The sequence below is a fragment of the Pithys albifrons genome, chromosome 14, assembly GCF_047495875.1.
Source record: "Pithys albifrons albifrons isolate INPA30051 chromosome 14, PitAlb_v1, whole genome shotgun sequence".
NCBI classification, from domain to species: domain Eukaryota; kingdom Metazoa; phylum Chordata; class Aves; order Passeriformes; family Thamnophilidae; genus Pithys; species Pithys albifrons.
The window spans coordinates 7,811,775-8,051,650 of record NC_092471.1 but is presented as its reverse complement, the minus strand read 5'-3'; the positions used below and the strand labels follow the sequence as shown (position 1 = coordinate 8,051,650).

Below are 239,876 nucleotides of genomic sequence, written 5' to 3'. Positions count from 1 at the left end.
CATTTCATTCCCCACATTGTGTCCCTGCTGTCCCCAAAGTCACTGTCACATACCCCCACTATGTTCCCTCTATCCCCAAAGCCACCATCACACCTTCCCATTCTGTCCTCTCTGTCCCCAAAGCCACCATCACATCCCCCTGCTGAATGGTTGCACCCCTACTGTCCTCAAATCACTGTCACACATCCCTGTTGTGTCCCCTCTGTCCCCAAAGTCACCATCACACCTTCTTGCTGTGTCCCCACTGTCCTCAAAAACTCCACCATGTCCACCTGCTGCAGGGCTGCATTCCCACTGTCCCCAAAGCCATCACATACCCTTACTATGACCTCTCTATCCCCAAAACCACCATCATACTTTCTTGTTGTGTCCCCACTGTTCCCAAGGGCACCATCTCATTCCCCCATTGCATTCCTGCTGACCTCAAAGTCACGGTCACATACCCCCACTATGTCCCCTCTATTCCCACACCTTTCCTCTCTGTCCCTGCTGTCCCCAAAGCCACCATCACATGCCATCAGTGTGTCCCCACTGTACACAAAGCCACCATCACACCTTCCCACTCTATTCCCTCTCTTCCTAAAGCCACTATCACACGCTCCTTTGCATCTCCTCACTGAGGGGTTGTGTCCCCTCTGTCCCCCAAGCAATCATCACATCCCCCCAGACACATGGCATTCATCCTCAAAGTCACCACCACATCCTCCCGCTGGGTCCCTTCCATCCCCAAAGCTACTGTCACTCCCCCCCAGCAGAGGGGCCGTGTCCCTGGCAGGCTTGGCCACCCTTACCTGGGTAGTGGCACAGCTCTTCCACGCTGCAGTGCTCATTTTCACTCCTGTTTTGCAATAGAAGATTGTGTACGCCAGGACAGTCGCGAGGGAGAGTAGGCGCAATGTGAAGCAGATGAGCGAGTAAATCATGAAGCCGCCGTACATGTTCTGCATACTGCAAACGAGGAGCTAATTTCCTGGCAGCCGCTTCAGGATGCTTCAAGTCAGTCTCTGCCGATGCGGCCCTTAAAAACCACTCAGGCTGTGGCTGCAAATAACCCTGCTCCTTTCTGACTTTAGCATCTAACTCCCACAAATACAGATAACTGAATTATTCACTTTGTCAGGGTGAGAGGAAAACAACCAGCAACCACCGAATCACTGAAGAAAACAAACTCAATCACTTTTATTTTATTCTTTTCTTTTTTTAAATTCAGCATTTTATGGGGTTTGGTGACATTTTGTCAAGCATGAGCTCAACGAGAAGCAGACAGAAGCAGCTGAGGGTTGTTTATTGCACACAGAGTGGCCGTCCCTGACAGCAGCACTAATGGAAATGACACTAATAAAACTGTTGTGTTCATGGTCTGAGCAGCAAAGTGTGAGCCCTGATTTCTGTGCATGTTCTGACTACCACTTCCCCAGTGACCACCAGCAGATCACTTCACCTCCCTTCCTAGTTACCACCACTGATTCATAGTTGAGATCAATTAGTTAATGTTTGCAAAGTCAGTTGAAGATGACAAAGCATTACTTACTGCTAATAAAACCATAATGATCCCACTGTTAAACATTAAACACACAATGAGGTGTAAAAAAAATACCACATTTATGGAAAATTCCTCCTGCTGCAAGGACAAAGGATGAGCTCCTAAAAAAAGAAGGACAAGCTCAGATTTGCACCACAGGATTGTGTCTCAGGGGTTTGGCTTCTGTTAGGTCTTTGCTACCTATTATTTGTGTAGCCGTGGGCACATCATTTGGGCCAGCAGTTGCTGACCCACCTGAACATGGGCAATTTCATTCAGAGCTAGCCAAAAATCATGAGAAGCTTTTGAAAAGTGCTGGTCTTTTTCATTTTGTGCCTCCACTTCTCAGTCTGCTAAATAGGATGAGAATTGCAGCTGTGTAGCCTGATTTTTGCAGGCAAGATAATACAGCAGTGAACAAACCCTGGCAACATGGTCATTAGAAGCTTGGAGAGCTGTGCTGCTCGTGAGACACGTCACAGCACAGTGCAAGGAATAAAAGTGGGTGTGTGGGACTTTCTAGGAGATTTTTCTTGGCAATGAGTCTTGCTTTAGATGTAAAACTGGTAGCTGTGCCACTGGTAGGGCTCCGGGTCGCCGTATGTAGAGCAGTGCATGTCTGATGCTCTGACCTACAGGCAAGAAGAAAGGAACCAGGAAAACCACGTTTGTCTGTAGCTTTGGGACTGCACAGGGCCACATTCATGGTGATGAGGCACTGGTGTTTCTGGCAGGGCAGAAGCCCTGGGTGGAGATTTGCACAACAGGAGCTCCAGGCAGTTTAGGATCTGGCACAGCAATCTTAGAGAGGAGAACTCCCCAAAAAGAGCAGCCCTTTGACAAGGTATCCCTCATTTCCTCAGCCAAACTGCCCTTTGCAAGGAGCATGCCTGAGCTGCAACAGCCTATTGCATCTTCCTCCTGAAATCTGATGCTGCCCTGCTTTGATGGTGATCAGTTGATGTCTGCAGAAAAGCTGAATCATGAAACAGAGGTTATAAACAAGGTTATTTTTAACGAAGGAAACGAATCCCACATCATGCAGAAGTAGGAGCAAGGGACTGTCAGCAAGGGCTCGCAAGTCTTACTTCTGCCCTGATGTTCTTTATGTCCTGGAGCAAATTAAAATCTCTCTAAGCTTTAATTTACCTCCTTGTGACATGGACAAAGCAGCAGACTCCAGTTGTGCTTTCTTTGTACAGCAAAGCTCCTGGTGTGACAGTGGAGCGGTGCTGGGAGCCGTGCGATGCCAAGGGCTGGCTTGCGCTGCCGCCCGGCACCTTGCAGAGCTATTTTCAGCCATGCAAAATGATCACATGCAGTATTTCAACAATGTTCATAGACGTTTCGAATGCAGAGAGAGACTACCCAGTCTGATTCCCCGCTCCCATATTTCACAGTCTTACATTTCAATTCCCACATGCAGCCCAGTAACTTCTGCTTCATTTTGCTCACTGCAAACTCAAAATAGTCAAGTTTTGTATCCCAGAGACTCACGCTGTGTCCTTCAGCCACTGGAGTGCTGCAGGGGGTGTGCGCTGTAGATACCCAGCCCAGGGGAAGGGAAGATCTCTCTCCTACACCTGCAGTTAACTGGGAAATTTCCTGATTATGCCACTTCTCTTTCTCACACTTAAATTCTTCCAAGAAAAGACTATTTCATTTTCCCTAGGAAAGATGCCTCAACTCAAGGAAGCAGGGGATTGAGGCTGGGACTGGCCAGGCTTCCACGCACTTCCCAAAAATATATGAACTCCTTGCAAGCCTGTCTTCTCTGCTCCCTGCCCAAGTTAACAAGTGCTTTGGGTGCGTCTTCCCAACATTACAGAGATAACAACCAAGGTTAAAGAACTTGAGATATTTTGAAAATGTTTTATAAATATATATATATAAACACACATATATTTATGAAAACTTTAGGAGATTGTAAACTTTCTTGCCATACTTATTTACAATACTGTTAGAGACTTTTGCTGCTGGAGGAGCTTACCTTCTTCACTCAAGTTTTTTGTGAGCTAAATAATAATTTCCACACAGAAAATACCAAACAGAACCCAAAGCAGCAGTGGGTTGGAGCCAGAGTGTGTGCTGCTCCCTCTGGCTCATCTTAACCTGCCTGCTCCAGAAGCAGACACCAAACCTGCACTGGCTTGGGACACACACCAGCACCTTGGCACAGGTGCCCAGAACCCGTGAGAAGTGGAACAGGACCAGCCTTGCAAGCCAGTTCCCTCTTGTAGGTGCCTGCAAGGACACGTGGCTGTGTGCCAGCAGAAGGAATAACCATCACCCCGCACTAGTTATGGGGCAGGGATGCTGCAAGGCTGCACTAATTAGTGCTTGAGACGCCTCTGTGATCTGTAGATGAAAGGTGATTTACAGCTGCAAATTATTGCTCTCCTTCATGTGAAGTCTATTATTTTCTGGTGTCCCTCATTTTGACTCACGCCACGTCCCATATTTGGCGTGGGGCAGGTTCCTCTCTGCGGGCGGCCGTAAAGGTGCTTTACATCTCCAGCTGGCTGCACACTGTAGAAGCCCATGATCTGCTTGCAGCATCCGTTCAAGGCAGTCTGGCCATGCCCATGCTTGGGAAACTTGGACCAGAATTTGCACAAAACTCTGACACTTGAACAGATGACTTAGCTGGTGGGTTCAGAGTGGTTGTATTTGAGGCTTTGTACTCAGCTTGGGTTGTGCAATCAACTCTGTGAACAGTCAGAGGACCAGCACAGTGAACTAGAGAGGAGAAACTGCAATATCCCAAGCCTCTCTGCTTGGGGCTGCCCCAGGGAAGGGGAAGAAGGCAGAGAGGACCAGACTGAGGCCTGTCAGCCTATAGCTTCTCATCTGTGTTCCAAACCTCCTGGGCAGGAATTATAATGCATGAAAGGTTTGTGTTTTGGCAGGTGTCTGGAGGGAAGGGATATTAGGATGGTTTTGTGAACAGCTCATGGATGGCAGAAGGAGCAGGTATATTCAGTGTCCTTCCCACATTATGCCCCATGGCACATACACCCTATCAGGCTGCAAAAAGCAAGTGACCTTTTGCTTTATATTGTTAAATAAAACTGCAGAAAGCAGCACATGGTGAAAGTAGTTGCAACAACAGAGGAAGATTCCTTCCCCCCACTGAGCATGCAGGTCTCCATCTGGGAGGTAAATAACCACTCACACAAGCTGGCACAAGGTAGTCAGGGATTTTTAAAATTGGAAGAGATGTCCTACCTCCTGCCTAGCCCACGGCAGTTTCCACCTTCTCCCCAAGGTCCACGAGATTTTAAACCTTCAAGTGATGGAGACTCCCAGGTAGCCTCATGTACCAGTGAACAAGGAGGACTGGATGGGGTCTTCAGTCCCATTGCAGCCCTCTCTCCATCACCCTGTTCCCACCAAACCTTTCTGGCAGCTGTTTGCCTGCACAGCAAATTGGTCCGGGTCTACTGTTACTCCCTGCATGGACACAAAAAGAGTCACACTCTAATTCCAGCTTTGGCTTGCTCTCAACAAACCCATTTGGGTCCCATTTTCATGAGTGGCGGCTGCAGAACAGGAAGTCACTTGCTGCATTGCCTACAATGGCAACTGGGCTGCTGCACTCCCCAAAATGCAGGCTGCTGCAGACTCTTGCCTGTCCTTGCCACCTCTTTGGGGGCCAGCAATGGCAATGGCCCTGCTTGTCCTCTGCAAAAGCCCTGCTAATAGTGTACACACAGGCTGCCTGTGGGTGGGTAGCCGAAGTTGCAGAGCTGCACCCTGGTGGCAGTGTATACACAGAGAAAAAGAGACTATTTCAGAAGTGTTTGGGCCAACAGGTTTGATGAAGGCCAGGTGGTTTTCTGGGCCAGTGTGACCTTCTCGCACAGATCCCTTTGTGGATGGTCATGAGACCCATGGTCCCTGCATCCCATGCTGGAGGGACCTAGTGCTTCAGGCTGATGTTGTGACCCCTTCCCCTGCTTCACATTCTGCAGTTCTGTGAATCCTCTGAGGTACTAAGAAAGCCACAAGCTAATTCCTTTTCTTTCTACTAAAGGCAGCAAGATGATCAAAAGAGTGAGCCAAACACTGCTATGGGGAGCACTCATTAGAGTTCCCACCTGTGCTGCAACAAGCACCTAGGAAAACACATGAAGAAAGAAAGATCCCCACCATAAAGTCCTGCCCTAGTCTCTTAACCTGATGTTCTGTTACATTTTCTTGCTGCAAAGTTTTCTTCAAGTTTTGCCCTGAATTCCTCAATGTTTTAGGGATGAGGATCTTTGGGTCCAAAGTCACTTTTGCACATCACTCACTCCCATGGCAGAAAAACCCCGTGTTTGCTGAGACAGGATCCTGCACTGTGTTCCTGCACTTCTCTATGGATTGTACTAACTATGGGAAATTATGCACATAAGTCTTCAAAACCTAACTCCACTCAAGCAAAAGCTGATTTTAGTGGCCACTGCTGAGTATTAACCCTACACATGTTACCAAGAAGTGAACAGAGACACAGGCCATGAGCACTGCTTAGAAAACAATATTATACATAAAAGGTCAACAAAGCCAGGATCATTTTGACACCTACAATAAGATAAATCATGGTAGAGTGTCAGAAAATTTTTTAGCAGCTGAAGATTTGTAAATAACAGTTCTTAATAACCACAAATGACAACATCAAACTGCCACACCCCAAACTGAAATCATCCCTCAGTTCTTCTGGCAGGTGGGGAAAGATTTCTCAGCTTTCCTCCTCCTTTTAAACAACCACTGCAGCAAAGAAACACTGAAAGGTGGAAAAAACACACAATCTTGCGTGGTGGTGACATTGACAGATGTGATGGTGCAGGCTGCACATGACGTTGTGATTTCTTATTAATAACTCTGCACTGCAGAGCTCAGTTAGGAAAAGAAGGAGTGCCTGAGTGCGTGGGGAGGACAGCTTTGTTCTTTGGACTTGCAAGAGAAGGTATGTAACGTCAAAGGTAGAAACACTGAAGGAGAACAAGACTCACAAAGGAGGCAATGGGCTGTGGGTGGTTGTGAGCATCAGGTACATGCAGCCATCAGGTATCCAGGCCTTTAAATCAACTTGGTCAGCAACAAGAGGGCAGGAAAAGGTGCTCTAAATCTGTGGGAGCAGATAAGGGAGGTCAGGTTGTTCTAAACAAATGGGTTTTCTTTGCTGACTAATATGGTGAGATACCCACACAACAATGCTTGGTCCCTTCCTCTGGCAGAAGAGTGTCCTTGTCCCCCCTAGCCCACACAAGTCACGCATGAAGAAGTGTGCAGAGCCAGGCAAGATGGGGAAGGAGGGCCTCCTAGCAGCCACAGAGGAGCTGCTCTACAGGGAGGACACGGGCAGCTGTAGGAGCAGTCGGGCTCGCCCCGCAGAGAGCCAGAGTGCCAGCATGTGATGAACACACTGTCCCCAGTCACGTCGCTGCACCGCCGAGGGGAAGGAAACCAAGCTTCAAAGGGAGGGAGGCAGGAGGGGCCCGAGTTTCCGGGGGCGGCTGCTCCCCAGTGTTTGTCATCATCCAAAAGAAGAGTGAAAGTTTTTGCTCATGGGATAATTATTAAAGACATTTGGGTCTTGCTTTCACATGCCCTCTTCTTTTTTGTTTTTCTAATTAACTGTAAACCCCATCCTGGTTGCTAAATAGGGATCTGCAGAACTGAAGCTTGTATAAATGTAGTGATTTATGTTCCTTTGGAAGTGAACTGGCATTTCTGAGGAACCCCACCCAAGCCTAGCAAATACCAAGTGAGCACACTGACTCACTGGCTGCTGGCCTTCACTCCTCTCCCTCGATGGCTGGAGCCTGCAGCCAATTTGGGCACATGTGAGACAGTTCTGGTAAGCGAACCCCAGTCCCCAGTGACACTGCCTTACACTGGAGAAGTGCCTGCCAAAACCTCTGGCTCCCAGGAGAGGCTCAGAAGGGAAGAGCAGCAGCACTGCAAGGCTGAGTCAAGCTGTAATCACCAGAGCGATGCACTGAAGGAACCAGAATGTTGGCACAGCCTCTCCCTCCAGCAAGGGCTAAGAACCTGCTGCCAATTCACAAGCATTGAAGTCACCCAAAGGCAGAGGAGAGCCCTGCGGACTGGCCTGCCTGGCAAGCCTTGGCAGAAGCCCCTTTGCTTTGCTAGACTGTGAGAGAAGCCGGGAGGATAGATGAGCTTGAGAAAGCCCTCAAAAAATCCAGTGCTGACTGCAGAAGGATCAGCTAAGGCACCAATACCCCCTAAGCACATATACCCCTAAGCACAGAGGAGCCCAACTTACAAAAATTGGTTCAGCCATTTTCAGATATGATCTTGGTTAAGAAAAAGTTCCCACATTGTTAAAATGCCCCCTCCCTACTCAGGACTCTCTTCCCTTACACTAATGCAGTCGTATTCGATGACTTGAGGGAAAAAGGTCCCTTTAGACTGCAGCACTCCTGCCAGGATGCAGAGCCACCCTCACAGGCTGGTTCTTGCCTGACTCATGGGGCATCTCTCACACTCACACACATCCCATATACATGAGGCTCCCCTGGGACTGCCAGCTCACTACTCCATCTGCCCCAGAAAGGCCCATTTCCCACACACCCACAGATAGCAGCACTGACTGCTGGGGCACCTGGGTGGTATTTGCCTGGAAGAACATTTACTGAGCTTCTACAATTCCCATATGCCATAAAGTGAACCAGCTGGGCTGGTCTTTCCTTGTTTTTTATTTTTTTTTCACTAGCTACCCATCCAATATCTGCTGTAATAAAAAAGGCAAATCAGAAAACAATGTGGTCTGTTTGTGTGTTGTAAACTGGGAGAACAGCTGCTACTCCTGGGCTAAATGGGAAGCCTTTCCATGAGAGCCATAAAAAGCAGAGTTTCTCCTTTCAGTTGCTGCATCACATCACAAAGAGTGGTTTCTACCAGCCTTGAAGCTTTTTTTCCTAACTAAACTAGGTAAAGCTCTGGGGAGTAACACACAGGACACAACTCTGTCCCTCAGCACCCCACTGTGCCTTTAGAGAGCCTGAGATGCATCTGAGAAGGAGAACGTCTGTTTCCCAACAGTGCCCAGCATGCATAGGAACCCTAACACACCCTGGGGCATCCCTCTGAATTGCGGCATCAGGTCCAAACACAACCAGCACCATCCCCTCTGAAGACCTTTCCTTGCAGATCACAGCACTGACAGACACTATGTCTGTTGTCTCCATCTCTGATTTAAAGAAGCCTCCCTGGGTCATTTGTGGACTCAGGGTGTGATGATACTGAGGAGGTATCTCCCTTTCCCTAATAGGTTCCCATTTCTTCCACCAGTGTCACCACTGCAAGAAGAAGTGTGTGCCAGGCACCATCAGAAGCTGAAAGCTGCTTTAAATATGCTCTGGGGCCAGGTTTGGCAGCCCTGTCTGCACACTCCCCACAGTCCCAAAACACAAAGAGGCTTTGTTTAAGCATTACTCAGCTAATATTTCTTTTTTGATGACTTACAAAAGATGCACTAATCACTGTGGGAGAGCAGGAGAGGACGGGAAGGATTGCCACACCACCACAGCTCCAACCCATGATCCTCAAATGCGACAGTGTGTGTATCCCACCCACTGAGTGTCGCATCCGCCACTGTGCCATGGTTCGGCTGAAATCCTGGAAAGTCTTCCTGACTACTTATCTGGTGTCTGTTACTCTCTCCCAGCCTGTTGCTGGATTTATTTATCCCCAGTGACAGGTCTTGGGGACTTGCAGTGTCAGATCCAGGGACCCTTTGAAACTTTACACAGCTGGGGGCACAAAAAGAGCACAGGACCAAGAGGAAATAAATAAATTGGAGATCTCTACTCTCAGCTGAGAATAACCTTGTTTGATGGAAGAAAACTTTTGTCCTATTTTCTGTTTTATCAGTGAAACAGTACTTGACAAGACCACTGCTCAGCTTTCTTTTGTTGTCGTTCAGAGGGAAATATTTCTGCCTTAACAGAGATGAAGTTTCCTTGTAGACAGAACAGCAGCCCATACCCGAGCTGCGGCAGAGACAGCTCATCAAAGCCCCAACAAAGCTGCTGTTGTGCTGTAACACAGCAAAGCAAACAGCCTGCTCCTGTTATCATTTGGGCCTCACATGTGCAGCACAGTAGCCACCATTAACAGCATCATGGGCTAAATTTTCACACCCCTGCTCTGATCCCAGCCTTGTTCCAGTAACAGCCCCTCTCTTTTCCATAAAGCCACTGATGCAAATAGTCACTGTGAAAATACAGCCCTTGGAGTGGCTGTGTGGCATGTCCCGGTCTTGCCATGCATTATCATCCTAAAAGATCCATCAGTACACAGGGATTGTATCATCAGTTCACAATATTAACTCCCAGAGGAGGCAAAAATGATTACCTGTCATCCTAAATCATCCTTTATAAACAAGCATAATTTATCTGAGGAACATGGGGGCTCAGGAGAAGATCAGAATCTGGAACTTTGCTGATAATCTGGAAACTCCCATTCCCCGTTTCCCAATGCAAGGAGGGATCAGGCAGAAGTAGAGGAGCTTTGTCTCCCTTAGACCCAAGGACTCCCCTCTAGGGGAAGTAGATACTGGGAGCACAGGGGACTTTAAGAAGAGATTAGGTGAATTTGTGGGTGATGGGCAGGCAAAGACCGTGGAAACTGTAATTTCAGATGAAGCAGAGTTCCAAAAATAATTTCCAGTCACCTGAAACATTTTAATTGGGTCTTGGATACCCTTAACAGTGGTTGTCCCCCGAGAGTGGGATACTGTGTAAGAGCATCCTGGCTGTATACACAATGCTTCAGCATGGAGGAGGAATACAGGGCAACATCCAAAGAGAACATCATCTCCTAAGCAGGGACATTCTCAAAAGGCAACATTTTGATGTGGTTGAAATAAACTCCTTTTTTCCATCTAAAACTTTGACAACTAGCAGTATATTCAAGCAATACACTTTACTTTCAAGAAAACTGCTCTTCCACAATTCCCAAACTGTTATTTTCAGGATTTGCTCCTCAAAGACACCAATTTTCCCGTGGAGAGGGCAGGAGCAGGCAGGGCCCAGGGCCTTGGGGAGAAGGGTAGGAGCCTGGCAGCAGGCTGGGGATTGGTTTTTCCATGGCTCCCTCTAGTGTGTACAGTTCAAAATGGGATTGACACATTGAATTTTATGCACTCGATGTAACCTAAAATAGATTTAATACAACAGGCACTTAAAATGTATTTCCAGAGAAATGCTTGCTCTAGTAGAAATTTTGTCATTTTGCACAGAAAAACAGCTACTGAGGCTGCATCTTGCTGCTCACAGAGTCTGATTTCCTGTGTTTCTGAACCGAAAATTAAAAGGTCAGAAAGACTCTTCTGTAATAGCAGCTCTGGCCTATTTTTCACCTATTGCTTTTTCATTTATTCATATCTTCCTCAGGGATTGATCTACCTATTAGAATAATAAGGTTATTTTCTGAGTCTAATCTAGAGAAAATAAATTAAAAAGTCTAAACCTTTCATTAGATCTCAGAGAGACAGAATTTCTCGGTCAAGGAGAGCTGAGACACTCAGGAATAAATGTCCAGCAAATAACATTTATTAATTATGCATATTCATACCCACAGCCATGGACAGGCAGCCTCCACCAGCAGGCTCACAGAATGCTGCCTGCAAACTAATGTGGTAAGTAAATATCTCTTTTATTCATCTAAGTAGTCACGTAGTAAAGGAGCTCACATTTCCAAGCAGCCATGGAGCAAAATAATAGAAAAGCTGTTAAAATCCAGAGAAAGATAGATTGTATTATATTGCCTAAATTAACCCTCAAATTGGTATGGATGTAAACATTAAGGTTCTTACTTTCTTCCCCTTCTGAATACCAAGCGGCACCTGGCCAATACATAGAAATCCTTTCAATAAATGACTCTTTCTGCCCTGGAGGTCACATGGGGTCAAGGAGGGGGAACTTTGCCCTGAGGGCAGAAGTGCTGACACTGGATGTGGGGAGAGATCAGGCTGGGATGTGATGGGATGTCCAGGCATCTCTGCTGCTTGGCAGGTGAAGGGAGCATTGAATCTTCAGACCCATGATCAGCAGCAAAGTCTTCCTCACACCAGAGCCTATGGCAAGGGGCATCCTCAGTTTTGGAGGCCTGAGAAATGAGCTCTTGTTTAAGGTTTCACAAGCAAGTCACCCTTGAGATGTGCTACGTATGTTCCCTCTCATCCCAAATGCATCTTCTTTGCTCCCCTGGGTGCTGAGCCTTCCCTTGAGGAGCCAGGCTGACCATCAGTCAAACGAAACCAAACAAGTCATACCCCAACCCTCTGGTCGAGGAAATCCAAGGTGCATCCTGCTTAATTACTAGCAGTCATGACAATTATCAAAGCCATTTCCTAGAATCAGAGCTATGGAGCCGCACACAAGTGCAGGGGATGCATCCAAACCCCTACACAAGGTCTGTGGGGAAGATGAGCACTGCCAGGGTCAGATGAGGACCAATGTCCTCTGTTGTGACCTGCTGCACACAAGCAATATATAAAATTATCAACAGGTTGCAGAGCAGAAGAGCTCTTTTTTGCAGTGGTTTTGCCACACTGTCACTCTCAGAGCAGCCTCCCTCCCACCCTGGGGCCTTTGAGGACTTCCAAGGCAAAGTGCTGCACCTCTTCATGGCTGTTTGCCCTCCAGGGAAGGCTGTGTGGCTGCACAGAATGGCCCTGCTCAGCACCCTGCTGAGCACTGCAGGGGATGGAGACAGGCAGCATATTGCAGCATCCCTGGAGGCACAGGAGGCAGCATCACTGCCCCAGTGGCTGGTGCCAGCTGAGATATTTCTTTAAAGGGTCAGAATGAACTGACCCATGAATATTCAGAACCTGCATAGCAGCAAGACCTTTTCTAAGAGCATGTCACAACTGTTAAGGGTGGCTGAGATGATTAGATTGTCTCCACTTGCCCCCTACACTTGGTGGGTTCACTCCACAATTCAGCTAGCCACACTTGTAATGAGTACAACTTTGTGTGGGAAAAGCATCCCTCACAGAACAGCAGCCAGCCTTCACCTGTAGACAGCAGGAACCAGAAGATCCCCTGCTCCCCTCAGTGGCTTGTTCCAGCAGTTAATCACCCCTGCTCAGAAACTTGTGCATGAACGGGTAACGTAAAATTAATTATTTCTTTCATCTCCTGTCTTGGCAGTCTGCTTGAGCTGCTTGTTCCACTGACAGCAATGATTCAGTAATCTGAAAAACATTGTACTTCATTTACAATATTAACAGCTGAGTGTACAGATACAGAGATTGTATTTATCCTCATGGAAAGGTTGTTCTGCAGCCTGCAGAAGGTGACAGAATGACTCACCTTTACATCTTAATTTCTTGTATTGCCTCTGCAGCCTTTGATTTGGCTTTCACTTTTGTACAGAAGTGACAGAAAGCAGCCAGGTCAAATGGGCTTGTCAGGGGTGAGGATTTAAGGTATGGGCAGCCAGATTCAGCAAAGAACTATCAGGCAGGAGCATGCAGGCCCTGATCCCACTTGATCACAACTCATGGTCTGCACCTTACAAACCTCCAACCCAAGCAGTGACGTCTCATCCACCACCCAGATGTCTTGGGAGAAAACCACTGCTGACAGTGTGTTCTTTGAGTCCCATCCTGCTCAAGAGCTGATCACCGCTGGGGGAAAACAGACAGTCATTCAGGTTCTGATCTCCTTCTCCCCATTCAAAATCTGACCTGCTACTCACAGAAAATCAATGCAGCCAAACCAGATAATGCCGCCCCTCTGCCCTGCCATGGGAAAGTGAGAGATCAGGTATGACAAATGCAGAGGGCCACAAAAAGTGCACTGACTTAAGGAGCCATCAGAGTAATTTTAAAATCAATGTGATGTTTGACAAAGAGCCAGCACGACTCCTTCCAGACTGGCAGCGACATCCTGAAAGGCCCTGGGAGCAAGTTAGAATTCTGCAGGCAGCACTTTGCACACACTGACACCGATGCAGCATTTTCTCAGCAAGGCCATAAAAGGGGAATACCAAAAAAAAAAATAAATTAAAAGCAGCATTGCAACGGTGTGACTGGGTGAGAAGGGGAAGCTGCACCATGTGTGAGTCAGCAGCACCACGGTGTCCCTGCAGAGTCAGCCCACACACCATCCATATGGATGGCCAGGCAGCCGTGGCATGGAATGTGCTCTGAAGGGCACTGGAGGAAGGCAGGACAGCATTTATTGTAATTTGTGTTATCTCCACAATGAAGCTTGAGGACATGGTGGAAGGGATTGCTTAAGAAAGCTGCTGTTGCCAACTCTGCCCCTTCTGCCTGTTGTGGTGCTGGCACTGCCTCCCCAGCATATCGAATCAGCCCCAGCAGCCAGCGTTACTTCGGCAGAGCCTGGTGCATGTGGGCTCCTTGGGCAGGATCCAGCATGGTGCTGGGCTGAGCCATGGAGGGATCTATGATCAGTCCCAGTATGGATGCAGATGAAACACAGCGGTGCTGCCCAAAGCATGGCAGTGGGGCAGAGGGCTGTGACAAGGTCTCACCATGGCCACTGAACTTCTTTGTGCCCCCAGTCACCCTTCCTGAGCAGTCCTGGTTCCACTGCTCTGGACTAGCAGACAGAGGGGTCCCTGCTCCCAGATGTGACTCTCTGAGGAGGGAACTAGCCCACTCATGACTCACCAATCATTAGTGACTTCAAGAGCTACGGTCACATTCCAGGCTCCTTGGCTAGGGGGAAGAGCTCTCCACCATTCATCTTGACAATAGTTGCCCATGTGATCCCTTTTGGCTTAGACACTTGCCAACAGTGGAGCAGCACCACACAGGCCATAGGCACATCTGATGGTACCTGGCACCACCTGAGCCACCTCCCAGTGTGAGTCCTCCACTTTCAAACTCAGGCACTGAAGTACAGGACCCAAGGGAATCAGTTCTGCAGTTCCCTCCCCATTATTTCCACACATTTGTACTGTAAGAATACATTTTTCTATTTTTCATACAATTCAGCATATTGCTGCTGTTTATTCACAATTCATTAATCCCAGGAAGGACCTGTAGCTTTTACATATATAAATAAACAATGCACCTCATAAACTTTGCATAGCATCAGATTCAAGTTTATGTTCTTTAATGAGGGGTGAAATTCCAGGTTGTGCAGCTTCTCTGCTCCCCCACCTCCACCTCATGCTTCCTGAAGAGGGTAGGTAGCTTTTCACCCCAGCTCCAGACCCTTTCCACTCCCATCCCCTCTGTTAGCCCACTCCTCACTCCCTGGATCACTCCACTTTTTGGCTTCCCAAGTCAAATGAGACCAGCTGGTGATGAGACCAGGCCCCCAGCGGCAAAAGTCAGCCCTGAACTTGGCAGAGGTGGGATGGACATGACATGGGGGCACAGCTCCAACTGCAGCTCCCAAAATCATAGCAACAAATACAATGGCTTTTTAAATACCCCAAGTTGCACTGGCCCCAGCACCTCAGAGCTGTTTATTGGCAAAAGTGCAAGTGCTCCTTCACTGCCAGGATGTTAGTGTCTATTGCAGGGAGAAGAGGGCTGCTTGTGAATCCTTGACTGGATATAAAACACCCTTTTCCAACACCTACCACCAGTCTCTCCAGGGAAACGAGCTGCTGGTAAAGAGAGATCAAAGTAATTTGTTTGCCAGTTATCTCTCTTTTATCAGTATTCAGAAACCAAAGGAGGTGCCATTTGAAAAAGATGATGATGAGTTAGCCAAAGCAGGACAGGAACCTCAGAGCCACCCTCCAGCCACAAGGACCTGCTCACAGCAGCCATCTGTTCACCCCAGCAATTAGCTCCTCTGATCTGGGGGCTGACAGTGTATTTTTCTACTGAATCAGCATAAACACATGCCACTAAAAATGTCTAAGGACTACAAGTGGGGCAATGGCAGCAGCAAACAACTCCCAGCAGCAGCAGAGGTTATCCCACACCATCACTATTCTTCCAGCACTGGGAACAGAGGAAATAGGAGTTTCAAACACTGCAAGAATTATTCCAGGTGTGGCAATTCCCCTGAGAACACAAAAATCCCAGTAACGACTATAATTCCATGGCTGTTCTCTGCAAGCAGCTCTGTGGAGAACAACTGAGGGGCTCCAGATAGCGGCACCCAGGGACAATTCGTACGTTGTGGCTTCTATCCACTGGCACCGTGGGCATCCTTAGCCTGACACCCATCCAGCGTGTCCCAGCTGGGCCGGTGGGTTCCCAGGATCACTGGGTCTCAGCTGGGATGTGCATCGCAGCACCTTCCCTGTGGGGTGGATTTTGGCTCTTTTGTATATTTACAGCCTTGTAAAACCGTGAGGCTGCTCTCGGGGACAGCGCTGCCTGATTGGCCCAAGCCGAGGGTCCTGGGCAACCAGCAGCCACAGCCAGCCCGGGGGTTTGCCCAGCTGCTGTTTGGGATGAGTTCCTGGTGTGGGTGGTGCCCGGCTGCGTGGCACAGCCATCACAAGGGCCAGAGCTGCCTGACAGAGCAGGGAAAAGGCAGCAAATCTCCCTGCTGCCGTAGCAAGCATTGGCACAATGCCACAACACCAAAAGCCACCCTGTTTGTGCAGCACTCAGTGAAGTAGATCACTATTTAGGATGTAGGGGCTCCACAGGGCTCCAGACTCTTCCCAATGTTGCTGGTTTATTTTTGAAAGGAATCAAAAGGTGACATATGAAAGGCAGGTCTGCCTTTGTGGCTGCTTAATGTTCGGGGTCAGATTATCTTCCCAGTGGGCACCTTTTCACACGGGTCCTGCTGCTCAGAGGCACTAATGGCCCCTGCCCAGCTGAGATTTCTCAGCCACCCAGGTAACCACTTTCTGCACGCCCTTACCCCAAAATTCCAGCCGCGGGGCCGACTTGGAGCCAGCTCCCAGCGACACAGGGAGAGAGAGCGCGGTGCACAATCGTGGATGCTCCGGGAGGGCTGGGCTGGTCCCAGAGCCCCACACCCGCAGCAGCATCTCCCCGGAGGGATGTCGCGACCGGGTGGGCTCTCGCCGACCTCCAGACAATCGCAGCCTGCGGGGATGGGCCCCTGCCCTGTCGCCCATTAACAGGGGATTGACTTCAAAGTGCTAGAGCAGCTGATGTTGCTGGGGGTGCTGCAGCCATTCAGACGGCTTTATTCATTAGTAATTAGGCAGGCGTTGTCTGGCATCTAGATTAATCCCACTTTTAATTATTTTGAAACTGTGTGAGATTTCCCAGGCATTAAAGATTATGTACGCGCTTGCTGATTCCACAGCAATTATTCTAATGTAATGATGTCTATTAATACGCTTCCCAGCTTGCCATGCCCAGAGGGGAAATTCCCAGTTTCCCCCTGTGGAGCACACATCTCCCACGCGGCAAAACCCCCCTATCCACCTGCTTATGTGGCACAAAATAATACTTTCCATGTGCTTCACCTAATATTAATAACATTACAGAGCTGTTTCTGTACTGAACACCAGGTGCTGATCACACAGGGGCTACAGACCCTCGAGGCTCTGCTCCCCTTGCAGCCATAGAGCAGTGGCTCCTGTTGAAGGGATGGGAGTGGAGACCCCACTAGAAAAGCTGGAGCATCCTTCCTTCCCCGGGAAACTGCTCCAGTTCTCACACCCAGCGCCAGCCCACACAAAATAAGTAGCCTGTATTTGTCGGGCTTTTTGAAAGGAAAGGGTCAAAACATTTCCATCTTGAGCCAGGCTAAAGGATTTAACCTGAAATCAAAGGTTTAATTCAGCTCATGGACCATTTGAGCCCGTTACAGATTAGCTTTACAATTTAAAGACAGCTTTTAGAATGCAATTTCAAGGAGAAACATTAAAGTACAAGTTGAGAGCCTAAAAACACAGAGCCGTTCCAAAATTTCCTTTGGCCTAAATAATAGCCTTTTCCACTATAGCTCTCATCATCCCCAAACTTGATTTATCCAAAAGTTTACTATTGACTGCCAAAACAAGTGCTGTGCCACTGGCCACCAGCTGATGCTGTGGAGCTGAGACCTCATTAGGAGAATGAGGGCCTGAGTGGATGTTGAGCCGGGAGTCATTTGCAGTCCTCTGTCCATGCATGGCCATCAGAAAAGACATATATTTCAACATTAATCTCTATAGTTTATGTAGAGGTTCATGTCAACAACTGCTCGTGAAAATCCTTCCAAGTGAAAGCCTTATTTGCAGTCATACAAGGGAATATATAAATTAAAATAGTTGAGGATACCAAAAAGCAGCGGCTGCATTGTCCTGAAAATGAACACTCAGCCCTCACTGTAACTATTTTGATTGCTTTGCATATAGATTGTTTCAGCATTTCATTGCTCCCAAAACAAAAACCAATATAACCCCTCCTGCCTGGCCTAATGCATCCTCACAGAGCTAAACTGCATGACAGAGCTTCTGGGTAGAGACCACGGGTAATTTGACTGATAGATCCTCTGGAAGCTCAGAGCCAAATTCGATTTCAGGTCTAAACTCGTCACTCTGTCTCTAGAGATGGCAGAGCAGTGATATTAGCATGATGGCAATGCCGTTGACTCTGAACTCAAGAAATGGATTAAATGAAATTACACTCTTCCCTGATGAGGCTGCTGGAACAGGGAGATTGCTTTAGAATTGAATTTCAGAGGTAAGAGTTCAGATGTTACGCTATTTGCCCAGGAAGGTTTGTGTAGGCTGTTCCTCCATGCTACACAAAGCCATGGCTGCCAGTGGGGCCAGAAGGACAGACTGCCAGCTGCCTCCAGAGCCCAGACCCCACCCTTGTTTGGATCACAGCTTGGTTTGGCATTGCTTCATCCACCTGGGAGGCAGGAGATCCCAGGTCCCCATCCCAGCATCCACATTCCCACATGCAGTGAGGACCCACTGCTTTTCTCCTCCCACACACTGCCACCTCAGCAGAGGCCAGCAACAGCCAAACCATCCACTGCTCCTCCCAAATACTTTGGAGACAGGGATATTTTTAGTAAAGCAAAGGTTTTAAATTTATCACCTACTGGGAAACTATTTCTCCTGCAGAAGACATCTTCGTAAGGATGACCTCTCCACCCAGAGCTGCTCTCTGTGCCTTCCTGGGAGCACTGGGCCAGCCCAGCAGTCTGGCTCTGCAGCTGAGGGTTTGCATCAATTTGACAGGTTCCCTCAATTATCTGGTATTTCTGGCTCAAATTTAAGGGAGGAGATGTATCAAGTTTCCTTCTCCTTTCCTCACTGATTTAATGAATTGAAACAGCTGAAATGGCAATTGCATTGGTATCTGTCAGGTGTTATTCTTGGCTCTGGTAGGTTTGGATAACATATAAATTTAAAAAATCATATACAAAAGTCCATTAGTTCATTTTACTCAAAAATTACATAATTGGAAGCAAACATATTACAGCACATTAAAATATATCATGTTATATAAAGAGGCTGCAAAATTAATTGACAAAAATCAGTCGCACAGTTCACTTCCAGCAACTTTTACATACCAGGTACCCTCTTGGAAAACTTCAATCCCAAACTATTAGCCCCAAATACAAGCCTTTGCAAGGCCACACAGGTCTCACAAATACCAACTTTCCAATTTAACAGCCCTTTCCATCCCCAGAAACTTAAGAGGCATCTCAGTGTTCAGGAGAGTTCTCTTAATGCGTCTCCAGGCTTTTCAAAACTTGCCAGAAAGTTTGAAAGTTACTTTACTCACTGCTGTAGCTTCTCAGCTTCTGAAGTTTGTCTGTCCAAACACATTCCTCCTTCCTCCATCCTTCCTCTCCTGCAGTAATAGTTTTCTCAGCTGTCAAAGTACTCTGTTCAAAAGGCAACCTCAATTAGTTTTATGCCAGACTTCACTGCTGAGTGGTTTTTAGCTGCAGGGAGGCATCTTGCATGACCTCTATCCCATTAGCAACTCCAACAGCAGCTCTCTCAGTGCAGTCACAGACCTGTCTATAAGGCAGGTCTTCTGGCAGACCCCTCCGTTCCCTACTCCCCATGACTCAAAAAGCCTCACAGAGGTAAGATGCCCCTGCAGGTATTTGTATGAGGGAGGGCAGCTTTGTCCTCACAGGGGAATCCAGCAAGGTCAAGGAAAGGTCTCCTGCAGACACCTTCATGTCAACTGTACTGCCCCAAGTCTGGCAAACCTGTGGATCTTTTATAGCCACCAACAAAAAAAATGCCTCCATCCAAATTCTAAACCAGTATCTTTGTGGCATCTCTGGCCAAGAACATGCTCAGAGGGCTGCAGAACAGCTGAGAAAGGCTGAGAGAGTTGGGGTTGTTCAGCCTGGACAGACAATGCTCTGGGGAGAACTTAGAGCCCCTTCCAGTACCTGAAGGGGCTCCAAGAGAACTGGAGAATGAGTTCTGACACGGGCATGGAGCGATAGGACAAGGGTTAATGGCTTCAAACTGAAAGAGGGCAGATATACACTAGATACTAGGAAGAAATTCTTTTCTTGAGAGTGGTGAGGCACTGGCACAGGTTGCCCTGAGAAACCATGGTGTTCAAGGCCAAGCTGGATGGGGCTTGGAGCAACCTGGGCTAGTGGAAGGTGTCACTATCAAGTCAGGGGGGTTGGAACTAAATGAGCTTTAAGGTCCCTTCCAACCCAAATAATTTTACGGTTCTGTGATTCTATGATGTGATTTTTTTCTATTTGATCTGGGGCATTATGGCTTAATTCATTTTCACCTGCTTTTGCATCTATTTTGTGTGTGTGTGTGTTTTAAAATGTCCCCAGGGGAGGCATACAGAAGGATGCACTGGAAGTCAGTGGCTGGGCAAAAACAGAGGGTTATCACATAAAGGAGAAAAAAAAATCATGTGCATACACACACATATATGTACACACAGAGAAAATTCCTCGATGCTGCAGACCATTGACAGTCATACTTAAAATCATGAGAAACTACAGTTGTTTTTTCTGAAGACTGCTCAGAAAAGCAGTCATAACCTCCACAGGAACTCCTGAACCAGAGAAAGTCCAAAGTGGCTTTGCCCTTGAAAGCTGTAGTTTAAATACACTTCAGAAAAACAATGACTTCCAACTCATATACTTGCTGTCAACTGCTGTTTCATTCATGTTGGAATTACCATTCATTCTGAACTTTGCAGCTCCCAACACATAGTGAGAAAAAGAAATAATCACATGAAAAGCAGAAGTCTGTAGTTAAATTTTATTTATCAGTTCTATTGTTAAATTACACAATCAAAGTCAGTGGATTGGCCTGTAAATCTACACAGTAGGACAGCGTCTACAGTGGAAATCAGTAGAATTTGATATGGTTATGACAAAATGGTATCCTTATATTCGTACATCCCCTATATACAATAAACAGTATACACAAAGAAAATGCAACTAGTCTCTGTAAACCATGCACACCACAGCATAAAAACAAAATGCACCTCCTGCAACAGGCCTCCAGCTCGCCCACAGTTAAGTCCTGTTTACAGCAGTGCCTTTCAGTTTTATTTTTCCCCCGTAAAAACCAAGATACAACCGAGACATCATATTGACAACTGCAGTTCTCATTTAAAAAAAGAAAAAATTGCTGTACATGAAGCTATTCTCTTCTCGAAGCTGCTAACGCAGGGTATTGGTTTGCTGCTGCTTTGCTCTCTGCTTGCCCCTGGCAGGATTGCTGCCCCCAGGCTGCCACACATCAGATGGAAAATAACTTCCAGGTATCTTAGGTGTGGAGCCTTAAGATGGTTTTAATGCCTTGTGCCTCATTTTCTGCCCCCCCTGCATGGTGTGTAGAGTATTACGGTGAAAGGCAATAGTGCAAGTGAGCCTTGTAAGCATCGTGTCCATAGGGACACAGAGGGCCCTTTTCGGGTACCCCCATCCACACACCCACTCTGGGATCTCCATTCAGTGCCAAGCTGGGGAGCGCTGCAGGCTGCATACAGATTTTCTGAACTTGCTGAATGTCTAGCCCAAGCCTTGTAGAGGTTTTTTACATTTTTTTGCATAGAGATTTATAGGAGCCCCTCGCACCACCTGCCCCATCTGCTCTCCCTGTCTGGGTGAGGCCGGAGGGCTGCGGGTGAGCCCAGTTCGGCTCCAGCTCCGCACCCTGTGCCCCAGCAAAGCCTGCTCTGGAGCAAGCTGCTGCACCCTGTGCACCAGGACACCTTCTCATCCCATGTACTATGGCTATGGTAAAACTGGCTTACATCATTTTCAGTCCTCACTCATCTCTTATCACTAGGAAGGGCTCAAGAGCATAGGAAAAAAAAAAAGCCCTGTTCTTATCTGGTGTAGCAAAGATTTACTGGAAGTAAATCCTAATTCAAGTGTAAATCTACTTCCATTGAGCAATTCTCTTCATAGTATTGCTGGGATTAGAGAGTTTAATGACTTTTTAAAGACACTACACAAATATCTGCAACATAATTTCATCTAGTTTATACCACCAATTATTAAGGAATGACAAATTCAGCATTATGTATTCTAATGGGTAAGAAAGACTTAAAATGAGACACTGTCACAGGATTAGAATTTGGAAAAGGCTTTATGAAACAAACATGAGAATGTGCTGTAAGTTTTCCAGAATGGTTAAAATTATACTGCCCTGAAAAAATCTGAAAACAGTGTCTATAGCATTGGCATTGAGTTCAGAAAAGTATGTATGCCTTTTTTTTTCTTTTTTTTTAATATGAGATAGACCAAGCTTAAAACTCTAAACAGCAGTAGGTAGAAAAAGTTTAAAATTTTAAATATTTATATAACTAGAGAAATTACTTCTATTCCTTTTAAAAGCCAATATTATACATAAAACTAGTCGATAATTTTTCTAGACCTTTATTGTTCCCTTCATTGTCCATTCATTAACTTGGTAAATATCATAAGCAGTCGGTGCCCTTGAAAACACATTGTTAAAATAAGATGAAATCAAAGGGAAAAGGTTTTGCTCATATACTGTATTGTGAGAGTATGCTAAATGCTCGTTATTAGGAAATGAGTTTGCTTCTCAGATAGATTTCAGCCGAGCATCATAAACATTTTCCAGCATCCCATTTTGTACTCATAACTAATTTAAGGATTTTTTTAAATTTTCTTTCCTTTTAAATAAATGTCCAAGCAAACACTTCCGATGAGCCTACTTGGCCCCAGTATTTCATAAATAATCCAACAAACCTAAAAAGGACAATTTAATTACACGCTAAGATTAAGTGTTCCACGTACAGTACAACATTTACTGCAAAGGCAACTGCAAAGGCAACATTTTAACCTCTTTTTGCTTCGGACCCTCAAGAAGCATCGTTTGTTGTCTCCGATTTGCAGGGTGGGGTGGGCTCCGCTTCATTTCGGTGCCTGGCACATGCCCCCCACTACCGCCGCCACCGCTCCACGTTCCCAATGTAGTCAGTGCTGGAGCTGTTCTCTCCCTGCTCCCTCAGGTGCACCTGCTTCGCCCGCAGGATCTTCCGCTGCTCCTGGCGTTTCCGCCGCGCCTCCTGGTGCTCCTTCTGCCGCATGTACTGGTACCGCTGCAAAAACAGGTCTTTTGCATAATCGTACAATTCCATGTCTAAAAAATTGAGGGCCTCGATGCGCTGCTGAGTCTGCTTGTCTATCTCCACGCTGGAGGCCCTTGTGCTATTGTACTGCGTGAACGGAGAGATGAAGTTCATGTTGAAAGTCTTCTCAAAGAGATACTGAGTCTTGCGCTGGAACTCGGTCAGGCCGAAGAAGGCCATGCGCTTCAGGTTCTCCTTGGCACTGTCTAGCAGAACCTTATTCCTCTGCTCCTCAGGCATGACCGACAGGTTGTAGCATCCCACCAGGCTGAGGTCAGACAGCATGCGGACCTGGCGGTTGTTGGCCAGGTTGTAGGGGCAGTCCATGAACTCCTGCAGGGAACAGCCTGACCAGTCGTCCCCTGTGTAGCAGCTGGGCAGCTCCTCAGTGGTTGGGGACCGGCCATCGCAGACATGCAGGGACGCCTTCCACGTTGCTCCTCGCTGGACGTGGCGCCATTCGCTCAGGTATCGGGAGACTGGGTCACGCAGGATGGTGATATAGTAAAAATTCCTGCCAAGGGGAGAGGAAGACAGAGTGTTTAGTCCCATGTGTCTCCTGCACACAGCGCATTAATGTTCAAAATCAATAGAAACTGGGAGATGCACTTAAGAGGCTTTCAGGAGCCCTGCTGCAGCGCGCTCCTCTGTGTGCTCACCTCCACAGGGTGAAGGACGGCTGAACAAATTCCTGAGGGGAGTGCTAAGGTTGTCATCTACCTGCACACACACAGCTGACTCTGTTTAACAGGTGTTCTACAAAGGTGAAAGGAACACAAGACCTCTCTCTGTGCTGGGCTGCCAGTGTGGCAACATGCTCCTGCTGGTGCCCAAACTGATTCTCTCCCCAGAGCTTGGGAGAGCAATCAAAGTGTCTCCCAGGATGCAAGCCCAAACCCAAGCAGGACACAGGTAGCTCTGGCTCTTTTAATTTCCTTTTACTACAGAGCTGCACTGATAGGTTTCTGCAGTCTACAAAGAGCTGCTCATGCTACACTCCCTGACGAGCAGCCGTGGGTCTCAGCTGCACGAGCCCCAGAGCAGCATAACACACATATGAGGAAGGCATTTCCTGCAGGACATTTCCTTTCACAGGCCAAGTAAACGGGATATGCCCCAAACCCCCAAACCACTTCCACCCCAACGAGGATTTTGGAAAAGCTCATGCAAACCCTGTTTTATGCTTCTGCCTTCACCTGATACAGGACTGCAACAATGAGAGAGAAGAGCTAAGTGACTAAGAGGAAATTGAGGGATGCATTACAGCATTTTGTAAGAGAAAATGTCCACCGTCAAATAGAGCATTGTCCACTGTCACAGCCTGAAGTCATGCACAGGATATGCTCTTTGTACCTCCACTAACCCATGGCTTCATGCTGCAGGAACACTGTCAGGATACCAGACATCTGCTTAAGTAAATGGAATTGAAGTAGCTCAATAAGCAAGATGTCCTGCCAGGGAAGGCCATTTCTTCAGGACAAGGACACAGGAGTGTGTGCCCAGGAGCCCTGAGCCTCTGGGGTGTGATCACCACGTCCTTGGTGCTGTGTAAGGAGGAGATGGACATTCATTTGCTTTCCCAAGTGGCATCATGACTGGCCACCCTGCAGTCAAACTTTTGTTCCCTATCGTTTCCTTCAGCAGAAAAGCCACTAGATGTCAATGTTTTACAGAAAATTGTCTCTGGGTGGACTGAAAAATGAATCACAAGCACTGAAAGGATCCAACAGCACAGGGGAAAGGAAACCTGGAGAGTCACCATTCCTCTTCCTACTTAGAGTATTCACTCTCATAAATAATTAAGTAAGCAGAAAGTACAATAAATGTGCAAAACCAAATAAAGCCAAGGAGCCCAGTTCAGCATCAGTGGCTGGAAACAACAGCACCTCATACTCAGCCTGGACACCACAATTGGCACCAACACCACCTCTACGCTCACCTGAGTGCTGCTTCTGCCCCTCCTGTCTCTGAGGGATTTGGGCAAAGATTCACAGAGGCAAAGGGAGCAAAAGCCCCATCACGACCACAAGGAAGGCCATTTTCCCCAAAAATGCCATTCAATTATCTCACTGAGAGTTGGAAGTAAGCAGGAGCTAGAACAAATCTCACTTTAGGAGTGACTGGCAGCTGCCAACCTCACACTGTCCCTTGCAAAGGTGGGAAGAGTTTTGCTCTGCCTTAGCAGGTCTACAGTACCATTGGAGAACCCTATGTGAAGGAAAAGGGCTTTCCATGAGCATCATTACCTCAATCAGTCACTCCAACGAGAAAGAACCACCCCGGTCACGCTTGTGCTGCAGGCTCCTTTGGTGCAGCAGCAACACAGCCTTGTCAGGGTCCCCAACACAGGAAATGGGGCATCTCTCGGGCAAACCCAAGCCTCTTCTTTAAATTCTGTCAGGACTCCTCACCCTTGAATCTAGTTTACTGGTATTCTGTACTAAAATAATGACCCAACCATACAGCACTAACCTCTACACTAACTACAGCACTCATATACAGCAACAAACCTCTGGGAAGAGGCAAAAGCAAAGCCCTGCTTACCCCAGAGCTGCTGCTCCATCAGCAGTTCAGCGAGGCTGGGAGGGGAGGGGGGGTGCAGGCACAGGGGTGCTGCCAGCTGAGGGAGAAGGCCAACCAAACCATATGCTTTAAGGTCATCACAGAAATCAATGGGGAGTTAATGCAAGAAGGGAAACAAATCCTGAGCCAAGATCGATCCAGTGAGCGTTTTATTATAGTTCAAACTCTTCAGCCACTCTCCCTTTGTGCCCTTTGGTCACAGGCAGTGACAAAGCATCTCCCTTGGCTGCTGTTGTAAAAATAAAAGAATGAATAAAAACTTGTATGTTGGTAGAAGAGGCTGCGTCGTAAGGAAGCACCATCAGCCAGGGTGGATATCTCCATCAGCACCTGTCAGGGAGAAATGCCACAGTGCAGGGAGACCAGGGAGAGGAGGCTGACTAAAGATGCTCACTGGACTCTGCAGTGAGCATGAGAGTGTCTGGTCTTCCCCCAATACCCTGTGCAGGGCTACTTATGGGATGCCCCAGATGGAGCCCATATCCTATGTGGCCTGAGCATGGCTCCCTGCAAACACACTCATGGCTGTTATTTATTTCATGTTGTTACTTCCTAGATGAATCCTGCTTTCAAGAAATGACTTAGAGAGAGATGCTTTGTCAGCTGCTGGGCCAGTCTCAGTTACTTAGCGCATTTTAACCCTTCTTAAATCTGCCTATTAAAATTCTACTGGAAAAGGACAAGACCCTTTTGGGAACACCAGCTTTTGGGCTTGCCCCAAGCCACTCTCCTCCAAGTTAGGAATCATGGCAGCCCCAGGAAAGCAGTCACACTGCTCTGAGTTCATCTGAACTGAGCTTCAAAAATTCACCAAAGCTTTAATGCATTGTCAAGTCAGAGCTGTGTCAGAGATGGATTTGACCATCAGCACTTTGAGCAACATTCTGCTGCAACCAGGAGGAAGACTCAAAGCTTCACAATTATTTTTAGCTCCGTACGTAACAACTTGTTCTTTCTGCTGTCTTAACAAGGGGGTGTTGAGCTCCTGCCCATTCCTTGAAGCTTGTGCTTCAGAGCCTGAGACAACATGTTTGCAGGTAGAGCTCAAACTACTGTGAATCATCCCTCCAACTGTGAGCTGCACTCACCAGAAACATGGCTTTTCTGTCAAAGTTGAGCTGGACGTCCATGAAGCAGAAAACAAAAGGAGCTTGAGGACAACTCCCAAAGTAGGTTGACCTTGGAGGCATCAGAAATGTGAGATGGTGTGAGTCACTTGCTTTTGGTATCTCCCTGAGTACTGCTGTTCCTTGAGGAATGTGGGGACCAAACTGTCTCATTAGGTTGAGTTTGCTCCCCATGCTGCATCACCCACTCTGCTTATCCCACCACTTCAAGGCTGAAGTCAGAGGGGTTTTGGGAGCCATGATTTATTTGTGCACAATCCACTACTGCAGAGGAGCTCAGGAAAGATCAGAGCTCCCCTCAGATAAATGCCTAGCTAAGGCTTACACTGTCTGCTGGGATGTGTGTCTGCTGGGCTTTCTGGGTGCTTTGATTCTTCAACACATGGGTGGGACAAGGGAAATGGGAAAATGGCCAAGACAGGCAGGGTGATGTGCAGGAAGCCAGGATGGAGAGAGGGGAGACATGTTCAGTTTCCCCACAGCTGCAGCGATGCCAGCTCTCATGCTGCATCCTCCTGGCATGCCAGCTGGCACACCATCCTGGCATCACTGCCATGCCAAGAAAGCCACTTTTCACCCATGGGCCAGAACTGCAGCTCCCTCTGACTGATCCAGCACATGTACCACTGCTGGGGTGGTGCTGCTGCCACCCAAATGGCCTCTGGCTGGTCCTGGGGAACTTTAATGACCTGGATGGTCACAAGTACACTTTATCCTCTCACTCTTAGTATAAGTGCTGCTATCCCACGTCATCATCCTAGAGATCCCTCATGGCAGCAGGGCAAGCTGGGCTGTGGGGAGAGTGCAAACTCCTGCTTGTCATTTTTGCTTTGAGATTACTTTTGCTAAGATAAGATGTTTCTCATTGAAAGGGACCAACAAATGTGTGTTGTCAGGGGATGGACCTGCTTTCAGCTGTCCTGTTCCTCAGCCCTGAGCAGCCCCCTCTCTCCTAACTCCACAGTCCCTGGTGAAAACACAAAGTAAACTGCAACCTCAAAGACCTCCATGAATTTTCCTGAGAGGTTTATTGAGACTGAGCCATCTGCTTGCTTTGAAGGATAATTCTGTTGTCACATAGTCCATCTGTAGCAGCCCTTTCCCCACCTCTGCCAAACGCAGGGGAAGAATGAGAATTCCTTTCTCCAAGCTAGTGTTTTTTTAAAGCATTGTTGTATCAACCTTCTAAATGCAACATTAAAGGAAAAAAAAATTGAAGTCCAAGTGAGGAGGTGTGAAACCCCAGGGGATGACAGCACTGAGTAAAGCCAGAGATTTCAGAGACCAGGGAAGGGATACACAGGTACCCACACCACAGTGCTCAAGGGGCTCTTTGCATGCAGAGCTCCTCTACCAAAAAGAGAGAAGGAGGGGGTGACTGCTTAAGCATGAAATGGGTCAGAATCTCCTGAAGTCAGAGTACATCTCATCCCAATCCCACTGCCCTGGCTGCTTAACTGCTTGCTGAGGTTGAGGGAGACTGGACGTCAGAGGCTGGCAGCTGCCACGCCTTCAGCCTGGAAACCCAAGCCTGGCTTGATGGAGCTGAGGTAAGGATCTGGAGAGGGGAGCTGAAAGCTGAACATCCACACACCATTACATCCATTAGCATATGGATCAGTAGGTGAGGGACTGACTGACCTTTTCCCATTTCTGCTGAGAAACGAGGCTATACCAAGGGCTTTGTAAGCTACAGAGGGTGAGAAACCTACAGCCTTTGCACAGGGAGCACCAGAGCCCCAGGAACATCCCAATCTCCCAGGCTGTGCCTGGGCAGGGGGCAAACCAACCCAGGAAAACACAGCTTTGGCAAAGGGCTGAGGAAGGTGAGCTATGATTTCCAGGGAACATACTGGGGCAATCCCATTCACCACACAAAAGTAAGGATATACTTTAAGCTGACTCAAGCCCACCAGTCTGTATCTGGGTCAAGCTCATGCAGATGGTAAGCCTGGCTACGATGTTTGGAGTTGCAGACAGGCCTTATGCAGTCAATAGGAGGCAATTTTATACAAGTGTCTCCATCCCTTTGGGTGGAGATGGAGGCAAGGAAATTTGGGAATGTTTCCTATTCTGTGAGGTGTCCCCCCCACCCCGCCCCCCAATCCATGGACTTCAAGGTACATTAATAACGCAATATGAAACCAAGTTCTGCTCCAGGTGAAGACGGGTATTTTTACAGTTATCTCTGAAGGGGCAGGGGCAAAGGGACAGACCAGATTTGTACCACATGCAGCAGAAATGCAAATAAACCAAACTAAAACCCTGCAGCAGAGATTCTGCATATCATGCAAAGGATTAAGGACTGAGCCACCAAAAAAAAAAAAGAAATAATCGTAGGGTTGGTGCTTCAGCACCAGAAACAACACAATCACCAGAGCTGGCGAGCAGCACAAGGACATTGGTGTCCTTCCCCTGCTCCCCACGAACTGCTCATGCTGCTGAATAAAAATCCACAGAGCTCATTTATGAAAGTGTATTCACATACTCATTCTTTTAAAAGCTGAGCAATTCGAGGGTTTTTTGAGAAAGCAACTTGTCTCGCTCAGCTCATTCAGCCACGCGCACAGATCTGAGACCGAGATCCCACCTCCTTCTCCTCCGCTGCTCCCAACAGTGAACTGAAACTGTGCTGCAGGCAGGCTCTTGCACTCCTCCCTCGCCCCACACCACTCAGAAACTGTCCTTGCTTGGGATTATTTGACAGCAAAGTCACAGATGATGATGCAAGGTCAGGAACAAGAGCGGTGCAAGTCTTACATTCCTTGTTCTGCTCTCAGAAACCCTCCCCACGTGGCTCTGAAGCTGCTGATGGATTTTAATCTTTGGCAGAGGGTCTCCCCACCAATCAATCATGCCCACCACATCGCTCTGAGAAGTCAAACTCAATTACACCACACCAGGTGCTGAGTGCTTCACTCACAGAATGTGAGGTTAATTCCCATCAGGAGTGGCCCACTGAGAATTTGATTTGCTAACACTGCAAATTGTTCCTCCAACAGAAATACCTCCACTGCCTAATCTGTTGGAGGCAGGTGTCGGTTTGGAGATCACTCAGAGAGAGGCAGAGCATTCATTTAATACTGTGACTCATCCTGATTCTTAAGAAACTTTGTCACCCAGAGACACAGTTAAAAGGATAGAGGTGAGTATCCTGGTGAGTCTCTCCTGCCTCAACCATTCACGCTTGGAACCTCCCTCCAAAATGGGAATACTTCTTCCCTGCCAAGAGCTGTTCCCACAGCACAACTCACAGAGATGAGGCCAAAATATTTGGCAAGTTCACTGAGGCAGCACTGGGAATCAAATGTTTGCATCCACTCCAGATTGATCCCAGATGCTTCGCAGCAGTGATGTGGATGGCAATGGCAGCAGTCGGGAAGCATCACCTGTGGGCTTCCTGTAGTGCTTCTCTCTGCTCCCAGTGCTCCAGGCCCCACAGACAAGGGCAACAGCCCCACCTCAGAGAGGGTGATGAGCAAAGGGGGGCTGTCATGCCCTCTTGGAGCTTCAGGGAGAAGATCTGATGCCCAGTGTCCCACGGCTGTTTCCATGCCCTGGATCCACAGTCTGACTGCCCACGCCAGATGCTCCCCTGCCACCTTCATGCTGCTTGCAAGGAGGTGAGCAGAGTGGGGTTACGTGAGCAGGTCTGCTCCCCAGCTCCTCTCCTCTCTTCTCCTCTCCCTGAGGAGCTCAGTGCAGCTCTTGCTGAGCAAACAGATTCAGGGCTGGCTCTTACTTGTTCCTGCGAGACCTCTCTTCATTCAGTCATTCCAATTAAACTAAACTTCCACCTCCACCTCATCCAAAACTCAAAGTACAGTAAAATCTAGATGAACAAATCAATTAAAGAAGTGAAGGATAAAGATTATAGGGAGGGAGAGAAGGAGGAGGAGGAGGAACAAACACTCCTTTTCTCTGCAGCAGCCTGTAAAACTACACCGACTATAATATTCTTTTACTCCAAGTCTCAGGGTGGCAGAGGCAAATCATGCATTAGCTCTGAACAAGGACCTCAGAGGAGAGAAGTATTTCAGAACTGTGAATTAAAGCCGTTACCAAATGTGAATTTACATTTTCTCTAAGTAATCATTATGTTTTCACTTCTATCAGCACCCAATGAATCACAGAGATGTTTTGTCTAGAAACACTAATGGTGGGGGTAGGAAGCCAACAGCCTACCCACAACAACGGTAGCAGGAGAAAAGTGCCAGAGGAACCCATAAAAAGGAGCTGGATTTTTCAAGAACAGCAATTACAGCAGCCCATCATTGCCTGTGAAATTACCAAATAGGAAAGATCTGCAGAAAAGAAGCATTTGAGGCACGGAGGAAGGCAGCAATTTTGCAGCTCAAGGTACACGTTCATTTATGTTCAGGCATGGCATATGCACACAAAGATAATGAAAATAAGGCTTTAAACAAGTAAAAAATATGCAGTCTCACACACACACACGCTCCCAGCCACCCTCACGCACAAACTAATTGTCCACAGCATTGCCTGCAGAGGGAAGAGCTGCCCTGCAGATCTGCCAGAGTGGTATTAATTTCATAATTGCCTGTATTATTAAAATCTCTGCAGGATACCCCTGCTCAAAACCAATTCAGCAAGAATAGTGGCCTTTTTACTTATTATTTTTTAGTGGTGCATTAAAAGAGAAGCAAGTTTCTGTTTTTAGACTCAGCAAACAGAAGAGTGAGTCAGCCATTGGCACCAGTTCCCAATCCTCTGTCTCCACTCCGGAGTCTGGCAAAGGAAAGGGTGGCAACACTGGGCAAAGGGGCCCAGACCAATCACACCCACCTGACCTGCTGGCAAAAGGACTGAACTACCTTTGGAAACACCCATCTTTCATCACAAGCAGCAAAGCTTCCCACTCTTGAGCTAAATTATAAGACAGAGGCATCTGGTTGGAGGGCAGCAGCAGTGCCAAGACCCAGGGCTGCACATGGGAGGCAAAACCTGAGGAAAGGAGAGAGAATGTGACAGAGGAGCATCAGCATGAGAGTGTGCCATGCTTCCTTCTTGCTGGATGAGGAGCTGCAGTCTGGGTGACGCTGGATTTGTGACACTGGCCTTGGCTTTGGAAAGTGCCTTCCTTGCATAGGGTGATTATTCCTTAAAAACACTGGAGGCAGAGCTGAATTTTGCCCTTAATACACACAAGGAAAAGCCAAAGTATGAGTGCTGTCTTTTGAAACATCGAGCTCCGAAGCCCACAGAGTACCAGGAGCATCTTCCTACTCTCAGTGTGAGGAACTGTCCCTGTCCCCTGGAGCTTATGTCCCAGAGCTGCATCACACAGCATCTTCCAGGTGTGGCACAGCAACTGCCTGATCACAGAGCTCACACATTCATTAAAAAGCACGGCAGATAACCCAAAGCCAAAAGGAGCCCATTGCCACAGAGCTGGTGAATAACCACAGGATGCTGCTATAAATCAGATCTTTACAACAGTATTTACCCCATCTAAATGCTGCTGCAGGAATTGGTTTCAATGTGTCACTGATATTTTTGCAGTGGCAAGGATCGAGGTTTGCAGAGCCTACACTCCGTAAGTAGCGGTTTACAGAGAGGGAATAGTGGCAGTTTTTCATTTTCCAGAGTCCACTCACCCTTCCAAGAATCTTAATGCCTCATTGATTCATAATACAGTACATAAAGATTTCATTTTTTCTTGCACACAGTGATATATTATGGAGGCAATCTATTTTGCCACTGAAAAGTTTGCTTAGTAGAGAAATTTGGAGTTTTGACATTCAGGAAATTACAGTCATCTGTAAAGTGCGATTGATATGCCAAGGCTAACATTTTCATTGCACTCATGGAGCCAGAATAACTATGCTAAAATATTTATTATATTCCAAAAAAAAAAATTCCATCTTGTTGTTTATAAAAAGCATATATTTAGTATTAAAGAAAAAAGCTTTATCCTTATATCCATATATATCTCAGCTATGTCTTAAATGCGCAAAGCCACATACTCTCTGACCAGATGAAAATACTTTTAATAATTGAGTAAACCCAGTACTTCAGAAAGGCTCTGCTGTGTCCTGCGAGTGTAAGCAGAGGGCACGAGCTGCATGGAGCAGCACGGAGGCAGAGCAATGAGACAGGGGCTGGCATGTCAAACCTACACTATGTCCCCTGGGACTGTGAACACCTGCCCTGCCACCCACCAGCCACCCACAGGGGATATGTGAAGCAGATCACTGAACCCTGTGTGCTTCCCTTGTCAGTTTTGTGGCTAATACGACCTGGAAGGAAGCGGGTGCAGAGGGCTCAGCTTGACAGACACACTTCTCATTTTTATAAAAGCATGAATGTTTGTTTAGAAGTTGTGATTTATTCTAGTTCCTGAGCACTCGTTGCAATTTCCTAATCGCTGTTTGAACTGTAGTAACACCCCTCCCAATTCCTTTGTATGTTAAAGTACCTACTATTGAACATCCCCGCCTCAACGCTGGAGAAACATTGGAGATCTCAAGAAAAAGATCATATGATCAGCCCCAAGAGCGCTGCATATCCCACAATGGGAAATTAACTCCAGAGGGGTATTTATAAAATCATTCGTTACTATATCAGAGCTCAATCAATTCTCTTCAATAATACATAAAAGGAGGAGGTTTGGCTCACATGAAAGAACATGAGGCTGATGGTAATTCCTCCACAAGCCATTTGCAGACAATCTTCCCTACGCTGGTTAATACATCCCACGATAGGTTACACAGAAGTGCTTTTAAAAACTAAACTGAGGATATATGGCATATAAAAAAGGCACATTAATGCAACTTTTTTTGCTTATCATAATTACTGGGCATACAAAAATTCAAGGAAAACCCTTCCCTGTCTTTCTAAAATTTTATCAAAGGCAAGCATCTATTGAAAATATCTTTGCAATGTAATTAATGAACTGATACTAATATATTCTCAGTCTGATGCTAAAAGAGGGATCGAGGAATGGACAGTGTATTTACAGCTGAAACTTGCTACAGTTTTAATTTCAGCTCTCATTGATTCCACTGAGCACCATGAGACTGTATAATGAAGAAATCTGTATCAATTGGAAATACCAAGTGTGCTCCTGCCCCACAAGGGCACTCCAGTAATATCATGTAATGGAAGGGGATTCTCATTTAATTGAATTGGAAATGAAACACATATTAGCTAAGAAAACTTAATCAGTGCAATAATATTAAAATGGGCCACTCAGACAAACTATACTGATTAAGTCACTTGCAAACATTTCCGTAATCATCACTGAGACTTGTGGCGTTAATGATTTAAACTCACTTTTCTACTCCAGGGAACAAAACTGTAATTTCATAGCAGACAATTAGAATATTTTGAACTCTCTCTCACACATTACAATACAGTCAGAAGCACAGGACCAGGTCCTGCAAGGATAGGTCCTGAGCTCTGACGTACAAGAAGGTCTGCATGGATGCTCAGATGTCATCAGAATGTTTGATTTAAGATGGGAGACAGCCCTGAAAGCACCTCACTGTCTGGCAAGTGTTTCTGAGGTGCTTGCTGCGGTTCCTCCACAGACTTCATCTTTAATCTTGACTGTTACTGATGGCACACACCGATACACCGCAACACTGAGCTCCAAATGGCTCCCAGCAGACCAGGATTTAAAAAATCATATTCACACGCATTTGACATAACTGGATTTTAAATTTTCATGGAATAGAATTTCTAATAGCAATGGACTACTTTCTACTTCTACTGCTTTCTAACTAGCATGGAGTGCATTTCAAATAAAACTCTGTGGATGCATTTGTTGCGTCAAAGCTCAGTTGGGAGGGGTTTTGTATCAGCTAAGCAAGCAACACTAAGCAAACATTACAGGATGTGCAGAACATCTTGTTTCCTGTGTCTGTGAGTTCCACCCCAAACATTTAGCAAAAGCATATTTTACTTAGTCTGAATTAATTAGAACGATGCCTTTAAAAAGCCACGTTAATGGAAAATGCCCCTTTAGCCTCTTACACAACCCTGAACCAATGCAGGGATGTGTCCATCACACTGTGCTCAGAGGAGGACCATGCACACAGTCCAAGCGTGTGATGTGCCTGGAAACTGGTGACTGAGTTGGAAAAACCTAATCAGATGCTTTCCTGGGGGTCAGCAACAGCACATTCATCACAGGAATCAGCTTGGACATATGGCATGGTTTTGTATTTCAGAAGTCTCTTATATTGTTAATTAATCTGTAGCATTAAGACAGTCATAAGCAAATTCAATTTTTGGATCTTTTCAGTGCTATGAAGCAAACTCCACCCAAAGTGGCAGCTGGACTGTGGCCACCAGAAAGAGGAGAGGCAGCAACCTGGCTGGGCAGGGAGAGGAGCCCAGCTCCCCTCTGCACCAGCTGAAGAACTGGCACCACTATGCAAAAAGCACCTGATTCCACTGCCCATAAACAATATTGCTTGCTATGCCTTCTGCTCTGGCTCTCTCACTGTGAGGGTATCACAAGGTTGGGTCAAGATCTGGCCTTTCTGAGTGGCTTCTCATTGTGGTCCTTGAGCACTGAGCTCCCAGCCCTGACCATCCACAGCCAACCAAGCAGGCAATGCTTTAAACCCACACCTGGAGAAAAGTCTTGCTTAGGTTAGCTGAGAAACCCTTAAAACCAAGCTGATTTCAGCTGAAGCCAAAGCTAACCTAACCCTGCTGTAAGAAAACCAGGAGAGGCATCACCAGCCCAGCCCCAGCATGATAAACCTAATCAAAGTAAACCACATGACATCCAGGGTTATTCACTAAGGTTCACAGCTCCTTCCAAAGGAAGGCTCCCAACTCCTCTAGCTTCCTCCTCAAAATATTACAAAAAAAAAAAAAAGAAAAAGAAGAAAAAAATGGCAAAAAGCAAACCTCATCTCAGTAGCAAAAGATGGTTCAAAATACTATTATTCCTATCTGTGAGTATCTCTTGAATGATTTTCAGAAGACACAGTTCTACTCTTCCATGGATTATTCTGGCTAAAATGTGTGTGACATTTTAATTATCAAGTACAAATGTTACTGCAAGCGAGCAATGGAACAGATGGTGTCCTGAATTTTACAGTACAGCCACATTTTCCAGCTCAAATTTACAGTTCACCAATCAGCAGCTCCAAGTTGTCTCTACTGCATCTCCCTTACCCATCTGAACCACCACAACCTTCCAATGCCGGGAGGGCGGCTTTGGGAGTGGAAATTTGAACCGAGTTGTCCTCCCACAAGCAAATGCACAGAGTGTTTCCATTGAGGAAACGAAGTGGAGTGCAACTCTACACACAACAGAAGCATATCAGGTATGAAGCAGGAGAGCACTTCCCTTGGAAAAGTATGAGGAAATGCCCTACTCAAGGGAGGAAAGAGATGACCTCCCTATCTCCATCTCAGTGAAGAACATAATTTGTTTATTTCATCATATTCCTCATCAAACTCCACTCATATCAGTTGTAACTCCCAAGATCTCCTCCTCTTCCCATCTCCCATACTCAGCAGTCCTCCCAGAGGGTGTCCTCAAAGGAAAGGGACAGGATGGAATGAGTGTCCCTTCAGGACCCATCAATGCAAGTACTACATCACTAGGGAATAACTGAGCAGCAAAGCCAGAAGCTTTTCCATTCATACCTGTCAGCCTACTATCCTGCCAAAAATCCCCAGTACTTAAGATCAGAGCTGCACTTTCACATGGTTATTTCCCCCCCTCTTATAAAACATAATTCAACAAACAGGAGCCACAGAGGGGAACATGTCACACAATGTAGAGGGGCATAAGAAGGACCTGGGACTACCTTCAGCTGATCACAACTCTACAAATGGACTTTCGGACGTGTCTGAGCATTATCCAGTAGTGGATGTAGCCACAATCCACAGGAGTCCCTGCTCAGGCTGGGTCCACTCTGTGACTTGCACGTTTCTTCTGTGAATCCCACACTGAACACAATGTGAACACTCATTTTCTGGATTTACAGCACTGTGGCAAATGCGGTTCTTATTTTGAGGAGCTTATAACCCAGTTCAGACAATGCACTAGGAGACGGTGTGGGTCCAGTGACTCCTGGGGGACAGATGGAGCAGCATGCCCAAAGTTCAAGCAGGAAACATGGTGAGCTTTCACTCCCAGCTGTGTGTGGCCAGGCTGTGCCCTTGCCAGGCTGAGGGGCACACGATGCCCTTATTGAACAGGCTCTTGATTTAACAGGCTATAGCCAAACTGAATCCTAGAGAGCTTTCCTGATACTCCACTCCATTCATCTCCACTAAAGGGGAGCTGCTGCCGGGGCTTATGGCATCAGTGCTGTAATTACTGCAAGGAAACGTTTTCTGGGAAGGTGTCCCAGAAAGTAATACACTGAACGTTTCCTCTCACCACTTGCAGTACTGAGCAATAACTCCTTCTCTCACTGTCAGCACCATGCTGGCTTCCAGCCAGGTCTCCAAGGACAGGCATCCTTCCTGTTGTGCCCCACTGCTGGGACAGCATTGGGAATGGAGCTCTGCTTTCACTGCTTACCCTTGTGAAGACACCCCTGGGATATGGAAGTACTCCTGCAAAAGGCCAGGCAGAGGGAGATGCTGCATGGGCCAAGACACAGCCACTTTGGACCCCAGGCTTTTCCTGCTTTGTTTTGAAGTGTGTCCAGGAGCGCAGCTTTGGAGGTAGAGCGGCCAGTGCCAGCTTTGCAGACAGGCAGGGACATTCAGCTCACCCTGCCAGGCACAAAAGCATTTGCCATGTGGGCTGTCTCTTGCAAGCAGCTTTCCTCACTGTCACTTAATCCTGCAACACACTGGCATTCAGGAGTGAAGATGGTGAGATGTGTGGTAGTTCCCTGATCCCACCTGGGGAACCTCTTCCTAAAGGGAAGCAAACAGGGCACTTGGAAGCTGAAGGGATCCAAGGACTGAGCTTGACTTGGAGCACAGGTGCCTTCACAAACACTTTCCAACACCAAGGAAAACCTGCCTGGGTATTTGATTCCCAGGGAGAGAAGCCAAAGCACTGTCTGGCATCCCTGATGCCAGGGTACATGGCCTGGTTTGCAGCAGATCGATGCTTTCACATTTGAACTCAGCAAACAGGTGCTCCAGAGCATGATGAAGTGCATCACAGCGGCACAGGCTCTGCTCTCAGTCACACTGGCAGCTGGATTGCTGCAATAAATAAACCTGAAAATCAACTGCCTGAGCAGCAACAGCCTCTTCCTAGGTCTCCATCCCTGGAGGGGTTAATCTAAAATAATCTAATTTATTCCCAAATTGCGGGCAGCAGTGTCTTTTCCAATTTAGCAGATTAAGAAACTGTGCTCTACCAAATTTATCTGAACAATTCATTCCCATGGAATTACACTGGGTTTTGAACTGAGGTTGATATACTCCATTATATCTGCAGGCTAAGCAATCTACTGAGGGGCCAGATTAATGCACAGCCAAATAGCACCTGAGTGGGGTTTTCTGGCAAAGCATCTGTGCAGGAACATGGACAAGAGCAGCGAGTGTGAAAGGGCTCACAACAGCAGCAATCTGGGCCGGCCAGGGCTCAGGTGCAACAGCAGCATCTTTAGCTGCATCTCTGCCATCCTGTCATTAAAACAGCAGCACCCCCATAGCTCATTTCAACATACTGAGACTGGTCTTCACATTATTTTAAACAAAATGACACTTCCTCTAGACACTTAAATGCATCCTGGTCTCATCACATCAATGAAAGAAGCATATTTTTTCTGTTTATGTGAAAGGTGATACTGGATGCATCATACATTGAAATCGTTTGCTGGCTCCCTCTCTCAACATAAATAAGGGGAAAGAAAGTCAGAGAAGAGAGATTTTAAAGATGTATACATATGCATGACCATTTTCTAACCCAGAACGTTATTAAATTCTTTCATATATTCATGTGAGAACTGTGAAAGATTATGAAAGTAGAGATGCTATCACTCATACTTTCCCAGAGCAAGGATTACAGAGCTTTTCTTCTTAATAAAAGCTATATATTTAAATACTATCTGTTTGGCCAAGCCCTAGTTAGTACTGGCCAATGGAGATGGAGTGCACAGTTCACATCCCAACCTCACAGAATGGATCTGCCTATAGGTCCAACCCAAACACAGGGCAAGACTGAGCAAGAGATATCTCACAGTTGTCAGAGCTTTGACCTTTTTATGGCTATTAAATGCATTTAAATTGCTGCAGTTTCCACAGGTCTGAGCATCCTCTACCAAAAATACATCCCACTCACCCCATACCACCCCTTCCCAGTCCTCAGAAAGCTGAGCCCAATCAAACACTGCCTGAGCCATGTTACCCAAAGGCGTTAAGGAAATCTTCTGACTTGCAAGTGATGCTAAATTCATCTAAACAGCTTTATTTATGAGTAGTGTTACATCCCACTTCTTGAGGAGACAGATCTGCCACTAGAATTGCCTTTTCCTGCCTGCAGAAACTGTAACTCTGCATCAACATTACACAATTACTCTAAAAACACTATTTAGATAGTTCTATGGTTAGGAGTATGTACACCAACACCAGTTCCACAGAATTTGCATAGCAGAATTTTTTATCATGTTTCTTAAAGATTAATAATTTAAAGCAAGTTGTAACTGTGCTAAGATTTAGTCTTATGTTTTCATCACTGCTTTATATTCTCATAAATATCCAACACTCCCAAGTATATAGGAATCTGAGATGGTATTCAAGAGGAAAAACTGCAACCAATATATCTTCAATTTATGGAATTGAATATAAGATCATATTCAAAGTGCTGCATTTACTGACTGATTTTGAATGCATAAAATATATAGCCATTGCAAATTCACCTTTCATTGTAAAGCTTTGTTCTTGTAGTGACATAACTTATTGCCAGATTAGAGCCTCAAGTACATCTGGGCCGTTTTTCATGTTCTCCATTCCCACAAACACGACTGGGAGAGACAGGTCATGCTCTCTATCAGAGTTGTGCTTAGCACACAGCAATATTGCAACACGTCCCATTAGAGTTATGTCTGCTGAGACTGTGAGCACAGACTTGGCTGCAGGCACCTCCTAATGGAATTACATAATTGGAGGCATGTCATCTAAATCTGAACAAATTGGATTCCCTTGTCATGCACTATTGAATCAGAACGGAAAGAACACTCCATGCTGTTATCTATGGTAAACCAACGGCGGCAAATCCGGCGTCACTAATATTTTGATAATATGATGTTTATTAAAAATGGGGGATAAAAAAAAAGATAAAAGTTTCATGTAAGGCATGCCAAAATCATGTTGCATGCAAAAATGAGCTCATCCAAGCTTGGTTTCAGCCTGAGAATTATGTTAATGGTTTATGATGGTTAGGGTGTTAAGATGTAGCAGCAGAACCATGTGAAGCTGGTTGCCTGTAGCAGCCAGGGAAGTGCAGACAAGGACTTGAGACAGGCCCTGCCACCAGCTCTGCATCTGGCAGGAATGAAAGCCACCAAGGTGTTTGCTCTGTTCCAGTCCCTCCCTGCTCAGTCCGTGGCTGATCAGTGGCATTAACATTCACATCTTGCAAATGAATTCTCCAGCCCTTGCAATTCATAAGCATGCCCTGCTTTTCGTTTACAAGTATATCAACTCTAATTTGGAATTACTGGAGGAATCATAATGAGGGAGCAATAACTTTGAGCACACTGAACTGCGCATTCAGGGCAAATTTTCACTGAGCGCTCAGCTCGACCTCCAGCTCTGCACATATGAAAGAACAGAGGCATTAATTACATTACCAGAATCACTAATCAGCCCATTGCATCTTTACATTTCATCAGCTAAATGCTGGTGCAAAATGAGAGGCCTTTTTTCCCTGTAATTCAGCTCTTCAAGTCTCACCAGGATATTTCCATGAGCACAGGGAATTAATTTATTAACAAAAACAGCAAGAAAAAAACCCAACTAAGAAATAAATTAATTCTGATGCCTTCCAGAATTCATGTTTCTCCTGTTTAATTAACTGTGGGCCAATATGGGCTCCCCTGTCCACATCAGGTCATCAGACCACCTCGTGAATGGAGTTGGGGCCCTTGAGGCAGCAGACTGATGAGTTGGGGAGCAGAGCACCCATCCACCGTCCAGCCCAGGGCATGAGGTGTTTGTGTGAAAGGCTGGGGGTCTGTGACAGCAAGAGGGGTTGCCTGCATACAACTCTACTGGGCAGAAATTCAGGTTGCAGTATGCCCCCAGCATGCTGCACACCAACACCAGCAGCTCTGCTGCCTCTGCCCCAGCTCCAGCAGCGCTGCAGTCCTGCAGGACTGTGCCAAATGCCTATTTATACTCCGTGTGAGGGAAAAATGCTGTCAAATCACCAAATCACCTCAAGCTGTAACAGCAGGCAGCAGGAGGAAAAGTGTTACCTACTGAGTCTCTGCCTGTAGATCAACACTGAGAGGAGCCAGCTAAATATTTACTGTGACCTTTGGGGTCTGAGAATCCCCTCAGTCACAGCACAGGATCACACCACAGGCAGCCCAGCATCCACACAGCTCCACAAATGCCTCAGCAGCCCCTTCCAGACGAGACCCCCCAAAAACTGCACTCCTAAAATCTATCTATACCCCTGTGCAATTGCCTGGTCTAAAGGGCCATTAATCCACAGGGAGAAAAGAACTGTTTGAAGAGTTACTGCTCCTTAAGGCTGTCCAGCACTGTGTTTTGAGCCAAGTGGGTTTTTCCTGCCCGTGGGTAGGAGCAATGCCATTCACTGCCAACTCAGCCCCTGAGCTCCCATGGGCAATTGTGCCAGAGAAAGCAATAAACATGGTGATGGTGGGAATGAGGCAGCGCTCCATGGTAGGGAAAGAAGCAACGCCAAGAGAGCCCATGTTCCAAGTGGAAGTGTCCCACCACTTCTTCAATGCCACCATGGGGTCCTGCTTTGATGGCTCATTCAGACCAAAATATTGCAATATTTAGTGACATTTCTAGACATACAGTGAAGGAGAGGGAAAAGAAAAATGACAAACCAGCTCAGTATTTTGCAAGAGTTGGCAATACCTGGTACATCTTAAAACTAAAGATTACTGAATTACGCTGACACTACTTGATACCTAAGTGCCCTTGGGATTAAACCTGAGCCACTTTCATATCTCTGATGGGACACTAGCTGTGTGGATTGCTCACCCTGGCACTGCCCTGCAGGAGCACAGTGGGGACCTGCACACAAACTCCCTGCTTCCACAGCTCTCCACTCTGCTCATATCTTGGCAGCTGTGCTAAAGGAATTGCAAAGGATGTTTACGTGCTCCTATCACGGCTGGAGTATCACAGGGGAGTCAACTGACCACAGTGCAAACAAAACTGAACAGGATTACTGATTGCAGTACCCCCATTTCTCTTATCCAACCACCTTTTGTTAATCTGAAGCTTCAGTCTTTTCTGCCACCAAGTTGTGACCTTCTTCCCCACATGCCCATCCCACAGAGCTCTCCACCTTGATGGCAGTGCCTTGCTCTCTTTGAGCTAAAAGATGACTTAAGTGATTATGAGGTATGCAAAAGATCTGAAGGAAAGCCTAAATTACGTGATGCACCCTTAGATTTTCACACCAAGTGCCAGCCTGTCTTTAAAGCCTCAGCACATCTTGTTGCACAAATGACCTCAACCAGGTTGCTAAGGCTGAGTCTTTGCAGGGCTCGATGACGCTGTGCCAGTATCCTCAAGTGACAACACTGATGCCACCAGACCACATGGATTCAATGCAGTCCTGTTGCAGAGAGTCTGCTGTTTTGGCAACAAACATGGAACTGAACCGGGGACCTTCAGGATGGGCAACATCTTGAAGATTTGCTCTTGGCATTAGAGTAGGGAACTGAGGCTGATGCAGACTTTTAATGATACGGCTTAGAAGGAGACATTGCAAACATCCCCTGGGGCAGTGACTTGGAGTCAGGGAGATTCACCACCTTCTGCAACAGCAGTTGCAGAGCTGAGCCTGCAGAGCCCTCAACCCACTAGGACTCGCTGCAGCATGTTCTGCTTTGCACCAACATGGACAAACCCCCAGAGCATCTCAGCCAGGGACAGGAGGTGGAAAGGGTACACCAGGATACTGAGCAACAGGACTGTCCTCAACACTCTGGAAAGAATGATATTCAATGAGCTGGGAGACACCAGCACACCAGCCATGATCCTGTACACCCACATAACATCATTAAAATTGGTATTCTAACTCCTGAATTGGAGGATGCTCCTGCTAGCAGTAATAAACATAGCCACATTCGTTACCTGGCAGGCATTACCACCATCCTCTAGGGCAGCTCCAAAATTCAGAAACCTTTACTCATCCATAGAGGGATTCTGAACCACATACTTGACTTCAGCCTCCTTCACGTTAGAAGTATCAGCTTGCAATTAATACAACTAATTAATATCATTAATTAATGAATTGAAGCAAGGGTAGGGAGCTAGGAGAACATTGGTTTTGATAGCTATGAAATGCAGTTACAAGAGCCAGCTGGAAAATGAGTCTTCAAGAGTGTTTACTAGTTTGATTTTCTATCAAAAAAGCTTTTTTTAAAAGAAAAAAATATAAGAATAGAGTGAGAAAGTTGCTGTCCAGGGCTCTCAGTGTCACTCATCCTTCCCCCAAAGACAGGCTGTCAGGTTGTACTGGACATGAGGGAGTCCAGGTGTGAGAGGGATAGCATGTGCTTCAATTAGCACTCAGCTCTTTAAAATCAACTCACCATGAGACGTAAAACCTTTGAGAAGGTCCTGTCGGTGCTCATGGGGATGGTTTGTCTGGAAAAGGCCATGCTGGAGTGGGGGGCCATGCATGGTCATGATGCTGATCTGAGGAAGGAAATCCTGGGAAACATCCCCCGAAGTGTCCATAGGATCAGGAGGGACCTTTTCCCCCTTCATGGCCAGGGCAGCCTTGGTGCCTCTCTCAGGTCGTAATTTAGGGGTGCTGCTCATCCAGTCAACAGTGATGCAATGGCTGAAAGCACACCCAGAATCCAGACCTGAGACAGACTGGGGCTGGGGGTGTCTGTGTTGGGGGGTGGGTTACACAGCAATAACAGCTGGTTGGAATAATAAATTAGCACCTAATTAATAGGCGTGTTGGCTGCAAAACACTGACTTAATGGAATAGAAAAAAAGAAGGCAAAGAGCGGCTGTTGTGAAATAGGGAGATTGCTTTAAAAGCTGCTGTGTCAAGGACATGTCTTCAAAGTGGAGGGTTTAAAAGCTGAAGGAACAAAAGTGCTTTTGTGGGGTAAAACTTGCTCAGTCCTTACCCAAGGTCAGGATTTGTTTCCCGAGCAGGCATTAGCCCCACAGCACTGGTGGGTGATTAAGCCCAGACTCTCCCTGTCAGGTAGAAAGAGGGGCTATAGGGCCTAGAGGACAAGGTAAGCATTTGGGATGCAGATAATACAGTCAGGACAAATATTTATTGGGTCAGTAGTCACTGGTGAGAAAGAGAAGCTATAAAGTGGAGATAACAAGGAATAATGCCGCCACAATGGGAAACTGCACTAATGACTTAACAGCTCTTTGCACCTCTCCATAAAAACCTCCTAAGGGAAAACTCCTATTCAGTGCCAAGGAAACAGTGGTGTAAATCTGCTCTCTGCTACATCTGACCCCCTTGCACTTGCAGCAGCTGTCAGACCAGCTCCCTCCTTAGCTCACTGTGCTTCTACTCTATTTTCCGTTCCCTTCTCCACACAAACCAACATAAATACTCTCCTCAGCTTCATTTGGGTCAGAGCAGCCCCATCAGGGCAAGGCAGGAGGAGAGGCCCCATCACCACGCTCCTGTGAGCTCAGGGTCAGTGCCAGCAGGGACATCAGGGCTGGCACAGGCAGGCAGTGCGACCTGCACCCTCCCACACCAGCAGAACTCCCTAAGCCCCATCCAGCACTTGCACAGGACTGTGCACACAAGGCAAACGCACAATGAGCATCTCCACTAGGCAGGAGACACTAAGGACACAGCGGAAAAACTCGCCGTTTAACTGCCTTTAATTAATATTCCAAACTACAAGTAAGCCTTTAACACACAGCAGGATCACAGTGAAAGATTTATGAGATTGGTTCACCTTTCCGAAGAGCTGCCTTGGGTCATCAGCACAAACTTATCATCAGCCCATACACCAGTGGAGAGCTGGAGCGAGAGGGGAAGGGGAACATCTGCACGAGTATGATGTGACCTACTTTTACAGTAATTTGAATGCATATCTGGGAAAAAAAACCACCCTCTAAAATTTTAAGGGAGAATTATAAATCAAGGCGTGACAGTAAACAAGTCATCTGTGAAGTCGTACTGTCTACTCAGTACAAACAAGAGATTCATCAAATAATAAAATACTACTTTAGAAGAAAACAAGCACAATTATTTTATAATTATGGCTGCTCTAGTCTTCTGAGGGCAGGAAACCTTCCTACCTCCATAGAATCATAATCAAGACTCATCAAAGTCCTGTAAAAGCAAATCAATATCTGCTCTTGGCAGGACGAGTTAATTAATACCAGAGTGCTCTTCTGCATGCTGCCTGGCTGTCAGGCTGATGGCACTAAGTGCAGCTCTGCTGAAATGCTCTGTGAGAAAGCATCTACCACCACTGTGGCTACGGGTGACAAAGGATGCCACATCCCCGGGGGTCTGGATGTACAGGCACTGTGGGCTGTGCTCTGCTTTGCAAAGGACACAGACATCCAGGTGGTTCAGATCTGTAAAACGCAATCGACTCTGTGCATCTCCGGATCCTTATCTCCATCAAACAGGAGACTCAAGGAGCACTATGAGGGCAATTTTATAAAGGGAAATCAAAGCCATGTCCTTTTTACAACTACTGCACTCACAGAGTTGGTGCCTGGTTACATGTCCTTTAAGGTGCTGTGGCACCCCCACATCAGACATGGTGAGGGAGAGCTGGTTGTTATCAGAGAACTGGCTCATACCACCAGCAGTAACACTCTGCCAGAGAATTTGGAGGTGCCACTTCAAATATTGGCAGTCAGAGTGCAAGCTTTCATCTTTCCGTGGCAGATTCACTGGATCTCTGTGCCATTTACTGCATGACTCTTCCCTCTCTTTTTCACTTATTATGAGACCTTTAAAATGGAGGTCTTGTCTGCCCTCTGTGATTAGCAAAGATCTCACAGCCTTCCTAAAAGTGCAGGGAAAATTACAGCCAAGAACATGACAGCAGTTAGACGCCCAAAGCAGAAAGGAGTGAGACACACTCAGCAGACTGCTTTGAAGCAAAGCTAAGTAAAACATTATTAAATTTATTTTTAGCCTCATTTTCTAAAGAAATCAGCCTCTCATGAACACACTGTCCACCTCCCTCCTCTTGCCACACTCCTCATAATTTTTTAATTGGTTCCCTTATCTGGAGACTCTGCTGTCAAATTTGTGTGGAAGATAAATAAGCACTGAGAAGGGATGTAGGGGAAAACACACAGCTGGAGATGGAGAGCAGGCATTGCTGGGAGCCATGGAGGCCCGATGGCACAAGTGCCTCCTGTCATCTGTGCTTGAGACGAGGCAGAAATGCACAGCGATTTTTAGCATGGAAAACTGGCAGATACAGCAGGGGCAGAACGCAGAGGTACCGCTCAATGGTTTGCTGAACAGCAGCATTCACCATGTCCCAAGAGTGCCAGTGACGTTTTACAGACCTCCTGCCAAGAGCAGCTGATATGCCATCTCGAATCAGGCATAAAAAGGGGACAAAGATGCAAAATGCCAGAAGAGTAGGAAAAGCCAGTTCTGCCGAGTGCCATTGCTGATGTACTTTTATTGTTGTTTAATGGTTTTCTTGGATCAAACAAGGGAGAAGATCCAAGTGCACAGAGAGAACTGGCTGTTCCCTGTCAGCAGGAAAAGGCATCAAATACAGAGAAGGGCTCAGCAACAAAAATACATTGGGCCAGAAGAGTAGACACACAGTAGAAATGGGTGAGGAAACAGGCTGCAGGGTAACAGGAGTGCAGGCACACAGCTGCCTGTCAGCAGAGTGTCTGCTGGAGCCAGGACCAGACCATAGATGCCAGCATTTGGCTGGGAGAAGCAGTTTTTCTTCGCCTAGTTAGCACAGACTTCACCTGTGTCAGTGTTTTACTAAGAGGATGAGGAGAGATTGCAGGCTATTAAGTTTCCACAGGGCTAAGTGGTATTAAAATCCATTGCTGGAGCTCAGGTAAGTGGCTGGGTAAATACACTCCCCAGCCCGACGCCGCTCGGTCCATTAGCTGGTGCTACCACCGTCGGAAAGGAGAGGGAAGAGTGATCCATATGGATGGTGTTGTTTATAACCCAGCTCTCATTTCAGTGTGGTTTCTGAGCAGACTGCCCAGCCATGGTGCCAGAAAGTGGATGGTCAGGGAAAGACTCCACCATCTAAACCCCACCACCCCTTTTCTTCCATGTGCCAGTTGCTTTAGGGACCAGACAAGGACAGGCACACTGCATACTCAGACTGGTTTCAGCTCATTTTATCCCCTTCCCTGCCATTCCTTGGGTTTTCTTCTGTTCTGGGATTTAAGTAAAAAATAAATACAACCTCCCCAAACCTTTCTGGACCAGTGAGGGCAGCCAGTCCCCACAAACACCCAGCGCACACACACACACACACACACACACACACACACACACACACACACGCGCGCGCGCGCACGCACACACACACACACATCCACAGCCCTTCTGTTCTTCAGAGCAGGCTCACAGCACAGCCAGCTGTGCTCCCCGCTGCCTTTGGCTGAGGAATGCAGTGGACATCACTGCACCATTCAACATCTGTTATGGACTTTGCTTCAAACATTTCTTTGGCAGATGTGGCCAAGAGGCTCACCTTATCCATGAGAGAGAAGCCAAAGGAGTGTGGCAAAGAGCTTGGGAGCAGTTTGGCTGCAAACAGCTAAGCACCCCGATGCAGAGCTGGCTGACCCAAGACAGTTTGCTACTGCGTGCTGTTCTCTGTGCAAAAAAAAACCTCTCTGTGCACTCCTCCTCCCAGCCAGGGAGCCTGGAAACACCCTCAACCCACCCTGAGTTGAGCAAAGTGGGTCTTTCCACAGGTACCCACACCAGGCAGTTCCTGAGGGGGTAAACGATTCTGTAGGCTCAGGATTTATTTTGGAAGATGCTATGTGCATCTGTGGCTCTGCAGGGCCCCAGGAGCCAAAAGGCAGAAGCAAAACTGCCCCTGCACAGCTCCAGACTGGTAAACAGAAACCTCCAGCCTCTTCCAGGTCAGCGCATACAGAGATGTCCGTTTGTTTTGAAAACCAAGTTCTGCATTAGTTTACAGAGCAAAGGCAGCAATTTTGCTTTCTGGGCATCTTCCTTGTCCTTGCTTTAGAGAGACAACTACTAGAGCAAGTCGAAGAAAGGGAAAAGCACAGGGCAAACACTTCCAATGAAGTACCCAGAGTAGTGGGGTTGGGTCCTGGGCAGCCCCAGGGTGGGATGAGCCCTGAGGAGAAGGGGAAGGACCACTGCTCCCCTTGGTGTCAGTGCAGGCTCCTTGCCAGTCAATCAGACTTCCAACCAGATGGTCACATCTCAGACACAGGCTTGGTGGCCCATGCCAAGACCCTGCAACAGACCAGTGCCCCACAAAATCATGCTCACACTAGAGGAAATTATCTGTTTTCTTTAAGATGAAAGTTCTTGGACTTGGCATGCTGCACTGCCTTGGTGTACACAAAGACCAGACTTCGTATTCTCTCTACTTCAGGCAAAAATACTTCTCTGCTCAACAGTCTAAACATTTCTCCAAGCATGTTACTTTCCCCTGCATCCTTCATTCCTATCACTCTGCAGAAGGAAACTCTGAGAATGGGAAATGCCACAGACACTCCTTTTCTGCAAGCCTGATTTTTTCTGTGGATTTGGCAATTACTGCAAACAACACAGGATGAGTTCAATAGTAGGTGAGTGAAAAATTGGATCTGACAGCCCTAATTGAGCCTGAAGTCCCATTTACTGAAAATGATCTGGCATAATTAAAAATTCACAACTGGAGACCAGTTGTGAACACTATACATTATGGGTTCTTTGAATTACTCTGGGAAACATACGCTCTCCAGGCTTTGGTCCTGCAGCCAAAACAGCTCGAGCCACATTGATGGAGTCATTTGAGAAGAGCAACTCTGGATTTCAAGGAGGGACCAAGCTTGTGTTCAGCAGTCACCACCCATTACGGCAAGAGGGTGGCTGTGCAGAACTCGCACCAAGCACAGGTTTCCAAATATCCCCTCTGCTTCTAAGATTTCTTGTGATGCAGTATGTTGCCATCCCTACACCATGGGGATATGCTCTTCACTACCACATTAAGGCAGTAACAGGACAGCTGCTGCTTTTCTATTCTATTTCAAGTTTCTTGTCTCATCTCAGTAGAAAGCAAAGGGACAAACTTTCCTGCAAGCACTAACAGGAGCAGCTCTGCCAAGCTCAAGGGCTCTCAAGACCTCAGCCCTGTGCCTGCTGCTAAACATGCAATATCCATGATGCCCCAGCACAGACCCACGTGCAACTTTGCAATTGCTTTCTCCTTATTAACGTAATTGGGATTTAATTCCAGCACATCATTTGCAAGCCTCACTTAGCCTGAGACAACTTAGGGGAATGTGATTGGAAACATCTTAATTTCTGCTTTTAACAAACCACCAAGCTATGGCCAGTAAACAGAATATTTGAACACACACAGGCCAGTCTTCACCAAGACAGGGCATGGGGCCTGGAACATTAATTCAGTTGCAGTGTGTTCTTAGGGAAATAAAAACCTCAATAAACAAAGCACGTTCTGTTCTGCACACAAACATACCAATCACAGCTAAATAACAGGCCTTGGATCATTTATAGCAAGACATAACTTTCTATTTATAAGTGTTTTTAAGGAACAACCCTCAACCAGGAGATTTAACTGAGCTGAGCACTGAAGGTACTAATCAAATGCTCTAGTGCTGGATCTCACTTGATATGCAGGATATCCGTGCAAGAAAAAGAATGGTTACCTAACATTATCATTTTTGAAAGCCAACATATCCACAGTTGTAACCTCATTATATTTTTATCTAGACTAGTATAATGATTGTCCCATCCTGTACCGAAGGCTGCAATGGATGTAACATGCCATTCAGTTCTCTCTCCTAGCAGCGTTTTGTTGTGGGGTGTTTTCTTTTTTGTTCCTTCTCCCTGTCAGCTGCTGAGAACCGGTACGACAACTCAAACTTCCCAATAAATCACAGAGGCAGCCACTCATTTAAACCCTTCACTTCAGAGGAACAGCAAGGTGTCATCTTCCCAGCAGCACCACAGCAATCGTTAGCAATGCAACGCCGCTTTTCCCAGGCACGTCACCTGTGCTGCAATCCAAAAATAGGCCACCCCAAAATAGGCTGTCAAGCCAGGAGAGGGATCCGAGTGGCACACACAGGCTTCTCCAGTGGGTAATGCAAAACCTACTGCATGCCCAGGCTAAAGAAAAAAACCCCAAACAGGTCTGTCCCATGGTTGATTCTGCACGGCACCTGGACCTCCTCGAGCCCTGCTGTGAGGCTAATTTGAGATCTAGGTGTGAGATGAGCATTTATGCACCAACATGCCCATATGCTGCCAGAGAAGAGCCCACGGCAGTCACACCTTGCCACCTTCCCACGCTGCAGCAGGATGATGTCTGGAGCTGGGCATCTCTCCATGTGCTGCTGCAGCAGGCATGGGGCCACTGTGGTGGGGGACAGCAGAGCATCCCCGGGGTCCAACACTCACCCTGGGGCTTGGCTGGCTGTGAAACACCAGAACTCAGCTTTATCCCTCATTTAACCAGGGACAATTGCAAGTGGGTTCAGCTTCCCTGGCAGCACTGTGGGATCAAACATGTTTTAGTGAGGCAACCTCAAACTCCCCAACCTCCTGTTTCCCTGTGCAACAGATCACAAAAGGAGAAAGCAGGTGTGAACCCTCCTGCCAAACTAATTCCCTTTTGTATTTTGTGGCTTTTTGACATCACCATCTAAGGGTTCCCCAAGACAGAGGCAAGTTGAAAATAAGGAAGCAGGGTTCACATCCTCAGCTTGTGAAAGGATTTAGGAAGAGGCAGCAATCTGAACACTGAATTTTTAAGAATTTCACCCATTTCCTGGGCTCTCTGTGGGCTCTACAATGGCAGATGGACCAGAAGCACCTCTGCCTGTCAAGTTTGCAAAAGCCTGACTTAGCCCATCCTCAAACTGCGTATGTCCACCAAAGTATAATAAAGTCCAGAAGACACAAAAAATAGTAATCTGGAGGGAAAAAATGACACCCAGCACAAACTACTCTCCCTCTGCTGCTTCCAACTACAGAATTTCATTACTTTTGCTGCTGTCTTGCTGATTTTCTGGCACAATATTCGGGACACTGGAACAGACTATTTTGCACAGCATCTGTCATCATCAAGGGACTCTGCAGTCTGCAAACCTGCAGGCAGTTTATTGCTCATATTCTTCCCTTGGACAGCCCCTCCCTAAGCTTTACACAGAAAGCACTTGCAGCAAGCCTGCTTTGATGTTGTCTCTACAAACTGTGAGTACACAATGATCTCTAACCCCTGTCCTCAAACAGTGACACTTTGGATGCTTTTATTTTTGTACTAATTTTATTAAAAACGAGGTGCTCCAAAGTTGCAAAACAAACAAAAAAAATCTCCCCCTGCCCTAAGTTACTGGTGCCCTTCACCAAGCTTTCCTGTCCTTTAAGGTGTCAGCAGATGTTGATGACAAAATATTCTCCTGGAATCACACACAGCCTGTCCTCATAAATCGCTGGCAAGGATGCTTCTAAGTTTGCCTGAGAAGCATCTTGCTTCAAACAAATCCATATTTATAGGCTCCAGATATATTTTTCAGCTTGGGTTTATTTATTACAACCAAGGCCAATAAAACAAGAAAATTTAGTTCTATGTGCGTGCTGGATTCAATGAAGAGAGCAAAATTTGCATAACTTTGAAGCATAATCTTCCAAAGCAACAACTAATCTGCTAGTGATTATCTTTCTATTTGCTTATCACTGTCTGTATTGATGGGGAGATGAAATAGGACAGCACCACGTCAAGGAGGGGCAGCCACGCCGGAGTCCAAATCATATGAAGCTCAGGCAGGTATCCATATGTTTGTTTTCAGTTAGGATAAAAGTTATTCTATCTCATAAATACCTGGCCTTTCCCAAGCTGTTGGATCCCAGAGTATTTTACAGCCTCCGAAGAGTCTCCAGGGTGTGGGTTCAGCTGCCAAGTGATCAACTTTCTATCTACTAAACATCTGAAACGAGCTCAAATCTGGCGAGCCGCCACTTCACAAGCCCACAGAATAACAAGCTCATTGTAAGTCCTTTTAGCATGGATTAATTGGTGCACAGAGCCGGCAGTGTGAAGAGGGCAAAAAAACAACCGCCCAGCTCCCCCTTGGAAAAGGCAGAAGGCTCATCAAATTTCATTTGCTTCGGATACTGGATGAGTAAAGACTTCCGTGCTACACGAGCAGCCACAAGCTGTCACTAAGCCTGGCTTCAGCTGTACAGCACCCCGGTTCTCTGCTGCTATTTTAACGTTTCCTGCCATTCCAGTGGTTGTTTGAGAGAGGAAACAAATTAAAAAAAGCATCTGGAAACACTGCAGCTATCATCACAGTAATTAAATGAAAGGAAAACAGCCCAAAGTGCATCTGTGAAGAAGGGAAACCAGAAACCCAAAGTTCAGCTAAGTTCTGGTTGAGCCCTGTGGCTCTGTGTTCTTCATCTCCCTCACACATTAAAAAAGAGCATTAGTAGTGTCTTAACAAACTGCAGGGACATGGGAAAGAGGTTTATTTACATAATGTTAGGATGCTGTCACTAAGAGTTTTTATAAATATTTGCATGGGGCTCTGGCTGTCCTTAATCTGTTAAGAATATCCCTGGTGCCAAGTCAAATGCAGGAATTCTGCAAATCACCAAATCCACCTCCTTTCCCTCACATCCTCCAAGACACACTTGCTGTCTTTCAGCCTGGATTTTGGCCATGTGAGTACCTCAGCTCAGGAAACTGCATCAGTTCTGCCAGGCAGATCAGCACTGCACAGCCATGGGCAGGGGGTTGGGTCTTACTTTGAGGGGGCACAAAACCCTCCCGTGTGTTAATACAAGAAGCGTACAAATGTGCATGATCCCAAGAGCACCACAGAGGAGAAGGAACTGTGATGAGAAACAGGAGGAGCATTTTGACATCCTGAGATGCAATTTTCCTGACAGTTCACTGGGCAAAGGACAGTCAAAGGATTGTGTTGTCTAATGAATCAATACTTTTTGGAGAGAATTTCATTAGCTGTGACACCTCTTCCAGATACGGGGGTAACTGGAAGTCATTCAAGTCATCGGACCCCGTGATAGTATCTGCATACTGATGGAGTGCTAATTGTATTTGGGACATCAAAAGGTCATAAATCAAACTGGCATCGCCCTGGGAATACAATATCTCGATTCATACACGAAGGATTTTAAAATTTAAACTCATGATCAAATGGGGAACTACACTTATTAACATTTCTTCCGCTGTGTTTCAGCCCCTCAGTCAAGTGGCTGAATTGTCCAAATGGGCTTAAAACTACAGTTAATCAATATTGAATGTGTTATTAAGCAGCCAGAAAACTGCCTGCTGGTTTGTGTCAGCCCATTCTTCTTCCAAAGACCAAATGATAGGAACAGTCCTTTTATTCCCACTAGATGCCCGCAAAAACTCAGCACCAAACCTCTGCCTGCCTTAACCTTTCTCTTTTGGTAGCAATTCAAAACCTGGCTACACACCATGCAGGACCAAAAGAGTTTGTGGTGCTGGCAGGAGGGAGATGCTGGTGGTCCCCTTCCAGAAGGCATCACAGGTACCATAAGGCATTGCTCCAGACCCAGTGCACCAGCAATTATTAAGACAATACAAAATTTACTTTTAATTTGTCCAGATGACAATTAAAAATAGTAAATGCAAAGAAAGTAAAGGGGAAACACTCCAATGCTAAACAGATCACAGCATGCAGTGCAAAATCCTGGGACAAATGAACAAGATCATCAAAGGATTGGCCAAGCTAATGTAAAAGAACATGACTTCGACAGTAATATATATTCATAGTGGAGCCAACCTTGGTTCTAAGTGCAAAAACCACATTGCCACTTCCAAGGGCTCCAGTGAGCAGGGGGAGGAAAATCCTGCATCCTTACCATTTTGCAGTCAGACCACGACTTAGTGCTCTGCTCACTGACCAGGGCCACTGACAGAAGCGAGCTTAAAGCAAAGCCAGTCCCTCACAGCAAGCTGCCAGGATACCCAGGGGAGGAGCAGCACCTCTCCATGCAGGGTGCCCCTGTCTTTGCTCGCAGGGCATCAATGATGCCCGTGGGCAGGGCACTGATGGCATGCTCAGGAAGGAAGAGGAAATTTCACCCTGTGAAGTTTTTAAGACATCTCTTAACACATTGAAGATGGCAAAGGGACAGGGGAAAGAGGAGGAGACCAGAGGAAACTAGGATCTCCAGTAAGGCAGACGCAGTTTTAAAATAAAGCAAAACCTGGGCATAAGGCCACTTTTTGAGATTGCAAATATCCTTGCTCACGTGCTTTGGAAAGTCCCTCCTGCTGAAAAACACATCCTGATAATTGGCTTTCGCACAGCACCAGCTCCGCAGTTGCCTCCCTCTCTCCCCATGGGGTGTTTGCACCGTCAGCAAGCAGCTCTCGCCCAGGAATATTCCTAACAGCGATCGGAGCAGGATGTACAGACCCACAGCGCTCTCTGCATGCTCGGCTGCCCGATTCGGGCTGAATCAGCTGTCACACACTGTCTGGATCACAGATGAGTGCCTTCCCTTCTCTTTTACAGCAATCTCCTTTTCACTATGCTGAGCAGCAAATATGGCCCTAAATACAGCCCCATAAAGGTCCGCAGATCCTTGTTTTGGCTCACAAATCCAAAGGAAAATTCCCACACTCTAATGACAGCTTGTGCAATTCACCCTCCCACAGGTAGGTAAGGGGGAGTGAATTAACTCTCCTCGGCTCACACAGAACAGGGCTTTGCAAGCACAGCATGTCACTGTCAGCCCAACTAAGAGCAGAGCATCAGAGCAGCCCTGCAGACCATTGGGCAGAGCAGGAGCTTCCAGGAGCTTCTACCCTGGACCAGATGCCAGGATACTTTCTTTCTCCCCTAACACATCCCTGGTCAGCAGGACAGTCTTCCAGGCTTATTATTGGAAGACGGGGGTAAGGAGAACAGAATTAGCGTTTAGACAACCACATTTCCCCCCTCTTTTCTATGAGGGAAGTTTCACTCATGCAGACTTTGAATTCCAAGTAATTTTCAAACATCTGAAAGATGGAGGAGGTGAACCTCCTCCTACTGACCCGAGACTGACTCAGAAGCAATCATGTTTAACAGAAGCACTGCAGTAGTGAACTTGCAGGCAGAGACTGTGACATCTGCAAGATGAGCAAGCACGAGAGGGACAGTGTCTGCATTTTGTCAGCCCAGCCTCGTTTTGCAAACCCAGGGAGGACACAGAGCAACATGGAGCTGGTAAGAGGAGCTGTGTCAGAAAGGTGAATGACCAGAGCTGCTGACCTTAGTGCGACCCTGAGCCTTTGGAAGCTCTTTATTTGCACGCTCAGGGCATGGTGCAGCCATGACACAAGCAATGGAATGCATGGAAAGCCAATGCTCCTGCTCTGTCCAGAAAGGGACCCAGATGTCCATTAGGGACCTCAGCCCACCGTGCCCATGGCAGTGCACATGGGGACATGCCACTGGATATGTCACAGCCAACAAGGTGTTTGCATTTCCCCAAGACACATATTCACACCTAAAGATAGATAGATTTTGATCTATACATCCTGTATAGATTATTTTAAAAGCTCTGATAAACATTTTCTCTTACCTGCTTTATTCCAAAATTCATACGATTTTTCTTCCCCCTTTGTAGTTTTAATTAAACCAAACTCACACAATCTAAATGACAACATAACTTCTTGATGTCAAACTATACAACAACAAACCCACTCATGAGAATATTGTTTGGGTATTCCTAGGTTATCCTTCCATTTTTGCAACAGCCAGGGTAGTCAGTGGAGCATGAAATTATTATATTAATGGGTTCTAAATGTGCAGGTGTTAATTTAAAAACTATGATCAGAGAGAGGGTGGAGAAACTGCAGATGCATTTATTTAAATGGCTCATTTCCAACTTCTCCCTCTGTTTTCAGAGCTGCATCCTGTTGGAAGACTCCTCCACAAGCCTCATACACTGTATGTCAGTAGAAGTCAGAGCGGACTTGCACGACCACCTCTTCCTGCCAGCATGTATGGGATAGACAACACAAGGAGCATTGGTTCACTGTGGTCACTCTGATGCCGAGTCTTGTATTTACTACCTAAAACACTGCCTACTTTTGTTCCACTGCCTTATTCCCTTCATTATCCTCCAAGTCCCATAAGATCAAAGCATCATCCAACACCGAAGAGCTAAAAGACTCAAGCTCACACGATGCCTTTGGCATCTGTAGACTGATAAGGTTAAAAAATAAATGGTTGGGTTTTTTTCCGGCAATCCATGGAGAGCTCTGCCGAGATGAGACACTGGCTTATGAGGCTCATTACGATCATACTGCAGCAGTGACCTTCAGCACGCAGCAAAGGAAAGCAGGATTTAGTGTTCATGTCAACAGCATAATGAAACAACTCAGGGGAAGGCCAGACTCAGCCACAACTTTTATCCTGCTAAAGAACTTGCAAATCCATGGCAGTGAGAGGGAGTCTGGAAACAAAAATAAAAGGAAGCCTTCAGCCTTTTCATCCCAGGCTCTAGTGTTACGGAAGAAGTCATAAATAAGGCAAGAGAACATTCTGCTGGATAAAAATCCATTAGAGGAAGCAATTCTCAGCTTCTCATCTGGAGTTTTCCCGTCAGTGGCCATTTGGATGAGATCAGCTCCCCAGGGATGGGTGGTGTTTGCTGGCCGGGAGCACCGCAAACCCAGCCCTGGCCAGCGCCTGCAGCTCAACACACCAAGGTGAGGTGCCTGAAAAGGGCTGGATTCACAGAACCAGAGTGGAAGGAGGAGTTCAACACCACCACCAGCGCCCAGAAAATCACTTCACACCCTGGTTCCTTTTAGAGGTGGATTGAGCTACAACACCCTCTGCAACTTCTCATCACATCCTGAAAGCAACACAATCAAATTGTTGCACACAGTTCCTTCAGCATCATTAACAGAGCCTGCATCCAGCACAGTGTTGTGCCATGCAAACCATCTGAAAATGCAGCAGGCCTTTTAGTTCCCTCTCATTAAACCAAACACATCCACAACCCCTGAGAACATGCCAACAAGCAAACTGCAACCACTGATGAGGTACAGACCACAGCTTCAGGTCTGCTCCACAGCTCAGCAGCCCTCTGCTCCTGAGCCCTTGATGACTTTTCATCCTGCTAGTGAGGAAACACTGTGTGACAAACCGAAAGGTATTGGAGAGCCCTCCCGAGCCCTCCCACTCCACAGTGTGCAGCTGGCTCTGCCATAGTGGCTGAAGTGTCAGATGATAATTTATTTTCCATATGATTTAGCCAGCTTGCAATTATAGATTTGATTGACTTACTGGAAATCCCAGAAGACCACCTGCATCAGAAGAAGAGTCACCCCCTTAGACTTCAAATTAGTAGCCAAATTAATCAATCCTTACATAGTGATTTCACTAATTTGATGAATTACCATCAACACTGCATTGTTGATTTACCCTGGCTTTGCTATTTACTTGATAAGTATATTGCTTTGCTGCTATTTTGACACTGTTGAAAGTGTTGGAGGAAACCTTTTTCTCAGAAATGTGTTAAAACATTTTGCAAAGGCAGTGGTGCACATTTGTATTGATAAACTGCACTGACAAGCTGAGAAGGAGGGCTTGAGAGAAGGATCTGGGCTCACCTCTCCTTATGAACTCCCTCACTCCAGGGTGAACCTTGTTTGTTCTGCACCCCTTAAGCGGACCAGGACCAGAGTTCTGGGTGATGGAAACGATGCTTCTGCCACCCTACACCTCCTCCAGCTATCAGGTCTGCTGGATGAGGCAGGATGGGGCAGTCTAGAAACCTTCTGCTGAGGAAGGGCTAGTATTTTCTTCAGTTACTGACTCAAGTAGGTCCACTAATGATCTGATCACTCAGAGCTGAGCAGCAGAGCAAGAAGAGAGAGAAGATGACAGCTTTTGCTCTTCTGACAGTTTATGAATGAAAATAAGATGCGAGAAGATGGAAATTGCATGATCATGTTGAAGGATGGATGACCACATATCACCAGGTTTAACTGTAACTGTGAGCAATATTTCCTTTTTTAGTTGATGCTGAATGCAAGAAAAAATGTCTCAAGAAACTTATTAGTTTTCCTATACATCCTCTGCTTTTAAGTTACTTTAGTCAATTAAAGTAAATAAAACCAAATTCTAAAAAGTGACTTTCTAGAACACCTCTTTCAACCCAACAACAACTCAAAGCAAGTTATGAATCAAAAATCAAGCCTAACAATTAGCTGCAAAGGTAAGACAAGGAGACCTGCGTTAGCAAGAGGTACCAAACAATCAGACCAAACCTCCCTTCAGGGAGACAACCAGCACGTGCGAACGGAACAAGAAAATGAAACATCGATTATTTAAACCCTTGGTGCTGCTTGGCAATGCAAATCACAAATACAATCAGGAATTTAACAACGGCTTTTGATTTAAGACCAATTCATCGGGGTGGATGATTAATGCTTGTTTACTTGCAAGTGGCCGTACTGAGGGAAATGAAGGTGCAGTCCCTTCCCGTTGCTGTGACTCCCAGGGATGCACTCCATGTGCTGGGGGAGCACATCGAGGCCAAGTCCCTATGCCAGGTTCAGCATCAGGAAGGATCTTTAAACATCTGCCCAAGTAAAAGCAGCAAAGCTGCAACCGAACAATGACCCAAGCAGTGCTTTTCAATTATACAGATGACGCAGTTCAAATCTTAAGTAGGTTTAAAAACTTGCTTTGGCTGTTTCTCCTTTTGCATAATGAGAATCTGTTACTGAAATGACAAATGGTTTATGGCAAAGAAACCTCCCAGCAACCCAAAACTGCTGTGTTTGAGCGACTGGTGACAACTGTGCAGCCAACAGGCTTCCCAAATGACAGAGAGGTGTACAAAAGAGAAGCCTAATAGACAAATAATTATCTTTATCATATCACCTATGGTCTTTTACAACTGATGCCTAGAAAAATACCCACAGGTCTTTTAACATCCCTATCTCTACATAAAAGTGGACTTAAACCCTACTAGCATTGTTTCATAAACCTGCAATTCTGTCACATTTGTGAGGATGCCCATGCGCTCACAGGCTTGGCTTTGCTGTTTCTGCCTGGTGAACTTTCCTGGGAAGAGAGAAAAAGCCATTCGTGACAGGAGTGGCTCGGGAGAAACAGCTTCTAAAACTGGGAAAGCTGATGGACAGGCTCCAGTCTTTCTTTACATGAAAATTTTGTTGCATCTCATAACTTTAAGATGCGGAACAACCTGAATCCTCAACTGGCTTGAACTCAGGTCTCTGGGGATCGGTGATTCAACAGGCTGGAAGGGGTGGGATCACAACACATGATCCTGCACCTCACCATTAATTCCCACATCCATAAATTCACACAGGCACCATGCAGCTCCTTGCAAGGAAACACTGGTTTGACTTCTGTGTCCTCAAGCACCACCAAGCAGGTTCTCATCTTTGCAGAAGGCTCTAAGTGCTGCTTTAGCAGACACAAAAATCCAGTTAACGTTCCCTTTCAGTTTGATTAACGTGCTTTAATGCAATCCAATTAACAAAGTATTATGGTTTCTAACATCACAGCTTTTATATCCTTTTCTAACCAGGAAAAATCTATGACATATGATACAGCCATTAGAAAGGAGCAGATAGCTTTCGCTCAAAAGGCTCCCTATCGCCTGATCCAAAGCCAGATAGGGTCAGCAGAAAGACATTTGCTGACTCCAGCGGGTCACAGATCAGGCACTAGAGAGTGAAATCTATAAATGCCCTTTCACTGGGGAAGTCACATTACTGAGGTCCATGAATTATGTGGGGGAGAAAAAGTCCCAGCTAAAAGCTGCAGTATTTACAGCACTGTCTCAGCTATAAAAACCTTTCCTGGGAATCAGAGTGGGAACTGCAAAGGACTTTGTGAGAATTACGATCAGATGGATTAGCTAAGGCCAAAGCTGTACAGAAACATTAGACAAGGAGTATTTGAAAGCCAGAACAAAGTCTTTCCAGGATTAAGTCCTTCCACCATTCTTCCTTTCAAAATAAGTAAAAGCAAGGTAAGATTAATTCCTTGTCAAGCCCATGAAGAACAGACTCCAGCACAGAAATAAACACAAATTGAATTTACTCTGGTGGCTTCAGATAGGTCACATCAAGCCAGAACTAATGCAGTATTGACTTGCTCTTACTCTAGACTACATAACAAAGCAGCAAACAGCACTGCAGGTGCTGCGAATTCATTTCATTTAATAACATCTGGCTAGCACTTAGCCTGGGATACAGGCTGCATTCAACAGGTACCTCCAGCAGCAGGAAGCAGAAGGAATACTAAAAATTGGACGTTGAGGTGCCATCTGAGAGAAACAACTGCCTGCATTGTTCACTGCAGCACAGCACCCACAGACTGGCCACACCGTGGCTCATACCCTTCAGACCCAACTAGAAGCTGAAGGGGAAAGGCAGCCACCTGCAGGCACTCACTGCAGCCACACAAAGCTGACAGAATTTGAGTAGTGCAACCACCAAAACAAACTCCCATCCCATGCAGAGCCAGGTTTTGCAGTGCTGTACTTGACCCCCACTGTGCACTTCCTGTAGGTGCTGTTGGGATTTCATCCTTCTCTGCAGCTCTTGATGGGAACCAGCTGCAGTGGCAAAAGCTGTGCTGGGAACACCTCCTCTCTTATGCCCTGGGAAGGCTGGAGGATTCAGGTCTGATGTTTTATTTTTTGATTTTCATGCAAGCAAGGAACATGCAAAGATCCACAAGAGCAAAGCATTAAGCAGTATCAAGTTGTCACCATAAGGAAGTATTGAACAATCTCCCAACCTCCTTGACCTTTTACTGGAGATGACATTACACAGATCACCAAAAACATCTCAGAATAAAACATTTATCATATTCTCCAGTAATGCAAGTTTGCAGCTGTCAACGGAAATGCTGCACAAACTTCAGATGGAGTTCAGTGGACACACACTTTCCCTGCCCTTCCATCAAACCAGGGCATTGTGCCTCTCCTCTCTGCAGTTAACTACCATCAGACACATAACAGAATGGAAACCAGTGTGAAAAGCACAATGCACCAACAAACAGAGCTATGGCGAGATCCAGAATGTGCCCACTGTCTCACTGAGTACTTTAGACACAAAGTCATTGGGTACTTTTGACTGACGCTTATAAATTAATTTCTGCCAGCTATAATTCCATCAGGCAGTCCCTGAGACTGTGGGTTGCCCCCAGTTGTTAATGAAATCTTGGGAAGTATCAAAGAGTCACTCCCACAACTTACTTGGAACCGCGGTTGCTTTCGATGGGAGTTGCATGATACATCAAAGGGCAAAATAAATTGTGCCTGCTTGTGCAAATAAGGGAGAAGTAAAACCACGGGTGCATAGTCCTAAGAAGTTTCCATTAGAACGCTTTTGAAGGAAAACTGAGGTGTTGACAAAACTATTTATCACAAAGCTTTCCTTTTCCTCAGGGAGCATTGACAGATCGAGAAGGTAAACATTTGAGACAAAATGATCAGAAAACTTTCAGCCACAAAGAGAAGTGTGCTGCCCATCTCACCAGGCAGTCCTAGAGCTGCCTTTTCCCTGCATTTTCTTATTTCTCGACAAATTGGTTTAGGCTGCATCTCTTACAGGCTGCACCAGCTGAGCAAGAGGGGCTTTGCAGCACCCACTGGGAGAGCTCTGGCCCCACACACCCTTGGGACACAACAAGCAAATGGTGAGAGGGAGGATGTGAAATGAGGATGCAAAGCCTCTTTGCAATTCCTGTTTTATATTTTCTCCTTAGTAAAACTGAATTTCCAGCAGGAAACGTACAATAATTTCTTAACTGCCCTAGCTGTTGCTGTCCTGGGATGCCAGAGGTGCTCATTTCTTCCCCTTCTTGAGTCAAGAACCCCCAGAGGGAACACTCCAATAAGCAACTTCTCAATTCTTATTCAATCTGCAACTCCCTCCAGACAGAGATCTGTGTGGGGTCTCCACCTTGTGGGGGAAAACGGCTTCATGAAAGGAGAGAAAAATGAGAAAGAAGCAAAGGAGCCCTTAAGATGTTCTTCCCCTTTCCCTCCAATGATTTATGCCCAACTCTTCTCCTCCTCACATGAGTATGTATTACTTGTGTTACCTGATGGCTGAGGAAGAGTGGGAGAGACAGATGAGCATAAGGGAGACTGGAAACCATCAGCAGTAAGTATCTGCAAGACCTTCCTTCCCTTTCACACGCAGTTTGACTTCTAAGTTGCCAGTGCCCAAAAATACCTGTTTCAACCCATGCAGTCAGAGCAAGACCTTGTTTCAGAGGAAATGGTGGCTCAAATGCTCCAGAAGAGCATCCTCACTGTCTGATGAATTAACTAACTGCCTTGCTGAGTTAGTGGCTGATCAGCATTGCAAATAGGTACTGCCTTGCATAGCCCAGGCTCCAGGAAGGGCTGAGGGACCCACTCACACAGCTTTACACTTCATGCCTTTAAGCAAGCATTATTTATAGCCTCACACTCAACCTGTAATAAATGAGAATCAGATTAAAAACCCGTTAATAGCTCATATTTATTAGCAGTGCATGGAAGATACTCATAAAAATAAGTAAATTATGTTGGTGCAAGCCTGCACATTCACTCCTTTAAATGAGATTTTGGGTTCATTGCATATTAAATCACTTGACTCTTGGATTACACAACACCATTGCATTTCAAGCAAGTTCTCTGAAGGTTCTGCCCTTTTAGCCAGCATGCAGCAGGGCCAACATTTAAGAGTACTCTAATCCCATAGCGAGGGCCCCCATGATTTCAGTAGCCTGTGCTTCAGGGCTCTCCTAGCAGCAGTACTTCCTTTGTCTAGATATTTTAAGTGTTTGCTACTAGGTGGGACATATGTACCACAAGTAAGTTACTTCTCTCCAGCATTATTTACGCAGAAAACTCTACAGCTTGGTACAGAAAAAGACCTTTAGAGGATCTTAAGTGTAAGGATTGTCAGCAAAAACTTTAAAGAACCTTCTCATCTGATCATCTTTCTATGCTGCTCATACCTTTCTTCTAACTCATCACTGGACAGACTCAATCACAGGCTCTGAAGACCTTCTTCTGACCTGGGCACAAACCTGCTGCCCCAGGGAGAGACATGCTCCTTCCTAAACACCAAAGAGAAAGTGGCTGTGTGGTCCTACAGCACAGGGTTGTGCAGAAAAGGAACGTGGTGAGACCTGCCCTGACTGCTGTCCCATTTCAGGATCAGAAAAACAGAATTTGTGTTTTTGTCAGGATCCAGCAACTTCCAGAGGAAGAGCTATGTACTTTTAAAGTTCCAAAGTAAACTCTACTGTGGCTCAGGATTCAGCAGACATTCAAAAATTGGAAAATTCCCAGAGTTAGGATCTTTCCCAGCCTATTCTTTGCTCCATCTTACTGGCCCAGGTCTGTATCAAATTCAGGCTACATGGTACAAAACAGTACTCACCCAAGAGCTACACTTAGATGGCTTCCAATTAAGTGCTCATAGAGATGCACTTCTCAATTCCCATCATTTCCAGCCTATGTGAGTGCAAATAAAGCCATCACTTTGCATGGGGTCAGTCTGGTCCTTGACACAGGCACAACCAGCTTCACACTCAAGTTTCCAAAACCAAAACCAGGTATGCAAAATGTCTCTTCCAAGGGTACATTTTATCTGCTGGAGCACAGTAGCAGATGAACAGGTAAAGCCAGAAAGTAAAGCAGGTCTCACCTCTTGGCACTTGCTAGGCAGGCAGAGAGCAGGTACCCAGGGTATTGCTGGTACCTTGGATGAGCCCTCTCTTCATGTGACAACAGCAGACACAAGGATCCATTGTTCAGAGACGCACACACAGCTGAGACTACACACATTTACATACATCTCACTGCTTAGACAGAAGCTTGGGAGAAGACAAGACTATCGCAGGCACTACGTTGCAAGCACAACAAATATAATCTGGTTACAACTGACTGCAGAGCTTATGATACCAATGGCTGTGGGGAAAAAGAGAGAGGCACTTTGAGAATTAATGTTCTTGCAGTCTATAGAGAAACAAATGAGTTTCTGGTGCTGAACAATTAGTACTCCTGTTAATTATGCGTGCGGGTTAGAAATAACACCAAGCATTTGGGACTGCTTCCATTTCGATTGTTTTCTTTTTGCACTGGATAACAAAAATATATTCAGACAGCTAAATAAATCCTTCATAACACTGATGGGACTTCTTGTTCACAGCAAGCAGTTATGCAAATTGCTAATTATGAGGCAGAGATAATCATAATCTAGCACATTTATGCAACCACATGTACAACAGGGATAGCTAAAGCAATAGTTGCCTTATTGTCCTCACTGCATTTTTAAAAATCTTGCCAGTGGCTGGCTCACTGCTCAGCATTGCAGCCTGGCACAGTGGGTGTTACAGCCCAGGAACAGCCACATGCCCCTGGGATGCCACAAAATAGGTTTAATATACTGGAAAACAACACAGTCACAGAAATAAAAAGTCAGGTACCTCCAAGAAAAATAAATGAGTGGGTGTCAAAGCATCCCCACTGATTTTGAATTGTCCCTTGCTCTACCCCAAGCTCACATAGGTGCTCAGCCACTTCTTCATGGTGCCAGGTTTCAATTCCCAGACTCTCAGGACACCGTGGGGTCAAGTACCACCTGCTCCAAACCTGCCTGAAATTCTGAGCTGTTGTGTTTGGTAAAGAACCACAAGAGATGGTAGGTGTCCCCCAGAGCTTCCATTTTCTGGGATGAACTCTCAGGTGTGAAAGGAAAAAGACTCAGAACTACCAAAAAAGTGAACCTCCTGCTACTAATGAAGCAGGATTGTGAAATCTGAGCTGCAGTGCTTATCCTGAACTGCATTTCATAACAACTATCAGCTTCAGGGATGTCCTTTTGCTTCACGCTGAGGGAGACTGATTTAAAACACCTAACAGTCACAAAAAACCACCAAAAACATGAGCGAGAGGGAAGACTGCACACAAACAAAAACCCACCCAGCCTAGAGCAGTTCCTGCTCATTTGCTCTCAGTCAGCACACACCAGCCTCAATATTTCTGTCCAGTTTCCCAGGCCAGTTATTCCAGCTCAATAAAACCATCATTGCCTTATCATTTTCACTTAAGGCTCCAAAATCCAAAGCTTACACCATTTACTGCAAAAAAATAGAGGTAAGAGAATAAAGTACTGCAGTGCTGGGGAAAGTGCAGGGTGACATCCAAAAAAAGTCCTGCAAGGAAACAGCCTGGAAGACGGCCTGGCTTCTGCCCTAATTAGCTATCGTTTTGGCAAACCCAAGGGAAATGCAGTGAAAACAACCCCGTGACTTCATGTACCCAAAACACGGAGAGAAGCTTTGGATGGGCTCTGAACTGGAAATGATGGATGTTGCTCACTCGAGCTGTAATTAAATCTCCTTCCACAAAATAAGAACAGTGATTTCTGTGTCCTGCTGAAAAAACCTGCTGCATCATGGAAATGGAAAAGACCGATTGGATGGACCTGGGAGGAATTGCCAAGCTGTTTATTTTTTTGCATGTTGGTGAGATATTAAACTCAAAGAAAGAAATGGTTTGCTCAGATCTGATTGCCTCTGCTGGGTGAGTGACTAGAGCAGGGCAGCAGGAGAGGGATCCTGCCCTGCACCACAGCTGGAGAGTCACCCCATGCTGAACTGAGAAAGCAGCCACCACACCTGGATGCTGCTGCTCAGCACTGTCCTCTGCTTGCAAGGAGCTGGAGGCAACAAGGTAAGAGAGTCAAGCTGTGCAAGGCTGGATCCCTGTTCATGCCCTGTCAGCCAGCCTGGCCCTGCACCTTACCTGGTGGTGCTCATTCATGTGCTAGACCCAGTGCATCAGAGCTGGTCTGGGCACCTTGCCTCCTGGCACCCCTCTGGGCTCATCCCAATGCCCAAGAGATCATTCCCAGTGCCTTCCACAGGGCACGGAAGAGTTGCACATAAGCGTGGATGTTCTCCAACTAAGAGTGAATGCTGTGTAGGAGAGCAACCCAAGAACAGCAACCAGAGGCAGTCGAGGATCAAGCCTTCAAAACCTGAGAAAAGCCCTGAGAATCCTTGAGCTACACAAACTCATCCACGCTTGGTTACTTGTATTTGACTTAACTCTCAGAGCATTTAGGTTCTTATCTTCAATCTGTCCGTAGGAGCGGGAGGATTATAAATGTATTTTGCTCCTTGCAGAAGAACGATGCAAGTAAAGTCTTAGTTCCTAGAGAGGAACCATCAGAAAACCCACACTAATATCAAGAGGTAATCCTGAGGACTGCAAGCATGTGGCAGGTTTCTGAATGTCTTATGCTGTGTTTGACACTCACATGGCCCACCAAATTCAGTTTTACCCTGGCTGGTGAATATTTTGCAGTACTAATACCTAATCCTTGGGGCAGAACAGAATATACCATAGACTGTTCCTTTTCCATTGCCGGCCATTTCCTCTCCAAAATGTAATGTAAAAGCTAGGTTAGACCAAAGAGGCAAATTTACATTCTTTTAATAAAAATGAGCTTACCTGCAAGTAGGGATTTCCAGAGCAGTTGAGATGAAAAATGGAAAATGCCAAATATCCAATCATTTCAAGTGTTTCCAATCATTGCAGGTGAAAGGCAATAGGAAAGAAACAAAAAGACACTGATTAGCATAACAATACAGTGTTTGCAACACATATTTTTAACACACTAAATTGCATTCCTAATTCCAGTAAGAACCAAGAATTCTAATTCCACTTTTCCCTTTTAGGATTTGCTTACATTTGAGACTGGATTTACACCATTTTTCAGAATACTGGGCTCCATCTTATAACCGTCACTCAGGCAAAGCTTTCACAACAGTCACAGAATTTCAGAATTGACAAGGAAAGCTTTGCAAAGCTTGGCCTGAAGACATAGGTCCTCCAGCCAAGAAAATACAAAAAAACTCCAAAAAGATGCAGGAAGGGGAGAGTTGTAATTTATAGCCTGTGGCAAGCAGAACTTCCAATTCAGAGTCTGCTCTGCTTTTACCAAGATTTCTATCTGCAGCTGGATGGTGCATTTCAAATTCATTCTTTTTCCTTGTGGAAATCAAAACAAAGCCATAAGAACTTCATTCCAGCACCAGTCTGTTTGTTGCCCATATAACTTTATGTGATCAAGCCTCACATAACAGTAATAAAAGAACTCTGTAAAACATAGTTTTATAATACTTGAGCACACATTTAAACAGCTGAGGAGTTCCTCCAACCTGATGGAGCATACTGCTTTCCATCTACTCCTAAAGACTGCAAATTTCAGGTGGCTTTCATGGCTCCTTTGTGGCTTGCATTCTTCCCCAGCAGCTAGATGGAAAGTCACAGGGCAGTTACCTATCTGTAGGAACAATCCTGATCTGAGCAGTAAGAAGAATCTACCTTTGCAGTACAGCTTTAGAAAAGGACAGGCTGGGAGTTTCTATATAGAAATCCTGCCTGGAATTTGTATTTCTTGCTGTTGTGGTGTTTGTTTGTTTGTTTTTTCTCTTCCTCCCTTTAAAAGCTAAGGAAAATATGTGAACTGATCTCTCCAAGATGAAATAAGAAATACAGGACAAACAGATAGTTCCTTACAGTATTTCTAACTGTTTACATGTGATTACACACTGGACAACCTGAACTTCTGCAATCATGTGAAATCAGAATCTGAACTGCCGTACAGAACACATAAATAATTTCTACTCCCTGATCACTAGGAAAAGCTTGAAAACGTGATCCCCACAGGCCTGATATAAGCAAATAAAGAAAATCCAAGTTTGGCTGTGATCCTGCAAAGCACTTAAGCACACGCTTAGCTTTGCAAAATCAATGGGACTTTGTGAGCTTCTAGAGAACTCCAAGCTCACGAGAGATTTGTGGGATCAAATCAGGAAAAAAAAATCTTAAGGTCTTAAGCCTCAACCTAATGGTATTTCAGCTTCTCTGAAGCCTAGATTTCTATTTAAACACTGAGGACTGATCTTAATATGTTTGCATAGAAATATTTACTCAGTAGTCTTTAGAAAGGTGAAAGGTCTTTGAAGACCTGCAGTCGATGAGGGGATCTGGTAGAACATCTCTCAACCACCATCACCCCAGTGTCCCCAGGTGGGATGGCTACAGACCCAGCAATTTAAAAGACATTCCCAAACTCCCCATTTGCCTCTATCAACATCACAGCACTCCATCCAGCACCTTCAACATAAACACTGCTTCCTGCCTGTGTCACTTCAAGTCTGCAAGGCTTAAAATGGAAAAAAACCCTACAAAACTGTTACTGCACTTCACCTCAAGCTGTTAAAACCTTGAAAAGTAAAATTACAGGAACTGACTAAATTTTGAAGCACTTGGGGGAAAAAAATGAAAAATGTATAAGGATTTCACTCAAACATCTGCCAGGCACTGTGTGGCCCACTGTCTTCAACTAACGCATTTGCTTATATCAAGTTACAGGAAAAAGTGACTATTAGCAAGAGCTCAGAATTAGCTGAACACACTTTTTTGTTTGTTTGGTTGGTTGGTTTTTTAAATCAACTCATTCAATTCTCAAAACCAACATGCTTCTGATGGGAATTCACTGGTTTAGTATCTCCCTAAGGGTCATTGCAAGCAGATACTAACAATGGAAAGATAAAAAAATTCAATACCAGACTCAACAGCATCTTCTTCTTCTTCCACTACCTCCTGTTTTTTATGAGTCTGAACTAGAAGGTCATGGGGAGGTACTTGATGCCAGTGAACAGGTCTGATGGTCCCTGCAAGCACAGGGGAAGGGCAAAGGGAAAGGCAACGTTCCTCTGCCAGCTAAAGCGCCCGTTGTGCCATCATGGCTCTTTTTCCAAAGAACCTAACGAGACATCTCAACAGATCACACTGAAGCTGATACCAGACAAGAAAAACAATAAAATGGCAACTGCACAGAATTCAAGGAGAGGGAAAAAAACAGAACAAAAAAAATGTTGTACTGTAAAGTGAGCTGAAGTGCTTTTCAACCAGTACTGAAGTAGACTAAATCTCTGCTACCCCCCTTTTTTAAACCTGACTATTTGCAATCAAAACCAGGATAGAGATGATATTTGAGGGCCATTAGCAAACTACATTTTGAATTATTTCTTTATAGTAGCTGTTAAAACATAAACATGCATTTTGCTAATGCTCATTTCTCACGTTTTCCCCCAAATGTTGTTTTTACTGCTGGATTGCAAAGATAAACACCAGTGACTCCAATATTTCTTCCACTTTCTTTGAGAATGAAGGCACATTCCCCCAGCAATGTATTCACCAAGGCACCAATCACATTTTTTAAAGTAAGTGGATTTGATGATGAGAACTGCTGAACAAATCTTCAGCAAATGGTGTTTATTGCCTATGTGAATGTTAACCATGCCACGCCAGCTGATATACTGGTCCTTAAAGCACTCAGCTCCCTGTATTTATAGGAATAGCTCTCCCGCTCCCGAATTAGCTGAGCAAAGCCTGGCCATTTCCATCCCTCCCACAGCCTCCAGTGCCATCACGATTTGCATTGCAGACTTCACGCTCATCTGAGCACACCTTCCCTGTAAAATACATTCCTGCCTGAAGCTCCGCAAAGATTAAAGAGTCTTATGTTCTGCAGTTGGTTTTCCAAAAGTGTTTCCTGCCTACCTTAGCAATGGACCTTTCTAAGCAGAAGGGTTTAGACAATTTCTCTCTGATGACAGGTTAAGTGATGAGTGATTTGTCCAAGTGTGGGATGTCCACATCCACATCCATATTTTTCCCCCAAAAGCAGAAATCACCTTGCATTTCCCTTAGACCATCCGGCTTGACTGCTGTGAGCAGAGTTGAAAAGAGATGGCCAGAGACCCCTTCCAACTTTCCACATCCTCTGATTCTACTCTGACACCTCTGCATCCTCAGGCAGCCCATGCCAGCATGCAGAACCCACAGCCCAGAAATGCAGATGTGCAATTCTCTGCCCAAGCACCGTGACAGCACCAGCCAAAGGCAGCTCAGGGCACTTCAACACCACAAGCAGTGCAATATTCCCAGTTTAGAGGCAAGTTCCTCTGACACAGACCACTTATTTTGCCATCTCACAGCCCCTGTGGAATGCCACATATCTCTCTAGAATGAAGCCTGAGCTGGAACAGCCCTGGACTCATCCACTGTCACTTGCTTTGGGCACTGGACTAAGCCCACACTCCCTTTTCTCTGTAAAATCAGTTTCTCCAGAAGCATAAACTTTGCATACCAAAAGGTGGGGGAAAACAGTAAAAGAGAATCTGAATATTAAGAACTTTTTATTCACTGAATACCATAATCTAAAATAATTTTTAATAGCCTGAATCATTTACAATTTGTCTGTTTTCCTCAGTCAAGAGCCTGTGTTTGCAGAGATCTTGAGAAACTGCACACACAGTGAAACAGAGCAAGTCAAGGACAAAGCTACAAACCTTACCATCCATTTGGAGTTTGCAAGATTCTAAGAGATATTTTTTTCCCAGTCAAGCTGATTAATGCTATTTTAATGTGCAATATTTTGTGTTTAATAACCCCGGCCTTGCTTCTGAAAGGAGGAAAGGGTTTTACAGTTCAGCATTTTACAGTGGGTTTTGCAAAGGGCTACCACTAGATTGCATCCATAATTTTTTATGTTGCCACCTCCAACAGCAGATGGCAAACTGCCAATGTGGAGTCCAACCACCTGCCTAGAACGGCAATGTTTTGGGGCAGAGTGGGACAAAATGTGCCTGCAAAAAAGAAGAAATGCCAAAACTAAAGCAAAGCAACATCATTTGGCCAGGGCTGCTGAAAATAATTACCCAAATACATACTTATTTTAGAAGTCTCCATCCCTCGGAACTTCTCAAACAGGACAAAGAAATGGAAAACCATTTCACTACTCCCTCAGTCTTTGCCATTCCCAGCCTGAGATTATGTGCACTAATAAAAGCAGGATAGAAAGAACATTAAACATCTGATGAAAAGCATTCAGGGTAAGTGTTCTGCATCACTGCTCTGAAGCGGCAGAAGGTGAGGAGGTGAGAGCTGTCCCAGGAGAGCCACTGCCCACCTGCCACCAGCTCCCAAGAGATGCTACTGAGGGCAAAAACCCCATGCCAGGGAAATGGGTGATTCCTGCCACAGTTCCACATCACCTCCTGCAGATGTTTACATCCAGACCAAAGTCAGTCCCAAACCACAATCAAGAAACCTGCTGTGCCCAAGGTGATTGGCTTTAGTTAACGCCTCTCTGCTTCTCCATGGAGCAAAAAGCCAGGGTTTTATTAGGATAAATACCTTCAATAGGAAGGGTTTCCCTTTTAATTACAACATTTTAAGGTTATAAATTGTTTTTTGGCCCTTATATGTAATTAAATATAGATGTCCTCTGAGCTTATTGTCAGTTTAAATTCCAGGCTGGATCAAGCAATTCGTTTGCATGTTCAATGAACAAACCATTTCTCCCACATTTCAAAGACCTGTGTTCATGCATCATGTATAAAGGTTGCCTTTCTCCAAGCTAAAAGGTTAAGTAAAACAGACCTGCAATTACACCTGATCCTCTAAGGAGGAAGCAAGGGCCCCTAAAAACCAGAAATCAAACTTCTGATCTTTCTGTCTTAAAAACCGAATAGTTCCAAATTTTCCAGTCCAGCTAATGCTCAAGTCATTGGTGTGAGCCCAAATGTTTCTGCACTGGCTTGTGTCAACATGAGCTGCAGAGAGCAGGCTAAGGACGCACAGCTATTGGGGCGATTGAGCAAGGATTTGGGATTATACTTTCTGGGGTCATCTAACTGAACACTGATGGTGAGCCACAGTCCAGGAAAGACCATCAGAATGGATATAAAACCACATGTAAAAAAACCACCTGCATCTCTCAACCTCTCTGCACCACCAATGCTTGCTCAACTACCACAGATTAAAGCTGGAGACTTATGAGAAATGAGCTGATGAGGACAATTCCCAGCAGGGACCGTGGGCTCTCCTCACCTCAGAGTTTCCAGCTGAGCTTTGTGCAGGGTGGTTGGCAGCAGAATGCCACCTGCATCCTAAATGTGCAGCCACCCCCTTGCTGAGCCAGGACTACAGCCCTCCTCAAAATAACTAGACTAGACCAGTCTGGATCAAACCCCTCATTTTTGGAAGACTTTCTTCTCCGAAGGCATTGTCCACTATTTATTTATTTGTAAAATTAATTTAAGGTTGCTCCTCATAGACTTGACCAAGTTGCAATGACTCCTGCACTCACCACCAATGCATGAAAGAGGAAGGCTGTCAAGACACTGTTTGCCTCAAAATTTCAGACGAAACTTTCCTGCTCCACAGGGAGCATCCCTTTTCCAGCACAGGGTCACCTAGGGGGGCAGCCTTATGTGTAGCAGCCTGGGTTCTCCCTGTTATCCTGCCAAAAAGCACAAGACAGGCTTCTCCCATGAGCAACAATGAGTTACTTACCCCAGGTTTCACTCATCCACTGAGGATGCATCCTTTTCTAAAAAACATTGTTCAATACCCTAAAGAAAGCACTGGAAAGACACCAAAATCATTGTGTTGCAGTAATTGCTAGTGATTTTGCTCAGCTTACAAGTACAGAGCTCTTACCCCTTTTATTTCAAATTCACTGCAAAAGTCAGCTGGCACAGGAAGATCTGGCCCATTTCTTGATTTACTTTGCATCACTGTTGGTAACAAATGTTTTACAAATCAAGTGCTCCACTGAGACTTTCAGGTAACCTCTCTGTACTCAGATGTTTCCTCCTCTGGGATTGCATTGCTCTCACTAGAACTGGGAGGGAGAGCCCTGAGATGAAATCTCACTTTCACAATTCTGAGATTTCCACAGGACTGCTATTAAAAGCAGCAAAACTTTCTTCACCTAACGAGGCACAGGGGCTGTTGCAAGCAGACAGATTTGTTTCCAACCACTGTCCCTTGGGATCACACTCTCTTCTGACACCAACTCTGCACAAGCTGTGTCTGAAAACAATTGAGAATCGCAGAAAACTCCCCCTTGCACTTGACCTGTCGGTGCTATGAGGCTGCAACGCTCCTGTCATTACCTGCAGCTTCCCACATACAGCAGCACTGCAGGGAGGGAGCTGATCTTGCCCTTTACACAACACAGAATTCATGACTATTTCTCCCTGAGCCCATTGCTCACCCTTCCTGGCTGCCCTTTTATCATCTCTCCAAGCATCTGCTGCACCAGGGGCTCTGCAAACACCACCTGTCCCAGGACCCACCACACGCAGAGTTTTATCTATTTCAAAGCACAAAGAAGAAATCCTGAAGAAAAACTGGGAGCAGCCTGGCAGCTCTGAGGCTGCATCAATATTTCTCTGTTTCACTACACTTTTTGTACTGATGGTTAAAGCACAGCCATGCAAGGATATCAGGTCCAGGTTATTCAGCTTCAGCTTCTGGCCTCTGGCTCTTGCTATGGATCCTCCACTAGATTAAAGAGCTCTTTAATAGAAGTGATTTTCTCTGCAGGAAGGTATTTCTACATTAACCACAGCTCCTTGGTTACTTTTGTGGCAATTTGAAAAGAAGCTCGAGGGGGTTTGCATCCTGCTTCAGCACTCACTTTGGGTACCTTTTTGAAGGAGGTCCCCATAGCGCTGTGATGTGGATGGTGGGACAACACAGTGGCCAGTGGGACAAAATGCCAGTGAGCCTGGGCTGCCAACAGCTTCCACACCTCGTATTTTGCATCATCTTCAGCACAGGCACAGACCTTGGGGAACAGTCTGGTGCTGGGGGGCAAGAGGGGAGTCACCCTGGGCAAAAAAAAAGAGGTATTTGGTCAAGAGATTTTCTTCTTCTCATTGATTGTTTTCTGGGCTAAAATAACTGCTGAAGGCAGTTGGTCTCTTCTCTCCTCTTGCCAGGCTCATGCCCAAGCTGCAAATGCCATCACTGACCACTGCCCATTGAGGGCTCCCCATGCACTGGCTGCTGCAGGTGTCTGCAGCTGCACTGCAGTTAGGTGTCCCCAAGAGATGGGAAAGGAATAAAAAAATAAATAAAATTAAATAAAAAAATCTCCAGATAGGTTTTCTCAACCTATTTACTTTTACTTTTTTTTTTTTAAAGTGAGTATTTCCTGATCGGCTGCACAATAAATTATTTGCCATGATATTAATTATGCATTATTTACCTAATACATGGTAATTTATGTTGACAATGGCAATATTTTCCTGTGCTGAAGGTGCTGGATGCTGACTAGTCACCAAGGGAGATGCTACTACCCAGTCTGAACAAAGCACTTCACAGTCATTTCAGACATCAGTAGTTTGATGCTAACTTTGAGGAGACAGGAAACAGCAGAAATGTCTAAAACATCCTGCTAAAATTTCTCTCCACTGAGACATTTCAGCACCTATTTCCTCATAATAGTAACAGGATTTGGCACTACTTGATCATCTGGGGTTAAAAAGGAGAGGATGTAGGAAGGTAAGTGACAGTTGTACAGGGAACTCTGTATTTTGCTATCAATAGTTAATCTACTGTGTCACATTTCTTAGAGAACTAAATGAAATGCAGTAAGCACTGTGTAAAATTGGAGCTAGGGAGCAAAATGATTTTGTAGAGCAAATAACCATCTCATACGGGCTGTTTTATGCCCTATTGAACAACCAGCATTTTATGAAAACAAAGTTTCATAAATATCGGTGGAGATTTTCTTCCCATGCAGGAAGAACTTTGTGGATTTATAGCAGCTCAAACAAGAGCAGGAAGAGCAACTGAGGGCTGAGGAGCTGGTCCCTGGCCAGTGCTGTGGGTCTGGTGAGAGAGAGCAGCAAAAACTGTGGGGCAGGGAGGCTCCTTCTGGAGCAGCATCACTGCTTTGCTCCACACCGTCACAGCTGGAGAGGTTCAGCAGCTGCAGCAGCCCAGGGGGCCTAAGGGAGAACCCGACAGTCAGAGTCTTGAGCATCAGGGTCCACAGGAGATCAGGTGTTAGCAAGAAATTAGAAATTCTTCCTTGAGGGGGTGGTGAGGCCCTGGCACAGGTTGCCCAGGGAAGCTGTGGATGCCCCATCCCTGGAAGTGTTCGAGGCTGGGTTACACGGTGCTTTGAGCAGCCTGGTCTAGCAGAAGGTGTCCCTGCCCCTGGCGGGGGAGTCAGAACTAGCTATAATCTTAAAGTCCCTTCCAACCCAGGCCATTCTATAATTCTATGATTTTAAACCTTGCTGCTGCTGGTTGGGGTTCCACCACCTCTGACTGAGAGAGGCCAGAGTGCAGCACTCAGCACATGGATACCATTGCAATGGGGAAAAAGGGCAGCTTTGGGTGCTCTCCTGGTCAATTCCTAGGAGAAGGATGGAGAGAAACTGCTGGGAATGCCCCTGAAGACTGTGAAAAGTAGGATTTTTTTCAGAAAGACTATAGAGAAAACAAAAAACAGCCATGCAAAGCGTATACAGGCTCACTGAGGCTTCTTGCCATGAGCCAAGGCTCATCCAAGAGGAGAAAACATGCTGAGATTCATAAGGGAGTAAAATCCAAATGGGAACAGTCTGGCCATTAAACCCCTGGCATTGCTGGTACACACAGCTGTCTGCATTATTAAAAGTCATTTTCATATACAAGTCCCAAAGCTTTACCCAGAGCTCTGAATGCTGCCCCATCTCTTTAGACCTGCCTTTGTACAAGTCAGGGTACCCCCCACAGTGCATTATCTCCAGCCTCAGCATTAGCTGGGAGAACTTTGCAGAGACAAAAAAAGTATTACTTTCATCTCAACTAGAAACATGTCACTTCCACGACTCAACCTCACCTATGGCGTAGGAGTAAGTCTGACTTATAAAATCAGGATTTCTGCCAGTTGCTACTGCAATTAGAAACACTATTTTTAACACCTCAAGTACAGCTAATTTATTTTTTGAAGATAAATCATGGTGAATCTAAATTAACTTCTATTAAATGAGTCAGGAACAAACACTTTAATACTGCAATCAAATATTTTCCTCTGTTGCCCTCTTGCAGTTCTCACCTCCAAAAACAACTAACAGCATCAGCACAACACACAGACACACACCAGCTTAATTTATGGGATGTTCCAAGATACACAAAACAACTTTTTGTTTGGATTTCCCAAGGATAAGCAAAGTTTAAGAAAAACAAAGAAACCATTATTGTGAAGCACATTGGAAATGCTTCAAAAATTTGGACTGAAGAATTACTGACCCCTCTGAAAGACATTTCACTGTGGGAAAAACACAGTCTGAGCGTCACTGGGTCTGAGGAGAAGTGCTTACTCCCAAAGTATCGAGGCCCTGAAAGCAAAGCAATAAAATGTAGGTTTTATGAAGTTTCCTTGCAAGAAGGCTCCATCAGTTACAGCCCCCACGGGAAGAGGAAAGCGGCCAGCACCAAGGGCTGTGTTTTTGCCATAATGTCCTAATGCTGGCTATATTTTATACCTCTCTGGACAACACAGCAGGACCCCAGCCCTCTGCTCTGTGGGACATAAGGCTGAGATTGAGCATATAATAATTTTCAAGACTCTCTTCATCTCTCTGCTCAACCTACACCACAAACCCCAGCCCGCACCCCTCTGCCCTCTCAAGGCTCTGCATCAGCAGGGGCTCTGCATTGCCCACTGGATGCAGTTGGCTGGCATCACTGGTGTGAGAGAGAGTGGGTGAAGGAGAAGGCTGCTGTCAGCAGCTGACTTTCCTGAGCTGACCCTCTGATAGCTTTTTTTATGTTTAAATGATGTGATAAAAATCAGCAATGAATTATGCAGCATCACTTGATAAGTTCAGCCCCAACAGTTCTTGAGAATCCCATTTTAAAGTTAAATTGGAGTCTGATTCTTTATCTCACAGCTTTAATAAACTAAGCAAGCCATGTGCTGTACTCTCCACTGAAATGTTCTCCAACAGGCTGGGGTGCCCTGTCCCTCCCCATCCCCAAATATTGGGAAGCCCGGGAGCTCTCCCTGCAATGATCCTGACCTCCTGCACAAGGATCCTGGCTCCTGAAAACAAGGGTCTTGCCCTTCCCTGCGCTGCAAGCAGGCAACTTGCCAGTTGTGTTTTTCCAGCCTTGCATCCACCAGCTCTCCCTGGGAAACACTCATCACTGGTGCCACCATACTGCACCCTTACAAGCCATCACTTGGAGAAGTGCAACCAGTTTTCCTTGGCCTTTTCTTGGTTTCACTGACTTTTCCAAGATATCTTTGCAGTGTCTGTAAACCAGAAAGTCTTGCATCTGATATTTATCTCAGCTCAGCAGAGTTTAACCTAGAGAACATCCCTGGTTCTACTGCAACACTGCTCTTCCAGTCTGGGTGATGACTGGGTGATTTCAGGACAACTGTCCACTCTCTCCTATGTGGATTCATCAGCAAGAAAAATGGCTGTAGCGATTAATGGGACAAGTATTTTGATGGATGAACTATCACAACACTGCTTGCTGTACATTTCATACTGCAGCCAGCTCCTCTCTTGCCAAATGATGGAAGACCAAATCAGCAAAAGTGAGAGTTTCTGTTTGTCCACCTGTTTTCCCCACTCTAGGCAGCAATTTTAAAGATTACAGGTATGAGTACTTTCACAGAGAATGGGTATCTTTCTGAGATGTTAACCACAGTTCAGGTTTACAGACCTCTGGGGCTTCCCTGTGAGCCCTTTTTGGAGATGCTGCTGAACATCCAGCCATTCAGGTAAGATGGTGGGACCAGGAGGTAACGTGAGCAGTACCAATGCAACCATAAAGCCTTCTGTCTTTATATGAATGCATACTGCAACAGCACATGGAGCCTGAGAGACATCACACATATATAGATAAGACAGTCTCATCCCCCAAAAGCCGGTCTTACTGAAGTTGAACCCCATTACAGCTTCTGCTCTCACAGAACAGGGAACAGGGTGGACCAGCATCCCACTGCACATCCCGCTGTACACGCTTTGGAAAGACTCAGAAAGTTCAGGGGCAATTTGCACACCTAGAGTGGAATCCAATAGCGAGATGGGGTGCAGGGGTTAAGGTGTAAAACCCCCCCCATGATCCCAGAATCCAGCAATGCAGCACTGGAGATGCAAGCTCAAATACTGTCTTCTGAAAGCAGAGCAGAACACTGCTGCAGGATCATCTTCCATTCAAGAGTCTGGAGAAAAGGACACTGAATAACACAAATCCACATAGGTAGAATGAGAACACCCACCCTGGCCTGACTGCAGCTACAACCTTAATGGAGCCACTACAGAGGGAAAACAGCAACAAGCACGTCTAACAAAAGCGTTTATAAAGCACTAAAAGGCTGCGTGCTGGGACTGCGTCAGCCCGTGCCACTCCAGGTCCTGACTCCCTGTGCCTTGCCCCTGACGTAACCAAAATGGACAATTTAATTAATTAAATTAAAATGCATTAAGCAATCCAGCAGGAAGGCAAAGCTGCCTATTTCAGTTCTTCTGAAGTACCAATTATTACAGCAGGGGGAAAGAAAACAGCCATCATCATAGCCTTGGTGCCATTAAAAATAAAATCCAAGGGAAAAAAGTGCTTTGCAATAGCAAAGCACAATGTGTAGTGGTGGCCTAGTAAAAACTGGGAACAAGAACAGTCACTGCAGAGAAAAAATAGGCAGGAAGAAGAGGGAAGCAGGCAAGCTGCTTGCTCCCTGCATCACTCCAGGGGCAGTCCCGAATGAGCAGTGGAGAGTGGCTCACTACAGCCACCCACGGACTGTGCCAGACAGCCAAGTCACTAACCCCCCAAGATGAGCCAGTCTCCATAATTTGAAGCCAAATTGCTTTGGTGTAGCCAGGAACAGAACCTGGCCTGGAGAAAGGATCAATTTCCTCATTAAGAAAATCAATTTCTATGCCAACAGCACTTTTACATATGTGGAAATGCCAGGGGACGAAAGCACCTGCCACCCACTTGGAACACCCAAGCACCACCACCACCACGTCTGTCTTGCCTGGTAACAGACATGAAAATAAAACACATCCTTGTCAACTGATGCTGCATGTAGGAGGAAATTCTCTGTCCTCACAAGAAACAGCCTTCAAATTGCAGCCAATGCCTTGTAAAAGCTATTTGTTTCTGTATCTATGGCCACAGGACCAAGTGATAACATCTCAATTCCACCAGCCAACATATGGTTTGAGCCAATCACCAGAGACAAGTTTCTGCATCCAGTTGCAAGTAAGGCCTGATTCTGCAACAATGCTGAGCTACAGCCATCCTCATCCAAAAGAGGGAAGAAGCACTGGGAGGAAGGAGAAGAGATTTCCCAAGAAGAACATCTTCCAGTAGGACCCTCCCTGCAGCAGTCTGCCAAAGGCAATGCCGTGCTATGCCCTCATACCAAACCTCCCCAGTTGCAGCAGGGCCATGGTAGGGCAGAAGGCTGAATGGATTTTATTAAATTCAGAACTTCACTGCCATGTCCACAGACCTTGACACGTAGCGTATCTGTTATTAGAACATTTATCTTCTGGTACGAGATGTGTCATACACACACCCCCAAGAGCCACGGGCAAGAGATGTGGGCACGGAGTTGGAATAGCTTGCTGATATTTTACTTTTACAAATAAAACCAGAGAAAGGATTGCAGGCACAGGATGCCAAGCAGATAGCTGAAAGGACTGATTTGGATCGACAGCTACAGGCTCCTGCAGCTGCAGGAGAGAGGTTAAGGCAGAAAAATGCTCCCATAAAATATCAGTTTACCGTAGCCACCTCCACTAGTCCTCCTCCATCTTTTCACAGGAATAACAATAAATAGTTTCTCTATTATTTTGCTGTTTCCCATCCTGCACAGCGCAAGCACGACCGCCAAGATCAGAAAGTTCCTGCAAGAGATTGTAAGCCTGATTCCTCTGCCATGTCCTGCAGACTTCTGAGGGAACCTGCAGAGCCATTATCAGTGCCCGCTCCCATCAATGAGCCTTTCATCTGCTAAAGCCTCATATTGACACTCGCTTATTTATAGCAACTGCACTGCACCATTCATTTAAACACATCAGCATCTGGTAATAAAAGAGAAAATGGACTTTGAAGCATCGGCCTCAGAACACACCAGCCACAAACAGGAGACAAAGCTCTCTAAAGGTGAAGCTGCAATCGGTTATTGTCCCTCAGCTCTCTCCAACCTGACCTGTACCTGCAGAGGATGTACCTCAGTTCCTCAAGCCTTTCTCTTTCCAGCCAACCTGAACAGCACCAAAAGGCTGTAAGGGCTCCAGTATTTCTTGGCTTCACCCAGCTCACCTTTAAATTAACTGCTTTTAATTATTTCCTTTGATTTAGTACATTCCAGGGACAAAACACCTGCTACAGATCTCTGCCATCGTGTTCAGTGTTGGCTGTCATCATTTTCATCATCATCATAATTCTATTTAATCATCACCTCTCACTAAGATTACTAGCAAAAAACCAAACAGGACTGTTCATAACTTGACTGCAAAGAGTAAACCAGAAGGAAAAGGGCCCTAATCCCCCCCAGCTGCAGCAAACATTAGAAGTTACAAGGGTAAGTCAAAAACATTGAGAAAATCCAGAGACAATATGAAAGATTTAGCAACCATGGTGTGAAGTGCCTGTGATTTTCACTTCAGATCATGTACTGGTGAGGCCAATTTTTAAGTAAGCAAAACTAACTGAAACTCCAAGCCTAGATCTCCAAGTGGCAGAAGGGCAGGATCGATGCCAAAGAAACTGGGATGCAGAGAGGAGCATCCAAGAGCATGGCCTTTTCAAACCCCTCTGCAAACACAAGAACCCACTCAGGACTGACACAGCCCAGTTCATGGCCCATCTCATGTTGGCCTGAAGCATCTGAACCAGGGTTAATTTGGATTTGAGTGTAAAAGGAAAGAAAATCAAGCACTGATACGTCTGTGGCTTTATGACACAACTCACAATATTGTATATTCTTATAGTTTCAGCTTTTGGCATCTGGGTTTCCAGCCATGAAACACTTGGGCCTTTGTCACTCTGGAAATGAATAATAAAAAAAAACCAACTAAAAATTCAATGTGATCCAAATGCATCCAAAAAGCTCAACACAAAAGCAGTTGCTGCTCTCTCATTCTTGTGATTTTAATGCTCATTCAAATATATTCCATGGGGAGAAGCTGCTGCTGCTGCATGTGAGCTCAGGTCATGATTGCTGCTACGTGGAGCATCATACACACATTATTAGTCATGCAAATCATGATCCAATTTGAGCTTAAATCGTCATAGAACTCAAAACTCTTTGAGAATAGTCCAAGAGCTCAATTAAATAAGAGGCTGAATTTCAGCTTGGCTGAGCCCATTAACAGCTGATCATCAGGCACCTCCAACATTCTCCTGCAGCCCCAACTCTGAGCAGGTCTTAACTCACAGAAGTCCAGTGGGAACACTTCTCACAGCTGTCTACACTGCAGTAAACACTCCAGCATCCAGATGTGCATGAGCAGGTGTTTATGACCTGGTATTATCAGGGACACTTTATTTTAGCCATGTTTTTCAAGATACCTTGTGGATCCCAACCAAAGGGAAGCATACTGTGCAGCAAAGGAACCTGAGAATTAGTTTTCTAATAAAATTCAGAAGCACAAGCAGACAAAAAAGCAGCAGCACTGTGTGTGAACCATGGGAGCTGTCTGTCTTCAGCAGGTACACAGACTTCATCCTTACACACTGTCTGGCTGCATCACCTAATGTGGGAGAGCACCACTGATATGATACATGAGGAATAGTTGATTAGGATAAATCCTTGCACAGAAATCAGCATAACAGCTTTTGATCAGTCTGCTTTACTCCACACCACAACCTCAGCATTGCCACCTGCCTGCCTTAACTTAACTATGTCAAGAGCCCGTGTGGGCCAGGGAAGCGCTTCCTTCCCCCATCTGCCCTCACCCCTTTAAAACCATGATATTCTTTTCTGTCACTGGTACCTGGATGCCTGACCTGGGCAGGATGCTCCTCTTGATAGCAGGATGCTTGAACCCTTTTCAAAACAGCAAAATCTGGCATTTAGTTGATCAGTAAGAAGGAGGAAAACAGGGGTTTTTCTGCTGCAGTACCACAATATGTGATAAAATACTATGCTTTAAAAAGAAGAGACTTCATTGGAAGCAGCACATTACCTAGAGCATCATATTCAGCACAGAGACAGCAGGAAAACACTCCCTTCCTGTGGGAAGAGCTTGCTACATGAGTAGGGTAGGTTTGACATAACCTGCACTGAGATGAGCAGCACTCTGGCAGCCAGCATGAGGGGCAGCATTATGATGCAGCAGCTCTGATGGTCTTACCAGGCACAGAAAAATACACATCTACCCTTTCAACATCTTCTGAACCCTCCCGCCCACAAGTGAATTGACAGCCTGTGGGAAAAAGACCTAGTTTGCTCAACAGTAAGTGCACAGTTTTGTGCTAATGCACAATTCTGTGTCTGCAGGAGCACCACACTCCTGTGGCCAGGCACAGCAGGGAAATGCTGCTGAAATCAATATTGCTTATCAATGAAGGGGAAAACACATCCAAGCCTTTGAAGACTTCTAAGCTCATTGTAATGAAGCTTCCTGCTCTAATCTAGCCTGTGCACACAACAAAAACATCCAGACTTATGTTTGCAATTCCTGCATTTTAAATAATTCACAAAGAAATCAAGAGAGCTTATCATGGTGCACCGGGAATTGCAGCGGATGGGGTTTCGCTGCAGTGCTCCTCCCTTGGACACCTGCTGCTCCTGGTTCTGCAGGACAATCCTACCCCTTGGCTCCATAAACATCCCAGGAACAGCCCAGGGCAAAGGACTACCTCAACCCTCTGTCCTAGATGCCCTCTTGCAGACTTCTCCCACCATCGAGAGAAGATTTTATACAGTAGAGTCCTCTAGCAAAAGAGCAGTGCTGGGAAAAAAAGGTGAAACTTTCAAGAGCCAAAAGAGACATCAAAGCAGAGCTTGGTGCACCAAGTCAGGCCTTGCTGGGGTTTGCACCCCCATGGGAGCACAAAGCCCGTGGAGAGCTGCTCAGCAGAAGGGGCTGAAGACCCTGAACAGTGGGCTCTTTTGCAGGACCTCTGTGCTGAGCAGGGCACAGCCACCCCGGGCACTGCTCCCGGCCTCCCACAAGCCATCACTGCTGCAACAGAGCCCTGACCACTGCCAGCAGCCCTGCTCCATCCTCAGCCCAGGACAAGCAGGGGTGTCCAAGGAGGAGACAAGCCTTGGAATAACAGAAAGCACATAACATTGGTGGATGGGTACACGTGTGGGTACACGTGCAGGAATGGGAGGGAAGGCCAGGGAACTGCCCTGGGGGAGACACAGCCTGACACCACAGTGAGAATGCATCTTCAGTGCAATGTTTTCCCCATTCTCTTACGCTTCAGCGTTTCCACTCAACCATGTCCAGCCAAGCTGTTGTTACTGGCCACAGCACTGCTGCCCCCAGGGCTGAATTAGTGCTTCTACAGCCAGCTCTGCTCTGGCCTTAAGGGCTGCCAGGGAGGGGGTGGAGGAAGGCTCCTTCTAGCAGCCACCCTCCCGGCATGGATGTGCAACACTTGTATAATTCACTCGGAAGCTTCCAGCCTCCAGGCATGAAGCAACCAAAGTACAGTTGGATCTTGCTCTGTAAACTCCCAGTCAACAGAGAGTATTTCTCAGCACTGTCGTCTTCTCTGATGAGTTTGTCAATTGCTTTGCTCTCCTCAAAGAATGACTTTTTTGGAGGTAAGGACGTAGCAACTCTTTCCCTGGGTCATATGCCAGTGGTCCAGCATCCCTCCCATTGAGGCAGGGGCTGCTGGAATTGTCAGGATGCCTGGCACACATCTGCTGCAGCTTCATCTCTTACACCTCTATGTTTTGCTTTCCCATGACACACACTTACTGCCAGCAGCTATTTTTCTTCTTCCAGTTTTACTTTTAAAAATAGGAAAAACTCAGATTGCTTTCCTGATAAAAATCAGGAAGTCTGAGAAGCAACTTTGTCTAAAGGAACTGTTTTTCAAATGATGAAGAACTGAGGGAGATTGTTCTCATCAGAGTTGACCTGGTTTAGAAGTAACTCTCTGGTTCTTTTTTCCCCACAAACCTCGCCAAGTGAATATGCTCATCAGCCATGCAGTAGGAGCACCATCAAAAATACCTCTGCAGGGACTCACCTACCCACAACCTCTCCCCTGTGCCCCCCACCCCACCCCCCCAGGGCTCCCAGTCCTCAACCCACCTGGAGAACAGAGTGCACTTAGAACGCTGGTCAGCACTGGGCTACATCCCAGAAGGACCAGAAACAACTAATTTTTCTCTAAATTACTTGTGTACCTGCCTCCAACTTACAGACAGCACCGTGTCCCTAAAGCTTCTCATGCATTTCTGAGACTCTGGAGGATGAAGAGTGGAGTGTGCCATGAGAGGACTCCTGGAACAGACCTGAGCAGGGCAGTGGGACAGGCCAGCATTCCGTGCAGGAGGCAGAGCCTCCCCCTGCCAGGCCTTCAATGGAGGGGTGAGCAAACCCCCAGAGAAAGCTGCTGACACTCCACAGCCCATTTGCATAAATCTAGTATATCTTCCCCTCCCCTGAGAGCCACAGCACTTCTTGGCCCCAGCCTTTTAATCTGATGCTCACATATAAGTGTTCTGCTAATTAAACAATCCATTGCAAAGCTGCTGTTGCGATGCCTCCCTTTCCCCCTGCCGGAGCAGGGCAGCACTGTGGAATGATTCCAGCAACCTGCTGGTGCTAATAGCTTTGGGAATAAAATGGCATTGGCCCTGGAGAGCACCAAACCCCCATAGCTTGAGGATTATGTAACACTTCAACTTGTCATCCATCAAAACCCAGAAACCAATCTCACCCAGTGGAAGAAAAATCAATAGCTTTCCTCTTTCAGCACCAGGGGATGTATTTTGTCTTCTCTCCCACGGTCTTAATCAAGGGACATGATCCCAGACTACGTATCAGTGATGGTTTTGCAGCACCTAAGGACATCCGGCACATCACAGTGGGTTTTAGCCATGGGCCACTTCTCTGGGACAAAACTGATTCTGGCTAAGAGAGGTTCAACCACAGCATTAGATGAACCAACATAAATCAAGTCATGCAGGACACTGGCAGAAGGACAATGCCACATACTCCAGGAGCTGAGATGGAGACAACACCAGTGACAGTTCATGTTCTAACTGAATGTCAGCCCAGCAGGCTGTGCCAGCAGGTCACTTTGCCTTGCACTAACTTTGAGATGAGGTGCAGGAGCACTACAGTACCCAGGAGCGCTGGGAGGGCAGGGTGGAGATGCCAACTACTCCTTGGCAGGAAGAAAACACTGTAACCTATCACTGAACACCCTGACGGAGCTAATTGCTACATTAGACATCTGAACAAACAACACTAATCACTACATTAAACAACTAGAATTAATGCTGTGCTGACAAGTGCAGTGCCACACTGCACACAATGCCTTCATCTCCAGTGCCCTGCACAACCACCTCTGCAATGGGGCAGCAGCGGGTTCTGAACTGGTCCCAACAGCTCCAGACATTCCTCCTCACCAAACTCACGGTGGAGTCATTTCCCTTGCTGGCTGCCCATGAACAGAGCAGCAGCACACACCATCAGTGACTTGCTTTCCTCCTTTTAGCATGTCCTTTGCAGAAACACCTGCAAAGTGGGCAGACACATGTTGCTGACCAGCATCTTACTTTAAAACCTTGTGCATTTTACTCCCTTCTTCCAGAGTGGACAGGGAACATTCTTTGAAAGGGAAAGGTGTTTTAGCACTTTGGTAGCTTCTGAGCTCCTGGGGGAAGTGCAGAGACAGGGGACAGACAAGGACATGACACTGCTTGCAGTCCTGACACTGCACACAGAGCTGGATCCTGTTCCCATGCCACACAATGCCCAAGGCAGCTCACCAACAGCCCCATAACTCTGCTGGGACCAGCCAGCACAATTGAGACTTCCATCAACCAGGAGATGCCAGGAAGAGCTGGGCTGTTTTTAGAGCTTCTGGCTTGGCAATGAATTTAATTTCATTTATTTACAAAAACAGCATTTTTGCAGTAAGCCTGGGTTAAAAGCATAAATAAAACATTTTATGTCACACTGGATTTTCACAAAGGGAATCAATAGAGTTTTGATTTAGTAATAATGAGAAGAGAGCCCTGTTTATTACCTGTCAGAAGAACAACAAAAAGCTCCAAAGGATCTCACTCATCCTCAGCGCTTCCAAGCTGCCTCTGCACTGGCAGTGCCCCTCGTGTGGGGAGCAGCCTGCAGTACCCCACAAGGCTGGAAGAGCATCCCAAACCAGGCAAGCAGACACACAACTTGCTCTTACACTTCCCCCCTTTAAATGTTCCCCATGGCCTCACTGGTTTGAGGTCTCTAGCCCTTTCCATCAGGGTTTCCATGTGCTCAGTGGAGGGGGTTTGCATTAAAAGCAGCACCTGGTAAGTGAAGTATCTTTGCTCTGCACACAGGACCTGCAGCCAGGGATGGTGAGGGACCACCCAGTCACCCCTTTGCAGCAAGATGGCCAAATCCTACAGACTGGGCATGCTGCTCTCTCCCCTGCACCTCCCTATCCCTCTCCACAGGATCTCCAAAACCCCATATCCAGGCCTGAAGATGATGCTGCCAACTAGGAAGGGGTCAGCAACACAGGACAGTAAGACTACAGAGCTTCTGATTTCTGGCTTTTTCTTCTCCCAAAAATCCATCCTGAATTGACCAGTGCTGAACCCAATGAAGAAACAGGGCAGCAGCTCACCATGAATAGATTCTGGGGTGCTATTAGGGCAAGGGGTCACTGAGCCTGTGCTGCTATTGCTCGATGGAGGCAGGAATGTGGGAAAAGACAAAGGAACACTGTGGTGCAGGAGGTTTCACTGCTAATTAAGACTGGAAGCACAGCTCTGCCTCGCTGCGGCCCTGGCAGACGTCACCCAGTGTGATCTGGGCACGGGGGAGCACTCAAGGCAGGTGCCGTCTCATTAACACAGACCCACTCCAAGCCTTGCCACATCCTCCTCCCCAAGTGGCAACTCTTGGTTCCCACTGGATTCTTGTCACTGTGGTACATACAGAAACATGAACTTTTTGACAATGTGCTCATCCATATGTTTCCAGGTGAGGGAGATGAGGGTGCCAAGCCCAGAATGGCACTAACCCCTTGCTTAGGCTTGCCCCTTCTGCACCTGAGGGAGCAAGAGCCTGAGAGAGTAAAACCCCCAGTCCTCTCCACAACATCCAGAGTGATTTGCAAATCAAGTCTGCTCACGTAGTCATCATCAGGTACAGGGGACTTCCAGTTAATTAGTTTCTAATGTTATTAATTACCTGTCTTGCAAGCATTTTACATCAGACACGCAATGTTTAATTTCATACATAAGAACTCAGAGCACTCAACTTCCAGTATTAATCGGGAGGACTGTTTATAATGCCAGTCTCATTTTCACAGCACAGTACTAGTGCTTACATGAGGAAAGCTCCGCTACATCCCATCATCTGGCACTCGGTTATCATCAAGAAGCACAAGAACCACATGCTGTTGCTTAATTAAGTCCCTGTAGCACAGAGGGGTGTTGCTGTGTTTTTCGTTAAGAAAAAGACCCCCCGGGTGTTCAGCACAGCTCCTGTGGTGCCCTGAGCCCCACCACAGAGCGCAGCCCTTGGGGACTCACCAGGCAGCTTTTGTATTTTCCTCAGATGTTTGGATCAGGGTTTGCTCACACTTCCTGCCCCTGAACGGTCTTGCTTCACAGTTTATTTTGGGAGGCTGAATATTGCACTTGGAGCACGTTTCACAGAATGCTCATACCCCACTTGGTCACGGAGTTCCCTGCTGCTTCCTTCATCCATCGCTCACCTCGAGCCAGCGTGGAGGCAGGAAAGAAAGGGGGGTGGGGTGGGAAAACCAAGGTTACACGCTGTCTGTAAAATAAAGGGAGGTATCTCTCCACGGGTCCATTTGCACAGAGAAAATGCCCAGCTTCATTTGCACATAGTGATAATGAGCACAGCCACTAATGCTCTGAGCCACAGGGACCGAGCTCAGCCTGACTAAGGAGAAGCTGTTCCTTGCAGAGAGCAGTCCCATGGACCAAACGAGCCATCACCAAACTCACATCGAGAGCTGGTACAGCTGAGGGTGGACCAGCAACACCCAACAGGTCTCAGCCCTTGTCACACAGCACCCACACTCCCCAAAAGTGAAAGCACCCAGTGGTTCCCCTGTGCTCAATTTTCGGCCAGCTGGGTGTTCTCTTTGCTAACTTGCTTGGAAAACCCCCACAATACTTCAGCCAAGGGCTCTCAGCTGCTTAAAACAGCTCTACAACTGGGTGAAGTAGGAGAGAGTATTGGCACAACTCTGATGAGGTGCTGTAGAAACTCTGTTTCTATGGCAACACCCTATTACAAAGCTATTTGGATATTCATTAGGATTTTCTAATTCTTCTAAACCTTCTTAGTCCATAATTCCCATTTATTCCAGGATCCTCTGTGTGATGTGCATGACCCTGTGCAAACTGCACGGTGGACCCTTGCTTTGAAAGGCTCTGCTCAACTGCCCCACCAGGTAGGAGACCTTCACTCCAGGTGTGTCAGGGCCATGATGAATACAGAGAGAAGTGCAAGATCCTGCTCTGTATTGGCTTTGGGATTCAAGAAAACAGCAGTCTTCTGCAATGCTCTGTGAAACTCCCATCCTGGCACGTGGAACAATTTAAGCCTTAAAATAGACTGAGAACAAAAGGCTAAGATCATTAACAAAAAAAAACCCCAAAACCAACAAAAACCCAGACAGTAAAAAGGTTCACAAGCATAAATCAAGAGAATAGAAGAAAAACTCTCACTAAATCAACACCACTGCATTTAGACAATTACCAAATGACAGGGCACAGCCACCTGCTAGAACATGGGCCCCATGAAGCAACGGGGCAAGTACAGCACTGCTTATGCAAGAAGTCTTTGTTTCAAGAAAAATGCACCATCACCAAAGTACAGCCCCTTGCACTACACCATCCCCAGGGGAACAATATCCTGAACACTGAGATCCTTATGTACCCCAGATTGTCTTGAGGAGAAGGAGGTCCTTCCCCACCACAACCAGGGAAGGAAAAGGGGCTGCACACACTGAATTCACCTAAAGAGCCACTAAAACTGTAGACTCCACTCTCCAGGGCACAGATTCCCTACTCTAATCCTTCTTCTATCACCTTCCTCCTTGCAAAGAGATCAGACGGAAAGAGCAGCCTTGGGGTACATTCACAAGCATCCAGCTCAGTCCTCAGCACCTCAAGTGATGGCAGCAATGAGGTCAGCTAGGAACAATTACAGCCCTGAAATTGCAACCTACTTTTATAGAAGAGTAAAGAACACCCTTTCCCTACTCACTCCAGCATGTAAGGTTATGTCAGAACTCAATGCTGCAGGAAGAGGGGAGACAAGAATGTCCAGAGGTATGAGAAGAGGATCTGTCATCTGTGGGCATTACCAAGATCTCTAGGCTTGCCACAAAATCCAATATTCTTTGGACCAAAGGCAGTGGTTTCAGACCTTGCATGTTTTCCTGGATCTAGGTTAAGGTCTGTCTGCACACTCCTCTAAGTGCCATGGATCTGATGCTATTTAGCAATTCTGCCGCTCGCTGATGGGTGAGCATGGGGACTGTCCCACTTACACCTGAAAACAAACAACTGAAAGGTTCAGACATTGACCTATACACTAAAGAAAAACTACAACATTATGCTCCAAACTCCACAGACAGGAATCAAGACCACCTTGTTGGTTATTTAGGGTGCACAAGGCTCCATCCCCAGCACTCACTGTTTGCAGTAAGACCCATGGCCATATCAGCAGCACCATCTGCAACTCCATCTGAGCTTGCAGGCTAAGCTGGGCGCTGTGCTTTCAGCTAGAGCAACTATTCCCTGCTTCCCCATTGTGCAATGCCAATGACAACAAATTGTGGCTGTCTATTACATCCCAGAAACAGCCCCATTGCAGCAGCAGAGGTTACTTAAAGTTAAATCTAATGTAACATGCACTTAAATATGCACGTGCAAAAAATCAATGTGGCACTTTAGGCACAAATAGTACTGAGCCTGGATGTCCATTACCAATTTAAGGTATTAGTTTAAGAACAGCTATAAAAATGATCTCTGCAAACAAAATGGCCAGTGCTAATAATCTTGCCAAAAATGAAAAATTTACGGCACACTATAATTACGTTTCCAAAGTTAGAGGAATCACTGTGTGAAGCGAGAGCTCACGAGATGCCACAAAAATGTGTCACCACAGGAACACATTTCTGCTGGGGCAGAGAGTGATGGAAAGCTGTTTGCTTATTCTTAGCCTCTAGAGGTCACAGCCTCACAGTTAAATCCCTGAAGTCAGACAAGCAGTCGCTATTTTTGCTCCAATACATCATTTATAAGACATTGCAATTTTTTAAACAGCCCAATTTAAGGACTCAATTTTGTGGACATCAAAGGAAACTTTGCCTGGCCTTTCAGGCTCTGTATAACCCACAGAGCCGAGCACAGGAAGGCAGTTCCAACAGCGCTTCGGCTCCTGCAAATTGCATGGGTCCCATTTGTGACCCGTGGTGCCGAGATGACAGGAGCGGGTAGAACTGCTGAAGCATGAAATTGGTTTAAAATGATGAAGCGAAGATCTGTTTTTCTTTGAGATCAAGCCACGTCTGAGAATGTCGACAGCAGTCTATTCTCCCCTGAAATTTGATCCATACCATTGTTTTTCATCCCCTTATTTTCTTGTTTGGAAGCCAACACTGACCTAAACTATACTATTACCTGTGAGTTTTTCACTTGACCAAACATCATCAGCCAGTTTGCAATAAGTTCTTGAAATGCAGAGGAAGAAATGCCTCCTTTCCAGTTTCTCCAGACTGCGAGTTATGAAGTACCATGACCTACACTGTGCCGTCCTGGAGATGCTCTCAAAGCTGCTGTAACTCAGGGTTGCTCAGCAGCAGCTGGGCCAACAAGGCAGAGCAATGTTTCTGGCAGGAGTAGACACCTCAATCCAACCACTCCCCAAGTATGGCACCACTTGGAGCCATTTTAACATTGTGTGAAATGGCCAAAGGTAGCATGTCCTGCTGAGGAGTAAGGAGGAAGCAGAGAATGCTCAGATGATGATGATGGATGCTGGGCCCTGCTGGCACCAGATCCTTTACCCAAACGCTTGAGTGCCAGACCCATGGTGCCACTCCACTTAGACTTTGCATTATCAGAATATACAACATAAAAGCATGCTCCAAGACCTTAAAAAGACTTTCTTCCAGAGACAAACAAGCCCTCTCTTTTCACACTGTTCCTTGCTTATAAATAGTTCAAACTCATTAATAACTTAAAAGCAGGTGATGCTTGGTGCGGTTCAATTACAGCTGCAGCATTTAGTGTATCACCACTCTTCAGCATGCCTTTGCCATGTACTAGCTTGTAACCACAACAGGCTTCCCCACAGGGAGTAAAACTTTGACTTCAAGCAAGCAAACTGTTTTTTTGTTTAAACCAGAAGTTTTAATGTGAAAGCACTGCTGCAGGTTCTCTTTCTGGACACAGAAAAGCTGTGTCAGAAAAGCAGAAGCCCAGCCCAGCGCTGAAGGTACAAAATGAGGTCCCTATTTTGTAAATAGCATCATTTAGGCAGTGAACCTGTTCTTCCTCCCTTCTGTCTCAGTGACTACCTGCCCCTATTGAAAGACACTGATAGAAAAGTCAGGCTTCAAGTAACACATGAAAGGACCTGCCTGAGCACTTTTCCAGATTTCTCTGAGGCCTTGAACAAAAGTTAGAAACTCAGGTCATAATACTGCACCTGCTTCAACAAGGCACCTTAATTTAAAAGCTATACCTTCTGAAATCCTTTCCTTGTCCTCATTCCTATGGTAGGCAGAGCTCATTCAGGCCAGACAGTCTTAAAGAACTCAGACAACTCCAATGTCTTGGAACAGCAGCCAAGAAAACATCCTGAAGGCATAAAAATCAGTCCTCTCCTGCTCCCTTCAAACATTACATTTTATTGTTTGACTGTTAAAAAAACCCAACATAACACCAAACACACAGGCATCTGCCAAGCACTTCTGCTTCACTTCAAGATTCACTGCTGGGAAAAAGCTGTTCACTCCTTCCTCCTGTATAAAATGCCATGTGGCTCTCATCCTGCTGGGCAGCACAGCCCTCCTTCTGCCCTTGGCTTTCTGGGGCAGCACCCACACCAGCATCCACCACTGGGCACCTTTCACAAACCCTGGCTCTACCACCAGCAATCTTCTTCCCTTGGTAAACTGCATATGGAGCAAGAAGAAGAGATATCACTTGCAATTAGCTGAGAAGAGATATCACTTGCAATTAGCTGGTAACCATGTTCTTGCCACAATGTGACCACAAGACTAAAAAGAAAATAAAATAGCAGCATAATCCAGCCCATTTTACCCCACAGAACCCACAGAGACAACAATTTCAATTGGGAAAACTATTAATACCAGAGAACAAATTCTGGAACCTTTAAGGTTGATGAATTTGAAGCCTGGCAAAGCACAAATGACGTCCTCTTAACAACATTATCTGCAAGTCAAACTTCTTCAATGAAAGGTGCATAAATGTAGGTAAATCAAAGCTGACAGGTTTGTCTCCAGTTGCAACAGACTAGATTTCCAAAATTTAGCTCAGCATTTCTAAATGCAGGCAGAGGTATATATATTTCCTACTGAAATCTGCTGCATTTAGATATAAGAGTTGACCAGGTACTCACTGCAACTGCTCCAGAAGGCAGTGTACATATTCCCACCCTTAAGATAGGACCCTGCTCCTTCTGTGCCACAGAGCCTGGGGGCAGGTTGCCTCTTGCTCATTTTTATTACTCAAAGGATTTAAGAAGGGGCAGAGAAGGAATATATATCACCATTACTTCCAAATCTCTTCTTTTTCCCAGCTCCTAAACAGTTTCAACCTCAAACAAACAAATCCAAACTAGAAGATATTCTCTCTGCACCTGTTAGCTAGGCTGAAAAGGAATTAAAGCAATTGAATCTCCAGCACAAAAGGAAAAGATGATACCCTGTCTCCATTGTCTCTATAACCATGGAGATGCTAAACAGCACTGGTCCCTCTATCCACCCCCACTGTGAAATAGAGGCTTTGACAATTCTCCTTTGCAGTTGATGATCCAATCAGTTTCCCCCCCAGCTTGCAGTCCACCCATCCAGTCTGTATCTCCCCAGTTTGTCTATGAGGATACTACAGATACCACCCGAGTGGCATCAAGGTGGTCCAAATCCCCACACAGAGCCCAGATACAACTAGGAGTGTACCAGCTATTAGAACAAACTTCATCCATCTCCTCCTCATGAACCTCTGTCTACTGCTTGCATTCCCTTGTTGACCCAACATCTGATCCTGACCCATCAGCTCACAGCAAACATTTATAAAGCCATAAATGCCAACATAACCAGTAATAGAGACGTAAAATAACAGATACCTACCTCTGCACAAGACAATCACATTTATACAATTTGAGCTGGCCTAGAAATATCCATTTTCCTCCAGAATCACTGTTTAATTAAAAAGCAGAACCCCAGCCCAGTATCATAAAAAGGGTACAGCAAAGCTTCATGCTGTTTGCTTAAATAAGTTTAAAACACTGCATGCAGCTCAAGCTCATCAACATCGAACTGAGCTGGGATGGGGAGTTGTTTCTCTGGAGGCTGGTTGGGGGTTTTAAAGAAAATATAGACTAAAATACCAATAGCCACACAGAGAAATTACCAATAGCTATGAGGTCTTTTCTCTCTCTCTCTCTCTTTTTTGTAATATATGCACCTTGATACAAATAACCTTCAAAAACATGAATCATCTGCTTGCTATCAGTCTGAGCCCAACAGCTATTTTTGAACACTCAGGTGAATCAGTGTTCATATGTGTACTTAAGAAGGTGAAATCTGGATGAACCACATCAGGACAGACTTTTGGGAATGCTGTAACTGCAGATTCATCAAATTGTGCCTCAAAACCAAACCATCACTCTGCTAAAAATTACTCAGTTATAAGCCTCTGTTCATTTGGAAAGACGATGCTATTGTTAGGAAAACGTGCTAATTAGGATTCTTGTGCCAGTTTCAGGCTGAGTTTCTGTTCAAAATCTGCCTCTAGCAAATGCTAAATCCATTGCTTTTGTTTAACTAAAAACAGGCTTATCTTTTTTTTTTCCTTTGGTATATTTTACAGCTCCGATTTGAGTAAGAATTTCAGTTTAGAAACGAAAGAGCTCTTGCCAAGAACACATCCCTGTAACATTGCAATTTGATGGTTTGTTTTATTATTTTTTCCCCACTTAGATGTTTATTTGCAAATGATTAACCATCCTATATATGCACACAATGCAAGTTAGTGGTTTTCACCTATTCTTTGTCTGCAAGGGCTTAGCTACCATGAGCCAACCTACATATTTAATGTATTTTAAACCAGTTGTATTTGCTGCATTCTTGCTGCGGAGTTTTGGATGACATCCAAGCATACTAAGTTTAGCTACAAAACTGGCTCTTTTAAAATAATTTCCTTGTTAAGAAGCTGACTGCAGAGCCTCCGGCCACTGCTTGGCACTGCAAAGCAATAAGTTGGGTGTTGGCAGCACTGGGAGAAGGAAGGCAGCAATCCCTGGGAACCCATGGCATTTCTCCCCGTGTCTGACATAGGGCATCCTGGCCAGGGCATCCGAGGGGAGAAGCCCTGCTGTCCTGTGTGCTCCCCACCTGTGTTGTTTGATCAAGCCCCCAGCAATGACCACACACAGCATGGCTCCGACACAGTGATTTACTGCTGGGCAACCTGAGTGAACCCAAATCCAAGTCCCCTGCGCCTGGAAAGTCATTTTAGTCACTTAACAATGGTAAAGGGCAGCAAAAGCCACCTGCAAGCTCTCCTGTGTCCCTTCCTGCATACCTGCAGGGTTGCTGGAACAGGTGTGCACAGTGCACAGCATGGGAGGATGTCACACTGGCACAGGGGGACAGCATGCTGGCAGAGAGCCTCCTCCTCCTCCTCCTCCTCCTGGCTGTCAGTTCAGGTGAAGAACACACAACAAGCCTGTCAGGGTGGGGTGCTGGAGGCCATCCCTCTGGAGCATCCCCAGGGTTTAGTGCACAGGTTGGCCAAGGGACACCTGACAGTTCCAGCAGAGCCTCATTTCTGAAAAGCCATAAGCCAGCCCCATCCAAAGGAAGAGTGTGAACAGACCTGACACCTCTCCTTGGCAGACCTCTTTGACAGACCTTCACACACTGCACAGAGATGCTGCTGGATGCCCACAACATACAGACACTCCAGGTTTTCCCTAAGATTTAACTGGATTCAACAGAACAATGATTTATAAGATAGCATGCAGCTGCATCAAAAGTAGTATAGATTTTTCTGTAATGAATTACTCAGGATTATGGTTATTATTTCTTTTAAGGTTTCTGCTTTAAATTAGTGACACTGCAAAAATACCCCGTTTCCAGCCTTTTTCAAATGTCACTGGAAGAAACAGAAGAGATTTCAAGACTTTCAAAGGCTCAAGCTCAGAGTCTCCTGCAAACAAATCTTTAGTAGTTTGACAGCAATCTCAGCAGAGCTGGAACACCACTCCAGGTGAGATGGCCTCCAGATCTTAGAATATCATATCCAATTGTTCTCGAAAAAAACACACTGCAGTTACTTCCTCGGCCTCTGTGTAGAAGCAGGTTTCTTTCACTGACTGAAACCCAGATTTTATGAACACATTTGTAACTACATTTAACTTTCATACAGATCATCCTCTACTAGGAAAACTGAACATTATACTAATCCCAATTAGATTTGAGAGCAAGAATAGTCTATCTATCTCTTTATAATTATTATGAGAATGTATTCAATTTGCTACTTTCATCTAACAGCAATTACAACTGTTTACCAGTTCTAAAGCATATCCTTTAGGAAGCCATGAGTCATATTTCATGCTAATCACTGTTTATTTAGTATTCTCTTCTGAAAATAAAGGGATCAGTTCACAAACCCTTAAACAGAAATGATAAGAAAGAAGAAAAAATCAAATGAAGCGGTGCATCAGAAAGAGATAAAAAAACTAAGATCTTCCACTCGTTAAATAGTTTTATAAAGCACCCATTGTAAAAATCCATCCCCAGGACAAATGCTGACTGAAAATAAGACTGTTCAAGGCAATGCTTTGAAGCTGATTGGAAAAAATTAGCAGCCTACTGGTACTGCAAAAAAGAGATTTAAGCTAAGTTTTAGAAGAAGAAAGATTCCAGCAAAGAGATGAGATAGCCACGAACAGACCACTAATGAATGTACTGTGTCTTCTAGGCTGAAAAGCAAGTCTGTCTGCTCCTGTCTGGTAAAGTTTGGGGGTGATGATTGTGCTCACACAGCAGAGAAATCCCCTCCTGCTTCTGACATCCTGGGGCACAGCAGGTTGGTATGAGCATTTTTCATCCAGCATTTGTCCTGCTCTCCTTGCAGCCTCTCCGTCAGCAAGTTTTTGACAATGTCCTTAATGCCAGAAACAGACATGGCACTGCCCCTTTGTCATTCAAATCTACAGATGTGAAAATATTACAGAACCTGAGCAAGATAAATACGTATTATAATCAGTGATTAGATGGAGAGAATGAGCACGTACAGGTTGTATGTCCCAAGGAATGACACGGTTGTGTGGCAGGTCCATGTGTTCCACCACAAATGGCCTCTGTTGTGACCTGAGACTGGCCTCAGGAATGAATGCTGACCAGTCCTCATTATGTCTGTGTGGTGGCTGTGGTGGGGCAGAACATCAGAGCCTGGCCAGTGAAGATTAATTTGAGTATCCCTGCTGAGGGGTCAGTGGAGTTGGTCCTCTTTGGAGCACTGAGTCTGCCAGTGAGGAATCTCCTCTGGGGTCATGATACCACCCAAGGTAACTCTTCTAAAGTTGAAAGCCCTCACCTGATCAGGTGAGTCATTGCACATTCTGGGTTACCCTTTCTAAAAACTTGAGAATTCTCAAGCCAGTTATGTTATGAGTTTTGACATCACAAATCGGTATTCACATGCTGACAGGGCTTTCATTGGTTTAATTAATTTATCTGGTATAACTGGATTATAAAATATATCTCATTGGAATATATCATTTGTTTCAATTTTATGAGCCTCTGCAACAGGTTGCCATCTCTAACTACGCAGCATGTACACACACAAATCAGGAAACCCATCGCTGATGGATCAGCACTGGCTCAGCCCTGTTCAGCTTCATGTGGCACTTTGGCCTGTTCTGCTTGTGCAAAGTCAAGTTCCAACTATTTGTATTGGCTAATCTAAAACTAACGGGAAGCAAATTCCAGCTTAATCCAATTATTTGTGCTAAATTAAAATCCCTCACTAATCCTTCATCAATGCCTGGTAATTTTACAGAGGGGAGAAGCTGAGGGTTTCTGTAACTGGTGGGAAACTGCACAAGATAAGGCGAGCACAGGACCTGCTGCACACCATGCACAAAAGCCTGCAAACCAGCAAGGAACCCCCGGGCTCCATCGCAGCCCTGCACTACACAGGGCAGCAGGTCCTCACCACGGAGCAGTCAGCCCTTCCTCTGCAGGCTGCACAATTGGTCACACCAGGGAAAAACAAGGAAAGAGGAAACCAAAAAATCATATTGTTACTAAGACTGGAAAGGACCTCTAAGGTCATCAAGTCCAACCATTAACCCAGCAGTACCAAGCAAACCACTAAACCATGCTGCCCTTTAGGCTTCCATATGCAGGTGTGAGGTTGGCGTGGCACACACAGGGCATGAGTGCCCTAAATAAATTATTGTGGCTGCATCGTAACATAATGAGGGATCTCAGCCCGTCACAGACAAATGAAATCTCTGTTCTTGTCCTGACACAAGCAGCTCCAACAGGAACTGTGTGTTCAAACTGGGGTCTTAAACCCCATCCTTGAGGTCCCAGCACACTGGTCATCCCTCTCTTTCCTTAGGCCATCTCCAGCTCCTCCCAGTTGCCTGTGCATCCCGCTGGGAAGACCTGGCAGGGGAGCGTCAGCATTTCCACAAACACTGCCCATACTGCACTTGCTGTCGGGACACACAGACGTCAGTCTCTGTCGTCTCGACAGGCTTCACAAGACACCCATTCACATCACACAACCCCCACAACAGCCACCACCACCCACGTCTTTTCCACAGCACCAAAATAAACTCATTCATTAGAACATTTGACAGCATTTTCCCCACAGAGGAGGAAGACGCATGAAGGCTTCTTCTGAAAGCAGCATTATTTGGTGTTCAAGTTGCTATTTATTTGTTAGATGATGAGAAAGAAAAGGAGACATAGATGTACAACAGACCTCTTGAGCAATGTGTGAGTTTATTTTGAATGTGCAGGACAGCGGAATAAGGCCAAGAGGAGCTTCTCAAGCTCCAGTGATGCACAAACCTCTACTTTTGGTGGCTCCAGGATCCAGCAGATTTCCAAAAAGACTCCCTTGCCAGGTTGCAGAGACCTCGCAGCCCACAAGCACTTTACTTACACACCCACACTGATGAATGACCCAAGGCCAAGAAGACAACACAAACCATGGGAATGACTCCAGCAACCCTGCGGCCAAAGCATTTTTGCTGGAATAAGGCAAAGATCAAACTTTCCTAAACTGCACCTTTATAAAAGCAGAGGAAAAAAAATAAAGGAAGTAAAAATCCTTCAGCCACTAATAAAAATTAATGTGGGTTATATTTACTATGCATATCCAAAAAAGGGCTCTTCTGCTTTAGGAGATGTCGGCAAGGACATGACCTTTAATGCTGTGAGTTAGAGCAATGGATGGATTTGGTGTCAAAGGACCATTTCCTATGGAAAGAAGTAATTACAGTGAAAACCCACCTCATGGGGATTTTCATCAGAGGAAAGGTTTTAAAATATAAACCAGAGGTGCTGCTGCTAAGTACAAGCCCTGTAAAATATCTGGAGATTTTGCTCTGATCACGATAGGTGTGTTCAAAATTAAGAAATAATCTTTCAGTTAAAAAACAGACCAACACCTCAAGTCAACCAGCACTAAAAGTGGCTCATAAAATGGTTATTAAACTGGGGGGGGGGAAAAATCCTTATCTTCTAGACATCAGTACAGAAAGGTTTGCCAAAGTCATGGTATAAAACCTGAATGGTAAAAGGAGACCTCAAAAACACACCAAGGAGGACTATTAGAAGAAATCTGTGCATTCATCTCCCTCTGAAAACATGCTTTTTGCTGGCTCATGGACATCAGACGTCAAGGCATCGGTTCCAACAGCCCGTCTGTCTCTCCCCTCCATACATGTCAGGGCAGAAATCAAATATTTGGGACATTCATAATTCAAGCTTCTTAAATCTCAAAATTCAATTAAGTTTTCTTAATAAGCTACACATCATGCACTTTTTCTAAAGGACTTCTTTTTTGAAAGATTTAATAAACCTTAAATAAATAAATAAAACATTGTACCACAAGAAGTCATAAAGTTCAAATATGATAACCTTGAATTTAGTTTCCTACACATGGTAATGAAGCTCCAGTGCATTGGAAATTCCTGCTGCTGCAGAGAAAAATAAATTGGGCAGACATGGTTAGTGCTATCCCTTAGTACAAATGAACATAAACAAGATGCAAGAATGCAAAGCCAGCATGTGCGACCAGCTATAATTTTCTGTGATTGGAGAGTAAAATGAAATGTAAAGCAACATCCCAGAGTGTCAAATTAGTGAAAAAAGTCATGAACAAATTAAAAAGAGGATTTTTTTTAAGTCTTACAAGTCCTTATAAAAATGATGGAAATGAAAAGAAGGTTCATCTTGGTATTCAAAGGGATTTGTTGCTTAGCTTCCCCTTGCATCTACTGTGGGATTTTGTAAGAGGAGGCTTGGTGGGGTTTGTGAGGTGCAGGCAGGGCCCAGGCAGCCCCCTGGGACGAGGTGCTGAGGTTGCACAGAACCCACAGCCCTGCAGCATCCTTGGCTTGGGGCTGCCTCCCACACTCACCCTCAGCAGCGTCCAAAAACTGAGTGACGATACACGACTGAAGGTTTTTCAGACAGGAAATGTTGCAAGATGAGCCCTTATCCAAGAGCAGTAAAGTAATATACTACCAAATATTAAAAGCTCTTTAGGAAAGATCTCCAGGAAAATTATGTGGGGCTAGAGAGTGTTCCTCATCCAAACCCAGATGTCCTAACAGATGTTACCAGGAACAATGCCACGCTCATACAAGGTGACACAGCACCCAGCCTGCTCATACAACTGACTGTTTTCCATCAAGAACAAGCCATATCCAAGGCCAGAAGTATCTGGTGAGTTCAGAAGAGCCAGGCTCACCCACGAGGAATGCTCAGTCCAAGAGGAACAGTCTTTTAGAAACACAAGGGTCAGGGTTGTCTCAAACTCTGGCAGACAGAACGTACAGGCCAGGTGTGCACATACTACACATGCAAATCCTCGTTCTACTTGTTTCCTCTGCAATCACAGACATGCTCATCCATGGGAGATGCACTGGTTCAGCAGGGCACAAAGGGCTATGTGGGCAAAGTGCCTCTACAGGGAAACAAGATGTGCTGCTGATGTGCCATCCAAAATGTGCCATAACCAAAAATCCCCCAGCATGCACTTTCACCTCACTCAAAGAGAGTGACAGTAAGGAAGGCTACAAGGTTTGGGACAACAATCTTCTTCTGCCCTGGGATGCTGCAGGAAGGCTGGGACATAAGCCTGGAAACATCTCCATACACTGAGCTGTCTCCCAAGCAGCTGCGTGGCTCCCTCCCTGCCTGCCCTAAGACTAAGCAAGCTCTATCCTGGAAATAAGCAGGATTTGTCTTCCCCAGGAGACTGTGAACAAATGCGTGGTCTAATGAACATTTCAACCTCCTTAATTTCTAGCCAAAATGTATTTCTGGGCAGCTCATCCCCACAGCAATACACTGCCCATAAGCATTCAGCTTCAGGTTTGGAGCATTACTGGCAGATGAAGATGCATCTGCTTCCCTGCAGATAAACAACTCTGCTGAGGAGGCTCCAGACAACACATTAATCCTTCTAAAGCTAGTTGTAATTTAAGGTCATTAAACAAGTTTAAAATCAACAAAATCCATACAGAAAGCTGGTGTGGAGGGTTCCTATGGACTGTCACATCTATCAGCACATCTGTGCATCAGGCTGCATCCCAACATGGTTCTTCATTATCCCAAGATCTAAAGAAAGGAGCCATCGAGCTCTGAAGTCAGAGACAAAGAATGGCAATATGGAAAGATGTGCTCTCCCTCCTTCATCCCTTCCAACCCATGCAACCTTTTCACAGGGCAAGTGGTAGGGGATCAAAGCAGCAGGACATTATGCAACTGGTTTCTGACACTTCAGATACTTCAAAGTATCTGCCTGTGAGACCCTGTCAAAAAGAGTCTAAGTGGAAGGTACAAGTACAGAAATGAAAACTCACTGTTTAGCACAATAAAGACCAAATAAACAATGGAGGCCACTTGTTCTCCTTCACAGAGGAAGGGGCAGCATTAGGTTAAAAGCTGCCCCTAGGGAGCAGATGGCTGGGGCAGTGGGTCCCAGGGCAGAGGAGAGGTGTCCCTCTGCCTTGGTTCACATGGGCAGGTGACGGCTCAAGAGCTTAAGGGGAAGACACAGCACAGAACACAAGACTTCATCAACAAGGGTACTTAGGAAGCAGAAGAGCACAATACCAGGGGCCAAATCCAGTCTTCCACAGAAACACTGCACACCCACACAATTTGAATACTTCTGCCTCATTTTGAAATGAGATCCCTAGTCCAGCAACCTGTGCACCTCTCCTGTATCATGGCCATTCCTACAACAGCTCGTCCTCCCATGCCTGTTCCCCCCAGTGACCCTGAAGGGGCTTTTGCATATGGCCACCTATAAACAGTCCCAGTTACATAATTTTTAACCCACAGTTCTTGACCCACCAAAGACAGACTAACTGCATGTGAAACAGCTCCTCATTTACACTGGTTGAACTGGTATCAGAATGGCGACTTCAGAGCACGCAGAGTTGACAGTGTCTGAAGCCTAACAGGAAAGGTGCATTTCTCTTCATCCTTTTCATCTTTGCTTCAGGAGGCCAACGGTCAGGTAACTTTTGTTGGTTTAACACCTTCAGAGAGCAAGAGTATGCAGTACAGAAATAGGTCTAGAACTGAGATCACCCAGGGAGCAGAGCCTCTCCTTAAAGGCAGAAGTAACCTCCAGCAGAAAATCAGAGAAGACAGAAGACAGATCAGAGCTGAATGATCCACTGGAGTTGCTAAACTGTTGGTCTGTAAGTCTAGGAAAATGCTTAGCCTTTCCCACCCAAGAGCACCTCTCAATTGCTAACATTTACAGCTTTAGCTGACAGTCTGTCCTTGTTTCTTTACCTTTCATCAGGCAGCAATATCAGCAATTACAGATTTTTCTCATAAGACATTCAGCTCTCATACACTTGAGGGGCAAACAAAGTGGAAATTTATTAAAGTCTGGCTCTGTCATCAACCCAGTTCAAGCCCTAGCAAGTCTCTAAACTTATTTTACTGCTGCCACAAGACTTTTATATGAGCTTTTCTAGGACAGAACTACTGGAACTCCAGCCAAAAAGCACTGTGCAAGAGCCCTGCCCCATGCTCTTGAATTCAGCACTCAGTGAATTTTTTAGGATGGATGCCCTGGGGACAGATCAAGCTTTAGAGACCCTACCACAATGCAGAGCATCACTGCAACACCAAAAATGCCCCTCATGTTATCCCTGAGTTTGCCCAGGAGGCACCACATCACTGAAGTCATAGCTTGCCTCTCCAGAAGGAGGATTCAGGGAATAGAATGGCTGGTTTCAGCAGCAAAAGTGTAAAGCCTCTTTAAAACGTAAGGACTGTGATACTTGCTTAGGCCAAAGATCTCGCTAGTTCAGAATTCTCAGGTGATTTAGTTCAGTCTTTGAGCTCATACAAATTTTGATTACCCACATTGAAGAAGAGTCATGAGGATCCACCTCCCACAGGCTGTTTGAAGCCGATGCCTGCTGGCCCTTGTACAGCAGGAAGGCAGCCAGCAATCACCTGTCTGGTCCCTTCAAGCCACATGTGGTTTTGCAGGTTTTGATCATACTCTCAACCCCCCACCATTTTTCCAGGCAGCGTGAACTCTCTTTTGTGTACAATTCTGAAGCTCAGCCCTACTGCTGGTACCGTGGTCTCAGTTGCTCCCCCTGAGGTATCACCCGTGCAGAGGGACCACCAAGGTCCTGGGAAGGATGGGATACTCAGATGCCAAAAGAACTCTTATGGACTAAGAGAGGCTTAAGCTGACAATGGTTAGATGGGGAAAAAAAAAAGAATAATTAACCCATAAGCAAATCATTCATCTCTTCTCACTTCAGCTGCATACCAGAGGCCCAAAGGCACAGCTGTACAAGATGCCCAGCAGCATTGCTGTGGAGGGGGAGGCAGCAGAGCTGTAACCTGTCCTTCAGGCTGTTTACTGGAAAAAAAATAGTTTTGCTCCCCTCAGACTCAAAATCCACAGACTACTTCCCACACATGCTCCAGCATAAAATCTGAGTCCTTACAAAACCAAGGATGACAGGACAGACAAGAATGCTCCCTCACTGGAGACTGGATTGCACGGAAGAACCAGCAGGTCTCGCTTCCTACAGTGTTTGCTGGGGTTTTCCCAGTCACTGTGCAGAGGAAAATACCATTAACATCCCCCAGGAGAAAAAGCAACAGGTCTCCAAGGCTTAACAGGGAAGAAATAATGCCAGAAACATTGCTCCAGTCCAGTGCTTTCAGTGGAAAACAGAAGACTATTTTTTCCTTGGATAGAAGATAATGAGTAAATATAGAGTGGTGGGAACAAAAGTTTTAAATAGGATTTTCCACTAATGACTTGATCTTTATCATTTCCATTTTTCCACCTCTGCAGGAACACTGTCCCCACAGCCTGGGACTGGGAAGCATCACGTGATGGTGCTTGCACAGCACCTGGCAGGATAAAAGATCAGACCCCAGCTGAGCTCCCAGCACATTTCTCTTTATAAATACAAACTTTATTTGGAACTATAAATGTCTATAATTTACGATTTTATTTAAAATATAAAAATCTTGAAAGACTTGCACCAGACACTATTTTGCTCATAGATTTTGCTCCCAGCAATTTGGAAGTCTTCATAGTGGTTAATCTTTCCCTTTTCCTTACAATAGAAAGTTTTCCTCAGCCCCCAGGAAATCTGTCTACACAGAATGGCAAAAAGAAAGGAAAGTGCTTCATGGGCAAAAAAAGCAGAGCTCTACAGAAACATTTTTATACTCTCTCAATCAAGAAGAATTTAAGTATTAAGCTACAAATGTTAGAGAACTAATTTTGCACCCTTTTCTTTCCTCCAAATTAGACTTTGTTATTCCTTAAAATAGAAAAAATAGTATTTTGCATTGTAAATTACTTCCACTGCTGTGCCTTAAAGCCTCACCAAGCTATACTGAAATTCACACACACACAAAAATCTACACTTTGCTGTGAGCCTGGCTATACCCTACTCCTTTTAAGCCCAAGGTACATTCCTGGTAATTCCATGAGACTTTTTGAATGACATTCTGAGTGCAGAAGCCCAGCAGGTTAACCCTGGCAGAAGAGCAACATGAGACATGATGTGCATGCACCAACTTTCCGAATTAATTGGGGTCCGGTGGCACACGGAGCTGTGCAGCATGTGAGGAGAGCGGAGTGTGTGACCAATTAGTATCTCCCCCCCTTTCCCAAGCTCGGAGAGATGTGACTGCACTTCCCTATCGGCACTGGAGGCAGGGAGCACGCTGTGAAACATCCACGTGGCATTCTGAACCCATGGCTGCCTTAATTAAACACACTGCTGAGCAGTGCAAGGATTTCAGGGGTATTTTGACAGAAAAAGAGAGTAGAAACCCAGAACATTGTGCTATTTCAGATGTATTTTCACTGCAACCCATATAAAACGTACCCCTAGTGGCACTGGTTGCTTTTTACTATCATACATGAAGAAACTATACATGGCAGACCTATGTTTGAGGTAAATAGGTTTAAGCTCAGGTATAATCCCATACTGAGCTATCTAGAAGGGAGCAGGTGGCAATGCCCTCTTCTGCAATGAATATCCCAGGATTTACTGTCCTCTTACAGGGCAAGGTGCTCCAGGCAGGCCAGAACTGAAGACTGAGAGCATTTAATGAGAGGAAATACTTCCATGCTAGCACATCCCACTTTCCTGAGACAAATGGGTGTGGAACTTATTTTCTATGAAGCCTTGCATATCGAGCCAAATGTCCACTTCTTTGCATAAGAGTACCCTAAAATAACCAAATTAAGCACAGCAGATACCCCCCCACATATGATCCTTGAACAATTTCCATTCATAAAGTGTCTCCTTCACTTTAAAGATTCTCCCTCGCCACAAACACCTTTCAATGACAGCACTGTACATTGCCAGTGAAGAATCAGTGTTGACACCTACATTTTAAGTTTAACAGAAAACACAATTTACAACTTCCATATTTCCAGATGAAAGAAATCTAGTTATGTTTTATGAAAGCAATTATTTAAGCTATCAGAAATAAAACAAAGCAACAACATGTTTGACAAGTTACATGCCCTAAAACAGATGAAAAAGAGCAGATAATACTTTTTTTCTACCAACCTGAATTGAACAGGAGTGAGACAAAAGGGAGTAAGAAATGCCCCCACTTTTTTGGGCATAAATTAAACTGACACATTCAATATCACCCACATTAGGAGTACAACACTTTAACTGACAAACAATTCAAGCTACAAGAGAGCCCTTCCCACTTCGCCAGTGTTCAGAAAGGTGCATTAATACGGGACTGCAACAAAATGCTGCGATGTTCCCTATCCCGGTAGCTTAGCAACTGTTTTTATTTCTTAAGGCTTTTCGGAGAAAAGAGGGGCAAGACGGGGATGAAGCAGCATGGAAGAAGCAAATGTCATGTTTGGTTTCTTTCTGAGTGGCTGATGAGAGGGAATAAGGACACGCGGTCGTTACGGCCAGGAAGAATGTGGCGTTCACCAAGGGTGGCAATCCCGACCCAGCAGCTTTGCCGCCTCCTCATCCTCGAAGGCATGGAGAAATCTCACCATGTCTAGAGCACAGCCAAAGTAGAGCAAATGCATTATTTACTACAGAGGTTTGGAGGGGGGAAAGATGCTCAGAGACTCCTTCCTCCCTGTAGCTCTCCCAGTTCTTTGGCCACATCAAAATTCTTTCTGCTTAATCTCTGCTGCTGCTTGAGACAGGAAGAAAAGCCTGACTAACAAAAGCCAGAGCGTGCCCAGGCCCAGCAAGGCTCTGCCTCCTCAGTGCAGAGGGACAGCAGGCTTGCCTCCAGCACGGCAGCCCACAACCACTCCATCTCACTTTCAAAGATATACATATTATTACTAGAATACTTCACCTGAACAGCCTTAATAAAATAAGAGGGGATATTAACTAAGCTGTAAAAATCTATAAAAATTCTGCTTTACAAGAGATATTTACCTATGAATCAGCAGTTGGGTTAATTCATTATTCAGTAGGCTTGTTATTTACAGTGTATTACAGCTTTGTAAATTATTTATATGTGCTTGTCTCTGTCTGTGCATGATTTTCCCTTAAGAGACAAGAAATGTTTTATTATCTCCCACACAGGGAGGTTGTTTCAGTCAGAGGTAGGATATTAAAGCATCTGATGCTTCTCTCTGGCTTTCTTCTAACTTGCATCCTGTTGCGCTGTTGTGTGTGGATGCAAACACACTGAGCATGAGGATCCCAGGGAAATCCACCCCAGCAGCTGGGAGCCTTCAGCTGAAAAACACAGCCTTTTTGCACCATGTAGGCGAGGATCCATTCAGACAGCAGCTACCCTGGGGCTGCCGCCAGCCACAGCTCCAGGAGGAAGAGAGTTCAAATTCTGTTTTGTGTCAGAGTGTGAATACCCACCATCAAACCAGATTGCTAGCAGAGAACTTTTTAGCTGCTAATAGTGGGTTAGATTTTAAAATCTGCTGCCTAATTGCCAAGCATATGAACTTTATGTTGCAGATGCCAAGAAAACCATTGGAGGGATCTGCTCTTCATGAGTCCAGATGGAGAGCTGGACCACAGTTGTGGAGAAGATTATATATTAGGAAAAAATTCTTTACTCAGAGGGTGGTGAGGCACAGGAAGAGGTTGCCCAGAGAAGTTATGGATGTCTCATCCCTGGAAGTGTTCAAGGCCAGGTTAGATGGGACACTGAGCAACGTGGTCTAGTGGAAGGTGTCCCTGCCCAGGGCAGGTGGGGTGGAATGGGATGATCTTTAAGATTCCTTCCAAGCCAAACAATTCTATGAGTCTATGACAAGCCACTAAACAGACGAGTTTCACAGCATCACTGCCCAGGGTCAGCCGTTTTGGACACCCAGCATGAACCACAGAAACATTAAAAGCTCTCTTAGACACAAATAATGTCCACAGGAGCTCAGTAGATTCTTACATGCACCCCAAAATCTGTCAGCCACCAGGTCCCACAGGTACCACCACGGAAGAGCTCTTCCCAGTGCTTATGTAGGTGTAACTCCTAGGGCTTGGCACTCACATCCCTAGAAAAGTGACTCCAGGGACTGCTCTGATCCCACCAATCCTTTCCTTAACAAATCAGCAGAAAATAATGATTAAACATGATTTTTTAAGCCATCTAACAAACTTAAGACTTTTCATCAATTAAAAAAAATGAAGCCCATATTACTGTATTAATAAAATTCCAACCCCCATGCAAATGCAGCTTGATGCCCATCCAAGATAAACAGTTTGCAGTAAACATGAGCCATGGCATTTGCCATTCTCAACATAAAAATACATGCAGATGGACATGTGCTAAGCCACATTTCAGCTCAGAGTGTGCCTGCCTGTTCAGCAAGTGTAACAACAAATTCAGAGCAGGATTGCTAATAACTGTAAACAGCACATTTTAGTACTCTGTCCACTGATAAAAAGCGAAATTACTGAAAAAATATCAGTCTAATCTGGGAAGTTTGAAAGAGATTGATTCCAAACATCTCTTTTGCTCAGCAGTGATGAAAGACCTCAAAAAAATGGAGTGAACAAGAAGAAAAAGGGGTGGATGAGCTTCATCTAATAAAGTGCAAATAAAGGTACCACAAAGGTACCATTGAGGTAGAAACCATCCAGGGAGGAGCAGCCAGAAGGACTGACGGGATAGAGCAGAGATGCAAAGGACCAGACTCATACAATGACCCCATGGGGCACCTGTAATGTTGGAGGCAAAGATCAAATTTGCTCAACCAAATTGCAGGCAGACCAGAACCTGACAGCTCTGGGAGCCAGAGGAGCCCTTTCCCCTTTGAGACCCAGGGCAGGCTGTGACCAGCTTGCACTGTGCTGGCACGTGCCTTGGCAGCTTTGCAAGGTCTCACACCACCACTGCCTGCAAAGTGTGTTTAACTTGATTAAATATTAAGAATGCTCCTGTGTAAAGTCAGCAATAAATCACTAATCACATTACCACTTTTTAAAATACTATTGGCAATGTCAGGCCCAATTTACGTCAAGCCACTCCAACAAAGCACTACAGTCTTTTCATTACCACTAAAATTACAAAATTTCTGACCTCAAAGAAGTCTGTCACACAACTATTGTTTCTTTTTCACAATCTACCAATCGTAAAAATTTAATGAAACTCCTAATAGATTGGATGAAATAATAAATTTCTCCCTTTTGAATGAAGTTAATGCATTTCCCTACCATATCAGAAACCACAGCAGCCCAGAGATGGCCAGTTCTTCACTCACTCAGTCAGAGTTCCAATCTTTAGGTCTTAAAGAACATTGCTTTGTTGTCTTGTCATCTTTTCCTCAGTAAACACTCAAAATACAGCTTATTTATTCTTACATATTTTGATGATGGTTTCTCCATTTGTAACTGACTTTCCAAAGATTTTTGTTAACAGAAACTTGCTTTTCCCTCAGATGTCTGAAAAGTGAATTTATTAGAAATACTTTCAGAGATTCAAAGCCTGCACTTATATCTGGGCAACAAATTTTTCAGTGGGGTTACCACATCAAAATAATATCACTGCAATGCCAAGACACAATTTGAAACAATAATTTGCATTGGGAATGTGCACTGCTGAGTTTTTTTAAAGCAAGAAATGGCATTAAACCACATCACAAACACATTTTGTAATACTCTCTCACTATCAGCTGAAGATTCCAAATACTTCTATTATTTTTTACAAGAAATGAGATTTTAAAGAGAAAACGTATTAGGTTTGGTGACAAAGTTTTGTCACATCCAAGCCACCAAGCTAGACTAAAGAATGTGACTTCTGCATGCAGGAGCTCAGTAGATCCACTCAAAGAAGCTACCACACTAGTCCCAGGCTTTTCAAACAGCTTCATCCTGTCACACTCAGAAAGTAACTGAATTTAGATAAAGTGGGGAACTTAGTTGGGTTTTCTCTTACGAAGAAACAATGAGATCTACTAATCCTGAGATCTTTAGGAGCGGGGTACAGACAGGACACCAGACCAAATTTTTCACATTCTAAACGTCCTCATTAGAAGTGCAGTACTAATGAAAAGGACAGTATTTCTTGTGTGCATCTGATATGCTTCAGATAATTATATTTCATTAGAGCTTTGGAAATGCTATTTTTGTGCACAGTAATTGAATTTTAGTTTCTTTCCAAAGAGAGTTTGAGACAAAATCACACACAAAACAACAGTAATTAGTATATCAAGAATGCTACAAATCCTAACACACACATATAGATCTGTAAAACTTATTTAATATGTATGAATGGACACTGGATTGTTTTCCTAAGTTAAAAAGACAGAACACCAAATCTCATGCAACAGAGCCTCTCTGTCTCAGTATATTTTACAGCAACCAGCCCATGAGAATCACTTTAATAAACATAAATGCAAAAACCAAGATTCAAGTCAATTATTTAAATTAAGGCTGCTCTTGCTGATTCAAATAGTGACTAAATCCAGTGGTCTAAATCCATCAAGCCCAACACATTGAAGATGTCTTATGCAAGCCTGTCCATCCCTAGTCCATCAGTGCTGTGCTTTATTCGCCTTACTGGTTTTAAGGAAAAGGGGTGAAATCCTGATTCTGGAGGAATCCATGGGATTTTCACCCTCCTTTTATATGCCCATTGCTCAAGGACTGTCTGAGAAGCTGGTGACCCAGCCTCAAGCCATGCACAGCCACTGGCAGCAAATCCCTCATCCCTGGCACTAGGGAAGATAATTCAGTCCCTATGGCAAGGACATGGCTTAGCTAAAGGTGTCATGGCCAGCCAGAGCCAGGTCAAATCCACAAGCATGGTGATGAGGGCAAGGGGAAGGTTTCAACAGCTCCCCATGGATGCACTTACAGGGATTCCCACAGATGCAGAACTAACCCCAGACCTCACACCTACCTAGGCAGAAGCACCACAAGCACCCAAAATCAAGCAGCTCCCCTGACATCGTTGTGTGCCTGCTCACAGTCCGTAAACTCAAAATCCCAGAGCCAGGCATGACAGCAGAGGACCTTCTGTGCAACTGCTTTGCTGCTTGTTAATAACACTCATAAACCAAAATCGGAGGGAGCCAAAATCATGCTTTTCTCTCTGCCTTCTCTCTCCATGCCCATCCCCACCATGTGTAACACCTCCCTCCTTGAAGCTCACTTCCTGGGACCTGTTTCAGTATTTAAACCCTGGGTGGGCTCTGGTTTCTCACTGGTTACAGGAATTGTTCAACTGTCCTCAGAGAAAACCTGGTTTCCCAGCTGTGTGTATTGACTGTGTATCTGCAGTGCAGAAGACTCTGTAAGCAAACAAGAGAACGATGCCAGCTCTTTCCCCTGCAATCTGGTCCCTATTAATTTAAAATTATTTGAAAACTCCAATGAAATATTGAATTAAAATGTAATTGCAGGGGTTGGGAAAGGTTGTGGCACTAAAGCTCTTATGAAGCTGCTTCATCTACATGACATTTTGGCAGCATTTACTGCCAGCTATGCAATTTAAGCGTGGAAGCTAATAGCCAAAGGGAGAAAGATCCCAAAGCTGCACATTTTGGAGCATCACCCCACATTGTAAGATAACCATGCAGAGCCAAAACACCTCAATATACCAGCCCTCATCCTCCCCTGCAGCATAAGAGAGTTCATATAAATGAAGAGGAGCATTCCAACAACAGCAAGAAAGTGTAAAACCAGAAAAACAGCTCTTGGTTGGTTTCCACGTGCCATCTAAGACTCAAAACGTGTGTTGTTCTTGCTTCACCCCAGTGGGCACATTTTGGCGAGCATTTCTCTCAGAGGTATGGTGTGCCCTAGCTGCACTCTCTCTTCCAGCTCAGTTATTTTTACTCTGTGTTGACTCCCCAGCCTGGTTCACTGCAGAGCCGTGATGAGGAAAGCAGCGGAGCAGAGGCAGCTTCAGCTGATGGAGAGAAATGCTCTTTAAGCCATGGTCTGAAACAGCGTGGGCAGACACTGAGTTAGATCCATGTTCTTCTGCTCCTATTTCATATTCATCATCATCCAGCAGCAGCCACCAACGCACTCGCCCGCTCCTCTGGAGCTCAGCCATGCACGGCCACCCTGCTCCCTCCCCGGCACGTGGCATTCCCCCTTGCTGGGCTGTGCCTGAACCCCTCTGTGCCCAAACCCTCTGTGCCAAGGAGGGAGAACAGCTGCAAGAGTAACCCCATACCATGGCCATGCTTTTTGTACAGCTCAGGGCAACCATGCCTTTCTGGTGGGGCCATGGCATTAGAGGTGAGTGCTGCATCTAGGTCACATCCTGCACGTGCTGCAGCAAGAGTTAGCAACAGGACAGCAAATATATCAGGTATTACGTACAGCCCCAGTTTGGGACCACAGAGCATCTCTGACCTCCCCAGCATCCATCTGGCTGTTTCCCACCAGCACAGACAGTATCTCATGCAGAAGTCCGAGAGCTTTCACACGCCCACCATTGGCTGCATGTATAAATAGAGACTAGCCTGCTCCACAGACACTGTGTTCTGCAGCTCAAAGTAACTCAATACCCTCCCACAACACCACCAGCCTCTCCCTCAGAAGTCCATATAAAGAAGCCTTTGCAGGCATCTTTTAAAAAAATCCCACAACTTGCAAAAGCAATCTGTAAGTCAGCAGATCCCACACGAGCCTCACGTTTCAACGAGGATGCTCTGCCCACAGCTCCCTCCTGGCGTCTCCGCTGCTAAACTGGGACATGGGGAACCAGCCAGACTCCTGTGGCACTTAGCCACATCCCTAAATAAATCCTCATCACCAACCAGTATCTCACTGGGAGGCAGCAGGGTGCCACCAATGCACAGATGATCCCATCAAGCAGAGGGGTCAACGAGGTACTGATACAGGCCTGCCCTGTCCCCAAACCCATCCCTGTGCACCCACCAAGAGCTGGCCCAAAGGCAAGCACTGAGTACCACTGACTTGGGTTCCCTGGTTGTGGGGACAAGTCCCCATGTGTTGTTATTTCTCCACCACATTCAAAAGGGGTTGGCCACAACTTGTCATATATGCATGTTTGCCAGGAACACTGTGGCTTTGTTTTACTCAGCCATGAGGAACCCAAAGACATTTGCCAAAGACACAGCAAACATACCACTTGTTCATCTAAATACACTAAATCACATCTCCCTTCAGGAAAAAGCAGATCCAGAATACAAATTAATCAAAGTCTACCAAGCCCCTAAGCAACAAGGGCTCCCCTCTCAGCCCCTAACTCACCACCAGCCCCTGAAGGATGTGGGAATCTTCACAGAGATGGATCTTTATTTATAGACATAGATTAGCATACAGGACTCCACTGTACAATATGTCCCTGTGAGACACAGTCCAAGGCGACACCAGCCACAGACAGTTATTGATTACGAGTCAAAATGAAGAACGGTCTGTTTTGAACTGAACAATTTTATTACAGTCTTTGCTACCAAGACTCAGTGGCTCTGAAGACTGGCTTCAGCAAGCAAATCTCCAGGCAATCTGTCAAAGGCAATGCTAGCATATTATTCTACAGGGTTATTCAAGTGACCTTAAAGCAACTGTACAGACCTCTGATATTTGTGCAGGTCAAAGATTGTCTTCATACATTCTGAAGACATATAGTAGATATACAGCATTGTGTCATAAGAGAAACTTTCTTCTTGTTCTTACCAAAGTTGTTTAGATCAGTTAGTCAACAAGAATATGGGAAGCTTCAAGTTGAGAAGCACCAAGATACTATGAACCTCACTTAAAACTTTATGCTTTTTACACATACAAAGAAGTTACTCAGCTTCACAGAAAATACCTTCCAGAGTCCAAAATCTCCTCAGTTTGCAAAGCCAGTTACTTCACTTGGCTGGGTACTAATACCAGTGTCATTAGATGAGTATCATCTTCCAGAGTTAAACTGAATCCCCAACATGACATGGAAAACAAACCTAGTGAAAAAACTCCCATATGCCACCACTTTTAAAGACATGGTCCTGCACAGTATTAGCATGACAACAACTCAGCTTCATCTCTTCACTCTCAAGTCTAGGGTATTTATTTAATGTCTGTCTTAGCAGCTTGGGTCAGTTCATATGCACCCATACTAACAGACTTCTGCACAGAATAAAGCAGTGGTTTTCTCTTGACCTCTCAGCCACCCAGGCAGCAGTTACACCAGGTAGGCAACAAAGCCAGAAGCCTGTTCACCAAGAGCTCTTCCCACTTGTCAACAGATGCTTACAGCAACATGGTGAATATCAAACAACAAGGCTGCACACCAACGCTCAGCTAAGCAGCTGCTTCCTGCTTTTCTAATAAAATAGCCAAGGAAAACAGTTGATTCCTTTCTGGATCTGATGGCAAACAGCAATGAGTACTCCAATATGCAGCTTTCTACATCATACACCCACTCTGTTCTCATAATACTTTAGCAGAAAAATAATCACGTTTGTTGAAAGTCTTGCAGGTCAGGTCTAACCTCAAGCCATTGCCCCATACAGGTTAGGGAACATATGCACTTGCAAAGGCTGGGATCTGTCCCACAGCTGAGATCATAGCAAATACATCCTCACTCGTGGGATAAATATCCCAGGGGCAGTTCCCACAGCACAGAAGCAGGTGAGGACCCTCATCCTCCCAAGGAACCAACAAAGAGGCTGCAAGCATAACTTATTCCCAAAAAAGAAATTTGTGCAACTAACCTATCCTGCAAAAGCACACATATCTACCTCTTTCTGGCTATGCTTATCTGGCATTTGGTATTTAGAGGAAAGCAGGACTGCAATTAGAGCTCAGAAAGGCTGTTGGATGAACCCTACAGAAAAGACCCTAGAGGGATGCACAGCATTCTCACTTAGCCAGCACATTTGCTTTTCAAGTTCTTCACCTGTGAACTTTACCCAAACTAATTTGATAATTCAATTTTTCTTTGTTTCTCCTTAACATTGATTTTTGCTTTTTCACTCATGACTGAGCATGTTATAAAGGAAAAAAAAAAAGAAAATAACGATCCATCAGCCATAAGAAATACACTGTTGTTTTGTTTCTGCAGTTCCCAACTGGTACATTCTTCTTCCTCAAGTATCCACCATATTCAGGAAAGCAGATGGCATCATTCAAACAAAATTAAAATAGATAAGAGCATGCTAACTTTTTATGCCTTATGACGATCATCTTTATGATTTTGATTTGAAAGTGCTAAAACTATACCAGATCCAAGGTAGTATAAAGTGCATCATGGGAAAAGGATTAACAAACATCCTTCTCCTCCTACAGTGAATGCAGATTCCACTAAGGTTTTGCAAACCTATAGTTTTAATATTAATATGACTGAGGTTGGCCACAGTTTGGGAAAACAGAATGGAGGGCACATGCATTTATGTATGATTATGTGCACACAGCAGGGAAAAGTGTGCAACACAAATGTACGCTGATCTGCATCACAAAATCCTAGAGCCAAGCTGCCTTTCAAAAAATCACAGGCACCTGGGAGTGAGGAAGTATTGAAGGCACAATTAAAAAAAATATTTAGCTAGAACTGGTTTACCAACACAGCAGTCAGCATTGTGAGCAGTGAATAGATGGACAGACTGCAGAACTTCCAATCCTTCAATATCCTGAAAAAGAGAAGAGATGCAAGGGTGGGCAGGAGAGGAGGGGATCAAGAGAGAAACCTCTCCAGTTTGGACTAGAAATTCACCCCTCCCCAAACTCTCCTTATCTGTAACACCAGTGTCAGCAGACATGTATTTTCACAGCTGTGTGCATCTGTCCCCAGTCTGCAGACATCCACCCCTCACCAGGGGCCACCACAATGGATGCTGATGGCCTCGCAGCCCATCCATGTCTCATCCGGCTCATGACTGCAGCCTGTGGAGAAGGCTCTGTGTGTGTTTGTTTTTCCAGTAGCGGGGAAGTAGAGAAAGGAAAAGACTCAAAGTCATTGCAAAGGCACATCTGAGAATGCAGCTTTGCGCAGAGATGTTGAGATATGTGGAAAGCAGCCGAACTCACTTTTGAAAGCATTTTTTCTCCTTCTAAAGGCTCTGTTGCCATCCTGGCAAAATGTACCCTTGTCAGTCAGTGGCTAACCTTGTCAAGGGGAAGAAAAGGCTGGGATGTGACAGGTTTGACAACCTGTCGGATGCCTGGTGCTCTGCTCTCCTCCTGATCTGATCACTATCAAACGTTAAACCACTGTTTCTCCACACAGGAGCGCAACTTGATGCTTGTAAGCCTCAGCCAAGAAAGATAGCGAGGCTGGTGAACTGCCAAGATCCTTGCTTTGTCCCTTCCTTGCATGTTCTAGATTTCCTTTTTATGATCTGATTGTTGAATGTGTCACACCAGGAGCAGTCCCACAGGAGTCCCAAAACAGAACAGTGAACTTGCTGTTGGCTTTCAGGAAAATGAGAAGTAGAGGCAGACAATGGAGATATAACATATGAAAGGAGAGACCTGAGTGACAACTGCCTGGTTATCAGTCTGCACAACCAGACTGCCTGGTTACCAATTTGCACAACCTAACTTGCAAATCAAATCCCAAACTTGGAGAAACCCCAGATGAACCAAAATCTGCCCCATTCCCTCAGAAAAGGAAAAAAGCCTGCTCTCAATGCCACATGTACTGAAAACCCCAGTACACTCACTGCACATCACTCAGCCTTTAGACACCCACTGAATAAGATCATCTGAATATAAGGACTCTCTTTCTCTGTGTTCTGGAGGGGATAAAATATTTTAATTCATCTCTTTCCTCCACACACAAAACCTCTGCTTTTCCGGAGCAGCTTTCAGGATTCACAAGCCAAAGCAGCAACCCTGACTGTAAAACCCTGCTCTTTATGCTCTTTAATTCCACTGACACTGCAAGAGTTGAAGGCTGAATAGTCAGGAGGAAAAAGCATCCTGCAATCAGGAGCTTAGCTACAGCTAAGTGAAGTTGGAGCTGTAGTGTATATTTGAAGAGGCCATTTAGCCAACAGATGCCAAGGGCAGCCTACAAGTAGTACTTATATTGTTCCTTCACAGCGTTCATATTTAACTCACGGCAAGATGGTCGGCTACCTTCCCAGTTCCCAGTGGGCTTAAGTCAGAAATTGCATCTGGTTAATTTGTTTCATGAAGACCTTCTCACCAAGGAAAGCAAGATGCCTGCTGCAAAGCCCAGCTGCTTCAACTGAGCATAGCCATCTAACAGGCAAGTGGATTACAGCAAAAGGCAACCTGGGGGCTTCCTCAAGTCTCAGGAGGCTTGTTAACTGTCCACAACCTTCTCTGTTAAAATACAAAGCACAAAAGGGAACAACATCCCCAAAAAACAGTTCTCAAGTTGCACCATGCAAGGAGGAGGCACCACTAAACTTGCACAGCACTCTGAAAGTGTGGTCTTGCCTAGCTCACCCTAACACAGATCTAAAGTGGGGCAGGAGGTCTATCACTTGCTGTCTCTTGAGGACTACTGCTGCCCCAAAACAATTACTGGATGGGCACATGGCTGCAGCATCCATGGGGCAGGAGTGAATGGATGTTCCTGTTCTCAGGTGATGGCAGGCAATGAGATGTGATGGGTTTGGAAGCACAGGGACCTGCTGAGTGGGAGCAGTGGTGCTGCTTTGTGACACCACAGGACAGCAAGGCTGGCTCTGTAGGGAGATGTCATCCTTTAGATAAGACCAAACAATCTAAATCAAAATACCAGACAAGCTTTAAGGAATATATAAACCCTTTTCAGGTCTTTGTAGCTCATTCGCCTGAAAGACTTGTCTGTTGGATTTCCCCCCCCCCCTTTTTTTTTCCCAAACTGAACTAACTGCTGTTTCAGTACTTCAGATTCTGAAGCCCAGGTCATTGCTGACACACAAGATGGGTGAAGCTGCCCCTCCCTACTCTGCTCTGCAGCCTGCTCACCTCTGCTCCGCACCACAAACAGATGCACGGAGATCCCACACCCCCCACACATCCAACCACAACATTTTGCTGATTTTGATTAGAGTCAAAACCAAGTTCACGCAAAGTTTAAAATACAGATAAGAATTTAGGAAAGAAATACAACAGCAAGAATATTTTTTACTTTAATAATGTTTCAATCTCACATCAATTATGGATTTCTAGGGCTGCTCTCTTGCTGTAGACAGCTCACTGCTCACTTAGCTTTAAGGATCCTCCCTCTCTCTTTACATGCCAAGAGAAGGTTTCTTTTTTAAACAAATAAAAACTAAGGCTTTTTAAGACTGATTTCCCTTTTCAAGGCAGTAAGAAAATAGATTCCTTTTAGCATGCTTCATGCTTGAAAAGGTTACAGTGGCCTTTCAAAATACCACACGCTGTGCATTCTGTACAGCATTAATGACTTGGAGGATGCTCTGATACTTCCTAGTACATCTTAACCTTTTAAAATTGGGCCTTCATTGTCTTACCTTAATAAGCAGTTTGTTCACCTTATGTCACTTATGTCTCACAAAGGCCACCCCAGCTGCAAATATACATTAGATGTAAAACTGCTTGTCTTACGTGGATAGTTTAGTGCATGTGGCAGCAAAGCAACAACATCAAATAGAATATGCTTATTCTCTCCTCCCATTATTTCTCTCCACTGTGACTGAAGCTTCCAATAATCCCAAAGGAGCAGTTCCCAGGCTCTTCACCATACTCCTTCAAAACACAGGGCAAGAGGGCAGCAACAAAGGTGTAAGATTTTATTCACTGCACAGAAGTTGACCAGCCAGTGCAAGCACAATGGCTCTCTGGGAAAAGGGAGGGCAGGAATCGATAAGAAATCAACAGTGATTAATGCTGTTTGACAATCTTTTACATTAATCATGTTTCCATGCTCTTGAGAATGAGAAGTGGAAAATCTATAGTCATAAAAGTGTAATTGGGAACACTCTTCCTACCCACACTGAGACTCAGGAGAGAAAAATCTTAAAAAAACATGTTTAATTATTAAATGTCTAATTTTAAGTGATGCACACAATAGCACTTTGTTATTCAAAGAAAACCTGGAAAGCAAAGAGAGCACCCAGGCATCCTCCCTGCCTGCTACAAGTCCTGCCAGTTTAGACAACGCTGTCTTTGTCTGATCCCTCAACTCCACCATTAACAAGCTGAGGAAAAAAAATCATTAAAACACACACCTAGAAGCTAAAATACAGCCACAAGAAGAAGTCAATCACTCTTGCTGGAGCACAAGCTATGAGATGACATGGAAAGCAATGATGTCTTCATTAGCTTTTACAGTAAACATCCCCTTGGAAAAAAGTCTTTATGATCCACCAAGGGCAATAAAGATGTCTTTGCAAATTGATGAGACAAATACTTTAGAGGCATAGTTTCCTCCAGAGCTACTGGGAAACAGAAGATAATATCACTCTCTAAAATTATATATAGAGGAAAGAAACTTACGCATCATTTTCACAGCAAGTTCACACATGTAACAAAATTAGGGTCAAGCACAAAATGGGCTTTAAGCACATCAACAGAGTGAGGAGACTTTCTGCCCAAAGAGGGTGCATTGAGGCACCTGGAGAGGAAGGTCTCTTTGTCTCAGTGATTCTTAATTCTCACCTTGCAACCATGAGGACCATTCTTTGCAACAGCTTTTCACCATTAATTTGAGGGTGTTCCTGAGTGATATAACAAAGCAGAAGAAAAAGAAGAACAAAAAAACCAACAAGCATCAGATACACAACAAAGCTGGTCTGAGATTCTCCTTGCCCTAATCAGACATGATGCTGACCAACGACATTATACAGAAAAGCCATTTTTGAGCAAGGATGGAGTTACCAGAAGCTAAAGAAATTAAATTTCCAAGTCTCAACCAGCAGTCTTAAAATTGAATTTTATCCAATTCTGCTAGCACAGAAATGCACAAAATGCCTCAATAGGATACCCCCATTCTTCAAAGCAGCTCTGCCTTTCATAACAGCACTGGAAGAAACTGGAAACCAGCAGCACAGACACAACTGGGCACAGATGACCAAAACAGAACTCAAATTCCTTCCTTGCTTTGTCTTGCTCCAGCTACACTTTTCCTGAATGCTTCCAAGTCACATTTTGGGGCACCTGGATCACCTGGGACTGAGTTTCAGGGTCAGGCAGGCCTGGCAAAGCCCTGCCACCCCCAGAGCTGGCTGCAGTGCCAGACTGTGCAGGAAGGGTTTGCCAAGCAGGGAGCTTGAGAAAAAGGATTGGCTGAAGAATTTGTCACTATTGCTGTGACAGCTTTGCTACAAAATTAAGTAACTGCACCCCAAAAACATTTATCATAAAATCAGCTCAGAGTACAGACTTCATAGATAGAAACAGATTTACTTTAACAGCTCTCCCTTGCAAGGATCTAGGGACTCACACACTCTCCATATTAGACCCTTCCTATCCCACTCCACATGCACTGGATGAACCAATCCAGTTTCACAAGATGTATTGCTTAATTAATGATTTTGATGTTGGCAATTAAGGTGTGTTTGAAAGAAGATAATGAATATTTTTTCACATGAAAGCACCACCTTTTTAGTCTAGCAAATCTCTGTGCAAACTATAATTGATAGTTTGGTTTAACGTGGAACATTCCTGCTGCAATTATGGGGTTTTATTGCTCTATGCTACAGCACTTTGCACAAAAAATATTTTCATTATCATAAATTCCTTTGCTAGCAGACTGCTTAGGATGGGAATGGAAAAGAACATCAGTGCTGGAAATCTCAGCTTTATCCCTTGCAGCACCTACTAGAGCAGTGGAGGAGCTCTCACATGAGATGGTTGTGCTGTCCTGACTCTATCCCGCAGGCAAAGCGACAAGATTTCAGTTCCAGGGTATGGATGGCTATGGCCTGGATGGGAAATGTGAACTCAAACAGGTTTTTCAGTTCACTGCTAGATATGTTTCTGCCTTAGCTCCAGGAATGAGCCTGCAAGGGAGCACAGCAGCACCACCTTCCTCTGTACCCCAGCCCATGTCCTGGGGCTGCCATGCTCCTTGGCTGGGTCACAGGTCTCTGAAGGCATCACTAATTCTCACTCTGCAGTAGCTCTGCGTGAGCTGCTGTTTGTGGCAGGAGTTATCTTCCCCTTCCTTTGGAAAAATATAATTTCTCAGTCCCAAACTACATAGCATCTCACTGCCTGGCTGTCCCACAGCTGCAACACAGTGCCAAACAGAATTCCCATTTATCTGTGGTTCCTACTTGTAAATCAGGAAAGCTACTCTGCAGGACAGCAGGGTCTTGCAGGAAATCAGCTCTTCATCCACAAACTGATCTAGGGGCCCTGACCCCAACCCCTAGGCCCACTTTCCAAAGGATAATCCTGTAATGACAAGCCATGTGTTCCCACAGAGTCACTGGATAGGGACACCCTGATCTCCTGCCACCACCATGGCCATTTGGCAGCACATCTTCTGAGACCACTAATGACCTTCTACGATGTCCTCTGCCAAGATCAAACCATGGTTACCTAGAAAAAACCTTGTCCAGATCGAATAAAAGTTATCCATTGGCTCTCAGGAGAGGTGGTATTTACATAAGCTGAAGAGGAGTAAATACAAGAAAATTCAGAGTCTCAGGGCTTAGACGTGGCACATCGCATTTTCCAGAGCTCCTTCTGTGCCACCACCAAGCCCTATTCTTGAGCTAAAGCTCTTCCACCCCTGCTTAGAAAGAGGATTTACTGATCAAGAGTTGCAGCCTTTGCCTAATCCAGAAAGCAAAACCACAGGAGCTGAGGTTTCTCAGCATGAGACTGACACCAAGTTATTTTCATACCAGAGATGGTTCCCAGAGGAAGCAGAGCCCTGTGCTCCACACTTTGCTACCCTTCCGGGACCTGGAACAGCAGGAAGGCTAGTGCCAGCACACAGCTTCTGCAGGACCATCCCAAGGTAGGCCAAGGAAGCAAAGCACCCACTCAGCTAGACACTGACAGCTCTTTGTTAACTTGCCCACTTCAGCAGTAAAAACATGCTTGAACATGAGGTGCCGAAAGCTGCTCAACAATTCCGCTAGACTTGCTCTAAATAGGTCTCGGAGGAAGAAGCAAACTTCACTTTATAAGCACTTAAATAAATTTAATGCTATCTATAGTTGCAGCTCTAACTATAGCTACAGCTGAGCAACCCTGCAGAGTTGCATTTTAAGACATTCCTTAACTAGAAACAATTTGCATCAAGCTGTGTAAGGTGCTACTTCTTACCAAGAACAGAGGGGTAATTCGTGCTTTTCCCTTCCTCATGCTGTTTAATTTGCTAAGAAGTTCAAAGGCTCACCTGGCCATTAAAGTAACGATACACTCACAGAACTGTCGTAGACCACAATCATCAGAGCAGCTGTGCCAGAAGTACAAGTTTCCACATTTCTGTCCCAAACCGCTGCTCTGCACACCTATAAAAGGACTGGAATGCAATCTCACAGTACTTGTGACAGTGAATAAGTCTATCATGCACATGGCACAGCAACCCACACCACTTCTGGCAGACTACGTTATGGAGAAGTGATGGGTTCATGTGTGCACTGCACACTTGCACATCCTGGGAAGAATGACTTCCTTTCACATGTTCCTTTCCATGTTACGCTTGCAGCAGCAGCAACCCAACCACAATTTTTCCACAGTGAATTGGGCCCTAATTACTGAACAGTTTGTGAACAACTGCCCTTAAAATGTTAACAGCTGAAATGATGATAACAATAATTCCGTTTGCAGTTATAATGGCCCCTCATTAGAGCCGCTTAATTAAATATTTTCCAAAACTATCCCAGAAAAAGAATCTGCTCTCTCGACTGTAAAAGCAGAATCCAAAGCAGCCGCAAGGAAACGGTGGCTTTTTCCAGCTGAAGTATTTCCTACAGCCAACGACAAGGAGTGACCTCACACACGTCCCTAACATGGCAGACTTTGCCATCATTAATCCGTTCATTCAATAGGAAAGACGCTGCAGGTCTTCCTGAGCATATTCCCCTGTGAGCACTGTGCCATAAATTAGAAATGCTTAAACCATTTACACTTATTTAGCCTTTATGCTCTCTCTCCACCCTGTTCACCAAGTGCCTTTGGTAGGATGAAGCAATTATTTAGCATTCTCCCACAACCGAGTCAAAAGGAATAAATGTGCTTCCTTCAACCCAAACATAGCAGCATAAAAGGTTTTTTCTTTAAAATAAGTGTTTGTGGCATAAGCAATCCTATAGCAGATGCTGTTCCACCACCCCAGCTCCCCATCATCTGCCCCCACCTTTGCAGAGCCACGTCTAAACCTCTTAACCACGCACCAACAAATATCTCCTACTCCATGCAAATGAGATTAAACAGATATAATGTAACACATTACCATTTGTTAACTAATTAAGATTTAATGGCAAACCATGATTGGTTTACTTGAACACAACCAGCTGTTTATGAGCAGAGCTGGCCTGGAAAAGCAAACACACACTGTGATATCGCCATGCATTGCTAAAATATCCTGGGTGCCACTGATGGAAATCACAGAATCACAGAATGGTTAAGGTTGGAAAGGACCACTGGAGGTCACCTAATCAGACAACTGCACCTTCAGTATTCCACAGTTGTTCTTGCATGAATTCACCCTGTTCTTCCACTTTGGGGTGAACTCAACCCCAAATGAGTTACAGTACCTCTGGCACACAAGTTATGTGTCTTTTCATCACTCCAGTTGCCAGCATCACAATCTTTTCCTGGGCAATCAGTGATGTTCCTTGTTCTACCAGGCACCCCTGCTTTCTTTAGGTCTTTGCAAAGCTGTTGGTAAAATCCATTTTTATGAATGAATGCTTCCCAAAGCTATAGATAGCAGCAGGGTTAAAGCCTCCATTGAATTCTCACATAGGAACTTGGAGGCAATATGCAAAATGTACCATAATCCCTGAAGGGGATTACACCTTTGCAGTCTGACTCATAATAAATTTCCACCTTGATTACACATCACAAAAAGGTCCATCCTGCTCCATTAATCTGAGAAAAAAAAACCCAAACAGCCTAGCCTGGACAGGTCTGAACTGATTTTTATTACTTCTCCAAATACAACTTCAAAATATTTAGGCCCTTTTCTGCCACCTACAAAAGAATACGAATAATCAACTGCAATTTTTCAAAAGCCATAGCTGTATTATCTTGAATTCAAATTCATGTTAAAGCTACTTTAATACTCAGAAACTGTCAAAGCCCCAACATAAACCAACCTTAAAGGCACACAAACATCTAGTTGGGAATTAAAGTGGAAGGACATTCAGCAAGGTAAAGAGGTCAGAACCAGTACCTTTGCTGTGATTTTATTTTGGCAAGATCTATGCTAAAAATCTTTATTAAAACAAGTAAAAACTTCCTGAAGTATAAGAAAGAAATCCAGAGCCAGGAACCAGAAAACTAAAAGCTATGATGGTAAGAAAAGGAAAATCTTTAGAGAAGGAAGACTGGAGAGGAGGGAAAGCTGTTGGGACTGCAGTGGAGATGGACTTTGTGGGTAGCCCAGCATCCAGAAGGGACCCAGCACCAAACACATCCAGAGATGCTGCACATTGCAGAGCCCACCAAAACACACTCCAGGAGCCAGCCAGTAACACCTGCCCTGAATTTGGAGGCAGACACACACACAAACACACACGTACACACACATACACACATCACACATGCATTAACCAGATCTGAGTGTCACTGATTTTCCTGAAAACTCTGTCAGGAAAACATCTGTCAGAACGTCTCAGTTGTTTAATCACATAAAATGTTTGCTCTTCATTTCTGGCACCTTATACTGACACAGTCTATGGCAAGATGTCCCTGTATCATGCTCCACCAGCAAAAGAAAAGCTGTTTATAAATAAAGGAGGCACAGTTTGAGCCTGGTATTAGATTTTCATGTGCTTGCTAGCAGCCAAACATACATTACAGCAGAATAATGGCAAATAAACCGCGAGCATATGCATGGTGCAGGAAAAGCACCCCTGAGCAGTTCTGCACCGCACTTTAATTTCCTCAAACATTATCTCTGTAACGAACTGGGAGCGTGATGAATGATCTCCTTCCTCCACTCAGCCATGTTCGGACTGTTTCAACTGCTGGCTGTTGTTTACTGGTCCTGGCCACCTGAGTGTCAATTTTATTCAAAACAGTACTTATTCAATATTGATCTTAACATCAGGAAAAAAATTCCAAACCAAACAAGCAAAAAAAAAAACAAGCAACTAACCAACCAACCAAAACTAAAAGCAAGGGAAGGGAGATATGCCTCCCCCCAAATTACTACTGCAGCTTTTCATTTGCAACTCAAGATATTTCTTTGATAGATTATATATATTGAAAATCCTGACAAATACCAATTGCTGTTACAGGGCAAACTAACAGGAAAGCAGTGAACAATTCCCCCTTCTTCTAAAACTCCTATGCAGAACCTGAGACAGGAAGCCACAGAATCTCGATCTCAATAGCACTGCTAAGGGAAACAGGAGAAACACCCAACACCCAGAGGTTTCACTAACATACCATCAAATTCTTCTAGAAGACATCTTTTTTTAAAATAAGCAGAATTTAATCAGAGATTGAAAGCAGGACATGGGGAGAAAGAATGTGTTACAGACAGTGAGGTTGATTTGGTTTTCCAAGGAGCATCTCTCTGCTCAAGACTCCTTTTCCTAATGCCTGCCCACCCCAGTTGCAGTCACTACTACCAGAAATCAGCTCCAAAATATCTACAAGGCAAATTGATCACAGTATCTTCCTCCTCCTCATTTATTCAAGTCCTACTAAAATCCAGCAAACCAGTGGGAGGGAACAAGCAGAAAACCATCAATAGGGCAAATTACCCTCATTGTTTAACACTTGCCTTTCCCCTTGTTTTTCATACAAGCACCCGGCATCCTCAATGAACACCTATTAGGTTCTTTGTTCCTTTGGGCAACACATTAGTTCTCCACATCTGTCACCAGAAATGAAAAGGACAAAGAAGCAGCACTGCACGCAGAGCAATGACCCCACGTACCTGTAACTCCCAGCCCACCTCTGCCCACCTTCCTGCTCCCCACTGGCTCATCATCCTTGCCTTACACACAGGCTTTTCCCTCCCAGGCTCGGATGCACTTGTCTCTCCAGCTGTTCCCCCATCTTCTCTTCATCTCTACACTCATCAAATATGCTTTTAACAAACCACTTGAGATCCTCACAGCCAGGCTGAATCTAAGGTTTGCTGATTTCTTCTGCATAAGATTTAAAGAAGAGCCTTTCTCTACCCAGCCACACACCACAGCTTCCACCCAGGAACAGCTCATTGCACATCTCAATTACAGCACATTTCTCGACCTCTGCAAAGGAATCTTGCCCTGCTGATATCCATGCAGGCAGATGAGGAGAAAGGTCTTTCTCCTAGTCAGCAATTTCAACTGCATCTCCATTCCTGCTTCTCTACCAAATCAGCTGTTTGGCTTCTGATGCAGGGACCTTCCCATCTTTCCTGACTGCCACATGCCAGTTCTGTTGGAAAGAGCTGAATGCCACCTCCAAGCCACCCAAACAATCCATAAGCTAAGCAAAACAACCAGCCTCCAAGCTTTCTTCCATACCAAGACCTTCCATAAAGTTAAAGGAAAGCACCTGGAAAGTAGCTCCAGTCCTTCTACAAAAACACTTTCAAGAAAAAAGTGTCTGCAAAAACCTTGAGTCTCCAGCTCCCACAGGTCTCTGCTGCTGTTGCCAACAGATATGGTTGCCCTGGGCTCTCCTACATCAGCTGACATCTTTTTAAGGTGGGACTATCACACACCTCAGTGCACCTTCCAAAAGTGATGGGAAGACCTGCTGGATCCCAAGGCTTCACTGCTTTTTAATAGTAAAAAAAAAAAAAAAAAAAAAAAAGAAAGCAAAGAACACCTGAAAAAAGCTGCATTTCAGAGGGATCCCAACAGACAAGCCAGTTTTGAAGATGAGCATTACCTTTTACATGTCTCACTACTTTTTGGATCTTTGTGTGTTTTCTGCTACAGAGTGTTCCTGGGGACAGTAGGAAGATGGATGGCCAGAGCACATCCTGCACTGCCCAAGAACAGTTCAAACCACTCAAGAGTTGCTATTTCATAAGGGCTCCAGCAAAACTACTTGTAAGCAATTCATAGCAATAGAGTCTTTTTCTTCCACAGATCCTAGAGGAATTTCCAGCTGCACTACTTGCAGCTATTACCAGACATGAACTCGTCTAAGTCAATGATACAAGAGGGATTGTAAACACTCCTTCCCTCCATGTATATCCTGCTCACAGCCAGCCTATTTCTTTCCCTCTCTTAGAAGTCCATTTGCTGCATGCACACACTGGCATAGAAATTTGGAAGTCCCCATCCTGGCATCTTGCTTAGGATGTGGCTGGTCTCCTATATTCAATAGCAGTGGTTGAACACGACCAGTTCCACACAGTGAACAGCAGGGTCTAAATCAGCCCACTGGTCTGTTTAATCAACAATCTGCTTAATTACAGCAGGAAGGCTCATTTATTACTCCCTTTTCAAACGTAACTTTTCCACTTTTGTGGGTTTTTTACCTAAAAAAGTTAGTATAATTGGGTTAACATCCATGAAGAATAGGCAGTTGGTTTTATGGATGAGATCAGCTAACAAGCTTGAACAGGTTTTATGTTTCACTATCAGCTGATCTGGGCACATTAAGTCATTTACGTGGTCTCTGTTGCAGACACTGATTACCTCACTGTGTTCAATTCCTTGGAAATTCTTTCCTTTTTTTTTCCTTTAAAGTCATACTTGAAGTAACCTTTAATTATTTGTGGTCTGGCAGAAGCTGTAATACTAACCTATTAATGGTAATGAGAGAAATACAGCACGAACAATAATTATCTGCCACTATGTGCAGTGAAATGAAAATGAGCATTGTGAACTTAAGCCTGAAAGATTGTTTTAGCTCTAAATTTGAAAATAGAATTTGATGGTGCATGATTAAACCTCAAATTCTGCAATCAGGCAGGCCTTATTGGAGCAAGAGCATGTTAACTTTATAACAGTAGGAAGTTCTATGAAATCTTCCTTTTGAAAAAAAAAATCAAGCTAAAAATAAGCACTCACTGTAAAATACCGTTTTGCTCTCTTTCTACAAATCCTTATGATTTACTTTTGAGTCAATAACTCACTAAAATTAACAAGATGAAATTATGTTGTGACAAGTTCCAGAGCTGATGAACAGATTTTTGTATCACGAATCCAGCGTCACCTCATTTTTCCACCACAGCTGACAGTTGAGACGTGAATCCTTCATTCCTCCTGGCCTTTGTGTATTTTATCAAATGCTACAGGGAACAACTAACTTCAATTCGCTGAAGTAATTTTATAAAATGCCAAACTTAATGTTCTTTCATACTTTAATAAAATTAAGGTCTACAGGAAAGACAACATCCATCTAGCCAAGTTCAACTATTTTGACCATATGTTGCCATCAGATCAACCTTACTAAAACAGATGTAGTACACATAATCCTGCCACTCAGCATACATATGAAATACACCACTGGATAAGCTTTCCATTGCTCCTTGCCAGCACAAAAGGCTGTCTTCTGCATGTGGCTTGGGCCCCACCTCACCAAACAGATGGGTGTAAGGCCTAAACCTCATTTAGATAAATAAAGAAGCTTATTTGTCCCTAGAGCCAAGGAGTTGAAGCAATCACAACAGACCCAGAGGATAAGCACCATGTGAGTAGCACATGTCCAAAACTTAGTGGAATCCAGAGGAGCTTTGCAAAGCTTCTGAAAGAGGCTTAACAACCAGGACAGCAGCCAGATGACTCCCAAAAGATGCAGACCTGAGACTCCACAGGGAAAAACATCAAGGACCATTTCTAGCTTGAACACCAGTCAGAAAGGGTGAGCAAAGAAACTGTTTCCCCTGGTCAGTTCTCTCCTGTGTTAATCTCCAGCTTCACCATCAATCTCCTCTCCTTGGCTAAACAGCTCAGAGGACTCTAGATTTTGTGTAACTGGTCAGAAAGGAAGTCATTCCCTTTGGACAGAAGCCAGATACCTGCAAGCTTCCAGTTTCTCCCAGAAAACCTGAGCTGTCTGAATGCTGGCAAGCTCCTTCCACACAACAAAACTCCAGGGATAAAAACACACACCAAATTTTTACCATAGCCACTGACAGAGTAATGTTAAGTAACCCTACCAAAGTCAGTGGGCCTGCAGGAGAGAACATGATCCCTGTGATAATACTCCAAAATCCATAAAACTTCCATTTTCTTGTACACACTCAGTGTTTTCTGTTTAAAGTGCTTAAATGCAGCACCTAAGGTACTAGCCTAGCCCTGCTGAAGCCAGCAATGACAGCAAGTTCCACCAGCTCCTGTACCTCACAAGGACATCATCCAAGGTCAGGCAGTGTGTGAGGACTTGAAGGACACCCTCTCCTTCTCCCCAAAAGGAAGCATCTCCTCCTCTTACGCCTCTACCAGGAACAGCACCTACTGGAGTCACCCAAGAATCAAAGAGGCTGCTCTATTTGCAGCTGCAAATGTTTTATTTATTCTGAAAATTCAACCAGCACAGCTGTGAGATCTGAAATATGACTCGGTAGAGTTCGTGTCTTACTGCAGGCAATCACATTTATTATAATAAATAACTATAAATAAATAATGCGGTTGCTTAACAGGGACACGGGTAACCTGTCTAGACAATTGCAGCAGTGACGTACTCTGCACTGGAATGCCCTCCACATTAACAGTAAGTTTTGATTAAAAGTATTATTTTTTTTGAAGCGAGGCAATGATAGCTTATATAAAAATACCAAAGCCTGCACCTCAGCATTGCCAGAATGCACCCAGCAAGCTTACCCAGTAACACCTTGCTCTCTAGCAAGCCCTGACTGTAGCAGACCATTAAAGATCAGGGAAACATTCCAGCATGTAGAATTTCTCATAATTTACTGCCACATAAATCAAATTCTCCTATTTGGAGCAGCAAAGAATACTGCTCCATCCACAGGCTGGTGTACCCATGGCTCAACAGCATCCTGTGACCATCACCCAGGTGTCACAGTGGTGCTCTGTGGAGGGGAGAACCCCTCTTCCCCTTCCTTGGCATTTCACTGTCTGCTTAATGGAGAGAAGCAATGACCAAACTAAAAGCTGGGACATGTGACCTCAATTAATTAGCAGACCTACAGGAAAATGCCAGCTCTGCACTGTCACTGCCTGCTTTCAAGGACCCTCTGCCTGCGTCAGCAGCACAGAGACTCTGGCTCCATTAACATTTGCTCCAGAGTAAGGACACATGATGCAAGAGTGGCTCCAGCAACCTGCTACCAGAGAGTCAAGGTGTGAGACAAGGGAGTAACCTCCCGTGAATCCGTTTGTGGTGAAAGTCTTCCCTCTCCATAAACCTCCCATCTCCTCTGTGATGGGCCCTAGGAGAAACTCACCAAGAACAAAGCTAAGGTCAGCTGGAAGGGATGCGGAGAGCGAGCAGATGGCTGCCTGCCACCTCACCGATCAGCAAAATCATTCACTTCAACTGCCTCATGAAATATTTCCTCACTTCTTCCTCTCCCCCTCTAGCTCTCTTCTTTCATCCATGTGCTGCGTCCATATAGGTTACAAGACCCATTTAGCACATAGTGGGGAACAGCTGGGAAAGCAAATAAAATAAAACAAAAAATCCAACCAGTACCTTCCCCAGTGACTCCAAAATCCCACAGGCATCTGCAACAACACTCTGGGAATAACCCAAAAAATTAATTCTTGTTCTCAAACAGGCCTGCAGTTACAATCAATTTCAATAATAAACTTTATCAATAAACTTTATCAACTGCTTTTCAGGAAAAGATCTCCCTTCATCCCCTATGCCATTTATCTGTCCTTGAGAGGAAAAAATCCCACTGTCCTGGACTTTAGAGAAACAAATTCTGCAAGCAGCAGCTCTACTAATGTTGGCGGGGAGGCCATGGGGAGCTTGATCAAGGATTTGACACACATCTGGCCCACAGGCCAGATGTGTGTTCACATGGGCACAGTTTCATCAGTCAGGTCCTAACACTGGCCGAAAATCTTGTGTATCACTGACATGAAAACTACAATCACAGCTGCCTGTTGGGATTTCCATTTTTATTTCCATGGGTCATATTAGGGAATGAAATATAGTGTAGTTTTGCAACTAAAAAAAAAGTACTGTTATTGTGATGACTTCTAAACCATTAAGTCATGTCTAGATGCTGGGTTAAGCATATTTTGAATATCTGTAATAAATAAAAAAATTAAATCCCTAATGGGCTACATTTTTTCAGGAAACACAACCTTACCAACTTCAGCTCCTCCATGACCATAGGCAGCCATGCAATTTAAATCCAAATTCCTCCTCTAATTTCCCATCTTTTTTTTTTAAAGCTCAACTTCCTTCAGTATCCATCTCACGTTGGATTTATAATGCTAATCAAACTTCTCCAGGTAGAAAGAGAGTTTATAAATTAATCCTGGGTAAAATAAATACATCAGCCAATCTTGGTACAAACATTCCTGCCTCTGATTAAGCTGAATTCCAGGACTGTGTGGCATGCATTTCAAAAGGGTGAAGAGGCAGGAAAGATGCACATCCCCACATCATATTTGCATCAATGTGACCTCAAAGCCACAATGCCTGGGCAGGTGGCAGGAGGAGACTCCTAGTTATTATGCAAAGTACAACCTGCTTTGCTGTTCCTTCATGCCTCCTTACCCAGGCAGCGAGCTCCAGGTGCACGGTGCTTGCTGATGGCAGGACTAGAGGGTTTGGCTCTGACCCCCGTACCTAGGCACTGGGATGACCTGAGTACACAGCCCCTCACTGTGGGGCACAAACTGCGCCCTCTGAGACTCCTTGAATGCTCCAAGTATTTATAAATAAGTGGCCACAACAAAAGTTGTGCTTTTCTGTTTTATGCTAACTACAGGCACCCATAAGAAGCAATCAATAGTAGTCTGTGCCATAACCTAAGAATCCTAAAATGTTAAGTGCAGGAACCATCACAGACAAGACATTACAGCATTTATCCAGGCTGAACTTCAATATCAAAAGCTATTTATACACTAACCCCACAGAGCTGAAGTGTTCATCTAACAAAATTGGCTGGGTGGTTTCAACAGCACCCACAGCCAGAAGTCTGAGCAGCTTTACTGCCCAGTGTCAGGTGTAGCTCTACACTGAGCCAGCTCCCAGTGCAACCAGAGTAAAGAAAATTCATGAAAGCTGCATTTAAGCATTCATTCATGCATGAGGAATATAAAGGCAGTATCCTACCCTATTGGGAAGAAGTAACTTCTAACCTTGAAATCATCTCAATTATACCCATTTTGCTGCAGTGCTAATGCCAGGCTGACCAGCTTGCCAAGTCAAGCCCACAGGCAAAGAAGAGGGCACAGAGCTGTCCATCAGCCAAGGTGAAACCCTTGTCATTCACCCACCTGAGAGGCAGAGAAACAAAGGCTCCTCTGCCCACATCCCTACCACCCACAGCAGCCCACACCTACTGTGACACCAAGCTTACTTGTCACCTGTGCAAGGCACAAAGTGTTGATTAGTTGCCATCAATGCCCTAATTTATCATTCCTTGAAGAGAGTTAAGTGTGTACTTTATATCTGATAGGTTTCACTTAAGCATACACAACTTGTTGGTGTAATAGGTACAGTTGGAAGAGAAGTACTAAGTACAATCCTCATTAAATGAAAACACAGCAGTCCAAATCTCTGCCTTCAATCCCACAGTGAAATTCCCTCTCTTCCACCACGGACATGTTATGATTGCCAATTAAAAAGTGAAAGCAGAGCTCAATGCAATACTAAAGCAATTAAACAGGAAAAAAGTCACGAGAGCAGGATGAACAGAGTCTACTGGGGAAGAAACAAAAAGAAATTAGTCCTTTAAAAGCAACAGTAGAAAACTGTAGGTACCGGATTTGATTTTAAGAAAATGTTAGCAATGATACACATGCTCAGTTGAATTGCCAGGAAGAATTAGTTTAAAAGAAAAAAAAAGTTTTAAAAATACACTTAGAAAGCAATAATATCGTTCTGGTTTATGTACTGTCACTGCTGTACATTGCTGCATTTCCGAATGCTTCAGAGATCGCAAAATGCTCTCCCATCACCAAAATGAAGCCCAGCAAATTGCTAATGATAACAGTTAAAGCAAGACGTGGAAATCCAGCTCTAAAAATGAAGAATGTCAGAAATGGCACTCTGGTTTAATAGCCCTAACCCGGCAGCCAAGTGCTTCTCACAGGCTTGTCCTGCCAGCAGACTGCTCAGAAGAGCCGGGGCAAATCAGGAATTACTAATTACGAGTGTCTAAGGAGGATGCAGTGACATTTCTTTGTAAGGCTGGAGCACTTTGTGGGTATTACACTGGCTTTTAACCTCTCATCCCATCATATAATGCCAATGAGTTTTGTGGTCCAAGCATTAACCCTGTGGAAAAGAGCTGACACTGCAGAACCCCAGCACTTATCATTAAAGCTAACCGGATCCTGTTCTTCAACCAATTTAAGACAGAGCTGATGCTGGGCATCAATTATCTCCTTTCCTGGCAGGCCACCTTTCCAGTGAGCGGGGCTCTTCATGCAATCAACGGGATGAGCACCATTGTCTCTAACAGGGATGAGTTGGGCCATGAGAGCATCACCCCTGCCAAGTCCATGGCACACGCAATGGGGAGCCTGCAGATTTCAGCTCTGCAGCAGCCAGACCAGGCAACACTGGAGATCAAGCCAAGATCAGACCTGGCAGCACCCCAGGGCACAGCATCCACTTTGACATTTTCAATGCCCTGTGGATACCTCCAGGAGCTGCTGAAGGATGAGCTCCTGAAGGCATGACAGCCAGTACAATTTCCTTCCCCAGGCAGTCCAGACTCTCTGAAACCTTGCTGCTAACTTCCAGAAAACTCTAATTTCAACACAAAACTGAAGTCCTCTAATGTTAATACTTCTAAAACCTCACCTTGTGCTCATGAATTAAAAGTCACATTATAGACTTAAGGGAATGAAAGGGTTACATGATCTGTTACACAGGTCTTAAAATGTTCAAATGTCTGGTCAGCTGTTAAGAAGCAGGGTCTGACTTGAATGAGCTAAAAATTCCTACACCTTTTAGAAAGCTTTACCAGTAAACTCAGCTATTGATCAGAGCACTGACCCTTTCAAGCTTTTACAAACCTAGAATTTCAATATCTTCTCCAGGTATCAAGAAGAAACTCCAAACCAAGGCCAAGCCTTAACAATCCCAAGTAATGTTCTTTTTAAATGTGCTATTAAATCATTGCTATTAAAATATTGACAGTAAAGGACTTTCAGGTATCCTGTGGGCATCTCTAGCACCAGCCAATGCAGAAACAAATATGCCTGGAATACAAAGGTGAAGAGCTTCGGGATGCCCAATTGCATGAGCTCCTCCCTTCAGCCAAATTTTGTTCTAAGACTCTTAAGATACACAAATTCAACGGGATTTACTTCATCCTCTAAATCTCAGGTTAATTTCATTTTGACAGCATTTCATTTCAACAACCTCCACCCTGGGCTTAAAACCCATGACAGAGTGCTACAACAACCTTCAGATGAACTCGCTTTCAACTCACAAGCGGAGAGCAAGGAAACACACAACCCTGCAGGTCATAAACCTCTGCCCAGCAAACAACACCCAGCAAGATGCAGGTAGCTCAATTCAGAGCAATAATTCCCATCTCAGGTTGGAGAATGTGCAGCTCAAGGCACTGCACACAACTCTCTCATTGGGTCAGATGCAGAAACAGGCAGCCAACTGCAACAAGCAGGGAGTTATCTCAGGGAAAAAGCGGTTTTTTGAAAGCAAAACAGAGGCAACAGCTTCCGCTTATGGGCTGTGGTTAAAGCAGATGATATTTAATCCTAAACCCCATGCCTATATATAGTTACGGTAAGTGAAAATTGTCTGTTGATACTTGTGTTATGCAAAAGTTGCTCTAATTATTAACTACAGCTCTACAGCCTATGGTCCCTTCTCCAAAGAACCTTCAGGAACATCTCCACCACCATTAACAAAAACACTAGTCTTGATCTCAAGGGGACCAGCTCCTTTGTGACTGGGGGCAGGCAGCTGCCCCACAGCAGAAGCTGGAGTCCTGCATTCTCCACCCTGCTACAGGAAGGAGACACAGGCTTGCAGCAGGAATGTCCTGCTCCACCTCCATCAATCGCTGCCTCCACCTGCACCTCCAGCAGGAAGGGAAATAAGCACATCAACTCACTGCCACCACCAATCTTCTGGACTTTAATTAAGCGGAAAGAAAAAGGCTGAAACTCTACAGGGAAAATCTGCCTGCTGGTTTGCCTCTTATACCGAGTCATTCCTCCAGCATCAGCCTGTCCCTCCAAATTGCTTTTATATCTTGCTGTACAAAATGTCTTTTTCTTCTCTGGGAGGTTGGAGAAACATCTCATAGGAACAATGACCGGATTTCACAACATGTGGTTTTGAAGGTTGGTGTTAAATTTGACACTGTAGCTCCAAAGTAATTGTGACTAACCACTAAATCAGCATGTGTAATGGATTCCTCCGAACATTTATAGCTAGCAGTTCCATTATGCTCTAATCTGGAAAACATCTAAACTACTCTCCACAAAAATTAGAGGGGAACATAAATGTCTTGATAAAAACAAGATTCCAGAGATACTCCACTTAACCACAGTGACTTCTAAAACATAATGTCTAGTGCAACAACATCCATTAGAGTCCAGTTATTTGGTATTTGTTTTTTAAACCCATGTTTCAAGACATCAATTTAGACAGTGTCGTGTCTATGTGAAAGGTGAAACAATCAAGAACAAACCTCTAGGACAGTGTTGGGACCTGCAAGGAGGAGTTAGTGGTAGCAAAAGACCTGAGGAGCACCAAGAGGCTGCCTGGAAGCTCTGGAGGGAAGCTGCCCCTCCCTGCTGCCAAAGGGTAAGCTCAAAGCCACCCTATGCTCCTGGATGCTGAACCCCACAAATCACTTGAATCAAAACCCCTCAGTCCATAGTAAAATACCACATTGTAAGTAGTGTCTGTCCTTGTTCAGCTTCATCCTCTTCCTAAACCCATGATTTCCAAACTCTGAAGGTCTGGGGATTAAACAGCTCCTGAGGGAGAAACACCATGTTAAGAGATCCTGGCTGTCCTCTCTTGTCTAGAAAATGATGCCAGAAGGCCTTTATGCAATTAAAACCCACAATAAAAATAATAAAATTAGCTAAGATTACAAGAAGCAAAAGAGGGAAGAATTACTGATTCATTGCATTTTCCTGGAAAAGCCTGAACTGCGGTTAAGTGGAGGACAAGTTGAAATTTTCCGTTAGTGTGGGGGGGAGCTTATTTAAAGAGAGAAGGGAAAAAATCCCTCAGGTTAGTGTTCAAGTACAGCAACAATAAATTTTATCCTAAAATCTCTGCTAGGCAGATACTCACCCTGCTCCCAGCCCAAGGAGCAGTAGAGCTTGCAAAAAGGCTGCTCTTGTTTAACACAAAAACCATGTAAAAATAAAAGCCAGTAAGAGAATCCCAATCTTCAAGCAGTGAGGGAACAGACAGCTTTTTCACATTGCTCCCAGCAAATTGTCCTCCAGTCTCCCTGCCTGAGAGACACCCACAGAGGGGGAGCAGGCAGTAAGGGAAGAGCTGCTGGGCTGTGTGTGCACCAGGGGATGTGACTGTTGTAGGTGACCCCAAAGAGCTTGACAGCACATGCAGCCTGGAGTGATCTCAGCTTACTCTGGGCCAGCGGCACAGGCGTCAGTCTAGACCAGGGAGTTAAAAACACTTCACTGCTACACCTTGCTGAGTTGTACTGTGCCCTCCTACACCACAACGAAGGATCAAAGCCAAGTGATGCAATAAGTGACTGCAGCATATCCCAGCCCTGGTACCTGCATTAAAGTGAAGACTTTTATTTTTGTCCTTAACAGAAAGGGATGTTTCATCTCAGCTAGTCAAGAAAAGATGAAAAACAACTTGTAAAATAAAAGGATGTTGTCCACAGGATCTAAAAAGTCTGTGTTCTGCTCCCCACTTCCCCAAACATCCAAGATTGACTCCCACTAGCGAGCACACTGCAGATTTTAAGATCAGTTAATCTTGCACAGCTCACGTCCTTGGGACACAACACACTCTTCAGTGTCTATAAATCCTACAATAACTGAAATCTAAAAGAAAGTACATCTCCCAAGTCCTGCAAGAGAGCCCAACACAAGTTTCCCCAAGTGCAAAAAGGCAATGACTTCTGGCAACCCAGAACTGCAATTCCAGCCTTTATGTTGCATCCCAGATGCCTGCTTCCCCTTTCCATAAAAAAATAAGTCAGTCCTCTGCCATAACTGAAATGATAACTGCACTGTAAAAGATACAGCCCTAGGCAGGCAAGCCACCTGAAAATGCTCATTTGTCCAATGACTTCTACCTGCCCTGTGTTTGGAGGCAGGAGGTGAGGTTCCCATCCCAAAATTGTCCTCAATAAGGAAACAGGTTCTGGGGAAGTGGAATATGCAGTTGCAAAAGTCACAGGAAAGTAGTTTGGTAATGGCTGCTGCCAAAAAAGAGCAACTTCCTTCACAGACTATGTTAGCTTCTCCCAGTGATCAGATTTCAGCTCGAGTATCCACCATCATAAGATGCCAGATCTCAGGTTTAACCAACTCAACCTCCATTATAAGCACCAAGTACAAGCACTGGGACTCCAACATGTATTGAGACACACAAATAACCTTAAAAAGAACTTTTAATTACAAGCATAAACAGAATATCACTTATCTTCATAGATCACTGTATAAGACATTGAATATTTTTACTGTAACGGAAAAAATAAACTGCAATACTGCATTCCATACCTATAACTCTTTCATGAATACACTGGTTTACTGCAGGAAGCAATTCACCTTCATGACTTCAGGTGATACATGAAGAAAAGCAGAAGCAAAAATGTCCTGCTAATTCCAGAAAAATAACATAACATGATGGGAAAAGTAAACCCAACCCTTTAGACAAGAAACAAGAGAGCCTTAGATTCCTTTAAAAAGCCTATGGTTGCAGTTCCAAAGTACTGTTAATTTGTAACATTTAATACACTAGTTGTCCTCAGCCTTAAACCTCAATTTCCAGACTGAGTTTTACCTGGGAGAGCAGCAGGATGGGCTGAGCACACAATCAAATCCTTCAGCACAACTGCTGAGCCACCGCGGCCGAGCCAGAGAATCTGCTTATATATTTTACAAATAACCGGATCCTTCCCTAATCCAGGCTCTGAGAAATTTTTATCTCACCATGAGCTCAGCTATTCTTAAGTCCTTTCTGTGTTTTTTTCTCTGTGCTGCCTGATACACTGACCAATTTTATAAAAGGGATTGGCTGACGGGAGGTCCAGATTCAGGTCAAACAGAGTTGGCTTTTGCGGTGTGCTCTTCCAGATGCTGGTGGAAAAGAGGTCTAAAACTTCTCTAGGCCCTCAAATCAAACCTGACCAGGAAAGGCATCTCTTCCTACAGCCTTCTCCTACAGAGGCATAGTGGTTACACAGAATCTGAAACACAGGGACACATCAACTCATCCAAGCTGCTCCCTAGGTTTTTGGGTGCTGTAACAGGGAATCTCAACTTCCACTTTCCTCAGCAAGTGTCTAGACCCTGCACCCTCCATTCGTCTTGGTGCACACACAGCTGCAGCACTTACCAGTTCCAAGTTGTAAGAAAAGAATTACAGCTTGTCAAAGCTGGCATCCCAAACAAGAGCAAGGACATACGGAATTCCACAAACCTTGACTACCCCAGGGTAACAAAAGGTGCTCACACCATTACTGATCCCTGTTCTGCAAAGCACAGAGCAATACATTTAAACACTAAGTCTATGCTTAAGCAATATATTTAAGTACTTTTGTTCACACAACAGAGCTCAGGCTTGACAAGACAGAATTTGTGCGTCTCTTAAACCTAGTGATGCACAACCTCCTTCTGATCCCTACTCCAGAAATACCAGCACTGCTCTGTTATGTGCCTTCAGTTAAATGTCTCAATAAATAAATATAAAAATACTTAGGGCATAATTTTCCAAAAGCTGTATTGTACCAAACCCTAGGTCCAACACATTGAGCCATGTTTGCAGACAAGGATAGTTATTAACACACTTTTGCGCCCTTGCAAGCAAAAAAGGAACTCAGTAATTCCAAACACAGGGCAGTGCCTGCACCTTTCCCATGCAATATTTTCTGCTAATTATTTCTAGCAAAATTGCAATTTCTTCTTGAATGTGGTAGCACGTTAAATATGCCACAAAACACTGGGTGATAAACCAGCTTGCAGAACTGTTCCCTGGTCAAAACCCATCCCTAGCCATTGCCCTCTTGTTCAGCTGTTCTGCATCACTGCTAGCAAGCTGCAATCTGCAAACTCCAGCAGGTATTATCAGCACTATCCCATAAATCTAACTCGGTAAGGAAGTTGTCTCTATCCATAAAATTCAGAGTGCGCTCATATTCCAACCCAGAACACTGCTGGCATCCAAAATGCCACTAGCAGCATGGAAAGTGAGCCAGTGGAGGGCTGGCTCATCTCAGGAGAAGCAGCTGCAGGTGCAACTACTCTTTTGATTTGTTTTCTGCCTCTTCCCTGAAACTGGGATGAAAAAAGGCATTTATAACTGTACTTTGCAAAATGCATTAGTTATGCTCAAGAACATGGGCTCACCTGGGGTCTATCTGGCCTGTTTCAGACGCAGGACTAGTGTTCAAGAGATATAAGGAACCAACCTCCAACAGAAGCCTCATATCAGGAGATATAAGGATCTGAAGGTTCTCTTAGGTCTTAGTTACTACTGTGTCTTCTGATGCTCTAGAGCCCTCCACACTGAGCAGCTGCAGCTGGTCTGGAAGCACTGAGCAGTGTGACCACACGCCAGCAGCTACGTGGTTTGAAAGCTTTCCTCTTCCCTTCCCAGGAAGGGAACAAACACCACAGCCCCCACTGGACATCAGCACATGGCAGCGTACATGGCAGGCTGGAGTCACCTGTCAGTACAGCACATGGCGTTTATGTTTAAACCCTGCAGCCTCCTGAAATTCAAAGTAAACACTTAGAAATATTTCCAGTGCCTCTGCCTAGGACTTAGTCTCACACAGGCAGCCAAGCTACTACATGCAGTCAGGCCAGGAAATCCAACATCCTTTATGCTACACACGCATGGAAAGACATCCTCATGCAAAGAGCTGAATTATACAGACAAGGCAGTGGCTGAGATAAGATGACAGGCATGGTGATGAAGATGGAACTCATCTCAGGTGAAAAGTCCTGGCTTCTCAAATCCCACTTGCATGTTTACCTACCACTTTTCTCTCACACAGATCAGAGTCAAGCATACAGACCCCAGCAGCAGCCTATCACCTGAAAGACAAAAAACTGACCTTTATATCAGCTTTATTTGAAAGCAAAAACTCTACTCCACATTTTGATCTAAAGATCTAAAGTTACTAGAAATCACCAAAAATAAAAAACCCCAACCTATTCAAGTTTCAGCTAAAGATGAACAGTTAGGAAAAGAGAAAAAAATGTGAGAGGAAGACCATGCCAATGCAGGTTTTTCCTCTTAATTAGACTGACATGCAGCACACAAAAATTAAAGGAGTTAAAGACTAATTTATGCCATTTATGTTTTTGCAAGTCACTCAGCTACCATCAGGCAGGCATGTCCTGTTGTGTCTGACATTTCCTTGAGCGGTTTTGTCTTCTCCCTTCCCTGTGCTACCACTATACTGATTAGATCCAACACCCCCACAGAAACACAAACAGCTCTGTGAAAGGCAGAAGCCACACAGCCATCTTCCTTCCTTTCTACAGTTGGTGGAATCAGTTCCAGGAGGAACAAAACCTGCTGCTGTTCTGGGAGCACTGCACTGACAGATGCCTCCTCCCACCTCCAGCCCCAGTTAAATCCTACACAGGGAGGAGAACGACCCCCGCAGCATCTTCACTATCAAGATGAGTTAACTGCTGGCAAAAAAGAGGAGAAAGTTAGTACCTGGCAGGTTTTGCTACAAGCACATTCTCAATAACTTTTTCTGAACTCACAACAAAAACAAAAAAACCCCAAACAAACAAACAAACAAAAAAAACCCAACCAAAAACCAAACCAAACTTGAAACCTCAGAATGGCTTGGGATTGCTCCAGGGAATAACTTTCCCACAGGCAAAAGGAAATGCTCTCCCCTCAGTTACCCTTGAAAAAGCAACTCTCAAAAGCAGCTTCTTGGGCTCAGGGCAAGGAAACATTGTTTTGCTTAACAGGGGGGTTAAAACTGTTGCTTTACTCTGAACCCAAGGAAGGCTGGAGAAAATAAGCAGTGGCAGAGCGTGCTTTAGGCACTCGATTTCGGCATTTGCTGAAGGATCCCACATTTCAAAGAGCAGTCTGAATGAGCAGATTTCCACTGCTGGGAGCCTTGCAATGTTTTAACTTAGCCAACACAAAATGGAGTTAAGGCAGAATTGATCTTACAGCTACTTGGACCTCTAAGAGCATCAAAACTTCATAGTCCTTTTGATTATGGGAAATTAGGAGCACTTGCTACAAGTATCTCATGAAAGGCATACTCTTCTTCATGCCTTTATAGAGATGTGCAAAATCATTTATGCTGCAAGATTATCTCCCTCATAGCTGCATATATTTAGTTATATCACATCAAAAGTTTGGCTCCCTCAGAGTTGGATGAGCAGCCAAGAACCAAGAAGTAACACGATTTGAGTCTCACCCCTAATGGATCTTATGACTTATAGGCCTCTAAAGACTAATGATTTTTTTCAAGACTAAATAAATGGAGATTTCACTCAAAGCTGTATATAATAGCCTAAATGGATTCTGTCTTTAAAAGCATGAACAGCAGAGAAAGAAGGCTAGAGCCAGAGAAGAACTAAAAAGGCTGGTCCTAATTGCCACTCATTCAAAAACATTATCTTGTTACACACATGTATACACTATCCATCCGGAGTGGACGGGGAAAAGCAACAGCGAGTTAAGTGTTTACCATTAGACTTTTTATCTCAACAAAACCCACCCCACTGATGTTTAACACAGGTCCCACCCAATGAAAACATATTAAAAGAATTATACATTTGCTGTTTACATCAACCCTATGAATTTAAACACAAAAGAATAGATTGCTTTGGCTTCTTAGTCTCATATTAGCAAATGCAATTATCTTTCATTAATTTTAGAGTGTTCACAGTAGAAATTAAATCATTTCTTCACGTCTAAGAAAAACTTTACTGTGTTAATTATTCATAAATACCAAAGTCTCCTACTTATTACTCATCACAAATGTGATTTGTTTCAATAACGCCTGAATAATTCGGTGCTACCCTATTAGTCCCAGAACACAATGTACGATTGCCAGCATCAGCAAGTAAATCACAAACAATAATCCACGCTTGCTCTCTAATGCCAGCTGCCAAGGAAGAAGAGGAGGAGGAGGAAAGCAGGAATGGCACTTCCTCCCATACAAAAACACTGTCACACATCTCCTGCCCTGGTTGGCTTTGCTTCCATCCAAGATGCTGCAAGCTCAGACAGGCACTGCTCGGGCGAGCATTCCCTCCCCAAACTGGGAGCAAGGAACCAGGCTCCCAGGGGAGGGAGGCAGTGGCTGGGGATGCTCCATTGCTTTGCTTCAGTGCAGATTTACATCTGGGCAGGCAGCTGTCTAGCAATGGGAATTAACTGATTGAGAAGGGAAAGGGAAATTAATCCTCAAAGTATATAAGGAGCCTACATGGGTAATTCCAGAAAAGGCTGAGTAGCGAGGGCTGCTTGGCCACGGTAATCCCTGCAGAGTGAAACAAAGCCCAGGCGCCATTTCTGCAGCAAAGTGGTTAAATAAGGAATTACCCAGAGTTTGTGTCCTGGCCTCTGGCTGCTCAGCAGATTGAGCTTTACGGAAGGGGAAGAGGAGACTGAGAAGTTACTACAGCTGAATCTGCTGCAGTTACAGATTTTTGTACTGTTTCTTCTGCACATATCAAAAAGAACCCAAACCAGGCCTTACCACAAAAATCTTTTCAGGTTGCAACAGATTATATATATATATATATAAAAATATTTTTTCATAATGAAGTGAAGAAAAGACTAGTACCTTCAACACAATTCTCTCCACCTTTCTCTCAACCAGTGCCCACAGGGGCAGACAGCCCCTGCCGGGTCCCAGGCACAGTGGGTTCCATCCAGCCCAGCACAGTCCCTGGCACAGCTCCCAGAGACATCCTGAACCCTGCCACACTTCCCCAAAACCTCTGTCTTCTTAGAGAGATCCATTCCCACATCCCATTTTCAGCCACATATTAATTATTTCTGCTTTCTAGCAAGTTACGTGAGCTAATTTGGGCTGATCCTGTGCAGAAACACTGCCTTTCTTATTACGGTTGTGGAGAAAGTAAATTAATGCAAAGGATTGCACACAGAGGCCTAATCCATTTGAGGTAAATCAATGCATTGCACATTTAAATTGCTCTGCTTTCCTTCAGAAAAGTACATTGAAGTGATTCATTAGGCATCGAACTGTTCACAGAAACAGACCAATTCTCTCAGGCATGTCAGTGCATCTCTGCTAGTTAAATTTAAAAAGCAATCAAATCTACTAATAAGTCCTTTTTGCCGACATTTACATCAGTAAAGAACACGATTCCTGACAATTCAGATTAAATAAATGAGGCACAAATTAATCTCAGTTAATATGCCTTAGAACTGATACTCAACTTGCTAAAGTTAAAAATCTGTCTTTTAATAAAAATAACTTATTGGTAATGCCTGACTTCCAAGCATCTTTGAAAACCTTTATTAAAGATTATAAAGTTATCAAGAGGGATCAAAAGGCACAACCTGTGTCTATTTTAATACAGTTGAAGCATGTATTTATAGTTTAAATATTTACAAATTCCAAAAGAAAAATTAGCAGAAAAGCACATTTTCAAGAGAAAGTAATCATGTCTTAGTACAAGAGCACCATGCCACAGTGTTCAAATGCCTACTCTCTTCTTTAGGAAGGACCAACTCAGTCAACACATGGAATAAACAATTCAAGGAATAATGCCTGTGCCTCATATCTTGCTCTACTGCAATCACTGGGATTTATTTTTGCAATAATTAATGCCTTCTCTCTACCCACAAAAAAAAATTTAGAATAAAAGGCAGTAGGAAACATATACTCCTAAATAACTAAAAGTCAATTTGCACTTTATTAAAGATGTAGAGGAGAGTTGAAGAGACCTAATATGGAAAATGATTTTTTAATCCCTTTAAGAAGTCCACTACTTTATCTGCAAAACCAGCAATACCAATTTAGACAGCTTCACAAGTCCTATAGTCCAAACTTAAAAACCCCAGGAACTTTAGTTCATAACCAAGCCTTTCAAGGTCAGGCCCTGTAATGGGATTAGGTGAAGGAAACACTTGTACTTATGAAAATAATCCCCTGCCCTTCCCCTCAAAGCCTCTTTTTCCCCATGCAGGCTGGCCCACTGCTCCCAGAGCCCCCAAACCAGAGCCAGCTTTGGTCCCACCAGCTGCCAGGCAGGGAATTTCTGCTGCTGCAGGTGCATGTTCATGAGTGGTGAGGTGATATTCACTCACATCTCATCCTGAAGCCGCAACAGCCACCACACCAAAACAAGCAGGGTCATTAGGAAACCTCGTTGATAAATGAAGCGGCTCAGAGTCACTCAGGCCTGGCGGCATCTCTGCAAATGCTCTGGTTTTGGGGTTTTTTTTGGCTTCATAATTGCTGCAGAGTTTTTCCCCAGGAGTTCCAGTGATGCATATTTCAAGGGCAGGGAGGCACCCTCTTGGTGCTCTGGCCAGGACCCAAATTACAGCAGGTCAGTCCATCTGCTCGCTCACAGCCTCCAGCTCAGCCAGGCTGGTCTCCTCTCTCCCTGAGCAGCTCCCCCAGCCAGGCTTCAGCCCTGAAGCAGCAGCACTGGGGGACTCCATCCTTGAAAATGGTGTCTGCTCCACCAGCTCCAGAGGTTTCAAATTGTCCATCTCCTGCTGAAACCTGCATTATCCACCCCAAGTCTTGGGGCACCATGGGACTCTAGAGCACCTTTCCAGCCTACAAGCGATTTAGGGCTGATTTATGGGGCTTAACTATTGCCCAAATTCCACCACTACAGGTGAAACAATCCACTTACACAGCTATGTATCACCCTTGCAATAGCGAGAGGCACACTCAACAGCTGCTAAAAGCCAAACCCCACAAGTGATTTTTCTCTCCCTGGCAACGTTATGTGACAGTTTTCCCTCTCCACACCAAAGCAGTTTACTGGGAAAGTCCCAGGAATAGGGCCAGCCTGCTCCACGAGGATCTGCACTCACTCCAGAGCTGGTGGCAGGACTTGCTGCAGCAAATCTGCCTTCTTCCTGGGGCTCTGGTTGGCAAGGAGTCAGGCACACCGTGGTGGGTTGACCTCAGCTGGATACCAGGTGCCCACCAACCTGCCCTATCGCTCCCATCCTCAGCAGGACAGGGCAAGGAGAAAGATGGAAAAAAAGGCTGTGGGTCAAAATAAAGGCAGTTTAAGAAAGGAAAAGCATACACCATGCACAGCAAAAAGATTTATTCTCTATTTCCCATGAGCAGATGATATCCAGCCACTTCCTGGGAAGCAGGGCTTCACAAACATCTTAACAATGAATGCCCCCCTCATCCTGCTTTCTCCTAGCTTTTACTGTTGAGCAGATGTGATATGGCCTGGAATAGCTATTTGGTCAGCTAGAAGATGTCCTGGCTATGTCCCCTCCCAAGATCTTGCCCACACCCAACCTACTGGTCATTGGAAAATGCTGGAGAGAATCTTGGAGCTCTGCTCAGCAGTAGCCAGAACACTGGTGTGTTATCAACACCTTTCTAGCTACCAACACAGCACTGCAAGGGCTGCTGTGGGGAAAGCTAACCCCATCCAAATCACACCCAGTACTGCATACCTCAGAGTAGATGAGATTTGCAGACACAAATCCCACCATGTTTCCAAGAGCTTGAGGATTAATCTGTTCAGCCAACAGAAACACACACAGTAAACACTTCCAGTTTGTGTGAAATGTTTTAATGCACCTTTTTTACAGATTTTCATAAGACTCAGCTTGGAAGTCTTAACTAACATGCAGGGACAAGACAAGAACACCCATATATTGCCAGTGGCTTCTGCCCCACATCACATCAACCTGGTGCCAGCATCAGACCTCCCAAAAGCCAGCAGGCACCATCCCTGGTCCTGGTCCAATAGGCTTGTACTAGCAGCATGAAGTTTCTTCTTATCTCAGACTTTCTGGCTCCAGAGGAAGTCCTGCAAGCTTGTTCTCCTCTCAACAGAGAATATCTCTTTCCTTTAACGCTAGCCAGAAGGAACAGGAACACCAAACACAGCCTGACCTTTACCCACAACCACATCTCTCACTCAACAAGGGTACGAAGCCATGACACCACTTAAGAATGTCAGTATCTGTATTTTACTCCCATGTCTCGTTACATTTTCCTGGCTAACCTCAAGGCCTTTTGTTTCCTGCAATGGTGCCACTGGATTTACTGCTACAGACAACTTCAGTAGATACTTCCCATAATAATTAGCCAGAGCTGAGAGAAATCTCAGTTCTGTGATGCTCTAATGCACAGTTACTTTGGATGCTGTCTCTGCTCAGTGTGCCAAAAGCTTTGAGGCTTCCACAATCAATCAAGTGACCCAAGTCAGTCACTCATGACTACAAAAAGGCACATTTCTCCTTTCTCACCATTAATGCCAGGAAGCTGAGACAATTCCCTCCTTTCTGCCACCACCATCAGCCCATTTCACCAACCTCCCAAGCAGCAAACCCAGAGCACTGAAAGCATCAGCTGTGCCTGCACCTTCCACCTTCACTTTCCTGAAATTTCTGGATGCCACAGTAGTGAGCAGGACTGGTGGAGCAGGAGACAAGCAAGAACAGGGGCATACAAGAACATGCATCCCAATGGAAACCAAGAAGGAAAAAACAAAAATCCCTACCCCCACACCCAGAGAACCATGTTCCTCTAGGGGAAGGAAAAGCCAAAGGAGAAGAGGGAGGTCTATTTATCGGCTTACTACTTATTAAGGAGCACAGGCCACCACTACAAAGGAAAGAAAGTTTTGGGAATCTATATGCTTGTAGACACCAAAGCAACATTGTGTCAAATCCAGGACAAAACATATCACAACAGCCATCTTGAGTACTTCTACTGCTTCAGGGCAAGAATCTGTCCTCCAAACCTGCAATTCCCAAAGCAAACAGAAGCAGACTACTGATGGAATTAAGAGCAGAGACTGGAAGATGACTGCTGCAGGCAGCAAGGTTCTTCATAGGCACACCCTCCAGGCTGATCCCACCAGATCCCACCACAGCCATGCTCTGTACCTTGGTGCAGAGCATTACAAGGTCCAGAACAGGGTTTCCTTCAGACTAACGAAGACTCAATGTTTAAACAAAAGTCTCTTAGAGAACAGCCCAGGTAACCAGCAATCTGACAAGTAGATTCTTCATGCTTGAAAAGACAAATGTGTGTGCAAAGTAATGACACAGACATGTAAGCTAAAAAGTTTGCCAGTCTCATTTGGCTATTCCCAAACGAGGCTATGCAGCCCCAAGACAGTAACTAGAAATTCCATTATGCAGATGCCAAGCAGTTCAAATCACTCTTACAGTAGGTCTCACTTTTTAACCTCAACTATAAATGCAGCAATTCCCATCCTTGTCAAGTCAAGCTTTGCTTGAGAAAATCATTCTCTGCTCCTGATCAACTCAATCCCTGTCCTGTTGATGCTCCCCAAATGGGCCTTGTACTCCTCCAAATTGCTCTCCCTTCCCTCAGGATTTGCACACCCGGGCTGTGACATTCCTTCCCTCCCCACCATGACCCAGGATGGTCATATCTCCTCCCAAAAAACCTCAGCCCAGGAACAGCCAGGCTGGCTCCACTCTGAGCCAGAAATTCTCCCCAGCTCAGATATCCTCATCCCACACTTACTGCTGCTCTGGAAGCAGCTTTTATCTGCCCAGAAAGGGCTTATATTTTCATCTGTTACTGGCACTAGGAAGCAGTACCAATTAACTAGTTGTCAGCTGAATGCTGCTAAATCAAGAGCACAAAATAAAATTAAAGACAAGGTATTAAAATGGACAGGAAGACTTGAAAGGACTATCGCTCATTTAAGAACTTCTTCTATTTCTGTATTTTTAAACATTTAGAAGTTGCAGTCCAAATAATTGCTTGTTAAGACAATTTTTTTGAAGAATAACTGTAGCTATTCAGCAAGCTGTGTAATTAGGTTATTAAAAATACAATATCATCACAAAGCCTTGGAGTAGACCTTTACCTAACACAAAATCATCATAGTTTCATTTTTCTCTCTGTCTCCTGGCTTCAATCCCAAGTCAGGCGTCCTAGCGGCCTCTCAGAAGTTGGCCGTGATGACATATATTGTTTGCAGGATGAGAAGTCATCACTCTGAACTCCTAAGCAGGTACAAGCACTGCTCCCATTTCAACTCAGAGAAGCATGTTTGGTGTTCAACAGGGGAAAAGTAATACAAAGCCAAAAGCTAGACAAAATTCCAGGTCTCCAGGCCTGGCATTTCCTTCTGCCTCAGGTGGCAGATTCAGGACAGTCTCCCATTTTTCCAGAGGGCACAGCTAAGCCCAAGCACAGAGAGACCTGTCTCTGGGGAAAGAAGGGAATCCCTGCCCCACAGCTACAGCTCTGCAGGCCAGGCCCATCTCTGCGGGACGAGAAACACAGATCACTGGAAGCTGTACAGCAAAACAGAGCACACATTATGCAATTTCATTTCTGCTGAGAAACAACATATTTATAGGACAGGTAAAACAAACTACAAAGTCTGTAAGGCTGAGCAGCCCAAAACCAGGAAGCTAATAGACCCAGAGAAAAAGGAACTAGTTCCTGATGTTTGCAAATGGGATGTCACAAAAATGAGAATTAAAATTAAAAGCAGTAAGAAAGATAAAACAGCAGGAATCACAATAGCCAAGTCTGATAAAGAGCTGCTCTTTGAGTACAGGACGATAATGACGCTAAACATTTTTCTACTAGATGGCAGTGTAGTGTCACACTATATAAAAGGAATTCTAGAAAGAAATTGCTTTGTATTTCAAGTGAATCTGTGCTTAGACTTGACTTCAGAGAGCATGATATATAACAGTAGTCTCTTTGTAAGGGGACCTGCCATTAGTCTCACAGTGCAATAGGAGGGATACTCTAGTTTCTAATTTCCTAGGAAAAGGACATGAAAAGACACTAAAACCCTGAGCAGTTCTGCTACAGGGTACAACTGTGTGCACAGCCATGGACAAGCTACTGAGACTGTTACAACTGAAGGTAGGCTGTGACCAAACAGCTCCAGGAAAGGATGGGGCAGGTCCTCACTGCTGGGGAAAGGAGCCAGCTGGGATTTTTGAAAGGCAGGAGCAGCATTTAGGCAATCCCCTGGCTATGGTCAGAGGAGGTTGTCAACTTCGGCAAAAAGGAAGGTGCAAGGATGAAGAGAGCAACGCCATTAAAACTCAAAATGCAAACACAAAATAATGAAGGTTAGTGCTGAAGGACAACGCAAATAATTGCAGGTAACTCAGCCATAACTGTAACCTTTACTTTGCAAGGCCGCCATTCTCTTAAGGAAAAACTTCAGATGCAAGAAGATACTGTGTCTCACTAACACTCCCAAAAGCAACACTAATTCCAGGCGTACACAGGAGCTACAGGAACTCAGTACAGCCAGGTGATCTGCCAGAGATAGAAATGCTCTGGGGGAAGCTCGCAGGCAGCCGGAGCATCCCCGATCCTGCAAGAGCCGCTCCGGGGGTCCACCAGGCCTGTCCATGTGTCACTGGGCTCGTAACCCCCGGGGCTGTCCCCACTAGCGGCCACCACCGCGACAGCCGGCGGGACATCACTTCTTACATCACCTCCCTGGCGGCGGCGCGGGGCAGGTTTTGTTCGCTCCGCAGAGCTCGGAGCACGCTGCGCCCACCGCGGTAGCCCCGGCCCGGAGCGGCTCTCCGACTCCTCTCCGCACCCCGCTCCGTGCCAGGGTGCTCGGGACCCACCGGGATCCCTCCTCCCTCCTCCTCCCGCCGCCGCCGCAGCATCCCCGCCGCGGCTGCGCCCGCAGCTCCAGCGCCCGTCCCGCCGCCGGCCGGGGAGGGCGCGGGGTCCACGGGGAGCCCCCCGGGGCGCGGCCTCACCTGGAGGGCCGGAGCCGCACCTCCTTCTTGCTGTCCACCACGGAGGGCACGCAGTTGGTGAGCTCGGTCCAGTCGGCGTGCAGCCCGCAGCTCCAGCCGGTGGAGAAGCGGGAGAAGAGCCAGGTCTCCCGCTTGCCGGGCCGGTGGCAGGTGCACTTCTTCTGCCCGGCGCGGCACTCGCAGGGCTGCTCCAGCTGGATGTTGCGGACCAGGTGCCGCCCGAAGGTGGTGCCGCCCGTCTTCTGGATGTGCAGGAACACGATCAGGTCGTCCCCCTTGATGTTGAAGTCCACCCGCCGCAGCAAGTCGTCGGCGGAGAAATTGAAACGGGGAACGAAACGCGCCGGCGTCTCGTCCTCCGCCCGGTACGGGTCGGCGGCGGCGGCGGGGCTGAGGGCGCGGAGCCGCAGGAGCTGGCACTCGGTGCCCGGGCAGACGTACTGCAGCACGATCACGGCGAAGAGGAAGAGCATCACCAGCGCCAGGAGCACCTTGTGGGACCGGTCCTCCATCGTCGCCGGGAACGCCGCGCATCGCCGCCGTCGCCCCGCTCAGACCCGCCGCCACCGCAGCCGCCGCCACCGCCCCCGCGGGGGCTCCCGCGCGGCCGCCATCGCCCGCCGCTGCCCACGGCCCTTCCCGGCAGCCCCCGCGCCGCGCCCGCCGCGGCTCCGCCCCGGCACCGCCCCCGCGGACCGCCCGCCGGCACCGGGGACCGGGACAGGACCGGGATCGGGATCAGCACTGGTACCGTCCCCGCCGGCACCGGGGACCGGGACCGGAACGGGATCAGCACCGCACCGCCGGCACCGGGGACCGGGACAGGATCGGGATCAGGACCAGCACTTGCACCGCCCCCGCGGCACCGCCCTCCGGGACCGGAGACCGGGACGGGGACGGGAACGGGACAGGGACGGGAACGGGATCAGGATTAGCACCGGTACCGCACCGGCACCGCCCCCGCCGAGAACGGGGACGGGGACCGGGAATGGGACTGAGACTGAGACCGGGACCGGGACCGGCATTAGCACTAAACTGGGACCGCGCCGCGGCCTCTCGGCACCGCACCGGGACCACCCTGGGATGCGGACTGGGACTAGGACCGGGCACCGCACTGGCACCGCGCTCCATGCACTGACCGGCACTGTCACTGGCACCGGCATCTCGCTGAAACCGGCAACCGGCACCGAGGTCCTCGCACGGATCGGAACCAGCGCTCGCCGCGAGCAGCTGTCGGGCACACCGTGCTCTGAGCGTGCCCAGCACCTCCCGCCCCGTGCGGACCGGCGGCAGCCTGGGCAGCACCGCATCCTCGGCAGTGTGTGCGTGGCCCCGTGGCCATCCCGCCCACCCGAGTGCCCGCTGGCAGCAGGCGGTCCAGGGCGGAGGGTGCTGTTCCAGCAGGGAACATCCCATTCGATGGCAGTGGCACGTCTGGAGTGCCATGGTCCCTCCCGTCCATCACACACCTCCCCATCGCTAGACCCGCTGGGCACCGAGCTGTGCTTTCCACAAGCTCACACCGGGTTGCGATGGGGAGCTGTGGTGTGAGTGCATCGCCTGTTTTTCTTGACACCCCAAGTGGTTTCGGTTAATTTAAGTACCAAATACCTGCACTATCTCTGTCAGCATATTTCGAAACCCCTCTGCACAACGAGAGTGTTCTGTAAATAAAACAATAACAACAAGGGCTCTGTGGATTTACCTTTGTTTAAACTCCTTTGTATATTTATATGCAAATGATGTTTAGCCCTTCAGCTGCTCGCGGCTGTTCAGTGAGGCCTGTGGGTGGGAGCACACGGGTGCTCACCCCGTCTGTGCCGGGTCCGCGGCTGCAAAGCTGCTCACCCCGTGCCATTCTGCAGGCAGGGACGCCCACCCACCACATGCCAGCACCAGGCAGGGCCAAGGAGCACAGCACAGCCAGTGAGCTTGAGGCTTCCTTTTCCCTCTTGGTGCAACTGACGTTGTGGTAGTTAATGTCTGTAAGAGCTTCACCCTTTTAAGAAAAAGCAAATTTTTTTAAAAAGAGGCTTCTGGCTAAAGGAAGTTATTACTCTATCCCCAGTATCCTGTCCTTTCAAGGAAAAACAGTCAGGGTGGACCGTGGGTTTGGCCACCCAAAGTTTTACTGATGTGCTCCAATATTTAATTGATGGACTTAGCTGCAGACGTTACCGAGGTGCTGCATGTCACTAATCCCTCATCTGAGGTAGGGCTGGAAATGTCTGAGCTTCTCCTTCTCTCCCCATCGCAGCACCTCGAGCTTCCCCTTCCCCTTCACACCACACCATCTCAGCTTTTGTTCCCCTGCCACCTGTGACACTTCTGTTTCTCTGCCTGGCCAATCAACCAAGAGCTGAATTTTCTAATATGCACAGCAGGCAGCAAAGAAAATAATTTGTAAACACTCTCCCAGACCTTTATTCATCACAAAAAGAAAAAAAAAAGGGCCTGCCTCCTTTCTCCTCCTCTCACAGCAGTACTCTAAATAATTTCAGCAGGTACATGTAGTGTTTGGAGGGGATGACTTTATGGTTTTCATCCTTGAGCAACCTATCCTGTTTTTCCTATTTTTTCCAGTTGTCTCTAATATTTTGAAAACATTTGCACTCGCAATAATAGGCAATTTTATCACAAAGATTCTAGGCATGAGAACTACTGAGTTAATTTGCCTGTTTGTATCTCCAAAATGAATGGATTGCATCATTTAATGAAAATGCTGTGTTCTGAAATTCAAGCCTCAAAATTATAAAGATGTGTCTGTGCTTTATATCCATCACTCTCTGCCAGTCATTTATATAAAAATATGTTTGCATCTACTTTATTTTATATTATGAAATAACAAAGATGTGTTCTGGGTTAAAACTGATCCTGAATGCTAATACATGAGAATTAAACAGAGAGAATAACAATGGCCTAATGTCTAAGCTAAATTAATATACACTATAAAAGATATGATGCATACTGGGTTGGTGTTCCCAGCAGAGCCATTATTTTGGAATGGGCTAAACAAACAATGATCATCCTTTCACTGATGAGTGATGGTCTCCAGTCTGCTGCCTTCTCACTCACAGTATGTAAATGATGCTCCCGAGCTTTGATCCATGGACACAAAACATTTGCTTAGGCACTAAAGAAATTAAAATCGCACCAAACTAGATAAAAGTAGGACAGAGAAGAGCTGTTAAGATTTCACAGCACAGGCAAGTTTTGATGGCTTGTGGGGCAGCTGGTTTAAGTCAAGAGGTCAAGCAAAAATACTGAGTGCCTAGTAACACCAGTGGAAAAAAATCTCCAACTCCTTCTCGGCACATGATACCTGCACAGACCCCATACACATGGTCCCTATTCCTGCTCCCCCCACATAATCCTTCTCTGCTGGTACAGGGAATCTCCTCACCCCCATGTTTACATGCATGGCCGTGCCCAGATGAGCACATGGGTATGGCCACTGCTCCTCTCCCACTTACGAGCATCTTCTGCCAGCTGGTCCCTTCTGCCCCCCATCGTGTCAGCAGCTGCCCCTCCCAGCACAGCCTCCCCCAGCGTCTCCAGTTCCAGTCTCTTCTTGCTGTTGTGGATACAACAGTAGGGTCAAGCTGAGCTGGTGCAGGTTCTTGGACTGACCCCCTGCATTTACCCATGGAAATGTTCAGAAGAGCAGTGGTTTGTGTGCAAAGGCACCAGGTGTTTGCACAGAGTCAGATCAATACAACATCTTGTGCCTCAAGCCCTAAACTCATCTTTGCTGCTCTAGAAAACTGTTAGCTATTTGTTTGGGTCTGTCTGATCATCATATCCCTGTATATTTCCTGAAGACCTTTGTTTCCACATCATCTGATTTTCACCTCTGCATTTTGCTGGCAAATGGTGACTGCTTGGTCCCAGCAAAAAGAAGACACACATCAGCTTTGAGGTAAGCAAGCCACTGGTGTGTAAAACTGAGTTTTATTAGACATTAACACCTGCAGCTTTTTGAAAGGATCAAGATTTCATGTCAGTTCAGCCAGAATAGGTATCAGCATCAACTGTTTCACAGAGGCATGGGCAGAAGTGCAGATTGCTGTGACCCCCTGGGCAGAGGGGCAGGACTGGGCTGTGGCAACCCTGGACAGGACTAACACCGACTGCTGAGGCACCCACAGCTGCTGGGAGGATGAGGTCTTTTTAAAGTGAGAGGGGAAATTGTATTTGCACAATAGCACAATTAGAATAACTTGATTAAAAGAAATGCAAACGAGCCATTAAGTTTGCTTTATCTCCTTGTAATGTGATTCATCTTACATGACCTGTGCAGGCAGGGGGAGAAGATAGATGAAATAACGACAGAAAAGCCTCCTGTGTCATGAAAATAGCATTTTTGTTAAAATAACAAACACAACCATCACCAGCCCAACTGCTGCAGTTTTCCTTCATGGAATTATCTCTCATCTGGAATGTCTGCTGGCTGAACAGGTTTTCTGCTAGGGCATTCAAAACCACTTTTCCCATCATGGGTCCTCAAAGGGGTGGAGAGAATGCTCGAGCCTTGTCCCCCACTGCCTCAAAAAGCACCTCTCCCCTAACCATTCCCATAAAGCATGCAAACCCAGTAACTTTGATAGTTCTACATCTGTCTTGAGACTGGGTACAACTGTATTATGGAGTCAAAAGATATCACCAGGAGAGAGCATGAAGACACCACTCTGTGCCCTGTGGAAACAGGGCTTAAAAAGAGTGGAAAAGCACAGAGCAATGAGATGCTTATTGCAAGAGATGAGAAGCAAGGCCAAGAGCAAGGAAAGGGCTGGAAAGGACCAAAGAAATATTGGGGTTGGAAAGCAACGGAAGTCCTGCTAACACCTCACAGAATAAGGCCCTTATCTAGAAAAAGACTATGCAAATGAGCAAAGGCATGGAGCAGTGGGGTGATGAGTAAAACTAATTAGAAAATGAGGCTTGATTATTCATGGATTTGACATATCAGAGAGCAGCTAATCAAAGGAATAATACAAGTTTGCATATTCTTTGTGATGTGGGCATCAAAGCCTTGCTTCTTGTCACCACATCACTGCTGCTCATTCCTAAAACCAAGCACACTTAATGCAAGTGTAATGTCTTGCTCCAGATAACACAGTGGGTCTTGGAGAACCTGACGTATTCAAAACAGCTGGGTTTTTTTAGCTATTGAACTAATCTTGCATTTATCTCTACTTATAGATCTTGCCTCCCTGACTACCTGAAACTCTTGGTGTATGGGAAACTGGGCAACTTTTCAAAGCTTGAGCCAAAGACCTGATTACTCAAGGGACCCACCTTGCAAGATAATTGCAAGATAACCCCTTATGGTTTCATTTTGCTGCTGAGTAATCATTAAATGAACTTTGTAGAAATCCCACATGGGAAGATGGACTTGGTGGGAGGTATTTGCACAGAACTTGCTGGGTACAGGAAGCTTTCAGAAGTAACTCCTTCCCAACACATGGCACCAAGAACCTTCCATCTAGGCTGTTCATTGCAGCAAATCTTGGATTATTACCATCACTTGGAGCCAGACAAAAGGCAGGTCTGCTTTCAAGTTACAAGATATCAGCAGGATTTCCATTTCACACATAGACCTCGGTCCTGTGAAAGGTTTTAAAGGAAGACCTGATGTGGGACTGGCATCTGGCCATGTACCAAGTGTCTGGGCAACAGTTGGAGTGTGAATAAATGATACCACCCCATCACCACTGATTCTTTCCCAGCATGAAACTGGCTAAGAAACTGCTGAAACACTGAATTCCCTTTCAATGAGGACAGCCTGGGACAAGTCCAGGGAACAGGATCCAAGGGGATGAAAGGGCTCTTTCAAGTATGCCTCTGAATCAGTGAGAAAAGCGAGAAGTTGGGATCGCTCCTGCCATTGTTTGCTTGTCTGGATAATTACAGTGATGGGTATATTAATACTGTCTGGCATTAGATCCAAAGAGCAGCCAGGCATTGAAAGAGATTACTGGTGAGGTGAGTGAAGCACCCTTTTGGAGGTGCTTATGAGCAGATTAGGAGGAATTAGAAAGAGTATGAGCCAACAAAGCCCAGGGCTGAAGGCCATATGGTCCAAGAGACATTTTTTGTGCCCACTTCCAAGATAAATAATGCAAACCCAGTGTATCTGACCTAGTTTAGGACAAAACCTGCAGCATTTGCTTGATTAAGGTAGGTAAGAGATTAAGATAATGCAGAGTGGTCTTCAGCAGTGGTTTTACACTGAAGAGGAAGGCTGTTAAAGGACTCATACAAATATTTGTTGAATCTTCCTAAGACCAAAGGGGAAATAATTTCACATGGCCCTGACAGGAACTGTAGGAAAAGACATATTACCTAATGCTATCTCAATAGGTAGTCCTATGGGAAGTGAATACAGTGGGATCTGGTCCAAAGGCATTTAAGATATCTGAAAGGTGAAATTTGCTCTTCACAGTGAAATTATTTCATTTTGACTACACTGCTTTTGAAATATATTTGGTTAAACTGGTACCAGCTTTTGCCTGGATGGTCTTCAATCCTAGAGTAGTTAGCATCAATTTAACTTAATTTGGTGTCATTCTGTGTACAGACTACATCTTGGATGCTGTATAAATATTTGCTTATGGAAATTGATGCTGAATTTGGGCAACACAGTCTTGTGGAATTGCCTGTGTGAGAGAGGATCAGATGCAAGAGCAAAGAAAAACATCTCAGGAAGAGGTCTTAAATTTCCACAGATGAGTTCATGCAATTACCTAGTTTTTAAAATGACTGGAAGAATAAATGAAGGTGAAGAAAAAGATCCTCAAGCAGTACCAAATAATAATAAAAAAGAAGCTTGAGGACATTTTCTTCCAGCAGCAGGGCTGATGAATCTTCAGGAAGTGATCCCATAGTCCAGCAAAACAAAGAAACACTCATTTCACAGTGAGGTTTTGCAACAGCAGATTTACCAAGAATAGCAAATAAATAATTCACAGTTTGTGAAGATAAATTTTCTTTCCTTTATTTCAAATCTAGCTCTTCCACCTGCAAAAGGCCTACTGGAAACATCCCCCTACGAAATAGAAAATAAGGGACAAAGCAGGAGTTTCACTTTCCAGTTATGTTTATAAAGGCTCCGGAAAAAGGAAAAGCTCACCTTCCTCTGCAGCTCTCTCCACCACTGCCATGAGTCCACAGGGAAACAGAATATTTGTGTGATATTACATTGAAACTTCTGGAATAAGAAAACAAAAAAATCAATATTTAAAATGTCACCACAACAGAATTCATAGACAATCCCCATCTGGTCTGCATGCAAATAACAAATACTGAGTACAGCAATTTCTTGTGGTTTCCAAAAAATATTCAGGGTTCATAGTATTACAGCACTCTGCAATAACTCAAGGAAAACCAGGGTGGTGTGAATTTATACCTCCTGATCCTAAATTCTAGCCACTGGTCCTTTATCTTGGGCCAGTTCTCCCCAGGTACTCCAGGCCAGCCCTGCATTTGCCTTACTACAGGCACAGGCTGCTCTTGGAATCCCTCTTTGCAGAGATACTGCCAGTCCTGCATGTGCCTTAGCTGCCACTTTGCAGGATTAAAATAGTAGCAGCTATTTTAATCCACTACTGGAACACATCTGAAGAAATTCCTTGCAATCCCTTACTTCTCTTCCCAGCTGACACAGAGCCACATGGCAGGGAGTGCACATGCAGTTCATGTCCCCTGGCCAGAGCATTCTTTCCTTCCTTTCCAAGAGGGGTGTATGTGGGGTACCTGCTCCAATGCTGTGAGCGCCCCTTCACCCAGTGAGGGATGAGCAGCATGGGCTGGCCCCATCCTGGTCTGAGCCTCCTGCTCAGTGCTTTGGGAATAGTGCAGGCCTGTGGAAGGGATAGCTCAGGACCAGCAGCAGCCCCACCACAGCCTTGGTGTCCCCTCACACATCTCGTGCCAGTGCGAGTGCAGTCAAAAACGGTCAAAAGTTTGCCATATGTATTAAAACATCCAGTCCAACACTGCGTAAATCAGAAAAGCCAAGATGACCTCTTTGTCGTGAACCTTTGCTAACTGCTCATTGATCTAATAAGAAATTAAGTGGGCAGAGGAGAAGGGGTCAGTGCTTTTGTTCCTGCCCTGTGACAGTGCCCAGTGCCATGTGTGTACACAGTTACACACAGATGATGTGCATGCCCTAGGTTACTGTGCAAAAACTACCTGTGCAAAGAGATGGTGAAGATGGATATTATTATAATGCGTGGAGCTGGTTCCACTCATTTTCCTGCTCATCTTTCCCTGTAAAAGATAAGCAATGCACAACAATGTGGCCTTACACACAAAGGGTTGTAGGACAGAACTACTCTGCATCAAAATTCAGCAGATTCTCCACAAGGGTGTGCATACTCCAACTGCACAGAGCTTTTATGGACCTGCCTCGGTCCAAGTGATATAGCAGTGGTAAATTCTTGCAGTTGCTTGTGTTTGAAAATGCCCAGTTGGTACCTTTCTATACACCTTCTAACCTGCCCCATTGATGGGTGCTTGTACTTTCAGGTGGCTGATCCAGGACAGGTTCAGACCTGTGGCCCAACCTCAGAGACAGAGCTCCCACAACAAAGACTGCTGCAGCCATCCCTACATTTTGTCATATTATGGTTAAAATTTTAACCCTGATGCAGGACAGTTCTCATTGAGACTGTCCAACCCAGCACTACCCACAGTGCTCCACAGGACTTTTATCTCAATATATTTTGCCAGTAGATCTGTCTTGGCACATTTTGGGGAACAATCCACCATTGGCCTCCATACACTGTGTTATAAACTCTGTCATGTCTTTGCTTGCATTCCCTACCTGGCAAAAATCTCTTGGCCAAGGAGACTACCTTCACTTGCCACTGGCACTTGGACCAGCTCTGTGGGTTTACGTGAGCTAAGAAGTTCCAGGATTTCCCTCTAAATTTCCCAGACACTGGATAAATTGGCTGCCAGTGAGAAGCTGTGTCACTATGCAGAACACTGTAACAATCAGAAGAAAAATAACTTATAAAAAATTATTTTCTTTCATGCAACGAATCAAACTTTAAATGATCCCATCTGTCACTTTCATCTGCACCCTGTTCCATTGGCTGGATTTTGCTCATTAAGATAAATTTCAAGCCAGCAGATCATTTTTACCTTCAGGGCTTTGATGAAATGTAGTATTTGGTACTTCCTCCCCTCCTCCAATTTTGACAGCCGTGACAGAGGAGTAAGTGTATCTCTCTTTTACTCTTTTGCAATTGTATGGAATGGCTTTGACCTTCTAAAAGGGAAACACACCACATGCAAATTCCTCCTCCTTTCTCCCATGGGACTAGGAGCTGGCCAAACCCCTACAATAAAAGTTTCCCATTCGACCTTGCATCATAAAACCCTCTTTTCTTTATTACTCTCCTCAAAGCTTCCCCAGAAAACCTCTAGCCCTTTCAACACTTGGACTGGAGAGCTTCTATGTTGTGCAAATGGTTCAAATGCCTTTGTTTCTTCCCTGAAAAGACATAAAAGCGATTTCTTGGATTCCTTACCTCATAACCAAACACAACTGTACACTGTGCACTCTGCATGTTACAGCTCCCCATGATTTCAGCCCCAATGACTTATTTTACTGCAAGTGTAATTATGCATTGGAGTGGTTTCATGAGGGATGTGATAAATCATCTGCCACTTAAGGGCTTTAAATCAAGGCTGGGTGTTTTCATTGGGGTCCTGCTCCATGCCTGGAGCACACAGAGGCTCCCAGTGCATTTACAGGAGGGTATATAATCACGTGGTCATGGTCAGCCATGCTATTGAGGAATTAGTGGATGGGTGGGATGGCCTTTGTCATGCAGGATGTAGGATTAGTTGGACTTAATGGGCTGTTTTGGCCTTTAAAACTATGAATAGGCAAAAGGAAAGAGGAAAAAAAAACCAACAAAAAAGAACAAAAGTCCCTATTATAACCAGCACGTTTCAGCCTTCTGAAAGCAGTAACTGAAGGCAGCTGGGGCTGGAAATGAGTGCTGGGGAAAACCAAGGGCACCACTGTGTACTGCCCCTGCTGCTCCCAGAGCCCCCTAGGCCCCACAAACTGCTTCTTACAAGCAAAGCCATGAGCCCAAACCCAATGGGATTTGCTGACGTCTTTCAGAAAACAACAGACGTTAGAACATGCACAATGCTCAAATGTTTTTCTTCCCCCTCTCCCCTGAGGTCATTTTAGGTGTTCCAGAACTAGAAAACTAATGCTTTTTCTATTTCTAAATCAAGCTAATTAAAATGTTAATCTGGTGGACATTATCTTATTGCATAATTAGAAGAGCTTACATTGCAGTGGTTTGGTTGGTACCAATCCTTTTTGCTTTAAATTGTGTTTCATTAATTGAACAGAGCTTAGATAGGTGCTTATAAGGTACTAAGCCAACTATCTGTTCTTAGCAAATACTCAATTCTCCCTTGCACCTGTACCTACCCTGAGCCCACATGCTTCGTGGTATAATAGTTTTCCTCTAGTAAAGGTTGGGCTATTACACCCACGACCCACATGGGAGTTTTGGGGACTATAGACACCCCTCATAGACACCATTGCAGACAGACTCCATGCAGCAAACACAAAGGATCCTCATTGGAAAATGACAAATCCAAACTCTACCCATTAACTTGCTGATATTATCTGCTTAACTGGAGGTTATTGCATAATTAATTACTCCCGGGTATCTATTAAGTCCCAAAGAATCTTTCTATGGACTAGACTCGTATTACTTTGCTATACATTTTAAAGAGATTACTGTTAATTAATTTAACTTGCCTGCATACCTAAAACCCAGCTAAAACCCTCTATTGTGTTACCTGCTGTCATTTCACACGTGTAGTGCTTCCAAACTCCCACAGAAATAGAAATGGATTAAACTCATCTTCTCAGATATGAAACAATTTAATAAATAAGTTGTTTTTCAACACCTCCCATAGTGCCCTGTGCACAGCAGGACCTGGGAGTTGCCTGGGGCATTGGTAGAGCTCTTCCTGCAGGTCATCCATCCCACCAGGAATCAACTTCCCTCCCAGACTTTTGACCCAGTGTTTCTAAAGACACTAAATTTCCTGAAAGCATAAATAAAATGTTAGACCACAATTTATCTTCTCCTGGGGCTAAGGCACCCGAACCTGTAAACGTAAATCAGTCAGAACATTTATGATCTACTGACACATTCCATTCTAAAATAGGAGACCAACACACATAAATCCTCACAAACCCTTCTCTGGAGCCTTTCCCATCCCATTCACCCCAGATACGGTGACCAAATCTGCACAGGAACCTCCACAATGCCTGAGACTTACTGACGACCCCGTGGATGGGCTGAGGGCTCTTGCAGCTACCACAACCAAACAATAAATAATACCATTAATTATGAGCCAGACCTTCCAGCTGGCCAAGTCACAGGAGCTAGGGGACTTTTTTGTCAGTAAACAATTTCAGATTAAAAAAAAGAAGCAAGCAGCCTTTTGTCAAAACCAAACAGCTCCATACAGCAGAAATCCCTTGGACAAAAATTGCTGGTTTTTTCCATAATGAAAGCAGAAAACAATTCAGGTATAAAATTTCTTGGGTTTTTTTGTTGTTGTTTTTTTTTTTTTCAGCAAAACATAACAAAAACCTTCACAAGAGGATTTGAAAATACTGATTATGTCTCAGGTAGCAGCTTCTTCTGAAAAGATGGAGATTTTTAGTAAAAGGTTGCAACTGAGATTTTAAAAAAAAAGTAATTTCACCCAGCTTTATTGTCAGCTCATCTTCACATGCTGCTTTGGGATTAACAGAATGACAGCAATTCTGTTAGCTAGCCAGGAATCATGTGGCTCTGCGGGGACCTGGAGCTCACAGCATGGGAGTGAGCCACAAGGAACAACATTCCCAGAGAAAGCCTGCAACCCCCAGCACTGGATTAGGCAGGGAGAGCTACTGAAAGGTGGGGAAGACTCATGAAGCTGCCATCTCACAAAGCTGAGCTCAGAGAGCTGCCTGGTCTTTCAGGTCTTATTTGGAAATTAGCACAAAGTTACTCCACAGCTGTAGTGCTTAAGCAGAACCTGTTTCCTAAACCAGTTTCCAGAGTAGTCAGTGACTCTGCCCAAGGTGAGTCCCAGCAGCCCTCTCTGTTTAATTTGCACAGTGGTTTTGTTCAGGATGCAGTCCCTGCATTGCCACCTATCCAACACTGGCATTTTCCAGGCTGTCAGCCAAGGGATGCTTAGGCAGATATTCCTGCACATAGAAAGCTAAGGCTGGTTTGTCTTTGCTCCAAGAGGGGCAGGATGGAGAGCAGTGGTTTGCATCCAGACAAGAGGTCTGAGCTCATCTCTGAGGCAAGGAGTTTGTTTGCAAGGAGTGCTCAAGGCAGGGAATGGTCTCTGCTGACACCAGACCCACCACCTCCCTACCACCACTGCCTGTATAGGTGTGTCTCTCACTAATGTGATGATCAGTTTGCCACTCAAACCCAAGGTGTATTTGCTGTAAAGACAAGGGTTCATACCTCGTTGTGTCACCCTTCTTGAATTCCCCTTCAGGGGTTCTGAAGCATGGGTTCACAGCAGTGTTGGTGGGAAGAGCCTCTCATTCAGCCTTCTCCTCAAAGCAGGGTTATCACCATCGCTAAATGAGCTTGGTCATGGTTTTGTCTAGCCAGGTCATGAAGACCTCCTAGGATGTGGATGCCACAATCCTGATGGATTACCAGGGATGCATCTCTCTTGCAGGAAAGAAGTTTACCTGATCTCCAGTTTGAGCCTCCTAAGCTGCTGTTGCACTTTGTAACATAATTTGCCTTTACCAAGAAGAGTTTGGCTCCATCAGTTCTGCAGGTAGCTGTAGGTTGCTACTAGCTCATCCCTTCACCAACCTATACCAGCCTACGTCCATCAGCCAGAGCCTTGCAGGGAAGGCCTCCCAAGCCCCTGAAATCTCCATAGTCCTCCTCTCCAGTCAAACTGGGATCAGCCATATCTGGTAGCACAGGTATAGATTTTGGTCTGTACATTACAATATACATCCCAGTCCTGTGGAGCCAGTCAAGCAAATCCTAACCAGGCCACCACTGAGTGGGACACAAAAACCTTCCACACATCTTCTCCTGCAGCAGCACTGAGGCACTCATGTTAAGCAGACAGAAAACAGAATCCACACAGTTGTGATTTGTCCTGTGCACTGAGTAGTGTGAAAACTTCAGCTCGGGCAGGCATTAAAGCAGTTACAGCCTCAGTGGCTCAGTAGATACCCGCTATTTGGAGGCATCCACCTATGTCCTAAAGCCTTCTCAGCCTCCAGTCTGAGTAAAGTCCTGCCTTTCCACTTAACTGCCTAGTTTACATAGCAAAACAGCTTTCCAAAATATTCTTGTGGCACACCAAACAATCTTGCTGTCAGGCCTCAAATTTCAGTGTGATTGGTAATCAGTGCACCAGGCATCAGAACCGGGTTGTTAAAATATCTGTCATGATGAACAATGGAAAATAAATGCAGATAAATTGTATTACTCTGGGTCATTTAGTTTTAAGTGCAGCAGTCTCTGTGTTTTTTGCCACTTAAGCGATATGCAGCATGAAACAGCACAAATAAATACAGATGTAGAGAACATTAGATACACTTTGTAAGAGCAAATTATGCACATTCACATTTCATTCTAGTTAGATCAAAATTAGATGGTTTTCCTCCATTATCTCAGTGGATACACTAAAATTCAATGATTTATGAAAGAAACCGGTGTGAATGCCATTATAATTGATTAACCTAAGAGACTGGTGACCTACTTATAGATATACAAATATGATTATAATTGTGCAGTAAGTAATTGAATGTTCTGCAGGACTTCATTATAATGTGACTATAATGCATAAAATAAGAAGTAGACAAAAGGTTTCAATGCTGTGCAGGCTCTGAGATCCTAGGAGAGGTGCTGAGTGCTCTCTGCTTCCTCCTGTGAAGGTGAATAGGTGTTGAGACCTTGCAGAATCAACTCCCTCCTGAACGGCAGTATTTCCCATAAATAGACTCATTTGGACAAAAGGCTTCAGTGTACTTTGTGGATAGGCTAACTTTTGACACCCTGAGCAGATCTCATCATCTGGGAGGTGCTGCACACAGACCCCTCCCAAGTCATCTCTACCAAAGCCCCTTTTCAGAGGCTTTCTTTGGATCAAGAAAGTGGGACAGGCAGACCCAGACCAGAAGCCATGTGAACATAAAACAAAGATATGGATCCCTATTTCTAAACCATTCCTTTGCAGTAGGACTCAGCACCACTGTAGTGAGTTTGGGAATCTGCCAGACATCAGGTCTCTGCCAGTTGTGACCCTGAGTCCGGCACTGCTGCCATGTCTGCTAGTGGGTACAAAAGTGCCCACTTGCTTGTGTTACAGTACAGTACAGGACACAGCAAAGAGAAGGAGCATCTCCTTGCCTCCAGTGCTTTGCAATCCACATCCAGAATGGAGAACAGATGGTGACAGGAGATGGTCTCCAAGTGCTGGCAGCTCATGGATTGAAGCCTAAAGACCTTACCTAGACCATGCAAATGGCTCTTCCCTGCAATCCCAGACAATCCTCCTTGCTAGTTATGTTTCCCAACACCTTGGCAGTGTGCATCCTGCTGGACCATGGGCCGATGTCAACCAGCCTACAGCTGCCTGGAGGCTCACATGGCATTATTATGTGTCACTGATTTTCCTGTATTTTTTTGCTGCCAGTCACTTCTTCTGACTTAATTTGTCTGAGCTCCTCTGCATGGACACAGGCGGCAGAGCTAACCTCTGACAATGACACACACTCGCTCTCTGCAGAACAAAATACTAGATTCCTAATTTGAATGACTAAATATACCAAAGCCCAGTGATGAATTATTTAAAATCTATACAAATTTTGATGCTGCATACTGAATTAGAGACTTGAATGCACCTCTGCAATTATGAGTCCCTCTGCCTACAGCTCCATCATGGAAAAGCATCCATTTATACCCCCTGGGATAAATGATCTGTTACAATTCCCTGGACTGGAAACCCTGGAGATGATGTGAGAGCCAGGAGTTGCTAGGATGGGATTCAGTTAATTAGCACTGTGTCTGAGGAGAGCCGTAACGGCATAATGAAACAAATAGAATAAAAGCAGTCTAAAGTGACTCCAGTGGATTGATGGGCACTTGCTGCTGACTATGGAACAGTCAAGACTTTACCCATGTGTGCATGTCTATGCATTTGTCATACATTGCTCATGCTGGGGGAGATGCATGGGGAAGAGGGTGGGTCATTGCAACTCTGCAAGAACTTTCTGGTATGAAGTGTGATAGTGGCAAAAAGGTGGAAACCATTGCCAGCAGCCCCTCACTGGCACAGCACACCTGGCTCAGGGTCAGCCCTGCTCATGAAGAGCCAAAGCCACCACCCCTTAAATCCTCATGCAGGGTGGGATCAGCTCCGGCACACACATCTCTGAAGAAGCTGCAGTTAGGGGTGCACTGCAGAACAAGGAATGCTTGAGGATAACCCTGCACCCAGCTCCTGCATCAGCTAAAGGTGTTCCTCTGCTAGTGAGGAGCACTGGGAGGGCTGGCAGTACTCCTGTCCCCTTGCACCCTGCCATAGACTCTTGTCAAGCACATGTTGGTGATGGCCATGCTATGCTCTGTAGCAGAGCAGTATGTCCATTCAACTGCAAAGTCACAGACATTTAGAGCACATCCCAGAGAAAAGTTTGCATCCCACCTCCCAAGGAGTTACCACTAAGCCCAGCACGCAAGTGACTGGCTGAAGATGGCCGTGTTTGACTTCATCTATCCTTTCTGGTGCTGACAGCCGCCAAAGGACGAGCGACAGGTTCTGCTTTTTCAGCTTGTTTTGCATTCTTTTAAGTATTCAGTTGTCTAGAAGAGGAATATGTTGGCCCCAGGAATGCTGCATTTGAGGAAGCTGCTGACTTTTTCAGAGTAAATTGTTCAGAGTACTTTTACAATCGGCATAAAAATACTGACACTGCCTGTATGGATAGCTCTGTTATTGTGCCTGGGGCCAATAAAGAAAGTGCAAGGCAAAAAAAAGAAAGCCACAAGTTAAACCCATACTTTACAGCAATGAGACTCTCCTTTTTAATTTTTAAACTTCTCAAATCCTAGCTTCCACCAGAATGAATCAGTAAAAGAAAAACAGAACTGCCAAGGTGCACTCTTTTGAAGCAGAGGGATGACTCTCAGCTTGGCCAACTATACTGACTGCCAAATATGATATACACTAAAATGACAAAGCATAACAACACAAAAGACCACGTACTATCTTCAGTCAATATACAGCTCTATCTCTACCAGAGAGAACTGGAGCTGTGCCCAGCAGTTGTATCTAGTCCCGAGCATTGCCTGTCTACCAAAGACTAGAGAGAACTGCTAGGGACAGATAGCAACTATTAGCTGAGCTACTGAAGTGATACCCACAGCTTTGCTTAAACAAGAGGAGCATAAATAAACCCAGCCTAGCTTTCTCCATAGCCAAACTCCTCACTGCAGAGGCATTTATGTTGAGGCACTGCCCAGCCCATTATTGCTAAAGAGACAGGAACAGCCTGGCCCACACATGCCCCCCAGGAACCTCATTGCTCCATCACTGTGACATATCTCTTCCTACATAGCTTTTCCTCATCCTTACCAGCAACAGCTGGATCAAACACTCAGCTTCTGTTTGCCTCCTTCACTTCAGACCTCTCCTTCCTTCAGCTCCACACTACAAACCCAAGTGCAGGGATAAGCCAGCTAATGTGAACTGTGGGGCCAAACGAACTCCTATGGGTAGCACCTGTGCCCCTCTCATCCCTCTGCATACATCAGCTGCTCTTCCTTCCTGAGCATTGCTTGGAGTGAAGGCAGCCCTGCAGTGAAATCATCCCAGCTTCAAGCCCATTGCAGAAATTAAAAATTACTTTCTTCCAGTTGGATGCAAGGCTTACTAATTTCCCACCAGCATTCGGGTGGCAAGTTTGCCACATGAATAATCGTGTGTCCGAAAAGTGTTCCACTGGTAGGGTTATTAGCAGGAAAACAGGAATTCAGTTGGAAAGCATTAATAAAGCTTGAAGACAACAGCTGTTATGGTGATTGATCCACCAGCCAAGTGTACACAATTCATGCAGGATGCAGTAGCAGAGGTTATTGCACAGGGAGGGTATGCTGAGAAAGAAGAAAGAAGGCAGGGTTGTTGTAGAGGTCAGGGATAAAAATTGGTATTGTCAGATTCAAAAACATTTAAAAACCCCACACATCTTTTCCAAAGCTGACTCAAAATTTTATTATTTTAGTAGCCTGCAACATTTGCTACTTAGAATATTGGTGTAGCAATATTCTACATGGGCAATGGGTGCAGAAGAATTTTTTGTGGGCCACAGGGCAATTTCTCTGTTCAGTCCCCAGGAACAGCAGATGCTGCTATGCAAAGACTGCAGATGCCCCAAGGAACATACTCAAATGTGCTCCGTGCCCCCATCCCTCCTCCTGAGGGGAGTGATAAAATCACCAAACTCCTTCAAGGGCCGAAAGAAGGGTTTAGGGGAGAAGCGAGGTTCCCACTGAAATGCCACAAATTTCTGGCCCAGTGTACTGGGTCTGCTGCAGGGCTCTCCTGCCCATGAGTATCTGCACATAGGGAGCATCTCTCCTTTCCGCTTGTTGTGTGTCAGGGGTTGGTCCTTTGGCACTCACGGAAGTAAGTTTTCCATCTGTCTGGGTAAGGACGCTGGTAAAAAAAAAGGAGAAGGTGAACCTAAGCTGGCATGTTTGGCATGTAGGAACACCCATATCTGAAGCATTATGATCTGCAGCTCCCTTTGCCTCCCTGGAAACACCCCTTTCTGCAGTACTGCTTCTGGAAGAGCTGAATGGAAAGAAACAGAGCAGCAGGAGTCCAGGTCATTCCACACAGGACCACCACTAGGGCTGGGCACAGGCTGTGATCCATCCCAAAGTGCTCACATCATGGCATTGCAGTTCATGCCAACCGCACTATAGGGTGTTAAGCTCATTGCAGTATGTTTCCTTCTGAAGGAAACAAAAATAAAATCTTGCCAGTTTATTATTTCAGCTAATTATGTGAACCACCAGTATTTCATCCAAATCATTTTAGGAAAATATTGGAGTATGTTTGCAAAACCCAAGCAACCATTTTTCTCCTGCCAGGGTGGCAGATGCAAACATAAAGAGTAACATGTCCATACATCTCCAATCTCAACTTCTTATGAAACAAAATAAAAGCAATCTGGTTGTGAACTGATCCAAAGCAAATACAATATTTCAGAACATGCCACATTTAGTTGGTGGGGCTGATTTATATGATGCAATTTAAAGACCAGTGTGCAAATAAGGAAGGGAAGACTATTTCCCCTTCACACTTTCTTACCTCACAGACATTGTTTTTGTTTTTCATGTAAGTGAGGAACCCTTGGCCTACGCAGCAGCTGCCTTTGAAGGATGAGCACTGACAGGTGTCTATGGCACTTCCAAAAAGGGTTGTTTCACAGGCCAGAGGTTCCCTTCATCACGCAGAATGTTTTGCCATTTGTTGTGTGATCCATGAGATCATCATAGAGTGGTCTTCAAAATCAGTATTGCTGAAAGCATCCCCTGCCTAACTTTGATTTTCAAGCACTATCTCTGCTCCAGATATACAGCTGGAAAGAGGCAGAGACAAGGCAATCGAAGGCTCCCGAGGGAAGTGGTGGAGTCACTAGCCCTGGAAGTGTTCAAAAATGAGTAGATGTGGCACTTTGCAGTATGATTTACTGGGTATGATGGTATTCACTCGAAGGTTGGACTTGATTGTCTTGGAGGTCTTTTCCAACATTAATGATTCTATGATTCTATGACCTTTCTTAGTCAGTTCTGTGTAGAGGCTGAATGTCAGTGCTGGCAGCCAGTGTGCCACTACTGAGCCCAGGATGGCAGGATGGGATTACCCTGTGCAGTATCTTCTCCTTTGTCACACATCATCTGAGAGGCAGAGAGCTCATTGTGTTTGATGTTTCCATGACTCGTTTTCTGAAAAAGTGCTGCTCCAGCCATTGCCTCTGTTCTGTTTTTAGATTTCATGGTCAGTTTTCAAGATTTAGTGGCTTTTCAGCAGGCAGAGGAGCACCTCGGTTTTGTGGCACTGCAGTCCAACTTAGTGATAACTGCTGAAGTAAATCAGAAATAGGGGGATCCCTAGTAACAACTGGAATTCATGTTTTTAAAGTGAAATTGTATGTTGAAAAAAATAAAATAGCAGAAGAAAGAGTAGCAGCAGGATAATTGTAATTTTCAATAAGGAGACCACTGAAGGTTTTCCAAAACCAGTCCAATCCCAATTCTCAGTTTGCCTTGCTAAGCCTTGATCCATCATTTTGCAATGAGCCTAAGAATCCGTTCCTCAGGGATCTGCAGGCTTTCTGAATGAAATCCACTAGTCCTCTATCATGGGAGTAAGAAGGGATGCCAAATGCCTTCTCTGAAGTGTTGCTGCTGCTGCCTTAGAAGCACTCCTGAGTCCTTCCACAGCTTAACCCCATCCCACTCCCTGGTCCCAGGGAGAACCAAAGCTGTGTGTTGTTCAAAGACTACACAACAACAAATCAGTGTTTTACACCCAAATACAGTCAATATTTCAGCTGCAGCAGCCCTATGGCATCTCGAGGAAGATACCACCAGACTATATGTATGGCCAAACTTTGCGAACGAAGATTTGGGAAGGGCTGTCGCCACGTGGCTGTCCCCTTCCAGCCTGCGCAGTGGGTTTTAGGTGAGGCTCAGCGTGCGCAGAACTGGCCCCACCGTTTAAGTCCTGAGGTTCATCTGCCACGGCTGAGCGAGCTTGGACGGTGCCAGTGAAGTCTTCAGGACTAGAACCTACAGCACCCGGTATTTCCCAGGAGGTCTCCCATCCAAGTACTAATCCGGGGCTGACCCTGCTTAGCTTCCAAGATCTGACAGGATCGGATGTCAGGGAGGCATTTAACTGCCCACCACCAGACTAGGGTTGCTCTAAGATACGTCTCCCAGGAATGAGAGAGGTCAAAACCAAGAATACATGAATTTATTTTTTTCTCTGCTGCTCTCCTCTTGTTGCCAGCAGTTGCATCCAGTGGTGTGAGGAGTCTTGTCAAGAAGGGCTGCATCCCAGGACCTGGAGGACCCTGATATCTGGACTTCATGAGTGAGGCAAAATGGCCACTCTGTGCGTTAATGGAAAATCTTATGGCAATGCCAATAACACAGACACTAATTAATACCAACTCAATGAAATTAATTTAGGGCTCAGATTGCTAACCAAAGCTCTTCTTCCTCCACATCTGGATATTGCAGACCTTCCTTCAAATAGGGCTGGAGATTTCTCTCAGCTCTACGAGGAACCTGGCAGCTCCCTGTGCAATGAGCTGCAATGTAAAGTGCTGTACTGCCTGGTCCTGCTGGTGGGTGCAGGATTCCCAGGCAATTCCAGGACTTTTCTGCAATGAAATATGCTTGACATGGAGGTCAGGTAAACTGTGTTGTGCTGCATTCATGAGCATTTTTCAATTAGCACTGAACATGGTCTCCAGTCTCAAATTTCAAAGTCTGAGGGTTGTTTAAGATTTGAGCATGGTTGTGCTGGGCTAACTCTCCATTATTTTCTAAACATTGACTTTTCTATCATCTTTATTTATTATAATTAATATCCTCTTAATATAGACTGTCCCTGGACTTGTTCTGGGATATGCTGTACTCCTTGTTCTTGTGATGAGCAGCATTCTCCCACCAGAACACAGCCATAGCCTGATGACTCAAATTTGCACAGGCACTTTGTTTCTTATGAAAATCTGATTATCAGTGCAAAAAATAGCCCCTTCTTTTTCATGGCAAAGTGGCCTGTTCTGCTCCAGATGGAAATGTGGATGTTTCCATAATTGCACACTGACCTGTGTTGAACAAGCCAGCTCAAATGCTATTTTAGTTCAGTGTGGCCAGACTTTATCAGATTTATTTTATCTTGAAGAAGTCACATTGCAAATAAATAACTTCAGTGGTACACTGGAGTGTTAGAAAAGCAAATTATTTGGCAACTATTCCCTGTTTCTTCTCGTCTTTATTCACCTGGTTTATAGGGCCATTAACAAATGCACCCTGGCTAAAAATGTAGCCTTAGAATAGATGAGACAACCATACCACTATTCCACTTCATGAAGTTTTATTTTGAGTCCCTTTTTCCTCTTGCCCTCTAGAGACTTCATGTGCTGTGACATTTTCTGAATTTCTGCTGCCAGCCTGGGAGGGTGGCCAGGAGGTGAATTGAGGGGACTTTATTCGGTGCCCTCCCTGAAGGACAACATCTCCTTGCTGTAACTGCATTTCTGCAAGTCTTTTTGGGCATCACTGGCCCTTCATTTCCTTGCACACTCCCTCCTTCCACCCATCTTTACCCCCAAAGGTCTCCCATGATGAATTGGGCTGGCACTGGATCTGGTTGCAGGTAGGAAAGACAATGATGTCCCCTTGAATGGGTCAGCCCAGGCACTGGTTCTCCCTGCAAGGTTACTTGTTTTATTGCCATGGTCCCTTCTTGCTGCAACCATGACAAATGCCAGAGCTCTTCAACCATTTTCCAATAGGAGAATTAAAGTTTTAAATGATTAACCTTTATAAATTACAAGAGCAATATTCTGAATAATAAATAGTTTCTGGCCAGGTCTTACCCTCTGAGCTATTATTTTCCAGCATGATATGCTGAGCCTCCATCTGCATTTATTTTCCATACTGTATTCAAGTCCTCTTATGTCATTGAGATAAGCAGTCAGGAGATATGTGTTTTCCAAAATGATGTCCTCATTCATCATTTCTTCCTCGCTGCTCAGCCTGATTACATTTATTTCAAGAAGAAAGAAGCCTTGCCTGGGCCCACTGAGCATATAAGGTTAAAAAAGCAATACAAATGAAGCAACAGCTTCCTGCAGAAATGGCTGCAGAACACAAAATAACAGCATCCCTTATCAGCACCAGGGCTGTGTACTCTCCTCCTCATTTTCAGAGAAAACTCGCAGCACAAATGACCCATTCATCAAGATCAGCAGGTACAACTCTGCTTTAAACACACATGCACAACAGCAGCAACCCTCCCCACTAATAGGGAATGAGCTTTGAGCATTCATTTCATCTGGTACTAATGTAAAGCTTAATTACAAATAGAGATAGGGTAGCTAAAGCTTGCTGCAGCCTGAGCTCTTTCCAGTGGCTCTCAGCTTAAGGAGAAATATTTTTTGTTCCTACAAGTTCTTCTCTGTTGCAGTATTTGGCCACTTCAGCATGCAGCAGGGAGAAGTAATGCCAAAATGTGTCTGTGCACAATGTGAACAGTGGCTTTCCAAACCTGATGAAAGACTCCTTGTGACATTGCACATTCACCCTCTCCATGGTTGTCCAGGATGCAGTCTCTGGGTGCATGGAGCCCCCTCACTGAGCAGGGCAAGGCAGGGGGGGTGAGGCAGCCCCTACTAAAATGCTTGCTCATCTTCTGCAGGGATGCAGCTCCCGTGAGCTGCTCTTCACCAGCCTATGCAGAATGGCATAGTCTGTGCCAGCACTGAGCCAGGGAGCCCTGCTCTGCCCTGGGTCCCAATCCTGCACCCTCCCGGGCACCAGCCCAGCTGCTACTTCTTCCCACATTGCTCAATGTCAAAGGAGATACTGTTGGGAAGACCTGCATGGTGCAGACAGTGGCTCAGCTCAGCATGGGAGTCTCCACATGATGTGTATGGGTATGGGCACTGCAGGGTCTGACTGGTGCATGTCTCTGCAGTGGCACCAACAAACCCCCCAAGCCCACTCCCTCAGAGAAGGTGGGCTGGCTGCTTCATAGCCAGGCTGGCACCCCCATGTTTGCAGAAGGAATTTCCCAGTAGGAAAGGCGGTTTGCATATTTGCTCTAATCAGACTTCAAAGAAATGCCAAAGGAGCCAGGGAAATGAAACACATACTGAGGCAGCCAAATGGTCAAATAAACACAGGCAAAAAAAGCCAGTCTCTGATCAAATGAACTCAGACCAACTCTAGATTTAAAATGAAAATTGAAAAGGTCTTAAAAATATGGATGGCTTCCCATCATGTCCAGAGGGCAGCAGATCCACAGCTCCAAGCTCTGCCCCACAGCCACAGCACCAATAGAGGTGTGCAGCTGCTCCAAGGGGAGAAGGGCTGTGGATGCACTGGGGTCCCACCTCCCACTCCCTCCCCGTGACTTAGCATGGCTTTTTTTTCCAGATAAGTTGATGCTTTCTGTAGAAAAATATTTAATAATTTTTGGTAGCTATTCTGAAAAAACCCTCCTCCCACTGATGTTTTGATCAACACTGATTTGGAGAGTCCACTGTAACTCAGTTTGCCTTAAATGCAAATGATCAGAGGCCGTCCTTAGCACCAGGACTGTTTGCCACATGTACATCTGAAAATACCTAACTGGAATGTCTTGGATTTCCTAAAGCTTCCCTCCCAAGACTCTGACACAGTCAACAAATGGTCTGCATTACTCAGTTTTGTGTTGTTTTGCTCGCTGTGCCCCATGAACGCTTTTGAAATACATCCTCAAAGGGACAGGGACACGGAATTCCCATTGAGGCAGCTCTGAAGAAAAATTAATCCAATTTGTTTCCTCTCTCTCAGCATGGTTCAAACTCTGGCTACACTATTTATAGGCCTAGGGTTTCACTCAAGAGCTATGGCACTCACTGGAAGTAGTTCCACTGGTTTCAGTGGATGTTGGATCCTGACCCATAACTTGCGTTTAGAAGTGTCCTCCTAAGATCTAATACAAAAGGTTACAAAGAGCAGACAGAGATCTTCCAGATATAGATGCAAGAGGCAAACATACAAAAGGTTAGTAAAGTTTGTTATTTGGGTTGGTTGCATGACTGCAAAAACTCAAAACATAGCAAAAATAAAAGTGCAACAGTAGGAAGTCACTTATTATTCAGCTTCATATAATACAAGTGGTCATGCATGGAATGGAAAACCAAGATTGTGTATTGAAAGATTTTTATAGCAGTGCCATGTACAGGAGCAAGAAAATACAGTGAGACTCCAGAAAATCACCCAAAGGGTCTCTTTGCAGGAGGCAGCTGAGTTACTGGGGATGTAGCCAGTGCACAGAACAGAGGCCTTGGGCATAGAGACACCGGACTCCTTCTGGGGACCAAGAAATTCAAATTGAGTTGGGACAAAAGCAGCCCATGACCTATCTCTCCTTTGGCCTGGGCCGAGCAAGCCCATGTCTAACCCGCCTTTACAGAGGAACCCTGGAGACATGGATGGGGAAGGATTGCTGCTGGCACTGCTGCCCTGTATGACAGGCTGGGAAAGCACGGGAGGGAAGTTGCATTATCCCTCTGAAGCTACAAAAGCAGTCAAAATGTAATTATAATCACCCAAATTGGAGTTCTGCCAGGACATCAGGGCTAATGGTCTTGCTCTTGCAAGAAGTGCCATGGGATTTTTCTAATGATCACAAGTGGTCAGGACCTCAGTTTCACATCTCATTTGGAAGATAATGAAGAACTTGCCCATTTATTTTTGGTCCAAAGGGAGATAAGGACAAATTGACTGTGTCAAAGGGCATGAGGACTTAAAGATATAGATTCTTTTGCTCAAGATGTCACTGGGAGCTCTGACAGCCAGGAGGGATAGCAGAGGGAAGACAAGAAGCAAGGAGGAAGTGTGTGTGATTTCATATGACTCCTGTTAGTGTTTCAACTTTTTCTGAATCTGCTGTGACTCCAGTGACATTGCTGAAAGGAAGGGGAATCTTTTTTCATGTGAGTTATTCCTGCTGTAAAATACATTTGGAGGGAATGAGTTTATAAAGCTATCTTTGAGATAATTGGCAAGGATACTCCACTCTCCCATGAAGGTTATGAGTGGGTTACAAGAGGGTCTTCACTTTAAACTCAAAGCAATGAGAAATTAATAGATCTTGCAGTGTTAGTCCCAAGGCAGAGCATCATGATAAACTGGAAACTGGCAGAGAGACTCTCTTTAAGCTACAGAATGAGAGAAGAGAGACGTATCAAACTCCTGGGAGTTACAGAAATTCAGACTGATACCTCTGCTGAACACAAACATGGTGATTGCCAATAAAAGGTCAGTGCAATTGGGGAGGACAAATATTGCCTTATACTTCAAGGAGAAGCAAGTGTGACTCCTCCAGAGACCCTGCATGTTTCTTGCCTGGAATAGGAAACTCTGCCCTGGGAAAATTACTATAGTCAGTATAGGCAAGTGCCGGCTTTAAAAGTGAAAGCTGCTGTGCAGGTAGAGAATGATTTCCCTCTTTCCAGCCATGACTATTTCCATACCTAAATCCTTTGTAGAGCCTGCATCACCCCTCTTTTTCTGGTCAGAGCACAAGAAAAAGTGATCACACCCTACAAAGCTGTAGAGAAGGGTTTGGACAAGAGGAAGAATTGGCAAAGGCTGTGCTGGAAGGTCATTATGTGGGTATTGGCTGTTGTATAGATGGAGCTGCTGGAGTGGAGAAAGAACTGGCTGTGATACTGATGAGAACGAGTAGTTAAATGAAAGCAGTTTGGGTTGCAAAATATAGACTGCCATTGAGATCAGCACTGGAATCAGTTTAATTAATTTATATGATCAATAACCTGGAAGGGTGAAGGCACAGAACAGCAATGCAATTTGTTTATGGTGCAAAACAATCACAGAGGAGCTGACAACATGTGAGAAGATGCTCTCAGCTTGGAGTGGGAGGAAGAGGGTGCATGCAAAGAGCACAGGAAACGCTGGTGGGGACAGCTAAAAGAGTCAGGGTCTGTCTCAGTGATCTCACAGAACAAAACAGAGACCAATAAAGAGTAAAGCTCAGCCTCCAGGTGCAGCACTTAGATGCAGGGTACAAGAAAGGCACATCACAAGGGTGTGTCAAAGGGACCCCAGCCAAAGGTGGAAATGGGATATTGGTGTCAGTAGGGAACTAAGCAAATCCTGCAGCACTGTGGTTTTGATTTCTTGGGGAAAGGGCATGAATGATACATCAAAGATAAGGAAGGCTCATACATTTAGGCATGTTTGCATGGAGCAGAGGCTGAGCTGTGAAGATTAGCTGCCCCAGGATCTGACTCAGCAGCTGGGAGACTGCCCTTGAGGACATGGATTTCCAAGACATGGGATGGACAGGGCATGGTGCTGGTGGAGGAGGAGGAGGGAGAACTGAGCTTCATGTTTTTTGTTTGTGTCCCAGAACATCCTTCATTTCAGCCCTCACATGAGTATGACCCAATGTAAGGTGAAAGCATCAGTATTGGAGTTGTTTGCAGCTATATAACATTGTTCTAGAGTTGCAGGCGAGCCCTACAGAGAAGAGCTGCTGCTGATTAGTCTGATTCCTCAAAATAGTTTGGGTAAAACTCTGATAGAATAAATTTTCTCCTTCTTTTTCTTTTTGTTCCTTCTTACCCCCTGGGGGGCAAATCATGGCTTACCCTGACTCTGGAGAAGGCACATGCACATCTCTCTTGCCTGCACTCATGCACAAGCCATGCAGGGCTGGAGCCCACCCCGGAGCCAGCTGAGCGGTGCAGTGATGGGAAAGGGGGTTTCACAAACACCCTTCCATTGCTGGGGCTGGCAGCAAGGGGTAACACCCCTCAGCTGTGAGCAGGAGACATCTCTGAGGGTCCTATTGCTGGAGCAAACAAAAGGGAGAATGTACAGGAATGTAAGGACATAAATGCTAGTCCTTGGGGAGAGAGGCCGAGAATTCCCTCATGTTTGCTGATCTGCAAACCTTGTCAGAGGCTTTTGATTCTCTCTGAACAGAGAAAGAAAGAGACAGATGCTGAGATAATTACTACCCTGGCAGAGAACTTATTCTTGTATCCAGAAGGAGAGTTACGGCCTCGCAGCTGTCTTCAGGATAGAGTGAAAGCATTTTTCCATGGTACATTGCAATGGCAATTAATTTTCTTGATAAGCTTAAACTAACCTTTATTTTAAAAAGGAAGATAACTTTTTGTGTGAAGTGTCTTCTAACCTAGCATTTACCAAGGGCAATAGGATAATAATTTGAAAAGCAATTAAAGGTACCTTTCTTTTAAGCTTTCCAGTGCCTTTTTGAGATGCTGCAGAGCCTATGGCCTCCTTGCTCTGGATGACTCAGTGCTTCTCCTTCCACAGAACATTTCCAAAGGCTCAGAGCCCAGACTTTGGCACAAAAGTCTATTAAATAGACAACTAGTCTCCTGACCATTTGATCAAAAGGTTGGACCACTTTCTTGCATAGCAGGCACGTGAAATGGGGGAAGTTGTTCTCTTCTAAACAAAATTATTTGGAAAGCCTTTTTGAAGTCCCAGCCTTTCAGCAGGTGGTGATAAAATATTAAATTCCGAGAGCTGTCCCCTTAACCCCAGTGCTCTCTTCCACTTTTTATAGAAGACACTGTCCCTAGATTAATATTGCTAAAGTGCTTTGAAGAGAAAGAATGACATATAAATGCTCATCAGTATTTATTATAGTAAATAATCCCTTTATCTTAGCGGAAACCATATTTCGACTATTTAAAATAATGCATTTTAACTTTTTAATCAACAGAACATTTATAATAATACCTATATCATTATTGCCAAGAACATGACAATATCTCATTCTAAATTACAATGGAGGAGGCAGCAACAAGCAGAAAGGTGTAGTTCATGGAAAAACTATCCGCTTGGTCTTGCTGGTGCCTTTCTTATGAAGCATTTAGCCAGGATTTAGCATACAAGTGTGACTAGCTCCAAAGTAAAAGAAGGCATCCTCACAAGAACATCAAGGTGGAGACCTTTGGGTCTGACACTATGCACATAGCAATTACGCTGCTGCAAGAAAGCTCTCCCTACAACCATCCATTGGAAAGGACCTTAGCTGAGGACTTCACAAGTTTTCTTTATTCCTACTGGTAGAAATGAACTTATGCCAGAAGGAAACCTGATATAGTCGAGACAGAGTAAGGCTGCCCTGTATGTGGACACTTGTCCAGCTTGGAGCTGGGTCCTGAGGGCCCCATGCTGAAAACCCCTCTGCACTTGCATACTCACATTCCACAACCAGAGGAAAATGTGCTGGGATGCTCCATGAAGTGATTGTGGGGTGGGCTCAGGCAGAGCCACTCTGGGCTGCACAGGCTCAGCATGTGCTCGATGGTGTGACATGTGCCAGCACAGCAATGCTGTTCCCAGGGGTGACACAATCTGGGCTTTCACCCAGGGTTGAACCACAGGGAGCTGGAGCAGGGGAAAGCCCAGCTTTTATCTGCCTGTGCCTGAGCAGGCTTGGGTCCAGAGGTGAGTGTCCCAGCCCTGGGAGCTCCTGGTGACGGGTAATGGTTCTCACACCATCACTCCAGGGATGTACCTGGCCTGGACACATGGCTACTATGTGTTGTGAAGATCCATGTTGCCTGACCTGATCCACCTGCCTTGCCCAGCAGCACCACTGAGATGAAAACAACATGTGAACAAAATATTGCTTTAAGGATGGAAACACCTTTTACTTCTAGTGCAAATGAGCACAGGGTGTGCCAGCAAGCAGAGAGCCAATCCCACCACAGTAAGGCTGGAGTGTGGCAGTGTGCCAAAGGAAGACACTGAGGCAAATTCAGTCAAAATTTCAGAAGACTTACTTGATGCCTTTTGCAGCCCAAGGTATATTTGGTTTAAATTCTGCTGTCACTAAAAGAATTTTCCTAAAAAATTTGCTGTAGCTAAAAGCAGACAGATAGTTTTCAAGAGCCACAACCTCGGCTTGTGTAAGGCAGTCTCCATCCAGGGAGGGGAAGGAGGAAGGGAAGGGGTCAGACAAGTTGCCCCAGTAGCAACCACTAGCCCTGAAAGCATTGTTTATTTCAAAGGTTTCCTACCTCATGTCTTTGACGTGTAGCACACACAGTAACATGATAAAATATCTCCAGTCCCTCCTAATTGTTTTGTGGGATGACCTGTCAAAGCATAATTAGATCATTCCATGCATTGTTGTTATGGGGAAGCTTTGTGATCCTTGAATGTCAATCTGTCATGGAGATAACCTAACCTCTGAAAGAACAGTATGTTAAAACCAGGGGTTATTTATTATTGGCAATGCTCTTTACATGATGTTAGTGCATAAGCACTACAAGGGAACGGCAAACCAAACCCCAGGGTACAATAATGATGACATGCAGCAATAATTGCAAACACAGGGCAAAATGGGATCTGATGATGTAGTCTCTGTACAAGTCAGCAGCTCTGCAGAGAGCTTCAGAAGCCCTTGTGAAGCACCGTACTGTGCCCTGACCCATCTGCTTTAATATTTGATCTCCTGTGCTGGTTTCAGCTGCTCCAGCATGATATCTTGATGCTTCAAATCTCCAAAAATTATACTGCTGGATTTTAGATGAATACAGAAAGTCTGGATAAGACTGCTTACCAGAGGGAATTGGGTTACAACATTACTTTAGGCAAAGAGACCTCTGGGAAAATAAATTGTTTTATAGAAATAACTCCTTCAAAAGTGTAAGGTGGGCCTGGGATGAATTGATAAGAGGGAGTAAATTGCATGCAAACAGATATTTTAGCAGACAAAGCACCTACCAGTCAAATAAGCCAATGAAGGGTCCAGAGCGAGGGAGGCTGATGTACACTTATGGAAGCACATACCGAGGACTGACAGCATCCCATTTCCCAAATTACCTGCCCATGGCCCTCTGCCCACCCTCACAGCACCACTAATTTCTGATGTGGCAGAGAGGTATGTCACTGGGGTTGGGGAGCAGCCTGGAGACCAAGTATCCCACTCCTAACCTTGACCACAGATACTAGAAGTCCTGAGAGAGGAATATTTATATCTTTGAAAAAAAAACCCCAGCCTGATTATGAAGATCTCCAATGGTGCAAAACCTGCAGCAAGGACTTTGCCCTAGCTGTCAACAATTTTCAAGTTATTTTCCACTTGAATTCCTATTTTAGTTATTAAATAATTCTGCTGCACTACCCACCTGTCTTCCTCCAACACATTTACTACTTCAAAGTAGTCCTTAACCTTATGTTTATAAATTAAATGAGGCAACTCTCACAAATTCCATGGGGCAATTTCTCAACACTCTGATCATCCTTGTGTCTCTCCTCCAGTATTTTGCAAGTTTTCTGAAGTGTGGACACCCAAAATGAGCACACCACCCAGCAGCTGTGCACCAGTGCCAAACCCGGAGGTAATACAACCTCCCTACTCCTACTGCCTGCTATACTTAGCCATATACCCAGGGAATCTTACTGGTCTTTCAGCTACAGCCACAGGCGGGAACTCATATGCATTTAGTTTTCCACAATCCCTTTCCTGAGTTTCTCCTTCCTGAGACAGCCTCCTCCTCCACAAGCATGACCTACATTCCTTGCTTCTAAATGCTTGACCTTGTATTTGCATGTCTTGAAATGCATATTTGTCTGCTTGTCCTTGGCTTAGCTGGCTGCCCAGGTTGTATATCAGTGAGTCTCTCCTTGTTTACCACATTTCCAATCTTCAAATCACTTGGGAACCTTATCAGTACTTTCAGAATATATTTTCTCCATACTGTAGATAAAAATATGGCAAAAAGCATAGGAACAGGAGTTGATCTTTAGGAATAAGAAATTAGATAAACAGCTTTCAATTTTGACATTACCTGGTCACTCTTTAAGCCATTTAATGTGTCCTAATGACTAAACATCATTCTTGATCGATAGTAAGATTTGCAAAATCATAAACATGTACAGACATCTATGTGTACTAGGTCAATACTATTGCTTTTATTGATCCTAGGAATAATCTAATGAGAAAACAAAATCATGCTAATGTTCTCACAGCCTTGCACTGACTGGTACAAATTATCTCACCTTCCTTCAGCACTTTATTCACCAGAATCTGCCCTTTCATTGCTTGACCCAATGTCAGACCCACTCCATGTCACTCAGCTCCCCTGAGCACTGGGCAGGTGAAAGCTTTTCTCCAGGCTCTTTGACTTGTCCCTGATTTCTAAGATTAACCATTTGTGTTCAGTCTTTTTGAGAAAATTGAAAAATACAGCTCCTTTGAGGACCCTAATTGGGTGCCATCAGAGTGGGATGGAACTTGAATGCATCCCAGCTTCTTCCCAGTGCCATTTCTCTCTGTGATAATCAGGAGTGCCATACTGGAGACAACTGTGTGAAAACATGTCTCCTAAGTTTGGATCAGCCTCTGGTGGCTCTTCCTACACTGCAAAATCAAAGAGCCAGTCATGCAGTGCCCTCACAAAACTTGCCTTGGTAGAAGCTCTGCACCATCTCCCTGCCTGCCTGTTTCTCACAGAACACCCTGTGCCCACTTCCTAGAAGAGAATTCCTTTAATATTATATGAGTGATGATGGTTGTTTCCCAGGAAATCAGTTCAACATTAATCGGATGAGTATCAGATGTAGGATTGTTATTAGGATTGTCAAAAAAGTTCTGCTAATTGACAGTGAATTTAGAACCAAGTTTCATCTCCCCTTCTACCATGTAATCTCAAAGAAGTTAACCAAACCAAAGAGCATAGGTTTTTATCAGACCTTCCCAAACTTTCCCTTTTATGAAGGCAAGCCTCTGTGGTGATTCTGGCTGGGCTAGTTAGTCTTCTTCATAGCAGCTGGTATGGGGCTGTGTTTTTGATTTGTCCTGGAAACCATGCTGATTATACAGGCCTACTTTAGTTATTGCTGAGCTGTGTTTACACTGGGGATGCACAGAAACTGGGAGGAGATGCAGCCAGGACAGTCGATCCAAGGTATACTCCATACCATGTGATGTCACACTCAGCAACAAAACTAGGGGAAGGCTGGCAGAGGGGCTGCTGCTCAGGGACTGGCTGGGTATCAGCTGACTATTGGTAAGCAATTATCTTCATTTGCATCACTTGTCTTTTGGGGTTTATTTCTCTTTCTTTTTTATTTTCCTTTTCACTGCAATTTTTGTTTCTGTTATCATCATCACCATAATCATTATTGTTATTATTTTATTTCGAAGTCTTCTCAATGCAGGAGTTTTCTCACTTTGATCCTTCCTATTCTCTTCCCACTATCCTGCTTGAGGGAGTGAGCAAGAGCCTGTGTAGTGCTTAGTTTCCAGCTCACATCAAGTCATGTATGTTCTTACACCCCTCATATGTTGTGTTCCTTCAAAACTTCAGTTTGCACAAGGTCAGTGGTTTGCCTCTTATGACACATGAGTGTACATGACCTATGAGATGATCAGCAGCTGGTGTTTCTCTTGCCCTTTGCACATGCAGCAACAATGCTACGACTTTGTGCCATGTTTTTCAGCCAGGAGGTTATTGATATTTATAGCAGTGATAAAGCAGATCATTTGGACATGGAAAAGAGACAGGAAATCAATTAGCATCGATACATGTCTCCAGACTGCTAACTTCCTCATACAAGTACAAATGACCTTCCCTCCTCACACCCCGTGGTGCTCAGGAGGGGAACAGACCCTGATCATACTCCAAAGGGATTAGGAAAACAGGAGGAAACATAAATGGGAACTTCTGGAAGAAAATAGCAATTTCTTTGCATGCAGTAAGGAGTGTGATGGCCTCACTAAGCACTAAACAGAACTAACAGAGCACCAGCAGAATAACAACAGAGCGAAAACACTAAAACTGAGCCATAAAACAAGCATTACCAATTCACGTGGCAAGCACAGCTTTTCCCCCTCCCTTCTGCTCAGGGATGCACATAGTGGGCAAGACACAACACCCTGCCTGGCTCTTTTCATCCCACTGCAACCAGACCTACTGTAACCACTGTGCTACCCTGAGCCTCATCCACTGGCCCGGGAAAGGCAAAATTTCCTGTTGCCAAGAACCCAGAACCACAGGCTAAAACTCTTTTATGACCAACAGGAGGGCTGAGAAGGTGGTAGGATATCTTCTACACTGGCAATGGGAGATGCTAAAGCTCCCTATATGCCCCTTGCCATCATGCTGCACATCATAAGTATGACACACATATGGTCATCTCTGCTGCCATGGCATGGCAGGGTTTGGTACCCAGACACTCCAACAGGCTTTTTGACAGAAAATATTCCAATCTGTGGGAGTAGGAGGACGAGATATACTGGTTGTCTGCTTGAAGATAAATCTAGGCTTTCTAGAAGCTGTAAATCTCTGCCACTAAGCTCAGGGAGCTGCAAAAAGCAAACCACCAAGGAGCTTCATGATATGATATGAAACCAGTTCCTTTTGAATATCATTTTAGAGTGAGAGCATTCCCTCTGGAGCCAGACACAGATGAAGGACCTGGCCCATATGGAAGGAAGAAGCACAACAGAGCAAGCAAACAACATCCCCATGCTATGATACCCACAGATGTCATTAGGACATGTCAGCACCCAACCTCCAGCTGGGCACCTCAGCACAATAAGCTGGAAGGAGGATGGATAGTCTGAGCATGACCAAGGGCTGTCATCTCTGTGGAGGCAGCCAGCAGATGTTGAGACTAATGAACAGCCATGGCAATCTAAGTGTCACCTTCAAGCCCCGGGTTTTCACCTTAGACAGTCACTCCCTGCTTCCACAAGACCCTTTCCTTTATGAGCAAAATTCCTCCTCCGAGGTGAGGCAGCTCACAGCCCCCATGGGAAAGCCCAGGCTTACACATCCAGACTAAATCTCTATCTGGAAGCCAAGGCAGAGTTTGTCAGGAGCCTTGGCAAGACACAGGCAAACACTGCTCTGCTCTGTGCTGCCGGGCTTCCCTGGGGGAGAGACACATCCAACCCACAGGGGCTGAGTCACACTGGAGACACGTTTGTGTCTGCTTGTTCCTGCCTTGGCTCTTGCTCTGCAAAGCTAAAATGAACCCTTCTGGATCCTAGATAAGCTCAATCCCCCCCTTCTAGATGTAGGCAGGGGCTGGGAGCCATGCTGTTTTTTTCTGGAGCAGAAAGAGGGCAGAGGAACACAGCTGGTGGGTGTGCAGGTGCAATGCGCTGCTCTGCACACACCAAGCAGCTCAGAGAAGGACAGAATGTTCTCTTTTCCTAAGTTTCTTCAGGCTACATTGCTCCTGGCACAGCCACCAAGTGCTGGGGCTTGCACCCAACCCACTCCTACTCTCCTCCCTGCAGGCATTGCATCCACACACTTCAGACAGGCTGTCCTCCAAAGTCCTCTGAAAACGAGGTGCAGCTGTCTGTCCTCAAACCAACGGGCTCAAAAAAAAAAAAAAAACAAACCAAAAAATCCCCCAAACCACAAAAAAAGCCCAATAATAAAGAATAATAAAGAAATATGCTTCTTGCAAACATCTGAAGGATACTGTTATCTGGGACCAAGACACTCCCCATAGTTACCTTCCCGCAACAAACTCCTTCAGGGCTCTGCAGTCCCATCCAAACCAAGCATCCTGTCACCCCTGAGCATGTGGTGATTCACCAGCCTGAGCTCACGCAAGGCAATTCTGCATATGTCTGCTGTTCCTGTCAATCTGTCTCCTTGTGTACTGACAGAGAGAGAGAGAGAGAGAGCAGAGATCTCTGACAGTGGGCAGATTAATAATACATTTATTTTCTCCATGCATCATGAGGAAGAGGAAGAACCATAATTCAAGAGCCTCCCTGAGAGTTTTGCAAATTCCTTGCAATAGGAGACAAGAGCAGGAAAGGAGATTTTGTACTTCAAGTCTTTAAAGCTGGTGGCACTCTGTATTTTAATGCAACATTTAAAAGGCGCAGAAAGAACTACGTATACCATAAATATAAAGTGACAGTATTAAACCAGTTGATACAACCAGACCATCATTTTTCATAAGCTCTCAGTATCAGGAGATGACAGCAAAAGGTGGGTCTCTGTGACATTGTTAGCTCCTCAATATCCTAAGGAAGAGGGTTTTGAGTCTGAGTCAGGGTGCCCTTCCATGGGGAAACATCCTGGCACTGAGAGCAGGGCTGGTCTGTGGCACCAGGGAAGGTCTGATTCCCCTGCACTGCCCTTTTCATGGAGATGCAAGTGAAACATGAGTTGTGTTTAAGTGAATAGCTAGGTCTAAAGAGCCAAGGTGAAAATCTAGTAACTGGCATTTTTTCAAAGCTTGCAGGAGCATGGCAGTTCCTTCCTGCCTGTGTAGTACCCTCTCCTGCCTTTCCCACCAGCCAGATGCTCCCTGATGCCTCCCAGATCTCCCTTCCAAACCAGGCTTCTGTTCCCATGTCTTCGTTTCCTCTTTACCTTTCTAAAGTTTTCACACTGCCTGGATGAAAAGGATGAGGCAGCAAGAGTACATATTGCATTTTTTGTCCACTTAAACACTGGCATTCCAATTTTAGGGAAGGAAATTGCCATTTAAAAAGCCAAAGCTATTTCCTACAGTCCTTTTTCATATAGACCTCACTTGTACATTCACCTGCTTTCAAACAAAGGAAAGAAGAAGATGAGATTTTCTGATACTGGCGTTACTTTACATTATCTGATGGGTAGGTACAAAACAGGGTGATAATAAAAGTATATTGGTGTGTATTCATCAGAAACACACACTGAAAGGCATAGGTTGAGACCAGTAATTTATATGTCTCTTCACAGTTATGGTTTGTTTTTTTTGAAACCTCAAGAAGAGAAAAGTGTAGAGAAATCAGATTAAAAATTAGCATTAGAGGTCTGCATTTCAGACAGCAGATCTGAGCAGGTCTCCCTGAGCACACCAGTCCCACAGGGTCCTGGTTTCCTTAGGGTTGTGCAAACTGAAGCAAAACCAGCAAACTAAAGCAAAACAGATATGCAGACCCTGATAACCTGGGAAAAGATGAGGTTGTGTCTTGGCTAGGAGGCCCTCAAGCTAACCTGGTTGAGAAACTGTCTTTCAAATACGCAGCTTGGCTGAGAGGTTGAGCAGAGCAGTATGGAGAGTGCTCTTGTCTTTCCTAAAGGCCAGCAACTCACCTGAGACCACAGACACTGTCAGTGTAAGTACTAAAATAATTTCTCTTTTAAAATGTCCTGATGAAAAGGACAGCACAGAGTAATGATGTTACTAACAGGCAGTATAAGCCATGCCAAGAACCTTCCAAAGACATCCTTACCATACCTGTGACCCCCCAAGACAGTCTGAGTCCTTAGGGTATCACATAGAAACCAAATGCCATAATGATCATGAAAAATAAGAAACAGAATTTAGGTAAAAGTGTAAGCCCCAGTTTTCAACATGCCTGTGTTACTGAGAACTCTTATGATCATGACAGCATTATGCAGCCTCCTATATACCTATGTTAGGCACTGATGGGTCATCATTTGAGAGAGTAGAGCTGCTATTTCATCAGCATTTCAATTATAAAACTCCTTTGCAGAGATTGGTAACATAGTTCTTACTTTAAGCCATGAAGCAATTTTTTCTCCCTTTAAATTTCATTAAAGTCTGCTGATAAAGCAAAAAGCACAGTAACTTTTTTGTAATTTCAGATACTACTTCTATACTCTCTCACTACAGAGAAATTTTGCTCCAGGCAATTAGTTCTTCACCAGGACTGGTTGTTCCTGACCTCTAACATTTCATAACTAACATAGCCCAAACACCATTGCAAGAAGTCTGTGCAGCAACAGCAATTCTCCCATTGTAGCCATGGCTATAGTCTATATATCAGACCTGTAGGTATGTATTATTCTCAATATTGACCATTTCTTAAGCTGAATACAGCAAAATAGCACATTAAACCTTCATTCTGCAAATGCCTGCATGTTTATAAGCATGAGCCAGACTACCCCAGAGCACATCGGACCACTGCATTCCCTGCCTGTTTTCCATCAAAGTAATGGCTACAGACTATGAGCAAAACACATTGCTACACAACTCCACTTCAGTCCACTATTCCAACCAAGCATCATTGTGATTTACTACCCACAGTCTGTTCAAATGATGGAAAGAAAACAACATTTGTGAGAAAGATCTTTCTAGCAAGTCATGACACAGTGACTGAAGCCACATCAGGGGATCATCAGCCAGCCTCTGTTCCCATGATCCCTCCTTTCCAAAGCTGCCTATACACACAGGCCAGGTTAGTGTGGGGACAGCTGCATGTGGGATAACCCTGCTCCAAAAAACAGGAAGCAGCTGGGACTGAGTTAGAGCTTGGTCTCATCCAACATATTGCCAGCACCTGTTTAACCACTCACTCTAAAGAGATTTTACTCTTGTGTGAAGCCCTTTACAAAAGCCACCAGCCTCAGGTAGATGACACCATTATTTCCAAAGATGATTTGCACTAAAGGGCTGCTGTCCCCTAAAGATATACCTGTGCCTCTTCCAAATCGAATTTATCAGGTGAATTTGGAATATTGTCCCAATTTTTATTTTTTCCCTTACATCTCTCTCTTCTCTCCCTGAGTCTTTTCCTGGGCTTCAGTAAGCCAAGCAGCAGGATTGCAGAAACAATCATATTTATCTGAAGAGAAATTGAATCATAACATTCTAGGATTTCCATCTGTAAAGCATTCAGTTCTCAATTTCAGCATGTTTTGTCTTGCTTTGCCTTAATGGTCAATAGAAAGATTCCCTAAGACCTTGATAGGATAAAAGTAAAACTTCTTAACATAATAACAGCATCTCAGGCATTTCATTTCAGTCACCAAGGGCTTTCTGCTCCTTCCAAGCTGCCTCAGAGGTTTATTGCTGAGTGCTGCTGGCAAAGATCACATCTCATTCTACCAACAGGGTCCTGGAGGACTCTGTTCCAGAGCCATCTGTAGAACAGAAATTCACGTTATTAGGTGAAAAGATGGCTGCATATGCACAAAACCACACCTGCTCCTTTTATTAGCAAAAATCTACAATACACAGCATAATGTCAGAGGCAGAGACAAAATACCAGACCTTTATAATATATTCCAGGGCTGAGGGCATGTCTGTTCCTCACCTATTTGGTACAGCCTTTTAGAAAACTCCTCACACTGGCATATTTTTAATTAGTGCCCCAGAAAATCAGCAAAAATTTGGATTTTTGAATTTCTCATCTCTAGGGTAAGAGCTATCAAAAAGTGAAGCACTTTGCTTTGGAAAGATCAGGAACTCTTGGTGGGAGGAGTGGAGAGCTGAGGTACACAGTGTTCCTCAGGTGCCAGGAAGCTCATGCCCCTGTCTTGGAGGAGGATGATGAAAAGCCAGACTTTGGGACTGGCAGATGTTACAGCAACAGCACCAGGTTTTGTCAGTGCTCCTCAGAGTGCAGGTCCCAGTGTCTTTCTGCTCTCTACAACCACCTAAAAGGAGGCTGTAGACAGGAGTCAGTCTCTTCTCCCATGTAACAAGCAATAGGATAAGAGGAAAAGGCCTCAAGTTGCACCAAGGGAGGTATAGATTGCATATTAGGGAAAATTTGTGCACTGAGAGGGTGATCAGACATTGGAACAGGCTGCCCAGGGAAGTGGTGGAATCCCTGTCCCTGGAAGTGTTCAAAAAGCCTGTAGATGTGCTCAGAGACATGGTTTAGTGGTGGACCTGACAGCATTAGGTTAATGATTGGACACAATGATCTCAGAGGTCTTTTCCAACCCTAATGATTCTATAACTCTAGGATGCTAATCCCAACATAAGGAATTTAGGCCTAGCTTTTGCTAGCTGTTTCTCACAGATTCCTGGAAATGACCCACGGTTCTCCAGAGAATGGCCTGAACCACAGCCCAAAAATCCTGTGGCTCTGAGCAAGAGCCCTCACCCAGTGCCCTCCCTCCTGACACCTGCATGAGCTCTTCAGCAAAACGGGCAAAAGCAAAGGATGCTAAACACCAAGACCACAAACTCACCCATTTTTTTTTATGAGAAGCCTAAACCAGAGCCAACAGCTTCACCAGGGTCTGCAACAGGCCACAGGACAGCTCAGCAAGGCTGACATGGGACATCTCAGCAGTGTCAGTCACAGCCCAACTGGCTCCATTGCCCATGAGGAGCAATCCAGCCCAGCTTTAGAAAAGACAAAACCACATTATTAAATCACAACTTGAGTGTACTTTAAAAAGTACAGTAGCTAGTTGTTTGGTTAATTAAACTATTAAATTATGCTGGAAAATAAACATTCAGAAGTTTCCAGCAAGACAAAACCATGAATACTAAGAACTCCCCAACTTAGTGTGATTGATTACACAAACAAACCGTAGGTATTGAAGAAGTGTTACAGAAAAACATCGCTTTCATCAAATTTTAAGTGAACAGTTGTAGAGTGGGGAGGGGGAAATTAATTAATTACACCCTGAAACATTTCACTGATTGAATCCATGACCCCAGCACTTGTAAGGTCATCAAATGATAGATTAGTGCTGCATGAAGTATCACAAATGGCATTTGTGCTGGGAAGCTCATTATATGAGATGTCAGGTCATGTAAATCATAGGAAACAAATACAAACATCCATCAGAAAAATGCAGATAGTCATTACAGGCAGCAGAGAGGAGTTGAATTATTATGCAAAATTTATTTTGACTATTAAAATACAAAGAGGTGACACAAAATTGTCCTTTAAGCAAACATAAACTACAAGTGCTTTGACAGGAGGTTTTGTTTATAAATGTTTCATCTCCTCAGTATACCATGTCTGTAAACAGTACCTGAAAAACAAAGAAATGGAGAAAAAACAGGAAAAAATAAAACCAAGGATCCAATGTTTGGGTCTTCAGAGCTTTTATTCAAGAGAGAACTATTCTTTCTGCATCTGAATAATCAATGCAAGATAGGAAGAAATAGACTGTAATTACTGCATGTGAGTCATTTGTTACAGATCCTGTCTGCTCTGAGAGAACAGGAGCAAGCACTGCCTCTTGACAAGCAATTTTTTTTTTTTTAGGGAGATGCACTAAACAATTTGGCAGAAATATGTGGGTGCTCAAGAAGAGAAAATCGAGCAGCAGCAGGAAATACTAAACCATAGGGGCTATTAGCAGTCTCCAAATGGCCCAACAGGAGCTCAGCCACCTGTTCCAAACACCATCCATGACTCCAGGAGATGATCTGACTTCTACAGGAGTTCATTTCCTTTCTTGTTAAAATAAACCCTTGGGTGTCCTTCTTATTTCCTTTTCATTTGCTTGATGAAGCCCAATTCATGCCTGTTAACAGAATAGATGAGAGTATTTTTGGTTTGGATTAGGGAAGCAAGTTCTTTCTTAAGTCCAGATACAGCAGCTAAGCACTCAAGCCATAACTAACACTGAAAACTTTGAAATTCTGTAAGTTACAATCAAAGTATAATTTCCTCATGTTGAATGCAAAAAGAAATATCTTTTTCACTTTCAAAAAGCTCAGTGACACAATATTTAAAAGACACTATTGTAGAGCAGTATCATGAAGAAGACTGGTGGGTCTTGGGAACTTTCAATCTGAATTTCATGGTTGGTTTTACAGAAGATAAAATCAGGGCTGTTGGCTTATGTTGGGTCATGTTTTCAGTGCTGAAGCCCCTTAAAGGTACATCTAAATTCCCTAGACTGCTTTGGGAAATCACAACACATCTTCCTGAGCGAAGTAAGTTCCTTCCAACAGCCTCAGGATTATGTCTAATGAGTCACATCTCCTCTTAGTCTTGTTCCATCTCTCACTATTGTAAATCACTCTAATCTCATTTTATGAACACCACATAAGAAGGCAGGCACTGAAAATTACAAATAATAGGTCAAACTGTGATTTGTGAATAGTGAATGTAATATCCCTTCCATTACCTGGAAGTTGTTTGTATGATGGAAAGGAAGAACTGGACCTTACAATGAAGGAGAATAAAGCAGATTTATTGAATCTCTTACCATCTTTAAAAATGTTTACTGTGTTACTAATGTAAGACTGATTGATTCCATCTCTATGGTTCTTCTATTGCTGCTCCATGGTGGGATAAATTAGTATGCTCTGAACTTTCCTTGGGTAACAAGCCGTGAGTGCCCGAGCACTGCCAATCTCAGTACATTCAGTGCTGCCAATATAAATTGCCTAGTCCCTTTGCCACCAGACAAATGGAGTACAATTCCAGTAAAATAAACACAATTCCAGCACTGAAAGAAATTGCATCTGCTGGCGATGCCTTTTCTACCAATGCACAAAGGGGGTTGTGACAAGGAGCTAAACACAGTTGTTAGAGATGCAGGGAGCAGTTCTCCAGAGATGGAGAGAAAAAATCATGGTGTGGGAACCAGTTCCTCCTGGCCATGTTTTTGGAAAGTGTTTTGAAAACAGCTTTTGCAGGGAGCCTGGCTAGCACCTGGAAAGCCCCTGGCCCGGTGAACAGTGAGCCCATTGGGCCTGTGCCAGCACCTGCAGGTATATGATTCTCTTGCAGAAATGCTGAGAAAGTCAGAATGATACTAGAGAAATGGGAAGGTTGGGGGCAGGGGGGATTATAATCAATGCAATCAGCTGCTGTGCCATTTTGTATCAGGAAAGGCTCCTGACCTTGCTATAGATGGTGACCTTGAAAATCTATGAACTCTTGTAAGTGTGGCAGAGTGGGGCAAAACATTTCCAACCTCAAAGGAACGGTAAGTTCTTGGAGATCTTTTTATACTCTGCGTATTTTAATTGCCACGCTACATCTGAACCTCCTGGTACAGGACCACCACAGGGAGTGCTTGTGCCCCAGGGTGGTATTTAGGATTAAGTCTCCATAGAGACTCTTGCATGAGAGCAGATAGCTTGATCTGCCTCTGGGAAGCAGTGCCTGGCACAGCCTTTCCCAGGGAGCCAGCACAGCCCCAGCTCCCCTCAGCTCCCCCCAAGCTGTCCCTCCAGTGCCCCATGGCTAAGCACTGGCACAGACATCTCCCCACCCGCAGTGTTCAGCTGGGGCAGGGACAGCACTGCCCTGCGGGGCTGCAGAGTGTCTTGGTGCTATGTCATGGTATGGCTTAAAATATAATCCTGGAGGAGCTCACCTGGTGACATCTTTATCTTGAAAGCAGCAGCAGCCAGTGTGAGCTATTTTCAGCTTTGCAGGCTTGTTTTGAGCATCTCCCCCGCTGTTTGTCAAGTCCAAGCCCCAGACAAGTTCATCCCAAAGGGAAAAACAGCACTGCCTCAGGTGAGCACACAAGAAAGTGTTCAGAGCAGGAAAGGAGCCTGCTGGTCTGTCCTGACCTATTCCCAAACACCAGCAGGGAGACAGGGCCCCCAGCAGCTTACCTGGTCCAGCACCTCTTGGAATAGGCAGGGGCTGTCCCTGTTTATGACAGACACAACACCAGGCTCAGTGCTGGAGGAACTGTGCCCCACACTTGCTCTTCTCACCTCGGACACGCGCTAGTGACAAACTATTGCCATATCATTTTAAACAGGGGAGGTTTATTAGAATCTCCTGTAAATCAGGCCTGAAATTACCGCTGTGGTTTTGCAATAAGCCTGAGTCCTGCTGAACAGCTCATGCAGCTTCTGCTTGAAATTCCTATTTTAAAACCACTTTTGTGACTCCCCCATGAAAGCAGCTCGATTTGTAGCTGCACACCAGGACACAGCACGGCCCGCCAAGCTGGGAGAAGCTCTTTCCCTTTAATGACAGCCATCTGCAGGTTCCTATAACTTAGCAATGTTCCCAGCCATGATTTATGGAGGGTTCTTAGCTTTACGGTATAATCTTTACTATTTTACAGGGTTCCCTTTTTCTCAGTTAAATGTTGTTTTCTGAATAATTCCAAGCTGCCAGTAGGTTTACAGAGGAGAAAACAGGAATGAATCTCTCCCTGCTTTTATTTACTCCTATTTGAGTACTGTGTTTCTGCATCCATTTTGGAGATTTACAATGGTATTAAGGTTGCTTCTCTCATCCTCATTTTATAGATTTTTGCTGCAATCATTTTGAAAACCAGAAAGTTGACAGGAAAATTAGGAAATGAGATAGCATGTTCCTGTTCCCTCCAGTGCCCTGATGAAGAAAGGGAGAAGAAAAAGCAACTGAAGGCATAATAAATAACACTATATATCCCAGAGTCCCCTCACTGATGCTGACACCTCCTCTAGGCATCCCACTGCATCCCATCGCGCCAGCGCTGCTCTGACCCCAAGAACGTTGGGCTGTACCTGCAGTGGGTATTGAGGCAGCAGTCATCCAAGTGCCAAGTTCACAGGCTAATTGTTCATCTAATTTTAATTTCTAATGGTGAGCCATGGAGCAGCAGCTCCCTGTGCTGAAGTTATCATTGCTGATAGCTTAAGTTTTTCAAAAATAATCACTCCAGAAAAAGAGAAGTGACAGCAGTGACTACCAGTTTTGGGTATGATGGTGGTGGCTTACCATTTATTACCTGAAACATCACCTCCATCACCATGGCCCCTTCTGAGAGCAGAGGATTCTCATAAGCTTATGGAGGACACTGGGCAGAGCCCTGCCCGCAGCTCACTGCACACAGGAGTTGCAGTAACTTGCTCCATCACCACCAGCTCACCAGAAAAACAACCTCCAAATCAACCTTTCAAATCATTCATGTGATTGTATGAACCAAACTTAGGCCTTTCCCATCAAAATGAACATGCTGAGACTTTCAAAGGAGTGGCTTATGTAGTTATGAGCAAAGGCTTGTTGTCTCATGGGAGTTTATACCACCAGCAGTCAGAGACAACCTTGCCCATTGCACGGGCACTATTCACCTATGTGAAGGTTTCTGCTCTGCTGTAGGTGTTAGTTGTTATAGGCAAATCAAAAACTCTGGAAATCATCCCGGATCACAAAGTTATCTATTTTTTCTGATTTCTTCCCATCTTAGGTTACAAAGATGAGTATTTTACATAGTTTCTCCCGCTCCTGTTTCAGTGATGCGATGATTAGGAAATGGGGTTTGCTTGTTCATTTTACCCCAGATATGGCTGATTTTCCACCTATCTTTAAAATCTGACTCATCTATTTTGTGTGATACATTAGCCTTGATTCATGTTGAGAACAGGTATTTTCATTTCAACAGAGAGAACATCCATTCTGTCTTTCCTGTTCTTTATGGAAACATCTGTGAAACGAAGCAACCAAACACTGCAAAATGTTGAAATTGCCCAGGGAGCAAAATTCTGAGACTGTGGCTTACAAAGATGCCATTTCAATTTAGCCCAGTGAGTTAGAAAGAGATTTAAATATGAAATATCATTTTGCCTTCATGAGTTCAAACTTTGTACCACAGAAATTATGACTTTTTGTTAATATATGACATGATAGACAAATAAAAACTTTTTCTTGTACACTTGCATGTTTTTATACCTTCAAGTGCATGTTTAAAACTCATTTAAATTATAATATATTAATTATATTAAATTAAATATAAGTCACTCTCATTGAGTGACTTGAACTTTGATTTGATACCTGATGTTGTGATAGGCAACAGGGGATTTTCTAATGCTGTAAGTACATTGGATATACAATATAAAGATGAAAAATGTAGGAAAAATCACCAGTATAAATAGAAGAACGATGAAGTAAAGAAAAATCAAATGGGCTGCTGGCTGCAGTGTGGAGGCCCAGCTGTCCCAGGGAGCCAGCCAGCTGGGCAGCAGGCAAGGAGGCCAGGCAGATGTCTGGCTTTTGCTGACGGCTTTGATGGCATTGATGTGTTCCCACAGCACATCTTGAGACCATTGAATCAGCATTTTCCAACAGAAAGTAGTTCGGAAAACTATTCTGCTGGAAAATTGTTGACCTGCTCTTCTGGCTGCTGATCACAGAATCAGGGAATAATTCTATAGAATAATATTGGAAGGGACCATAAGGATCACAGAGTCCAATCCCTGCTCCTTGCACGACTACCAAACCCTAAATGATATGACTAAGAGCATCCTCCAAATGCTCCTTGAACTCTGACAGGCTTGATGCTGTGGGAAGCCTTTTCCAAGGACTGACCACTCTCTTAGAGAAGAACTCTTTCTTAAAGTCCAGTCTGAACTTCCCCTGACACATCTTCATCCCATCTCCTTGTGTCCTATTGCTGGTCACCAGAGAAAGGAGACCAGCAGCTCCCTCTCCACTGACCTCCCTGAGGGACCTGTGGACTGCAATGAGGTGGCTCTCAGCCTTCTCTTTAAGCTGAATAATCCAAGCGACCTCGGACACTCCTCCAAGTCTTGCCCTCAAAGCCTTTCACCATCTTGGTTGCCCCCCTCTGGCCACACTCCGAGTGCTGCAGTTAAAAATAGAATAAGAAATTAATAAACAACCCCTCCTCTCCCCAAACCAAGAGCTTGGCACTCTCCTTCTTGCATTACAAGTAACGTTCATCCCTATCCACCTTCACATCACTCACAATGGTGTAGGCTCTACCCTTTCCCCTTCAGTCATGGCTTTTCCAAGCAGGAGCCCTGAACATAGGGAGCTTTTCCTGTCACAGAGTCTGGTTCCTGTGTCTGAGATTTGTTGCCTTCTCTGTTTGTTCTCTTACTATCCTGCACTCTTTCTTCAGTGGGCAACCAGACTTGCATGCAGGATCAGAGGTGTGGGTGTGCAGGGCTTTGACCTTGGCATAGTGATGCTCCTCATTCTTGGAGCCTCCTCCATTGTCACCATGGCCATGAGGATGGTGCCAGCATTTAGAGTGGAACAGCCACAAAGGCTCCAGTACATTTTCCTGCTTAAGGGTAAATGCTAATTCAAAGCCCATCATTCTGTGTATGTAGGCAGACCTGTTTTAACAAGGGCATTAATTTGCACTTATCAGTACTGAATTTCACCTGCCAGTTCCTATCACCCAGACACTTATTTCTGTAAGATCCTTCTGCAAACCTCTGCTTTAGGTCTGGCTACTCTGGACAAATCTCTGTCACTTGCAAACTTCACCATCTCACCACTCACATCTCCATTCCCTATCATTTCTGAATATGCTGACGGTGTCCAGCACAGGTACCTGCAGGATTGTTACTCAAATTTCCACCCACTGCTAAAACTCATATAAAACTTTATACCTAGTCCTTGTTCCCTATGTGTAATCAATCCATCGAAGATTAATCTTGTTCAAATCTAGTCCTTTCAGTGTCTTTCTTCTGAGCTTCATACCTGCTGGCTGCTTTCTGGTGCATTTGCCTGCTTTCAGCAAACATTAAATGAGCAATCTCTGCTTGTAGGTAGTATAGAAAAAGTCATGTCTTGTTTTATAAAACTTTTTAATTTAAGCCCTTCCAAGTTCATCTTAATCTGTTTCCTCATTCTCCTCTAACTTCTTTGTTAAAAATGAAATATAGCTGTGGTAGGATGTTTTTTCCACAGGGATGCTGAATTTGATAATAACAATCACTATTAGAGCAACTTATCAGTATTTACATCTTGAACGAGATCCTCAGAAATAAATCAAGAACTGATTCTCCTCATCTTAGCTCTCTGATTTTCACACATCCACTCCTACACAAAAAGGGACTCTTTTGGTAATTCCAAACCTGGTCTATGTGTCATCACCCCACGTGACATGAACAACTACGGCAAAAACTGAAGTCTTCCTTTCAGGAACACTCAATTTCTTTGTACAAATCCTGAAAGTTTATAGAATTTAAAAGATATTCAGAAAAGCCTTGACATGAGGAAGCTGGGAAGGATATCACCAAATTACCTTGGCAAAGCCAACCCCCCACCACACTTGGGCAGGTGGGCAGAATTGTCCCATGGGTGAGTGTGCAGCATCCATCTCCTGCATGGCCTGACAGGGCTGCTCTGTATTGACCTGTTTGGAATGAGAATTGATTTTCATAGAATCACATTGTTAATCCTTCTGGATCACCTAGTGATTGCATTACTTTCTTCTCTGGCTGCTTGCATCCTTCGTGGCAAAGCTTGAGCTTATTCCACTGTGTTCGCTGTGTCCAGAGTTCCTGTAAGAGAGCTGGGAGAGATGGGGAAGGGGCTGCAGCACTGGGAAACAGGCAACTAAACACTATACAATCCTTTCTAGTAAATCAGATTTAATACTTTTATGCTATTACAAGCTCCATTGAAAATAGTGCAAAAACTGTTAGTAAATCTGTCCCCTAGGTGCCTTATGTCTGTATTTATTCTGTCTTTTGAAATTTGTCCATTTACCCAGTTCAGTTTTTGCTTCTGGGTGTTAGTTTTTATCCAGCATGATTTAATTTTATGCTGGGGATTGGGTTTAAAGCTTGCACCATGATATCTAAATAAGTTCATTAAATGCTCTAAGTTTCTCTAGTTACAAGTATAAATTCATCAGCATGGAAATAATGACATCTTAAACCTATTAAATTTAAAATATCTTTATGCTCAACCCCAGAGCTCAGATATGCCAGCGAATGATAATCAAATGCCACCCGACCACTCGAAAATTCCAGGGAAGAGAAAATGAGCTGGTTTGAGGATGCCTGCGAGGCAAATCAGGCTGTCAAAATCCCATCATTCTTGGGAGGAATTTACATAACTCATATTAAACTCACCAGAGCAACTGGAAACCTGGAGTAATTAAATGCTGGGAGGGAGGAGAGATTCTGGATGTTAGCCAGGAGGCCCCTGAAAAAAAGAGGAGGTTCAGGTAGGGGTTCCAAAGGGACCAGGCTGCCCTGGGGACTGGGGGAGCTCTGAGCTGAGCTCCTGCAAAGGGAAGAGAGGCATCCCAGGCCCCCTGTCATGGGTGGTGGGTAGCTGGATGGATGTCCAAGGGAGAAAGGTAGAAATCTCTCTGGCTTTAGGAAAACCCCTTGGTTTTGCACCAAGAATGCTGCGTCCTCCCCCTGCGAGGGCTGACAGGGCATTACCTCCTCCTGTCCTGCTGTCTCACACCCAGGTTTCTCTGCACACACATTGCTCACAGACTTTGGAGAGAAAATCCTCTGCCCTATTTCCATAAAGAGGACTGGAAGATACTCCCAACCCACTGGTTTGCTACTTTCTCCATGGCAGATGGCCCTGGCTCTGTCTGCCCATGGCACAGGAGCAGGTGAGCCTGGGAGCTCTGAGAGCGAGCACCATCACTGATTTGCACAACTATCCTTGGGTTGCAATTAAAGAGGGCAGAAGCAGCTGCCTCTGTCCAAATCCCCAGTCCCCAGAGCACCACTGCACTGCAGGGTGTTTAAAAGGCAATGGCTTTTGTTTCACACCAGCAGATAGACTTTGTCACTGCACCAAGTGTGAGGGACCTTAATCCTCCTCTTGTTGACATGACATATCGCAATGGCTTCTGTGGTTACCTATCAAGTCACTGTGTACTTAGAAAGCTTTAATCTGTAGATTATTTACTCAATAGACTGTAACGGCTTCGCATAATAGCACATAACAACTTCCAGCAGTTACAGCCTATTGTGTCACAGGGAGTTTGTGTTGATTTTTCCCCCCTAAATCTAACACAAAGTATCTAAGACAATAAATGGTATTGTGCTCACCTAATAAGAAATGCCTAAAGTCTGACTTCCTTTCTTTGCTGTTTTTTGTTGGTTTGTTGTTTGGGGTTTTGGGTTTGTTTTTTTTTTTTTTTTACTTTTGGAAAGACAATATTGAAAATAGCGTTTGCTTTCCAAAAACAGCAAGGGGAATAGAAACCCTTTCCCTCCACAAACCAGAGAACTGGATTGCATCCATCGTCTCCCACTATAATCTTGCTGTGCTCCATCTTCCTTCAGTGCAGGGAGTCTCTTCATCCCAGCTGTGGATTCTTATAACACCACTAGGAATTCTGCAAATCTTGAAACTTCTGTACCCCTACCCAAAGTGGCCAAGGATAGGCAGGAAGCTCACAGGTACTGGAGACTGAGCATGCAATACCTATAGCCCACTCTTGTTCAGCAAACAGAGTAACAACATGCAAACTGACTTACTTGCCCACCTTCCTTACTTACCTGTTAGTGCAAGGACAGTGTTGCACCCTGAGAAGCTGTAATAGAAAGGGAAAACAGTATATTCAAGACTTTACAAGCCAGGTTTGACATGGGTATTGCATGTCTAGAAGATGCTGTGTGAATGCTAGTTGTAGAAGATGCAACATAAAAAGCTCTAATTTAGAGATACTGTTGTTAGAGCAATGACAGTAACTCCAGACCATCAGAATACTGGCCATTCTCTGAGAAAAGAGACCCATGTGAATGCAATTTCTTAAAGGCACTTTTTAATTTTCATTGTCTTTAAGATGTTCAAAATTTGAAGGACATTCCCCACCAGGTGAAAACAACATTAATTTTGAGCCTAACTGCTCCAAATTGGTTTGATTTCATTTAAAACCTAGCTAATTAATTAAAACCACTTGACAATGCCCATTTAATGTTTAACCAAAGAGCATACCGTATTCCAGCTGAGCTGTTCAATGTTTATGTCTTATTAGCAGGCTTCTCAAAGGTTGGAGAAAAGGATTTCCACACAAGTTCTCACTCCTTCTTTTAATTACACCTAAACAGCTCAGCTCATTATAATTCCACTACAAACTTTGCTCACAAGAGCATCCTGCAACGTGCATTTAGCAGGTACCACCACTACTTACTCCCACACCCATATTCTCATATTTCTTCATTTTTAAGTGGAAATTCCTCAGCTGAAGACCTCAAAAAGTCACCCTGCGCCTTTCTGGCAGAGTGAGCATTTTGGAATTAATTGCCAATATGAAATAAATACAGTGTGAAGACATGCATTAAAACCAAGTTATAATTAAGCAGTATGGAGATTTGTACCCAGTAATCAATAAGCTCAGGGAGCTTGGGAGTATCTGGGGCTGTGGGCGGCATGGGGAAAGGGTGTGAACAGTTCTCCCTCATGGGGTGTTACACCATCTGCTCCCCACTGTTCTCCCCCGTGGAAGTTGTCCCTGCTGGCTGAAAGCTGGTTGGGTGTTGCAGTACCCCCTCAGAGTTTGCCTCTTCCAGCCACCCAGCATTCAGGTGTCTGTCTCCGTGCCAGTGCTCTCCCCAGCCCACCCTGGAATCACCCCACACCCACACACCCCTACAGCTCCCACTCAGGGATTCAAAGTGGGGAATGGAGTCCCTGGAGCCACATTTCTATATCTCTCTGGCTGCAGGGGCAAGTTGCCAGTGCTGCTCTGCTAGACAAGGATGGGGCTGGACTTTGAGCATCCCCCGTGGTATTTTTCCACAGTAACAGATTCCTCCTGACTTGCAGATGGTTAGTCATGCAAAGCAGAAATAACATTGAAATCAGTCTTCAGGTGTCATCAGATTGGATCTCCCTTCTTAATTCCAGCCTGGAGCTGGGATGATAATTTGCCTGAGCTTATGGAGTCATTTTTGAAAACATAAACAACATCTTGCCATGTGTTGGCCTTTTTCTGGTTACTGGGTTTGATTTCATGCCTGAAAAACAAGCCCATTGCAACATCCTGGTGGAGGGATTCTGCAAGAAAATGTTGGCCGAACAAGGAAAATCATTAATGCCAGCTCAGGAGTCCTAACTGCCCCAGATGAATTCCAAGCTAAAATAGTCTGGCCCAGTTATTAGCAACCACCGTACACATAAGAGCTTGGTGTCATAGCACAGAGAGAAGGCTCTTTGTAAAATTCTTCTCCCTTTCCCTGTTGCTTTTCTAAACAACTCCATTAGGATTTACACTGTCGATGTGGGATTATTTCCTATACTTCCGTTTCATGTTCAAATGTATAGAAATTAATTTTCTGGTCATAATTTCAGTACCTTTGGGACATTAGCAGGCTGAAAGTAAAAATAGAACATCATTACAGTGTCAGGTAATGCGGATGAGTGTGACTAATAACCTGAGTGTCATTGATTTAATAATCTAATAATGTCTCTGCACACTCAGCGCTCAGACTCACTGAGTGCAGATAAAGATTTAAGCCTGGCTGAAGCTGTAGATAAGAATCAGCACCTAGACTTTAGGGATCAGCACCAGTGATAAGCAACCCACAGCTGGTATCAAAAAAATTAAAACATGGGAAGGAGCCAGCTGGTATCTGCAGCTCAGGCTGCAAAGGAGGCAGGTTTCCCTTCCATGGGGTAACAGCAGCAGGAGACCACAGCTTCCCATTGGAGACACTTCTCAAGCTCAAAGGGAGATTCTTACCAGCTAGCAAAGGTCTGGCAGCTCTAAAATAGCTGCTGGTCTGCCAACAGCTTGCTCTACAGTGGTCTCAAATGCAAAGGAAAAGCCTATTAATGTCATTTACAACACCAGCCTGGCAAGGTCCGATCTGCAACCTGGCAATAGGAGGCAGAGTGAAGTGAGTGGGCTTTTGATTGGGATCCAGATCTTCAGACTCAGGACAATCTGGGTTATTCATTTGGAGAAAAGCTGCCCCAACAGCCAAGCTCCTTAGAGAAAGCTGCAAAAGGGACCTCTCTACCTTTAGAGCATCTCTCTAGCCAGGCCCATCCCTTCACCTCCTCTGAGCAGCAATGCCAGATCTGGCCTCCCCATACTGCTGGTGGTAAAGGTGTTGCTTTGCCCTGGCAGCCCCTGGATGAGCTGGGAGATGGTTCTCACCAACAGGGTGTGAAAGCACACAGACACACCTGCTAATGAGACATGACACCAGGTTTATTATAATTTGGTTGGAACAGGGACAATCGATCTATCAAACTGCCTGTGAAAATCCCATTCCCTGGCGAGGCACCTCCAGGCTTGGCCGTTTTGGGCTCCATATGCTTTAGTATTAGTGCTGCAAAATTTGCCTGTATCGGACTGCTCTGGCACCACAGAGGGCAAATGAACTTCAGGCAAAATCTTTGACTGCAGGAACTTCAAGCTACTTAGAGTAAGAAAAGTTCTCCAAATAACTGAGGTTTTTCTCAGACCATGCTCTGAAGGCCTCATCAGTCTTCTCCGACACCACTTCATCTCAAGTATATTTACTTGTTTCCAGTTAACTTCACCCAGATAACAGGAAAACTCCCTGGGGAGTTGCCATAGAAACACCCGATGGAGACAAGGCAAGATCAGGGCAGCAGAGTCCAACGATACCATTAAGATTAAGAGAGATTTTAACTCTTGCTCTTGTGAGTATCATTCCCTTGGAAAAGAAGCAGAAATAGGAGTTAAAATAGAAAATGTCCTGTGTGGTTGGTGATGGAGTGACTGCTGATAATTTCTCTCCCCCAGAGTCACCACCACCAAGCAACAGAAAAGCCTTTCCAGGTGTCCTCTGAAGGTTTCCAACCTCAGTGAGACTCTGCTGACTCTCAACAGGACATGTGAGTCCCATCTGCAAAAAGTGTTTAAAATGTCCCCATATCTTTTCTGGTGCCTGATGACATTGATAACCCTCTAAGCAAAGTAGTGTCCTTCTGCATAATGGTCTGAGAAGGATTAAATGCAAGAAAGAAATATAACAAGAAGTCAAGGAGCTACCTACCATTAGCAGCTATTTGAGTGTCAGGCAGTCTCGTTTCAGGCGATTTACCAGTGCTTTTGTCCAAGCCATTCATTCCACAAAACACTATTATGAAAATAGATGTCATTAGAAGCACTTTTAATATATAAAATATCCTCTTCTTTCTGCAATTCGACTATGTCCTCAATTCAATTTATTCTATGAAATTATGTTATATTTTCTAGAGTTTGGACAGAAAGTCCCAACAACTGGTATTCTGATCATCTGCATAAGCCAAATTTTTGGAACAGTTACTGCCCCTCCTCCTATTTGATGCTCATGCATGCAAATACTGAAGGTCATTAGAAATTAATTTTCCTTGACTGCAAAATAGATGGGGATTCATCAACTGTATTGATTTTTGTCATGTGTGTGTATATGTGTAGCTCTTTTGACAATTATTCATTAAATAAACCATGGTTTCATTCCTGTGAACCAAATTTTACTTGCAGTTTCCTTCATCATAACTGTAAACTTTCCTTGTCACTGTTTTTCCTCATGTGGAATATCTTACAGCCAGCAGGGTGGTTAATTAACACATAATCCAGGAGCCAAAGATGAAGCTGGTGGGGGAGCCTAAAGAAAACAGGATCTTCATCAGGAATGGATGTGTGCTTGCCTGGGAGCTTATGGACAGACAGCCCTTAGCAGACAGCTAAAAGCACATGCAAACTCAAAGAACTCCTAAGGCAAGAAAAAAAGCAGCTGGTGCACACCAAATACCTGAAAGAAATTTGGGAGGGAAAAAAAGGAAAAATAAAACCTCACTAATTTTATAGAAAAGACACATTCTATAGCCCAGTGTCTACCTTTCTGACGCTAATTATCATCCAGCAGGTTGGCTGGACTGGGTGGAATCTGTTGGGGGTTTGTGAGCATGTTTATCTTAATTGCCTTCATGTAGTTGTGGAGTTATTTGATTTGATCTTGAGATAACTAATGCCTGATCTTTTTTGTGCTTTTATGACAGGTAGGAAGGGCTCCCAGAGCAGGGAATGAATTGTATCTGTGCACAAAGTCATGGAAAACGTTCTCAAGGCCAGAACAAAGTCAGGTGTTAAATCTCATAAAGAAATAGTCAAATTCTGCATCTAATGACTTACCATGTAAACTAGTAGTCAAATGAGATGGTATCAATTTCTGTGGTTTATGAGCACCACAGAGATGCTTCATAAAAGGAAGAATAATATGATTAAAATGAAGTAAAACATCATAAAAAACATAACTTTTAAGTTTCATTGTTCCAACACTGGGACTTCTAGAACTACTTAAAATAAAATAATCTTAGCACATATTGCTTTCCACTGTAAATACACACACAGAAATTAATACTCCTAGAAACTAGCATTTTCCTGAACAACAAAAGCATAATTGATCGTCAGCCAGCTTCATCACCCAAGCAAACCCTCTGCCGAATCACTCAGCTGCTCCAGGTTCATTACTCGATGTGCTAATGCCCTATACAATAAACACAACAAATGAAATATGGAATTACTCTAACCACAAATCATTGCTAATTGGTAATCCTCAGCATAGCAAGATATAAGGAAGAAATATCACTCTGAATAGCTTCCTGCAAAGTTATCCCTGGACACACTTTCAGGTCTGCATCCTCCCTGCCACAGAGGAGCAGAAGCTCAGAGAGGTCACTGGGATTGCTCTTCCCATTCATCACATCTCACCTGTCCTGAGTTTCATCATTCCATGCTATATCAAATCATTTCAATTTCAGTGAACTTAATTGCGAAATTTTATCTTGAGTTTATTTCCCTATTGATTATTTGTTCTTAAATTCCATGCTGATCCATGATCATTGTCTAAAACAGCTCTTCAACTCTGTATTGGCTGAACCCCACAGATTATTATTGAAAACACAGTTTAAACAATACTGAAGTTATTTTAATTTACCCATTTACAGGTTGTCTAGCTCTTAGTTTAGTTTTCTTTTCGCATGCAAAACAGCCTGAGGACTTAATAAGCTGTTTCCAGTTTTCATTGCGGTTCAGATTGTGCCACCTTTACTACACACAGTCCCTGCCATATAGATCATTTAATCATTCTGAGGATGAGAGCACTGCATCAGTGGCCCATGAGGGCTTCTGGAGCAACACAGTCCATTTGCAAACCCTTGTGCCTTATACACTAGAGTCCCCAAAGCTCCTCTTAAGTATTTTGAAAAGGCACTTTGTGTCTCCCATCAAAGCTGCTATTTAATTTCCAACTGGATTTAAATTAACATATTTTATTAATCTAGCAACATTTAATTCTGAAGAAGAAATCAACCTCTTCTGAAAATTGCAGTGTGGCTACTATGAAACTCTCCTGGCTGTGCTCATGAACAGGAGCAGATCTTTTTGTCATCTCAGACATGCTCAGAGGATAACGAAGACAAAGCCCAAGAGATGCACAAGTGAATGGACAAGATTTTTTCCACATATTAGCTATAAAAATGCAGCTTACATAGAGCAGTGTTCCAGGCACCAGTGAAGTAGAATTACCAGCAGAGTTAATCTAGGGGCAAAGTGTCTTAATGTTAAGCATATAAAAAGAGAAATTAGCCACACCTGTGTGTGGACAGGATATTAGTGCCTGGCTTGGCAGGGCAGTTTATAATTCTGTCATTCTCACTGGAAGGTAAAAAGCCCCACATTAGAGCTCATTCAGGATTTGCTGACAAAACTTCATCTCTCCTCCCTGCTCTACTTATTTCTCCGGTAGGAAAAAATAAATGGGTGGGAGGGTTGAAGTGGAAACCTTTCCCAGCAATGTATAAGACATGGGTGACTATTCCAGCACAAAGTGGCTCTGCAGGGGCATAGTCCTGCCCAGATTGCCCAGGGAAAGCACACAGAACTCCTAGTCTAACATCTCTGCATCACCAAGGTAAAACCCTAACTGCCAGGGTCTATGTTTCTCTGTATCTCCTTTAAAAATTTCTGTTTCCCTGTGGTAATTAGATTCACTTTTTGCTGTTACCCATTCGATGTGTTCCTCACATGAGCACTGACTGCCATCCCCTCTGGTTTTAAGATTTAAAAGGCGAAAACATAGAGATTGCTGGCTCAGCACTGTTATTTCAATATAGTGTTTTCCCTAGAGAAACATCAGCACACCAGGTAAAAAATAACCCTTAGAAATGGGCGGCCTTTGATTAAGCTTTTTTCTTGTCAGACCATAAGAATAACCTTTGCCAGCCCTGTAGCTGCACACCAGCATTCCCAGTCCAGGGTGTTGCAGTGTCTCTGAGCTCAACACAAGTCTGTTCCCCCCCTTCCAAAGTCAGGGATATCCCAAGAGTTGAGAAGTCTTGCGGAAAATTCTGCCACATTTTAATTTACCAAAGCAGCTGGCACTGGTCCTTTGCCATAAGATAACTGGTTGTCCTGAGGGTCTGCCAGACCCAGGGTTTCCAGCTGCAGCCCCAGCCCCCAGGAGCCTTCACGTTGGTTGATAAAGTCGTCCCCATCATGACTCTCACTTTGTCAAGTGACAAGTATCACATACATCTGTTCTCCCTGCCAGGACTACTTATTGCTGGGTTTGGAAACACAAAGTGAAAGTCCATAGTTAACCCAGTTCCCCAGAAGACTGGGACCTCCACACCTTCCAAATTAGGGTAATATCAAATCATAACATGTTTGAGATTTGCCCGCATTTGGATTTATGGATGACCATCAGCCCTAAATACAGGCATGGGACCTCGTGTTTGACTGACTTCAGCTCTACTCTAATTAAGTGTTTAGGATGATGACCAGAATCCCAAGACCTTTATCCTCATAAATCTTCTGGATTTTAATAGTGAAAACTTCTACTAGAAGAATTAAGCAAGTCAATTTTATAGCAAAGGCAAATCAAATCTGCTGTAATTAATTCAAATTAACACACCCACGAGCTGCTGAAGCCTATCATTGGTAAGGTGTCGCTTCAGGGATGACTGCAAAAACATTCAAATACAAGTCATCATTAAGAACTTTAAGCATTTCACAAGAATCTGAAAGTAACCTGCACAAAAGCAGGCTGGATTAGAGAAACCCAGATGTTCTCTTTCTGTGGAACTTTATTATTAACAGGGTCAACAAAGCAAAACAGTTCCCTGTAAATCTGATTATTTAACATTACTTTTATCTGTTCAATATTAAGCCTCTATGGAGAATTACTGGAGTGTATCCCGTGGCACATATGGCCTGCAATAGGAAAGGATACCTCTGAAACTCTGAATAGCACAATGACATCCAGGAAATTAGAAAGGAATCTGGATTGCAGTTACAACCTTCACTGTCTTACTTTTTCTCTAGGAAAGCACAGTGTCCAGCATGGATATTTAATATGATCAGGTACTTGTGACAGAAAATATCAAAGCAGCAGCTCTAAGGCCAAAAAAACTTACCCTTAGACAACAAAATTATTATTTAAATGCTGAAAATTACAATTTTGATGTTAGAATGTGAATATGGCCCAACTATTTCTGGACAAGGTTGCTGGAAATGGAGGCCAGGGAGCAATTTTGGAACATTAGGTTGTGGAACAGGCTCATAGACTATTGCTGGAGCACAATCAAGATTTTCTGAGCTGTCAAATGCTAAATAGTTAATTGTACAGAGAGGGAGAATAGCCAATGTTCCTGGGTGCAGAAGAGGATATTGCTGGATAAATACTATGCACAACTACCCTGACACAATCGTGGACCGAGCTGGGGTAGATCTTGTCTGCAGCCCAACATGAATGCTTGGCACCAACTCGTTGCTGTAAGAACACTGTTTTGGGCTTGATGTACATGTGAGAATTCTACTTCTAATATAACAAAAAAAGGTCACATTTGCCACTATGCAAAAAAAAAGATTTGGCTTCATTTGATCATGAAGTCCTGCCAGAGTTCCAGAGAGGTAGTAGAGAGAAGTGAAATTGAATGGTAAGTGTCCAGAGAACCCAACGACTGGTTAGAACCAGGAAACCTTGCCAGCAGAAAAAGCACAACAGCCACTCACTGATGTTACCAGCCCTCACTTCCCCTAAAGAAGCTGGCTATTCACGCAGAGATTCACAAGAGAAAGATGTGCTGGTGTGTTGAGGCTGGACACCCAGCTCTGCTCTGTGCCAGCCATGCATCAGCCACCTTTCTCCTTAACCAGGAACCGAGGCTGATCTGGAGATGTTTTACATTACATGAACTCCACAAGGGCCAAAACGCCCACTGGCACGGCAGAACTGGGCAGGAAGATGCCTGTGACAGGGCAGGGAGCCTGAGCAAAGAGAGGCAGGTTTTCTACAGGCTCTCTTCAAACGTAAATGGCACTTCTGTAAGCGATTCTAAATGACACCGCCCTCCCTCCTCCCCTTGCTCCCAATTGCCTACTTACATTAGCATTTGCCAGCTGTCAAGCTCTTGCTCAGTTCCAGGGAAGTGTCTTGGATTTTCTCCTCTTTCAGTGATTATGTTGAACTGCTGGGATCAGCTCCTGGTGACACTGGATTTGCCAGATTACTCTCTGCTTTTTTTCTTATCTTCCCATCCCCTTCTCCTTACTAGCTTGAACCAATGCAAAGCCCAGCACAGACACGATGCTCTCCAGCAGGACACAGGAATGACAACCAGCCCTCCTCAAGACTGTCTCCTGACAGAGAGCTGAGGCTACTTGTAACAAAAACAACTTTTAGAGACTCTGAGCACTCACATCACTTATCCAAGAGATCTTACAGACTTCACATCTTCAAGAGCTGTCTAAAGCAGAGATGAAAACAAGCCATCTCCTTCTGCTTTAGAAGAATGGTCAGGCTGTCTCTGATCAGCAGTTCTTCTAGCCCACCACCCTGCCCCTAACACCAAATAGTTGTGGATGTCTACAGAAAAGCTTAGGAACAGGACAAACACACAGTAATTGCCTGGGGTGCTTTGAAGGGCCCCAGTAATCTGGGTTTAGAGACTTTTGGTCTCCTGGTGTGTAACAGCCCTTGCTGCATCACTCTGCCATGAACTCATCTAATTGGTTTTTGTGCCATGAACTCAACTAATTGTTTTTTGAGCCACTTAAAGCACCATTTGGCCACCTCAGCCTCCCACAGCAACGAGTGCCACAGAGAAACAACGTGTTGGGAGAGGGAACAGCTCACTGGTTTATGCTGATGAGATCTCCAGGTGCAACTGAGGTCACTCTCTCCTGCAAAAGCCCTGTGCATTCAGCAAGGGCACCACTTGCCTTACTAACCTCCAAGCTCCAAGAAAAGCCCAGCTGTGTGGCCTCACCCACATGTACCAGCCCCAGCACAACTTTTGGGCAGAAAAAATTGTTAGAGGTTAGAATGAGATCAGAGCCCCAACATGATTCATAATAATTGACCAAAAATTAGACATGGTTCAAGTTTTCCTCTCTCCTGGATCCCATAGCTCAGCAAATGCATTTGAATGAGTCTCTAAGCATGTAGCTTATCTGAACACCTCTGAACCACTTTAGGATCAGAAAATTTTAGCAAAAAAAGCAGGCATGTAGATGCAAGATGTATGTAGGCTTGTAGACATCCATCCATTTCACTCTTGCGTTTTTTAAAATCATTTTCTCCTAGAACCCAACTTAGCAACTGCAGCAGAGACTTGGTGTTTTTATGCAAATTGTCAAATTTACAAAAATGTTGAGCTGAACTGGGATTTGAAGGGAAGGCTTCCTTTCTATTCCTCCTGCCATTTAAACACTAAGCAGGCATACACTGGTAGAAGCAGCAAGAAATAGATCCAAAACTTCATAATTGTCAAAATTGAATTCTGAAGAATAGGGTATTGAGAGAGAGCCAGCCAGTGCAGCCTGAGTATCACAAGTCTGGGCACTCACCTAGGGCTTCAGAAAATCAGGTTTAGATAACAAACTTTCCTGGTGAATGCCATAACCCTTGTTCTTTGCCAAAGCTAGAATTCTCTGATGAAAGTTTTGGGCCAGATAAATGAATATTTTCTGATGAGAAACTGTTTTGCTGAAAGTTTCTGACTATCCCTCTTTATCACACAGCACCCAGGCATGGGATCACAGCCTTTGCCAGGGAACACACTCCTGCTCCATGACACTCAGACCAGGCCAGGCCGCAAAAATTAATTTACTGTAAGTTACTGATAGTGTCACTGATGTTTTGTCATTCCCAGGCTGGTATGTATTTAGTCTGATTTAACAGCTAACATCTTGGGTCTCATTTTTAATTGCACTTTGAGTGTAGCTGCCTGGTTATTTGTATTGGTGTGCAAATCAGGTCATAAACTGTCATTCAGACAGTTACCATCACAAGCATCACACCCAATTAATCAGGTTCTCCATTAAATAAATTTTTTAGCAAGTTGTGTGTATTGTAGTTCTGATATGCCCTGCCAGCAAGGTATTTAACATACCTGCCCTGAGTCCAATGTCCTTCTTTTGAATCCTTTTAAGGAACAAGAATAGATTCATCACAATTGTGACATTAGCAAATATGGAGACTGCAGAGACTACATGAAATAAATTGGAAATGGCAGGCTATGGCACTTGAATTGACAATGCAGGAACCACTGGGCCTGTCACATCATTGCTGGGAGAATTGACACTGCACCTCAGCATTAACAACTACAGCCTCATCAGCTGTGTGAGGTGGGAATTCAGCTGCAGTGTCACCTCCACACAGCCCAGCTCAGGCAAATTAAGAGATTTGAGCCATGCCATGGTGGGAGATCTCATAACCTCTCTGCTGCTCAGCCTGCCATGAACTTCACCTCCTACTTTAAATGTGGGTTTTCTCTGTAAACACCTCACACACACGGCAGCACCAGCCTGTCAGAGTTGCCTTCATGAGCAGAATGACCTGCAATCCAAAAAGCTCTTGACCTGATCTTTGGCTTCATGCAAGAATGGTGAAAAAAAAAGAAAAAGCTTACACTAAGGACTAACATTAAAACATATAAAATAGATTACTTAATTTAAACAAGAAATTGAATAAATAGGCAACCTCTTAATATGTTTCTAATCTAGAAGCCAAGAAGAGAGTGGCATTTCCAGATATTTTATCTCAGCTGTGAAACAAGGTGAACCAGAAGGAAGCACGACCTTGGCATTATGCAGACAGAGGCTGCAGATCCAGAGCACAGTCATGTCCACAAATGACCACCATCAGCTCTATGCTGCCAGCACAGACTGCCCTTAGCAGACTCACCTTCCCTGCTGCAAGTGGAGCAGGCTCTGAGGTTCACCCAGAGGTGCCATTCCCTGGGTTTCTGTGGAGGAGGATGCCCCATGGCTCTGCAGGAGGCACAGACCCACTGGAAAAATCATTGTCTGCAAAAAGACCAGGTAAAACAGCCAAGCATTACATGTGTAGTCTGAAATAAGAAGGTGGGAAACGACCAACAGATTTCCCAAGCAAATCACGGCAAACCAATTTGTCAGGATAATTAGCACAGAGCCAAAGGGGAGCGGTAGATGTGATATATCTTGGCTCAGGAAGGCTTGTGACACTGTCCCATTTAACTTTCACATGAGCAAAATGAGGAAATGGAAGCTAAATGAAAATTTACCACAAATCTACATTCTTGAAATTATTATCTGCAGCTCAGTGTTGAACACAGCCCTGTCCTGTAGCCCATTGTTCTGCTGGCAGAATGGCTAGTTCACATATGAAATCACCAATGCATGGTTAAAAAGCAGTGTATCATTCTGGGCAACAGCATCATAGCTCAGGATGACATCTTCAGGTAGGAGAACTCACCCAACATCCCCATGGTAAAGGTCAATAAAGCCACCTGTTCAAGACCACAACCCAACAATCATCCCTTTTCTTCTCAGAGGATGAAACAGTCTCTTTGCAAAACCTGCTGAGCCTGTCTTGATGGATTCTCCTTGCAATTAAAACTAAGGGAGCATTTCCAGCAACAGCTGGGTATCATTGTGCTTCATTTCCAGATGGATGGTGATGCACCTCGCTCCTCTGTGCTGCTGGTTCCTGAGGGACCTGGATGTTTACCTTTATCTCCAAATTTGGGCTACAAGCCTTTAAATTGTTGCAAGTGAGACTAAGTCTTACAAAAATCCAAGTTCTTTCCCAAATTTTAACCCTACACTTAAGTCCTTCCATTTGTAGTGAGTGTATTTTTTTACCTTTTAGCATGATATTGCTTTTAAAGTACCACAAACACCATTTCTAAAGATAAATAATTTAAAGAAAAGCAAATAGATGCTTTATGAGAGTAACCAGCTGCTCAGCCACCCGGCAGGCCATGTAGACTGGGGGTAGTGGAGGACTGTGTGTCAACCTGATTGCCCACTAAAGAGGCCCATATTCAAATGCCACAATCAAAGCTCTCTGGAGAATTAAGCATTGTACCCACGTGTAATATGTCAGTTATTTGCCAGTAGGGGAAACACTGTAAGAAGTGAATGAGTTTTACTCTGTTCAGTGACATTACTAATGACTCATGCAGGATTATGGGTAACAAACCTTTGAAATGAGAGGTTGAGTTGTACACTACATTATACATCTGAATTTCATGGTATATTAGTGACAGTGATTGGTAATACAATATGATGGGGAATTGCTAACATCAGAGAGAAGTTAATACGATGCACTGCAATTTCTCAGAGAGTCCCATACTTTTTCTAGCGCCACCCATAATCTGCTCATTACAGTTTGGCAAAGAGCAATCCCTCTCATGAAGTGAGGGGCACCAGTGCTCTGACAGCTGGTCATAAATTTGAACAGAAGATACGCAATCTGAAATGTTCATGTTTCCATGGATCGTTACCCGATTGTATCTCCTCTAAGAAGCAGGTGATTTTTTAACATCCTGCCACAGTTTATTTCTGCTGATATTTTCTCTCTTCAGATAAATCTGATGCCAGCTTAAGTCTTGGAGCACTTCTTCCCCATTTTGTTCTATTAAAATGGCTGATACAGTCTACACGCATGTTAACTAAACACCAGTTAATGGAGCGTAACTAAGAAGAATTAATATATTTACCAAAAAAAGTACTTCTAGACATTAAAATTAGAGTAAAATGTCTCACATAAGGCATTAAAATTACAATCGTGACCACAGATTTATGTTTAGGGATTCTGGCAAATCACAGGGCCACACGTGTCTCCTCAGTCACTCCAGTTGCAAATAACACAAGCAAATGTTTAAACCCTACTTGACAATAACCTGCAATCTTCTGTGGCTATTTTACAAGGCTGGTAAATATCCATCTGACCTTCTCCATTTGTACAAGATTTGGTGTTTCCTGCAGGAAGTGCCCATGAATACAGAAGAGTCATGGACACCTAGGGGGTCCCTGAAGACCAAACCCCACATACCCATAAAGCAGATGCACCAAAAGCACTACCTTCACATGGAACTGGAAATGGGAAGTCATTCCAAGGACAAGGTGGGAACACCAGTCTCCATGCCTTGTCCACACTCACACCAAATCCAGCAGTGCTTCACTACCATCAGGTGCCTCAGTGCTTGCATGTGTCAGGCCTGCTCAGCAGCATGGTCTGAGACTGCAGCAAAGTCACTCTTCCACAGTCACCCACTTCTCCACATATCCTCTCCTCTTCTACCACCAGTCTGTTCTGTGCATCCACACCTCAGCAACCAAACACCTCCCAGAACTCTTCATGGAAATTCTGCAACACAAAGGGGTCTTCATCTCTCCCAAAGGTTCCTGGTGATGCCTCCAGATAAGCAGCAGACAGAAGAATGACACATCCTGCAACTGATCCAGCTCAGGACCTGTGCCAAAGAAATGGGTTTAAAGAATGCATATTTGTTTTAATCTTGGTTTTGCTGGAGAAGGTCTTGGAGTGAGGCCCAAACACTTTGTGTGGCAAGCCCACTGAAAACCATAGCTGTGATTCCATCAGCAGGAGGACAGGAACTGGATGGTAATGATGACAAGTGAATGGAAGAAACTATCTCCCTCCAGCATTAAATTCAAGCCCTGACCTTTTCCAACATAATGACTAACTCAACCTTTACATAATAATGTGTGTGATATTTGGAGAGTATAACATATGTGTCATTTTAATTAATTGAACAGAAATAGATTCACAGAAGAAAAATGAATTAACCAATCAGCAATCACCTTTCTATCTATTTGATGTCAGAATAATTAGTTTATTCTCGTAATCTCTTGACCCCTCTAGAAATCATAACCTTGCTGACCTCTTTGAGAATAGGCACTCATTTGAATAGCACTGTAATTGTGCTCTGGGTGCATTATCATCTAGTTTCATTTTTATTAAGGTAATTTTATCCCTTCTTATTATGTCCCTCCCTGAAAGGCTGACCCAAACCCTGTGAAAGACTTCAGGACTTGGCTGAGTAGCATCAGTATACTTTGGATCAAGACCATGGCCAGCAGAATCCTTCCTCCTAGAGAGTGGGCTGGTTTTGTTAGCTGGAGGATCAGCAGTGATTTTACCACCACTCTGTCCATGGACAGCAGTATTCCTACATATGTCCTGACATTGGCAGCTGCAGACTGTTACCAACCGGCAAATGCTTAAACAAAACCACAATTTGTTCCAGAATGATAAAATGACCCTACAAAGTGAATTACACTGTGAAAAATAAATGTAAAACACTGTGTAGATGCACAAATGATTATTTCATTATCTGGCCAATGTAAGAACGACAGATACAAATTGTTCCAATCATAGAGTGATGAAAGAGTAATGAACAATGGGTTCTTGAATGAGCACAGGAAGAAAATAATGAATTGCAGTTTAAATGAAATCAGGAGTCAATGGACTGGATCACAGACTGTCCTTCAGACATAGGAATTCTGCATTAGTTAAACACTGTCATTTGGAGAAACGTCCTTTAAGAAGAAGGAATCTAAATGGGTCAGAGAAAGAGACAAATATGATAGGGCTAGACACTGGCTGCCTTTAAGTAAGCTGGACTGGAGCACCCTCTTTCCTGATGCTTTGGGAATTAACACAGATCTACTAGAGATTAGCATCTTCCACTCTGTAAGGTTAACAGATCATTGATACTTTTTGTTTCCCTGATTTAACCTTGCTTTTCCTCTACTACTCAGTTACTTTGATGCAACATCTGAGGAGATCTCTACATAGAATTTGGGCACAGAATGAAGACCAAGACACTAAAGCTTCTGGGAAAGAAAGTGTCAGCTATGTAGAAATAACACAGATGGCAGAAGCGCTACTTATTTTTTTGCTGGAAAACTTTCTGCAATAGATGGATTTTGCTTCTTTTCTTTTGTTTCATACCAATAAACCAGGAATAAGTCAAGGATTTCTAACATTGTTGTCAAAGAAACATGTCACATTACATGTATCACAGCTATCCATCACATTGCACAGCATCTCGTTAGCTCTGTACCGAAACTACATTTCTCTCAAGAGTGCAGGACGTCTGACCATTTTAGCTCTCTGTACAGAATTTCTTTACACTCTGTGAAGACAACTTAGAAATGAGCACAAACTACTTGGTGTCACAGGTGGGGCTCAAAGAATCTCAAACACCAGCTCACCCCTCCTGCTGCTCTGTCCCTGCCATGGCCAGTGCAGCACCTGCCCTCCTGTCCCTCACACAATACCAAGTACAAAAGAGAGTGACAGCTCTTCAAGCCATATATGCCTCAGAAAAAGACATGGTGCCCTGGGATGAGCATCCCCGAGGGAAAGGTCGTCTTTCATCCCTTGGTGCTCAATAGACTCGAGACATTTGAAAACTATAAAGTCCCAAATCCAACAAGGAGGACCAGCTTCAAAAGCCACAGAGTGGTGGCAACAAAGTGAAAAGCAGGGAAAAACAGGTTTTGCTTGCCTTGTGGGCAGATATATTTATAGGAGAAAAAAGCTATAGAATAGAGGTGGCATCTGTGCTGTGTGACTTTCAGTGACTGAAAGGCCACCTGCTTGGGTCTAGTTCAATGAAATCTTCTGCAAAGGGTTCTCCCCTGCAAGGTCAAGGTAAATGTCATGTGCCTGTTATGTACACATCAGCCAACATCCATAAAACATTACTCATCACAGTGTGTGGGCAGCCTGTCCAGCCACAATCAGACCACAACCAGACTTATCACACACAGCCCCTCACTCTTGCTCTAATGAGATTTCTACAACGGATCCTGGTGTTAAGCACACCAGCCCCTCAGCAAACATCCCTGCAACTCCATCAGGGAGTCCATAGCTGCTGAGACAGTCCAGGAAAACCAGGGCAACTCACGACAGGCACAAGCAGAATTTAATGTACAGAGAACAGGGGTAAAATACCTTCCTGGGGATTTTCTTCTGGATATTCTAAACCTTTCCTCATTGACTCAGAGAGACAGAACTCTCCTCATCTGACAGATGAGTTTTACAAAACATGATAAGGATTGCAAACTCCAGAGTATTTTGGTTCCCCTACAAGCCTGATATAGCGATAAAACCGTGCTGCATTTCCATGGAGTGAGGAAACGCTGAGAACAGGTTCTCCTCTCCCACTGTGCTGTCTCTGGAGAGGTGGTTTAAGGCACAGCTGCCTCCCCCTGCCCTTGTGCCGGGGACTTACCCACTTCCAGCTCTCTCCCTGACAAAAGCTTCAAAACAAGGAGACTCCACTCCTTTAGAGTTTGATAAACAGTTCCCTATAGGGCTGTTTTGTGAAAAACCCCACCTGTGGACCCAAAATCAAGATGATGCAATGCATTAAGTTACCAGTGGTTTGCTGTCAGACCTCTTAGATGATTTTAGGTCTCAGATCATCTGTAGCATAACATGGTATGGTCTTTCATGGTATCTTACAACCATTGTGGTGTCGGCAGTTCATTCAGACAAGTAGACAGTTCAAACATCTGGCTCTGAAGAGACACTCAGCCACCACCTGGGATCTGAAACCAGACTGAGAATATTCCCTCATGCACATTGCAGAGAGCCCTACTCCTGTCCAACAGTCAGATCACTGCCTGCAAAAATCCACAGCAAGCCTGGGTGACTGGAGAGGTGTCCCTGCCCCTGGAAGAGAGACTGGAACTACATCGTCTTTAAGGTACTTTCCAACTCCAAAAATTCTAGGATTCTATGGTCTCTACCCATGACCAAGCAGCGTTGCTGCTAGGAGCCCCTTTGAATGACACCCACATGCCCCAGTCCAGAGCCCACACCTTGTGCTGTTCAGACCTGGGAGTTGAAGCAAACAGATAAAAACTGTGAGTCTCACAGCCAGACACTCAATCTGTGCCACCAACCCTTCTGACTGTCCAAATTTTCCCATGTGTGGTGCTTGCCAGTTCAAGTAACACCTCGACAGGCAGGAGCTGCTTGCCAAACCTGCCCCCATCATTACAGATTTTGGAAATAACCACAAATGCCTCCTTGCCTTGCTAACTGTGAGTGCTATACCAGCAAGCTGTTGGGAGCAGCAAGATGACAGCATAGGTTGCAAGACTGCAGGAGGGAGAGGATGAATACCAGGAACCAGCCTCTTCCCTAAGAGCAAGCCACAGCAGCAAAGCACCTGGAAAACAGTTAACAGAAAAAAACCCGTTCAGTGCACAGGATGGAGAGTACAGCATTGCTTCTGCTGGGTGATACAGGGAGCAGTGAGTGCTGGAGACAGGGGGGTTTGCAGGCTGAGCCAGATGGACATGCCTAGTACTGCAGGGCTCTCGGTGGGTGTGGGTTGGCTGGGCCGGGTTTGCTCTGTCCTTGCTTACTGTGCATAGCTGCACAAGGAATGGATGTGCCTGTTAAAATCCATCCAGGTCATTTGTCTCTCTAACTGGCAGTGAGGATCCACATCTCAGCAATACGCTGCAGTTCCTCGTATTTGCTCTGGATGCTCCTCCACACATTCAGTTCAGTGTTTTCAGACTCTGAGGCAGATGCATTGGATTGATTCTGATGTAACTCTCATAGTTACCTACAGTGAATAATGGTCTCAGTGCAAACCTAGGAAGCAGACATGGAGGCATAGACTTTGCTGCATTACACAATGGCTTCCCATGGACTTTATGTGATTGCAGGGCATGGTCCCTCATTCTGGCTTGATGTTTGATAAATAGGAGCTTCAATTACCCAGTTGAGCATCAAAGGACAAACACGTGGTCAGCAAGTGAGCACAGTTTCACTGAAGCCATCACTGATTGCATCACAATGATTTGGGTTTCAGTGTTCCATGTGATAAACTATTTCACTCAAACTTGGCTGCTTACCACATAAATTTGCATGAGATTCCAAAATTTCATCAGAGAAAAAAAAGTGCACTGCTCACAGTGCTCCATGAGGGGCCCAGCATGGCCCTTATCATTTGAAGGGCATTTAATTCAGAACCTCGAGATGATGAGAGTGGGCTTTCATCACTCAGCATCTCCTGACTCCTACACCTTTTTCTTTCCTTTCTTATCATTACATTAACACTTTTGTGTTATGGAATATTTATGAGGCACACCACATGCTTAATGGTTTCTTCCTTCATTTGCAGCTACCCTGCATTAATACAAGACTCACAGTATTCAATCTGAAATCCATCACGGATTCCCAGGCTTAAAATCACCACCACTTTTAATGAGAAAGGAAATCTGTAAATCCAACTTGCAAAAACAAAGCTGTATGGGGGAAGCATGAGCAGTGCAACTGCATCCTTCACTTTAAAAACATCTGGAAGAAAACTTCTGTTATTTGAACTAATTCTAAAGCTGTGAATTACAAAGTAACTCTCTGTCCTAAATCTTTGCCAAAAGTTGCCCAAAATAGATAACAGCATGTCATGGTGCATTCCTCTCCCTGCTGCCTATCCTGCAATGCAGGGATACATGAATGAGGTGAGATGTCAGGTGGATTAGAGCTGGCCTTGGCACCCTGGTGGTACCCAAACGACTCCTTATCTACGTACTTGTGGGAGTAAGAGATCAGCTGAAGACCAGGTATCCATTATGGTGTATATATGTTTAGGTCTCATTTGCAGGGTGTGAGCTGTAGGCACCACTAGATGCAGGTAAATACTGTTCCTCAACCTTGTCACATCTCAGTGCACCAGCAAACCTCCAAGCATGTTATGTCACTGGGGCAGCATGGACCACCCTCAGTAAGGGAATGCTCTGCCAGATGTGACTGATAAGCTATTGCTGCCAGCTGATGAGATCCCTCAGAGTTCTCCAATATGTTTCTGTTGATAGAAATCATCCTTCGCTACCAATATTTCCTCATTTTTATCTCCTACACACACATGTGCACAAAAGTTAAGCCTGAATATTAACAGAAGATACAAATCCTGCTGCTAAAGAGACCACTGCAACCCCATATAAATCAATCCAATTGCATGAAGAAACAGCCCAACATTTAGTGCCATTTAGCTGCCAGATGTGCGCTGAAAATAAACATGAAGGTGGAAAGACAAGCTGATGCTTCATCAAATAACTAAAAAATGAAATTAGTAGGTTGCACTTTCCTGAAAGACCTCTGGAAGCCTTTGAGTCCAGGCCTTCTTGGAAATACATCAATGAAGACCCAATGGGGTCAGCAGAACACCTCAGAATTTTCTGGTGGAGGATCTGAGTCTGTGTATTCACGCTGTGTTAAAGGCAAGTGTGCCTAAGTTTGTGTCTAGAAAGGAACCTCAGAACCAGCCACATGCACTTTTCCAGCTGCTTACAGCAAAGTCTCAGCACCAGTAACAGCAAATTTGAGCTCCCTCTATTCCTTCTATTGTCAGGCTCTATTTCAGCAAGGGACCTCAGGATATGCCTAACTTCCAGCTACAGCTTCTTGCCTTTGAAGATAATGGGGTAATCACACATTTAAAGTTAGATGTCTCTTCCTCTCCTGGGAAAAACGGTCCTTAATACCTCTGAGTTTAAAGAAGATCTGGCAATATTTCTACTCACCATCTCACAAAAGGCAGAATTTGCAGATTTAAGAGTGGAAGGCAATTTCCCCTTCTGTGTTCAGTAACAAAGAATAGTGCCGTAGGCTTTCCAACAGCCAATCCATTTGGTACTTCACTGACAAGGTTAAAACAGTCAGAAATATATTGTGTCATCCTTGGAACAGAGATTTTTTTCCTCATATGTAACTAATTTCTACTGAGATGTTGGTTAAGGAAAAAAGCATTTGATAACCTGAGTTTGCAACTGGTGGCAGTCACCAGGTGGGAAACAAAAGCAATTCAAACACAGGATAAATTGCTATTTGCCAAGCATTTGATTTCCAAGGAAATTAACACATTCAGTAGTTCAAAGGGAACCTGACAGTGCAGGAGAAGAGCTCAAGGACAGCATGTTGTTCCCAAGGTGTGTTCAGGTCAGAAATGGCGACTAAGGGGACGTCACAGTCTAAAGACAATCTAACCTGAGACAGCTTCATTCTCTAAATCCTGGGTGCACAACTGGTCAGAAATTAGGTGCCATCAACTCCAAAAGTACATTCCAAACAACTCTGGTTCTGTACTTCCCTGGATGTATGCAGGTCCTTTTGGCAGAGCTCCCACTGCCTATTTCATGGTGTGACACTGATGGGGAGTGGTAGCCAGCACCTGACTGAGTCTAGAGCCTGAGAGAAACTACAAAGTAAACCCGATGTCTGAATCACCACATGAAAAGAAGTAAGTAGAAGCTAACGGGGTAGTCTCCTCTACAGAGTTTCTGCTCAAAAATTGGAAAGGCTGCTGCAAACTTGGACCCTCGTTAGGGGAAAAGCCCTGAGGAAAGCAGAAGGGCTCAGGAGCACCACTTGGAATGTGCCCTGCTGCTCCACAAAGAAAATACTCCAGGTTTTGAGGGAAAGCAGCTCCAGCAGATGGCATTTTGGCAGGTCAGGCTGCTCAGCAGCACACTGCAAAAGAGTCCTCTGCCAGCACCATGCCACCCTCATCCAGTGCTTGGCCCTGACCACACTGCAGCATCTCATCTGCACAGCACAGATAATGCTCCCACAGCTGCCCACCTGGCACTTTGAACATGAGGCTCATGATTGTGCAAACCACCTCACACATAGGGACCCCCATGGAGCCACCCCCAGCATGCCAGCACCACCTCCCTGAGGAGCAGGTACCACCCACAGTGCCTGGATGTGCTGCAACCTGTCCCAGTCCCTGGCTAACCCGTGCCAAGGCTATTCCCCAGGCACTGCTGCTGCTCCCGGGTGGGTTGGAAGCAGCACAAGTTTGTGCTGGAAACATTCAGCTTCTGAAGAAAGCAACACTCCAAATCTCACAGCTTTCTGATCCCCCCCAGGGGAGACCAGCTCACACGCCTGGGCACATCTTGCACATTCAGCCAAGATTTTGTGTTGCATTATTTAATTTTTAAAAAAACATTGCATTTTGAAGCAAGGTTAATTATTTTCTCCTGCCTCTCCAAAGAATAAATAACACTGGCATTGGAAATGGATGGGGTCAAATGTGAAAATATGGTCATTTGGTGTGACCTTTGGAAAAAATAGTAGGAAACAGCAACCTTGGTAGAGTTTGAAAAGCCTGGCCCCTTTTGGGCTGCTTGTAGTAATTAGGTTATATGGGGCAGTGTCCTGGCAGAGCCTCAGCCTTATGTTTAACTTACACCAGGAAAACAAGGTGCAGTAGTGGTGAGAACAGGAGGAAGGTGCCTGCTGAATGAGTATGAACCCCACAAAGAGTGTTTAAGGTCCACCAACAAGCACAGAGCAGGGGGTTACCTCCTGCTGCAAGTGTACCCTATATGCCAGTATCTGGAGGCAGTGAGACATCCAAGGGAGTGAGCTCAGCCCTGAGTAGGGAAAAGAAATGTTAAAACCAGCCTCAGAAAGGCTGTGGATCAGCACAGATCCCAGTGCAAAGCAAGGTATGGTTGGTGCTGCCACCTCCCTAGGGGACTTTCCACAAAGAGACAAGCTGGGAAGCAGGAAATCACATCAGATGGGGGAGTGCTCAGGACTCCCCTAAGAAATCCTGCCCAAAGGGAGACCCCAAACCACCCCACATTTACTCAAGCTCACTGTTCTGGCTCACTATAGGCCTAACATGGATAGTGTTGCTGTATCCCTGAGATCTTTCACCCACACTACTGTCAGCTGCACTGCATCATCTCCAGGATCCTCAGGATCCTTGCACAGGGGACGACTGGGAGCTGCCTCCATGACACCAAGATTCAGACTGCATGACTTAAGCACAATTTAAGTGTGGAGCAGAAAAACTACATGCAGAACCAGCAATTGCAACACTGATTTTGGGCTGGCTTTGGCTGAAATTCAGCAGATCGACACCATCAGATTTTGTTGGTGTCTGAGACAGAACCCCCCTCGGCATTTTTAGATGACTTTGTGATAGTTATCTTCCCTTTCTACTATTTGCTTTACGCTTGGAAAAAAACTTATCTCAGGAGTCCTTTGAACATTAAAATTTATGCCATGCATGCTACTTTCTTCAAATATTTTAAAATATTCGAAACATAAGAACCTTGGCACAGTGCCCAGGCTCCTGCCTTTTCGGATAAAAGTTTCAGATAACTGACACTTCCAATTACCGTTTCTCCCTGAAGAGGTCATCTCTGCTCCGGCTCCAGAGCAGAGCAGTGGAGGTACTGGAGGTTCCCGAATTTCACAAAAGGTTAAAAAATCTGCACAGGTGCTAATTAAAGCCAACGCACTCTGTGTCTGACCTAGTTCTGAATTGCTTTCAGGAGGCTTTACCTGAGTATCTTTCAAACCACTTAAAAATTAAAATGGTTAATAATGTATCAGAGCCAAATGTTACCCAGGGGCCGGCTACGTGGAAGCTCAGTTTTGCTTGTGGATGTCATCCTTCGTAGTTACTGGGAGTAGGGAATGTTACCAGCCTGATTCTCTGCCTTTGCTCCCACTGTGCACATCTTTATGCCACTTATTGATGCTCCAAACCTTTTTGGCTGATTTCTGTAAATGCTGAATATCATGCTGGCCAAATAAGGAGGTAGAAGTTGGCTGAATTGTTCATCGGGTCCCCAACACATCCATCTGCACACTCAGACTCTGCCAGGAAAAACCTGTGTACTTCTACAATATCTGTATGGTTGTCTCCTCTGAAGGTTTAATTTCCTGAGATAAACAGCAGGGCATTTCCGGGCTGAGGAACAAGGGCTTAGAAATCTTCCCTTTTGCTTCTGCACCTTGCACTGACATCAGCTGAAATATTTATTCAAGAAAGTTTCATTTTACCATATTTTTTACTCGGCTGCCACTTAGTGGCAATGCAAAGTCATAGCTCAGGGAAAGGTACCGGCAAACTCACAGACTGCAAATCGATCTGGTATTCCAGTGACTCTTCCTGGGGCTGTGGGGCAGATTACTTGCTCAGTAATTCAGTTTTCACTCCACTTTTCATAGGTTATGAACTTTATGAAGCCTCATGTCATCTGAAAAAGCTCCAAAAACATCACAGCCACTATGAAGGCAACATTCACCTCTCACTGGTTTTTGTTAATAAAAGGTTGGTGGTGTTCACCAGCACTCACCTTGAAGGGACTTTTAGAAGTCAGGGTTGGAAGTGCTCACCTGTCCCTCAGACTCTCAGTAAGGCAGGTACAGCATTGCAGGTGAGTCTGCTGCTGTTGCACCATGAGAAGAGTCTGTCTTCTGAGGGTAAAACTATGTAGAAGTTTCTTGCTGAAAAACCAAACTTCTGCAAAGTGAAGTGAGCTGTTTCATAAACCCTAGCACCATATTTCATGGGAAATCCCAGCATGAGGTGAGGCCATGACCAAGCTCCCACTCGCCTACTTGCTGTTCCTCTGAAGCAGAACAGCTGATTTTTCAAGTTTCTGCTGAAATGTCAACATTTCCTATGGAAACAGTGAAAATAAATCATGGCCTTGTGATTTTATAGGGGACAATAACAGCAACAGGGTAATTATCACACCAGGACAGAATCTTAAAAAGCCAAGTGAGATTTTCAAGTGAGGGAGCTGGCACGCCTTCTGTGGAGGCTCTGTGTTCCACGTCTGGCATCCCTGAGACACACCAATTTTCATTTCCATAAGTTTCATTTCTGTCTTCATAATTGCATTGGAGATATCAGAAAAAGAAATTTTTTTTGTATTCTTCATGGAGGTGGAAGAGAAGGACCTGAAATTACAATGTACTGGAGCCTTCTCATTGCAAATTCTTGAAGTTTCTCTTGTTTTCTTTTCTTTTATAACCTGCATTGATTACTGTCAAGACAAATTTCTTGCTGTGAAATAGAAGTAAGTCCTTGTAACCAGGCCCTGAACTCAAAGTGACAGTCACATTATCTAATTAAAAAAAAAAAAGAAAAAAGCCAAGTTAAAAAAAGAAAAAATGGTAATATTCAAAGCCCACCTAAGCCCTCAATTTCACCTCTCACTCTAATCACAACTCCTCCAGCAGTAGATCTTGCAAAGTCACCTAAAGGACTCTCCTGCACCTGGGAGAATCCCTCGTGCAGTAACCCTGCACACACCAGGGTAGTGGCACTCTTGCAGGATAGGGTAGAAATTTCTACTGCCCTTCTCTCTACATCAAGCAAATTAAGGACACCTCAACCCCATTTGCTTGCTGTATCTGAACTCATTTGGAGATCTTGTCACACTGGGACCAGCTTGCAGGTCTGCTTTGCCCTGCATAGCATGAAATGACATCCTGGGGAGTGGAGAAGCTCCTGCCAGTCCATGTCCAGGGATGCTCTGGACCTCTAGGTTTGCTCTCTGCATGCATGGGGGCCCCTCATCAAGTCCATGGGGACCACAGCAGCACCCTGACATGGCAAGCCGAGAAATGAGTTGGAAGAAACCATTTTTTCTGCTGTGGATTTCTTTGTTATGAATTTTAATGGTACTTCAGACTAGTTCAGCTGCTGAGAGCAGGTGGCATCCCATTTGAACAGCTCTACCTGCACTGGCATTAAGATGAAATATTTACTTTTCATGCCTCTGCACTTTAAGCTGTGCTGCAGGAATCCAACTTTCAAAAACCCTGAGCCTGCATAGGCATCTATATCCCTTTTCATCCACTATCAATTACCTCCTTAAGGACACAATTTGCCAATGTTGCAGATGATTAAAGGCTCAGGAGCATGTGACAAGAGACAGCCAGGCGTGCCCTGCCATGGGACCATCCCCTGGCAAATGCAATGGAACCATGGCCAGGTTGACTTTGTGCTGTTGCCATATCTTTCTGAGGGGAAATGGCACTGAAGGTGCAGAAAGATCCTCGCAGCCAACCCATGGGAACCGCAGAGGCAGGGTCTGCTCTTCTGCTGCCAGCATGGTCAGCTCTCTTCCTCCCCAGGAGGCAACATTTTGCTCAGTGTACCTTGAAAAGCCCCATTGCATCTGGCACTTGCTGGTGGTCACCTCACAACCATCCCAGCCACCAGCCTGTCTGCAGCACGGGGAACAGGAGCAGAAGTTGGCTCTGGTGGCCACTTCCTCTTTGCCTTGTGATATAGCACAGAGTAACACATAGCAGAGCAATCTTCTTATAAATGACGTGAAAAGGCCTCTTCACGGCTTCTAAGTCTTTGCTGGACGAATTTCCAACTTACTTTAATCACTTTGAACCTTTAGAAAGAATCAAGTGGGATGTCTTGGCTGGTGCAGCTGGACATGGCTTTACAGCCAGCTATACCTAAGAGGAAGCAGGGAAATTAACAGTTTTGCTAATTGTTACATGTAGTTTATTTGGTCTAGGAAGAGCCATTTGACAGGCAGCTGCAGGAACAGGTAACATTTAGTTTGCTCCTTAACAGGCAGAGACAAGAGTAATTATATGGAATCAAAAACATAAACACACATAGAGTAAAAATAAATTACCCAAGAGGGGCAAAACACAAGCAAATTGTCTGTTGTGGCAATTCATACTTACAACATTTAAGGCACAACTAGTTACTGGGGGGGCTCTTGACCTAAAGATACTTTGCCTTCTTTGGGATGATACTTCAAAACACCTGCTGGCCCTGGGGATTTTTGCTTGCCCATGCCCTCAAGGGCAGAGGCACCAGGACGACCTGGGAATGCACTTGCAATGCCCATTTCATGGTCCCAATGCAAAGTTCAAGACACTGCAGGTGGGAGAGATTCCCCTGGCCAGCATCCCAAAGCCATGGGCTCTGCAGGACAGCTCTTTTTCCTTTGAGATAATATATCAGGGAAAATGGGATAACTGCATTTTTGTCAAAAGAGCAGTGTTAAAATTCTGCCATGCCAGCCTTGCCTTGCCCAGGGCAAGTAATTTTTTTGACAGGTGAATAAAATATCATTAGTTTCTCCACTGTCATCAATTATCAAAGTGAAGGCTGGGCGAGTAACCTCTCCAGACAGTCCTGGGGACTGCATTAGCCCCTGGTTTCTAAAGAAGCAGAGAGGGGCCAAGACAGGAGGCTCCCTTTATATCTAAATGCATGGGAGGCAGGCAGCTAAAACCTCTCCCCAACTTTGACTTTTTTCCCTAAGTGTTAGAAGCTGACAACAGCATAGAAATGGAGATTTCACGTTGTCACTCCAGCCTGGCCCTGCTATTTGTGGCCAGGTAGCCCAGGCTGGGCTAGATATTCTATCAGGGCATTGCTGAGAGCAGCAGCCTAAGTTAAGAGGAGAGAAAGACAAATCTGAAGCTTTTGTCCAAAGGTCACACACTTGAAGCTTCTTTCGCATTTGTGTGAGTTAATTTACTTTAAAAAAAAAAAAAAAGAAAAGAAAAATCTTCACAACAAAGAAAAATGAACAGAAATCTGTCCCTGAGACTGCCATGGCCGTGAACTTCCAAAGCTATTGTGATTTCAATAGAAGAATAGGAGACACTGCCATCGAAAATGCCATGGATATTGTAACAGATCATTGCCTAAATAGACCATAACAGCCCCCATTTCAATGGTTACTGAGAAACGAGTTAACCCCTTCCCATCTGAGCGCCTGCACAATCTCTGCATGACACATCAAAGGAGACACACCAGATAGCATGAATTTCACACCCTTTTTCTGCCCCTGTCAGCTCCTCTGAACTTCCCTGTCCCTCTCTTTTTCCACACCGTATCAGAGCCAGCCACAGGGCAAATCCTTTTAAGCACAGGCAGAAAACCTGGGGTGAGTGCATTGTCTCATCCCCCAGCCCTGCTCCCCAAACCACCCAGGAGAAGGTAGAGCCTTCCCCAAAGGTCTGGGGCTCAGAGGCAGTTGAAGTGCCAAAAATTAACAAAAAATATAGGATAGATAGATAGATAGATAGATAGATAGATAGATAGATAGATGGATAGATAGATGGATAGATAGATGGATAGATAGATGGATAGATAGATAGATAGATAGATAGATAGATAGATAGATAGATAGATAGATAGATAGATAGATAGATAATCTCTTTTAACTCACAGTGGCCCAAGTCCCAGATTGCTTCCAACTTTGAAAAGGCTTTCAAGGAAAACAAAACAAAACCACAAAAACGTCCAACCCAGACAAAACTAACTAAGAAACCCCACAACTCACCAAAAAAACCCCCAATGGTACTTTCTTTAAACAACAGCTCCTCTCCTCCAAGGAGGCTATTGCAGTAGGCCCTCACTAAGCTCCTTTTGAGGTCACACATTTAGCTTGTTCGTAAACACTTTGCCATATTCTTCCTCTGGGAACTCCTGAAATATTAAGCTAAACAACTTTCAAAATGTATCATGCCTCCCTGTCACCTTGATTTACATATTTTGGGGAGACAAAGAATAAAAGCAGGTTTCTTCAGAAAAAAAGGGCTATTTCCATAATGCTCCACATTAATTGAATCTCAATCCTTTAATTCTTTACTAATTGAATCTGGACCACATTTGTCATTACTTAGCACAGGACATATGCCAGCCTAATCAACGCTTGCAGAGCATCCTCCTGCTTTTCCTGCACCACAATCCAGGCAAGCACTGCTCTGGATTTGTGACATGCCTTCTTCACTTCTCAGGCATGCACACATGTTTTAGTATAAGTTCATGAATAAATATAAATATAGCATGCAAAACTCTCTAATTTCTCTTATTCAATTGTTCATCTTGTGTTTCTCTGAACTGATTTTTTCCTATGAAACACTGCTCTGTTATTCTCCAGCTGTTTGCTCTTTCATGACTTTAAAAGCTCTTTGCTACAGTCTTGCAGTCTCTTCTGCAGAGGAATATGAGTCAGAAACACAAGTGCTCCAGATTTTCATGGCGCAAGGATGCCTGGCACCAAGCTGGGACCTGTCTCCCTGCTGGAAGCCCACAGCCACAGCTCCAAGTCTCTGCTCAGCAATTTGCCCCCCAAAAGTACCACGGGCCACACAGGTAGAGGGACATTTCCCAGAGCTTCCAGCTGTTACTGGGCAGCTTTGAATTAAGAGACAATTGGCAAAGACAGCTACACTCTTTGGTGAGTCCTGTAGGAAATGGAGGTCCTGGAGAGGACAAGCCTTGGACTGAGAATTCATTAATCCTAATGAAAAGACCAAGAGTTCATTAATCCTGCACAATTCAGACTCCTCAGGATCTTCTGGGAAGCTTCTCAGCTACTTCTGGCATCTCAGGGAGAAACCCACCTGAGCACCTCTGGCTCAGCCCTGGGCACATCCCGAAGAGGGGCTGCTGTAGGATCAAAGCTCTTTGCAGCAGAGGGCAGCTGGACCAGTGGCTGCTTTGGGAGGTGCCACAGGGGTGACAGGGGTGCTGTCTGTGCCTGGCATGGGAAAATGCAGCACCCAGACAGGCAGGGATGCTCTCTGTGCCTGAGAAGGTAAATGCAGCCCAAGAGCAGGGCAGGGTGCTCTCAGTGCCTGGCATGGATGAGTGCAGCTCCCACATTGCAGCTACTTCATTGCTAAAGTCTGAGCATGATCAAGAAGACACCAACTAGGACATTATTTTCTTTTTGCTTCTGGGTTATACTTTCATTTAAATCCCATTATTTATGAGTCTTAATTATTTTCTCTTTTCCAGAAAATTCAGAGGAAAATAGTTATCCTGTAAACAAAAAGGCAACAGATTCAGAAAGTTGCCACAAAATGACTCCTTTAACCTCCTGTCCTGTTTCATGGAGGCCTTGGGAGAGCCCAGCACAATGAGAAGTAAAGCTACACTTTGCAGGGCTTCAGTGGCAATTTCCTCCCCATATGTTTCTCAAGACACTCTGTTAATTTAGTTTGTCTATAATGAATTCTGTCATTATTCCAAACATCCATTCTCATGACCTAGTCTTATAGCATATCACCACCAAGTATCTTTTTTTGGCTATACAATCTCCCTGGGGAACTGAAAATTGTCTCCGTCTGCAGCACAACTATGCTGGGGAGCAGCCTGGAAAACAGATCCGAGATTATTCCTTTCTGTGTCAGTCATTTAAGCCTCTTTGTGTTAAAGTTGACATTTGTCTCGATGCTGTCTCAATAGGCCCTGCTGGCTGGGTTTTATTCAGTGCTCTGAGCTGGGGGGAGAACTTGTCTCTTGTTTTACTTTCAGGCCATTATTGTGCCAAAGCGTGAAGGGAGGGAGCTGAATAACCACAAACAGGTGAGGCAGGGAGAGGCTTTCTGTCTCTGCTCTCAGCTTGCGAGAGCTGAGCTCTTTGGATGCCTTTCAAAGCCAGGAGAAGCCAAAAGCAATAATCCCCACCATGGGAGCAGGCAGGAAGGAAGGGTATCTGGTGTTGGCCAGAGATGTCCCAGCACAGGGGAAGCGCATTCCCATGCGGTGACATTGGGGTGAGCCAGAACAGCCTCTGCGGGGCCAGAAACACAGAATTTGAACTATGTCCAAGCTCCACACCCAGCATGACTGGAGCTGCAGTAGAGTAGGGCAGCGAGGGAGGCTTTTAAAATCTGTGCATGTGAAACGGCTGCTAAGAGTAAGGGGTCCTTTCATTAGCCACTGATGCCTCTGCCTGCTCCCATTAGCAACCTGTGGGTGCCAGATGCAGACTTTTTGGGAAACCACAGCCATTTTTCCTTCCTTCTACTCCCTACCCATTGCTTTCATTTAATCAGCCTTGCAAAAAGAGCTATTATTTTTGCCTGACCTTTACATGGATGCAGGCTGGCTGGCAGTGGATGGTGCCAATGGGAAGTGCAGGCAATATCCTCCATGCAGAGATCAGATGTGGAGCTTCTGATGCTCATGATCTTACCTCACCATGCAGTGCTTCCATATCATTGTTTTCAGGACCAAGCCAGAAGTCAACATATTCCTGAGGCATCCCAAAAGTTCCCTGTCCAAACCGTAACTAGAGCCTCTCAGAAGTTCCAAGGAGCAGGAAAAGCATGTGCATGCTCTTGGAGGTGAACAGGATCAACTGTTATTCTCTCCCATATTCCATTCACCCTGGAACTTCAGCGACAACTCCAGTAGGAAGGTTTGGCTCATGCAGTCCCCTTGCTCAAGAAGGCTCTCCAAGACATGGCAAAGCACGTGGCAAAGCATCCCCCCTTTGGGGAGGCACAATCAGGCACCTGTAGGAACACTCCAGCACCATCTGCCTCCCTGCCTCGGACGGTATCCTGGCTCCAGCCCAGCCCACGCTCACTTCACTTCAGGCTCCACATCCTGGGGAAATGTAAGATGTTCCGCCAGCATTGCCCTGTAAAGAGAGAAAGAGAACAAGAGCGCGTTGTTTGGTAGCACCAGGCTTTAGCTCCGCAATTGTGTGTGCTAATCAGGGGTATTACATGCATGTCCTTGTGCGACTTCAGTCATCTCACCCCAAATGCTCAAGTAACAAGGGATTAGGGAAGAGGCTGGGGAAGTCAAAAACTCTCCACTGGAAATTTGTTTCAAGATGTTTAAAGCCAGCTTCTGAAAAGAGGTTGCTTTGTCTGTGCTTTACCTCATGAGCCCAAGGATTGTGGGTGTTCAGGATGTGCTGCTGCCCTGCTTTCACCAAATAACCCTGCAAAGATAAAAGCAACTGGCAGGAATGTGGCACCCCAGGCTGAACCCATGCCAGATCAAGGACAAAGAATCTGTACGTGTCTTGTTCTCTCATAGTGAAAGTCCTGGGTTATTTCGGGCACTCATACAGGCATGCAGGATCCCTCAGCAACAGCAACACCACCTAGAATGCCTTGTGTGATGGAAACAAGCCCATTTCCCTTGAAATATCCAGGGACCACAGTCACAGATGAGGGGCATTGGAGGGGATGTCCCTGTCTAGGATCAAAGGCACTTGCCCATGCCCAGCCCAAAATCTGAGTATTGCATGAAATGGAATGAATATCCAGAAAAGGTGAACAACAAATTCAAAAAGGAGAAGAAAATGTGCACAGAGGCCATTCACATCATAGCAATACAACTTTCCTGCAGGAACCATATGGGCAGATAACCCAAGCAGCCCAGCAGCTATGCTGGCAATGCTGGTCCAGAGTCTTCACGCAGCTTCACTTCTGGTTGCACATCCCAGGCACTTGAGAACCCTCATTCTGCTCTTTCTCAGCACCTCTTGTCTTATCTCTTTAGAATTTAAGGTCTCTGCTATGGCATTCACTGCCTGGCTGCACTGAACACCATCTCATGGCAGACACAGTAGAACTGGGACCACCTGGTCTCAAATGTTTGTGGCAGAAACAGCAATTTCCCTTCTCAGGACCCAGTTTGGACCAATGCATGAAAGAAAAGGTTTTCCAGCCAACACTAGCTGGCAGAGTGGGTTTGTAATCAGCCAGGACAGATGGGAACACACAATGTCTTGAACCCAATCAAGAAAACATCCCAGGAATGCCTGTTAATGTGAACCTTTAGAGGGGTAAAATGGTCATTCAAATCAGAGCAGGATGATTGATTCCAACCTAAGAGAAAAGCACAAATCAAACTGATTCCTACCCAAGGGGGAAAAAACCAGTTTGATCCACAGCAAGGCTTGACAGCAAATTAATTCAAATTTTTTAAACTTCCAAGATAAAATAATACAGCGAAAATCTGGATGCACAAGCACTGAGGAAAGCTGTGTTACTAAGTCCCATCTGGATATTTTGCAAAATTAAGAGAGGGGTTACACTCAAACTGTCATGGGTATCATTTTCCTCCCAGGAAGCATCCTTTGCTTCCCAGCTTTACCTGCAAATCGCATTTATCCCCTTGTGTGTCACTGTGGTGGTAAATAAGCACTGTTCCTTTAGAAGAGCTTGGGCAGCAGCTCCAGTTCATGCTAGAGGTCACCTCCTCTTCTTAAAATTTCCCTCCAATACAGAATTATAATCTCATGTGTCAGTATGAATTTTGGTTTATAAAACAGGTATGCAACACATCTAGAAGAAAAATTGCACCTGTCAAATGCCCTACCCCATGAAATAAACCTGTGCAATTTCACTTTTCACCTAGTAAATACCCAAGCACTCTCCAGAGTGGCCCCTTCCAGTATTCAAATCTGTTTCCATTAATATTAGAAGTTCGGAGGGTTTGGGAGAAAAGGAAGGAATTGATTAAAAGCAGATGGTATTCATTAGCTTGCTAATCACAATACTGCAAGGGCTTTTACAAAGAAAAAAGAGAAAGAAAAAGCAACATCAAGAAAAGGTCATGCTAGTACTTTTCAAGTAAAACTTTAGAAAAATAACACTTCCAAGGATTTACTCCCCTCTCATGAGAAAATCAGCTTGTTTCATATCACAGCTAAGCCATGCTGGGAAAATGTCTCTGTGATACAGTCATCATTCTCACATTTTGCCCTGGGACTGCAAACTTTTGCTGGATGTCTGAAAAAAAACCTGTTGAAAGGATAATTATCACGTGTACTGTCCCACAAACTCCGGTGGCACTGCTGGACTTCCCAGCCTGCTCTGTTGTTTTTTCCTAAAGTGAAGTCACAAATAAGCAAATAAGGCAAACAAAATCAAATAGAACTAAAACAAGCAGTTATTGGCCAGAACCAGTGTAGTGGGCAAACCCAAGGGTGGATTCTGTTTGAGCTGATTGGCTGGAGGTCACTCCAAACAACTTTCTTGGGAGGATTTTCACTTTTGGTGTCTGATCGTGCTCCTATTAAAGCCAATGCAAATGTAGTTATTAACCATCCATAGCAGTGGGAGAGGTTGAGATGTCTATACCAAAGGTGTTATAAAGTCACAAGATTCAAACAGGTCATATTCAGCCTTGCCTTGGGACAGCAGAACAGCATGCCTGTGACTTAGGAGAAGGATTGCAAAAGAAAATTCCAGTGGTATTTCCAACTGCAGAAGCACAACTGTTAGCCTGTTCACCACCAGACACTCCTATAACTTTTCAAAACACACCAGTTCTTCACAAAAACTACCCAGAAAGTGTGTTAAATGAAATTTGTGGGTGCTCCTGGTCACCTCTGGGTAGTCAGGGCAGGGGTTACCAGTCTCCACAAGGTAGCAGCATTTTGGAGTGGGTTCAGGGAAGATGGAATGCAAAATCCGGTTAGGACATGCTGAGCCTCCTGGAATGAGAGGCACTAGGAAACCACCAGCATGTCACTGACAATAGACTATTCTTTTCCTATGGTATTCTCTTTAAAATAGGAAGCGGTTTTACAACATACAGCCAAAATATTCCGCAAGTAGACATGGTGCTACATGAGCCAAAAAAGCTATGCACTGGTGAGATTTTGTGGTCTTTGGGCTGAGATTTCTAAGCAGCTATTTATATGATAATTTATTTTTTAAACCACAATGACTTAAGGCTGCCCTGAATGGCAGCACATTCATTGTTAACAGTCTTTCTGTGCCATCTCACAAGGTACTAAATAGCTCAGAGACAAACAAGTCCCAGATATGCCTCAAAACCACCCCTGCTCCCTGTCTGGGTATGTACAGCACTTCCTTGCTGATATTTAGACTTGACGTAAGGTTTTCCTTCAGCTATCCCCTCAGCTTCTCTTGCTGTCATTTATTTACCCCCAAGTCTGTCCATTTGCAACTGGGGATTCTTGTTGCAACACGTTCCATTTTCAAGATGAGGTAAAAACACACGAAATGGAAAGAGAATGAAAGATGTAGGTCTGTTTACAGGCACATGTACAAGAAAAACAAGGAGACTTGTGAACAGTTAAACTTAAGAAACCCAGTTTTCTGCAGCTTTTTCCTGTGCATTTTCTGAAGGCAACTGAGGCAGAGACTCATGCTACAACCTTCTGCCCAAAGGCACCAACTTGAGCCCTTTTTCATTATTCTGCTACTTGATTTTATGAAATTTAGAAAGGTTTGATCTCGTTGGGATACCCACCCACATATCAAACAGGCTAGAAATATTTCCTTTTTTTACCTAAGCACTGTTTTCTTCTGCAACCAAATTAAATCTCCAAGCCCATTTCTTGGACAAATGAGGAGGCAGCACGCTGTATCTGCATGGAGTTAAGACTGGTCTCTGAATTCCACATGCATGCAGAGCTGCTGTACATACTATAGGCAGAGTGTAGAAGTCTGTCCCTGCTGCAGTGAAGAGCACCAGGAGCTGGGCATCACAGAGGGGTTTGGCTCTTATCGGGAAGTCAGTGCTTTTGGAGGCAGGAGACACCCACCCAGCTCCAGGTCTGTGAGTCACTACTTATGTCAAGGGCTGGTCCAGCATTGCATTTAACACCTGCCTTTTCAGGCCTAAGCTGTGAGTACTCCCAACATGAGATGGAAATAAAACCAGAGCACAGCTGGGGAGGCATGAGAATCACTGAGAAGAAAATACATGACTACAGCACCTCCTCAAGGAGCTCAGCAATATTCGGAGCTGTCTTTTCCGACATCCCCACATTGCAAGAGTCTGCTCCCCACCCCAGACAGCTGAACCCAACTGTGCCTGCACCAGGGCATTGCAGGCATGGATTCACCCTTCCCTCCAGCTCTACTTTGCCCATTATCTTGCCTGCAAGTCCAAGTCTCTGTGGTATTTGTGAGAGGGAAGCTGGAAAGTATGTATTTCTGGTTAGCACTTATTAAATAAAAAGATCCCTGATAAAAGAAAGGAATACAGTACAGTATGCAATGCTGACACTCTGAAAGATAAACAGCAGCCTGGAGCCCTCTGGGGCTCTAAGTTATCTAGTTAAATAAGCCACCCCACCCTGTGTGCCGAGAACAAAGTGGGGTACGTGGTCCTGGCGAGCTGTGCGGTGACCGCCCAATGGTGAGCTCAGCCTGACTCCAGCCAAGAGAGACCACCACACCCAAGAGAAGCAAAACCCTTCAGGAAACATGATTCTCCTTCACATCAGTTTTTGTTTTAATAATTTGGTTTTACTTCCATTTAACTTCCCTGACCTGCAAGCAATGCTTCTGGGTCAATCTGTTTGCCCAAAGCCACCAGTCAAAAGCTCTCCCTTCTCTCTCACTCCTCCCTCCATACGTAGAGATTATTTAAAGAAGGGGAAAAAACCCATAGCACAAGCCATCTTTCAATTTTTCTTCATAGTCAGCAACACACACAGCTATTTCAGAAAAGGACAAACAGATACCCCTGGTCTTCACACCTTTGCACTGGAGCCCATTTCCACTCCTGCCCAGCTGAATAGCATGAGCTGCCAGAGTCAAACAATGTGCTGTGATCCTTTGGTGTAGCCAAAACCAGAGGCACCTGGGTAGAAGTGGGGGAAAGGCAAAATATCCTAGTCATAGTCCCAATTCAGCTGGGCTTTCAGAGTAGGGACTGGTGCCTGAGCTCTGTGAGCAATTTGATGGTCCCAGCTGCAAACCTTCCAGAGCATTAGTCTTTTTCCCTCACCTAAGTAATTTGGCTCGATTTAGACTGGATCTTTTAATAATATTCTTAGGAATATTATTAGGTTAGGACTAATTATGTCAAAACTTCAGCCCAAAAGGCCAGCTTCTCAAAGCAAAGCATATTTGCCAGGCAGTCACAGAGGAAGAAGAGACATTTGTTCATCACTGACAGTGGGACCATCAAAATTTAGCCACAGGGGGTTTCCTTGGCTGGAAAGACACTATCAGCCAAAATAAATGCTCAATGTATTTCTTGCAGTATTTCCTAAAGTTTTGGTTGTTCTATTTAAATGTGGTGATTTGGGGGCATGGGGGAGGTTTGCTGGTCAAAGTCCTTGGGGACCTTGGCACTGAGAATCCACCCCCATCACTTCTGCACACGTGGCACAACACAACCACATTATCTGCACCCAGGGAGAGAACCCCTGAGCCCCCAGTGCACAGAGCAAGGAGCAGCCATGGGAACATCCAGCAGCTCCCTGGGCCTTGGGAGATCAGCTTTGCAGGAAAGGCTCCAGCTGAGCACACAAGATTTTCCTCAAGACAAACTGCCTTTCTTCTTTTTTTTTTATTTTTCCCCCCTTCTCACTGAGTTGATGGGAAACTGTTTGCAAAACTAGAAATAACCCCTGTGGAAAAGTCAGAAAGAATTCAAAATGAGTGAAACAGCTGCATTCTTTAAAAGTCACTGGAGTGGAATTTGATGGAAGGTAAGATCTGCTCCATAGTGTTTTCTAATGCCTTTAAGAATTTGGTGGCAGAGATCTAATTTTCTGTTAAGTTCCACAAGGAGGTTATGAACAAAATCCATCGAGATAAAACTCTGTTCAGTACCATATGCTTAAGGGTTTTTTTCTTTCTTTCTTTCTTCCTAGATAATCAAACCTTCACCTAGATACTAAAATGCAGAGGTTTAGCTGTAATTCTAAGATAGAGCTCACACACTGAAAGACAGGTCATGTCTCAAGCATATTCTGAAACATATTTCTAGGTATTAATTCTGTTATGAAAGCACTACCATCAGTCCCCAACTTCAGAAGGAGCTGTCTAACACTTATAACATAGTTAATCACACCGAGACCTGTGAAAGCCACGAAAAAGAAATACTTTCTCCAGGCACATGGCATCAGGGGCATCTGATTGCTAGTTTGCAAGATGGAATCATAGGTTTGCTGGTCACTGGAATAATTTAGAAGTTATTACTTTGTTTGGGGGGATCCTTTTTAGAAATTGATAGTTTGTGATCAGACTACTTTTCGCCTTGATTTCAGTGCCAGAAGAGCACAGAGCTGCTCCAGCTCCTCCATTCAGAAACCCTGCCTATAAGGGTGGGAAGGATGGGGGGGACATGCTGCTTAGTAGCAAATGGACACCAACCCTCAACACAAAATCATCTCCATAACAATGATACTTTTTTATAATCTGAGAATGATGTAGTTTGACATCCTTTCAGAAGAGCAGAAATGTAAAGCATCACTAAAAATCAGTATAAATAAGCCTGTGCTACTATTCCTGAGCAGTGGTGAAAGGAGGCATAATTTGGGATCCTGTAAGTTTTTATGTCTCTAACTGAATCGCTCTGAACTTCCAGTGACTGCCAGTGCCTGCAAACACCTGCCATATTCTTATGTGGACTGAGCACCAACCCAAGGTAGTTTATAACCAGGGTAAAAGGGCTCAGTATGAGATACTGGAATTATTCCTGCTTTGTCATCACAGGTAGTGAGGCAATTACTTCAGATTTCACTAATGGCAAGAGATTTTCTCAAGCCACTGACTGCCATGATGAGTAACATGCAATGAAAGTAGTCCAGCCTGGCAGAGCAAGGGCCAGCTGAATACTCAGCAATTCCAACTGTAAATATGAGTATCTTACCTTTTATTTACCTAGCACATGAACACCACTCAGAGTGACTGTAGCAATCATAATGTTTGGAGACTGGCACTCCAAGTCATGCATGCGCATAACTGGCTCCTTTAATAAAACTGAAGACTGACACACTGTCTCATCCTCCTTCTCCAATCCCTTATGCTTACAGCAGTCTCTAGGATTGTGTCCATACATATGCTTCCTAATTCATCCCATTAAGAAGGACATTACAGGTGCTGCTGGTTTATTTTGATTGTCTTAAAGACACAGGCTACACCGCTGGAGGCCTGGGTTTTGCACAGAGAACATAATTGGTATGAGATCACATGAATATATTGAGTTTTCATCCCTGTGTGAGCAGTAAAAATACACATTTCCTGTCCATGTCACAGTCTCTGGTACAGATGTTCAGTTCTTTCAATATATATCACCCAGGTCTGGAGGAATACCAAGGAGTGAATTGCATTTCAGGTTCATCAAAAGGGTTGGCAGCAGCAAATTTATATACATTATGATGGCAAATTTTTAGGCTCCTAAGATTTTGCCTCCTAAGACAATTGGTATGTTTACATAAAGGAGAAACAAAAATTAAAGTCAACTCAGCATTAAAACTACAAAGTTTTGGGGGTTTGCTAAGCCTGAGCCATGGCACACACTGGTGGCTCACATTAACAGAATTGCCATAATCCATCAGAAATGGCAACACATAGCACTGGTGCAGTGGGTGCAGAGCAGTAAGTCAGGGGGTTAATGGAAGCAGAGAGTCCTGCAGCAGCACTTCTGGCTTCCAGCTATCTTAGTTCTTTGCTGCAGATACGTTTTGTCTGACCCTCAGAAGGAGTAGCAGAGACAGAGCAGAGACTTGCAAAAGATCCTACAAAATATATCTCATACAAAGCAAAGCATGGAACAAAGAATTGCTGATTGACAGTGCTGCGATGGCCCAAACAGTGTGCTCTGGGCAAGTCCTCCTTCCGGGAAGCAAAACTGAGCACAAATGCTTCATTTTCCAAGAGCAGTTCAGCTCCAAGCCTTGCATTTCCCAGGCAGGAAAGGAAGCCAGGTCCCTCTCCATGGAAACTTGAATGCCAAAAGTGGTGTGAGCAGCTCCCCCCACAAACAAACTCTTGGTTACATGCACAGAGAAGTATTCTGCAAGTCTACAGAGGAGTGTTGCATCATCAAGTCTCCCACATCAATAGTTTTTAGAGGATTTCAGTAGCTACCAGGGGGAGGTTCACCCTGAATATTTTTCGTGAGCATTTCTGCAATGCCAACACTGATCATGTAGCTGAGCAGTCACATGGATACTTGGAGATGCTAACACAACACAAATAACACTTTTGTTAATCATTAGATCTGTTGGCAGCCACACACCAGTGCCCTGAAGGACACCCCAGGCAACCAAGGGAAAATCCAATTGAAAAAAACAAGCCGTCAACCCGCCTGAGGACACAAGTGGGAGACAGCAGACGTTTCTAGGGGAGCATATTCCTCACTGGTTGCCATCTGGGAAATCACAAACTGTTTTATTTGAATGATACTCAGGATTTAGTTTTCAAGAGAAACTGCAAGGCAGGATACAAACAATGACGCATTTGTCCCAGTGAAGCCTTGGGGCTGACACTGGCAGGGCAGGAGGTGCTCACAGTCTTGGAGCACAAACACCCAGGATGACACTAAGCAGCCCTGGCTGCTTGTCCCAGAACAGTTCAGCATCCCAGGGCTGCATGGTGGGGTGGACACACTGAAGAACCTGCTCTGGGATGGTTTTCCTGCTTTCATGGGTACTACTGTGCTGCAGATCCAACCCATGCCTTCCTTCTTGATTTTATTGACTTGGTTTGCTCTCTGCAAATGGATGTAGGGATATAAAAATAACAGCAAGGTACATTTGGCCCTTAAAAAGCGGCTGAGACTCCAAGGAGAAAGTGATAGTTTAAGAAAACCCGCAGGATTACAATTCCTCCATTTCTGGCATGCTTTTCAGGTATTCAGTGCCAGCTGCTGTACTTCAGGAACCAGGTCACAAACCCCTCAAGTGCACCCTTTTCCCAAAGCTTTCTGTTCAGCTGCAGTGTTTCTGATCTCAGCCCATCATGCACAACCAGGTGAGAAACTGGGACAAGGAGGATGCGTGCAAGGCTCTTGTTGGACACAACAAAAGGGAACTAACATCCTGAACAGGGAATCAAAAGGTGCTGCTGAGCTCCTGATGTCTCTGGTGGTCAGATTTCTCCTTAAGATCCCGCTGACCTGGCCTTTCTCATATTTGTCCACCTCACCTGTAGGAGTTGTGAGTACCAGCATTTCTTGCTGTGTGTTCAGCCAGTGTCCAAAAGCAGGATTCCAGGCTGGATGTCAGCTGCTAAGGACAAGCACAGCCTGGGCCCTAGTCACACCTGCTGCCACAGCAGCTCTGGGATACCCAGGCACCAACACCCTGGAGCTTGCCCACATCAGATATGGCAGCTGTGTCACGCTCTCCCCAGTACAGAGAAGCTTAAATATAAAAAGATCACAGATTATCATCAACAGCACTGCTGATACACAGTGTACAAACAAGAGCTTGGATCCATGTAAATGATGCCAGCCTCCAGCCCTCACCAAGCATTAGCCGGGAGGATGCTGTTGGAGATGGTGGCAGTGCCAGGGCTGTGGTTCCTCACCCACTCCCTGCTGGAGCCCACTCAGAGCCCACACTCCCTGTAGCTGAGTTGGCAATGCCATCTAGTGCATACAAACAGAAATAGCACAGAGCCCACAGGTGCCCACAGGGCAGGTGTGCATGACCCCAGATGTGCAGGCCAGATGTGCCCTCAGACAGGGCGAGGGCACCAGAGTACTTGTGCCCTGGCCACATGCCCTTGCCCTTGTGCCACACATTCATACAGGCTGATACACTGCCTGCCCTGGATTTTTCGCACACAGAAAGAGCTTGACCTTATCCAGAAATTCCCACTTGCCTGGAGAGGGAAGGGAAATCCTCCCCTTTCCACAAATCCTTTCAGCTGAATTTTTCCAGCTACATCAGCCTGCGGTCATTACTGCCAATGTGCAGCTCCACATTTTGGCTCTCTGGCGTCACTCAAATGTAAAACATCTCCCACACAAACATTTTTTTGTGCAAGGCAAACACTCAGTAACTAGAACCATTTCTCTTAGACATGAATAAACGGTGAGGTTTCTTCAGACAAAGGAATGGAAGGTTTTCTTTTATTGAGAGTGTTCTCTGATGCAGACTAAAATCTTT

At 44.9% G+C, this 239,876-nt stretch overlaps 1 protein-coding gene across 1 annotated transcript; it reads right to left on the bottom strand.

Moving 5' to 3' along the window:
* Window positions 1–20,657: 20,657 nt before the first annotated feature.
* HS6ST2 (heparan sulfate 6-O-sulfotransferase 2) lies at window positions 20,658–150,569 on the bottom strand. Its single transcript, XM_071569445.1, has 2 exons — window positions 149,894–150,569; window positions 20,658–23,535 (listed from the first exon to the last, which is right to left on the bottom strand). Exons 1-2 carry the CDS (start codon window positions 150,403–150,405, stop codon window positions 22,833–22,835), a joined length of 1,215 nt encoding a protein of 404 aa, XP_071425546.1. The 5' UTR covers window positions 150,406–150,569; the 3' UTR covers window positions 20,658–22,832.
* Window positions 150,570–239,876: the final 89,307 nt, after the last annotated feature.

Bases quoted from the DNA above. Each gene is read 5' to 3' on its own strand.
- HS6ST2 (XM_071569445.1), bottom strand. From the start codon at position 150,405: ATGGAGGACCGGTCCCACAAGGTGCTCCTGGCGCTGGTGATGCTCTTC. The intron at 23,536-149,893 runs GTGAGGCCGCGC...TCCCCTTGGCAG, and splicing joins GTGCGGCTCCGGCCCTCCAG to GAATTTTTACTATATCACCA.